Genomic DNA, 288,358 nt, shown 5'->3' with positions numbered 1-288,358 from the left:
CAAATGCACGGTCAACCACTACGATAAACGATGCTAGCGATCAAACACCTCGTTGAAACGTCCTACGTTCGCTCTCTTCTTCTTCTTCTTCTTCGCATAACTGGATGGTTTCTGGAGCTATGTGGTCTCCCTGGTGGGAACCTGCAGCTCCATTTCTTTTAAGCTTCTGCCTAATTGCGAAGACGCGACTTGCACTTGCGACGCTCTGACATGAGCCCCGTCACTGTTTCCTCCAGTCTCTAATGTCCACATCAGCACGAGAACGGGTTAATAGCTGTCTCACTTGCTGCTCTTTGGAGCGCCAGTAACCAAATAGTTCGCAGAAGCTGAAAGCTGAAAACAGAAGCTGATGGGCTTGACTCCCGACCAACGTTCGCTCTCGCAGTGGCACCTGTTTTCATTCCTCTGGCATTCTGCGGCGAATGGTAGCAGTCAATGTATATCACGTGTAAGCACGGGACTTTCGAAATGAAACTTTATTCGCCTCGTTTTCGTTTTCATTTTTATTTTTTCTCGTTCTCTTAATGAGCAGTCATCTACGCTAAGGACGCTACCAAGGACGCTAGCAACTTGGTGGCCGGGTACAAGATGCTTAGACACGCCTTCTTCCTCGAGGGACGTCAAAGGGACGGTCGCATCCGTTCCAGTCGATTTCAAAACTATAGTGTCATTTTATTCCTCCTAGAGCGTTGACTACGGTATCGAAAATTCCACGCGGAATAGTGGCGTATCATGTATTCCGCGGAATACATGACAAGAGCAGACGCTGGATGTTGAGAGTATTCCGGCATTCCCTCTCTCGAAAAAAAAGAGAAAACGTCACTGCCTAAGAACCAATGAGGGCGCGACCTCAAGAAAAGGAATACCGCGGCCGTGCGGACGGTGCCGGCGTCTCATAGAGTTACTGGGCGCGCTGGGCCTTTCCTCCTCTAAGCGCCGCGCTCTCACTCTCCGCTTAGGGAGTGACGTCACGCCACGGGAGAATCTGCGGCCGCTGAAGCAGCGCTGATCTTTAAAATTTGTTTTTACAGAGGTAGCTGTATGCGGAAACTTGTTTTTCAAGGACGGCATAGGTGCTTCGCCATTGGTTGCCGCAGCAGCAAATCGGAGAGCGCGTGAAAAGACTTAAGGAGCCACGTTGCATCGTCGACAAAAGTTGTGTCCTTGTCAACAAACACGGCAGCTGTGCGGGGTATACAAGTACAAGCGCCGTCAGTGTATCACAGGCTATGCGGCGGGCACGAAGAGTGTGTACGGCGTCCGCAGATAGGGAGTGGAGTGCTGAGCACGCCGCTGTAGAACGCAACCGTTACCAAGTAACGAGTTAGGCACAACTCTGGCACCGACGTGGCCCCTGCACGCACGCAACACCGCCAACTGTTGGCCAGGGGGTTCACGGCAGAATGTGCGGAAGAACAAAAAGTGTGCACATGTGTGTTAGCAATACAATCGTGAGCCTCATCTCGCCCTTATTGCGCGTGCACGAATTGGCCCGAATTTTTAAATATCTAAGCACTTTTCGGACGAAAAAAATAAACCGGGCAGATCGTCGGCCGATGGCGAACGTTGTGGTATCGGTATTATAGATTGGTTTCACGATGCGACGCGTCTTGAATAATGGGTTCTGTAACAACACCTAAATTCTGCGCTTCACTTCTTCTTCACTTGTTATTCAGTTTTTTTTTTTTTGCTTGCCTTTTTAGAGCAAGAATGCTCCCAAAACTTGGAACGTGAATGCTACCAAGAGGCCTCGGTTTTCATGTTTTATTCTATAGCTGACTCCGCATACGTGTATGTAACACAAACGGCGACAAGCCATTGAATTATCGAAGTTTATTCAGAGACTATGGTATAACTATGGTTGTAGTAGGATAGTTGTAGGTCTTTCCTTTCTCTTCGTCTTTTTCTACCTTTGGTTTTTGCTTAAGGCTATGAAGGCATCACCAAAGCGTCCCATACACCAAAAAAAGTAAAAAGAAAACACTGAAGCTACCGCTAAATTTTATGACGCCATGTCATAAAAGTTCTATATTACGAAGCGCAAGAGGAAAGCCTGGACTTTACAGTTTGGCCAGAATCTGACCTTGAATCTTGGATTGAATTTTGGGCATCGACCACATGCATGATTTGTGATAACAGCATAAGAGTTCATATCCATTGGATAAGTAGACAGACACGATAGACAGACAATAGGTTATTTAATTATAATAATAGATAGCAGATAATTTGAAGACCTGAACCTTCGGTAATTTATGAGGAATATACTCCACTAAGATCATCTTCTGTGCACCGTATTCGAGAGTGTGTCACCGTATACTCTTAAACGGGTTGTCACATACATATGGTTCGTTACACTGTGTACGCATTGGACTGCATGCCGAAGTATTGAGGGAAAAAAGTACTCCCCTACGTATCATAGTTGGCGGGATAGAGACCCTTGAGCACACGCCCGCGCCAGGTTCTGACGCCAGATGAGCGAAAGTTACGGACATTCCCACTGGTTCTCGTAAGCACGTGACCCATCTCGCTTTCCCTCAATGGCTGAGACGCCTGCAGTGTTGTTGGAGCCGGACGGATTTCAGCATTTGTGATGCCGATTTTTCCTACTCGTCTATCCCTCCCCCAATTTGCTGTTAAAACTTGGAACGCAGGTTCACGTCCACGGAAATAACCACGTTTTATATTTATCCGACATAATTTCGTGCAAAGTGTCAAAACTCGAAAGAACTGATGTTCAGAGGCTGGAACAACATAGAAGGGACAAATACATACAAAGCCTCAATTTGCCTAAGAAATTAACGATGAAAGATTACTGATGATCCCTACAGCTGGCTAACCTTTTCAGTGACTTTCATCTTTCATCGTCAAAACTCCTTTAACGGAAGCTCTTTTATTCACGCCTAGTTGATGATGATGATGATGATGATGATGATGATGATTGAGGTTTTATGGCGCACAAGCAACTAAGGCTATAGTGCGCCAAAACCGTGATGAAAATTATGGCTAGTAATACTTGTAGTAGTAGTAGTAATAATAGTAGAAAATTTACGCCTAGCATTGCGTTCTTTCTGCCATCCGAGCGAAACAAGTGACACACACACACACACATCTCACACGCATTCGGCTCGGGATGCAAATGATTGCCAATTAAGCCACGGCAGTACAGAACTGTGGAGGAGTAATTTCTATGTGAGATGCATGGATCTGTGTACTGCCTGCTCGTATCGTCTGTAATTAGGGGAGCTGCTCCAAACTTCTAATGAAAGGAAATTATTCGCCGCAGGGCTCCACCACACCGACTGTGCGGGGTTTTCCCGTCTCGTCGCACTTCGAACTCAATCAGAGGCGGCGCCGGTTTGACAGGTAAGTCGATTTGGAGTTGGTACTATATTGCGAGCTGCGTGTAAATGCGTGTTGAGATTGCGAAAGCGTGGTACATGAGCGAAAACTTTCGAAGAGGTTAGTTGAGCGGGACGGGCCTTATTTTGGCGACGCCCCGTGGAATTCGGATCTGTATCTGCGCAAAGTAAAAATACAAACTGAATGAAGATTTAATAACGATGAAGTTGAAATGTGGAAATCCAAATTCTTATTAGCCATTCTGGTTGGCACTAATAAAACCGGTTATGTCGGACTCCAAATTCGAAGGCGTGGAGCAAAAATTATGGTTCCAAGCTGCTGCGAATCTTTACAGTTGCTCATTGCTTGTTCAACATTTGTGTAAGGCCAAAGTTCTAGAAGACATTGTGCAAGAAAACCTTGAGCTCGAGAAACGTACAAGACGGCACACACACGAAGGCTCAAAACCAGCTATGAAAGTTTTAAAGGAGCACTGAAGTCAACTAAAACAAATTCAGTTACGAAAGCGTTATGAAAGCGGGCATCTTGACTTGGTGATTAACACACAAATTTTCTCTGTACGCGGTATTTTTCATACAAAAACGCACACTCAAACATCGCCGCGCGCGTTCGCGCTTGACTTGCCCCACAGGGTCAAATGAGGTGGAGGAGGAAAAAAACGTCATTGGTGATGTCATTACGTTTCAAAGGGGCGACCGCGCTTATATGGAGGTCAGCGCTGTCCAGTTCCCCCTTTTCTTTTTCATTGCTTTCTCCCTGGTGCATAACGGAGGACTTCGAGGCGCCTACGGAATATCAACACGTGTTGCGACTTTCAGAGTGGGAAATTGGGACTCTGCTAGAGATGCAGAATGATGAGCTGTACGCCGTACGGTGATATACCTTACATGTCGGCGGGCGCAAACTTAACCGGGGTTGTCGGTCACCTTGTGGTAACCAAACAAAAGGCGCCGGGACAGCCCGGATGAAATCAAACAACTGGCGTGTTTGTGTCGTCCATGTCTGTAGCCTGACTCGGCTAATTCTCGTTGCTTAGCTCGATGTTTGGGAAGTTGACTATAAATTGCGGTGGTTTATGACATTGCTTTTGGCTCTGTTGGTCTTTGCAAAGGTTGGTCTTTGCAATGGTCAATGGATAGATGGCGTCTACTGCCGCGACGTACCGGCGACGGCATTGCGATAGATTTCACTGGATTGTGCCTCACAACGTGTCTGCAAGAACACAGCTCCAGCTGAACATTATCTGAATTCAGACATTATCTGAATCAGAATTATCTGAACATTATTCAGACATTATCTGAATGACCAACAAACAACAACAATAACAACTTTATTTAACGACGATGAATGGGGAGTTTAATCGCCAGGGGCGATACTCTACCCCATTGCTGGTGGTGATGTGGGGAATGAATTAATGAACCATTTCACAATAAGGATCGAAGTCCTATTGTGTCCAAAAAGGTAAAAAGAACTCTGAGCGCAGAGCATTGGTGAGCTGGATTCGGCAGGGGACCAAGCAATTTTGATAGAGAGAAGGGGCGAGAGTCCAGCTGACTGAGAGACCCGGAGGTCCGGAAGGTTGGTAGTGTGGGCAATGAAGAAGAATGTGCTCCACATCATCTAGAGCATCCCAGTGACAGCATCTACAAGGGTCAACTTGTATCATGCAGTAGCGCCACTGAGCTGTAAAAGCCACATCGCGTCGCATTCGACGAATTAATGCAGCATCTTGACGAGAGGTGTTTCGTGGATGCTAACAAAGTTGCCAATCGAAGCGAAGAGCGAGTTAGTGACCGTAGCGATGCGGCGATCATTTCGAAGCGTGAACTGAAACAACGCTTAGTGTTGCGCTGTGTTTACACTAATTGCCGCCACACAACACAACAACAGTAACAGTCATCACTGTAAGGAACGCGACACAGAGCACAGACACGGACAGAACAGCGTCCAACTATAGCAACTGAAGTTTATTTTCACAATCTACCTACCCAGGAAGGTCGCGCGAGACAAAAGCAAAGCTCGAACGGGGACAGGTTGGCCGATTTTTGGCTAACATTCTTCGGGGACTTCTCAATGGGGGTGTTCTCCACAATCTCACGACAACGGTGTCCGTGGACGCTCGTGTGAGGTGAGTGGACCCGAGATAGATGGACTGGAGGGGCTGCTGTTACGAAAGAATGTTACGCACCAGGCTGTAACGCGGAATGCTGTAGTCGGATAGATCCATCCAGGCTTCTGGGGATGACAGCTGCAAAGCTGATACTGAAGTCTCGCGTGTGGCGTACTTCGACTCGTCCGTGCGGAGTGTAGGAGCAAGCGGAAGCGTGCTCGTTCACTCGTTCAGAGGAGTGGCGGTGTGCGCCGGCAGCACCAATTCAAACGACCTGTCGAGCACCATAAGAGCCATACCAAACTACCGCGGTGTGTCGCTACCAGCGCACTCGTTCGCCTCTCTGAACGAGTAAACAAGAAACCCATTCCCGCAGGGTGTCGCACCGAAGAGAAAATACACCGCTGCCATATTCCGTAAACTGTAGTCCGGACCTGCACCGTGCTCTTATTTGCGTTGTCATTCAGCCACGTTCGTATCGTCCTCGCTTTTCTCAACCTCGTGGTCCTCCGCAAACAGGAAGAAGAGGATTCGTCTTCTTTCAGTACTTTTCCATGAGCACACATGGACGCAGTTATCCCATGTCACATGTTTTCTGCCGTCACTGCAGCGAATGAGACGTTCGCTAATTTGATAGAAAGGGAGCCCTGGGTCAAACAAATCCCCCCCCCCCTTAGCAGTGAAGCCCGCTCATTATTTTTCTGGACAAATCCCCGCGTAACCGTCAAAAGAGGCTATAGTCACACTCATTAACGAGCTTAGCGTTGTCGCCGTTCTGATGTTCCGTGGCTGACCAATTACCGTCTTAGTGCTGCACGAAGAACGGTGCGCAAAGAAGGCAAAAGTCACTTTTCCCAAAAACAAGTAAAAAAATATAAACACCGTTCTAAGTACAAGGTGGCGTCTCCCTTCACCCGACATGGACTATGGCAGTTCGTGGACAACGGAGGGCTTTATCGCGGAGCTGTTTCCTGTCATCCTGCCATATGTCGTTCGACAAAAGAAAACAAAAGCATACGTACGTCTCTTTTTTTGCTCGTGATTTCTTTACTCTTTTCGCGCTTCTGTTATTCTGCCTGGCGAGGAAAAACGGACAGAAAAGTAAAAAAAAAAAAAAAAAGGTGTTGGTGACATGGCAACGTTTTGAATTCCTTTTCAGCGATGACGCCAGACGGATCAGCTACGTTGCTGCTTAAGACTTATTGCATTTCAATGGGGTTTGTCGCCAAGCGCACGGATGTAGTATACTGGGCGTAGTGCAATATTTGTTGACATTGCTCATGCGCACATGATCCGGCTCAACATAGTGCAATATTTTCTGTAAGTTAAAAGTACCTGCATCATTTTCCAACCTCTATAAAGTAATCACTGGTACACTCTAAGAAAAAAAAAGGTATGATTTTCTACCCATTTCGGTAGAGCTGCATTGCAACCACATTTCTACTGCAACCAGTTTTACCCAGTGATGGCCAGTAGTTAACTACATGTAGTTAAACTACTAGTTAAACTACCTGATTGTAGTTAAAAAGTAGTTATGAACTCCTTGCAGAAATGTAGTGTGCAACTACTAGTTAAACTACTATTTCGAGTAGTTAACTACAGTAGTTAGATTACTGCAGGCGCCAACTACTTCCGATTTTGCCGCAAGCTTTACGGCACGATTGTGCTTCCGATTGATTGATTGATTATTGATTATTTAAAAGAAAACCAGGGAGAAATTGAACTTGTCTCCTGACTAGTTCTGCTACTCCCAAAACAAAACAACACCGACTGTGCTTCCGACTTTTACCTTGAGCTACTTGTTTGATGACAACGGAGGTGCAGAGCAATTGTGCCGTGCATGTGTACTTTTATCACTGCTTGTGATTCATATTTAGGTGTCCAAGAACACTATAGAATGGGATTGGCGTTGATGGACAACGTTAAGTAGTTAGAGAAGTAGTTAAAATACATTGCAGTAGTTAAAAAAAGTAGTTTTAACTACCTCCCCTCAAAAGTAGTTGAACTACTAGTTAAACTACTCCATCGCGAAGTAGTTAGTAGTTATAGTTAAACTACTGTAGAAGTAGTTAGTGTCCATCACTGGTTTTACCTTTTGGGTATAACTGCAGAGTAGAAACAAACTACAGAGTAGAATCCGTCGTTCTACCAGCTTGGGTGGGAAATTCTGCCATTTTCTCTTAGAGCAAACGTGCGAGAGAGGAGGAAGGGAAAGGGACGCTTATACCCGCGGGGGAGAGGTCGCGTATGAATTGGCACGAAATGGTAGAAGTACCGTCCCGCTGCAACTGTGGGTAGGAAATTCTACCTTTTTCTTTCTTACAGTATAGAAGTGCAAGGGTGCAGGCGAGCTGGTAACATTGTAAAAAACGACGATAAAGCCTGAGACACGGAACAGAAAAAAGACAACACGACACGTTCTCAGAAAGTTCTCTGAGAACGTGTCGTGTTGTCTTTTTTTCTGTTCCGTGTCTCAAGCAATCACATTCACGCGAATATGAAAACACAACTACGCTATCAGTATGCATCACGATCCTAACCTAATTTAAATACACCAATACCAGGGATGGGCATAAATACATTCTTTGAGTAATTAAATATAAATACAAAATACTTTGTTGAAAGAGGTATTTAAATACTCTGCATAAATACTTTTCAACATGAGTATTTAAATACAAAATATAAATACGGTATTTAAATACCGTAAATACTAACATAAATAGTGTGATGAAAATGTCATCCGGAATTACAGAAATAACGATGATCATAAAAACAAATCAGCAACGAACAATAGCATTTATTTGTTACATTATCATGGCAATTTTAATATTAGAAGTTTCTCGAATATTGTATCTTTTAGGCATCTTCTGTTCGGCCGTACAATCAGATTTGCAAATGAGAAGAGCATCTGCACAGGTGCTGATGAACAAATGCTTGTATTAAATTTGACGAAGATGCTTCGTACAACAAAGTAATTGGCTACTCGCGACCGTTGTCCGCAACAACAGTGAAAAACTTGCCATCTAAAATTGTTTGTCGCATGTGCATGGTAGCACAAACACGGCATAACTGCGCCCAAAACTCTCTCTTCTTCCCGAAAGGTCAAATGGAGGGCAACTTTAAGATATGAGTCAGCATATACTGTATTTAGGAGTATTTACAAGAATAAACACCCAAAAATTGGTATTTAAATATAATTATAAATACATTTTTCGAGTCTGTATTTAAATACAAAATATAAATACATGTATTTATATTTTAAATAGTATTTTAATTACAATGTATTTAAATACTGCCCATCCCTGACCAATACGTTAACATACGAGCTAGAAACAGACTACGCTTTTTGCGTCTGTATTAGTGTGATCCCTTTTGCAGCACTTAAAAGTACGCGTGCCCCTGACTGTCCATGGAGAGCTTCACCAAATGAACTTTCCAAGATATATAATTATTGCGCAATCGCTCGCTATGTTCGTTATGCGAAGGGCATGGTGGGAAAAAATAGACAATGAGAAATTCCATTATCCAGACTCTCAAATTAAGGTTTCCCTATACGACTAATATGCACGGCATCAATAATGCGGCGAGTTCATGTTCACTCTCATCTGCGCATCCATATGTGCACGTTCTAATTGTGCATTATCTATCAGTGTTTGATAGACATACGAGGGGCGTTCAAGTCAAACCGGGACTTTTCATTTTTCGCAAAAGTTAAATGAACTTACTGCCGAGACATTAGTTTTATTTTTCAATGTAATCTCCAGCTGCACTAATGCACTTGTCCCAGCGTTTCACGAGGGCTTGGATGCCAGCAGCGTGGAAATCCTTACCGACGCGTAGCAGCCATGATCGGACCGAATTGTTGACCTCGTCGTCGCAGCTGAAGTGGCGGCCCGCAGGGAACGCCTTCAGTGGCCCGAAGAGATGGAAATCGCTGGGGGTGAGGTCTGGACTGTAGGGGGCATGTGGCAGCAACTCCCAGCCAAGTTCCTGTAAGGTGCGTGTCGTGAGATGCGCGGTATGCGGGCGTGCATTGTCCTGTAGGAGGAGGACTCCTTTGGTGATGAGGCCCGGCTTTCCGAAACTGGATATGTTCGTGAATGATAGTGTTCAACGTTCCCACAGAAATATCCGTCTTTCGAGCCAGTTCGAGACATGTTATCCGTCGGTCCTTGAGGATCAGGCGCTCCACAAGTTGGATGTTCTCAGGAACTCTGACACTGGGCTCTGAGCCGCCCCGGCCGGGATCGACCTGCACTGATGTACGGCCGTCTCGGAACCGTTTGCACCACTCAAACGCATTGCTGCGGCTAAGTGTATCGTGGCCATACTGAGCCTGAAGTCTTCTGTGAATTTCAGATGACTTTACGCCTTCATTCACGAGAAACGTCATGACAATTCGCTGTTCGATGTGCGCGCTCGCCTCGTTGTCGGCCATCTTGTCTAGCACGTGTCTTCTGTTTTGCACAAACTGTGGACCACTACGTGGTGAACGCGGGGGCCTGTCGCGTGTGAAAATGATGAAAAAGAAGTAGCGGGGCCATTTGTACACTCAGGAAACAGAAGGTTCCGGTTTGACTTGAGCGCCCCTCGTATTATAATACACAGGGGCCTTTTCGAAAGGCCCCGCATTAGCTGAAACTCTACCTTGTTTTTTTTTTTTTTTTTTTCCTATCAGCATGCAAGCAACCATTCCGGGTCATACTTTTCGTCCGAAGTACTTACTCACCGTTCCTGCAAGCATCTACCCTCGTCTCGCTTATTCTTTTCTTTTTATTTTCTGTCTTTTTTGTGCGGCCATCGTTTCTCTCAACTACTGCGTTCACACTTTTTGATAGCTCTAATTTTTCACCCATATTATTTCATATCGCGTCTCGTGTGTTCCCCAAGGTCCCAACGAAGCTCGTGGCATATACTTCACTCTCCAGCTCAAACTCTAGCATAATAATGAAACTAAAAGTTCAATTCAAAAGCTGCCAGTTCACGTGCCAGATCAATCGCGGGCCACTGCTCCTTAACAAAACTACCATTCATGCAAATGCCCAACTGCAGCACGAAGCTCTTCGTTTATCGAGTGAAAGTTGGCCTTCGCACCCCGGCCAAACTTCGCATTTTGAATGGAAGTCCTCTGGTCGTCTTTCTTCCCTCCCTTCTGTCGTTAGAGTAGCTGTGCTGCTGCACAATGGCATAACCGCGTCAGCTATTTGCATAAATGAATCAGAGGAGCAAAATAGCAGAGGCCATTATCATTGCCGCCCAAGATAAAAGAGGGGTGCACAGAAGCAGTGAACTCACGCGCGAAAATTGCACGCGGCTCATCGCTTTTACGCAAATAAATGTCGTCGACGATATTTCGTGGACATCACCATATGACGACACGATGATAAAAAACGTAAGAGGAGAAATGATGGCTAACATGTTTGTTTATTTACTGGGCAAAACCAAGCAGTGTTGGTGGCGTCAGTGTGAATGTTATTTGGAAATTTAAAGTATTGTTCATGAAAGATGTATTCTCTTGTTGCTTTTCTTTTCTCAACTCCGGTTGAACGTGTTCAACTCCTCGTGCTCATAAATGAAGTCCTGGTATGTTGAAGAGAGTGTGGGTTCGAACCCCACCACCGGGACTCGCTAGCTTTTCGTAAACTGCCGCCTTTCAGAGTTACGGTAACTATGAGCACCCTACAAAGCGAAGTCGCCCCAGAACGCGCGAAAGCCGCTATCAAGTTCGAGGCAGATCGCTTGATAAAGAATATTTCGAGAGACAGGAGAAACAAAGGGAAACGTGTAGAAGTAACAAAAAACGACTAATGGCCATCATCTTCCATTTCTCTCTTTCGTTATATTAGAGAAGGGGAACGAAAGCGGTTTGCTGAAATTTTTTTGAAAAGCCTAATAGGGCAAAAGTGTTTAAAAAAATGCCTCACCAAGCCTCCAATCACTATGTGAATTTTTTTTTGTCTCGCGCCTGAGTAACTCAGTATTCAATTCGTGTGTTAACCTAAGAACTGAACGGAGAGAAATATTGTAGGAGTATAGATATCTGTTGCGAACACATTCGCAATATGTCATACTCATACCCCGCAGATGGGCCTCCTATATAACCTATTAGCTTTTATTCACCGCCCTCCTCTGTTCGGTCCTCTTTTATTTCCTCCTTTCCCACATAGCCATGACATCACGCGATTAACTAGTCTCAATTCCCACACTGCCCAGACTTGACTACACGATATTCGCCGCCACCGAAACATCGAAACAAAACTTCCACCACCTCCTAATAAAATGCACCGCACCATACTAGTATAGGTAGCATACTAATCTAGTTAGCCCGGTATAATATTATGTCTAGCCACAACAGAGTTTCTTCAACTGTTCTGCAACGGTTAGGCACTTTAACAAGTGGCGAAGTAGGCCCCGTAACGAGCGCTGGGCAAATTGCATTGTCTATTCGCAGAAGAGGGTTCCCTTAAGCGGGATGCATCAAAAGATAGCCCGCTAGGCCCGGTTCAAACTCAATGACCCAGGCACCAGGGTAACGCGGGCCTCGTCGTAATAGCCATTTATTCTAATCGATGCGCAGCGCAGGTGCGGCGAAGATATCGTTCGCCCAGGTCCGCTCATTCCAGGTATCTCTCCACCGAGGGATGTGCAATTCAGGACTCAATTTCCCTGCGGCAACGTAATGAGCTGCGCGGCTGGATATTGTAGCAGCTCCGCAGCTGCTCAGATACTTATCCCCATGCATTTGAATATGAAAAGGGGCGATTTAAGCTGGAAGTGTCCCTCTCCGTATATGGTGTCTCTCTCTGGGTGTCAGTAGTAATGCGTCCCGCACGAACAATTTACCGAACAACATTGTAGAGGTGAACGTATAAGTTGCATGCGTATTAGCACGCGTTTTAGAGTCTCTAAACCCCCCCTCACTATAACAAAATTACTGGGTTCATGGTCAAATCCAGCCTACCAACCCTCTGCCCTACAAACCCTACTAACGTCCATAAGGTTGTTGTTGTTGTTGTTGCTGTAGCTGAGTATCATGAAGGGACCTGTGTGGTGAGATCCCGCGTTTCCTGCCGTGTTGTGCACGTCCCAAAAGTAAAAGACAACATCTCCAATTTTCTATTTATCTTTATTTTTTATTCTGCAACTCGGTTTCAACTACCATTGTACTAACCGTTCAACTACGTTTGTGTACGAACGTGCGTTCCTCGCCGTCAGCGTCAAAAATGAGCTGCGTCCCTCATTTAAATACAATTTTCTCCGTGCCCACTCTAAACTTCGTACTGGCTGTGGTGAAAGACTTCCATGGGGCTTGACAAAGTTAATTTGAGTGGCCCACGCAAAGCAGGGGGACACGTCGTCCACGGTGTCCTCGAGCAGCAGCTTCTCTTGCTCTGGTTGAAGTGAGTCGTTAACACATTCTTTCGTGCTCCAAACTTGTTGGACGTGTTGGCCCACGGAAAGCAATTTACATATTAACCAGCACCTGCCTGTGACAGCTCTCTCTTGTGGCACGAGTCTTCCCCGCTTCTGTTTTGCTGCAATAACACCGCTTGTTCGCGCTTGCAGCTTCGGCGTACAAGTTGTGGTAGCGAAACTTAGAACGAATGTTAGAAGAATGTTGCGTGGCTTTGTTGTAGATTAAATACGCGGCTGTCAGGGGGCACATTTTGCGTGCGGTGTGAGGGGTATAGAAGGTGGGTAAAACAAGGACGTGAGAGGCGATTTTACGTTATAAATTACGCGTTGAAGGCATGTGCGCGTTTACATGATACCATTGAGCAACGCAATATGGGAGAGAAGACCGTGAGTGGCTAACTGTCGAGTGCACATGCTGTCCAACGGCGATATCTTTCTCTACTTTTATCCCCTTTCTCTACTCGCGCTAAAACATGTAAAACCCACAGAAAACCTTATCTGTTACCGTAAATATACAGTGCTACAGGGGAACCAAGCCGAACGGCGTTCAGCCTATCAGTGAGCCATGGAAAGTTCTTTGCAGATCCGAGTCGGCTGCGTAGACGTTGTGGATGACACAGCAACCGTGCACATATTCGCGCTCATGCCGCGGTAAAATGTGCTCACGCGTTAGAGCCCATTGGTGCTGTACACATCCCGACATTCGTCTGCCGTCTGCAGCTACGCATCTTCCTCACTGTCAGCGCGAACCTCTTTGCCAAGGACGTTGTCAGGATTAACCCCTTGTGACCCCCTGTGACCACATGTGACCCCACATCGACTCGGTGACTGACCCTGTAAACTTGAATGATTTTTTTTCTTTTTAGCTGAGGAATATAGCAAGCCGTATTTTTTCTGGCTGACCTTTCATCCCAAATAATAGTGTAACATTGTTGATGGGCGTTTAATAAATTTCCTCAAACGATAAATAGATCCCCCCCTCTTTGCAGAAACTGTTATGCATCCCCGGCATGCCATGTCTAACACATAACGTCATCGTCTTAAAAGTTAGTAGCCAGGAACAGGAGGACTGTACGTATGACGTTGCTGAAAAAAGAATGGCGTGATTGCAAGATAGATGAAAGTACTTCCCCAGAACACGTAGCTTCCAAGGTGCCCCTTCAAGTAGACCTCGTGGCTCCACCTTCACCAGCAGAACGCACCAACACCGCAGAAGCGCACTATGTAAAGTCAAACTCTAAATAGAGGCAACATACCCTCGTGATTGAAGAACAGACACAGTGACACGAACAATAAAGCCGACACAAGTTTCAGTAAAGAACGGCAGTTGACGAAAAGGCACTAGCAGCGACATTGTAACCCATACCTTCCTGATCCTCAACTGGCCGTGGTGAGACCCTTCAGTATATTGTATTTGTCATTCCACATATAATTGCCTCAGCCACTACCACGTTACAGGTTCGCGTCTTATAGAGCACAGCGTGCTCGAGCACTCCTATCATGTTCAGTGAAACTTAACCTCAACGAAACCTTGATGTGCTCTCAGTTAATTAGTCTACAGTTCACGTGGCACGTAAGTAATGACACTGCCCACCTCCAACGCATTCCTCGCTGTGTCTCTGCTCCGTATCACAGTCAACCACAAACCCGCATGCGCGGCGCGTAGCGTAACCTAATTGATTGCGGTCTTGGTAGGTATGGCCTCGAGGGCACTTACTACGACGAAGGACGGGCATACTGTATATCAGTCAATATAGGTGATCCCACCACAGACAGGACCTCTCCGCGCGTCAGGAGAATTATGTGAGGCTGCGTATTTAACCAGGCGGAGATGGGGGGGGGGATTTATTGGCAGAAAGAAAAAGGAAAAGGAACGATAAAAGAGAAACCAGTGCGGGAACCTGGCTGATGGGAAGGAAGAACTGCTTGTTGCATGGACCACGTGCCATACATGCGGAAAATGTATGAAAGGTGCAGCAACTGTTTGCGCAGGGTTCGTTCATAAGATGGAGGAAAGAAGAAAAGGAAGCGCCTCAACGGCTCTTCGACACAAGAGAGAAACGTGAGGCAAGTGACGTGAGGATAGGAGATGAGCTGTAGCTTCTTCGCAGCCGCGCGATGGTCACGTTACCTGAATGGCAATATGAGGTCGCTTTGCACACGCCACTTTGGGGGCCACTTCGGCGCGCTACCACCACACCTTCCCTAGTATTTCGAAACTATGCGTTGGGGGCTCCCACAGAGATATATGTAACCGAAACCGGAAAGCGAGCGGTGACGTCACTGGAGTGGCCCCCAATCTCGGCTTCACTTCTCGGAGCAATAGGGCTCCTCCTCTCTTTCCTTCCTCCATGGTTCATAAGCATACTAAAGAAAACTAAAAGTTTGCTAGCGGGTGCGCTCGTTCATGTGTGTGTTAAGTTACAGCAGGGGAGCGTGAGGAACAGTGACGCATGGGGTGGAGCGTTACATCTCCGTCCAGCAGCCCTGGAAACGCGAAACTGTACATGTCTCCGTCAAACAGTGCGATATCGTCATCGGTTCTAGCGATGGTGGATCCTCGTCAGTTCTACAAATTGCGCACGCGGACGCATTATCGATGAAGAAAATGCGTATTTCCGTGATAACTCTTTGTCCTTTTCCGCAATGCCCGTTACGGCAGTAGTAGATAAAAGCGGGATCACTCAGATGAAAGAGATATTGTTAACGTCCTGCCTGCGAAAGGGTATGCTCCCACCAGCATTCGTCATGAGCCCAGCTACACGTTCGAAGTTTACTTTGCATGAATTAATATTCGTTCAATACTGCTCGTACATTTCCTTATTACCCCTTTGTGGTTACACGGTTACAAAACATAAGTGTTTATATTTTTGTAATTTCTCGGGGTATCACTTCCAAAAATGTTTATGTTGTATGCATGGCTTCAGTCGTGCCATTCAGACCTCAGGAAACAGTCTCACGCTCAGTGTACCAGTGAAGTCTGTGAACCTCGTCAATGGATAGGTGGAATTTGAGATTACTTCATTGTCATTAATTAATATGGTCAGTTTTCTCACTCCAAGCGTCCGAAGTAGACTGCCCTATATGCGAAGTTAGGCGGGCACTCCATATTGTTCTCACCCTAATAATCTGTCCCAAAAGTAATAAGAAGTAAGTAATCAGAATGATTTTTTTTTCAGCTTTTTTTTTTGTGTGTGTGTGTGCTTGCCAGGAGTTCTGCTTGAGGAGGGGTAGAGGTAGTGGAGGGGGATCTCAGGTCTCAGGATCGGACCTCCTCAGTTGAGCCGGAGCCAACCGAACAGCCTGTACGTTATTCCTTATGAAAATGCTCTTCTTGTTTCTATGCAGGACCTATATAGAAAGTCTACCTGTTGTGTCTAGTATCAATCGTGTGTATAGTAAATAGATAGAAGTTGTACAGGGTTTTTAACTGGCAAACTCCATACATTTTCTATACAGAATCAGGAACTAGAATGTACACTTTGCATGCACTCTGTTTAGAACTTTCAATAGGCAAGGCACTGTTAGTTCATGGAAGTTCCCATTTAGAAATGTTGTGGTACTAGTCCTTTGCTGCACATTTCAACATCAGGCTAATACATATGGAGATATGTATTAGCAAGCACAGCTAATACAACGGCGAGCAAGCAAGTGGTACATCTCTCTGTAGTCGTTTTAACCAGTACTTAGTAGATGTTGGGCTCAGAAATAGGTCGGTATGTAATACCGCAGATGCCTGCACGCATATTCATAAAAGAATTACGGACTCAATTTTTCTTTTTCCAACTACCGCAGAAGAGGTCTGTTCATCGTTCCTTCAATTAAAGAACAGTACGGCTCGTGACTGTGAGGATTTACAAGTCAAACCAATTAAACATTGCCAATTGGTCAAACCAATAAACCCTACGTTGTTGAGAAGAACACGACACAGTCAGCGGGAACAAATGCTAGCACCAATTTTTGCAAGAACTAATGCATTTAAATATAGTTTCTTTCCTCGAACGATAGAAGATTGGAATTCATTGCCCGGAAGTATTTTCGAGTCAGGTAATTTTATAAGTAACGTGGAGCAATTTTATTTTTGTTCTCAATAGAATGCCTTGTGGTGTTGATTTAATAGATATAGTGTATGATCGTGTTTTGATGGGTCAATTTACTGAGATCTGTTTTGTTGTCCATTGTTGAATATGTGTCAAACATGTATGCCACTCCTGTTTGGGCCACATATTGGCTTACAGTATTAATAAATAAAAATAAACAAATAAATAAAACATGTTATTGACTTATTAGCTCCTTTTATGACACACATTTTCAACTTGTCTTTTGCAACCGGGGTTTTCCCTTCTATGATGAAAGTGGCTAAGGCGATGCTACTGAGTAAAGGTGGAAATCCTAATGTATTTGGCAATTACAGGCCAATATCTTTATTGCCCATAGTTTCCAAAGGCTTCGAACGTATTATTCACAAGAGATTGTCGGCTTTCTTTGAGAAATATGATGTCATTACTGACCGTCAGTTTGGGTTTCGTAAGTCACGTTCAACTGAGACCGCACTTTTATGTCAAAAAGAACAAATCATTCGCAACATCGAAAATAGGCAATTCACCTTAGCAGTCTACATCGACCTCACAAAAGCGTTTGACCTTCTTGACCACTCAGTATTACTAAACAACTAGAGACATACGGAATTCATGGCAATGCACTTTCGCTTCACGTGAGCAATATGTCTCAATACAGGGATATTGCTCCTATACACTGAATATCATGACCGGTGTTCAGCAGGGCATCATCTTAGGGCCCTTGCTGTTTAACCTGGACATTGTTAATGTGGCGCCCGATGCTACGTTTTTTATTCGTGCAGATGATAAAGGTCGTTAAGACTCTTGGTGTATATTTTTCCGAAGACCTATCCTGGGAGTGCCACATATCCCATGTAAAGATCAAAATATCAAGGTCGATAGGTCCTTTGAACCGTCTGCGTCATATCTTGCATTTGAGGGTGAAATTACTTGTATACAATTCACTAATTTCTTCCGTCTTGCGCTATTGCCTTTTAGTCTGGGGCACAGGAACACTGAAAGACATAACTAGTTTACTGACCCTACAGAAACGGGCAGTGCGTATAATAGCCGATGTACCTTACGATGCACACACACAGCCTTTGTTTACCACTTTCAAGATAATGAAGATAACCAGTATGTACAACTTTCTTCAACCTTCGGAAACATTAGAACTGTTGAAGGCAGCGAATGGGAAAACTGCTTTGTCGTCGACCCAAATTTCCATGTAGCACAAGGTCTTCAAAGATGGAAGGGAAGTTGTTGAAGATGAACAGCGCTCCTGGCGGCTTTCAACAACCGGAACCGATGAACACGTGGCCGTTGTAAAGACTGCCCTGGATCGGGACGGACGTTTAAATATCGGACTAATTTCAGATGAGCTATCTACAGATCATCGAGCGTTTTAAAATGGTTTTGGGAGTGTGACCTGCCATTCCCACCACTTAGGTCCTCCACCACGGCAATGCGCCCAGTCACACGTCATTGGCTGTGGCTGAATTTTTGGCACAGAAAAAATTCCTTTCTCGTTCTCACCTACCCCAGAGCCCTGTCTTGTCGCCGTGCGACTTTTGACACCATTTGAAACCATTTTGAAACTATTCAAAACCTCCCGTCAGCTGCGACAAGAGCTCTAGACAGAATCCCATATGATATAAGGCCTCCTCCAGTATACTATGAAGAATGGCAGCTTCGCAGGAATCACCGTGCACGATCACACGGGACGAACTTTAAAGGGGATACAGTGAACTTGTATGTTTTTAAGTACAAGCTTTTTTTTTTTCTTTCTCTTTTCCGACAGACCTACATGGTGGAAAAATAGTTTGGCACTTGCAGACTCAGATGCATCGTACGGTTTTTATGAAGCCGTAAACCATTTTGCCTCATCAAAACGAATCGTAGTCGTGAAAATTTGATATCAAAAAGTCAAAAAGGAAAACAGCGTGATGATAAAAAAAAGGCGAATAATGTCTGGGGCTTTAAGTGCCACAGCAGGGCGAACCAGATAAATAATCCCCTCAATAAAAAGAAAGATATGTGCTTGAGTTCCTCTCTTTTTGACGCAAAGTGTTTCATTCCAGTTGACGCCGTGACATAATCATGAACCGGTAATAAAAGGAACAGCAGTGAGCATAACTCCTACATTAATAGTTGAAAGTAGTTCTCTTATCTTGGAGCGAGGCGACTACGCGGGACGGAGACAACACACGCCGACGTCGCTCCAAGTCATGTACCGACCGGTCCCATGTATTCTTGGTCTATAGACCTCTACCGAAGAAACGTCCCCGTGACGCAATCATGACGTTGGTAGACATAGCGAAAAGTAAACAGCGCGGACGGAGAACAAAGCTGTTTCACAAAGGTCAAGGGTCCCTTCTTTGTATTAGTGGTACACACAAATGAGGTCACGTTTCTAGTCGCTTTTGTGTTTTCATTCGCTTTCCTAGTCCACCGCGGAAACAAAAGAAGTCTCCACCCAAGGGTTGGTTGCATCTCTCGGAGAACAAGGAGCAGTCAAAAACAGGGACAACGACACAAGAAGACACACAAACAGAGGCTCCACTATCAACAAGTTTTTACTGAACTACACAAGCACATTTATAACCAATGGTGTAGAGGGGAAAAAAAAAACCTCTACACCATTGGTTATAAATGTGCTTGTGTAGTTCAGTAAAAACTTGTTGATAGTGGAGCCTCTGTTTGTGTGTCTTCTTGTGTCGTTGTCCCTGTTTTTGACTGCTCCTTGTTCTCCGAGTCATGTACCAACAAGCCCATCAAGCTACTCTAGTCTTGGTTGCATCGTCTCGAAAGTCAACATCATAATCCTGCGCGGTATGTGGTTTGTTATTAGGACTTAGTTCGCGCTTACTTTCTATAGAGAAACCACGAGTACTCCGACAGAAACTCGTGCCCTTCAGGCTCCTGAAGATGGAAAAGGCCGGCAGCCATCTTTAGAAAGGGCTACCGAAAAGACAGGGTGACCGGTAACATGTAGCTGAACAAGGCCATACAACTAATAATATGCATGAATTGCATAAAATCCTTACAATATGAAAAACTATGTTTAAACGTTTGAGCATTTACGAACATATGCTGTACGTGCAGCCAACGAGCTTCGGCTAATTTTTCTCATTATATTTTTAAACGTGGCTCTCGTGTGACTTACTGATTTTTTGCTACAGTAGTTCCAGTTTCCCAAGTTGGCGGCGCTGTTGTGTACCATCTGACGTCATTTGTTTGTAAACAGGGAGAGGTCTATTAGTTTTCTTATGATTGTAACGTAACCGTGCAGGTTTGCATGTCTACATTCTTGACGGACGAATCGAACCTACACGACGCTTGTGGACCGAATCTGCTATGTCACCTTCCCCATTGACTTTTTCCTTACTTGAATGCGCGTTCCATTAGAAAACAGCCTCATAACGGCTGCTTGACATCTAAACCCGCGACATCTAAACACGCGACTTAAGCCTGGTCCACTCGGGACAGCTCCCCACTTTCATACGGAGTATCATTCCGTTCTCTCTTCTGCACGCATTCCCCACGCAATTATGCGTAGAAGATTGCACAGGAGCGGCTCACTCCCCATTAGGGATCATCGTATAGGTAAAGGAACGTTAGTGTTGCTCCTGTGTGTGCGTGTACCTATTGGGCTTCTACTTAAAACGACGAAGGACGTGCTTCATTTAGTTGGTGATCTTTCCTCGTGCAGGGGCAGCGGCTGGTAGGAGGTGCTCCACCAGTTTTCATTATGCTTTCATGGCGTTCCTGCGGTAATGAGGGTTCTAGCAGAAAGGTGATTCTGCACGAAAATGGCGTATCACAGATCATAAGAATTTTGTTTTTATAATCACGAGGATGTTTTCGTGAGCAACAATGTCTCATTACTGCAACGTACGAATAGGAAACGCACGAGAGGAATGGGGTGCATGATATATATAACCGTCTCTATGCAAGGCTACACGTAAAGATAGTTTTTACAAGCTTCTATATCGCACCGTTGCCATTACTCGCGTTACATGCAAGCGCAAATAGCGAATAAAAAGTAAATTACTTTTCAGTCAGTGCCCTTGTGTTCGCCGTCTATTAAACAGTGAATTTTGATTTTTAAGGTTTACGAAGGCTTTTACAAAGGTTCACTGTACTCTTTGGCGCACTGCCAAACGTGCACGAAATGGAATAGCATTGCAGCAGACGAAGGGCGGACCCTGCGTTGTGACAGTACATGATTTGCGTGCGGCACGACGGCAAACCCGACCATAGGTTGTCATGGACGTCGTATAGAAACACGGGTTTCGTCTGCAAACGCGTTCACTGCTAATCCTTCCAATCCTTTTAAATCTCCCTACTGAAGAGGCATCGCGAGAAACAAACGAGGGGGAAAGTGCGCATCGCGGGAGTGAGGGAGCCCCCTTTTCGTCCCCAAGCAGCGTGACGCGACGCGGGTACGCCGAGTCACCAAAAGTGCGTTACATAAATGCTATCGCGTTTAAAAGAATGTGTTAGTTTACGGCTGCGCTGTATATGTTGCTTCGTTGTGCGATAACGTGAATGAAAACATCCAGCGATTTTTCCAGACCCCCCTACACCCCCCAAATGTTCAGTGACACCTCCTAACGTTTTCACCGGTGTACCCCCTACGCGGGTGACCTTGCGATTTCAGCTTTAGACACATGTCGGTAATGATATGTTAAGCTGTAATCGCGTAGATATAATAATGAGCCCCTTCCCAATTTTTTCGAACACCCCTTCGTGCTTGGGGAGGGGGGGGATATGTTTATTAAGAAAAAAGAAAAGAAAGGTCAGCCAGACGAAGGTCGGCTTGCTATTCCAAAAAAAGGAGAAAGGGGAAGAAAACAAAACGAAAAGCAAAGGAAGGAAAGGAAAGGAAAAGAAAAAAGGGAAGAAAAAAGAAGAAAAGAAAAGGAAAGGGGGATTCTGGATAAACCACTTAAGAGGGCATACCAGCTCTCCGTCCCAATGTATTTCTTATGGAACAGTTTTTATGCTTTTTCTCGGTAACCACCGCGCAGATTTTCACGCGGGTGGTTTCATCGTAAAGAAGAAGACGAGATGAAGAGAATTACGCTACTAGATTTCTCATACATGTCGTATGTATTTTACGGCGACGTCACGAATGCGAAAAAATACACAGTTTTTCTCCTCCCTCTCTGAACAGGTTTTCATTAAACTTCTATAGCCATTTCGAAAAAAAACTTTCCATTTAGTTTCTCTGGAAATATTTCAGGGATCGATAGACATCAAATTTATATGTCTACTACTTTCCGTTTTTATAATAAAGCATGAAATGTGAGTACGGATAAATAACGTCTCAAAGCCCCGTAAACCGTGTCATTCTGTGTCGCCCTCTAGCCGTAGCACAGGAAAAACCGCGCGGAACATTTTGACCGTATCCATCTGCCGACCATGCGGTGCGCACGCGCACCGTAGTGCTCCCTTTCTCCTTTTTACTTTCATGGACAGCTGACTTAGGGCATGGCCTTAGAGACCAGAAAAAAAGCTTACTTAGCTGCTCGTAAAGGGATTATCGTCAGCCCGCATTGTCGCGGCCCGTGTAAGAGACCACCGAGACCAATAAACTTCTTCTTTTTTCGGTGCGCTTATAGAGAGTGAGATGAGTTTATTAGCTTCACATGAAACGTCAATTTGCTCGATTTTGCCGTTTCGGGTTTGTGCTTACTCAGTCAACTGTCTCATAAGGCTAACGAGAATCTCTCGTATTTACGGTTAGTGGAAGGCAGTCTTCACAAACATTCCAGTAACGTTCAACAGGATTGCCCTGTAACGTTCGTAATGTTGAAACAGCCAGCAAGCGGATTACACACAGATAAATGTTTCTTAGGATAACGGCACTTAGAACTGCAGCTTTATTTGTTGTTTCTCTTTCTTTCTTTTATCGATCGATTTATTTTTATCTTTATTATTCTTTTTTTCATGAACGCTCCACGTGAACCAATAAGAAAAATCGATCAAGCGGCCGCTGCACAATTATTTTCGCCCACGCAATGAGCAACAGTCTTTTCCGGAACCCAAATTCACTTTCGCGAAGCAAGGAAAGCCAACGACAACCGCGGCGACAGCGACGAGGGAAGGGGACATATTTATTAGACGAAAAGGAAAAAAAACGAGCCAAACGAGACGTCGGCTTACTATTCCGGAAATACATAAATAAATAAATAAATAAAATTAAGAAATAAAAGATAAATGAAACGGACGCGACTGAACAGCAGGTTAGTTAGTTGAACTTGATTATTAGGTTAGTAAAAGTTTGGTGTTTGCATTTTTTATGTTCAGGTTAGTCTAAGTGGGCTTTGGCAGTGGGCGCGCAGAAATAGCCAGATAACATTTATTTACAGTAGTTTATTTTTCAACGGGGACTTCGGTCACGTTATTTTGAGATACGGCCAATTTTTCGATACCGGTTCCCTGGATTTTTCATCTTTCGACAATCCTTGCTAGTTGCACGTTGGATGACCCAAAACCTGTACCCGTCTGTCTTTGCACGGCGAACAACGGGAGGCCTTCTGAGGAAGATCAGGAAAAGCTCCTGGTCACCGGGGATTCTCCGCTGAACTAGTGTCTACGCTGAACGAAAGGTCTGGTGTAATGTGAAGTACCCTCTGAAAACCAAGGAGTGTCTAAAAATATAGTACTGAAGTGTCCGGGTAATAATCAGCGCAATTATGAGACGGAAATCATGCTTCGAGACCTCGTCGCGCGTCAAGTTCCTGCCATTTTATCTTGTTCATTTATACATAAAGATGGAGTTCAAGGAGTTATTCCGAAATCCTAAGCTGTTTGGAGAAGGCGTTTGATGGAAGACCACTTGGTCGCAAGCCGTTCGATTGAAAGCCGGTTGATCGACGCCGTTTGTTCGAAAGACGTTTTTTCGAAGGGAGTTCGAAGCTCGCAGCGTGTCCTTAGCACCTCTTTTTCTGTAACTTTTGACTCGAACATATGGAGCATGAGGCAATCAATGTCCTCTCCTTTTTTGTTGGTTTGTTTTGTTGCTTTTTTTTTTCAGCTAAAGAGGGGAGACCACTGGTTATCTGCAGAGCTTTGTCATTCACGCACAGCACAGCCTTCTGGCTTTATACTCTGTCCCATCCAAAAAAAAACAAAATTAAATAAATTCGAATTGAATTGAATAATTGAATAGAACAATGCGGAAGTATCCGGCGGAGGAGTAGGACACATACCGAAGAAAACGTCTTTAAGTTGGGAGCAGCCAATAGTCTGTGCTTCTTCTGGGCACCCTTTTCATTGCTGGGATTCGAAATGGGATAGTGATATGTGCACGAAAGGCACTCGAAGTCTGAATGCTAAGAAGGAAATTTCGCCATAGTATAACATACAGATATTGTATTAACAGCCATATAAAACTTTTGTTCAATCTCGTTTAGAGTATGCATCTGCTCCAAACGAAGTAATAAAAAAATCAATCAAACGACCGCTGCCGTTTCGATCAAACGGTGTTCGATCAAATGGCTTTCGACCAAATGTTCCGCGTTCGATCAAACAGCTTTCGTTCTTGCGGAGACGATTTCTCAGGGGGACTTTTTTCCCTGGGAACGGTTCTTCCTGGGGAAATTTTTTTCGGGGAGGAAAATCCGGCATCTCTGGCGAGCTTTGATCATATGAAACGACTTCTGCGTGATCATTCATTCACTTGGCAACTAGCGCTCATATTCATCTCTGGAAACCCCAATTTTGTAATTGCATCTGTGTTGCCCTTCAAGAATAGTGATTTTCCTAAAACGCATAAATACGCATAAATTTGGCTCACATGGTGTCCAATTGTTCAGCTTTTCCACGACCGAATTTCACGTTTTCAAGTTTGGATCTCAGCATCCAATACAACGAAATCTGGAATAAAAATTTACGCTTCAGAAGTTCTTCTAAAAAAAGAAAAGAAGGCATATATTATCCTGTCCCACATAATAAGGAGGCCGAACTGCACTTTTTTGGAACACTCAAACAAGAACCTGTTATGTTGTCAGGTGACCATTGTTATTATTTTTCTACTCTGTGTCCTTCTATTTTTTTGTCGAATCGTTCCTCTTGGCGTCCAGGAAAAAAAAAAAGACTCCGTTGGGAATATCGCGAGTCCCGCTGCGAGGCCTTGCCGCTCGACCTTTCCATATCTTCTTTGGCTGGTTTCGGTGTGTCGACCCCGAAGCCTTTATCGCCCTTCACCTCCTTTGTACGGTTTTGCAGTCTGGCACACCAGAAGAAAAGGAGTCCCCTGTCACTGGGGTTGTTGACTGACGTCATTTTTCTGAGCGGGTGTAATGTGAAAGAAAAAGAAGGGGAACATAGGGGAAAGGAGGAAGGAGTTGCCTCAGGACAGAAGCGGCTACTGTCCTGAGGCAACTCCTTCCTACATTCTACCGGTTCGCTGGATTTCTACCCATCTACATAGGGGAAAGGAGCCTTTCAAATATATTACTGAAGTTTCCGGCTAATAGTAAGAAGTCTGTTCTACGACGGAAATTTTGAAAAGTCTTTTGCACCAACGCCTTGTAAATGAATTCAGATATTTGATAACGCTTACTTACCAGAAATATACATATCAAAATGTCATTTTTGCATGAATTATAGAGTTATTATCAAGGTAAATCGCATGTAAGCAAGTGCAGAAAAAAAAAGAATACCGTTTCGAGCACTAGATTTTTCAGACTGGCATTGTAAGCGCTGTGTGTAGGCAATGTTTATAGCCTAATTGACAGCCGCTGGTAGATCCAGTTGAGAGCCTCCGAGATACCGGCATTCGTACTATCCGATCACACTTGTACTTTGGCATACAGTAAGTATGCACTAGTAAAACAATACGAAGAGCAACTAAAACCTCCATAACCAGTCAGTACAGGCGCCAGTGACTTGTGAAAACAATAATTGTAGCATAAATATATAACAACAAAATAAAAATAAAGTACAGCACTGTGCACACTTAACAGTAACACGACATCCGTACAATCGGTGGCCCCAGTAGAAAGTGCGCAAGGGTTCGCCAAAATGCTAGTAGTAAACATGTAAGTCGAAACCTGACCCTCATGTTTGCAACTCGCATTGTCGGGAACCCTTGCGCACTTTCTGCTGGGGGCCACCGATTGTACGGAGGTCGTGTTACTGTTAAGTGCGCACAGTGCTGTACTCATATAGCAGTAGGAGACAAGACGTGAATGGTCTCGAATCGAACTGCGGACCTTTCGTGGCAAAGTCCGACACTTTACCTCTCGACAAACAGTGCAGAGGGCGCGGGCCGCCTTAAACTCGCGAGGTCAACCATGCAAAATGGGGATTATTTCGGGAGTCGGAGATGAACGACGTGATAAGGACCGCGAGGGTGGCGCCATCTAGAATTGGGAAAATCGTGAATCGGAGCTGCTCCCCGACTGGTATGTCCTTTTAAAACATTCTTCTGTGAGCCACCGCATCTCCATGTATAAACATGATGCTTCAGCACCAACACGGCACTGTGATAAGCGGCGCTGCCTGGTAGAATTTTTATTTAATATAGAGAGGTTCGTTCGCGTCATTTACAGAGTTTTTTTATTAAAAATCTATGAGAGCAGCATAGATAGCATCATAGAGAGCAGCGTTTTTGCAGTTGAGTCATACGGCCAGGCGCACATCCTCTCGATGTGAGTATGTAACTGCAAGGTTATTAATTACCTAAAATTCATTCATTAACTGGTTAATTAGGGATTTCGAGTAACAGCGAAATGGTTGGGAGGTAGTCCTGATAAAATAGCATGAATGCAGGCAAGATGCTGGACGAAATCCATTGTACGAAATCCTTTCTGTTCGTTTCCCTTGCCCAAGCTCAGGCTTTTTCTACAATGAACACGATCCTCGTTGAAGGTCATTCGATTTTTAGGAATCATGAAACGCGCACCTGCGCTGAATTTTTTATTATATATTTTATTTTTTGTCTATTTACTTATCAACTTATCGGTCGCCGACTTTTGATATTTCGCTAACATTCGCTGATGCCCTATGTAACAAATAGTACTAGGATCGCAATTAGTGATCGCCTACGGCATAGACGCAGAAAACGCGTGATAAACGTTCAATAAGTTTCCGCAAACAACTACTGTAACGATAATCCTGCTTATCCGTTAAAGAAAGCCACATCCTCCGCAAATCACACGAGGACAAACAGAAAAACAAGAAAATAAACTTTACATACTTTACAAGCAACTACATTTCATTGCAATCCTCCACATTTTAAATTCACCACTTCACAACAACAACAACAAATAAGTAATGGTGATGTGAGGGGATGTTTCACCGCTGAAGCAGCACCCTATCCCATTGCATGAGGGGGAGAAGATGGTGAATGATAATGGCTCAGAGTTCACGCAGGAGCCCTGTTGCTGCTAAGAAGGTGATGAGGGATTGAAGAGCTCGTAGCTGATGCGCTGGGTATGGGTTGGCGAGGCCCAAGCAGTTGAGGAAGGGCAAGTGAGGGTGTCCCTGCGGCTTCATGTTGGCGCTGGAGGACGCGTCGCTCAGAGGAATACAGCTGACAGTGGAAGATAATGTGCTGGACGGTGCTTGGATATTACAGGAAGGGCATAGCATTGTGCTACCTTAACCCAGCTTGTGGCGGAAGTATGGGGTGAATGCGACGTTTAAACCAAGTCGACGGACGATAGACGTAAGGGTCCGACGAAGGGTATACGGCATTATGAAGGACAGTGTGGGATCTACTGAGTGGAGGAGGGGTCGTTCCGGGATGTCTTGACGCCGTTGATGGGCTGCCTTTCCTGATACAAGCGCCGACAGGTAAGACCGTCTATGCCCTTTTTGGCAATATGGTGGAGATCATATGTCGACTGCGGTGGGCTTCTGCAGCTATTAAGTCTGCATCTTCATTACCACGTATACCGATGTGGCCCGGGACCCACTGTAAAACCAGTCGGTGTTTCTGTTCCTGTAGTCGCTTGTAAAGTTGCAGTATGTCAGTAGCGATTGATGCTAAGGCGCCTGCGAGCAATACGCTGTAGGGCTGCTCTATAATCGGTATAGATCACCCAGGAGCGGGATTGAGAGTGACACTCCAATAGCTTTTTCGAGAAAAAGAGCATAGCGTAGCGCTCCGCACAGGTGGATGACGTGCGGTGCGAAAGCTTATACCCGCATGACAGGGACTCCTCTGGTACGACGAAAGCGGAGGATGAACCTTCTTGAGTGGAAGACCCATTCGGTGAAGACAGCTGAGTCGGTTGTGTATACCGCGTCCATCATTTCTAGTGTCGCTTGCCTCAAAACAGAAACGGGGACTTCCTTTTTCGTGTTCTTTATCCCGGGGACAGAGGTCGAGACTGCCGGTGCAGGGAGTGTCCACGGAGGTAAGGAGGTAGCTACATGCTGCACTGTGAAACGAGGGGGGTGTTGATGTGCTTCACGGACACATACGGGGATTTTGTTGTTTCTTCGCTTATAGATCTTTCCGACCAGACGATGACGGCGATTGTGGGCCAACAAGCGCATGTGATGCCTCTCTGACACAGGATCTCGATCAGGATCTCTTTCGCCTCCGCCATCACCATGCGTGTGTCAGTATAGCGCGGTACTCCTAAGCAAACCCGTAGACTACGTGCCAAGGTACCACAAACTTTGGAGATCGAGGTCCGGAACATGCCATGAAGAACAGGTAGACCATAAAGCACTGATCCCCTAACGAGCGCTTTATGCATCATGAGAAGGTCCCGTTCCTTACTGTCCCATTGTGCACCAGCAAACTGGCGGATCACATTTATCCAGCGCTGTGCCTTAGAAACGAGTTAATCCACTTGTCGGCGCCAGGATAGACTGCGGTCTAGCTCCCAGGTACTTCTAATGACTCACTTGCTGCAGATGATTCGTTCCAAGATGGAGCTGAAAACGATGCATATGTTTCTTCGTGAATGAGGGGACCGCAGCATTTTTCAGCTGAGATGTCCATCACTGCGTCCAGGAAGAAGTTGCTGATGGCGTCCAGCGAGCGCTGTAACCCGGCTTGTATGGCTGGACGACATTTTCCTACTCTCCATATGCATACGTACATCATCTAGCGTATATTGGCAGGTTCACTCTTTTGGGAACGCAGCCTTTGAGACCCACCATGACAATGTTAAAGAGCAATGGGCTCAAAACACTGCCCTGGGGGTCTCCCTGCAGTTGCGTAGTCCTTCCTGTATCACCTTCTTCAGTCTTGACAAATATTAATATTTGGTGCAAGAAGTCACTAATCCACGCAAAAGCCCTCTGGGAGTCTCGGGCCTGTAGAAGCGCGTACAGAGCACAGTTGTGTGACTCACTGTGTCGTAGGCCGGTTTTACACGTAGGCCGGTTCTTGATGACCTTCGCTTCCTCAACGGTGGAAACTACGTCAAGCACCGAGTACGTGGACCTACGGTAACGGCGGAATCCTGCCATTTTTTGAGGATGGCAGAATGTCCCTCCAGCCGCCACTCCAGCCTGTGTTAAACACATTCGCTCGAGGACCTTGCATAAGCAACTGGTTAAACTGAGAGGGCGAAACGATGCAGGTCTGATGGGTCTTTCCCTGGCTTTAGTATGGGGACAACTTCCTTCCACGGGGACCCGCCCTTGTCTCCAAGAAGTATTATAAACTTCAAGAACCCCATGGAGGCAGCTGTCATCAAGCTAAGCCAATTGACAGCTAAATAGCTCAACACAAAGAGTTCATGCCTAGAAATATTCACACTAGCACGCCACCAGAACGACATAAGGATAAGAATGCGTCAACTCATTCTTATTCAACGGCACATGATGTCAACACGTATGGTGTTAAGCACGTTTGTTTTACTCTGGTATGCAAGATTGTTTGGCAGTGCGGTACTTTTACAAAGTAAAAATTTTACTCAACATGCTCCATAGGAGATAGTAGCGAAACAATATCAAAAGATTACGTATCAGCAGCACAAGGGTATGCCACGAACAGAATGAAAAAAAAAAAAAAAAATTAAACGAGCCTCCCGCTGCCGTAAATAAGACAATACATATATTTCGCGAGAAATAATCTCACACGGGAGCGCCACGATTTACAACACGCGCAACATACATGGGAGGGATACCTTCATGAATATTCAGGCAGATTTCCACGAATCTTCCGTTTCTTTCGCTGGGAAGTAGTGCAAGCAGAACCCTATTGTTCCACGACGGGGAAGAATAATGGAACTAACCAAAATAGCAAGCTCGTTCGAGATTAAGAGTTGTTGGAAGCGTGCTGGATAAAAGACTGCTGTTGCACGTACTGTTGAGGTAATCATCTTGAGTGTTTATCCTGTTTAAAGAAGCATTGTCAGCGTGGCACTATTGTGCGTGTGCGACCCGGTTCTGCTGAACGTTTAAGCGATGTACATGTATGCCAAACATCGCAATGCTGTCGACTGAATTTTGCGCTGCGGTTGCCGTGCCTAAGTTTAGTGCAACCTTATTGCAAGGAGTGCGGTCACACAGTGCGGACTCATTTTTTCAAACGCTTTCCTTGAAACTTGTTTCAGGAAACAAACATCTAACATGAAAAACGGTTAGTTGCTCCTAACCGTTTTTCATGTTACGTGTGTGATTCCCTCTTCGCGGGCTCCTTGACAGTGTTTCTTTTTTTCCCCTTTTCGACGAAACAAACATCGATGGAAATTTTGGCGGCATTCTTCATCAAAAAGCAGAGCACAGGCTCCTGAAAGTTCATATCTAGGATATTCGAAGAAAGAGAGAGGGCAAAAGGAAAACTGCAGTTTTCCCGGAATGGTTGCATGTCATATCACTCCACTCCACCACTCCATTCAATAAATCACTCAATCACTTCTCCATCGCCTTCGAATGAATATTGCGCGCATATAGCCTCACTCCTATAAAAAAAAAGCGCCAGTCGAACTCCCCCAACTGCACAACGTGTTGTGTGGAAGCGAACACTGAACACCAGTGATGGACACTAACTACTTCTACAGTAGTTTAACTATAACTACTAACTACTTCGCGATTGAGTAGTTTAACTAGTAGTTCAACTACTTTTGAGGGGAGGTAGTTAAAACTACTTTTTTAACTACTGCAATGTATTTTAACTACTTCTCTAACTACTTAACGTTGTCCATCAACACCAATCCCATTCTATAGTGTTCTTAGACACCTAAATATGAATCACAAGCAGTGATAAAAGTACACATGCACGGCACAATTGCTCTGCACCTCCGTTGTCATCAAACAAGTAGCTCAAGGTAAAAGTCGGAAGCACAATCGTGCCGTAAAGCTTGCGGCAAAATCGGAAGTAGTTGGCGCCTGCAGTAACCTAACTACTGTAGTTAACTACTCGAAATAGTAGTTTAACTAGTAGTTCCACACTACATTTCTGCAAGTAGTTCATAACTACTTTTTAACTACAATCAGGTATTTAACTAGTAGTTTAACTACTGGCCATCACTGCTGAGCACTATCTGTTATCCTGCAACCAATAGCTCCCTCCACCACTCGTCCTCCAACGCCACTTACGGCAACTTGGTTACCCCAACTTCTCTTTGGCCGCTCAGATCGGCCCAGTCCTGCAGAACCAGGGGGCAGTCACGCTTTTACTTCCCCTGCGTTTCCTTCATGCCTCCGGCGTCTCGACCATGCAGTCTCTAAGCTACTTGTTCTCCTTTTTTTTAAGGAATAGCAAGTCGGCCTGTGCCTGACTAACTTTTGCTCTCTTTCTTTTTTCAATAAACATATCCCTCCCTACAGGTTTCCGTTTACAATTACTCATGTCGATGTATTGAAGGTCTTTGTGCTGTGAATTAAACTGTTAGTTGCGGGTTATCAGTTTTACTGTATTGTTTGTTTGTTTGTTTTTTGTAAAGGAAAAAAAAGAGGAGAAATTGAGCTTGTTTCCCGATGTATTTTGTCTTGTTGTGTTCTGTTGTGTGTGCTTATTTTGTTGATTTGCTTACCATGGGTGATAATGTGATTTATTCTGATTCTCAAGGTTCTACATACTTTTACTGCAATACACAGTCTGGGAACATTTTACGATGGATTCGGGAAGAGTTCCAACGAGTGAACTTGACTGCTGATCTGGACTGTGATTGTCGTCAGTCAATGTGACAAAGACCCTGTGTGTGGCCCGCCTTTTATATCTGTTATGTTCTCCATTTTTTTCTTTCACCAATCAATCAATCAATCAATCAATCAATATATGCTATGTGCCTGCTAACCTGTCTGCTAACCTGTGCATGTGTGTGTGTTTGATTCGCATCTTACTCAGTCACCCACAGGCAATGGGGTAGGGTACCGCAATTCCTAGCTCCGTCACGTCATCCTCATCACGCATCTGTTGTTCTCGTTGTTGCGCCCTGGGGATATTTTCGTCGACCTTATACACAGGTCATGAGTGACGAACTCAATGTGGCTCAGCCAAGTTGGCAGTTAAGAGGAACGGTAAACAGCTTTCGGCAGCGTTTGTGTCAACAGACTGCTCCAGATATGAGGAAAGAAGGAAGGACGCGTTGAAGGGGAGGGGAGCTGGGCGTCGACACGAAGAAAAATATGGCGAACTCAGCCGAAGTGTTCCACCTCAATGACTTAGGCAAAGTTATAGACAGAAACGTCGATTGTTTGCTACGCAAAAGCAAGCAGCGCCGGGAGGGAGAGCACTTTGGGTGCTACGAATATATAGCGTAGGGTCTAGCCTTACTCCAGGGTAAGGGCGTTTTTGCGTGTATCTTGCCTGAAGCAAAGTATGCACTGTACGCAACGCCACGTATAGACTGTATTCGGAGCTTTACTTCTGTGTTCTTGTCTTTGTCTCAGCGCAAATCCTACTACACGTGTCGGTTCAAAATGCGAGTGAATAGGGAGTCTTAGAATAGCGGACTCAGGAGCTTTGCGTGCGCGAGGAATAGCGTTACCGCCACTGCGTAAAGTCAGCTTTTGCGTTTTGCGCAGTCCCGCTATTTATTGAAAACTGCGGGAACACGCAAAGCTGGTTTTGCGGCTCTGCGTTGCTCTCACGGCCGACGAGAAACTGCGTGAGCATTCCGTCGTCTGCTAAACGGCGGCAAATAATTCACAAGAAAACCGTGTGTTGTCTTGTGAGCGTATAATTTTATTGTGAATAACAAACATGCTTATAGAAAAAAAAATATTCCGTGTTAGCGCCGCGATGCAACTGTGGCTATGAGCGGCGTACAGACGTGGACAGATGGAGAGAGGACAGCAGGAAGGAGTGGGGGGGCTGGGGGTATAGTATGCGTCCTGGGCCAACTTCAGGGGGAACCATGCCGACGTTCGTCTGGAAAGTCTTCGGAAAACCCAAGGAAAACCTCAGACAGCGCAGCCGGTGGCAGGATTCGAACTCGTGTCACCTTACAGTCTCGGCGTGGAAGGCGCCACGGGAGCTGGTGATTATAGGAAGAGTGATTCCTGCGTGTTTTTCATTTTCTGTTCTTTTTTAAATCTGAACCAAAAATACAGTCTAAATACCAGCTGGCCCAATCCTCAACGCTTCGCAAGTTTTTTTTTTTTTTTTAATCTTCACATCTAGCCGTAACGGCGCTGCAGTTACAACGGACGCTACAACGGACGCAAGCCAGCTGCCTTACGTCACGGAAACGCTATTCTATAAGCACTGCGCGGACAGGCCCGTTGCGTCCGATACAGCGTGTACGTTTTGCGTACGAATACACAGTTAAATGCAGTAAATTGTCACCTGTAAAAAGTGTATTGCTGCTATATAAAATGTCTATTGAAAGTGCACCGGCACAGCGACGGTGAATCGCCAACCTCATCATCATCCAATGTATGTGTGTATCTATTAACATTCGCCAATAGCTGCTGCGTCAGACTCTGTTGGGAATTGACCACTGATTTCTTATTGAGTCCTTATCGTGGAAAATCTATAAAAAAACAAAAGGTTGTAGAACCTCCAGAAACAATCAACACGAAGCTTGTAGTCCCTGTAAGAACCCCCCACAAAGTCTGTTGGCAATTCGGCTACTGATTTATTATTCAGCTTTTGCTGCGACGGGATCTATAAAGTTCATATTGAGCCTGCATTGCAAAACGATTATTGTATCCCTATTGAATTGCATTGTAACAGGCTATACAGTTCCTATTGAGTATGTATTACAAAACTGTCACTGTATTCCTACTCAGCTCGTACTGAAAAAAAAAATATATTAGAGTTCCTATTTTTTATGATTCCGTGTGAGCATCGCGAAGCAACTGTGGCTGTGACCAGCGTACAGACGTGGACGGGCCTTCTGCACGTGTCATTCGTCCTGGGCAGACTTCACGGGAACTGTGCCGACATTCGTCTGGAAACCCTCAGAAAGCACAGCCGGTGCGGGGATTCCGACCCGCGTCACCGGCGTGGAAAGCGACCATTCTGACCGCTACTCCACGGGAGCTGACGGGGTACCCATCAAACACGTACTGCAAAATAGCTGCTGAGTCTACATTGAACTTGCATTGAGAAAAGTCAGCAGAAGAGTTGAAATTTAGAAACACTGAGACAGGCCTTCAGGTCACAGTTATTTATTTGCCTTCCCCTTCACAAACATTTTGCAGTTGTAAGACATCTAGTTCGCTTCACCCCTGACCCAGTGTAGTTGGTTCCTTGATCGAGGTCGCGCTGGGACGATCACGGGGGGGGGGGGGGGGGGGGGGGTATATGTTTATTACAAAAAAATGAAGGGAAAGGTTAGCCAAGCAAAGAGCCGGCTTGCTATTCCGGAAAAAAAAGAGGAAAACGAAAAAGAAAAGGAGATTACGGGTTCCTTCGAGTACCATAGCTTGAGAACCACTGCTTTAGAGTATGAAACAAATATAGGTGTACTGTAGTAACAATGTGCCTGTTTGAAATATTTCTGTGAAATAATGTCGTGAAATGTACATACAGAAAGCAGTACATATATAAGTACATATTGTTGGTATCCTTTTCCTCCTTAATTCACTATAATTAAACAACTTTGGAAACTGTGTGCGTTTCCCATATGTTGTCAGTATACGTATAGCCATCCTTCACGCGACAGTGATGTGTATGTGAAGCAATATGTTGCCCCACAGCTAAGCACAACACATAATAGACAGGACATAAATAAGAAACCAATATGCAGCCTATAGGCAGCGTATATACAACACACAATAGACGGAAGATGAATGACAAACCAATAGGTAGCCTATATAATTAGCCTATGCACAACACAAAATACAAAGACCATAAACAAACAAACATGTTACCTACAGACAGCCTATGCACATCACACAATAGACAGAACAGAAATAAGACACCAATATTTGGCCTAAACGCAGCCTGTGCCAGCACACAGTAGACAGAGGGGGAGGGGGGTAATGGCGGGATGGGCTCGCCGTTCTTATCCACACAGAAGTGAGTGTCATCACAACAATAACAAAACAAAAGACGGATGGAGGATAGATGATGAAGGACGGAGATGCGCAGAGGGTGCATGAGTTCGTCGGGGAGAACAAAGCGGTAGATGGGTCGTTGAGAAAGACCTGTTTTTTTGCAGAAAGAGAACACAATAGACAGAACATAAATAAGACATTTACTAAGAAGGTAATAATCAGTGATGGCCAGTAGTTAACTACATGTAATTAAACTACCTGATTGTAGTTAAAAAGTAGTTATCAAGTACTTGCAGAAATGTAGTGGCAACTACTACTTAAACTACTATTTTTAGTAGTTAACTACAGTAGTTAGGTTACTGCAGGCGCCAACTACTTCCGATTTTGCCGCAAGCTTTACGGCACGATTGTGCTTCCTACTTTTACCTTGGGCTACTTGTTTGATGAGAACGGAGGTGCAGAGCAATTGTACATGTGTACTAAATCTTCACCTGTAATGCTTGTCTACTGAAGCCTCATTTGCTGTGAAATAATTCTGCAACTTAGTTTATCGCGTAGGCACAGAAAGGATCCCGCCGCAAGCTTTGTATTTGACGATCGTAGCAGTGGCTTGAGCCAAAGTTTATCATTGCTCGTGATTCATATTTAGGTGTCCAAGAACACTACAAGAGATTATTGTTGATGGACAACGTTAAGTAGTTATAGATGTAGTTAAAAGGCAGTTTTAACTACTCCCCTGAAAAGTAGTTGAACTACTAGTTAAACTACTCCATTGCGAAGTAGTTAGTAGTTATAGTTAAACTACTGTAGAAGTAGTTAGTGGCCATCACTGGTAATAATAAGAATAAGATAAGAAATTTGTTCAGGGCTGTGGGATGGACACCACCTTTTAGGATCCCCTGTGCATGATCTTGTGACAATTAGGAATAGTGGACTTCTGAACAGCGAACATGTTCATAGTGAATCGCGAACTTGCGAGTAGAGCACATTAAAGTATTTTTAGGGAGAGGGTGAGGGGGTGAGAATTTATGTTAGGAGTATAGCAGAACCAGTCGGGAGACGAGTTCAATTTATCCTGTTTTTTTTTTCGTTGCAAACAAACAAACAAACAAGACACCAATATCTAGCCCATATATAGGCAGCCTATGCGCAGCACACAATAGACAGAACATAAATAAGAAACCAATATGTAACCTATACTCAGCCTATGCATCCGAGGACGGTAGCAATGTGTGGGAGGTAACCATTGCTTCCCGCACCGTGTGCCGGAGATTTCGGGCGTACGTCAAAAGAACCCCAGGTGGTCCAAATTTATCCGCAAGCCTTACCCTGCGGCACGAGCAGCATGTCGCCGCACAAATAGGCTGACTCACCTTACGTGTAAATCTACCCCCAATTTGAATTTGAATTTGCACAGCACACAATAGACCGTGCATAAATAAGAAACCAATATCTATAGCCTTTAGGCAGCCTGTACGCACAATACACAATAGATAGAACCTGAATAGGACACCAATATGTGACCTATACACTCTAAGAAAAAAAAGGAGTGCTTTTACTCCTTTTGGGGAGTAATTGCATTGCCACAAAAAATAGTCCCTTTCGGGAGTAAATGCACGGGAGTAAATGAATGTCACAGAGTGAAGACCGCATTTCATGCGCTGTTGTAAGAGTCCCAGGTACATAATTGGTGCGCATGCATGAAAATACTTTGAAGCAAACCGTCAACGGTGATATATCCAGTGATATAAAATCTTGCGCCATACTAGGGCAAAATTTGCGAAGAAAGATGCGCTAACTGTTTCTTACTCTGTGTGGCTGGAAAATTGCTACGTTGTCTGAGTTATACAGCCTTATGTCGTTCAAATTGACCAAGGGCACATATTTACGTAGACTGTTGCATTCAGGAGACCATTCGCGAAGTTTAGTGACAATTTGCAATCCTGGGGAGTAAATGTCGGGACTAAATGTTGGGTTAGGGGACTAAAATGGGGAGTAATTGCAGACTAGGGGAGTAGAAGCTGCAATTACTCCCCGTTTTACTCCTTTTTTTCTTAGAGTGTACGCAGCCTATGCGCAGCACGCACTGGACAGAATATAAATAAAAAAGTCAACTTGGGGACGTGGGACGCCAACCAGAGAGACGCCACATTCAAGGCTCTCGTATATAGGCTTCATCTCAAGTTGTTCTCTTGATGCTCAGTACTAATTCATCTGTACGTGACGCCCTGGTTCCTGTGTGGCGCGATCCTCTGACGGTCATGTGCCCGTGAACAATGTGCCGTACAGCCTAGCCGAGTCATCTTTCTTTCCTTGTTGTTGTTTTTCGTAGCTTTTTTCTCGGAGTAGCAGAACTTGTCAGGTGACAAGTTCAACCTCTCCGTATTATTTTTAGTCCGTCCAACTCCAACTCCAAAAGGTCAAGTCCGTAATAGTCTTGAGAGTTTGTGTTTATAATTGGCAATAAAAAGTAAATATCAATAAGAATGTGACAGATTAGATTGAATTGGAAAAGAAAGAAAAACATGGAGAGGTTAGACCCGTCCCAGTCAGAACTGGCTATTCCAAAACGCGTTCGTGGGTGAAAAAAAAAAAGAATGTGACAGAATTCGTAGAAAATACGTATGATACTAAAAGAAAAACAAAGGTCATTCTTATAAGGGGTAGACAATCCGCAATGCGATTTACTTAAACTCCAAGCCGCAAATTCGGTCACGCTAATACTTACCGGAGCACCAAGATGACTTCAACCCAACGCAGAAACGCACTTTTTGGCCCGTTTCGCAGTATGTTTCACAGTGGACGAGAAGAGCAATTTCTCGTCTACTTTACATTTTCCTCGGCATTCCTTCTACTCTTACGTCCTTTGGGAAGCACGACGACTTCACTTTTCATACCAAACAGCACACGAAATGTCGTTTGCACTTCAGGTCGCATTTCTTATTCGACTTCTACAGTGACAACAAAGAAATGAAATGTCAAAAGCTAGACCTCGTTTCGTTGGGGGTGACAGGCCTGAGAGCTCTTCAGACGAAATCCGGTAAGGAAGCGAGACAGAGAAGCGATAGAAGGACGCAGGTGGAGGCTCCACGGGATGTCATATGAAGAACTAGCCGCGATGTGGAAGGTTCTTCTTCTTCATATGGGTTGAGTGAGGTCAGCCAAAGTCGATGGCTTGCTACAATAAGTCGCTCATGCAACATACAACACGCACACACACATGTATATAAAACACATACTCACACACACACATACACACATAGGATAGAATGTAAGCTCTACGAAACGGAGAGGCGGCAACTCTGTGCTCAGCTGAGTGGTGCTAGCCGACAGAAGTTCAACCTGGCTGCAATTCTTGGCCCATGTCAGAGCCATGTCCAACACCGTCGCGGACTTCTGATGTTCTTGGAGTTCCTCTTGGCTACCGGCTTGCTCCAGACGCTGTAGGGGCCTCCCCTGCATCTCAAGGACCATTGGCGCTTCTTTCATGTGCTTCTTCCTTTTGTGTGACGTAGCGTTGAGCAACCAGAGGACGGGAGTTCAAGAGTTGTACTTGCACATAACTTCATTTTCATATTTCTCATCTCACTCTTCTCGTGTAATGGGGTAGTGTACTGCTCTCAAGATGTGAATCACCCCAGGCCATAGTCCTGATTTAGTAGTAGTAGTAGTACACACATAGGATCACAGGTGAAGGAGTCGCATGCAGAGCAGTTCCGTCGCGTATAGACCGTCTTTCTTGATAGCGTCCAGGCATTAACAGGTTAATCCGAGGTCCGAGGAAGGTTTCTTTTGTCCTACTACGAGGACGTCGCTTATGCGTTGATAAGAACAGTTCAAAAGCTGATGAGCCGCGTAAGCTTTTCCTCCCATGCTGTACTCTTTTACTCCATGCATATGTTACCCGACTGATAATCGGTCGTGTACGAAGCAAAATGAAACCTTGGTTGATACACTATTCGGCACCAAAGAAAAAGAAACCGAAGCCTGAGCGTATAGGCAACGGCACGCATGAGTGCCACCAGACTGGCTTTTTCCTTAGTTATTTGGGTTTCATTGTTTCGTGGGCGTTGCAGGCTTGCGTGGTTGTGTCGTCGCAGGATGGACCTCGCATACACCAATTTTCGCCCACATAGTGCCGTACGTTTATTGGGTGTCTGAGGAATTAAACGTCTTATCAGAGGCACTCCTATTGAAAAGTTGTTCCAGGGGTTAACCCAGAGCCTGAGGTCCCATGATGCCATAAGACCTCAGACTCTGGGGCAACCGCAGGAACAAATTTGTAATCCTCAGACAAGCACTGTCGCACGTTTGAAGTGCTGGAGCCCTCTGCGGAGTTCCTGAGATTGTTTTGCGGGCCACCGGGCGACCTTTGACAGAATATGTTGAGGTGACGCCCGGCACTTTAGCGGTAAGAACCCAAGGATTCCTAGGGTAACCGAAAAAAGTCCAGGGTAAACCACAGAACATTTTAGGGTAACCACTAGACCCGTGCGAACAGTGGTTCGAAAACCGAAGCGAATAGCCGATTTGGATATTCGAATACGAAGCGAATGGCGGTAGAACCGAAGCGAATACGGAGCGAATAGTCGCAAAGTCGAACGGTTTGCATACATAGCCGAAGGGGAAATAAAGTGCAAACGTACAGGAAACGTTAGCAGAGAACAGATATATTTTAATTTGCGGCGGTATACAAGCGTCAAATCTCTGTCAGTATGGGATCAGAAGGGGGCGCATTCGAGGAAGAAACAGAGTTCTGCGACATCTTGTTTTCACCTGAGGTAGTGCACCTAAACAGTGTCTCTGTCGGTTTACATTAAGTGTTTGTTCTTGCCTTGCGTTTTGCGCGGCAACTATTCGAATATATTCGCTATGGAAGAGGCATTCGATTCGATTCGCAATTCGAATACCGAAATTAGTATTCGGTTCGGAACTCGAATCGAATATACAAGTATTCGCTTCGATATTCGAACAATTCGAATATTCGCACGGCACTAGTAACCACATGGATCCTTAGTATCCCCAGGACGTGTTAGGGTAATACAGGGAGTCTGGGTTACCCCAAGACGTCTTGGAGCAACTCTAGGGCATCTTGGGGTAATCCTATGTCGTCTTAGGGTAACCCTAGGAACTGATGGGGTTACCTCTTCTTCGACTTCTGAGATATAACCTCAAGATTTTCGGAGGTTACCTCAGACCTTTTTTTCAATAGGGACGGATGCGCAGGTCCCAGATATGTGCGAACACCTCTTTACAACTATAGGGACATAGGATGTCCCCGGGGAGTAACGATATAAGGATGGTATACGAACGCCAAAAGGGTATCCTCTGTCGAAGCCATATCATAACTGAACTGAGCCGGGAGCAATAATTAATGGGCTCCGAATAGTTTTTCGGGTGGTTTCCACAAAGGGCAACATGTCATAAAACTATTCTCTACACTACAATTTTAAAAAGCCGGAGAAGATGCATACCTGTACCGTACTCAGTCGTTGTCGTGACGTTGGTAACTTAAAGGCGCACGGCACTGACACCTGGCACTCCCCGAAACCCTTCTTCATTTATCAAACAGTCTAGCAGGGCCCGCCAATATTTTGCACACTGTTTTCGCTGCAGGATGCTTTTAGACTCCGCAGTTAAACTCACTAAAACTACCTGAGAAGGAACCATGGGCGATCTCTGTCCCCGATCTCCTTGCATAACGAGTTCAGGTCCATGTGACGTAGCACCATCCTGAGCGGGCAGCGGCGGCGAAGTCTCGTTTGCCACTAGCACTTGGTGTGCTACATACGTCTATGAGTGACGTCAGTATCGCTCATTAACTTACAGGCTATGTGGCGTGGGGAAGCGGTTTCTAGAGGAGCGTAGGTCAGAGCCAGTGTTGTCACTTTAGCAGTTTTGTCGCTAAACTTGGCGGCTCTTGGCTCTTCTTAGCGACATTTCTTCGTATAATGGGATTAGCGAAATTTTTTGCGACTTCGCGCAGCTTATTGGGGGATTTCTGGCGACAACGACGAGCAGGAACGCTGAGCGACGTCTAGTTCGCACTACCCTGAAAAAATTCCTCGGTTCAGGACGGAAGCACATAGACGAAGGGAAAAGAGTAAAATTTGATGAATTTCGTAGTTATAAACTTTGTGAAATGATCGCTTGAACTGTTCACAATACTGCTATGTACTCGAGGTGGCAACACTGGCTGAAACTAACGTCCCACTGGTATTAACAGGGTATTAGGAAATTTCATTTCGATTCCGCGATCACGTACAGCGGAATATGATTCATTTAACCAGCCTGAGAATTACCACAACCTTTGTGACCCGCGCTGAAAACGAGACGACAAAAAAATGCGTAACATATGACGGCATTCTGCTAAACGGTGCTTGCAGTGATGAAAGCAGCCTTTGCCGCCTGCGACGTTGATCAAGGCGATGGGTAGTTACTCTGGTCTCCTACCTCTTCGTCTTACTTAAACTCGAAATTTCAGCACGGGAAATTCTATTTCACTCAAGTGAGCAGACATGAGCCCCTTGAAATAGGCCATACGTTCCCTTAGGATACCTGCTATCTTAGAACCAATATTACACATCCACATCAAAGCGCGTCAGCCTGTGTAAATTCGCTGTCAATCCTAGAAAATTGCGTTTCGCAGTACAATATTCCTGGGACTTTCATACTGGCACGTAAGTTTTCACCTCCCAATGCGGGCGTTTGTGGAACTGCATTCTCGGAACGTAGACGGGTGTTTTCATCTAGTCGAAATACACCGGTGTTACCTGCAACTCGTGCCTATGCACAATTTCACCCTTATGCATTTCCCGGCAGTCTGCCGCCAGTATATCTCCGTCGTACTTAAATACAGATGCACGAAATGCATTGCGCACGCAGGTGTAATGCGCTGAACAATCAACACGGAGTTTAAGTTAGTTGATGGATAGTTGCAGAGTCCCTTACTGCGCCAGTCTTTCAATTACATTTTCTCTTTAACTAAGCATACCAGCCATGTTATGGGGGCTGTCGCTCTCTGAATTCGATTAAAGTTCGCCATGCGCAGCTAACATTTTTTTTTTTAAAGGCTCAGCTCGGGACTGATAGCAATGACTATATTTTAATCGTACCTTCCACATCTGGTTAAGTCGCCATGACGTCATTTCTGTCATTCGCAATTCACTGGAGGACCGACCTCATCCTTGAAATAAAACAAAGATAGGAGTGTGTGTAATACTCAAAGACAGGCGTCCACAAGTTGCTCAGAAAAATATTTAGGTTAAGTTACTCAGTACCAGGCAAAAAAGTAACTGAATGGAGTACTAAATATTCAACCTAAAGAAATATTTGAGTAGTCTGAATACCGATAAAGTAACTTGTTACTTTCAGGATAGTACACAAAGTTACAATTTGTATAATTCACTGTCAAACAAATGAGAACGGCTACTCGTTCGCATATACCCTTGTTTTTCCGTGATATCTAATTCTTGGCGCGGTGCTCTCTTTCGCCGGACATCTTGCCTGATAATGTCGCAGCGCAGTTGCCCAATGCTGTGCTCAAAGGAAGAGGAAGAGCCATACAAACAACAACAACAATTATATTCTGACGATGAAGTGGGGTTTAATTATTAAATTAATTAATTTCATTAATTTTTAATAAATAAATAAATAAAATTAAATTAAACAAATTAAAGGGTATCAACCCTAGAAATCAGCATAGGTCTATCCAAACAGCCGTCGAACAAAATTCGCCTAGGACAGCTCTGCACTCAGGCGACCCTTTACCGAATGAGGAGATCAGCATCGCCACTATGCGCAACATGGAAGACGCGCGAAGATACGCTCCACGTGATCATTCTATGCCCCCCCCCCCCTCAAACAGCACCGAGAAAGGCTGGAAGCTGTCCTAAGCGAACTCGACTCGCGCCCCTTCAGTTTTTGTAAGCTGCTAGGTAAATGACCCAGCTCAAAATTGCAAAAAAAAAAAGCGAAGAAAGCCCTCTTCGTTTTTCTTAAAGAAAGCGGCATCGCAGACCGCTTCTAAACCTAGAGTCAAAAACATGAGACCCAAAGCAAAAGTGTCACGTGTCATGCACTCAAGAGTGACACATGCTAAAGACTTTTCTGCGGATGTCACCGACACCACCTACAAGAAATGGAGCTGCAGGCGACATATGAAGTCACCACATAGCTCCAGCAAACACCCAGTTAAAAGAAGAAGAATGAAGTGGGGACGTTTTCCACTCAGGGATTGGATCGCTACCCCATCGCTGGGGTGTCTAATATGAGTGATGACGATGATGATCGATGGCGATGATGAGAGATGACGTTGATGATCGGGGCGACGATGGTGATCCTAATTGTGATGGTGGGAACGATCGTGGTCTACCCAACCAAAACGAACCCAACTTTACCCTTCTTGTTTTTATTTTTGTTGTTGTTTTTTTCAGCATTAAACATACCCCCCCCCCCTAGCCAAAACAGCGAAGTTAACGTTTTTCCTACTACTTTTTTCTACTTGATTCCCGGAAAACAATAAATGAAAGGCAGTAGCTTCGTTACTGCCAGAAAGTATTTAACTTGAGATACCAAATACTTTTAAGAGTATGTATATTAAAGTATTAAAGTAAACTAAAAGTTTAAAGTTTTAAAATAAAAATAACTTCCAAAAGTACTTAAGTTAGGATAATTTGAGTAAAGTAATTGTACAAGTCTGGCTAAAGAAAGCAGTCCCATATCTCAGGTATTCGGCGAAGTTTATCCATTTATGTAGTGCAAAAAATCTAACATCTATGTATCGCCATCTGAAGGTGCCGTCGGTGTAGTGCACTTAAAAGAAAAATATGTCCATCGGCCGTCCTCTTAAAAAAAATAACTATGCAAATCAGATAAAATTTCCCGCACAAGCCATATTCCAGTTTGCGGCACCTGCCAGTGAAAACATTTCTGGTTGCAGTCAGGGTTGTTTGGATTTGATCCAGAGAAAATTTTATCCGGATTTTTAGAGATTTTTCTCCAGATGTGATGTGAAAGATAATCTGAATTCAACGTCACACGGAAAACTCCTGGTTTATTTTCTTGTAGTGTTGGCTGTTTGCAAAAGCCCAAGTACGCGCAACATTAGCTTTTACCTTTTTTTAATTTTTTAACTAAAGTGCGCCGAAACACGACAGCTAATCCACGCGTGTAGGATCCACACCATTCAACCGCGCGTGCATGAAACTCCACTTTTCGTAAAACAATAGAAACTGATACAATGTTGCTGGAACAGCCAGTTCCGAAAACATACTATGAGAGGTCACCTGAAATCAAGAACAGCAAAGCATATTTGCTTTTACTCTGTCTCAGATTTCTAATCTTATATATATTCTCCAAAAATATCCAAAAAAGATCCGGGTTTTATCCAAAAAAGCCCACTGGAGAGGTTCTTTTTTTTTAAATATCCGGATTTCTTCAACCCTGGTTGCCGTACAGAGCTTTGCAAGCTAAACAGCATTTGCTAAAAAAACTACCTAACTGGAACTTCTATGCACGCCATATAACGAAGCCTGCGGATGTAGCAAGAAGCGAACACGAACAACAACAACAACAAATAAATCGTGACTAAGTGAGTTAAGAAGGTTGTTTACATATTCTTATTCGGTTGCCCGCAAGCTAAATCGCGCGAAGAAGCCCTGTGCGAACTTTGATTGCGCTTAGACTTTCGAAAATTGTTTTCCACGCTTGAACGCACTACTTAACATTCAGAAAAAAAGTTTCGAGACCCTTTCGTGCAACGTTTCGCTTCAAAAGGCCCACAGACTTCATTGGAGGAGCTCGTAGGAATGCACTGTCATCGATAGAGGGCTAAGCCCAGTTGCCGTATGTTGCATCACAATGTTTTCAAAGGGCACGCCATTCTGCCACTTTGAGCACTGATGAATAGTTCTGTACCGATGTGTTTCACCACTGTCGACGCTGACGCTACGATGTTGTGGATTGAAATTGAAAAACGCTACGGGTTTGGAATATTTCGTTATTTCCAATCCTTTTTTATATTCTGTTTGTACCTCTTCTTTTTTCTTGCGCAACACGGGTGAATAAACGCTCTGCGTGAGCATCATCGCGTTACCCTGTTCTTGAATGGCAGAGCATGGACGCTGGGCGTGTCACAGCCTTATATGAATGATTTGCCGGACTCTCATCAAGATCTCTTGATATGAAATAGAAAGCGTTCATTGCTGTTTCTGGGCCTCGCGTGTCCACTTCTTGTTCTTGTTGTCTGCCCTGAAGCTCAAACTTATGTTGTTCGCTTTCCATTTGTCTTTCTTTGCTTTCTGTATTTATGTACGACATTTTCTGTTTTCGAGACGTTACTTTCAACTGACACACCAACGCAGTCCGACTGATTCGCACGTAGACATACACGCACAACGACAACAGTGATAATGATTTGGAACTTCCTAACAGCTGCTCTAAAGAAGAAGAAAAAAATACATTGCGCGCTTCAGAACTGCCTCTCAGTATTTTCAACTTCGTATATTGACAAATATTGTCCTCCCTACGGCTTCGAGGCAAAGTCATCCTCATGCAGTCAACTTTGTCGTTTCGAGAACAATAAGAAATCCTACATGTGAAATGCATCTCGGCAAAGCAGTTGGTTGAAAGCGAATCCCCGCATCTAGTATGCAGGTACCCGTTTCTCCCCTGTCAGCAAAAGAATGTCGCTCCTGAGCAATGTCTCAGTGCGACGCATGAAGAGCTTGTTCGTTCCGAGAGGAGGATCTTTCTTCTTTTGCGGGGCTCTTGTTCTTGCAAAATCCTTCCCGTTTCTCTTTTCTGCAAGAAGCCTTTTTTTTTTCTTCCTGGCGGCTGATCGTACCATCTGTCCTCATTCACTGCAAGAAAAATGTGGAAAGAACTCAACATCTCTGTGTGTCCATGTTGGATTCTTGAAATGATACTATCATTCCACGACTGCGGCAGGAGTCTTATTTCATCCCTTCCTGTTTAAGCTGCTTGTGTTCTTACCTGCGAATGTTAGCCCGGCTTCCGTTTAGTTTCTTGAATGTCTCGTTTTTCTTCGTTTCTTGCTACATACTTGCAGTGGCACGCCTCTCTTCGCTGTGCGTACGTGTATCGATTCATTTTTCTTCGTTATGTGGAACGTGGAGACAACGCAAAGAATACATAGTGCATGTAGCCTGTGCCCGGTTTCCCGAAAAGGAAGTTCACTTCTTGTACGGCTTGGGTAATAATCATCAGTGTATTTGTTTTTGTTGTTGTTGTTGGGTACTAATGACTGGTTGTATGCAGAACAGCGTTGTGATTTGTGTTATTAGTTCGACATTAGTATAACTCATGAGGTGGGAATGAAATGAAAACGACGTGGTGGGAGTCGGGAAGAAGGGTTTGGGCAACGTCAATATGTAGAGCTGCTGGTTGGTCGATGATAAAGAGTGTGGGGGGGGGGGGATATGTTTACTCAAAAAGGAAAGGGAGTAAAGGTGGGAAAGTATGGGGATCACGTGAAGAGAAACCGGGAAGCTTTGCGGTCGCACTGAACAGGAAAGGCTTTTGATGTAGAAACGTTGCGTTCTGTTTACACACGAAGTAAACTAGGCGACTCGCATAGCTTGAAAATTGCCACCCTTGAACCGAAAGGTCAACAATGCTGATTTACAGTATTGTCAAGTGGCTTCGCTGGTTTTATACATGCGGGTATCAATTTGTCGTAATGTTACTCATAATTCCCCTGTATGGTACAGGGTGGTAACATACAGGGTGTCCCACCAAAAAAGGGCCAGGGGCTAAAGAAAAAAACGGGGTGCTCTACACAAATGGAACCAACTGTACGTGCTTGGCAGTTGTGTGGTCTATCCAAAAATATTTTTCATCGTCCCTTGTCAATTAATTAGCGTTAATTAATTTTCTAACTTTTTAATTATCGGTTTTAGCTCTCAGATGTCAATGAGGAAGTTGTAGTGCATGTCGAAAAACACGCAACTGAAGTCGTTCGAGGTTGCTATGGCTTGTGGTTTCGTTTTTTTTTTTTTTTTCGGGTTTAAAAACTGGTTTCAGGAGCCACGCGCACCACAGAGCGCTCCCCATAATTCGGCGCGCGCGCGCGACAATTGCAGTGCACTCTGATAGGTGTGCCGTGAAACAGGTGAAATATCTTCCTCTTGTGTGACGTGGCCCAAGGATGGTCCCCAAGCGCTAATCTCAAGGTCAATGTACGCCGGAGGGCGCTGGAATCGTCGCGCGCGGGTGCCGGATTGTGGGCAGCGATCTGCGGTCCGCACGGCATCTGAAACCAACTTTTAAATCCGGGAAAAAACGAAACCATAAGCCATAGCGGCCTCGAACCACTTCAGTCGTGTCTTTTTCGACATGTGCTACAACTTCCTCATTGACATATGAGAGCTAAAACCGATAATTAAAAAGTTAGAAAATTGATTGCCGCTAATTAATTGACAAGGGGCGATGAAAAAATATTTTTGGATAGACCACACAACTGCCAAGCACGTACAGTTGGGTCCATTTGTGTAGAGTACTCCGTGTTTTCTTTAGCCCCTGGCCCTTTTTCGGTGGGACACCCTGTATAAAAGTCTACCTGTGCCTGCATCTCCTGTGCTCGGCAGTTACTCAATGCAGATGACTGGGTTGCTTTAAAAAAGAACACTACGAAGATGTTGGCCCAACTCTCGATTGGGCCAGCCACTCCAGCACCCTTACACTGGCGAGGTCTCGATACCAAGGATTCTAAAACGATATTCGTTCCACAAAAGTCCTAAGGAAGGAAATCACAGAATGGAACACATGTCGATACGCAACTGGTCAGCCGCCCAGCACTTTCTGGAGGTCAGGAGGACCGTTGCCGTGTCGCAGATGGCAGCAGCAACAACTTTATTTTGTGTTTATGATTGGGGAGCTTCATCGCGGTGGGGGAGGCTGCAGATGGCGCATTGCGTTGTCTACACACGCAAAGTATTGCCTGGGTAGAAATCACATACCCGGGTCTTGTGTGGCTCTGATGGAGAATTCATCCTTGTAAATTTTAAAGTGATTCAGTGTCGTAGCGCTGAGTTATAATGAGAACCGCATGAATCCCGTATTCAAAACCGTTGAAATAGCGAGCGCGTGTCCTCCTACTGATCCCAAGGTTGCGGGTTCGATCCAGGCCGAAGACGCCAGCCACTTGGCGGCAGAATGCAATTTGAACACAGTGTGTTGAGCTTTCGGCGGCAGTTAAAGAACCCTCAGGCGAGCACAATTAGTCTACAGACCCACCACTGTGGTTTCGCTCATTGACATAGTTTTCTCACGACGTAAAACCACCAATTATAATTATCATTAAAACAGCGGTGTTGCGAAATGATGTTGAAACGCTGCTCCCCAGATGGCGTCGTGACGCACAACACGCAAGCGGCTGGGAGCGCAGTGAGCTGGTCTGCAATGAGAGTCACGTCTGTGTAGTGCGTCTGGGGAGCAACGTCTCAACTGGTCTTTGCAACACCGCCATTTTAATTGCTTCGTACCTTTCTCGTTATAGCTGTGTGTTACTCACTTTGAACTTTACCACGATGGAATCCGGAGCTACCTAGATGTGATTTTCACAGGCGAGTTAGGCGGCCAGGCAGACACGCTGTTGGAAAAGGCGTGTATATATCTACCGGGCGACTAATTCATTCCCTAAGAGTCATTAAGTAAGTCATTAATTCGATGTTTTCGGGGTAATGCGAGATAGCAGAACTCGAGCGTGTCATTATTTAAATGTATCTCGAGCTTTGCTTTCTTTCTTTCTTTTTTTTAATATTCTGAAACGAGCGCGTACTTTGAGATATAAACCGCGAAATTTTGCAATGCAAATGAACCGAAACAGAAGCCGCGCACTTCTCGAGCGCAAAAAGAGGGAAAGGGCGTTCGCGGTAGAGGGCAGCGTGTTTTCTAGCGATCGAGCTGACTTGAATAAACGATCATCTGTTGGGCAGATACACCGCTTTCCGGCCCAGATAAGCCGAAGCGATATCATTTTTATGTGGCATGCCGGCATGCGCGGACTTGCTATGGGGTGCCGCCCAGTATATGCCGTTCTCCACCATGATTTGCTTTTAATGAAGCACTGGGGTTACCCCCAATATTTTATCTTTTCTTCCTTTTTTTTTTTTTTTGTGCGGAGTGTTCTCCGACGAATAAAATGAGGCCTAATGACCTAAAAAATGACCTACAGAGGGAGGGCTGTGTTCCGCACACCTTTGAAAAATCCTTCGCCTCGTGAAAAGCGCGCATCGCAGAACAAGAGGACGTCGTCACGTAGTATGCTACTTCCCTCACGTGACCATTGCCCTACAGCGGCACAGCTCAAGCACGTATAAGCAGGGCAAGAGCTGCGAAGAAAAAGCAAAGAAACAAGGCACGGAGCCTTCAATACGTCACGCGAGAATCGTGTCGACCGTCTGCGACTGGTTTCTACGACTGTTCGTCTTTCCTCTTCTCTCTTTTTTTTCTTTTATTTGTTGTAAATGCGATCGCACAACCATAAGGCACCGGAGAGCGAAAATATTTTGCATGGTGACCCCTGCTGGACAGCTTGACAGATCAGGCAGGATTTCGAGCGACGTTAAATGTCACCTCATTGCTCCTTTAAGAGTTGCCTTCGTTGTCAACTTTCCCTGGGACTACCTAGAGTCACTAAATAAGCTACGCTTCAGAGTATCGACACCGAGGCAAAAGGGCGCCATTTTGTTTCCGTTTGACCTCCAGTGCCATCCATGGAGCGCTCTTCGAAGTATTTCTATTGAGAAAGTAGAGGTGGGGCTTGAGGTCAACGGAAACAACACGGCGGCTCGAACTCGCCCCTTTTGCCTGAGTGAGGATATTCTGAAGAGTAGCTTATTTAGTGACCCTAGGACTACCAAGTTTCATTCACCGACCGTGTTGAAACAAACGCTTTCCTCTTTAGTGCAGTCAGGTGAAGTGAGTGCGGGACGCTTCTCAAAGCACGTGCTTCATCGTACGCGCTTCAACGCCATTTTGAAGGCACCATCTAGTGTGCGATGCAAGTAACTCTCGCTCATGGGTGAGCGGTATTTCACGCAGTAAATACGCAAATAGCATATTTTTCCAGCAGAGCAATACACGTCGTGCAAAAAGAGAACGAACGCGAAATATGGAGTATTCTCCAACGTATTCTCCAAATCGCACACGGTCAGTCGACAGGTGGGGTTTTATTGCCGAGCGCTCTTCCATCATACCGTACACTGAAGCATAAATTACAAACTTCCTGCGCGATGCAACAGTAACAGATAGCAGCAGTGCAGCCTCGAACGACGATACGTAACGCCAGGAAGTATATACTCACCTAAAAAATTAACCTTCATTACCAAACGCGTACATATTCATGTCTTCTTGGTGGCGCGCAGCAATTCGATTCTATCATCAATCAGGGCAAGCAGACTCAACCGCAAAGCATGGTTCACACTAGTGCGTTCTGCTGCGTGCGGGCGCCTGCATGCGTATGCGTGCGTTGTAAGCAATCCGTTCCGCTGCTCACATACCTGCGTCCCAATGCGTGCGTCACCAAACCGTAAGCCAATGAGCGCCGTCATCGCCTTCCACTCCGGTGGCTGCCATGTTGAAAACAGTCTCGCAGAGAGAAACGTACTGCGCATGCTCGGAAGACGGCCTCGCGATTCGTTCTCCGCTTGCGGGCCGCTGCGTGCGTCGGAAAAAGTTGAGCTCACGCGAACTCCTTGCGTTCTGCTGCGGGAGGTCGCGCACGTATCTGTTGCCACGGTAACCAACGCCCGCACGCAGCAGAACGCACAAGTGTGAACCATACTTTACGGATTCCGCGGTATGGAATTCGTTGGATAAAGAAATTAATCATGTGCGCATGACGCACAAGCCTTTCCTCACGGTGTACAAGGCTACTTCGTTATAGGATCAATGTTGTACAACTCCCTTGTCCCCTGCCTGCACCTTCTTCCGTTCTGTGTACGTCTGCCAACATCAGTTCTCATATTGCACACGCTCCAGAATTGTGAGAGTATGTTCTGCATCCAATGACGGGATCTTTCATGGTACTCATTTTTCTCACTTAGTTCAGTCGCCTATTCCCACGTGCTTGCGCCTTCACCGAGCGAGGAATGGCAAAAGAGCCGACCCCGAGGAAACCTTTACGTCGATTGCTGGCTCTATGTTTTTCATGACCTTCTGCGGCCGTGGTATAAGATCTCCTGAGGGATTGAGTATCCTACACTTCACGCCACTTCAATGATGCAGCAGTCGACTCTCTAATCGAATTCACCGATCTTTTGGGCTGGCCCTGTTCCTTGCGATTGCCAGTGACTTATACGCCTGCTGCCGAGAAACCTGAGAACGCGTAGCTGCGGAATCCAGAATTAGGTTGTTGTTGTTGTTGTTTCTTCGACCGGGAAGAAGAAAGCACGAAAGCGGAGTCACATGGATGTCACGTTTATTTGCGAAGGTATGTGACAAAATTATGCAAGCTGGAGGCGTATTTCGTAAGCCCTGAAATGTAAAGCGACGGAAAACCCGCAGCAACAGCGTATACCCAAAGTGATGGTGAATGGGCAAATTTTCCACGTAATTTGTGTCTCACTACCCCAGGGTATACACTGGTGAATATGTACTGGTCCAAGTCCTTGCTACGACACAAAGTTACGTGCACCGCGTAACATCAACGGTCACCTCATGAACCTACATCGTTATCAGATATCATTGCAGTGGACATAGAAGTCACAATGCGAGTTGAGTTTAGTAGTTAAAGAGTGCGAAAGTGACGAGCGTCGCTTGAAAGCCCAGGAATGCCAACAGGGTTTCGCGGTGGGGGACGTTAACCTAGGCCAGGGACCTAGCACTATCAACTACACTCTAAGAAAAAAAGAAGTAAAATGGGGAGTAATTGCAGCTTCTACCCCCCTAGTCTGCAATTGCTCCCCGTTTTAGTCCCCTAACCCGACATTTAGTCCCGCCATTTACTCCCCAGGACTGCAAATTGTCACTGAACTTCGCGAATGGTCTCCTGAATGCAACAGTCTACGTAAATATGTGCCCTTGGTCAATTTGAACGGCATAACTCAGCCAACGTAGCAATTGTCCAGCCACACAGAGTAAGAAACAGTTAGCGCATCTTTCTTCGCAAATTGTGCCATATATATGGCGCAAGATTTTATATCACTCGATATATCACGGTTGACGGTTTGCTTCAGAGTATTTTCATGCATGCACACGAATTATGTACTTGGGACTCTTACAACAGCGCTTGAAATGCAGTCTCCACTCTGTGACATTCATTTACTCCCGTACATTTACTCCCGAAAGGGACTATTTTTTGTGGCAATGCATTTAGTCTCCAAAAGGAGTAAAAGTACTCCTTTCTTTCTTAGAGTGTAGGGTTGCGGAATGGGGCCACCAATTCCATTCCAATTCCATTCCGAGGAATGGAGATTTGTGATAATTCCATTCCTTTCAATTCCTCCAAATGAAAAGGTATGGCCAATTCCCACTCCTGGAATGGGCTTGGCAGCCCCATTCCATTCCACTAATTCCATCAATACAAGAAAAGGAACCGGTAACCGTACTGGCTGGCCCAGCAGCCACCGGGGCGCCCACACCATTCCATTCCAATTCCATTCCTGCGAAAAACTGCCTACTTCCATTCCCATTCCATTCCCAGGACAGTTTCCGCCATTCCATTCCAATTCCATTCCTGGCTTTGATAAATCTGGAATAATTCCGGAATCATTCCAACTCCGGAGTGACAACTCCGCAACCCTGCTATCAACGCGAACGGTGCCTTAGTGGTCTTGTTCCGCCGGTCTCGTAGAACATATCTCGCATTACGCGAAATATGAAAAAGAATCCCGTCATTCTCGACAGTATCAAGGCCCCCCTTGTGAGTATTACTTTCGTCGTGAGCAGTGGACTTGGATAACGGGAACACGACTCGTGTGAAATTGCAAAATAAACTGGAATTTATAGAGCGCGCCCACAATCAAGCAAATGGTTGAAATACACAACACAACAAAACGTCACGGTTGTTTTCAAAAAGAGTTCCAAGAACTCGTATGGGACCCGTCAGCAACCGCATATATGATCAATCCTTACTGAGTGCAGTTGGCTTCCACACCACGCCTCTCTCACGAGAACGCGAGACAGAAAATGTCTAAGTCCTTAACCGAGGTCCGCCTTCTTCCTCTTTAGCCATTCGAGAATGGCTTCCCCCAACCATCACCGCTTGCTTCAGTGTAGCAACAACAAACACGGGAAGAGAAACAGGAAGTAAGGGTCGGAGATCCCTTCAGTCAACTTGGAATTCACCCCGGACGCGCTCCATCGAATTTTCGATCCTCTCTTGACCCGCTTCCAGTGTGCACTTAACGAACATTTTCTTCTTACCTCGAGTTTCTCTTCCGACTCGATGAAAGAGCGGCTCCTTCCGCAGCAGCGGGTTTACTCTAACAAGCCTTTTGGTTCCCCAAGCTTTTCAGGGCCCGCGCGTGCACTGGGAGTGCGAAGAACGCCATTTCTTCGACAAACATGCTTCTATGAATTATATTAATTAACGAGAGCTGTGCAAGCAACCTCTCCTCTTTTAGCCTCACATTCCTTTCTTCTCTTTCTTTTTCTTCTGATATTTGCTCATACTCTCATGGTGAATGTCAATCCGAAGGCAGGATGTTGGCAGTTTGCTTTATTCAAACCATAACGTCAACCTCACCAGAGTCGGAACAACGCAGTGTCGAACAACAACAAATGGATGAAGCGACGATGGATATGGAAGTTTGCTACTTAATTTTTGGTGCACTATATCAGGACCCACTGATAAGCATGTAATGTGAAATGACGCGGAGATAGGTGAATATCCAGCACCTTGGTATAACAAAACGAATTACCGAATACACGCTGCCATCACATAAGACTCTCAAATCTCAGTATACTTTCGCGTGGAGGTGCAAGGTGGACACTTGACAGAAGGCACTGTTTCAAACAGCTTATGCCCTCTTTCGGAGATGTGAACGCATCACCATATGGCACCAAATGAGTACCCAGAAAACGTACTTAATTAATATCAAAGTTGCTTCGGAAAGCACAAAGTGCTGGACAAAAGTTTACGGAGCGCGCGAGCTATGTATTTTCTCCCTGGAGCGACACCCTTGCTACGGCCGGAAGCGGGCTAGTTCACTCGTTCAGAGGAGTGCTCGAGTGCACTGGTTGTGACACACTGCGGTAGTTTCGGTATCGCTTGAATGTTTCTGCTATTGGTTCCGATTAGCGTCGCTACTAGCGCCATCGTTACCCCCCCCCCCCCCCCCACACACACACACACGCACACACACATACACGGTGAACGAGTGAACGAGCACGCTTGGGCCCGCCGCCAGGGTGGCTCGTCGAGGAGAAAATACAGCCATAGGAGGCGCAGCTTAGCCCACAGCAGGTTCGTGTCTTCCCGAAATGATGTCGTACTTGCCTGACCCTATCAGCTTGGAAAAGCTAGGCATATGACAGATTTCCCGTGGAATCCAGATATGGTGGCCTAGTTCGGTAAAGTTTCTTAACCATCTTCATAATTTTCTTCGACTGCGAATGGGTCAGTCGATGAGCCTTGTTCATAAACTGTAATTCATCATCATGTGACCGCAGCTGGACGACGATAACGACGCGCCGCTGTGCCTGCCATGCCTGCCAGATAGTTCTACCGGCACCGTCCTAGCGTGAGGCCACGACCATCTGCCCGCTGGGGACAGTCCATCATCGCCGATCAGGACTCATGTTGAGGAACACCATCTCCTCTGCAACATTTACTGTACAACCATTTAGTTTCGCGGCACCAATTTTTCGCGGGTCGTGCACAAAGTATACGTATTTGCTATCACAAAATTCCACGAATCCGCCTTTTCAGAAAGAGCTGACGCCACAGCTCGGCTAACTGGCAAAGTAGTAACTGGTTGCTCAATCATGGCGTCAACTAAAACCATGTGCGTGCTTTCTCCGTTGGTCATAAAGGGGTGTATTGTTGACTGATCCGATGAGTCACAGAATTAAGGGGTCATGATGAAGAAGGAACGAATAACCGAGAGACACGGCACACGAAGACTAATGCATCACCATGGTGTATCATGGTGCATCATCATCAAGACTAATTGGTGCATCATCATGCACCAATTAGTCTGTGCCCTATCCCTTTTATCGATTAAAGGGTCAATTGGACATAACATGAAGTTCATGGAGCGTCCGGGATGCAACGTTGTACCTTGGGGGTACTCATCTGTAAATCACAGGCTGGAACAGGGTTATTACCGATGTTCTGTGCCCAAGCAGGGAGTAAACATTGGACTTCTGCTGCTGGTTCAGTCGTTTGCACGGAATTCGAAAACAGTCAAACTCCTTCTCTTTGCTGTACTTTGCTTTCCAACTGCTGAACAAACATGCTACTGCCACCTTTATCAAAAGGCCTTTCGCTCCATCAGTTCACAAAATGTTGCTCTCTCCCCGCTAAAATATGCAACCCAATACCATGTGAATACGAATGGCAGACGACGAATGGCAGCCAAATTTTTTCGCCGAAGTCCCGATAGAATGCGCTACTGTCTTGCGCATGCTTCGTTAACATTTTATGAAATGGCCCATTCTGGGTGCTTGATTTCCTTACGTGATAGGCCCGAAATCTTGCTAACCATATTTGGTCAAAGCGCCACTTCACGTGTTCGTGCCGCAGAGGAAATTAAATTATGATGACCTGTACATCCAACAGCTGCAATAAAGTTTGCGGTTACAATATAGTTTTTTTCATGTGTGAATTTTACGCGGATTGGATTGGATTGGATTGGAAAAGAAAGAAAAATATGGAGAGGTTAGTCCTGACCCAGTCAGAACTGGCTACTCCAAAACGCGTTTGTTGGTAAACAAAAAGAAAGAACAAGGTCAGCTATGAAAAATAGGACAAACAAACAAATAACCAAGCAGGATAAAGCATAAAGGAAGACGGGGGAAAGGAAAGGGGGAGACGTTCGACGCCGAGAAACACTCACTGCACAATGTCAGATATAGTGCGAACACAATGTCAATTTTACGCGGAATTTTCGCCTATCCTTATAATTTGCGATGTTCGCGAAAATTATGGAGACGCGAAATGGGTTTACATTAGTCTTCGGTAGTAAGTAAGTTACAAGTAGCTTGTAACTGTAACCAGCTACTTTTCTGCAAAAGTAACTTAAATGTTCCCACTTTTGCTTAATGTAGCCGTAAAATGTAATTGTAACTAGGTTACTGTACGATGTCGTGGTAATATTTTTCATGCTAGTTCCTGACGTCGTTTTGTCGACGCTTCAAGCACGCTGCTGTTTTTCCCAACCAGGAATTCCATGAATTTTGACATCTCATGCGCAGCCAGGATCACCTAGGTTAACTCCCACCGCGCTGTTAAGATCAATGGGAAATCTTCCGTTTATAACACGCTATGACATAACTTTGCTAAGTCAGTACAAGTGTAACAAACATAGTTTTTGAGAGTTACATTTATCCGGCTTTTTCGAGAAGGTAACTGTAAAACAATGTAATAATAACGTACTGAAATAACCGTAGCTTTCTGAAATAAGTAACTTTAACTGTATATAGCTGCAACAAGTTACATTTCAAGAAGAGTAACTGTAGCTCAGTTACTATTTTCGCAGGCTAAGTGTGACTTAGTTACTGTAACTTATCCATGACTGGTTTACAGTATATATATCTCTCTCTACACGTACGGAAAACGATGGACTTTAACGTCATAGTTGGAATAAATTCCTCACGCTGTTGCAATATTCCCAACCACACTCCATTCTACAAAAGCGGTTCACTTCACAGAACATCACTAGTCAGCCCGAGGCACCACGCCTAGACAAAGGTGCAGCTGAGACGTGCTGGCAAGGTTTCCGAGGCAGTTTCTTGCGGGAACGCCATGAAAGGGCCTTTCAGAACGCCTTCCGCAGTGACAGCAGCTGATTTACGCCGAGACGGTTTCGAAAGCGAAAGCGACGCTATGATTGCGTGCGTTCTAGCAACCCAGCCTGTAAAGACCGTGCACGATATAGTAGGGCCGCCTAGAAAGTTTCTCTCCCCGCTCCTTCCGAAGTCCTCGGGCAAAGGAAGCAGGATACCGCAAACAGGCGAAGTCTCGAGGCGTGCTTGTTAGGAAGTGTTGCAAGTTTACTTTGTGTGTCCGGGGGCCCTGAAAGGATAAATTGAAGTGTGTAGAATGCGTTAGGTGGAAGCGACTGCGTTTAAATGTGGAAATGGTGGCTGTGCTGTTACTGAGTGGCCAAAATTCGAATACTTTTCTATAGCGTTCTTTTTTTATTCGTTACAATTTTTTTTTCGAAAGTTTAGGTGCAGCATAGATACCGGTTTGTTGGTGGGTTTGTATGCAATGGGAGGGGGGGAGGACATCCTCTTGAAGGGAGTATGTAAGTACTAGTTACTTACAATTAATTAACTCTTTAATGGAGGGTTTTCGGGAAAGAGATCTCCCTTTTACCAGAAAGCCCCAAATTAAACAGTTGTGTAATGAATTTCAAGTAAACAGTCACATATAAGTTGCACTGGCTTGCAAAATATCCGTCTTGCCGTATAGCTCACTTGCAAAAGCGGCATTTGTGCTGCTCTCGTAGTTTTTATAATATATTTGTAATATAATATATAAACTCTCTATGTAATATATATGTATAGTGCGGGGAAAAAGCCATTAAAGAAACAAGTAAATGACACTAGACGTGTTTGAAATTCAAATTTTACAGATTAAGATGGCTTCTATGGCTGCACGTAGAGAGACAGATACTCATGGAACGATGCGACAGCACCAGAGGAATATATATATATATATATATAATGCTCAACGTGCAGCTACCGAGCTTTGGCTATTTTCCCTTTGTATATGTACTTGCTAGCTTGCACTGCGGCCTCCACAGGTGGCGCCGTAACCGTGGAACATCGACGTCTCGCCGAGACGCATTGTCAGCGCCGACCCAAGATCGTGTCACTTCCCTACGCCGGGCTGACGAGTCCCAAGTAGGACGAAAGAATTGTACTCGGCTGGGAGTGCACGGTCAAATTGTAAACATATATATCTATAAACTCCGTAATGAATAAAAAAAAACTGTATACAATTTCATTTTGCGCACATCAGGTTTTGTCTAGGTGGACGACATTGCCTAAACGGAAGGATATAAACGTTTGTCATGGATGAATAGACGATTTTAGGAAATCCCAGTGTTCCTTGCGCACGCGTTGCCTTCTGGGCGTTTATTGCCATGGTGGAAGGGAGAATAGTCCTTCACGTTTTGTTATCACCGACCTTGACATGGTCAAGGCCTTTTCGTTCTTTCCGATACACAAGTTCCCACAGTTCTGAAAGTTTCTGAAGTTGTCTATTGTGTTCTTGAGCAATAATGTCGCAACTATGATCCCGAAAGAGTGGTAACATTTCCTTGAGTCTCAGGAAAGGTCTGAGTCTGTTTCCCGTCCGTGTCGTTTTCCTGACACTAAAGGAAATGTTGCCGCTCTCCAATGTACACCAGCTCGCTTGTGCCCTTTTGTTTTGTTCTACGTGATTATGAGCGATGCCACAGTCGTCGTTACGCAGGTTATTTTTGTCCCTAATGGTTTTTGAGGGAGAACTACGTCATTCTTGGCGCTACGTATGGTATGTCATGACCAGCGAGGCCGCGTCACCGAATTGAAAGTAGTTTAAAACGCTCATAATGCGAAACTGTTCAAGAATACTTAGTCATTAAGGTTGCGCTGCAGAGATAACAGATGAAAGGTGCGTGTGACCACGAACGAGTCACTGGCAATAGTAAGTGGAAAGCGACTAGACTGTATAAGACGGTCGCCCGTCGCCCAACAACCACCACGCGTAGCACACGTACCACGTGTCGCAATAAAACGAATTAGGTGCCGAACGATTTATCTTGACGAGCTCTCGCTTTACGTGTACACATGGGTAACATTGCAAATTTATCATTTTGGAAGCTATGAGCCAAATAGTTCAAAATTGTCTGACAACGTCGGCATATGCGGGACGAAATTAAAATCAAAGCCGAACAAAACACACTAATGAATGTAAAAATGAAGGACGTCCTACAGGACGTCCTAAGATTGATAAGCAGAGAAATAAAAAAAAAAACGCTCGCGATAACAGCGACATTACATGACCAAGGACGTTGGGCGTTACAGCCACAAAACGAGCCAAGATGACTTCAACCGTCGTGGGTAACATGTCTGTAGTTCTACGTTGAACACCAACGGTATGGTGTGCTAGCCCACCATAACAACGGCTGTGATTTCCAGCGCGGCCACCGTCATCTGCTTTTTGAATTTGCTTCTATGATGCTTTTGTGAAGTGGATATCCCGACGCGACGCCGGCGTGGCGGCAGTGGCAGGTGCAGCTGTTGTGGTCGACAGTTTCAGATGTGTCTGCGTGGGCTCGCCATGGACTATGAAAGCTGTGCGGAGGATCGGCGACGAAAGAATGCTGAGGCTGCGAGACGGGTCCGCCAAGCTGAAGAGGAGTAAGCCCGGAAGGCTCGTTTGCCTGCAGATGCAGTCTTGCGTTAGCGTTGTGTAGGGTCGTGTGAAGGGTTGTGTAGCGTTTGTGAAGGGTCGTTGAAGGTTTGTGTAGCGTTGCAAAGGGGAGTTCCTTAAAGGGACCGAAAAGTGAATATAAACCTATCGAAACTTTATGTTCAGCGAAAAGCTTGAACTTTCAAAAGTTCAAATATCAAAGAACTCCGCTGAAATCGCAGTAGTTTTTCTGTAATCGAATTTTCCATAATTGCATGTCCAGGGACCTAGTAGGAAACCGAGCAGTCTGTAAACAATTGCATGACCCCGCGCCATCTGTCGAGAACGCATGTAACACGCGCACTTCCGGGCGCTAATCCGGCGAAAACGAAAATGGCAGTGGGCATTTTTGACCACTTTCTACGTCGAGAGTGTCGAGCCTCTTGAACATGAGTGCGCTGGAATTCCGCATTCGAGAACTGTCGCTCACACAGAACTGTTGTTCATGCGTTAGGGTGGTGGAAAGTGTGTTCTTCGCAGCACAAGATTCCTCGTCCAGAGATTAGTCGGAGTCACACTCGTCTTCAGCAGTAGCTCACCGTGCCGTGAACATGGACTGATTTGTGAAATTTCCATGTACCAGGGAGAAGCACTTGTGTAAGCCGAAACAAGCGCTGTTTTTTCGTCGCAGGTGTTCATGTGTGAAATGCAAACCGACGGATACTACGGATGGATACTACGGTTTTTGCTGCTGAGAGGTAGAGAATGCGTGTGGAAGGCAGACAGACAATTGTATCAGAACTAACGAATATTTCGAAATACTGTGCCTTGACACCGAAGTACTGCAAGTGTCTTTTACATACATCCGAGAAACCGAAGAGCATGACAATATACACGGCAGCGCCGTGTGGTCTTTACGCGCTACTTGAACAGCAAACTGGACGAAAAACCCTTATTTCTGCAGGAAATTCCGTTATACCACCTGGTTGGAGGAGGTCTTCCACTCACAAGAAGGATATGGGGTGCTCCGAGAAAATACAATAGAAAGTACTCCACTGGTTCTCGATCTGCGTCATGCATGCAATTAGGGATGCTTTCTCATCAGCTAGCAGACTTGTAGAAATGTTGATGTCAGCATATTTTCATTTCGTGCTTGCTGCAAGTTTTTCTCATTCCTTTTTCTTTGCTGTCACAGCATATTATAATTACTAGTTTGTTCCTGGAGGGTTAAGTAATCTGTGGGCGTAGATGTATTTCTAGGTTATACTCATGTCTCAATTGTATACGTGAGGAGTGAGTAAGATAATTTTCATCAGTGTCATTCAGCTGAACTGTGTTCATAACCTTTTAGTACACTTCTTAGTGACCATGTTTCCAAATGTCAATTAATATTTGAACAAAGATCGGGATTTAACAATTAATTAACTCTGTTTTGCTAAACGGAGTACTTGTGACTGATTCATTATCACGTCACCAACTAACATTTGTAAAGAAGGACTTGAGGGCTGACTTCAAATATTATTAACCCTTGATCTGGGTTCAAAGTTAACCATGCACCATTGGTGTGCATAGTACTCCAAAACGGCTAAATAATTTATTGCATAAGTTCTCTGTTACTGTAATTGAGATGTAGTTTTGTAAAGTACTTTTGACAGCCCTGCAAATTGAAACTGGCTTCAGTGTACACTACAAATGCATCGTAACATTTGATTGAAATATAATATAAGAGCAGCAACGTTTTGTCACAACTCAAACTATATCTTTCTTATTTATTGTCCAGGGACTTAGGAAACACAGTAGGACTTCCTGCCCTCTGATGTTTTGACATACTTGATAGAGTTGTAAAACCTGCAACAAAATAAACAAGGGACGTATAAACAGTTTTGTCTTTTGCTTTTGAATTTAACAAGCGGTTATATTTTACCATTTGTTCACTTTTGTATTCTCTGTTGGTGAAAAGATTACAGGAACTATAATCTTGATGAAGATGAGAACTTTTCTTCAGGCATGCTAAGTGAGACAAAAGAAATGTACAATGAAGGTTGTACAAAAACAGCAAATCTCCGTCGACTAAAACTTTATATGTGTGGATGTTACCACATCGTGTAGTTTCCATCCAACAGTAGGACTACTCAAGGTTGTTTGGTAGTTGTTGGTAGGTTGTTGGCATGTTGATGTGCTATACCGTTATAGCACATCAATATAGATGAGGGCCAAACACAGTAGACAGCGTGATGGCTGCAAACTCAAGTGAAGATTTATTCAACAGAACAAGAAACCGAAAGCATGAGTAAAGCAAGGCAGTGCCCATGCAGTGTATGGTGAACCACACTAATCTCTGAGAAGGTAGGATCGGAAGAGCAATAAAGAGAAATGACAGTTGCGTCTGAGATAGGGGAACTCTGCAAATTTAGGACCGATATGATGTGATTACCTTGCATGGCTCACTACAGCTCTGACACACATTGAACAATTCCAGTAGTGGGGCTTCAAAGACAATGAACGTTCGCTGTTTCATAGGGCATTCAAGTGTAGAGGATGCTTCTCTAGAAAATTAATTAGCGTTCCTTAGTCATGAAGTCATAACTACACCTCAACAGGAAGTATTCTTGTACCCTTCAAACAAGCTAGTAGTTCTCATCGGTTTCTTCTATTGTTGACGTCATACTAATGTTCTGCACCTGTCCAAAGACTCCAAAAAATGTCACAAAGTCTGCAACAAATCTAGTGCTTCCATCTGTTTACTTTGCATACCTGCTTTCAGCTATTTCTGTCATGTCAACTTGAGTGCCTGGATCACACACACACGAAGCAGTCTTGCGCCACTTCAACACTGGAAGGCCCCTAAAATTAAATTTGTTGATGTTGACAATGTTGAGTATGGGACAAGTAGGATAGCATAAGTTAAATGGAATACGTCATCGCTATATTATAATTTATACATGTGTGACGCCTGTACGTACCTTAGACGTTGTGTTGAACTCTTCACCTCGGTGAACCAAAATCACTGGGTACTGAGCATCAGTGCAATCGTTACGTCTTCGCAATTCGCCTTCTACGGCATATTCGTAGTCATCGGCAGCAAAATGAGCTCAGCACACACGACACGACTGCTACATCTAATAACCGAGTGTTTCGAACCACATTCGTTTTCGCGCACTCTCCTGTTGAATCTTGTGGTAGAAAACGCCCGCCGCCGATGGTGAACGAACATGATTTTTGCATCCCCCAGCACCAAAACTACACTAGGTATATGTAAGTCTCTGGAATAATTGACACAACAGCCACGAACATGTCATTCACTTATACTTTGTGCTTCGGGCGACCAACATGACCACCCACGACGTAAACAATAAACGCGATAACACAGATGGCCTTGCAGATGGCGCGGCGGATCGTAGCTCGTAGCGGCGAAGTAGCTGAATGCTTTATTAACGTAAAAGCTATGGAAGTGAGCGTCATTTTTAAAATGTCGTTTAGCTGTAAGATAATGTGCGTGAACTTTGTTCTGTACAAAATCAACTCTCACGTGGTAAGGGTTGACCAATCCCTGGGAGCCCTGACCCGAAACCCAAGTTGCTCTTTTTCGCCGTTCGCTGGCAGCACCGTCCATGTTCCGGCAATCTTCAAAATATTTATACGTAAAAAATATGCCGAATTGAGAAGTAATGCTTTCTGTGTCTTATCAAACAACGATGTTGTGCACGACAGTGGGTAAAAATATGGGGGTTATTTTTCACTTTTCGGTCCCTTTAAGGGTTTTCAAGTTTTAATGCCAACGCATTTTTTTACTCCAAGATTGCACCTCTGAACTGTGTGCTTCTTATTTTTATTACGTGTTCTTCTATTCTAATTGCGCTGAAATCTATGTCCACGCCACTATGGTAACCTTATGGTTATGGTAATGGGTATGGTAATCTTCTAGCTCCCCATAACGTCACCACATGGTTAGGCTCCCTAGAAGAAGACGACGTATGTCTTCTGTTGTACCGTGCCACTTGTCGACCTCGGACGGTTTCGAACCCTCCACCTCGACGCCAGTAACCGTGCTGCATTATCGTCCACTGAGATTGATTGTCAACTGCAAAAGAAACGTCAGGAAGAATGCCCTCTAAGGGATTAAAATAATTTCCTTTGTTGCGCGTGCTACAAGCAAGCTGACTTTCAGGTTTAATTCTGTGTCATTTTATTAGACTATTTCAACTCTCAACGCTACCGCTATATCCCTCTTCACATTTTCTGTAAAATTAAAGACGAATTTGATACGTCAGACACAAGAAGCAAACAACCCGTTCGATAATAATTCCCCTGACTTTTCTCCGTGGATAAGGAAAGGGCGTCATATCTAGCGCCCTCTAACGCCGTCGCCACTTCACTTGTCAACCTCTAAAACTGGTTCTCTCATTTCCATGATAAAGTCTCTAGTGGCGACTCCGAGAAAGAAAGGGGGGAAAGCAGAAAAATAACGGGAACCTAGCCGTAAAATCGATATAGGGTCTCTTTTGTTCTCATTCTTTAGCGTTCCCTCTGGCATTCCCTCATCCGTTGTTTGCCGCGCACAATCGAGATACCCCGAATCGCTATTCCCGCGCTGCTTCGTACAACGCGAAGAGAGGAAGAAGAGAAGGAGTGGGGTAAGAAGAACATGAACTGCTGGGCCGAACGGGAGTTCAAGGATAAAGGTCGAGCGGAGTACAGTCTATAGACTTCTAGCGAAGAAACGTCACCGTGACGTAATCATGACGTTGTAGTGATGTGGTGACATGGTGGTCAATGCGTGCTCGTTTCAGCAAACGCGCATGCATTGGCTCGAAGGACTTAGAAATGCTTCATGCATGTAACGAGGACTGTCTCCCGTTCTGCGCACTAACTTTTTCGCAAAATCTCCTAATTAAAGAGTCGATTAATGAGTTTAGGTAGTTAGGCATACCGTAGTTACATATTGTCTTCAAGAGAATGTCCGCCTGGCCGTATAGCCCACGCGAAACAGCATTTATGCTGCTCTCATAGGTTTTCGTATAACAAATCTGTAAATAATAAAGATGAACCCTGTATATTCGGCAAAACGACCCTGTAAAAAAAAAAAAGAAAACCTGTAAAACGGCATTCGGAATATAGTAGCGGCTAGTCTTCTCTTTATGCTTAGAATGTGTTTTGTGTTAATGTGGTGGTAGCAGTAGTGAACATGTTTATGCGAAGAAGCGTTACCGGCAGTGAGCAAAATGCATGCGAGTGAGCATAAAAATCCTGGGAAAATGTGTTATGAGGCAGAATATGAGACACCCTGCACGACCTGTACGCATACAAGTGGTAGGCGTGCCCATGCAGTGCGAGCTGAGGAGCGGCGTTCGACCCCCTTGTCCACATCTTCCGGCGGCTCTGCAGCACTGTCAGTATTAAACGCGCGTGCGTATTTGAAACGTGTCGTAACGTTACCGAGCGATTTGCCCGCGATTGCCTCCAGCACAGCGATGCAGCCTCATATCATAAGGCTACATCTGCATCTACATAATACAAGTTCTGTGATGTAGACCCGTCGATAGAGAGGAGAGTAGACTGTATAATGATGACGGCAAGTGCTGCTGCGACTTCTGGCTCTATTTCCTTGAACCTTTGGCGGTCTCGGTGTCGAACGGGTACAAGAAATTAGGAAAGTTTGGCGAACGACGACATACCAATAACTCGATATGTATTACGAGCACTTCCAGGTTCTAATAAAACTTTTTTTTCTAAGCCTCTTCTTATTTTCTCTCCTTCCACTCGCACACTCCGTTAAGTTGTTTTTATGACGCACAACTCGCCAAGTTCAGAATGACGAAAGCAAATTCGTGACAAAAAACAAAATGAAACTGTCGGCGACAAAAAAGAAAAAAAAAAAAACGCGAGCGAGAGCTAGCAATTCGTGGGTTATGAGAGTGCGTGGCATTCCTGCGAGTGAGTCCAACTACGTTGAAGCAAACGGGTCCCTAATAACGTACCACGGAAAAGTCTATCGGGCAACGTGAAAAACGAGAAATCTAGGGGAGGAGGTAGCGTGCTTCACAGACGAGTTGAGCTCTTTGCTGAACTGGTCGCCCTCAATGATGCCGAGCGGTCAGAGAGAAAGTGTTTCCTGACGAGTAATTCTGGTGCGTGGCAAGTTTATCGAGACGATGGTACAACCTCGCAATATCAATCAGCGTGCTGATCGACTTGAGACGTGACGGCCATTTGTGAGTGCTTGACCTCGTCCGTCGTGTTTACGTATATTGAACGGGAACGTCAATGGCATTGCTGACGCGGAGCTCTCGTACATCCGTTGATAGACTTTCCTTGAAGTCTATCAAACATCGCTTCTTCCTCGCTGTGGTGGTGGTCGTGGTGGTGAAAGGACTCACAGTTGTCGGCCTCACAGAGGTGAGCAACGTCACGACTGACGCCCTGGGGCGTGAGTAGTGCGTCCTGGGCCGAGGGAATAGGATCGGCACAGTTCTTCTTCTTCTTCTTCATTATGGGTTTATAGAGATGTTAGTTACTCTTCTTCCTCGCGGTGGTGGTGGTGGTGGTGGTGATGGTGAAAGGGCTCGCCGTTGGCGGCCTCACAGATGTGGGCAATGCCACGACTGACGCCCTGGGGACTGTGCGTCGACATATGTCTTCCTCGCCTTGTTCCAGGAAGCACTACAGGAGCCAATGGTAAGCGTAAGCATAACGTTTGCCGCGAACTCGACTCCTACCCTACTATTTGGCAGAGTAATAGGTCTTACCCTTTCGTGAGCCAAATACGTCATACTTGCGCTGCAAATAATTTTCTTCGGGACTAATCTTCAGATCTAAAGCAAGTTAGCAGGACACCTACGGAGTCAGGTAAAAATACCGTCTACGTTCTATCGACTAGCGCAGAGGACAAGCCAGACTCTTACAGGCTTCATAGCTAAGTACATTATACCGCCGGAAGCCCCCTAGTCTCTGCCGGTATACCGCCGACTTTCGTAAGCCTTCTGAACCTTCTGGAAAGACAAGATCAGGTCCCCCCTCAAGTCCTCCGAGCCCATTTTCATGCTCTGGTAGACGAGAAGTTTTCTACGTTTACGGCAGCATATACAGATGGCGCATCCCGAAACAACAAGTCCGCCTCAGCATTCGTCATATCATCCGAAGGCGTAGTGCAAGGACGACCCCTTTCACATCCAACCTCCTCAACACTTGCGGACCTCTATGCCATCCTTTTCTTTCTACAACACATCGCTGATTTTACCCCGCGGGAATGGGCAGTCTTCACAGACTCCAAATCTGCACTTCAAGCTATTGAAAATTCCTGCATACTAGGCCCATCCACACCCCTCGTCACAGATGTGTTAATGGCTTTCCACACTGTCTACGCAGCAGGCCATAGGCTAGTTTTCCAGTGGGTTCCAACCCATTGTGGTATCGTGGGGAATGAGCAGGCCGACGGCGCCGCAGAAGCAGCACTCTCGTATCGGAAACGGACCAGTATTGTTCTCCTGAGAGGAGACCGCCGTTCCATTCTGCGACGCCTGGTGACACCCCTGGCTTCCCGCCAATACACAACCGACATTCTCCCTCATCTATGTTGAGCAGAGTTGATCCAACGCTCGCTTTCCGCATGCCACGAAACACCTCTCGTCAAGATACTGCATTAATCCACCCAATGCGACTCGATGTGGCCTTTACCGCTCAGTGGCGTTACCGCTTGAGACAAGTTGACTCTCCCATATGCTGCCACTGTGGTGCTCTTGAGGATCTGGAGCACATTCTTCTTCATTGCCCCCACTACTAAACTTCCTCTGCCCCTCGCCCCTTCTCCCTATCGAAATTGCTTGGTCCCTGGCCCAATCCAGCCCAGCAACGATCTGCGCTCAAGGCTCTTTTGACATTTCTGGACACCAACAGACTTCGATCGTTATTGTCAAGGGGCTCCTTATTTTATTCCCCATCTCCCCATCGCCATCCCCAAGTCATCCCCATATCATCGTCATCATGTATCTCTCTCTCTCCCCACCTCCCCAGCAGCAATGGGGTAGAGTATCGCCTCTGGCGATGAACCTCCCCACTCTCCATCTCAAAATAAAGTTGTTGTTGTACCGTCTAAGTGAGGGATAGTCGAAACGTTCTTTCGTTGCGTCGTCCGTTGACGAATTTTAAACAACAAATTGTGGAGTGATTGCGGGAACACGTAACGTACATACATCGATCGAAATATATACCTTTTACCGGCTGATAAGCTTTGGAGGTCAGTGCTGGTTGTCAGAATGTCATCCGCTGGGCATAGGAACGCACGCTAGGACGTTAATCGTTCGTCCATCCGGTATTGATGTTGTATTCCTCACCGGCAGTATCCTTGTATGAATCTTGATCTATGGATAATGCCCCGAATGGAAATAGCTGATTCACTGGCGAGGGCTTTACGAGTTGCCACATACGCCGTGTAGATGTATGCGGGGTAAGACTTTCGCAAAAAAGTATTTCAGCTTCTACGGGCTAACTAGAAGTCGTCTTCAAATGATGCCTGAATGAATGAAGTCTCCCTATAGTTTTGAAGGTCTCCTGTTCTATCGAGTATTGTAGGCACACCTGTCGCATGCAGAGGTGTTTTGCTTGGCTTTTTGGCTTTGGCTAAACATTTTGCTTGGCTTGGCCCAGATAATGCGAAAATGCGAGAGCAGAAGGCTCGATGAAACAACTTCCCGACGGATTCCTACGTTTGCTAGATGATTCAGCTACGAAAAATGAACGAGGGATGGCGCTCTCATGCTGCATAATGGCGTCCGTATAATGGTAGATTAAAAAGATACATAACATAAACGAGTGGACAACGACTTCCGCTATCACGAGTGGAGAACGACTTCCAGCTATCACAACGAGAGCTGGATCTTTCATTTTGTATAGCCAGTTTATCGCTCCCATTGTATTTTTTTCACCCTCTAGCTACCTTAGAAGCTGATAATGACGTAAAGTAGTCTCAATTAGAAACGAACGATTGATAAACTTGAAGCAGCACAAACCAGGCTTCACTGGCGTAATACTGGACGCCGTGCCGAAGCAGTAATAACCTCGGCTGGCATGCACACCACATCGCCCAAGTGACGTCTCTATCGTCCCGTTTCATTCCCTACATAGAGCACTTGTCTTGTCGACTACGTGCAGTAGTCACACGCGATGTGCTATGCCTTACCGCGATTTGTCAGAAGCGCGGGCTCATAATACGCATCATTCCGTGGTGGGCCCACGCGCGTTTTTGGCGATCCGAATCGACACGGCTGGCTGGGGCTCCCCATGTATATTTTCTAGTCTTCTACGCCGAGACTGGGAGGTAACCCGGGTTCGAATCCGGTCGGGACGTTGCCCGCTTCAGCGTGGCTCGCTATGGCAAGCGGTTCTATGACCACGACCCATTAGAGGGATCCCCCCCCCCCCCCGATGGTGGTGGTGGTAGTGCTGACAGATCTCGCCCTTGTCGGCCCCACAGAGGTGTGCACCGCCGCGACTAACTCTCTGGGGGGGGGGATGTGCGTCCTGGGCCGACTTCTAAGGGAACTCTGCTGACATATGTCAGACAGCGTGTGAGGAACACCCAGGAAAACTACCAGACAGCTCAGCCGGCACCGGGATTCGAACCCCGGTGCACCGGCAGGCAGGGCAATGGCAGCGAACGAGTTCCGAAGCAGCAACTCTCTAACGAGGGCAGATACGTACCGTCCTTTGTATCAACAGGGCTGTGGAATAGCGGGGGTCATTAGTCCCTTTCTTCTGCTTTGCATGCAACTAAATGATTTTCAGAGTGAGTAAAATAGGTTTAATGACGTCGCAACTCTTATAACGAATTATAAATGTGTCGAGAATTCTCAACGGTTTTCCTGTTGTACATCGTCAGGGTTGTTTGGATTTAATTCACATGGATTTTTTCCGGTGGATTTTTTAAAATTCTACCCACGCAATTTTATCCGGATTTTTTTAGAGATGTTCTCCAGAGGTGATGTGAAAGACAATCTGAATTCAACGTCACACGGAAGACTCCCGGTTTATTTTCTTGTACTGTTTGCTGTTTGCAAAAGCCCATGTACGCGTAACATTAGCTTTTAACTTTTTTAACTTAGTAACATTTAACCTAACTTTTTTAACTTAATTTTCAGATTTAACTTGTCCCCGCTTTCTTCTACTTCTAGCTATTCAAGGAGAGACTTTCTTTCGCTTCCCGGAGGCACTGTAACGCCGAATCACGACAGCTAATCCAGGCGCGTAGGATCCACACCATTCAACCACGCGTGCATGGAACTCCACTTTTTGGAAAGAAACTGATACAATGTTGCTGCGACAGGCAGTTTCGTAAATAGAAACTATGAGAGGTCACCCAAAATCAAGAGCAGTAAAGCACACTTGTTTTTACTCTGTGTCACATTTCGAGCCTTGTATATATTGTCCAAAAATATCTGGGTTTTATCCAAAACGCCCACTGGAGAAGATATTTTTAAAAATATCCGGATTTTTTTCAACCCTGCACGTCGTACTTCATAAGGCAGTATTAAGGGAGGGAACAGGTTGGTTAGTCTAGAGCAGGGGCGCCGAAATGGCGCTCCGTGTGGCCCCCGAGCAAAAAATAAATTTTAAAAACTCTGCTCAAGCTTCATGAACGGCCGTGGCGTTATCACTGGGCTATCACTGTACTTGTGCAGTTTATCTTGCGAATTCAGTTTCTCTTTGTTTTTTTTTAATTACTTATCCGCTTATTAACTTATCTCGCGTTAATCAGTCATAGAAAACTGTTGCCACTGACCTGTAACAGCTGATTATTCTCTAACTACAACCCAAGCAGCACAATGTACTGAAACTCGAGTGCAATAGGGGTGGACGGGTAGGTGGAAGACCTTGAACGAACTGGTGAAACTAAAGAACATTGATAAGACACATACCGTCCACCCCTCTTGCACTCGACTTTCGGTACATTGTGCTGCTTGGGAAGAGACGAGCTGGACCGAGTGGCACATGGCACAGCGAAGATGACAAAAGTAACACAAAGACAGTCACGGAACGTCGGACATTGACCCTTTAATCATATATGATAAGAGGTTGAAAGTTCACTGTCTGTCTCTGTGTTGCTTTCGTCGTCGTCTTCGCTGATGAGTCTCTAAACCTCTCCCTGCGTCTGATGTTTGCATGATTAATATGAATAGTACATTCCTACCAAACTTTCTGAACAAAGCCCACATGGCCGATTTGTAATATTGGTAACTTCAATGACACCACGAACGGACCGGTTTAGTCGCAGGCTTGGTGATCTCTCGGCTGAATTCGAGCAAATATTCTTCGAGTGCTGTACACGGGTGTTTTTTGGCTCCCCGTTTTTCGCAGTTGTTGACACCATTCGTGATGAGTAAAACATGCAACTAGTTGACCCGCGGTGCGATGCACCGATAAAGAACAAGTTCGCTGAAGTTGGTGCAGCTTCGTTTTATTATTACGTTGACGAAAGCATCTGAGGATACGTGTGTTGTCGTGGACAAACCTGTCCGTGTTCGGTACAACGTACGTCGAATAATAATAATTCGTTGCTTTATGTAGTGAGAGAACTATATCAACGTACGTCTGCGAGCAGGTGTTTTCTGTGATCAACCTGAATAAGTCAAAGTTACGCTCACAACCAACAATCGAACAGCTCACACCCCTTAAGATTGCAATTGCGAAATCATTTTCAGACGATGTGGACGCAATAGTTAAGAAGAAGATGTGTCACGTTTCCTCATGACACAGCAACTGAAAAGGACTGCTGACACCTACGATTGAGCAACACTCAGTAACGCGAACGTATACGTTATATGTCGTTTTAAGTTATGTGTTGTGTCATCTGGTATCAGAAACAGGATAGCAGACAGCCGTGGTATGCGGCCCGCGTAGTTCCCCCATGGCTCAATGCGGCTCGCGGAGATGAATGAGTTCGGCACCACTGGTCTAGAGGGTTAGTACCAGTTGGTCAGGCGAGCGCTTCCATATGAAAAACGTCACTGGAGCGACCTACTGCTTTGTTTGAATTGCTTGTGGAATGTGATATGTCACATTATATATTACGCTATGTTATAAAACGTGGGGTACAATTGGATGATAACATAGTGGTACCTCGGTGGTCAGGTTCAATTGTAGCTGTATGAGAAGCACTCGTGGACGTACGACGGTTGAGCTTCTTGCAAGATATTACCAAACTCAAACACGCTCGTAATGTTCCAATCTGTGGGCAAGCCCACTGCGCGCATGCCTATAGTGTTTATGCTAAACGCGAGATTGAAAAGTTCAACTAACAAAAAACAGGAGGCTGCCTTATTTCTTACGAACTGCTCTTTCGGAGTCAACTTCTCTCGGAGACAGATAGCATTATCACGATTTAAAAACATGCTACTATAGCCCGAAATCATCTGTACACGCTGTCGGCAAGTTCCACAAAGAGAATCGGAGTTCAGGAATCTCCATCAGGCCACTTCGAAAATAAAGTCTACAGCACGTGGATCCATCTTCTGCCTTTCATGAAAATCGCTCAAACGTCTGCGCTTATTTCATGCTTGTAACTCACGCACGAGCAAGGAATGCGAAGTCAACTTCACCAACTTCTTGCATGAGTAGCATTCCCTCTTGAAGTCTCTATCCGAATTGTTTTTCCCCGTCTACGCGAACCACTGAAGACGATCGACAAAGCACAGTGAACAGAACTATCCGAAGAGTATAAAGCGCTCATGCATGTTCAGTATGTATACGTATGCTAGAGCCCTTCGACGATATGTGAGCTTCATGCACGAAAATGGAACAGAAAGCAACACACTTGCTTTTAAGAAGGTCTTATGATCCATGCATGCACAATGTGAACTTTGTATGGGTTCGTTTCTGCCTAGGATATTTCTTACTTACTGTTTTCGATTTAACTGCTCTTATCCATTTCAAAGTGCAAGACTACGAAGTTGTAGCGCACATGACTATCTGTATCGAAGGAAAATAAGGAAGAGCTCTTTGGCTGCACTTATAGCATATGTTTGTAAGTCAAACGTATCAAAGGAAAGATGTATAAGGCTAGAATAGCGGGCCAACATTGGAAGCTGAATAATAGGCTCCACAGGCTACGTGTGAATGTGGCCTTCACTGCGTTCTATCGCTACGAGCCTAGGCTGTGATGCTAGCTCTATTTTAAACGAGTGTGATGTACTTGCCAACGCAGAACACATACTCCTCCGCTGACAGACCTATATCAACGAGAGGCGTACACTGCAGTCACAGCTTGCCACCCTTGGCAGCCGCCCCTTCGTCGTGCGTCATTGACCCTTGGACACCACGGCCCACTCCAGGGCGACCTTACGTCATGTAGTTGGGTTGTTTTAGGCGACTGGCCTAAGGGACTCATTGTGACACAGACAGCTCTCTCAGACATTCCCACCATCACGATCAGGATCGCCATCGCCGCTCCGATCATCACCGTCATCGCTCATCATCTTCATCACTCATCATTGTCATCACTCATATTAGACCCCCTAGGTATGGGATAGCGTTCCACTCCTAGAGTGGGAAACCTCCCCACTGCATTGTCACAATATAATTGTTGTTGTTGTTGAATAATAAGCTACTCGAAAATACACTGCGATGATGGAAATATCTGGGAATACTCCTCAATCATCATCGTTAAAGTTGTAATTAAAGTCAATTTGTAGTTTTGCCTGAGATCAGCTAGGACGTGCTGAATACTGGTGTACCACTAACGAAAGGAAAGGCTGAACATGTGTTTCATAACGAACACTATGGCCACTACAGATACGAATGGCAACGCCCGCTTCAGTGGCGCGTCGGAAGGGAATTCGTGCTCTTTCTGACTGACACAGGGCTCGCGCTGAGCCTGTAACTGTGCCTCTTTTCTTTCGTTGTTTTCGTTTTCTTTTTCTTATATATATATATATATTTACGCGGGAATAGCAAGTCGGCTTCTGGAGCCAGCTTAACCTAACTGGAACCTAACCTTTCCCCTCTTTCTTTGTTTTTTTTCTTTGCAATAAATCTATATCCCCCCCACACACACACACACAGATACGAACACGCTAGGAACACAAGAACGCTATAGATATGACTCTTATGGCGAGAAAAGTCGAAGCTGATAATCGTGTGTTCGAAGAAAAGTATTCGAAAACGCGTACGGTTTCTCGTCTAAGAATGTGCACAAAGTGTTTGTTGGATCGGAACATGAGCAAAGCCTGCAATGAACTTACGCTTTGTGCAACAGTGGAGGACACTGAGCACGCTCTAGTGTACTGTTCTAGATATGCACCTTAAAGGGCCACCATGAAATCTGCTCTCGACCGACTGGACAACCGCAACTTTAACCTCGTAAAAGTGCCGGGTCCTTGGCCACCTGACAAGAGATACGCTGCCTTGTCAGCGCTTGTGACATGCGTTGGAGTCAGTCTATTAGGACCGTGTGATTCATTGTACGCTGCGTTTACCGCTGATTTGGCCTTTGGCCGATAGTTATCGCGAAAGCTGAGAGTTTTTCTGTTAGTTTTTTCCCCTCTCGGGAGGAGCTGTTTATGGGTGTAGCCGAATTTGTCGTATAGCGAATTCAATTTGTCCCTTTTATTTTTTTCGCCAACACATCACATTCACATGGCCTTCTCCGCTAGTAGTTGAGCCCTAGTGCTGCATACTTGAGGTTCGTGGCGCGGACGATGGGACACTGACGTCGTACTGTTGACATGACGTAGACCGAAACTTGGAAGGTACCAGGGCACGCATGGCTTGTGATGAAGGTCGTAGGATGAATGTTCATTGAGCTGCCGTGTGTCGCTCGCGCGTTTTACAACAATGAAGTACCTCGGAACCATCTGACATCTATCGCGGCCCTTAGTGAGCCATTCCAGGACAAATTTTCCGTGAACAACTATTCGGACGTATACTCTGGACCGCTGCATCAGCTTCTCTCACTGTTCTCTGAAACACCTGTGAAAGGATTGCTAGGCATTACTGGCGCGAGGACGTACACAATGAACTTTCCACCATCCTAGTTCACTTCGTGAGTGACGAATTTTTCACTCATCATGTGCGTGAGTGCGCCCTTGTGAGTTTTTGCTTAGACTGCGTAAAACAACGAAGACGTTTCCATTTTGCAACGTCGCTTCTGTGCTACCTTTTCCTTCAGCAACAACCTTTTGATCCTTACTTTAAAGCTCCCAAGAACACGAACACTTCATATCGATAGACGGTTGTTTACCCCGTTTGATAGTTCTCGTTTCTTTCTCGTTCTTTGTCTCGTCTCGTCTCGTCTTCTTTGTTGCTTCTGCTTTCAGCACACCCACGAAAGCAACGTTCAAACCCAAGCAGCACAATGTACTAAAAGTCGAGTGCAATAGGGGTGGACGGGTAGGTGGAAGGCCTTGAACGGAATTCTGAAACTAAAGAACATTGATAAGACACATACCGCCCTCCCCTATTGCACTTAATTTTCGGTACATTCTGCTGCTTGGGAAAGGTCTGTACAGCTTGGGACAAAAGCTTACGGAACACGCGAGCCGTACTTTTTCTTAGCTGCGTACTTTTTCTTCGCTGCGACACCCTAGCGGCTGCCGGAATCGGGTGAGTCCTCTGTTTCGAAGGGGTGGACGGATGCGCTGTTAGCGACACATAGTGGTGGTTCATGATCCAGTCTCGCTTATGCGTGCCTGGGAAGTACAAGTTACCGCTGTGTGTCGCTAACAGCGCACCCTTCCACCCCTCCGAAACAGTGAACTCACTCGCTTCCGGCAGCCGCTAGGGTGTCGCACCGGAGAAAGAGTACGTCGCTCGCGTGTTCCATAAACTTTTGTCCCAACCTGTACACGCTGTACACCGGCGCCTTTGATTTTACCTTCTGTGTTTACTTGTTACCTTTTATCTTACCTTTCCGCCGTCGGGGCAGTATCGCTTGCTGTACAGTTTCCGGGACAGAATTTTTCTTACGCCGGTGCGTTCCCAAGGAGCAAAATGTACTGAAAGTCGAGTGCAATAGGGGTGCGCGACTGCCTTGCCTACATAGGACCGTCAAATGCCGCCCGCTGCATTGTTCGCACTTCAGGCCCTTGACGGATCGACAAACTCTAGCGGTGTGATTCTCCTTTGCGCAACGGAAGCCGCTCTTCCAGGTCTGCCAGGTCAGCCTCTACACGGCACTTCCTGACGTCGTGATCCTTCCCACAAAAGAAGGAAGAGTTGTCTGCAGTTTTCTTGGTATTCGTTGGTTTAGATGGTTTACTGGCTTCAGCACCGAGTGCTGCGGCGGAGGGCAGTCGGTCCTGTGAATTTCGAGTGTGTTTGCCCCCTCGTCTCTGTGTAAAACGTTGAGGATCTTGTGTCCCTTCTGCCGCTGCGATGTGTTCTCTGCATTCAGCTTCCATTTTGATGAAGTCTAATAGCTTGCCCATGATCTCTTCATGACGATCGTCTGCGGTTCCAGTTGCGTCCGCGGCATCACTGTGAAGTTTCCTCTGAAATCTGAGGACCAAGTCGACTGGAAGGGCCCGTTGTATTACTGGGTACAACAGCGAAGAATACGAACTTAATCCAGTTACCAACGCTTCCAAACTTCGGATATGCGCGCGCGCCGCGTCACGCAGACGTCTAAGTTCGGAGACGTTTCGGGACGAAAGAACATCCTGGATGGCTAACAGTCGCTTCAAATGGAACTGTATGAGCGAGTCTGGATTGCCGAATCGATCCTGTAGCATTTCGACCGTCGTGTCATACATGTCGCCTGTAAGTTGAAGCCCTTTAACGGAAGCTGCGGCTTTTCCCTTGAGGACAGACGACAAATACGACATCTTTTCATTGTTGGACAACGATGAATTACGGTTCACGATGGACTCAAAGCGGATCCAGAACACCTGCCAATTCTCCATACTGCCGTCAAACTTGATGAGCTCTAGCTTCGGCAAATTAGGACGACGAGTAGAGCTCAGAATGGATACCGACCCCGTATCACCAGTACATCCCGGTGGCGTAGCAGGACCGGTCTGGACTGTCCCCGCGATCGTCGAGGCCTGGGCGATGGGCTGAGCCTGGGCGATGTGCTGAGGCACAAGGCTCCTCCTTAATAAGCATGATGTGGAGGCTACGCGGTCCTGATATTCCAATACCTTGTCAAATTCGGCATCAGCTTGTTCAACGGTGAACAAGGTCTCCAGATTTCTGTCAACTTCTTCCAGAGAAGTAGCGAACGTCATGATACGTTCGGTCAGTAGCTCGCAACGGCCAGCATGGTCAGCGGGAACATCGGTCGTCTCGAGCAGGCGTTCGGCCTCGTTGAGCACGGTTGTCAACCGCTGACGAAGGGATTTCCTCTTGGATAAAAGCAAGGACTTCGTGGCTTGTTCCTGCGGTTCCGTCATCCTGCAGGCCTTGGAATGTCCTCTTCCCGGCTTTCGGCACCAGTGTATAATGTTGAGGAAGGGCAAGGACGACAGGCAGCAGGAGCAAGTAGACTTTACTGCTCCAAAGCGAAAACGAGAATGCAAGCTCATGCCCATAACGTGCCTGTCCATAAGGTGCGCGAGAGAGGTGCGCAGTAGCTTCATCTTCCTTAACAGAGCCAAATTGAAATGTGGTCTCGACCGATTGGATAACCGAAACTTTGACCTCGAAAACGTGCTGGCTAATTGGCCACCAGACAAGAGGGACGCTGCCTTGTCTGCGCTTGTGACCTTTATACAGAGTAGTGCATTGGAAGCAGTTTACCATGACCGTGCACGTGCTTCATTGTGCACTATATGCTAATCGCTTGTTTGGTATCATGTTTCTCTTATCGCCTCCATGTGTAGCAGGCGAAAGTGGCGGTTTCCTTTTCCTTTTTCAGGAGGGGGTCTGTTTACCCAACAAACAACAGATGTCCTGACGACGTCTGTAGGATATCCGATCCTTGACAATGGGATATCCCTGGGAGCAGTCTGAATATCCCATAGATATCCATGCGACATACAGGAGACCAGGATATGGGCACTGTTTGGACGTCGCAGGTATATCCCTGCGATGTCACCTCGGGATATTGAGACAAATGTGGGACGTTTATGAACCGTTATTGTTCTGACTGTTAAAATTCAATACAGTGTGCACTTATTTTGCTTGATGCATCAGAAGTGACGACGCCACGGTTTTATTAACGGAAAGTAGCCTACATACTTAGTATGTTAATTAATGAACGTAAACGTGTTTAAAGGTGCTCTCACCCTAAAAATAAGAGCAGTCCCCCAATGTCCACCCCACCGCGTACGCGGAGGGAGACCAGATCATCCACAATAGCGTCTGTTGCCGAAGAGGCTGGCGCGTATACTGAAATACAAGTTGTAGGGGCACGTTCATTATAAGAGTATTGCGGCGTAACACATTTCTAACGGTGAGGGGGTGCGTCTTTGCAGTTAATTCGTGTATGTGCAGATTCAAGGTATAACCAATAAAGTTAATTTTATGACATTCCTTCCTATCTAATACTGTGTTTTTAACTCAGACTATTCTCTATAATGTGAGGAACTGCTGAGTGGAGCTGTAAAAGTGATCGAATTCTGTTGCTCGGCTAGTGTCACGCACAGATAAATACGTTGCATGGCCAGCAGCACGTGAACGGTTATAAGATATATAACGCCCCGCATGCGATATCCCACAGGTATCGCATGGATGTCCAGATATTCAGGAAGTTCACGACCTTGTAGGGATATCCTAGGGATATTAGTGGTTTACTGGGATATGGGTGTAGCCGAATCTGTCGTGAGATGAATTCAATCTCTCCCTTTTATTTTATTTCCTCAACATCAACATCCAACATAATTTGCTTTGTTTTTGCGACTACGCACTTCAGCAGCAGAGCAGCAGATCTTATAACAATCCAAGAATTGGATCTTAACAGATGGTGTTCTCACACTACGAGAATCGGAAGCTGTTTGCTCTTCACCTTGTCAGGGCTACATCTTCGAGATCCCTCCCGCATTAGAGTCATGGGCTTCCTCAATTCAATTTCGCTGCCGTTTCCTTGATTGGATACGTGCCATTGGTCACAGGAAAGAAGGCGAATGAAGGGAATGAACAGCTTAAGAAAGCGAACCCTTAGAATACAAGTACGGGTGGCGGTAGCATCATCGTGGCTTCGCAACGCGCCCTCTCCTCTTCGTAAGGCAACATTTCTTTTCCACTTCCGTGACCACGTCACCTCTATTTTTCGCGCGTTTCTTCCTTTTTTTTGCGTTCAGCTTGATTGTGTGTAGTTAAGCAAAAACACACAAAAAAAACAGCAATCGGGTGCACGGGAGTGCTCCACCTTCTGGGAAGCGGCCCTTTGCGGTGCTTCAACTGCAGCGGCCCTCATGTACGTACATTTCATTGCCAACGCTTTCGCTGCCATGATGGCACTGTTCGTAGCTTCCTGTACTCTCTTCTGCAAAGCGTCGAGCCACCGATCCGTGATATAAATTGCTGGCCACGTTAATTATGTCGGATGTAGTTCCGTATCGGTATACCACTGGGTTTTTTTTTATATAAAGAAGAACAAAAACAAAAATCAAACGCCTTTACGTGAAAGATGAGCTAATTTGTAACGAAATTAAACAGGATTGACCCTCGTATATTGCGTGAAACGTATAAAAATAAATTTTTTACCGGCGATCTGCCATCTTTACTGAGGACATTCTGACCTAACCCGAGGCACAGTCTCGACGCCCACACCGCCTAGTGTGTGCCTGGGGAGGGAGGGGGGGGGGGGGGGGGCGCCCCCATATCCACAATCTGTAGAACCTAACCTGGACTATCCTCACTAAAGTGAGGTGATTTTAATAATAATAATAATAATAATTTTTATTAGTGCCCAAGAACGGCCGCTAAGGCCATGGTGTTGGCGCACACAATACACATAACTCACAGTGGATACAATACAGACATAAACGCACAAATAATTATGTACAGACATATATATAATATTTATACAGTGGGATACTAACAGAGGTACATTACAAACATAACCGGCATACGTACTTACATATTTACAGACAAATATACCACTCAGTACACGCGATGAAACATCAGCAACAAAACTACATGACACGCATACGTACTTACATATTTACAGACAAGTATACCACGCAGTACATGCAATGAAATATCAGCAACAGAACTACAATACACAGATTACGCGCAGCACATAAGTTATAAGATGGAATGAGACGATGCAACGCCCAATGCAACGACCCTACCTCTTGCAAGGCTTATCGTTCCCATGTTACTCCTGCGCTAATAGTGAATCACATGGGGTCGCTGAAATGCATATAAAGAACTTCTTTTCCACAGAATTTTATAATTCTTACATTTTTAGATTCAGTATATGACCTTCTTCCACTCCTATGCAATATTTACCTTCCTAACCCTTTCAGTCATTTTTAAAAGCGAGTGGTCCCGATACAGAACTACGCCCATTATGTCATATCTGAAGACGATCCTCTGCCGCCTGCATCGCATCAGTGCCCTTAGCAAGGCGCAAAGATGTAAGAAATAGACGCCAAAAAGCAGCCCTGTTTCGTTAGCCGAAAATGAAACAGGAGGGAAGAACTTGATATTGGCAGAATGTTAGGGTCACGCTCTTTCATTCTATGTCACTAAAGTCCACCTAGACGCAAACCCCTGCTCAGTAGGTAACGTTTTTCGTATCATGGTTTTTGCGATTCTGACTAACTTTGACCCCGCCAAAATCGACAACGGTTCAACATTGTCCAGTAAAACTCGGGAAAATACCTTTATTTGCAATAAGGAGTCCATGATAATTTTTGGAAGCAAAACTGGGGGGGGGTCAAGCACGACCTTTGGGTGATTTGGCCTGGAATGACCCTGCTGCATACACGAATTAACCAGAACGCATTAACCAGTTGAAACCAGTATCGTCGTTATCTACAGAGCAATCCAGGCCAAGATGACTATAGTTACTCGTGCTCAGTGGTGCAGTGTCTATGTTTGTCCCGGTCAATGTTTTTCACGCTTCCAAGGATGGACTTGGAAACACTCAACTAGAACAAAAAGAGCGTGTCGTGTTCGCATTCTTCCTTCGGACACCCATAAACCTCACCAGAACCCAAGAGGACTCGCTGTTGGGCACTGTTGGGCGTGTCGCGCTGTGTTTTGGATCTTCATGTATACTCACCAGAACCGGCCTCGGTGGCTCAGTCGGTAGCGTGTTCGCCTTCTGATCGCGGGTTCGAACCCGGCCGAGGACGCCAGCAACTTGGTGGCAGGGTACAAGTTGCTTAGACACGCCGTCTTCCGCGAGGGACGTTAAATACGGGGTACCGTGTGATGAGCTTTCATTGCACGTTAAAGAACCCTCAGGTGGGCAAAAGCAATCCAGAGACCGACCGCTGTGGCGTCGCTCACGATCTCAGTTGTCTCGCCACGTAAACACCCAATTATATTACATAAAACCTCACCAGAAATTTCAAGGAAAACAACACGACGTTGATGCTCCAGAAAGAGTCCTTCCGAGTCTCTCAAAAGCAAAAATCGAAATCAACTCAAAAGTACGTTCTCCGGCTTGCAGATCACATCCATTCTATCATCGCACCAGCAGAAATTTCACGCAACCAATTTGTTTCACAAATTGCTTACTGCCCAGCAATATTACACGCAAGTGAACGTTCATGCCCTCCAGCTCTTTTCCAAAATGGCGCGAACCGCCTCGTATCTCTGGAATTGGAAAATGCGCGCAGATGCCTAGAGACCCGCACGCATGTGTTCCGTTCCCACAGTAGCGGTGCAGCACGCCTTGCTCGCTGCTGTCATGGGATGGAAACCTATTTTTCCGGCGTACTTAGGAGATTTTCTTCGCTTATTCCGTTTAGCATCTCGCCGATCGTATGTAAGCCCCGCAACTCTTTCTTCTACGGTGTCTTTCTTCTTTCCGTTTTTCAGCGTTAAGGGACCTTCGTGTGAAATTACGGAAAATCGTTTTCGGACGCACAATGTTGCATCTAACGATTACCTTCGTGTCTCTCTGTTTTTGCAGGAGCACCTGAGCGAGAGGACGAAATTTCGGGGTAAGTTGTTTTCGTTCTCTGTCTGCGGGGTTCTCGTAAAAAGAAAACGAGGTTGGAAACAGAAATGGGCGGCGCAATGTGTATTCTGTCTCTGGAAGTTGCGTGCAGTGACCGTGGTTCACAAATGCTCTACGTCTCGTTTTCTTCTTTGCCATCTTCGTCATGTCGGGGAAGCAGGGAGAATAATGGTTGGTTGGGTCTAACAGTTCTTACAGTTAATCTATTTAAGTGGCCGGCTTTCCTTTTCTAATGTTTTGTCGGTCTCCCTCTTTGTCATGGGCGTACCGAGAGGGGGGCAAGGGGGTCCGTGCCCCCCCCCCCCCTGGAACTCCAAGGTCGCTTGTGAAAATAGTGCGCTCTTTAGCCATAGATCGTAATGATTATTCCCAGACGTCATGATAGGAACCTCTGAACACCCACACAGAGAGCAACGTCTGCCTCCAGAAAAAGATGTGGTAAGGGGGGGGGGGGGGTTGCACTCTTGCCCCCATGGAAGCGCTTTGCCCCCCTTGGAAAAAATCCTGGGAACGCCCATGCAGTCTGCTGTCTGCGCCTAGCAACAGGGCTGTACGTCTCGAACTTCACATTTCGGGTACCTCCATAATGATATTTACTGCGTGTAACTTACCGGTAATATGCTAAACAGACTTTCCCATGGCCTGTCGTCATTCGGACCGAAAGGACGTCCATCTTACCAGTGCTGCGCTCAAGGTCAGCTTCACAAATGTCTGCTCTTTAATACAATACTAACGCTGGCTAGAACAGCGCACACACCTTTAGACGTTGACGCAATTGCTTCACACTGCACGATAACACGACAGACCATCGTAACAACTGTTGCGGGGATGCACCATTGCGACGGTACCTTTTCCATCTCCATTGAGGCTAAGTGGAAAAGTTGCAGTGGCGTCACTGTCACGCGGTCTGCGAGTGTGTGAAAATCTAGGAGCTGCGACGGTCTGGGAAAGTACGTTCGGATGAGGAGAGGCGGTTTTACGGACGGACGCAACGGGACACGTTCGGATGAAACATGTAGTACCTCTCCGGGAAAGAAATGCATCCTCCATGAAAAAAGAAACAAACAGCAACAGAGTACATGAATAATTGAAATCTGAATGAATCGGTTTTAGAAGGGATCTGATAGACGCGACAAATCCTTTATGGGCTTCTTGAAGACTTGTTAGTCTGACCTTCCGCCTAACATGCTATCAAGGATTTTGAAGTGCGTCTACATTTTCTTTCCCGAGCGTTCCATAATGCCCTTTTTCACTTTATTCGCGAAAGATCCCCTTACGTTAGCTACATGTTCTGCTTTTGTAACTAGCATGAAAGAGTATGCGGACATCGTTTCCACACAGTCAACCGGTCTCAGTGGATCAGTTCGTAGCGTGTCCGCCTATGCTGATGCCAAGGTTGCGGATTCGAACCTTGCCGAGGACGCCAGCAACTTGTGACACTGTACAAGTTACACAGACACGCCGTCTTCCACGAGGGACGGTAAATATGGCGTCCCGTGTGCTGAGATTTCGGCGCACTTTAACGAACCCTCTGGTGGGCATAATTAGTCCACAGAGTGACCACTGTGGCGTCGTTCATAATCGTAGTTGTCTCGCGACGTGATGTCACGAATTATCGTTTCCACGCAGCCCCAGAGCATGGTAACAAATACGATTCAGTTATGTCACAATCAAAACGACCGAACGCATTCGAACAAGGTGCTTTGTACATCTAAGACGCATCGTCATTTCGCAGTTCTTTTTTGGTGACACTGGGAGCCGTTCAAAAATATAGACAGCATGTTTTCATAACGTGTACTGTCCCCAACGGGATCTATATTCGACGTGTTCTTATAACGCCCCTACGGAAAAACCCTTCCAATAGATGGATGCGGCGTTTTTGTTATTACAATTCTTCCGGACAAGAGCTCTCTCCATCGACAACGAAACCAATTATGAAAGCCCTGAGGAAGGAGTCGTAAAAATAGGAACGCACCCCGATGTATCACAGCTGTTACTGAGGTATTTTTTGTTCCTATGCACTTTCTTCGCTATTTCCAGATGAACTCTTTCACATTAACACTCTAGATCTTGGACATTCACGGTCTAGGAGAACGGGAAGCCATGTGAGGAATTCGTCTTGGTTTAAATAACTGGGTTTCTGCAGCACTTGATCAGTTTGACCAGTACCTGCAACTCTATTCCTTTGAAATTCCGTCATGAGCAGGAAAGGAGGGTACTCTGCCGCGGGTTCGACTGTTTTTTTCAATTCTGCTATACTGAGATGCTTCCAGGACATTGAGGCGGACATCAAGTTCTGAAGCTAGGGATCACAGTGAAGCGAAGTGGAACTTGTAGAGCTTCGTCCCTTTCAGGCAGTTATAGACGTTTCACTCATTTTCATTCATTTTTTTTACATTCATTTCTTCTTCAGTCTCAAGCAGTCGCTGAACAGTTAGCATTAAGTGTTACGCAGTAGCAAGATCCACGTGTACGGAACTACCATCTACATATTTTTCTTTAAATACGTTATTGCCTCGCACACAGTGCTCCTTGCTATCTTGCAGCCTGCCTCCAAGAAAGCACATAGCGTCCTTTCTTTCCCTCTCTCTCTCCGCGCATGAGAGCGATCTGCCAATCAAGTTACTACAGAGATATGGCCTAAGCACTCTCCCAGCTGTGTTTTGCATTTCCTGCTAATGCCCGGTATGTCTCGGGTGCCTTTTGTAATGGTAGCAACCAGGAAGATTGTTCCTGCGATAGGTTATAGCCTTTCTGTGACAGCGTCCTTTTTGGCTCTTCCGCGGTCCTCGGGTCGTGGCGGGGTTTCGGTGCACTGAGTAAGGAGCCCTATGTCGTCACTCCCCGTTTTGGATTCTCATTGATGTTTCCGTGGGTTCACGTGCCTTTGCACAGATTCTTCTGTTCTGGTAATACGACAGGCGATCGTGGTTTGAGACTGTGTCTGGTTCCTTCATTATAGGAGTAGTTAGCTACCCCTCGCTTGTCAGCATCGCTCGAGCCCAGCTCTACGTAGCCGGCTGTTTTCTCTTTATTTCTGCACCTGCAGTAGGTGGTGGCCCTGGCGTTGATGGTGTGAACAGTTTGCCACCTACAGTGCAAGCAGGTATTGGCGACAAGTGCAGCTACAATTATGTGGATACATGGACGATGAGCCTTCAGGGAACCTATTCACGTTCTAGGGAGCATGTTCGACCACATACTAGAGATGTAAACAGAGGAAATCAAATACGGAAATATTTACAAAAGGAACGTATTTCTTTCCTTTTTTTTTTTTTTTTTTTCAGCCGCTCATATGTTGACAAAAACCTCAAAAATTCCAGATGGCGTTTTTCCCGCCCAGCACATTGTGAGGCGCAGAGTTTTGGTTTCACATTCAGCCTACAAAGTACTTCGATGAGCAGCGGCAAAAGATCGCCATCGTCATTCATCGCTTTCGCTTTGTTTGAGCGCAGTGTTCATGGCACTTTTGTAAAATAGTTCGTCCGCAGTCGAACATTGGATGGATTTCTCGTTGCGCGAATTGCAAACCCCAGGACAAGCTAGGGGTAAGTAACAACATAGAGACGTCTCTGTCAAAGCGACACGTCGCCGTTTGGGGAGCAATCTCTCAACTGCACTTCGCACCGCCGCCATCTTGATTGTTTTGAACAGGGGTTTCGTACGCTTTGCATCATGGCTTTGCACAGCGATGCTCAATTCCTTTGAAATGTAGGGGATTGAATGTCCTTCGGAGCTTTATATGTAGACGACGCAATGTTCTGCTTGCATGTGTTGGAGGAGCCCGGCACGCAGGCAGGGGTGGACTCTTATTGGGTAATACTCTGTATATACATGTCAATAAACAAGTTACAGCATGCAGTAACGGTATCCTCATTGTTTCCATTTTTTTCCAAATTTTCGGGAAAAAAAAACATGAAAAATAAATGGTATTTCTTCCAGGCCCAAATTTTCTGGAAATTTTCCATCCCAACCACAGACATTAATTGAAGTGGAATTTTGTCTTGCATGCGAAAGCAAATGGAGAAAAAAGGAAAGTGCTCGCAAAATTGTTCCTACCGAGAGTTTTTGTTTTTATTTATTATTCTCCCTTCTCGCTTATGGAGAACGAGACGCATGGCCCAGACAGACGTGATGTAATGCTCGAATTCCCTTACCCCGTTGCTCATACAGGGACGCAGTTTTCCACGTCTGTGCGTATCTCGAGGTGTTGCAGCTCTTTAGGCGGTGATATATTGACGTAAAGTTCGCTTTAAGGGCCCTGTAAATTGTACTCCTGCAACCGACTGAAAATTACGCTTCAGTACGCTGCGGGAGTTGCACATTGCCAGTCTGCTATGCTTCGTGCTAAACGGTGGGGATAAAATAGTCCATTGTGTACGCTGTAATGGCTTGCATGTGGTGTTGTAACGTTGTGATCAATTCCATGTGATCGCGTTTTGGACTTTGATTCTTTTCTCTTCAGTTATCCTCGTTTCTACAACGGCAGAGTTTAGCTACGCCGATGTCGTTTCCTTAATCCGGTTTATATATATATATATATGTTTGTTTGTTGTTGTTTTTTTAGCTCTGCATCTCTTCATTTCAATGATCCGGCCAAAAACGATCTGCTGGCCATCTTTAGAATGCAGTTTCACAATGTAGTCGTAAAAAGGTTACAATGCAAAGAAAGCTACACTGTTTTGCCAACACACAAACATATGTTGTGTTAAACTCGAAAGGAGGCGCACAACGTAATCTATCTAGATTTTGATATTGTCGTACTGAGCTAAACACTGTTTCTGGGCATTATCATCGGTGCCTTTTTCAGGTATCCTCTGGTGAGTACCAAAAGAAAATTGTTTTCTTCACTCCATCAGTCAATCAATTCGAATCAATCACATTGACTTCGCTTCTCTGCGTGAGCAGTTAAGCAACACTGTCGGCCACTCAGAACACTGTACTTCCTTGCTCTTCCTAACGGAGAGGATTTCTACGAGTCGTTCTATAGTCCCGAACGCAACCTGGTCGCGGGCGATTTTTCTTTCAGTGTTGTTTCCGTGTTCGTTCACTTCCTCGTGATAGGTGTCACGTGTCCTTGTGAGCAGAACACATGCTTGAACAATTGCTTTGTCAGCCGGTAGCGGCAGTTGTGTACTTTTCTACACTGTAACCATAGACCAGAGCACGGGACAATTTCCTTGTGTTGTCATGCTTATGACCACCCCTGAAGGGGCATGCAAACGACGTAAAAACGAGGAAATATCATTCTCTAAAATGTTCATTTAACTTTGCGAAATAATAGTAGCCGACAGTGATTACAAAACGCTTCGTGCACTATTTCTCAAACATGCTCTGCCCTCCAGGTCAAAACAATACCATCGATATTATTGTGGCGTTTCATACGGGCTACCACTCACATTGCTGCATTTTCTAAAAATAGCCTTCTTTGTTTTACTTCTTTTTTAGTGCAACTAGACTACATTTGTGAGGAATATCCGTCAGCCAGAACGCGTTAGGGGTGCACCTGTTAAACAAGCCCTCAGTAACAGATGTGGGATTACTTCAGATAAGCCGAACTGTTTCTATAACGTTAAACCTGTCCTCAGCGACGGGGCAGCAATAGTTCGGCTGTAAACATGCTGCACACTCTGATGGTTGCAGTCGTACTACACTAACGAGCCACTGCCCATGTGTTGCACTACATTATGTGTTCCAGACACCTTGGACTTCTATATCTTCCATATCGAGTATGTACGGACCCTCTACAAATCAAAGGGTACAGAGACATCCGAAACACTGCTCTTATAGAATTGCCAATAGTAACCGGCAGACTCAAAATTGCATGCATGGAACAACAACATCAACAATAAATGCTGGGTCCATGGCCAACGAGCACTCAACTGCCAGCTTTGCGAGCCGTTACAAAGTTTTTAAGGGACACCAAGCTGTTAGACGGGCTATGACCCTGTCTGTGACGTTCGTCGCCGCTTCGCGACATCTCCAGTGGGTGTGGGTGGATGTGTCGGGCATTCCTCTCCTTAGGTGATCTGGGATAGCCGGCCCTCGTCATGAGGGCTACAACCCCCTTTTTTTCTTTCAATCATCATCATCAACAACAACAATAAATGATGGAGAAGTGATGATAACATGGCATATTTCCCCGTGCTAGCCACAGGACCCTCCCCACTTCGCGGAGGTTAATACGAGATGATGAATTAATGGTGAGCGCGGAGCAACGACAGGTCGGAGTTCTGTTTAGAGCTTTTCGAGGAGGCCAGTAGCTTGTACGAAAGCAAAAATGGAGCGAAGAGCCCGGTACTGTCGCGCAGGGGAGCTCCATGGGCCAAGTACTTTGGACAAGCTGAATGGTCTATGGTCAAGGAGCTTATGTTGGCGTCGAAACACCCAGCGTTCACACGTGTACCGGCCACAGTCCTCGATGATATGGGGAATCGTAGCTGGGATGTGACAAACTGGGCACAGCGCCGTGTTACTGTAACCAAGCTTAACCCGGAACACAGGAGTGAAGGTGATGTTGAGTCGTAAACGCCGCAGAAGGGACGTAAAGCTGTGAGGGAAGCCACCTGTCATCTTAAATGATGACGTGTCCACTGCATGGAGGAGTGACTATTGAGTGATGTCATGGCCCCATTATCGAGAGGGATATGCTCGGCAGTGTCCATGGTGCCACTGAAGGGGCGCTCGGGGCAATAGTAAAGACGTGGATGTTGCCAGATGGTGCTTTAACGCATAGCGAGAGTTTACTTTTCTTCCGCTTAGGTAGCTTTTGAACCAGAGGGTATTTCTCCGGCGTAGGCGATCACCATCCCCGTCTCAGCGCTGCGCCGGACATCAAGGCACGTCCGCAGGCTGAGTGCCAGTGTACACTAAAGCTTGTGTTCAGACGTGGCTGATAGAGCGTGCAATACGGTACGGGCAAGCTGTATAGCAGGGGGTCGTGTTGGAGCGTTTTCGGAGCACATGAAGGTCCCACTCAGGGCAGCCCCAGCGCACACCAGCAAGGTGGCGAATCACACTCCCCCAGCGCTGAGCCTTTGAAATGATGAAGTCAATGTGCCTACTCCAAGAGATGTTGCGGTCCAAGCTGCGGTCCCAGGAACCTGTGAAACTTGACTTGTAGGAGGGGGCAGTCGCCAATGCGAAGTTGGAACCTGCACATCTATCTCCGAGTAAAAGGAAGGACAGCGCTTTTCTTCGGTGGAGATATCCATCCCCGCTCTCAAGAAGTTGTAAGTGGCGTCCAGTGCTCTTTGCAACCGATGTTAAATTGCCGGCTGGGACTTTCCGACAGTCCAAACACACATCGTCCGCATATATGGATAGATTTACTCTGTACGGGAGGCATTCCTTGACGTCAACCACGAGAATATTAAATGGCTTAGAACTCTTCCTTGAGGGACACCCTGAGTAACGGCACGGGTCTTCTCTGTGTCACCCTCGCCTGTTCTGACAAAAATCCTCTTTTGTCTCAGGATTTGGAAATCCATGCAAGCGCTATCCCAGACACTTGAGACCGAAGCAACGTGTGAAGAACACCGGGGTGCCTTACAGTGTCATACGCCCGCTTGACGTTCAGGAAGACAGCCATCACTATTTGTCTCCATGCTTTCGCTTCCTCAACAGCAGAGATCAAATTCATCACGGAATACATCGAACTGCGATGCCTACGGAAGCCTGACGTTTCCTAGGGGAAAACAGATCTTCTCTCATGCCACCACTCAAGCCTGTGCAGCACCATACGCTCTAGGACCTTGCCTAGGCAGCTGGTAAGGATGAGAGGCCAAAAAGACGCGAGATCCAAGGGGTGTTTTCCCGGTCTCAGTATGGGGACAACTAGGTCCTCCTTCCGCTGAGCTCGGACGTCCCTCTATGATTGGTTGTAGGTCTCTATGAGGACCAAAAGGCAGGTGTCATTCAAGTTATGGAGCGCTGCATACGTGACCAAGTCCGGACGAGATGACTACTTTTTCCGAGAAAACGCAAGGGCCGCCTTGAGCTCTGCAAACGTGAAGTCTGCATCCATGTCGGGGTCAGAAGATGGAGGGGCTTGGTTAATAGCGCGCTGTAGCTGCAAAGCATCTTCTTGAAAGCCTGGACATTTCGTTGCCTCGGAACTCACTGCTATGATCTTGCAAAATTCGTAAGCGACGTGAGATGTGGGCAAAGGTACCTGGAGCAGAGCGAAACGTCTAGTCCCGAGAAGTCCCGACGCAGGAATGGTGGAGCGACCCATCATTCAAGACGCAGAGGTCAAGATCTTCAAGGTCGTCGCACCACAAGGACCCCTTCCTCACATAGGATGGTGCGCGTTGTTATCACCAACTACAAGAGAGAGAGATGGAGAGAGAGAGAGCACCCAATCCACTAAGAGCCGATCGCAAGTCATGCATCATAACCTGAACTGACGGCGGGACATATGTACTCAGAACAGACAATGTAGTTCTTCCAAGCTGGACCCTGCAATGCACAAGGTCGAATGGCAGTGGCCAAACCGGGTGTATCTGCTCAAATCATGCCGCACGAGAGCACTATTCTCCAAACTGACACCCCGTGCTGACCAAAGGCCGTGTAGCAACTAAGACGGAAGTCTCTCCATCTGTCCACGTCTGTACGCCGCTCATAACCACAGTTGCGCTAACACGGAATAATAAAAAAGAAACTTTGACCTCACGTATGCTTCACTGATGGCCTAGAAGGGGAGTTTGATATTTCAACGAAAACAACTTACATACATGAAAACATTCAATGTACATGAACTTATATATACAGCTATCAAAAAAGGCTTCAGGCCAGAATACTCTCTACGTCAAGCTCGTTCCACTTACACTATCCCGTTGCTTGCCATACACGCAGGTGGATACCCGCTTACTCCCTCGCAAGGAAAATAACTATTCTTCGAATGGCTCATCTGCTGCATCGCAACGCCTCCGTCACCTACCGGAGACAACGCACAGTGGTCATAATGTCGATCCCCTCCGGTGCAATTATACGTGCGTGTGGCCTAATAAGGTTCGTTGCTGCAACACGGTTACATAAAATATTCATGAAAGCAAATTTAACCCGACCACACGCTGCAATGACCATCAACGCCGCCGCTCATGGGACCGAGGATAGGAATTTCTGAAACCACACGTGCCACGGACTTTGCACCATTTATATTGAACGTGCCTGCCTCGGTGTCCCGTGTGTATGCGACCTCCATGCCGCATCTGTCGCCCGCTGGAAATGTCGTGTTCGATCAAGGGTTGACAGCTGTATCATTTTATGCTCTGACATAGCCGGGGAGAGAGTTTTGAATCCCCCTCCGAAACTATGGTAGTACATTTGGGAGAGGGAAACGAGGCGAAATGTTCCTCTCCCATGTAAAGTCCTCATAGGACGTACCCCTACCGAAATATTTTTCTGGCTACGCCTATGGTCTCAGGAAGGAAGGTACCAAATAAGAACGACAAGTCTAGCCCCGTAACAAAGGCGGAGGGAGAAACGGTCGAAGTTAACACGGAGACTCACAGTTTTTGTGAGTGTTCGTGTCAACTTCGTTCGTGTCTTCGTCCGTCTTTGCTACAGGACTAGACTTGTTCTTTTCCTGTATCCTCTCACTCCTTCTTCCATTTCTCTTTCCTTCGTTTATTTATTTTTGTTGTTGTTGTTTCTTTTTATTTTTTCTTTTTTTTTTTTTTTTTGTTGTTGTTGCTTGCACGACTCCTGTTTCTCGCAAAGGAAGCAAATACCGTAGCGACGCAGAGAACGGTTCCTACGAAGTGCACATCACTGTGTTCAACGTGGGTAATGGTTCACAGGAAAAACGTCACCTCGAGAACGCAGTTTGAACAGTCGTGCTGATGTTTATCAAAGCGATTGAAATTATTTCTATATCGTAATATGCTGGATGGAGAAGGAGTAGAAGTGGAATTGTCATGCAGGAGTTGTGGAGACGTTTTCATTCGTACTTTTTAAGACGTACACTTTAGAGGCTTCATGTTTTGCATCTTTTATGGCAAATTATATTTCTAAATATATATCGTTCTACTGTATCAAATGCGCCATCTATGATAGGGTTCAGACTGAAAAGAAGGTCTAGATTTCTATTCGAAATTTGAAATGTGATTGCGTTTCAACGATGTTTAGCTCAGGTCTTCAGCGAGAAAGTTCCTCAGCCGCACGAGCTTTTCCATTCGCTGCCACTACTACAAATATTCCTGGAACTGCCCTTTTTTTATATGTGCTCTCTTTCTCTCTCTCTTTTTTTTCTTTTTATTTCTCTCTCCCTCTCTCTGTCACAGAGAGAGAGAGTTGTAAATGTCTTTAGATTGCAAAGGAAGCGTGCTTCCATAAAGGAAATTCAAATTCGTAAGTACTAATGAGTTACAAGATTACAATTCAAGGATCACAAGATTTATAATGCCTAATTAAAATACTAATCAAGAAATGTTGCCATCTACTAAGTGAACTGTTTTGCGCAACTCTGAGCCAAATTCCTTTGCCGCAATTGCGGCAAATAGCAGCAACGCCGTGTGTGTTTGTTGTGCTCTGCGTCAACATAACGGTGCGTTTGCCCATTCCGTGGGCAATTAACTTTTCTGTCGTTACATAAAAACTATGCTAAGCTTCTAGTTGCCCTGTCCACAGTAGCACATCTGCCACAATGACCAGCGTCACGCGAAATTTTGCGATATTGAGAAACTACTCACGGTACGAAACGTTTTATTTTTCCTCCCCCCCTTCTTCTTCTTCTTCTTCTTCTTCTTCTTCCTCTACATCTAAATCTAAATCTAAACGCGGCTACTAGATAACGTTGCATTCTAAATCTCTTCCGTCAAGCTCCGTTGCAGAAGCTCTGTCTACAAAGATTTCAGAATATCACCGTCTCGGAATATTTATGAGCACGGTGCATGTGTGTGTGTTTGTGTGTGTCACATCTCGCTTTGAAGTCGCTCTATATTCGTCCATTCATGCACTATGCAAGGGCGTTGAGGGAAGTCCATCACCCAGTCGTGTCGTCGCTTCTTTTTTCCTTTGAAGCGGAACTACGGCGATGGGGGTATACGGCTATCTCGAAGACTTGAAGGACCCTCAAATGCACTTGAGCATCCTTTGTACGCGATGCCTCGGGGTGCCATTTCTCAAGAAGGAAATGTCAGAGATTACGGAAAGCAGGCGACTAGTCGTAAGACCACGGCTTTATGTTTTTATTTGTTCGTTGGTTTGTTTCTTCCTGCTTCTTTCTGTTCGTCGTCGCTGTTGGACCCTGTCTGAGGTTGATAAGACGTGATTTGTTCGGTAATGATCGTACTCGCTGTCTTCCTCGGTTAGGGTTACGGGATGTGTAGTCTTCTTCAATTAGATTGGTGATCAGAGCAGAATATCGCGCTTTAAGGGCTTTCCTTTGAGTGGCATCTTGGCCTAACTTGAGCTGTGATTCCTAGATATTTTGTTACGTTTCGTTATTAGTTACGCAGGCTACTAACGCCATCTTCAGGGGTGATGGGTAGCCTCTCGAGAGTGCCGTTCATTAGTGGCGTTTTTCATCTGTTTTATTTTGTGCGCGTGCGAGCGTGTTTTAGATGACACGCTAACAGTGATCTTATAGCAATGTCAGATAATTCAGTTGCTTGGCTCTATTGTTCCAGCTTTATCGATAATTCGATCGCTCACTTGTTTGTAATTGTTACAGACGTAGGCTTTGGTGACCTACACGAATGGTTGTAATTATCTCTCAATGGGAGAGAGAGAGAGAGAGAGAGCTCATCAGCGGAGATAACACTGATGACCGTACGAAGCTGTACAGGCTCATAATTACTGTATTTTATTCACAGTTTTTTATTTATTTATTTGAGATTCTTCAATGATTCGCATTTAATTGTTAAAGTTGTATACAGCGGTGCGTCGTTAATAATAGACTACTTTTTCTGAGGACGAATCTTTTTCAATATAGTTACGTCTCGTTAACGTGTAAACTCGCTTTTCGGACAATGGACAGTGCAAATAGGTACCAGCCCTATAGAAGCCTGTATGTATTTCTGCCTCGCTATTATGGACAGCGCCAGTGTTGTACATAGCGCCGCTACCGTATTCGCTACCGTATTCGCTGCTTTTTCAGTAGCGGAGTAGCGATCGCGCTACGTTTTAAATCGATAACGGAAAAAGTATTTCCGCTACAAATACGGGTAGCGGCGGACTATTTCTCCGCAACCGCCACCGCCACTTTTCATAATATGGAAGACGTGGAACACAGAGAGAAAAAGTGAGATAACGATGAAGCAGAATTTCTTATTGTCATACCTTTTATTTGCTAGGAGACTGATGTGGCGATCTTCCTCAATTTCACTAACTTTTATGAGCTAAGCACAATTGAATAGTTAGGAGTATACAGGGTGTCCCAGGAAACGCGTCATTGAATTTTAATTTAAAAAAAAAAACTACGCCACATAGAATTATGCGGTCAACGGCATTTGTTCTTACTAGGTTTTTGCCACCTCCTGATGTGCATGTCATGTAACCTAAGTTCAATTATGTAATTTTTTGCGAACTGAACTCGGAAATTTGCCAAGTAAATATTACTTTTTTACCCCACCAATGTGAAGAGCGTGCCGAATTTACTCAAATTAATGGCAATTGGCAGGAATATTGAGGAGCTATCGTATCGAAAAAAATATCCGAAAGTCGTGCTCTACGGAGCTCCCAGAGGATAGCCCGCGACGGATTTTTCAGCGCAATGATTGTCAGTACGACGAAAGGAGGTTGGAAACCCAGCCCACACCGGCATGGTAGAAAGAGATAACACAGACCATAGCTTATCGCGTCCGGCTTCGGCTGGGACCAAACCTTCCCTCTCCTAATTTCAGGAACTGTCACTTTTTCTACTATCACTCTGTGGGCTGGGTTTCCAACCTCCTTTCGTCGGACTGACAGCGATTGCGCTCAAAAACTCCTCGCACGTTATACTCATGTGCTCCGAGGAGCATGATGTTCGGCTATTTTTTCCCGATAGGATAGATCCTGAATATCACTGTCCATTACATGATTTCTAGTAAATTCGGAACGCTCTTCATGTTGGTAGGGTAAAAAAGTGACCTTTACTTGGCAAATTTCCGTTGCAAAGTGGCAAATATTATCCGGGAGTCAGTGTACCTCAACATGCTTCACATGTAGAAACATGTAGACACATTCGACAACGAGATGCATACGGATGCATAGAGAAGGGTACGGTAGCGGATAAGTAGCGGCATAATATTTACGTTACTTTTATTTTGTAGCGGTTGCGGTATTTCGTTACTTTTTCAAATTTGTAGCGACGCTAGTATTGGGTTATTTTTCTGTGGAGTAGCCGGTAGCGGTATTTCGTTACTTTTTCAAATCTGTAGCGACGCTAGTATTGCGTTATTTTTCTGTGGAGTAGCGGGTAGCGGTATTTCGTTACTTTTTCAAATCTGTAGCGACGCTAGTATTGCGTTATTTTTCTGTGGAGTAGCGGGTAGCGGTATTTCGTTACTTTTTCAAATCTGTAGCGACGCTAGTATTGCGTTATTTTTCTGTGGAGTAGCGGGTAGCGGTATTTCGTTACTTTTTCAAATCTGTAGCGACGCTAGTATTGCGGTATTTTTCTGTGGAGTAGCGGGTAGCGGTATTTCGTTACTTTTTCAAATCTGTAGCGACGCTATAGTATTGCGTTATTTTTCTGTGGAGTAGCGGGTAGCGGTATTTCGTTACTTTTTCAAATTTGTAGCGACGCTAGTATTGCGGTATTTTTCTGTGGAGTAGCGGGTAGCGGTATTTCGTTACTTTTTCAAATCTGTAGCGACGCTATAGTATTGCGTTATTTTTCTGTGGAGTAGCGGGTAGCGGTATTTCGTTACTTTTTCAAATTTGTAGCGACGCTAGTATTGGGTTATTTTTCTGTGGAGTAGCGGGTAGCGGTATTTCGTTACTTTTTCAAATCTGTAGCGACGCTAATATTGCGTTATTTTTCTGTGGAGTAGCGGGTAGCGGTATTTCGTTACTTTTTCAAATCTGTAGCGACGCTAGTATTGCGTTATTTTTCTGTGGAGTAGCGGGTAGCGGTATTTCGTTACTTTTTCAAATCTGTAGCGACGCTAGTATTGCGTTATTTTTCTGTGGAGTAGCGGGTAGCGGTATTTCGTTACTTTTTCAAATCTGTAGCGACGCTAGTATTGCGTTACTTTTCTGTGGAGTAGCGGGTAGCGGTATTTCGTTACTTTTTCAAATCTGTAGCGACGCTAGTATTGCGTTATTTTTCTGTGGAGTAGCGGGTAGCGGTATTTCGTTACTTTTTCAAATCTGTAGCGACGCTAGTATTGCGTTACTTTTCTGTGGAGTAGCGGGTAGCGGTATTTCGTTACTTTTTCAAATCTGTGGCGACGCTAGTATTGCGTTATTTTTCTGTGGAGTAGCGGGTAGCGGTATTTCGTTACTTTTTCAAATCTGTAGCGATGCTAGTATTGCGTTATTTTTCTGTGGAGTAGCGGGTAGCGGTATTTCGTTACTTTTTCAAATCTGTAGCGACGCTAGTATTGCGTTATTTTTCTGTGGAGTAGCGGGTAGCGGTATTTCGTTACTTTTTCAAATCTGTAGCGACGCTAGTATTGCGTTATTTTTCTGTGGAGTAGCGGGTAGCGGTATTTCGTTACTTTTTCAAATCTGTAGCGACGCTAGTATTGCGTTATTTTTCTGTGGAGTAGCGGGTAGCGGTATTTCGTTACTTTTTCAAATCTGTAGCGACGCTAGTATTGCGTTACTTTTCTGTGGAGTAGCGGGTAGCGGTATTTCGTTACTTTTTCAAATCTGTAGCGACGCTAGTATTGCGTTATTTTTCTGTGGAGTAGCGGGTAGCGGTATTTCATTACTTTTTCAAATCTGTAGCGACGCTGGTATTGCGTTATTTTTCTGTGGAGTAGCGGGTAGCGGTATTTCGTTACTTTTTCAAATCTGTAGCGACGCTAGTATTGCGTTATTTTTCTGTGGAGTAGCGGGTAGCGGTATTTCGTTACTTTTTCAAATCTGTAGCGACGCTAGTATTGCGTTACTTTTCTGTGGAGCAGCAGGTAGCTGTATTTCGTTACTTAGTTTTGGTAGCGTGTACAACACTGGACAGCACCGGTAACGACGGAGCTTTGGTCATCTTTGAGCGAGTAATTCCGGGCATAGAACAAGAAAAGAAGACTGTCCAAATTCCATCTTGTACAAGGGCAAGAAAAAAACTTTTCTTTCTGATTGTTTCGTTTTGTCAGGTCAGAAAGAGGAGGTCCTTTCGAGAATGTGCATAGGATGTTTCTGTAGAGTTCACCATGATGTCAAGAGCCCTAAATGTACCTATACTAGTAGCGTGCGCCTTAGTATCCGTGCCGTTTCTCTAAGGTAGCAACAACAAACTCTGAAAATCCCAATGACAAGTCCGAAGCGCAAGAGGACTTGGCTGAGTTCAGGGGCACTGCTAAGCTGAGAGGTACCTCAAACTGCACTTCATTTTTTTTAGGCCAACGGCGACGAGCATCGAACACTTCAAATATCTGACATTTCGTTTACTTTAAATCATGCACTCCATTATGCATGTAAGCAAGCCTTCAGTACTGATTTTTTGTCGCAATAAATTTTGTTTGTTGCTTGTTGCTTCGATAATATGGACGAGTCGCTTTCTGTACACTTTTTATGAGGAACCAAAGTGTACGTGTTACGGGCACGATTGTAGTAGTATAGGCATTGGGAGCAGTACTAGAGGGGCCCCGTACAGCATGGTAAGGAGTGGTAGAGGGGGCAGTAACCACGTCAACCCACTATACGTGACTTTTTGTCTCTGCTCCCAGTCACATTTGTGATTGAATAAAATTGAATTGAATTGAATTGAATTTGAAATGAGCTTTCCTCTTGAATGCGTAGAATATGCATTCTGCTTTGTATCCAAACCCATGACTTACGCATTTTGCAATCAGAGTGACAAAGCCTGGTGTGATATTTCCGCATTCCTTCCTTTTCGTTTCGTTTTTTGTTGCAGCAATAAATGCACTTGCGCTGTAGACATTTTTGTGCGTGCATACAGTTCATGACAGTGGTGATGTTTCCTATCCCCTTGACATACTACACGCCATAGAAATCTTAAGGAGTATTCTAGAAGGAAACCTCCGAAACTGGGACGTACGAGCGAAGGGAGCGCCATATTGAATCAGCCTGCGTTGCCGCGGCGCATGCAAAAAAAAATCCGGTAAGCACACACCAAACATAACGCAAAAGAGGTTTCTGGAGCAGTAACACACAGCCCTAATCGATGAAACCCTAAGATTTGAAAATAAAAATAAACACGAAGAAACGCAAACACGACACAGACCACCCCACGTGGGGACACGATCACCGCCACCACCGCTGCTGTCTCGACCAGCATTGGCTACAAGCCTGGATAAGGGCGGACAGTGACAAAATCCGTAGCCAACAGAAGCAGTGGAGCAAGCGTTGCCAACGGTTTTCGGAATTGCGCCTGCTTTCATGGGCTAAAAATGCGCGACGTTCCCTTGGCTGATTCAATATGGCTGCCTCCAGGCGCATACATTGAGAGAGCGAAGAGCCTCGTTGAAGTTCTCTTCTCTCCTGCAGTTCTTCTCCCTGCCTTTCTAACCTCTGTCCGTAAGATTTCTATGCTACACGCAGATACCGCTGATACTTCACCGCTACGGGACTACGATTCGGGACCATTGTTAGAGTAATGACAACGGAAATCTGCATTGGACCTTCTTCGCCCAACCAAATCCGTACACAATATAATCCGCCTGTGGACGGTTGGAGATCGCCCTGAAGCCTGAGAGAAGAAGAGATTGTGCTGATGGCATTCTCTCCGTGGGATAATCCGCTTCCTCTCGTCATTTCCTTTTTCGTTCAGACGGAATGGGCCTGGATGCATTCATGTGCAATAGTACATGTTTCCCTCAGTAGAATGACAGAAACGCCACGAGAGTCCAAGGAGGTTGTGTTTTCTTTGCGTGCATGCATCTGTCCGCCTGTCCGTGTGCGCGCGCACGAAATTTGCCGTTTAAACTTCCCTTACTGGCATATCTTTCTTCTACTTTTCACGTTACTGTCTCTTTCTTTCTTTCTTTTTTTTTTTTTTTTGTCGTAGGTACACGTACGTCCAAATGGTCATGCATGACAAAACAATGGCAAAAAGTATCTCTCCATCACTTACACGTCGAACGAGGGGCAGGACACTCGTCAAGAAGGGCACGCCTTTCGCCTGTTAGATGAAGGGAGTATCATACGTCACGTGCAATATGACATGTGCACGTCTTGACGTATATCCCACCCATAGCTGGGCGGCCTCACTCATGACGACCCTCATGAGGACGCCTCACCATCACCTCATGACGATGAAGTGAGGGTGAGTGAGGCCAGACGACGCTGAATGTTCCTCATGAGGACAGTCGTGAGGCATTGCCCCTCATGAGGCCCACCATGAGTGCTCTCATGAGGCCAGTCGTCGTGAGGCCATCAATACGTGAGGGTAAAACGTATTCCGTGAGGAGCCTCACAGATGAGGCCGTAAGACCCTTTGTGAGGAACCTTACTGATGAGGCCGCGAGGCCCTTTGACGGATGAGGCCTTTCGTGAGGAACCTCACGGCTGAGCCCCCTCATGGATGAGGTCATGGATCCATTCGTGAAAAGCTTCACGGATGAAGGGGGAGCCAACGTATCTCCTCGCTTGGAGAAGGTGTGACGGAGATGACGTCACGCTGCGCAAAGGGCCAATGAAAATTCGAAGATCTTCGAAGATCGCCATGTTCCGTTCTTATGTTTCTTTCGTCCATATATGAAGTCTTCCATGAAGAACCTCACCGGTGAGGGCATGCGACTTTTTCATGAGGGACCTTACAGATAAGCTATGACTCTCTTAGACAGTCACATTAAGTTGTTGCATAATGTAAAACCCCGAGACTGGGGAACACGGTACGTTGGGCGCGATGGTACCTCTCGTGGATTCGTTTTTCTGTCTGTTTACTAGTATAGCAGCGTGGTTTGGAGAGGCTCTGTACTGCATTTTTACAAGCGCGTGCAACTGCTATTCCCCGCTAATATCGAATGATTGCAAGTGGGCACACGCATGCTATGTTGTGCCAAAGGTGTCATGTGCTGTATTTCTGTATTTTCTTTTTAAACAAATGTTGCGGCATGCTGGGGATGTAACGTAGCTTTATTTTTCGTCTGACGCCTCTTGTTCTTAACAGCGTAAAGCTCAATATAAAGCGGGCTTTACCAGGTTCTCCAAAGACTGTGCGACAGCGATAATGAACGAAGTTCTAAGGAAGGAACTAACAAAGCAGAATTAACAAGCAGCATTCAAAAACACACGAGAGACAGTCAAAGCATTAATACATTAAGATATTAATAAACAAAAAGGAAAGAAGAAAGGGGCATGTCATGATCGAAAATGAGGCGAAAGCGCAGACTTAAATGCTGAGGACAGAGATGGACTGATGGGAGAGGGATTGTGGTCTGTTTCACTCATTGCAGTCTTCTATACTTTTAGTTCTCTGTGAGCATACCTTGACGTAAGGCTAGCGTGCGAGGCTGAGACCAAACAATAAGCTATACCGACGTCATGATCGCTCTTTATTTTCACACGTTGATAAATTGCCTCTTGTTTGTCGGTGGCGTCCACCAAAAGTACACGAAGTGTTCGTTATATCAGGGACTTGTTGAACGAACAAGTTTCCCGACGAGTACCAGCTGCCCGATTGTCTCGGGTTTGAGTGATGACCTTCATGCGCGTGGTAGCGAGCTAGCAATGGAAAAAAAGTAGGGATGTGCCAACTGTATCCGCGAATCATCGAATCCACGAATCCTAGGCAGGGATTCGAGGTTTGAGAAACGAAATCCCAGTGCCGAAAACGGCGAATCGAATCTTTCGAATCCACCAGCCACGTTTGTTTGTTTGTTTCTTTTTCAAACTGGTGCCTCCGGAGCCCGAAGGAAGCCTAAGTGACCGAGGGATGTTTTCTTGCCAGTTTGTTTCCTTTGCTCTGGACTGAAACAACTCAGGCAGGAACTGTTACATTACAAGTTTAAAAATAACCCGGTTTTTCTTTTGATACGTTGCTTAGTTCCATGGAAATAATTCAGACTCGAGAGTTTATGTATTTCATGTAATCGATGAACAACGCGTTAAATAAATTATTGCGTTTAAGAAGAACTATATGGGTATATTTTCTCCCGAAACAGAATTATTATTTAATTTATTTTTCATTAAACAAATGTATCATATTCTGCTTCAAACTACTTTTCAGTAGCGGTTCTTTTTTTTTTTCTGTTTAAACTCTTTTTAAAGAAAATACTCAAAAAATTCGAGATTCATAAGATTCGTGGATTCACAGAACCTTCCTTGCATTCGGATACGGATTCGGATTCGGAAAATTCTGGATTCGTCCCATCTCTAGAAAAAAGTGTTCCAGCTCACCCTGATGCAGCTGGCATGCCAAAACACACAGCAACAAGCTTCGCAAGCTGTGGGTAGATGCAAGAATTTGCCTTCCAAAATGGAAGTGGTTCATCTACGCTGCATGGGGCTCGCAAGTATATGTCTAACTCCGCGTCGTTCGACGCAGGCGAAGCTGGACACACCGTGCCCAGCAGGCTGTACATATCTGGGGCTGCCTCCTAGTGACCTGAAGACACGTGAAGCCATGAAGGTATTCACGAGGCGAGGGCTCATGAGGATGAGGGGTCGTGAGGCCATGAGGGCCCTCATGAGGTGAGGGCACGTGAGGATGAGGACTCGTGAGCCCATGTGGGTCCTCATTAGGCGAAAGTACGTGAGGCGCTGTGAGGCCATGAGGGCCCTCATGAGGTGAGGGCACGTGAGGATGAGGACTCTTGAGGCCATCAGGGCCCTCATGAGGTGAGGGCACGTGAGGATGAGGACTCGTGAGCCCATGTGGGTCCTCATTAGGCGAAAGTACGTGAGGCGCTGTGAGGCCATGAGGGCCCTCATGAGGTGAGGGCACGTGAGGATGAGGACTCCTGAGGCCATCAGGGCCCTCATGAGGTGAGGACACGTGAGGATGAGGACCCTCATGAGGTGAAGATATATGAGGCCATGAGGGTTATGATTAGCCTCATGAGATGAAGGCATGTGAGGATGAGGATGATGAGGCCTTTCGGGATCCCGATGCCCTGAAGTGAAGTTTGTGAAGGTAAAATTTAAAATGGAATGTGAGGGTGAGGGCGACCGAGGTTAAGTTACTGGTGAGAAAAATTTGGTGAGGGTGAGTGAGGCCGATAAAGTCTGTGCTTCGTGAGGTGAGGATGAATGAGGCCACAGGAAAACGCTCATCTATGGTCCCACCCCCTGTTAGACTTGTGTGCGATCAAGCGTCTCCGTCGGTGCTCAAGCCGCAGCCTGATCTCCCTCGTGCATGCCGTGCTTGAGACGATTCTCAACTCTGAAGATACGATCGTTTGCGTCGGACGAGAGCAAGCGGTGCACTCCGTTATCGGGACGGCAGTCACGCAGCTCGGGGAGTGGTATGAGTGAGGGAAATAAGGCCAGTGGTTAGGGCAGTTTCGTGGATTACTTTTTTCGGAACTGGGGAGAAAGGTTTAGTCTGGGAGAATACAAACCAACAAACTGTTCTACGTCCTACAGTTACGAATGTGCGATTGCATCATGGATACGGACGCGTGCGCCATAACACCTCTTCAAATTACAAGTAGGCTGCAGGAATAATTTGCGGGGCAGGGTCGACTACCTTTCTTCCCGCTATATTCGATATAGTAGAAAATGTTGATTTACATTCGTTTCGCGAGGTTCGAAATTGTCCCTCCTACTTCGCTTTACTTGTATATTGCCCCGTGAATCGAAAAATAGCTACAGTCTAAAATGTCTAAATTTCGCAGGTGTACAGCGCAAGATATGCGTAGAGGTGAGCGCGGTTAACAGTGACAGTATACGCATCCGCACTGCACCAGTGCATGTAAGATCCGCATCCATTACCGCACTGGTTGACATAGGTGTGTGCCGCATGCGCACCCGCGTTGATATTGAACAACAACGGCAACAACTTAATTTTGTGACTATGATCGGGGAGGTTCATCGCCAGGGGGGATACTCTACCCCATTGCTGGTGGTGATGTAGTAAAACGGAATAATGAGCCGCCTCACTTATCGTCGATGAGTGAGTGCCCGCAACGGCGCCCGCATAACGACGAGACAGGTCCCTTAGGGGTCACCGGATGCCCGCTTTCCTGCACCGTCGAAGCAGTGGTGGTGGTGGCACTGCTTGCCGTAGTCGGCCGCGCGCAGGGGGAAACGTCACGACTATCGCGGGGAGGATCATGCGTCCTGGGCCGACTTCAGCAGTCGCTTGGGTCGAAGCGGTCCCTCCTTGCGCGACCGATGACCCCGAACGGCAGTGGCCAACCAGTCAAAGCGAGCAAGAAGGCCAGGGTTCGTGCCAGATGAAAACAAACGATTGCCTCGTAACGCCGGTCTCGCTTGTCTCGCCCTGGTCGGTCTTTCTCGAGACTACGGCGAACCTCGGTGTGGACACTCTCGCCGTTCTCCGTACGCCGCTCTCCACTCCGAGAGCGTCCGCCTGGCAGTGGGAATGTAGCTCTAGGAGCACAGCAATGAAAAGGATGTCCCACTTCGGCACTATTTTTGGATTCTTTGCGTCACTTATGGCTCCACCTGGGGGGAAGTCGACACAGACTTTAATGCTTATCTGCTGACGTGATGATGACGTCTGCATAGACGTCGAAACGTCCAGACAAATTTTGTTAATTTATTTGTTATGTAAGCCAGTGCTATCCTTCTATTAAACATGACTCCTGGCTTCTGGTCTATCTTCAAACTTATCTGCTGATAAAATGCGGATATCCGCACGAACCGTAAACAGAGTTTTATCCGCAATTCTACGCGCGGCTTTATCCGCAACTATATTCGCGCAGGTATGAGAACGTTACATTCAGCAAACCACGATGTAGCGCGGATCCGAGGGCATAGCCGCGCCCACGCCCGCGTATACCGTACGTGTGTATAGCTGGTTATTCGCGTTTGTACTTGACTCATCGAACTATTGTTTGCACCAAAGGGATTGTGATACTGCGTCCCGAGCTATGCCAAATAAATGTGAAAGACAGTTCTTTGCAACCAGGCGAACCGGCATTCCAAGTTTTACGGCAAAGAGGATAATGGACGCTTGCAAATTCGGCACCGCGACCTGTGGTGAGCTACACTCGAACACCGAAACTCATCTGGCTATGATGTCACGGCTCGCGCCGTGAGGTCTCCACGAGCGATGCTGTGCGAGAGAGGTCACGTGTTCACCACTACCAATGGGAATGCCCGTAGCTTTCGGTCCTTCCAGGTCAGTGGTGTTAACATCACTGTGGCTTTGCTTCTGACTTTCTATGAAAATAAAAATCCTTCAAATCCTAAATCATTGAAATTCTGCGCTTGACAAGTGTGTGTATAACGAATTAGATCTCGCGTAGTACCACGCTACGAAAATAATAGTTTTTTGTTGTTTTTTTTTCCTCAATACCGTGGCGTGCAGTACAATTTCTGCATGATCTAATAAACCACATTTATCAAAGTGTCACAACCCATTTACGATAGACGACGCCTCGTTGAAAGCAGGGGAGGGGGGGGGGCACAGAAAAAAAAATGTTAAAAGCAATTGCGTGAGCGCCTATTGTCCGCGGCTCTTAAACGACGCTTCTCTTGAAATTCCCATTCGATTCGCCTTTCGAGCATTCATTACTGGAGCAAGTGTAATCACAAGCACGTTTTCATTGTAGCCATTTGTGTCGCTTATCTGTTCATCCCAAAACCCCGAACAGTTTTCGAGGTCGTACAGAAACGATGGCCCCCCTCCCCTCCTCGCAAAACATGTACATCTACGAAAAATGCGGCATCAGTGAGGGCATCAGACGCAAAGTCATGAGAAAAGAGAAAGCGATATTTCATTCAATGGGAGAAGCTCAAAGTAAAATCTCAAGAAGAGGGCGACGCAACGATGGGGCAAACGTCGCAGAATTTCCAAATGACACTTTACAAGGCACGGGGATAAAGCGCACTTGATTTATCGCTGTTCACGGCGTCCGTTAGGAAGGTTGTAGCGATTGTTTTAGCGTTCACCTCTCACAACATAATATTGCTTTATTCCACCCATTCTGTAGTAGCGGCGGTTAATGACCCAGTACGTCATCATCCTGAGAACATGTGTGTGTGTGTGCGTTTTGCGTTATACAGTACCTATCACTGCGTTATTGCACAGTGTACGACCCATACAGGTAGATGTGCAGCATGGTTCTTTGTACACGTGTAAACCGGTATAAAGGTATTTACCAGCCAGTATGATCAGAAGAGGAGATGCTTCCCGATACATTGATGGGGGGGGGGGGGTATGTTTATTGGGGGGAAAAAGAAAGGGAGGGAGGGAATAGCTGTTTGATAGAGGTCTAGTCATGTTGCTTTAAGGTAAAATTGTAAAAAAAATGTTGATGCACTTTACGAACATTAACGGATTTACGGAAATTCGCCATGAAGCATGCATATCGCAGAGGTTACAAGACAGACATATGTACAGATAGTTGAGAGGTTGATAGTTGATATACAGATAGTGAACATACATACAGTTGGTATATTGGAAGACCACAATGTGATACAGGCAATAGAAGTAAGAGAAATAGACAAAGCGAACTATTTATTGCAAGTGGAAGATTACCGAGGAAGTGTCGACGCCTGACACTTAATAAATAGCGCGTTTTATCGACTTCCCCTACGTATCTTGCCTATATCTGATTTATTTTATTTTGTATCACCTACATACGATATAAGATACAACCAAGACACATAAAACGGAACATAGTGCACGAATGCGACAGGAACACAGACGGACACGCTCTACTAGCCCTTTCGTTATTAGAAAGCACGGCTTTCTATTCTTCTTCTTTATATTATTGTTATTATTATTATTATTATTATTATTATTATTATTATTATTATTATTATTATTGAACATTCTTCTACGGAAACTGCTCTTCAAAAAAAGTGATGTGTAAGACACGGGAGTTCATATGTTATAAAATGCATGTTTGTGCATGTACATATTTGTAGAATGCATTCTAATGAATATCCTAACGTTTCTCCACACATTGCCAATCAAAACGACACAAATCTACGATGTTTCGTGTGTCATATAACTAGATATTTCGGCAAATTTCTTCCTGATCGTCATGTAATATGACGGTTGTACGAGGGGTGTTCAAGTCAAACCGAGACTTTTCATTTTTCGCAAAAGTAAAATGAACTTCCAAGCGAGAAATTAGTTTTATTTTTCAACGTAATCTCCAGCTGCACTAATGCACTTGTCCCAGCGTTTCACGAAGGCTTGGATGCCAGCAGCGTAAAAATCCTTACCGGCGCGTAGCAGCCTGGCTGCGACGCGCCGGTCAAGAATGCGGTCCGATCATGGCTGCTGCAGCCATGATCGGACCGCATTCTTGACCTCGTCATCGCAGCTGAGGTGGCGGCCCCCAGGGAACGCCTTCAGTGGCCCGAAGAGATGGAAATCGCTGGGGGCGAGGTCTGGACTATAAGGGGGATGTGGCAGCAACTCCCAGCCAAGTTCCTGTAAGATGCGTGTCGTGAGATGCGCGGTATGCGGGCGTGCATTGTCCTGTAGGAGGAGGGCCCCTTTGGTGATGAGGCCCGGCCGCTTATGCTTCAGGGCCTTATGCACATCCCTGAGAACCTGGCAGTAATATGCACTATTGATGGTGGTACCACTGGGCAGAAAATCGACATGAACAACGCCAGCCTTGTCCCAGAAAACCGTGGCCATGACCTTACCCGCAGACGGGGTGCTTCGGAACTTCTTGGGAGCTGGCGAGCCCGGATGCTTCCACTGTTTTGATGCTCGTTTAGACTCAGGAGTGAAATGGTGCACCCACGTTTCATCGCACGTGATGATCCGATCAGGGAACGGCTGTCCTTCAGTGTCGAAACGGTACCTTAGCTCTTGGGAGATTTCCAGTCTTCCCTGCCGGTCAAACACGGAGAGCTGTCTCGGGACCCAACGGGCACTAACTTTCCGAATCTGGAGGTGTTCATGAATGATAGTGTTCAACGTCACTCAACGTTCAACGTTCAACGTAGTGTCACTCAGCGACGCTGAGTGACCCCTGGTTTGCCAATTCGGAACGATGCGCAGCTACCCAGGGCCGACGAGCCGCAAACACGGCGAAACACGTGTCCTCTGGTGCTGCCGCATCGTTCCATGAGTATCTGTTTCTCTACGTGCAGCCATAGAAGCCATGTTAATCTGTAAGTTTGAATTACAAACACGTCTAGTATCATTTATTTGTTCCTTTAATGGCTTTTTCCCTGCATTATATATATATATATATATATATATATATATATATATATATATATATCCCTCCCCCTTTTTAACGTGTGGCTAGCACTGCTAGCACCTAGAACTGCTCCAAACAAACCGTACGACAAGTAGGTAGTGAGCTAAAAAATATAATAATAATAATAATAATAATAATAATCTTTGTTAACGTGCCCAAGAACAGCCAAAGAAAGCCTTGGTATTGGCGCACGTAGACAATGCAGTACTTACACATATATATACATACAATACAGATTCGGCAAAACATAACATATTCAGGACATATTCAGGAACAGGAACATAACAGGAAGATATTCACATTTATACATACAGTACAGACATACAGATATACACTACATGGCACTAAAAGGGAAGGAAAAAAGAACTGTACAACTTCACATGTTACTGAGTGAACGCCAGAGGAGAGTTTTGAAAACGTTTCTATGGGAGTTAAAGGTATCAAGAGAGGGGTGAACTGCGTTTATCATTTGTTGAACACGTGCGATCAGATTTGCAGGCATATGGTGGGATAGGTACAATATATTCGTGTGTCTGGTTATCGCCAAGCTCTTGAGTACTTCAAAATTTTTCTCCGGGAGTCTCTGCCCTATGATGTGCCTGCGTACCTGTGTGCTGTGTGTGTGTGTTTTTGTCTGTTTTTTTTTTCTTTTTTTTTTTTTTTGCCTACCGTTCTGTTGATGTTTCACTGACTCCACTGACTATCGACCCCTATTTAGTATCGTTCATTAGCTCGTCATCGGGACATATCTCATTCTGCCCATTGGGGTAGTGCGCCGCACCTCAGGTGGCGAATTTCCCCATTCATCATCATTAATTTATCTGTTGTTGTTGCTGTTGTACTTGCCCACGTAGAGCACGTACTCCCCCGCTGTCAGATTTATGCCAACGAGAGCCGTGCACTGCAATCACAGCTTGTCACCCTTGACAGCCGCCCCTTGAACCTGTCGTGCATCCTCGACCCTTGGGACACCGCGGCCCACTCCAGGGCGACCTTACGTCATGTAGTTGGCTTTTTCCTTCTTCTTCTTCTTTTTTTTTAGAAGACTGGCCTAATGAACTCATTTTGACTCCGGCAGCGCCCTCTGGCATTCCCACCATCACCATAAGGACTGCCATCGCCGCTCCGATCATCATCGTCATCTCTCATTGCTTCATCATTCATATTAGACCCCCTAGCTGTGGGGTAGCGTTCTACACTGTCAACTTTTTCACACCTTTAAAGGTGTGCGCTCTGAACATTCAACCTGGCAGCGTAACATTGTATCTCCAGGATGATCTTTTACAAAATTTGGAAAGCATTACTAAAGGTCAAGTGTCAGTGCAAATCCTGCTTTCATTATGTCTTGGATATCGTAGGTACGAGCTAATGCATATATGCATCGCTATCGATAATCGAGCACGCGCAAGTGTCTACAATACTGTTGAACAATGTTGAGTTGTTGCAAGACTGAATTTTTGGAGGACAGACAACACTCGAGTAAAGGAAATTTGTGCGAAACCGTGCTCCATTATGATGTTACCAAAATTACACCTAAAAAGGCGTGCGCCATGCACGTTGTTACACCTTTAAAGGTGTGAAAAGATTGAGAGTGTACTCCTAGAGTGGAAAAAACCTCCCCACTTCATCGTCAAAATATTGTTGTTGTTGTTGTTGTTCCCAGGATTGTAAAAACTTCTCCGGATTACGAACCATACTCATTATTTCTTTCAGAACCATTTTTTAACATATCACGGTTAAAATAAGCAGATAAAGCTATGTTACGCATAATCTGAACGTCCTTGCACCCACGGGATGGAGGAGACAAAACGTATTGCGGAGTTAAAGCAACACAAAAGCACAACGGAGTCGAACTTGAATGGAAGGGAACCAATAAATGAGAAGTGCTTGTGGTCGTACCACCAGATCATTTCTTTACGTGCTGGTACATCGAGTTCACATTGTAATCCTTATATCTCATAATCCTTTCGTATAAATCTTCCCATTGACTAGAATCCAACTCTCTGCCGCTCTCCTTGGTTTCTTACTTCCCAAAGGCAAAACCATAAAACTCGACTTGGGACATCAGTCTCACTTCGTTTCCCGTTTGAGAAGGAGTTCCTGTCTCATTTTCCTTCCCCTTTCGAGCTTTTTCTGCTTTCTTGAAGAAAAAAAAAACATATATACAGAGAAAGAAAGAAGACATTTTAAAGGACGGCAGCACATTTATTTTGGCTCCCCGAAGAAATGTTCCAAACGTAAGTCGCTAATTTTGTGACCCGAGCCAAGTTTCGCAACAACTGCACGTTTCTAGAAACTTTCAAGAATGACCAGCAACAATAAATGGCTTCAGGGTTGTCTGCGCGGATGTAACGCCCATTTATCGTCTTCTTCATTAGATTAATCGCACGTGTCGGCGATAGCGACGACCATAGCGATTTCTGTTATGCAGGAACCACCGCAGGGCGTGTCTTTTGGGGAAGCAGTGTCTTCTTGAAAAAGCAAACCAACGAAAGAGTACACGGGAATATCACGAGTATATTTGGATTCCGGTACTAACTAGTATTACTGTAGTATAGTAGTAGCTGTAGTGAAGAGTAGTACTACATCGAGCGTAGAGGTAACTTTCAATCGGAATGTAATTGCAACAATGAAGCATCTGGTGAGAAGCTCGTCAAATGCAGTGGATCCCTAGTCACTGTGGCATTGCAGGCAACGAGGCTGTGGACGCTGATGCAAGCCGGGCTGTTCAGCTCAGGCGCATCCAACTGATGCCCATTTATTTGACCAAGGGTGACGGGTGGTGGTGGTGGTGATGGTGAAAGGGCTTGCCGTTGTCGGCCTCACGTATGTGGGCAACGTCACAACTGACGCCCTGAGGAAATGTGCGTCCTGGGCCGACTTCTAGGGGAACTGTGCCGACATATGTGTGAAAGCGTCTGAGGAAAACCCAGGAAAAACCCCAGACAGCACAGCCGGCACCGGGATTCGAACCCGGGTACCTCCCAGTCTCGACGTGACATGGCTAGCACACTAACCACTGAGCCACGGGAGCTGGTGAACACCAAGGGTGACGCGTTGCGAATGCTGAACGAGCTCAAGCAACAAATGTGCGGCCCTCCTGGCTAACAGGATCTGCTCGGGATTCGCTTCTGTACAAGGTCGATCCAGAGTTACGCTTTCGAGTACAACCTTCCTTCACGCAACAAACGACGACTGTCCTACATAGGCAACGGCTCAATGTACCGTACACCGCACGTCTTCTCTTCAAACTGGGAAAGCGAGACTCTCCGAACTGTAGTGAGTGTGGCGTTGTAGAGGACGTAGAACACGTCCTTCCGAGGTGTCCGAAATACGTTGATGCTCGGAGGGTATTAGAGGGTATTAGAGAGAGCGAGGTCCATACGAGCCTCTCTCGTATGGATTCCCGAGCCTTCGACATCGTGAAACTGTTATAGGTCATCCATCGTCCCGCAGGGCGTTGAACGCACTTGAAGATTTTCTACATTCAACAGGGCTTATGGACATTCTGAGGCTCACTGAATATGTGCTGTGTGTGCCCCCAGCGATTCCGAGATTTTACACTCACTTGGTCGAAACTTTTGGACTGCATGTTGAATTCAATCATTATCTCTGTTCATCTCTGTTCGTCATCTCTCATCTATTTATAGTTTCTGTTTGTAAGCGCACTGGGGTAGCAAGCTCGACTTCGTCGAAACTCACATCCCTTTTTTTTTTTCTTTATCACATCGCCATCATCATCGTGAGCACCCCGATACATCAATGCGGATACAACTGTAATTAGGACTATTTTCAAATTTACATGAATGGTGTTGAAGGACATGAAGATGTTCAGAGATGTTCTGAACATGTTTGACACAAACGTGTCTGGTTGGAATAAACTCAGGGGGGGGGGGACAAACATAAACCACATTTCGTTCAAGAGAGGGTGCGGCGCGAAGGCTTTCGAAGTAGGGTGTCAGCCTACAATATGTTTAGAAATCTACTTGGCCTCCCCGCGGAGTCGGTATTGGTATAGTTACCTCAAGCGCGACAACGCCGACAGATGGTGCGCTCCAGCACAGGCTGGAGATTTCAGACGACGGTGTCGCGAGCAGTACCGCTGTCCACTTTTTGGAACCACATGATGCCGCACGTACGTGCCTTTGCCTTCCCGTTAGGGAACTAGTTTACTGAGTGGATAACTTCGAATCCAGCTCAAGTATCTTTCGCTTGTCACATGGCATACCACTGTACCTTGCATGTTGCGTTGTTTAGCGTTATACACCCAAACGGGAACGAGTCTTAGCTCACACGATCAATAATACTCTATAAATCTCTAATGGAAACTTCATGTTGTGTATATAAGTTAAAGGGACGGTCGCATCCGTTCCAATCGATTCCGAAACTATGGTGTTTGTGTGTTTGTTTTGTCTAGATTTTTTTTTTATCGTGCCTACCAAAGGCTGACAACAGCCTACTGGGCAGTGCACTAGAAAAATGTAATATACAATTGAATTCATAGGAAAAGAAGAACGAACAACCAGCTGAAATAGCAGATGTATATCAATTCAGGATTAAACAAAAGAACAATCGGGAAATAATGTCATTTAGTGTCATAGTGTCATTTAATGTCAAAAATAGTGTATTTCTCGTTGACTACGACCACGGTGTCGAAAATCCCACGTGACATAGTGCCATAGTTCGACTGCTATTGAATGGAATACACGGGAAGAGCAGACACCGGATGTTGAGAGTATGTTGGAATTTCCTGTGTAGAAAAAGCCGAAAACGTTATTCTCGTCCACTCCAAGGTTTCACACCAGTCGGAGCATGGCCTTGAGAAAAAAAAACCTTTCCCTCTGCGCGCAGCCCTCTCACTCCTCATGTTAGGGAGGGACGTCACACTGATGTCGTTGCCGCCGGAGCCTCTGCAGCTGCGGAAGCAGCGCTTATCTTTAAAGTTCGTTTGCTTAATATCGAAGCACATTTCAGACGAAAAAAAATTGGAATGTAGATTGTCAGACGATGCCGAACATAGTGATATCTGTTTCATAGATGGAATTCCGGACGCGGAATTCCGGGACGGTCTCGTACCCCCTGCCCCTTTCATAAAGTGTACCATTCGATTGCCCTTTGTTGAAAATGGAATACTGCTAATTAACCCGACAAAACACGCCACAGTTATTAAATAACCGAATTAAATTGATAAATATTGCAGAGCATGCCGCGATTTGTGTTGGCAACAATATGAATGGCCACGTCGCCCTGCGGGTAAGTCCGTGATAGGATACAGGAATCGTCTGCTTTCGCGCGCGCTAGTGCATCGGCGTGAGCAGACGACTTTCAGAAGTTACTGGGCACCGCGGCAACTCTCGTACATTTTCTTTCAGTTCTCAGGTGAAAAACGCACATTCTAAGAAGTGGCAAGCATGGTGGTTTAGAACAACTATGTTAATCCTTAGAGACAAGTTAAAAGTCGCAGGACAACCCCATCCACAATCACAAATCTGAAGTCGCCGGCCATCGGCGCGCGCGGTCGCATTACAGCTCCGACCAAGAATATATTACGCGCGCTACCATTACACTCCCCGTTGTACACTGATCATGCTTCGAGATGAAGTGTCGCTGACGACGTACATGGAGAAGGAGTGCGTGTTTATTTAAAAACCGTATTAATTACTCGCGGAAAGAAAGCACGTGACTTAGCTTCCACGTATCCAATTATGCGCCACATTATCGGAGACCCTAGTGCTCGGAATACATTCTCCGCTCGCGGAGGTATAGGCATGAGTGTCCCCATTTCGAGAACAAAGGGGATGACTCAACCCGAGGTGCTTCTGCAAGTTACAATTACCATGACAACGACGACGTACCCGCAGGTCGACGTCATACGTGACGTGTGCATGAGAGAAGCGCAGCTTTTGTCGTCTGCTATTACGGCACGTTTGGACAAATTCCTCAAAAACCACTCGGTTATTCCGTATGAAACTTTGACGGTTGTACGTGTACAGTACTCGTGAAGCTAGTTTTGGCTAAGTTTCAGAATTACCCCGGCTGTACGAGACCGTCCCTTTAAGTAGCCCGCTTTGGTTTCCTCTATCCTTGCTTTCTCACGCGGCAACCGAATCAAACGGTTCTACACCAGCTTCCAAACCAATAGTGTCAGACGAGGCAAAAGGAAGCCCCTGAACATCAACACTATCAGGATTCTCGCATGCCCGCTTGCTCAATAAAGCAACGTAACTCCTAATCACCTTTGCTGCCTCTGGTGCCGTAAGCGAACAGTATAGGAAGACCCTTTTGTCGCTCAAAGGCAGCTACACCCAACGGTGAGAAACCTCTCCGCGGGAAAGAACAACGAGTGGAGCAGACACAGTGGAAGATCTCGACTCGAGCTTGCTCCATAGGTGGCTTCTTTGGGCCTTAATGGTTCTAGCCTTCCAGATAATTGCCTAATTACCGGGCAACAGTAATTATGCCCGAAAACGGGGCCTAATCACACATCCTTTTCCTAAACTTTTTTTAATACGAACAGAACGCAGCACGTTAGGTTTTTAGTCAGTCAACTTTTATTTTAATAACGCGTCAGATGCACATCCTGCCCTTTGTCGAGTCCAGAGCTGTCTTCGATCGCACCTTCGCTTCTTGTAGCAGTAAGTAATTAGAAAGAAGGTGACTGCACTGATGGAGTTTGGTCCTCGAATTAGCGTTTGACCGAAGCTTTGTAGTCATAGCAAGTCCCTTCATCATCTTTTCATTTCTTGCTTTCTTTTTCTTTACTTTACTTTACAATGTGCTGTCGGCTTTGAATGGTCTAGCGACTAGCGACTGTCATTTTCAGGATGGTCAGGAGGTTGATGACTGAGCGCACGAAGTTTTAAGACTAGGGACTCCATTTCGCCCGCCTGTATTTGGAAGGTGTCTTCCTGTGTCTTCCACAAAAATAAAAAATGTGATAAGGTTGCTGAACTAACCGCAGTTTTTGGACAGCGCTTGCGGAGGCGTGTTCGCAATGGTCGGTATACCTTCAGTTACGCTTGCTTTGATTGCTAGGTTCCTGCTATGGGTGTTAGGCGTCGCTCGCAATTTTGTGATGCGAAGAATCAGGATGATTACTCACTCATCACCTCATCACATCGTACCCAATACTGTAGTAGTGAGCCACAGATGAAGGGGCGAATTTCTTCATTCATCGTATTTGTATTTGTTGTTGTCATTGTTTTGATTGCGTAAAATAAGGTTTGCGTTTGAATGCGTAAGGTGTGCGAGAGTCGCTATCTCGAGCTGGTGAGGTCCTTTTATACATTTTATTATGCATTTTATTAGCTCTTAACCACGATTATCGCTCAACGCTGCGGTGCCAGGCCACCGGTGAACGTCCATTTCCGTTCACCTCATTTGCTTCTTTGCAATATCGCTGCCAAAATGCTTAACGTATACGTAACGTAAAGGCTCTGCGATTGGCCCACTATTCACAGTACGACGTGAAAGATGGAGCTGTCCTGCACTGATCTGCAACTTACGCCAATTTTACGGTTGACTGGTAGGTAGCGTTTTTATTGCAATTTTAAGGCACATCACATTTCTTGCAATAAATGCGATGTGCTCTTGTGACGAAGTCGCAAGAATGTGACGTGCCGTTAAAGAAAAAGTGCCCTAAACAGAAGAAGAAAGATAGGAACAAAGAAAGGTTACTCAAATACACACAAGACCAAGGCCAAGTGCAGTAGATAGCACGTGAAAATTTTTTTCTCGCGCGTGCTCATAGCAAACAGAATGAAGATGTACGCGTGAATTCTGACATAGATGCAAGTGAGCATTGTTTTTTTACGCTTTGTTCCGTATGTGTGTCGTAAGAGAAAGGCATAACCATTGAAGTTGATTACTCTCAAAGACTCAAGCTATAACATTGTCAGAGAATGTTCCCGTATTTTCAGGCTACTTGTTCTATGCCGTAGCTTTGGCCTCTCGAGATAACAACCTTCCCCTGCTTGTGTCATCGTATCGAGTTCTAAAACTTAAAGGTACTGTAAAGCAGTAGACAAGCATGATATGCCGGTGATGTGACTAGAGACTTTATTGCTTCTAAATACCATATGCGGAACCATACGACCTACAACGCGCTATAAATATTTTTAATTTGCCATGAAAGATGCGGCGTAGTGGAGCGGTGCGACGCCTGGTGTCAAACAACCCCCTGTACAGCGGGCAACACTGAAAATTGGTATTACACACCATGACATCGGAACTTCGTTATTTTAGTAACCATATTATTAGTTTTCCTGTTTATCTATGCATTCTGAAACTCCTGTTAACAGTTTAACCTGTTCCTTTTGTTCGCGGCCTCTTTCGAACGAACAATCTCTTTCTGTGAACCTCTGCGAACAAAGAAGTCCCGACGCTGTCTGGCTTCTTGAACGTCTGACACATTTTTTTTAACGGCTCAGCATTTCATTTCAGTTCGCTTATCCGTTTATCCTCAGATGTGGATCGTTGTGTGGATTGCAGGGGCGGATTTTATCGTGGATTGTGGTGGATTGTTATGTCGGGCCCAGTGTTATACGCATGCAATGTGGTTGCCGCCGTATGTGTCAGAAGTACGGGTTCATTTCGAATACCTAGTACAGTGTTGCCCGTAATCTTTAATTGTAATTTTCTAATTAACTGCACCGTCGATTGGAATGAAACTTGCACAGTTTTTGTCCTGGTGGCTTGGACTATCGAATAGCCACACTAAATGACATTTGATCGGTGCTGCTTTACAGTACCTTTAAAGACATATCAGATACGTCTTAGCCCTACTTCTTCTCTACCATCTTCGTACTTCGCTGCATCGAATCTGAGAACGAAAGCACTTAAATACGCGCTCCATAGTCTACCGCACTTTATTTTCCCTCCAAACGCGTCCTCCATCACCTCAGTATCACCATCCTTGCAGATGGCCACCGGTACGTGCTTGCTTCGCCGTCAATCAAGATTGCAGCGTCCTCTTCCCGTCCTGAACGAGCGTAGGGCAATCCAGGAACGGAGCACCTTGCCCGGAAGCTAACCCTAAATCAAGGCCAATGCGACATGAGCTACGAAAAGCAAGAACACAAAGTGAATTATAGGAGGGAAACTATTGGGAGGTGCGAGAAAACACACAGAAAAGGCGCAGGATCTGAAAATAAGAGAGAGACATGCATTTGTAGAAGGCAAGAACAGAGGAATGAGCTATGAGCAAAAAAAAAAAATCGAGGACCTCGACTTGGGAGACTTACGCGAGCACGAAATGGTTTCGAATAGGAGCGGATGGAAAGAGGATGACCTCTTCGGGAAGAAGTACGCGTCGAGGCTAAAGTCGAAAAGCAAATAAGGAAAGGACAAACTAAAGAGTGTCAAGTATGCTTGTTCTCAAGTTTCTGGAAAAGAAGAGTATTAAAGGGCGTGACTCCGGCGAAAAATAAAAATAAACGGGCGACACGCAATGATAGAAAGTCCTATACATGTATCCGTGAATATAACACAGTGGTTGGAAAGAGGGCTTCGTAGATACGTGACAGAAGGAAGGAAGAGAGAAATGTGGATGGATAGAAATGTGAGCGTTGGTGCCGCCGGCGCTCCAGTCGAAAAGGAAGCCAGTTGAAAGAACTGGTAGAAGAACAGGTGGAAGTAAGGAGGTCGAAATGGAAAGGAAGGGGAGATGCGAAAAAGAATCGTTGCGAAATTCTCAAGAAATTCTCAAGCAACTGTCGCGCACCATAAACGCGTGTGTTGCTGTCTCCTGTTCATGGAAGGAGATGATTGAATTACAAGTTAAAATAATTATAGTGACTACTCCATTGAAATTTAAGGATCGTTATCTCGCTTTGATACTTCCTTTTTGCGGAAACGACCGCAATGAGATTTGGACGTTAACGAGGTGCGTAACGAGGTATGAGTGCACAACTCAGACATCGCATTACCGGTACTGGACAGCTGTCTTCGCCTCAAGGGCCTTCGTCAGAAGTCTGTTGGTCCGTAGCATTTCAGGAAGCGGCGTCCGGACGTCACGTAGAACGTGATGTCCTCTCGTCAGGGTGAGAGCCTCACCAACTGAAAGCATCAGTACAAAGCGGCGAGGCCCCATAACGCCGAAACTGCCGCAATGCGACGTTCGACTCATAACCTCGTACATTGCGTGCAACCAATAGCTTCTGCCTTTTTTCTTCCTTATGATGCTTTGTGTCGTGGGTGAAGCGGAAAAGAGAACTATGCGGTGCATCGGTGGTGCAATATACTGCATTAAATATCTTATAACGCAATCAGCATATGCCAGTAATAGATTAAATACAACGCGCAGCATCTAAAGATGCAGATGCTCTGTTGCGTTGTCTTGTTGTGACGACACTTTGAGCGGACATTGAAAAGCAGCATTCACTAATTGTACTCTAATCCCCCGTGTCTTCTTCCATCGTAAACGTGCAGTATGACTTGGCTGTTGCATACATGCGGTTGCTTTCATTCCTTCAAAGAGCTTCCGAGGCAGGTTTATAAACGACTGATTTCAGCATCCGCCTCTTCATTCAGTTTGTAGAACACACTGTTTCGTAAGGAAGTAATGCATTACGCGAGAGCAATATTTCACATGAACGCCAGAGGCCTACCTTTTCCTGCCATATCCAATCCAGGATTACAGCGTTATGTGAACACAGTTTACTCTGAAGCTATTTTAAAATGTAGTGCCCGTAGTCCGCAAGTGTGCAATACGGTAGATGGCGCCTGAATATTTCAGCGCAAGCAATATGTAATGTGACCACAGAGGGAATAATTCAAATGAACAGTGACAGGATTTGCATCATATATGTATACAAGACGGTTGTTTGCCGGGTATATGAGCGTGTGATACAAGGGCGCCTAATTTCTTTCGACAGGAAGTCCTAGTTTTGGAAGATATATGTTTCCATCAATAATCCCTTGTTGAACCCACCAAATCCATCACTTTAACCAGCTCATCTATTTCTATTGTCTGTGTGCGAGCGTCCTGGGGTGGCCAGTTCGACTTCATCACAACTTACCTCTCCCTTTTTTTCTTTTTTTTATCACATAACCATCATCTTTGTTAAGGACGACGAGGAGGTCATTCATGAGAAAACATAAGCACGGACCCTATGTCCACGCATTCTTCTTTTTGACTATTCTTGTTTTGACGCCCTTAAGTAACGGTTGTGATTGTTTGCCTAACTTGACATTTTTCTATCCTCGTACTACACCCTTTCGAAAATCTACATTCCCACCATGAGTCGAGAGTGTGTCCCATTGGTTGTATTTACTTGTGAAAACTTGAGAAGCATGTGACACATTGGTCACTAACGTGGTTAATGGCTAGCATGGGGTATCTTATGCTTTATCTACTTGTTTTTACCGAAATGAGGAGGCTGTTGGACGTAAAGGAGACACGTCTTACCGAACCTAGACTGTCACGCGATGAAACAGTTGGAATTAAAAGACAATTGGGCATAATGAGACTTTTGACCGTAATGAAACATTGATGGTAATAAGACTCTTACCAAAATGAGGTGTTACCTTCTACTCTGACGAAATAAATCGTTCGTTCCATGCTCGTTACGAGTCTTGTCCTGCGTACTTGGTTTCGTGTTGAGTCATCTGTCTCTCTTTCCTTCAAACGCCAGGAAATTCCTTATTCGTGTCGACCTATTTCCTTATCCGTATCTACACCATTCCGCTTGCAGTCTACTTTTATGTTCATTGAAATGCTGATGCTGATATCAGCAGCTGTTCGTCATACGTATGCTTTACATATCCCAAGCAGCACAATGTACTGAAAGTCGAGTGCAATAGGGGTGGACGGTATGTGTCTTATCAATGTTCTTTAGTTGCACGAGCTTGTTCAAGGCCTTCCACCTACCCGTCCACCCCTATTGCACTCGACGTTCAGTACATTGTGCTGCTTGGGATGTTTCTTTTTTTCCTTTCCAATCTATATCTGTTTATCTATCGACAACGAAAGCTTCACTGAACACATGGACTGGAACTACGCAGGGGAGCTATGAGGCCACGCGAAGAGGGGACGGCAGAGTGTCAGACATCTGTTAAAGGGACCGCTAAACAGCTCGCACAACATTCTCCAATTATCATGCTCCACGAAAGGACGTGGCTTACAATATCTAAATATGCAACCTTTCCTCCCATTTTTTTTCTTTGTCCTAATAAATACATCCCCCCTCAAAATATGTATTTCATTTACATCTATCGAGCGTATTCACCAGGAAGCAATGTCAAAAGCATAATCCGCGCAACCCTCTCCTTCGTGTTGAGACCCAGCTATACAGGGTGTCCAAGCAAAGTGTGAACATATTTTTTAATTATATACGTATCACTTTTTCCGAGATGAAATCAATTGCAATACAGCGTATGCTGAAGGGCACTTCTTAGGAGGGAATTAGCAAGCTCCTAAGACAATGTCTTAATTAACTTTCAATAATTAACTTTTGAATTATAAAAGCTACGAAGTTGTCCCAATGAGAACGCCTGTTCCTTTCGGTCACCTGATATCGTAGCCGTTTTCAGAACAAAAATCCGTTCGGTAGATCGTCCGCAAAAAATTCGTGAAGGAACACCTTTTTTTTTTCTTTACTTTGTTCATTGCTCATCTTCGGAGGCGCGTATTTCCTTCATCCCCAATGTGAGAGGGGGAAAGAGCACACTATCGCATCTTGCGTCCTGGAAAAAGATTAAAAGAAAACAGAAAATACAACACAAGATAAGGGCAGCTCCAATAGAGTCACCCGATACATTTGTTTTTGTTTCCGCAGTTCAGTTTCAGTTTTGTTTCCGCAACTTAACCCCCATCTTCGGCGCATGAGGCGACACTGTAGCATTCCATGCGCTAAAGATCGGGACACTTCGAACGCCTAGCCAATGATCGATCCCGTTGGGACAAGCTGCCGCGTGCGGCGAGTACCGGTTCTGGGAACATTACCATGACCTGGAGCAATACAGACCTGAAAATATAGTACGCATATCAGATGGAACATGGCCTACCTTTGGTACGATTTAAACGTGCTATCTTAGAGGTTTCAAATAGAAAGGTGTTCAGACTTTATCTCATTTCGCGATACTGCAATAAATTAATTATATTACTGAACGCAAACAATAAATGATGGGGCGCGACGTCGAAATGACGTGTTGCTATTGTCTGCAGGGCATCGCAGGGCGGGGCATCAGGACGAAAGGGTGCAGTGAATATTGTGGCGGTTTGGAGACATCATGTACAGGTTGGGACAAAAGTTTGCGGAACACGCGAGCGACGTACTTTTTCTTCGATGCGACACCCCAGCGGCAGCTGGAAGCGGGTGAGTTCACTGTTTCGGAGGGATGGAAGGGTGCGCTGTGAGCGACACACAGAGGTAGCTCATACTTTCCAGGCACACCCAAGCGACACTGGAGCGACCACTGCGTGTCGCTAACAGCGCATCCGTCCACCCCTCCGAAACAGTGAACTCACCCGCTTCCGGCAGCCGCTAGGGTGTCGCACCGAAGAAAAAGTACGTCGCTCGCGTGTTCCGCAAACTTTTGTCCCAACCTGTACTCTTTTATGCCAATAACTTTTTGAGAACTTTTACCGCCGGCAACGTACGTAGCACAGTATGTAAAAAGAAGTGCACCTCGGTTACCTGTTCAGTGCCCCCTTTAAGTCTCAGGCGTAGGCGTGCGGCAATTAGACATGCATCTCTTACTGGTCAACTAATGCCAGTTCACCCTCTCGCTATTCACTCTTCTTATTCTCGTTCTTTTCGCGCGGACAGAGTCTCCCATTGTGAAACAAGTATGCAGCCTGCGCGCCCTTCTGGCAACAATGTAATTTGGTCGTGTAATTAATATCACAGCTTTTCTGTGCTTTCCCTTTCTCACCCTCCGTCTGTCCATTTTGTCTTGCTTCGCATTCCTTTTCTCCTTTTCCTTCGTATGGCACATCCGTCTTCTGCCGCAGCTGCCTGTGAGAGGCAGAACAAAAACCGTGTTCCCCGCTGTTGCAACCAGGTACAAGACCTTTTCTGTGGAAGTCTTCTCATTAACCATGGATTGACCTCGACGCCTGCGCGTAAGAAGTGTTCTGAAACTCATTACGAAGCTTCCTATATATTATTTCGCTATTAGTTAGGAACTATAGACATTAGAACAAGGGTTTTCGTTATGCCTATGAAGCAGGAAAACCCTGATTCACATTACTGCGTTTCCGGTTGCGTACAACGTCTCACGTGTACCTTCGTTCCATCCGGAAGGTTGTATGATATGCTGTCAGCGTACGTAAAACGCAAGCGCTATAACGTAACCGCAGCAATGTGAATCACCCTTAAGTGCACGTTATCACACGGTCGTAGAGCAGCAATCCAAGTCTTCCTCAGGTTAATTTAATTTGTAATCATGCTTCCAATCACTCTGCAAAGCATTTCAATGCAACCGCTGTCAGTTCTTTATCGTCGAAATTGTCGGCGTTCTTTTTTTTTCGGTGACGTCAGCGTCAGCCGCTTCCGCGTTTCATCCATGGAACATCGCGTATAGACGAATTCCAGACGAACATTGTTCGTTACGTTCCAACAATTCTTCGCGTCCGTGGTAGATCTCGAATGCCGGTGTCTCGTTGGAAGGAAACACTTCGGGAAGGAAATATTTGCCGAACCTTTTGACGAGGCAAGCAGGAAGAAGCCGCCGCCGCATCCTAACTTGCGTAATTGCAACTCCGCTTCCGAACGTTCGCATAAATACACACACTGCGCTACTCCCTGTGCTAATCAACGCGCACCACTGCAGCCGCTACTACCGTTAATTTCGCTGAGCCACCTCCTCTGTGCGAGCCGCCACTCGATTCATTGCGAACTGCATAAGAATCTCGGAGCAGGTTTAACTCAATAGTGGGGTGCCAGTGAATGAAGACACGTTCGCTAACTGAGAATTCAGTGGCCTCAACACTATTAGTCGTCAACACACTTTGGCAGTTACTGGTAAAATTGTTACACCACTCCGAGGATGGCTAGAGAGGTAAAAGACAAAAAGGTCAGTTGGCATTGCAAAAAGCAAGGGGGGGGGGGGGGTATGTTTATTCTAAAAAAAAAAAGTAGGGAAAGATTAGCCTGCGCTACGGCGGCAAAGGCAACTACACTCTAAGGAAAAAAGGAGTACTTTTGCTCCTTTTGGGGAGTAATTGCATTGCCACAAAAAATAGTCCCTTTCGGGAGTAAATGCCCGGGAGTAAATGAATGTCACAGAGTGAAGACCGCATTTCACGCGCTGTTGTAAGAGTCCAAGGTACGTAATTGGTGCGCATGCATGAAATTACTTTGAAGCAAACCGTCAACCGTGATATATCGAGTGATATAAAATCTTGCGCCATACATATGGCACAATCTGCAAAAAAAAGATGCTCTAACTGTTTCTTACTCCGTGTGGCTGGAAAATTGTTACGTTGGCTGAGTTAAACGGCCTTATGTCGTTCAAATTGACCAAGGGCACATCTTTACGTAGACTGTTGTATTCAGGAGACCATTCGCGAAGTTTAGGGACAATTTGCAGTCCTAGGGAGTAAATGTCGGGACTAAATGTATGGGTTAGGGGACTAAAATGGGGAGTAATTGCAATTTAGGGGAGTAGAAGCTGCAATTACTCCCCGTTTACTCCTTTTTTTCTTAGAGTGTATATATGCGTTAGTGTACATGCACCGTGCAATACGTGCAAAATACGCAGCAGGATGTGCGCTTGGCTGAAAAGTTCACAAGAAAACGTTTGACTCAACGCGAAAGGAAGTCATAACGGTCATGTGTTCGCGTCGATTTTTTTTTTTTTTTCGGTTACTCTCGAACGGGTGCTTAGTCCCTTAGGATAGGGAGGCCAAAATAATCCGAAGACATGACACACTATATCTTGAAAAGCACGGTGCCCGTTACTTTGTAAGAAAAACGAAGAAAACACGAAAGTGGATGAATCAATATAAGAAGCAAACAACGTTATGTCGAGAGAGAATGAACGCTGGCAACCCCATAAGCCCCATCGACGTGTTTCATGGACCTGTTCTTTAAAAAAAATGCAAATGGGAAGAAATCGCACTTTGAAAATATGACATTCTTTTAAGGCTTAAAGCATGAACAGCCTCAGATATTACTTTGGACGGAAGATGACGACTGTATAGTTATTCCATGTCACCAGGCTTGGATCCCCGGTGAGTGCCAGGACGCACCGTAACTGAAGTTCAAACAAATGGTGTTACGTGCTTTCTTATTGTGCTCAGCGTCACCGTACAAAATAGTTCAATTATATGCGCATCCAATTACTTACAATTCAATTTTGTAGTCAGCGCCTTCGCTGCCATTATGTAACTGGTAAATGGTCAGTATGGTCAGGGGAGTTACACCGCCAGTACTGTCAGTATAATGTCAGTGTCACGGTTATTAACTGTCAGTATACGGCCAGGGGACCAGGAACAAGAAAAACAACAACTTTGTTTTATGTTGACGAATGGGGAGTTTGATCACCAGAGGCGATACTTTACCCCATTGCTGGGGGTGATGTGGGGAATGGGATAATGAGCCCCTTCACAATAAGGATGGAAGTTCGATTGTGTCCAGACATGTCAATAGAGCTTCGAGCGCAGAGCGTTGGTTGGCTGGATTCGGCCAAGGGCCAAGCAATTTTGATAGGTAGAAGCAGCGACGGTCCAGCTGACTAAGAGACGCGGAGAGTCAGGTTCGGAAAAGTTGGTAGTTCGGGGAAGTTCGGGGACCAGAAGCAGGATGCTGTAACTTCCTATATTCCTGTTTTGCCGAGCAAGTCTCCAATAGACGACGATGATGATGATGATGGTGATGACTCAGGTTTTAATGGCGTGTCAGCTACTCAGGCCGTAATGCGCCAAAACGGTGGTGGAGAATGTAATTGTGGTGAATTAAATATTACTGATTACGCTAAAACAGTACCTACTTAAAGTAGCCATAAAATATTCACGGAAGTGAATAGGTGTAGTTTACAAACAACTTAAAAAGGCAGTATCTTTCAAGGCTCTTGGGTGATGCATGCGGCGCTGCTACTGTCTCCGGAGATTGTCCGAACTTGTCGTCGTGCTCTACAAGTTGACCTTGTTCCATCGCTTCGCCCTGCCCTACGTCCAGAGGGGTGGGAAGCAAGCGACGACTAACAGCTTCCACCAAATGCTGTGCTGACGCGCCCGTGACCTTGATCTCTATACACTGGGCGGTTTCTGTTGCAGGAGGCCCAGAGGGTTCATCATCAGCCCCGTTGTAGGTGTGATAACGCTACCTGCTTCAGCGGTTAGCGGAACGGCACCATGCGAAGTAGAGTCGCTAAGTGTTTCGAAACTCCAGCTGATGTTCCATGTTGCCTCCTCCAGTTTACGTTGCAGTGCTTCCGTAGTACAATGGCCCTCCCTGGTCAAGCGCTGCGTCTCGACATGTGACGCTGTCAGTGCAAGGTCCTTCCTCTGTTCGAAATCCGTAAGTGACATCTCACTGTGAATCACGTCTTCAGGAGGAGAAAGTGATTTCAGGTACGGCTGCGAATTCTGATTCAACTGCAGATTTCACGCTGGCCTCAGCTGCATCCGAGAATAGAGCGGCTGGAGGTTTCTCCGCAGTTCTCTCCGCAGTCACCCTGGTCTCTGTTGAGCCTCTTGAGTGTTTCGCTTGCAAGTCCAGTTAATGGGACTCCATGCAGAGGTACGCCTGTTAATGTTGCTGCCAGCTGTATCGCTTCTTGCGGAGCGTCTGACGGTGATTCACGTTCTACGATTTGGCCTTTAAGTTGTACTTCAAGTGGTGCTGATGGCAGCGGGTCCGGATTCCTATACCTGTCCTTCAGCACCTTGACCCCGGTGGCGTACGTAGCATCTGTGAGCCAGAGCCGTATATTAAAAGGGAGTGTGGCCATTAATGGATCATGCCAATACCTGAAGCTCCACCCACTTTTTCAGCTTTCTGACCAATAGAGGCTTGAAATATAGGGCGCTATCCATCAACCTATCCTCACTATTTGTCCCCTTACCGAACATGGGCAGCGCCATTTTGGGTGGCAAGTGGATTGGATGGGATTGAAATGGATACCTCTCGCTATCTGCAAAGCTAGTGGATTCTTGGTGCGAATTTGACGAACGCAACCTAGAGTGCGTGGGGCTCGTCGGGAATTGTCGTCTGCTTCCGTCGTTGTACCGCTGCCGGCAGAACCACCTGCTGGGGGCACATTCTGTCGTCGGTAAGATTTTGAAACAAATCCGTACATGAATTGTTGGAATATAAAAGGCAAGAATGATTATATTCATGAAATCCAGCAATTAAATATAAGATTGTGCACCACAGTGCCGTTTTTGTTATGATTTCGTTGTGATCGCCGTGTTCACTAGGCCTAACACCGACGACAAAACGTATTATTTTCGGTCAGATATCGATGGGTGAGCATCAGTTAAAACTGATTTCCAAGTAACATATATGAGGATGTACATTTGCAGCGTAAAATCAGAATAGTCTGTGAAAATTTTTTGTCACGAAATCCCCGCTTCACTGTGTTTGTTTTCGTCGCCATTTTGGGTGGCAGTGAAGTGTCATGGCGACCCCCTTGATAACAAGCAAACCAATCAGTGGAGCGAAACTGTGATTGACAGGTCGAGCCTCTTTTTGCGACTCCTCCCAATGGCCAGACTCCCTTTTAATATACGGCTCTGCTGTGAGCTGAAGACGCTTTAGGAACGTTGCGGCTTCTCCGAAGAGCACGGTTACCAAGTACGTCATCATCTCTGCGATCGTCAAGGACGTATTGCTGTGGACTAGTGCCTCGAACCGGCTCCAAAATTCTTGCCATATTACCTGGCTGCCATCAAACGTCAGTAGTGAAACATAGGACTGTAGCGACGAAGCCCAATGGGCCGCTGTCGATTCGGAAGCCGCTGTTCTGAACGTCACTCCCGCGTGCTGGACGAGTCGATTTGAGAAGGCAAATGACTTGAAAGAGGCAGTCTTGCCATTCAAACGTTGCATCTAACGCCCTGCTTCTTGAACTGTGAACAGAGTATCTAGCCTGCTGTCGATGTCCGCAAGGCTCGTGGAGAACGTCTTGATCCTTTGTACCAGTACCTCCCAGCGACTGGTGTGGTCGGAATTGTTGTGGGATTGTGTAATGACTTGTTCGGCCTCGCTGAGTAGTCAACCGCTGACGGGTGCAAGTTCTCTTCATGAGAAGCAACTTCTTCTCAACCTAGTCCGTAATATCGCTGGCCTGAAGTGGTCCTCCTGATTCTTTTCGTGGGCGAAGGACCTCCCCTGTGCCCAGGCAAGGTTTCGGCACCATTGCTGAGGAAGCGGAAGAGATGTGAACAAAATAGGCTCTAATGAACCGGATGACTAGAACGACTGAACACGATGAATGATGCATGCTCTAGCTCCCTTCTTCCTTTTCCTTAACACACGGATTATGATGAAGCCTGCCTCTATTTCACGTCGCAAATCGGTAATAATGGTAATGGAAATGGTACCGTGATGTTACACGTGAGGTTTGTCTGCGCAGTGTAGCGACATGTTCCACGTGCCCCAAAGTAGGACTGCGGATACTTTGCACCACCTGGGGTTCTTTTGACGTGCGCCAGAAATCTCCGACACACGGTGCTGGAAGCAACGTTTACCTCTCCCACAGTGCTACCGCCCTGGGCCGGGATCGAACCCGCGATCGTGTCACGCAAATCGAGTCACGTAACAAAACTGGATATGCTTCAATGAGCAACTTTGGGGCGTCTCTCCCGCGTTGCGTAGTTGCGAAATACGTTATTGTGTTTTTAGTTCGAAATGCATTTTGTTCTTTTATTATAGTTCGAAATCTTTGACCGCTTCATTTATTCGTGAGAATCATTTAAAAAAAAAAACACTTTTTTTTCTTCGCGGAATTTAAGGAGTGGAATGGGGTTGGCAAACCATTCTAGAAGTCGGAATTGACCATACCTCTCGATTCCTTAGAATTGAAAGGAATCAAATGGGAGCCACCATTCTGCAACCCTGGTGTAAACCGACTAAGCCACTAATTTTACCATTTATACAATTCGCGAAATTGAGCGGCTGCGAATATGTGCTCTGTGCCCCCGAGTCGCGAAACCCCAAACATTTCTTGCTTTATACACTACCGGTAACTCAAGTCGCCGAACAGTTTGTTTGCCCCGCACCGCTTCCTCAACATATTTGCTCGTTTAAGAATTCCTGCCGCTTCCATATTCCAATATGACGCCGCCTCTGAAGAACACTCTCCTCTGATATGGATCTCAACGACAGCCCCCTACATATTTACTGTAGCTATATGCTCGTTTTCCATTTGCGAAGGAGCGACATGTTCTCATATGCGCCGGCACTTCAGCGTCGTCATTCGGCACTCCATGCGCTTTTTTATCGCCCCGTGTTTGACACGGATGGACGCGCTTACCCCATGAGACGTTTTATGAGCGCATATCTCGCAGCGAGTGTTTTCCTTCCTTACAGGTCACACGCGTCCATGGGAGGATATGAGAAATTTTGAGCCCGCACCGATATATCCACGCTATAGACACGGGAGCTTTTCGCAAGTATACTAGCCACTATTGCGTTATCCTTGTCGTGTGTACGCTACGCTTGCAGCGTTAGTAGTAGTTGATGAGCTGCTCGTGCGACGATATGGGACCTAATAGCGGCAAGCAAGAAGTTCATCGAGCCATTTAATACGGAGATGTGTTACATATTTTGCTTTCGGTCGGATGTGATATTTATTTGTTCTTTGCCTGCTTTTTTAAACGATATGAGCGATGATGTTGTTATTAGGTGGCCAAATTTCAGCCACTAGAGACGCCTCTCGGTACGTTGCACATAATACATCTGCTCCATCCGGATAAGTGGCAGTAGGCAATAAGCGAAAATGGACAAAATAGAAGCTGAGTTGAAGTGACACGCTGCGAGAGTACTGTTTGTCTTCAGTTCACAAGAGGAAAATGCTGCTCTCCGATGGCTGGGTATGTTGGAAAAGAAGCATCAGCTTAGGAGCCGCGGATATTTTCGAAGTTAACGACCTTTTAAACACTATTTGAGGACCTATTCTGATACATTTAATCTTCCTTAGGTTTATTGTACTTTTTGTTTTTGTTTCCTCTATTGCAAACTTTGTTGGAGTTGTGAGCGCGGCTAAGAGAGATAGGACAGGAGCGTAGCGGAAGGGAGATGTTTATTGGGCGGTGGCCGCCGATGGAATAAACTCCGGGTGGAGAGCGTGGGCGGGAGCACGCGCTTCTTCACCGTTGGCGCAGGCCGCTACAAGCCCCCCCCCCTCGCTGAACCAGAGGTCGCCGCGGAACAGTGCGGACCGATGGTGGACCAGACGCCCAGCTGACGCGGTGGGCAGTTGAGAGGTTCGGGGGCCGGCTGCTGGAGGCAGGCTGTATCGAAGAATTCCCCGGGCAGACGCAGGGGGGCACCGAAGACCAGGTCGGCAGGGGAGAGTGGGAAGTCGGACCGGGTGGCGGACCGTACGCCCAGCATGATGAGGGGCAATCGCTCTACCCATTGGTCAGAAGGATTGGCTCGGAGGGCGCTCTTGAGGGTGCGGTGGAGGCGCTCTACGATCCCATTGGCGCAGGGATGGTAGGCCGTGGTTTGATGGTGGCGAGCTCCCAGAAAACGGCAGACATCGGCAAAAAGTCGCGAAGTAAACTGTCGTCCTCGGTCCGTAGTAATGACAGCGGGAGCACCAAAACGGGCCACCCAACTGTGCAGAAAGGCGCGGACGACAGTGCTGGTACTCATGTGCTGGATGGGTATTGCCTCCGGCCAGCGCGTGAAACGATCCACGATTGTGAGTAGGTAGGAGTGGCCGGACGACGTGGGCAGAGGTCCCACTAGGTCCAGGTGGATATGTCGGGCCTCGGCGTTCCCGTCGTCATGTCGCAGAGTAGCCAGCGCGGTGTGTCGAGGTAGGGAATGCGCTGGAGGTTCAGTGACTGCGGCGACTGTTGGAGGGCTTGTAAATCGGTGTCCGAGGCTTGTGCGTTCGCCAAAGTAACATAGTCGGGCGCGGGAGGGAACGCTTGCGTAAGCGCGACTATCGGTGATCGAGAGAGGGCGTCGGCGACGACGTTGTCGGGGCCGGTGATGTGGCGTAAGTCCGTGGTAAATTCGGCTATGAAGGCGAAGTGACGTAATTCACGCGAAGAGCGAGTCTTGGTCCCAGATGCTAAAGCATATGTCAATGGCTTGTGGTCTGTGTAGACCGTGAAATGGCGTCCCTCAAGGAAGTGGCGGAAATGTCTAATCGATAGGTATCACGTCCGAAGGTGCTGTAACGGGTTTCTGCCGGTTTTAGGGCCTTGGAAAAGAAACCGAGCGGCTGGAGCTCTCCATCGGGTGTGACCTGGTGGAGCGCCGCCCCCAGGCCCCCGCCGCCGTTTGTGAGCGCGGCTAAGAGAGATAGGCCAGGAGCGTAGCGGAAGGTAGATGTTTATTGGGCGGTGGCCACGGATGGAATTAACTCCGGGTGGAGAGCGTGGGCGGGAGCACGCGCTTCTTCATCGTCGGCGGAGGCCGCTAGAGAGTGATAACGTTGAGCCCCTAAAGTTGTGCCCTCAAGTCGAACGAAAGATTTAAATATTACGCAAATCAATTAAATTTTTATTTCGTGTGCACGGGTGTCATGGCGGCTTTAAAAGTGTGGTCACGTTGTGTGACCATCTTGCTTAGTTATGGTGAGAACAGATCCCGACAAAAGTTTACGGAACAAGTGAGCGATGTATTTTCTCTTCTTCAGTGCAGCACCCAAGCGGCAAGCGGAATCGGGCTTGTTCACTCCTTCAGAGGGGTGGAGGAATGCGCCGGCAGCGACACCAATTCAAACCCCCTTTCGGGCACACTCAAGCAATGCCGAACTTACCGCGGTGTGTCGCTACCAGTGCACTCGCTCACCCCTCTAATCGAGTAAACGAGCCCATTTCCGCTAGCCAGTAGAGTGTCGCCCCGACGAGATAATACACCACATGCGTGGAGCGTAAACCTTTGTTGCGACCTGTACATGTGTTAGCTTTCTTAAACTGGTATTAGCTTATCGAAAAGAGAAGATAAAACCCCGCGCTGTGTCCTATGCTGGATAACATAACGCTCTTATCATAGACCACCGCATAACCATCCTCCCGAATGACGTCGTTTTCTACCTTCATTTATTGAAAACAGAAGGCGTATCCCTGTTTGTGGCGTTCATGCGATTATGTTAATAATCACAAAAAAGGGGGGCTTTCCACAAATCACGAGTGATAACGTCGTCATTCTGTGTAATGGTTCCCCTTTACCTTGTTATGTGGTGAAGTTATCTTTCATGGGTGGAAGGGCCGCACACTGACAATCTGCGGACTGAAAGTTTCCCACAGTTAAGTTGGGCAACAAACATCGCGTGTGCCTGCACGCAACGCAATGACTGGCATTTGCTGGGCACAAACGCACAACTTAGAAACGGAGCCTCATTATTTTCAAAAGGCGCTTTGTTTCACCATTGCGGGTTGTCACGCTACGTGTTCGCTTGAGTCGTGTGACGAGGGAAACTCTACGGACGACTGAGAGTTTCAAAGAATTCAAGGCGACGTAGATATCGCCGTCGAAAGGGGGGAACGCGTTTAAAAAGTAAAACGGGACCGTGGGGCTTTGAAAAGAGTGAATTTCAGTCGCAGTTATTAACGGCACGCTCGTTAAAGACCACGATTAAATAACTGCGAAAAGCCCCGCGAATATTTTGGTTTCGATCCGTGTATATGTTGCATTTCCCGTGCGGAGTTCAGCTTTCCACTTTAAATAGTCGGACGAACATCAACTTCAAGCTATACTACTTTTCATGCAGACATTTCCCCGAGTACTTTTCGATTACTACGTCTTGCAAATGATGGTAGTAATTATACAGCCAAGCGTGCTTTATCCGGGACGCTGTTGTGTCTGAAGATGCGAAGTCTCTCTGTGTGTGTAGGGGGGCGGAGGGGGGAATTTTAATAAATAGAAAGGTTTCTTTTCGTTGTTTTCTTGGGCGTCTGAAGAATCATCCAAAATTTCGAATCCCCAAAATAAAAAGTATAATGTTCTAGTAAATTCTCGTAAGCTTACAAATTTTAGTCACTGAACAATGGAAAGTTGGTTTATCATCTTCTTCTTGTTTATTCTTCCTGAAAAGAAAACCTGAGAAAGTGTTTTGTCTCTTTCAGTGAGTCAAACTTACCGGGAATTTTGCATCACTATGTAGCAACTTTATGCCTTTGCTAGTTCCAGTCAAGCCTTGCACGAATGGTTTCATTGACCTAATGTTGTTATATTTCTATTTATGTGCTAAACAAACAAGTTTCGAGTTGTGACGCGTGAAACTAACACAAGAGAGAATTGTGGCAGCTGCGACTTCACAGAAGAAAGGGACCAAAGTTTCGCGTCAGTATCAACAACAACAACAACAACATAGATGAATGGATGATGATGATGTGGGATGTTTCCCTGCGTTGAGTGCAGGACGCGTCAGTATCAAAATATAACCTTTTCACCAACGAATCTGGAATTTATAATTCCTGGAAAGCACCAATGCATATATATAAATATATATATTTCAACCTGCCGCATAGACGCGAGGACATAAAGGAGTACGCAAGTTGCATCATAGTCCTAGCTCACCACTTTTTTATTTTATTTTTTTCACCCACAAACGCGTTTTGGAGTAGCCAGTTCTGACTGGGTCGGGACTAACCTCTCCATATTTTCCTTTCTTTTCCAATCCAATCCAATCCAGTCGAATTAGAAAATGCGCCATCACGAATTTTAAATTGCTTCTGCCCTGCTCTTTACTAAAAGTTATGTGCGCTTTTAGATTTGTTTCTAGCGTGGTATCTATATAAAAGTTTTTTTTACTAAAAGTGCACGCCGTTATAACCAAGTCACTTTAAAATGTGACAGTCTTCCCTTGTGGGAAAGAACAAATCATGACCTCGCAATAGGTACAATCTGCTCGAAGGAGAAAGACGTGTAATGACCAGGCGCTGCGCGGAGCGCATCGTTTTTCTGCGTCGTTTGAATTCTGCATCGTCCCCTTCTGTGTCGCAGTCATCCGTTCTATCTTGTTGCCCTGCTCTTCAACTTCCGTCCTCTCTCATATGTACGAGCTCCGTTTCCTGTGGCTTTCTGTTTGTGTTTACTCTATTCCTCATCTATTGGCCCTGTCTTCTGTTCGATGTCAAAGTGGATGCTCCGTTCTGCTTCGCATGCATGATCAGCGTTGGGTAGTTGTTCGAGTGTGTGCGTGCGTACAGACATCTGCCTTCGCGTGGGTAGCAAGGACAGAACCGTGACGTTCTTTTGTTCTTGTACCGCTGGTCGTTCATAAATAATTCCTCTATAAGAAGACAGTATCCCGTATTTTCAGTGAACGGGACGTCTGTGAGAGTACGATGAAGCCATCCGGCTTTTACGCAGAGAGTTGCCGCAAAGAAAACTCTTCCTTTCGCTGGGCACCCACAAAACGGGTTTACGTAGTCCTTAGTATTCCATTATCCTTGCGTGGATTTTATGGCGCCAAGTGAACGCAACATGACGTTCCATGGGATATTTTTGCGCCTCTTCTCATTCTCCAATATTCAATAGAAGATGTGTGCTGTTGGCGGTGTCTCGGCCCCCAGTCTTTTATAGAAGACGTCGGCTGCGGTTAATGTTTTCATCGTTCATGGTTACTTTATTCCTTTCTATGGCGTCCACGTTCATATACTTTCTGCTAGTGGCTGGATTGTTATTTGTCATATATCGTGTGCCACTGTTCTACGTTCCATGTACTGCTCCTGAATAGTGACATCTTATACATGCCATTGTACAAGCCATTTCGTATTGTTAGCCCATAGCCTACGGTTTGTGCATCGTGGCATTTGCTCTGAGCTACATAGCCTGCTTTATGTGAAATCATTGTATATACACCCCGTTCGCATTGTATCACGCATGTCGTTCGCAGTAAAAATTGCAGCCCATTTCATGCGTGTTCCATGCACTGATTTACCTGTATAGTAACGTAATCTAGACAAAAGAAGGATGAGGCAAGGCAAGCTGGTTGTGGTCTCTCTTTCTTCAAAATTTCAAAGTTGCGGTGATGTGCCCGGAACGCCAATAGCCTTTTACGCAGACAAACCAATAAACCCAAGCAGCACGCCAATATTGGTCCAATATTGGACCCATGTGGGCTGCCAGGATTACCAATGTTGGTCCAGTATGGGCTACCAATATGGGACCAATATGGGGAGTGCAACCAGCCTCCATATTGGACAAATATCAGCTGCCTATATTGACAGACACATTTTGTCCATATTGCGCCAGTATCTCCGTGATAGCGGTTAGTCCGCGTAATAATAAAGCCTTATCCAGTATAATATCCAATACTGATGTTGCTTCTCTCTTCTTTCCTTTTATATCCACGTTGCATAGCTTTACAAAACAACACTGCATCGCCCTAAGAAGAACAGCTGCTACGCCCGTCTTTCTGAAGGGCCAAGGCAGTCGTATAGCCAACTGTACAATTGGCCAAGCGAAAGCCTGCCCACATCACATATCAAAAATAGTACTGCCGTCGCCATAAAAACGAAGAGCAGGGCAGACAGTCACACGGAACTGCCTTCATTAGAATCGCTGTAGTCTATGAACCAAAAACTTCCAACCCGTTCCTATACAAAGGAGCGAACCATTTTCATGACGGTAACGGACATATGCCTAAGCAACTCACACTGCCTGCGGTAACTTGAAAGCACTTAGCCTTACAGAAGAGACATCCCTTCCTATCAAACATTTACGTTTACGTGACGTTTACGAGTTTTTTACGTGACCTTCCGCAATTGCGTTGTCATCAGAGGAGCCAGCGAAATTTTAGCCCGAATGAAACGTCCGATCAGAGTGTCGCGCTTGCGCATTAGTTGTAAGACGGGTGATTTCGCTCAAACGACCACGCTCTCAGTCGGTTCGACGGTTCGGCCGACTGGCATCGCGAAGCAAGATGGCGGCTGTTTGCAGCAAGTGGAAAGTTGAGTTGTTGAGTTGCAGTGCATGTTACATTAGTATTGCCACATATGTTGACTGTTTCCACCAATGTGTATTATCCGTGGGAAGTTTTTGGATGTAACGACATATTGAGTTGGACATTTAGCACGCATTAACGTCCAATCTTGCCGTACTGCTTGGGCATTTGGTACAAGTATCCAACGCGGGTACGTATCATTTTCCGCATTTTCAGTCAATATGGGGTGTCAGTCAGTCAATGGGGTACAGTCAATATGGGGTGTACACATGTGTCGTGTGTTATGTCAAGAAGATTTAAGCTCCGAATTAATATTACAGCTCATCTTATCTAATTTCTTACAAGGACAACATAGCTTAAAGTCATGCAATCTAAATACATCCAATACGTGGTACAGACGAAAACTTTCTTCGGCGGAGTTCCTATAACCTACATCTGCAACTATGCGCAACATCTTATTTTGCATGATCCGCAGTTTACCCAAATTTTCCGGCGTAGTGGATCCCCACACTAGAAAACAATAGTTGACATGCGATTAAAAGAAGCGAATTATAAAGGAGCAATTTTACACGGAATAGAAAATGTGCCTCCTGTGCCTAGGACAATTAACCCAATTGTCGTAGATAACCTCTTCTCAATATCATTTATGTACATGCCCCATGATAATTTTTAATGAAAAGTAACGCCTACTGATTTTTTTGAATCAACAATTTCTGTTTGCACATCCTCGACCGTCAATTGAGTATTCACAACAATATTTTTATTTTTCGACCTAATGATCATAGCTTTGCTTTTGGACACGTTCACTTTAAGTGAATTTGCTTTAGTCCATGTACTCAGTTTCGAGAGTATTATATTTGCCTCTGGCATTATCTGATCCACACTGTCACCTGCTACAAAAATACTAGTATCATCAGCGTATAAAATAAACTTACAATTTGTGTGGAGGTACGCAATGTCATTGACATACACAATAAACAACAAAGGCCCTAGTGCACTACCTTGGGGTACGTCATAGAAAACTCTACGGAGTGCAGAGTCAGCATGGCCACGTAAGTGAACATACTGCTGTCGATTTTCAAGATAAGATTGAATTAATTTGAGTGCATTTCCTCGGATTCCATAATGTTGAATTTTTTTAAGTAACGATTTATGACTAATACAGTCGAAGCACTTCATAAAATCAATAAATATACCCAGAGTCAACAAATTCATCTTTATATTTCAGATAATCAATTCTATTTGCTGGAATAGTGCGATCTCACTGGAATGCCCTGCTACACTGTAAACTTTTTCACACCTTTAAAGGTGTGCGCTATGCACATTCAACCTGGTTGCGTAACATTGCATCTCCAGGATGATATTTTACAAAATTCGGAAAGCATTACTAAAGATCAAGTGTCAGTGCAAATCTTGCTTTTATTATGTCTTGGATATCGTAGGTACGAGCTAATGCATATATGCATCGCTATCGATAATCGAGCACGCGCAAGTGTCTACAATACTGTTGAACAATGTTGAGATGTCGCAAGACTGAATTTTTGGAGGACAGACAACACTCGAGTAAAGAAAATTTGTGCGAAACCGTGCTCCATTATGATGTTACCAAAATTACACCGAAAAAGGCGTGCGCCATGCACGTTATTACACCTTTAAAGGTGTGAAAAGATTTAAAGTGTACGGAAGCCATGCTGAAAATCGAGCAAGACAGTAAGCTTTTCAAAAAATTCTGAAAGCCTTGAGTGAATAACTTCCGCATAATACATCGCTTAGGAGGGAAACCAACCATGCCCACGACCGTTACTTGGGAGCCAATATGTACCGAAAGCATTGTGCAACGATTTTTTTCAAAGGTCGTTCCGGAGTCCTCCTTTAAGTCGTGCAAGGCCTCCCTGCCAAAGGATAGCGGGACGAGAAATCGTGAATGACAGTGAAGTCGTGCTGTTGCAGCTATATAGACTCCGCCGCGCCAGTTTCAGGGTCAAATGTTGTAACAGGGTGGAATGTAGCCGTTCTGAGGCTGAGAGGTGAGTGGTCGGATTTCCGCCGCTGTCTGGCTTCTTCTAGAGTCACTAAATACAGAGCAGACAAGCGACACTGAGCCACGCCGGCGAGCAAGCCCGCCATCTTGAGTCAGGCGCTGCGTCGCCTAGCAACGAGACGCCAATCTCTCCTGTCTCCGGTGGAGAACAACTGCAGTCGAGCCAGTTCACGTCCCAGGAAATCTGTTTTGGATGGACGTGACTCAACATGGACGGTGCGTTCTCGGAAGTAGAAACCACGTGACACGATCGACCCAATCGCGGACACCAAACGGCGCGGAAAGGGAATGAGATACTCTGTGCCCCTATATAGTGACTCTAGCTGCTTCGACGACTGCTATGTTTCATTATTTCAAATGTTGTTTCTGCCGTCTTTCAGATCCGCGGCGACGACGGTAAAATGGCCACCGTAAACGAACCAACATGAAAATCCGTTCCTATTGATCGTCGTGTAAATCCACCTGCCGTTCAATACCGAATACTTTATCCACCTTGACCTTCAAGTATACTATGATGTCAACCGGCAGCATCCACCGCGGCAACAGCAAGTAGGAGTAAGAGGGGAACGAAGAAGAATCCAACCTTTTACTGACGCCTAAGTTGATGTTAATAACACTTTTCCTTGAACAGTTCCGAACATGAATATTTAATATTATATAATATCCATCATGAATATAGAGCCCTGGACCGGTAATCCAGAAGATGTGGGTTCGATCCCTACAGCTGGCTAACCTTTTCAGTGACTTTCATCTTTCATCGTTGATTTCTTAGGCAATTTGAGGCTTTGTTTGTATCTGTCCCTTCTATGTTGTTCCCAGCCTCAGAACATCAGTTTATCTCATGAATATTTCGCTTGTAGAAATGTCAGAACAATGTTTTGGTGAGCATTCATGTTCTTGTTCTCCCTACGACATGATCTTCACTGGTGGGTTTTGAAAGTCCTTGAGAAAAATGACTCTCCAAATACCTTCTGGATCAATATGTGCTACGGTCCTAGCATCACTAATATGTTGCCCCCGACGCTGTGCAGTTTCTTAGCGAGAAACTACCACATTACTACATTACGGTGTACATTACCATGTTACGTTTGTACACGTTCAAAAAGACAACTCATAAAGCTGCTGCCAGAAAGGTTAATGTGGACCATATTGAATCGAACAGTTTAGGCCAGGCAGATCTTGTGCCAGTATCCTCTTTAACACGAAAGCGGTTATGGGCCGGTAACCAAAGGTAAATTTGACAAGAAGCTGCTAGCTATTGTGCCTGTCCTGTACATTTCCGCACGCTGTAGGGGAAGCTTGAAGAAAGCAGAAATAACTTGCGAGCCATGTTCTTGTCGTGAATCGTGACGGTCTATTGTGTCATTTTCATTACGTTCCTCTCGCCGTGACATCACAGTGCATGTCCTGAGCTCCTGACGCTTTTGACAACAACAGCATCCTGTTGCCCGGCCGCAGACTCCAAACTATCACTCCTTCATACAGGGCAAACATATATAACGCCGTGTCTTTGTCCTTGTGTTTGTCCTGCGTTCGTTGTAAAAAAAAGTTGACTTTTTTTTTCTGCAGGCATATTGTTCCATTCAGCAGTCGTGCGTGGAATGAAACTACGAGGAATGTTCAATAAGTTGTGAACCTAAGTATGATGCAGTTGACTGATCGTATCATAGTGTTCCTTCTAGACAGCCGTTACGAGTCACGTGGCTGTCCTGTTTCGTTCAATCTTACGTCGCCCCGCGTTGAAAGTCGGTAGGCGGCAATGGCTGAAGCGAAGGACAGCATCAAGCATCGTGCGTTCATCGAATTTTTGACGAAAACACAGGCAGGTATTCATGAGCGCACGTAGAATGTGTACGGGGCCCGTACATGTGCGACTATCCAGAGGTGGGCAGCTTTGTTTAGACGCAGTAGGGAGTCTTAGTAGACGACTCACTGCCGATCGCCCAGGTGAAGTCAGCACTGAGGAAATGTGCCGGTGGTAATTGAGCAAAAAAAATGCAGCTTCATGACAATGCACCAACACATTAGCCCTTAGTTGCACAAGAGGCTGTACGCGAATACAAGCTCGAGGTCGCCAACCACCCAACCTGTTCTCCGGGGTCTTCTTTCTGTAGCGACATTTGGTGAGAGAGAGATACATGATGACGATGATATGGGGATGACTTCCGCTCATTGAGCAGAATGCTACCCCATTGCTATTGGGGAAAAACGAGAGGATGGTGACCTTTGGTGAAGAACTTTTGCGGACACCGATTTCTCGATGATGATGAACTCAGAGAGGCAGTTGAACACTGCCGAAAGCAATATGTGCAATGAATGCATCGGCATTGGACGTTGCTCTGTTGAAAAATTAAAATGTGTTCTTGGTCCTACAGTTCCCCCTTTTATGTTAGGCTTAGAACTTGTTGAAAGCCCCTCATACATCAATACGTGCGCGGAACGGTACAAGGTACTATAAGGGATGCGTACTTCGTAACAAAGAGGCTACTCCAGAAGTGGCACACGCGTATGATGAGTGCTACATTTTGATCTTCTCTGGCACTATTAGACGCCTATTAGATAAGTATTAGGTAAGATATTAATTAATATTAACTATTAATTTGGTAAGTAAGTATTTGAGCCTTCAAGAGATGCGTCATCATTTCCGATTTAATAATTTCCAAGAGAGCTGCTCCCATCAGCAAGACGACTGTTTTGCAGCACAATAAAATTATTGATCTTGCAACAGCTAACAATGATCTCCTTAGCCATCCCAACCCATCAAAACTCACGCGGGTCTCTCTATCTGTTCGAAAGGCCATCATTGTCGACCGCATTGCTTGTCCAATTCTGGACCGCCAGTTGGAATGTCTGTAAGCCCACTAATGAGACAGCGCTGGGAGGGAAGCACCGTAATGTGCCTTATGGGTAACCCCATCCCTCTGATTACGTGAGATGGCTCCCATCGAACGCCGAGCGCAGCTTTGACCTGCCCGGGCAACGGGATAAACGCCGGTGGCGTTCGATACAAGTTTGCGGCAGCGGCTTCGAATGTGAGAGGTGCAAGGGAAGGGTTAGGCTGGAGGAAACGGTCCAGATGTCAGAGACTGAACCCTAGTTTTGCCTATTTCTCGCTTTGCCTGTTCTTATCGATTTGGCGTTAGAGGTGGCATCGATCAACCCTCGTTCCACAGTCGTTGGTATGAGCCTCATGAGCCTCTGAGCCAGATTTTGTTGTCTGCGTCTATGGTCTTGTGTTAGTAGTGCCCCGGATTCTAAAAGGGTACCCTACGACGGATTCAAATTTAGCTGTGGCATACCTATGGTCGAAAAAAAAACATAAGGGAAAAGCCATGCCGAAACCGGAACTGCATACATTACATGTGGAATTACAAATGTCACCACGCAGTATCAGTCCACCATGAAGTATGATCATTGTGTATGATCATGAAGTATGAGTCCAAAGAACAAAGCAAGCAGGCAGTTTGGCCCTGGATTGCGCGCGAGACGCGTCTCCGAAGATGCGCAATGAACAAAATAAAGCAAAAAAATCATGTTCTTTCATGAATATCTTGCGGACGATATATCGAACGAATTTTTGTTCTGAAAACGGCTACGGTGTCAGGTGACCAAAGGGACCATATGTGCTCATTGGGACAACTTCGTAGCTTTTATAATTAAAAAGTTGATTATTGAAAGTTACTTAACACATTGCCTTAGGGGTTTGCTGGCGCCCTCTTAAGGAGTGCGCTTCAGCACATGCTACATTGCAAATGACTTCGTCTCGAAAAGATTTCCATTTAGCTGGGACACCCTGTATATCCGTGCAGTAGCTGCAGGCGCTTTGATCATGAGACTGCCCTTAGCCCCTGGTGTTACGCTACCATTGTAAGTGTTCAGGATATCGAAGACTCACTGGACTCGTACGACGTTTTGATTGATGATGGGGAGGGATCCACTCAGTGGTACTCGTCCGGCTGATCTACATAGCGCCTGCGGTTGTCCGGAGACTTTGGTTACCGCTCACTATAAAGCTCTCCGTTTGCACACTCATGCTCAATCCATTCCCCACATTGAGCACGAACGAAGCATGAATGAGCATGCTCATGAGTGAGTTTTTTCGAGGTATCACCAGAGGACGCCAGTTGAGTTGCGCCTCACTTACGATGGAGTCCAAAGACGTAAGCCATGTCCTCTAACAAAAATAAAAGAGCGAGCTATCTCAACGACACATGCCTTAACAAAGTACAGGGTCACTTTCGGCCCACACTACTCTGTTTCTTTTCTTGTTGTTGTTGTTGTTGTTTTACAGATGGTCCCAAACGTGTGCCCATTACGACTCTACACGCTTGGTTTCTCTTCCTTACTAAACCCCTAATCTTTTCAGCACATTTCAATCTGTGCCTGCTCCATTTCAGCACAGGTTCTGTGAGAGACGATCCTTTGTGCAAACGACCGTTCAACTGCTTCAAAACAGTTTCGACCAGGCTTCACATTCACTTATAGAGATGCGCCCTATTTTCCTGTCCTCGAGAGTCCGACACCTCTTACTCGCCTGGAGACAGATTACACTCCCCCTGTTCTTCACTATCTTTCTCACTTCCTTTCATTGAAAAGAAGACCTAATTCACTGGAAGGGTCACTTCCCATACTTTATTTTATTTTATTTCGTACCCAGTCGATTGCCTGTTTTAAACCACTTTTATTTTTTGGCGATGCTTTTTCAGTACAGCGTCATCGGCGCCAGAAGCCTTCTCGTCGTTCTTCTTTGCACTGTGCCAACCACTTAGACGGTATCAACTTCTTCTTCTCACAAAGGAGGGTGACAAGAGTTTAATCGTTAAGTTTCTCCGCGTGTTATTCGCATTTTCTGTCTCTTTACTTGTTTACTCTTTGCTGTCCCTTTTGGTGCAGGCCTCTTCTTCGGCAAATTGCTTCTTTCCCGTCTGTCGGCCTCCTTCGGGGACTAGCTCGAAGTTTCTTGCGCGATGATGATATGAACAGCGCGCCGCTTCCCGTTTGTATTTTGTGCTAGTGTTCTGTAGCTTATCGCGTGTGAGGAACAGTCCAGCGTTTGAAAGCTGTCAAAACCGTCGGTGGGAGGCATGCTTGGAGAACGACCTGTCACTTTCGAGCGATGCAGGTTAAGCGAAAATACGACACGCTTCTCGGCGGTTCATTTTCGTGTCTTTTGTTCCTTTCGTAAAGTAGCGTACGCTGCATAGAGGTGCAATGGAAGAACCTTGTTCAGTTGTTCATAGGAGTGGGCGCTTGAGGAGAAGCGCGATCCTTGATATGCTCGCTGCTGGGTGTGAATGCTCACAAAAAATCTTTAAAAAAAACGGTTCCTGATGGGAGAGATATTTGTATACGTGTGTAATGCATGTGTTACTCACGATCTGTTGAACGCTGAAAAATAATATAGCTGGTTTGAACCCGTTGGTGTAGCATGTTGCAGGAAGGCCGTGTACGTCTCACACGAAAGGCAGGAGGCGAAAACCCGTGATACTGTAAACAGTAGTTCCAGCAAAGCATGTTGCACTCATACGAGGTCTACTGGTTCGACTGATGCATTTACAGCCATGTCCTGTTCGACAGAAGCAAAATACGTCGGTAACGTGCTGGATCACGGAGCTCATGTTGGATCCCGGACGAGGACGGTAGCCATTTTGGGGCAGGTAAACATTGCACAGTGCGTCGGAGGTCTTCGGCGCACGTTAAGGAACCGAGGTGGTCGAAACTATTCCCTACCCTAGATGGGTAGAAATCCAGCGAACCGGTAGAGATGTAGGAAGGGAGTTGCCTCAGGACAGAAGCCGCCGATATTTCGAACAGAGACTGTTCTTCTGGGCACCGTCCTCATCATGATGAGGACGGTCGAAATATCGGCGGCTTCTGTCCTGAGGCAACTCCCTTCCTATTTCTTATCCTGCGGCGCGCGCAACACAAGACAAGATAGGCTGACTTACAATACATGTAAATTTAATCCTAATTAATTTAATTTAAATCCCATTGCTGAATAGCCGCCTGCTGGTTGTACTCAGTGCCAATATCAAAAATTAAAGTATAAGCACTTTTGGTAATTTCCGAGGTTAGCCTAGTCGATACGCAAATGACCGCTAAACTTTTTTGCAATGACTACTATTGCAATGACTCCTATTCTATACAGCAGATGCACGGCTAGACTACAGAGATTAGAAAAATGCGCCATATCCCAAATATGTCCTAACTATATCCCAACTATGTCGCTGGCACTTTACTGACGACCACAGAGCATGACCCTTGCTCTCCACAACCTGCCACACGCCATCCGTAAGCGCGAATCTAAAAGCTAGCGTCCTAAAAGCCTAGCATGATAAAGAAGAGGGAGGCAAAAGCGGTTCTCGTTTAGAAATAATAATTTATGTTCAGCCTTTGGGATGTTTGCCACGTAAAATCAGCAGTCAGAAAGAGCTAAAGCTGCAAATCAATTATCTGTATTCTTCATACGACATTCTGCATTTCTACTGCAAAAAGCCTTTCACAAATGTCGTTCGTGACGGTGGTTCCGGCGCTATAACTGGTATAACCTTGGACGTCCTCGACGTTGAGGGTTGTCGTGGTTTCTGGAGCTCCTTGGTGTCTTCAACAACTCGCGACGAAATGGTAGCGTCCGATTGACGACGCATTTGGTTATCAGTGTTCACGTCTCTTATCGTGTTTGCTAGGTGCATTGATTGGGTTTCTGGTAACCTCAACAACACAACTTCGGTTAGAAGTACCAAAGCACCTACAAGAACGAATTCCACCTTAGGGCTGGTTAAAACATGGGATGCCGTCAGAGCTGCTGCTGTGGCACCTAACTGTCCACAGGTGTAGACTCCGCAGACGCCGATGCTGCGTACTATAGTAGGAAACAGCTCAGCAGTGTACACGAACTGGACGACGATAGCCATGAACGCACTCCCACGAGCAATGAGAAGGAGCGCATTGTCCATCAAAACAGTATAGGCTTGATCCGTGACTGTCAACACAGTGCAAGATCCTCCCAGAAAGATGAGAGCGATGGCGAAAGTAGTCTTGCGTCCAGCCCAGTTCATAGACACATACGTGACCACGGCCAGAGGCCCATAACTCACTCTTTGTACGATTCGTGCCCAGTACTGTACCTGTACATGTTGGGTGAACGACAGTCCATAGTAAGAGAACAGTACGGTGAAAGAGGATATGCCGAGTATTGTACAGCGCATGCGCAGTTCAGGATTCTTCAACAGGTGCAAAGGCGTTGGCATCAAGGAGCTGTAGCTTTCGAATTGTCTCAGCATTGCATCCTTCAGCTCAGCGTATCCTTTCCGTACACTGTCCAGCGGTTCCTTATTTAGTTCACCTGCCCACAACACGGCTCTTTCAGCTCGCTTGAAGTTGAAAGTGCACATCAACCAACGCGGCGATTCCTCCAGCTGATAGAATGCGATACTCAGAACGACAGTGAAGACCATGAAAATCATAAGCACGGCCCGCCATTCAACCTCGAAGTGTTCCAAGACCGTGAACGCACCTTCCCCTACTATGATACCGGAAGAAGGTCCTCCCGACGTCTTCCTGGAAGAGCTGCCTGTAGACTGAGGTCCGTACGATAGTTTTCGAGGAGGGGTTGCCAGTTGCGATGGCTTGCGTGATCGGTTCCGAAATGCTTCTTCCGAAATGCTCTCCTGAAAACCATGAGACGAGCTTCTTGAAGGACGTGATAAACCTTCTGATGCCATGGTAAGAATGGTAGAACGAGGCACTTGCTTATTCTTCGTTTTCAGATATGTGCGCGCGCTTTGATCGCGAAACGAATTTGACTGCCAGTTATGTTGCCCCCGCCCCCCGCCTCTGTCTCACTTCCTGCCTCAGTTCCCTTAGAAGTCGGCCCAGGACGCACATTCCCCCAGGGCGTGAGTCGTGACGTTGCCCACATACGTGAGGCCGACAACGGCAAGCCCTATCACCAGGCTCCAACAGCTCCCCATAGAGCCCATAGTTTGAGATAATTCACACAACACTGGGCATACGACCAATGAAATTGCGACGTGGTGGATATTATGCACAACCAGTCGGCCAATCAGGAGCCCCCATGTCTGGCTGGCTTTTCGGTCGGTCCTGGCTACCATCGACTTCTACTGGATTTCAAGCCTGCCGCCGTTACTCGGTATTCAAAATAACTAAAGCGATTTTGGGGTAAAATAAATATTTATTTGATACAAAGCACTAATTCAAAGATCTAATACATGGGTGTCCTGTGCGTACAAAGCCCACTGCGTTGCTGACACACTGGGACAAAGTTCGAACATGAAGCAGAACGAACACACCGTTCAACTCCTAATACCGAGAGCCAGTCTCATGAGTGCGTACCATTTCATGATGAGCATCTTCTTTCGCTGCCTGCGGTGCATCCATTATAGCGAAGCGAAAAGCGCTTCTGTGGCACGTAATCCTGTGTTTGTTGACAGTCCTCGAAATCCAACGGCGCCCGAACTTTTTCTTCACGCTCCAACTCATGAAGCATTCCGGTACCGCAGTTGACAAATTGTTCGTGGGATAATAGTTGTGTCCAGGAACAGCACAGCACGCGTAGACTCACAATAACGCACGAATAAATCCGCGATCATATTTCTGCAAACTGTTCTGTCGATTGACACCACCGAACACAGGAGGACGACATGCCGGCCATGCTATTTCGAAACTATGCTGAAACGGCCGAGACGCTGTACGCACATGCGCGCGTACAAAATGCGATTTCAAAACGTTCTCAACCAATCGGAGCGCGCGCACAGTCTAGGCCAATGGGCTTGCAACATGGTGTATGGGCGCAGTGGTACATACTCTACAGCCGCGTCTGCGGGTACCTGAGGAGGACTGCTATCACCACCACCACCACCACCTCTGTCTCACTTACTAGTCGGATACGTCAAATTTCACAAGGTCATCCGCATCTTGCATGCCGTGAGGCTAGCCTACAGGCTCACAGAAGCACATATGGACACAGGGAAACCGTGACACTTGACTTTATGGACACAAGGTCATGACTCCTGACGCTCTGAGACTGGCAGGTTACGTTGGCTCTTCTAAGCACACGCTAGGAAAACATACACCACGTGCGCTATATCTGGGAGATTTCCTTGAGTCGCCCAAAGCCGGTGTAAGGCAAATCTTGGCACATATCACAATGAAGACGGCCCAGGACGCAGGGTCGCTCCCGTGTCGACGGGGAAACCGATCTGCAATAAAACGTCCTCATTCAACCATCATACCATCTCCAACAATACAATACAGCTGTCAGGCTAGCCTTTCAATTATCATTGAAATGAATGACGATTGAATTGAATGGTAATTGGACGCCGCCACTTTGAATTACCATTCGCTTGGATGGCCTAGCACTCTATGGAGGTTCTCGAAATGTCATTGAAGCTTTTCGATCACTACACAAGCAACCACTAAAATAAAGTCACACAATAAGTCTTCAAGAAGTTGTATAAAACGCCATGAAACTTCAGCGTAACGCTTACTGCGCTCTTATATAATTTACTTTCCTACTCTCGTCGTCCACGTCCCAAATCTAGCGGTAACGACAACGGTGGACCTGCGGCGCTGGGCATACTGTCCTACATCGGGTGCCTGACTCTGGAATTCGGCTGCTGCACTTATCGGTACGTCTTGCCACTCCTCGTCGTCGGCTGCCCCTCGTTTGTTAGACACGGCCATCCGAGTGCTCCCGGTCTTAATTTTCATTGCGTCAGCGCAGGGTGAAGGCGACCTCGGCAACGAACCTTTGTGGTTCAATCTGGATACCAGACTTTCGAACGCATCCGCTGTCGGTCTCCCTCCAGGTCTTCGTTCGGGATTCCGCTCTCAATGTCCTTGGTGGGCTCTTCTTGGTGTCTTCGAATCCCTACTCTGACTCTTTCGTGACGTCATGGAGCGTCTCAGAACGTCTCATTCGTCCGATTATGGCGGGCATAGTCCGATATAGCATGGGCCTCGTGACGTGTCTGGATCAATCATTACTCGTGGCCCCAAAACCAAAGTACAGCGATATGCACCATAACTACGACAGACAAAAAATTTTCGGAAACCACAACTCACAAACACGAAAGCACAACACACGTGCGACGACACTCAAAATCGAGTCACATACGTACTTTGAACCCAGGGTAACCCACCTTCACTCTTGTGGGCCAAGGGCGTATACTAGCTCCTCTGTCCCGCACTCCTTCCTGTTGTCCTCTCTCCGTCTGTACACGTCTGTACACCGCTCATAGCCACAGTTGCTTCGCGGCGCCAACACGAAATTTAAAAAAAAATAATTTCACTCTTACGATAAACTTCACTGGTTGTTTAGTGCAGTGTGCATGTTCACTGGTCGCTACAATGCAACATGCGCCGCTTTTCATTGGACGGTACAGCTGCTCTTCGTTCGTTTCTGCACCGAACCCACACCGACACACTACACTGCGCTGCACGAAAACGACCAGAGCAACTCGCCGTTATAAAAGAACGCGCACGCGGTACATAACCATTTGAACAACGTAATCTCCTGGAGGCTAAAGTCGCTAAATAAGCTATACTTATTTAGGTAGCGTAGCTTATTTAGTGACTCTACCGCAGGTATGTTTGAAGCCCGCCATCAGAACATAACGTCATGGACTACTCGCAATGAGTGTAGCGACTACTTCAACAACATGATGATGTCCGGTCGCATACGACACGTATGACTACTTCAACAGCCCGTGATCTTCGATTGAGTATCTTCCATCTGGCCTACTCTCCTGACTTCGTGTCTTCGGACTATCGCATGTGAGTATTTGTTTCTCTGAAGGGCAATCTTGGCGGCTGGAAGTTTGGTTCCAACGAAGACGTCAAGCAAGCGGTGCATGAATGGCTACGCGCCCGACACAGCACCTTCTCTGCTGGAATACAGGTGCTTCGCAAACGATGGTAGAGCTGCATTGGAAAGCTAGGAGATTAGGTAGAAAAATGATAAATATTGCTCCCAAGAATATTCACGCGTATTGTTCGTCAATAAATTATATGAGGTTACCTATTGAACCATCCTCCTAGGTACAGTGCTGGACAAAAGTGTACGGAACACGCTCCGGCGCATTCCTTCCTCAGAGTGACATGCCCGCAGCGAATGGGACCGTACGGATTTACAGACATGAGCCTCGGCAACCTCGTCACCTGTTTGCACGTCCGTACGGTACGATTCGCCGCTGGTGTGTCACTATGAGGAAAAAAAACATCCTGGAGCGTGTTCCGTGCACTTTTGTCCTCATAACCGTGCGCCGAACATTGGATGTCGGTCGGACGTCCCTGAGGAGTCCTTCCTCCACTTGGACCTGTGAGCGCACATATATGTCGGACGAAACTTGTTATCCCCAGGATATTCCAACATCCAGCTTCAGACGTACATCGGATACCCTTACGACTGCCACGTGTTGTTGGGGCATAGATCACCGCATATGTCCGTCTCTCGATATCCTGAGGATATCATTTCCGCCCTTTATTTTCTTCATCTACGCTGGATATCTGAGGGACATCCATCAGACAGACGAATCCGACCACGGTCGTTAGGACATAAATAGCACATCCAGGGGATATTTGGTGTTGTTGAGGTAGTAGATTTAGAGGTCAGGGGTAGCCGGTACAGGCCAGTATGGAAAGCAGAAGTCAGCAAGAGCCCGAACCGGTCACGCTCTGAGCCGGATGGAAAGACTTCTGATTGGACGATTGAGGAAGCAATCGCTGCATTCCCATTGGTCGTGTTCCCAGTGTTGTGTGCATTTTCCTATACTATGGGCTCTGTGGGGAGTAGACGAGAGCTGTCTCGAACTCCAGGTGACGATCTCCGCGACTGCCGCAGCTCCGCGCTTCCACGTGACCGGGAAGAGCGAATTAGCCTTGCGGAGCGCTAGCATGATTCGCTCTTCTCCGTCACGTGCCGTGCTGTACACGGACACCACAGTCACCCAGGTACGCTTTTCTACAGATTGGGGCTTCTAATGCCGACGCATTAATAACACCGGATGTCACCCCGAATTGGAGATAGAAAAGTAGCTCCCGACCCCCACCCCCACGCGAATCAATTAGGGCCGTTAACCCGAAAAAGTCAGGTCCTATTTGTATATCACATGTGACGGAAAGTCACAAGGTATCCAGGATAAATAAATCAACTACTTGTCTTTGCACAAAAGACAGATGACCGTTAAAAAATACCGAATATACACACAAGGCACAATATCCCTTTTCAAAACAAATGGATAGGATATGGGGAATTGAGTCACAACATAAATAATAAAGCATGTGTTAAAATTAGCCTCGTTTAGTCTGCCTTTGGGATGATGATGATTCGTGCTTTTTTATTTCTTGCTTTATTTGCCGAGACAACGTTCCTGAGAGGATTGTGTTCTGTAGAACGAAGGAACAAAATGCAAGCAAGCTGGTGCGGGCTAGTGTTTGGTAATATTTCCCCCGAGGCTGGAAAGTTATGGGCAAAGGATAAACACAAACGGACTAGACCAGACTTGGCCTTGTGCAACATGAGCATGTACGAGGGGTGTCCAAGTCAAACCGGGACTTTCGGTCTCCTGAGTGTACAAATGGCTCGCGCTACTTCTTTTTCGTCATTTTCACACGTGACAGGCCTCCGCGTTCACCACGTGGTGGTCCAAAGTTTGTGCAAAACAGAAGACACGTGCTTGACAAGATGGTCGACAACGAGGTGAGCGCACGCATCGAACAGCGAATTGTCATGAAGTTCCTCGTGAATGAAGGCGTCAGAAGACTTCAGGCTCAGTATGGCCACGATACACTTAGCCGCAGCAAAGCGTTTGAGTGGTGCAAACGGTTCAGAGACGGCCGTACATCAGTGCAGGACGATCCCGGCCGGGGCGGCTCAGAGCCCAGTGCCAGAGTTCCTGGGAACATCCAACTTGTGCAGCGCCTGATCCTCAAGGACCGACGGATAACATGTCTCGAACTGGCTCGAACTGGACCTTTCTGTGGGAACGTTGAACACTATCATTCATGAACACCTCCAGTTTCGGAAAGTTAGTGCCCGTTGGGTCCCGAGGCAGCTCTCCGTGTTTGACCGGAAGAGAAGACTTGAAATCTCCCAAGAGCTATGGTACCGTTTCGACACTGAAGGACAGCCGTTCCTTGATCGGATCATTACGTGCGATGAAACGTGGGTGCACCATTTCACTCCTGAGTCTAAACGTGCATCAAAACTGTGGAAGCTCCGGGCTCGCCAGCTCCCAAGAAGTTCCGAAGCACCCCGTCGGCGGGTGGGGTCATTGCCACGGTTTTCTGGGACAAGGCTGGCGTTGTTCATGTTGATTTTCTGCCCAGTGGTACCACCATCAATAGTGCATATTACTGCCAGGTTCTCATGGATGTGCATAAGGCGCTGAAGCAAAGGCGGCCGGGCCTCATCATCAAAGGAGTCCTCCTCCTACAGGACAACGCCCGCCCGCATACCGCGCATCTCACGACACGCACCTTACGGGAACTTGGCTGGGACTGGCTGCCACATCCCCCTTACGGTCCAGACCTCGCCCCCAGCGATTTACGTCTCTTCGGGTCACTGAAGGCGTTCCTTGGGGGCCGCCACTGCAGCTGCGACGAAGAGGTCAAGAATGTGGTCCGATCGTGGCTGCTACGCGCGGGTAAGGATTTCTGCACTGCTGGCATCCAAGCCCTCGTGAAACGCTGGGACAAGTGCATAAGTGCAGCTGGAGATTACGTAGAAAAACAAAACAAATTTCTCGCCTGTAAGTTCGTTTTACTTTTGCGAAAAATGAAAAGTCCCGGTTTGACTTGAACACCCCTCGTATCTTCGAGCAAGCTCTTCGGCAATTCCCTGTAGCTAACCCAATGTAGGGGTACTGAGGTAGCAAGTTCGACCGTGCCGCTGGCTAATGCTCCCTTTTCTTTTTCTTGAATCTATCATCACCGTTTTCTTCTTCTTCTTCAGTCGTCATCGCTTCGCAGGCATAGATCATGAAAACTTCACGAGATTCAAAGAACGGCCGACAAAGAACCAACAGTCCCTGAACTGGTCTCTAAATGCTTTCGAAAATCATGCCTTCTCAACTCGGAGCCAAGAACGCGAATCTTAACTTGTTCGTTGTCTTGTGAGAAGATGATGACTCAGGCAAAAATGATTAAAAGCTAGACCCGCTATTCGACGTCGTTTAAACTTCCCCTTGTAATTAATTTCTCGGAGCCAACAAAAATCGATACCGCGTCTGGTAACGCACTTAAAAGATGCTGTGCTGTTGGGTGCCTCTTTTATTGTGTGCATGGTGCATCCGCATATTTTTCGTACTCGATATTTGACCGGTATTTGGACGTCGATTTCATTCCATGCCGTAATTTCCGCCGTGTAGCGCGCCTGATATACGACGAAGGCTGGCTCCTCCAGCCCGCTGTAGCGTGATGTGAGTTATACGTGGTATTTTCTATCGCGGTAGCAAGTTTCGATGCGGGTGCGTACACGGCCGAGGAGGCCAGTAACTGGGTCACAGAAGTAGTACAAGAAGAAGTACAAGAAGAACGAAGCAGTCTGATGGCACCCCCCTCCCCCGTACGTCTGGTGCCACCCCCTCCCCCGTAGTTGCGATTCCAGGTAAACAACCACTGTCTGACATTTTACATCACAGCCTACTTGGTTTCATTTTACTTCACATTACCTCACTCCCCTCTTCTAACCTCATTTCACCCTCACGTAATTCCCATGACACCAACGCAACTCTCGTCATGGCCTGCTTGCATAAAAGCTGAGTTCGAGACTCAGACTGAATCTCCACAGCCCCGGGAGTGCTTCCTGCACGAGCAACGAGCGCGTGCTCCATCCACTGCTATTGACATTGAGTCTGAGACCGGTACTCAACTTTTATGCAAACGGGCCCATATCATGCTCTTCCCGCTGTTGATACCATAGAGATCTGTGAGATGAGACGGCAAACGAGGATCGGAGGCAACTCAGAGCGCGCGATCGTGAACCCCCAGATATAGCTCAGTCAGAGAGGGAAGCCGAGCCGAGGATGAGTTAGCATGAGTGAGCAAACTGACAACTGAGCAGCGAGTGAGTAACCATGAGTGAGCAAGCGGAGAGCTGGGCATGGAGTGAATGAGTATGAGTGAGTAAGACGAGAGCTGAGCACGGAGTGAGTGCCGACATCTGGGCCAGACATTCAGCCCGTCGCGACGGACGTTAGATACGGTTTGCCGTGTGCTGGGACTTGGGCGCGCAACAACCTGTGGCGGGGCGCGAGATCATAGTTCTCTTGCCACGCAAAATCACTAATTATCACGGATAGTTATCGTGTCATTACTGATATCAACGCTTCGTTTTCTGGGCACAGGCACAGACTGGCTGGGCTTGTGCGCGTTATACGCGGTAATTTCATTTCATCAATTTCATCGCTCACCTTAGGATCCCTGACTTCATCATAGCTACGCTGCTATAGGCCTCACACAGCATAGTGAGGTGACCAAGGCACCTCTTCAGTACCTGCGGGTTAAATTACCTTCTAGGTTAACTGTGACCAATTTCGTGTTTGTTTTTCTTGTTCCCCCTGTTTTCTCTTTGATGGGAATAGCAAGCTGCCGTAGCGTAGGCTAACCTTCCTCCGCAGGCTAACCTCCCTCTGTGATTTTTTTTTTTTTTTTGCATAATAAACATATATTCCCCCACCCCCTGTTTTTCGATTGGTGCGCGTTATCTGCTGGACGCGTTATTGGCCGGGAATGACGGCACTTGATTTCTCTACCATAGAACAAATGATGAGAAGAAGTTGAACACTCGTATAACATTACAACCGTGCAGTCCCTATATCATCGTCATAATGTATTTCTCTCTCTCTCTCTCTCTCTCTCTGTATGGGGAATTTGCGTTACGAACTTCCCTACGCATGGCGTCGCTGAAGATGTGGAACACGTCATACCGTGACGTGTGGGAGCTTCACACGAGAGATATCCACGCCGAATATTCTAGTGGACGAAAAACCAAAAGACTTCTCGCGAGAAAGAAGTTCCGCCGCGTGTTATGTCGAGCATGCGCACGGTGTCAGGATATCGGGAGTGTGTCTTCTCTTGTCGTTTGCCACAAAATATTATGTGACTGCTCTGCAATATATTCCCCCACGGTTAGCAGCACACGAAAAGACAGGACGTTGAGTACTCGCGCTTGCATTGCAAGAGAAAGCTGTGACGTCATCCGCGTCTTCCGCTGGACTATTCTGTCGGGACAGTCGCTTGTGGAAGTATGCTGATAACCAGTGATGGCCAGTAGTTAACTACATGTAGTTAAACTACTAGTTAAACTACCAGACTGTAGTTAAAAAGTAGTTATCAACTACTTGCAGAAATGTAGTGGCAACTACTAGTTAAACTACTATTTTAAGTAGTTAACTACAGTAGTTAGGTTACTGAAGGCGCGAACTACTTCCGATTTGGCCGCAAGCTTTACGGCACGATTGTGCTTCCGACTTTTACCTTGAGCTACTTGTTTGATGAGAACGGTGTCGTGCATGTGTACTAAATCTTCACTTTTAATGCTTGTCCAGCAGTGTTGCGGATTTAACGAGTCAAATCGGATTTAAATCAAATCCATGTTTTTCGGAACACCGCAAATAAAATCCAAATCAAGCCTGGATTTAAACTTGAGGCGACAAATATCATTTTAAATTCGGATTTGTTTTTGGTGTGCTAAATCAAATCCGGTTTTAAATCAGGATTCACCAAATCCGTCTACAAATCCGGAGGCTAAAGTTCCCGAAATAACTGTAGCATGCAGCTGACCATGTCTACAAGGTACAGTTACTGAATGCATTCGCTGGATAATACCCGTGACATGGTATAAACACATATAAATCTCACCTGCAGCGAAGAGCATGAACAGCCAACATAGCGATGCGAAGGTTGACACTGACATTTTATTTATTTTCACGTGGATATCGGAGTAACATATTTGTCAAATACGCTTACTCGGCACATAAGATAAAGCCAACTGCCGGGAATTATGTTGTGTTAAATGTGACGGCTGCGTGCTGCACACCGCAGTTGTGTTATAACAAACTCAGTAGTGCATCCGCCCAACACGCGTAAGCAGTCTTATCCTCTCAAGTTCTTGTTTAGAAAGACCAGCTGCTCCAATGTAGCTTGGTGCAGCCTGTTTCTTTTCGCGGTCTTGATCAGGCTGGCTGCAGAGAGCACTCGTACGACTGCTCCAGAACTTGCAGGTACTGCAAATACATGTTTCGCTACTTCCGAAAGCAGCGGGTAGCGGGCCACTGCGGACATCCAATAGCAGAGAGGGGAAACAACATCATCCTTTACTGCACACTCGCTTAAATAGAGGATTTCGTCGTTCGTTTTTGCGGTAAGAGTTCTGCGGTGGCACCGAGTTGTCCATAAGCAAGCCTCTATGAAAAAGGGCAACCAACATTCACATTCCTGTTCCTGGACACAATGACCTCATACGACTGGTTCTCATGTGGACATTTCGGGACTTATTTTAGCAATCTCTGGGACACCAGAACGCGACATCAGTCGCAGTTCAGAGCCAATAAAACAGGCAAAATACGTCTATGGTAGTCCTTTTCTCGAACGTACATTGTTTGAGCTCAGTGGACCAGTGGTGCGCTTTCTCCAATGCGTTCCATTTCTGAGAAATTATAGAAAGCTGTGATACCGTTGTGAATTAGACATCGAACTGCCCATGTGATTATATCTGAGAGTATTGCATGACGTACCTTTAGTGCTCGGAAGGGAAGATGGCTATATGCCTCAGAGGTGGTCTGTCTGACAGACAAACCACCTCTTAAACTTGAAGCAGTCTACAAACAGTATCCATAGACTGCTTCACGCAATCAAAAAATCGTGGCATTTCTTTTTAAACGAAACACAACTTTTAGCGGGACATTGGGAACCCAGATGGCGGGATGCAAGGCAAGCCATCTCAAATCCAAACACTTTTTAGACCTTCTCCTCATTAAGAGTTGCATTGCATCATGTGTGTGAAATGCAATTCAGTCAAATCTCTTGTAAAAACGTAATTACAGAGACGGCCTCAGATACGACTGACAAAGAATCTGCCCGCCCGTCAACGTCAAATTTCGTAGCAGTCAAAATCCAACCATTTCCCTTCAGAAGCTTGACCAAATACACATCCAATTCCGTCGAAAAAAAAACAAAAAAACGTGATTCAATCCAAATCCAAATCATCTGCCAAAATTGTGATTCAATCCAAATCCAAATCATCTGTCAAAAATGTGATTCAATCCAAATCCAAATCGTCGTCATATTTTCCCCGTAAACCAAATCCCAAATCAAATCCACGAGCCCTTTGATGGATTTAAATCAAATCCCCGGATTTAAATCCGCAACACCGTTGTCCAGTGAAGCCCCATTTGCTGTGAAATAATTATGCAACTCAGTTTATCGCGGAAGCACAGAAAGAATCCCGCCGCAAGCTTTGTATTTCACGGTCGTAGCAGTGGCTTGAGCCAAAGTTTATCATTGCTTGTGATTTATATTTAGGAGTCCAAGAACACTACAAGGGATTGGTGTTGATGGACAACGTTAAGTAGTTATAGGTGTAGTTAAACTACATTGAAGTAGTTAAAGAAGTAGTTTTAACTACTCCCCTGAAAAGTAGTTGAACTACTAGTTAAACTACTCCATCACGAAGTAGTTAGTAGTTATAGTTAAACTACTGTAGAAGTAGTTAGCGGCCATCACTGCTGATAACGTCATGCAAAAGCTACCGCTTATCCCGTCGCCTTTTGCAGTCGGTGTTGGTACTACTGAGTACCCAACCTTTTAGTGTTTAGTGTTTTAGTGCTTTGAGTGTTCCTAGAGTACTAGGGCTTGGCACCCTCAAGTCAGGCATGGGGCGTTCGGCGCCGTGGTAAAATAAATCCGGGACATCGAAGCGGACAAAAGGTTTCGACGCATGGAAATTTTCCACGCCCATAAACTACGCAATCATTTTTCACCTGTTCGTTCTATACGCTGTCATCGCGTCATCATGAACCCTACCAACCCCTTGCGGTCTGTGCTATTAACCACCGTTTTGGGGTACAAACGAGCTGGACTCTCCGTGTTTTTGAAGCCATAGCCTTCATATTATTTTCAACTGGATATCAGACATAGCCCCAATTACGAGTACATCCGAAAATGGGCTGCCTTAGTTGTGATGTTAACATCTGTTGTGCAAGTCTTTGTTTATTTCGCGACGTCCACCAAAGGGCGCAGACCGTTGCAAACCTACCTAGAGAATACCGATGTCGTCTGAAGTGCATAGTGTTATCACAACGCATATCACTTCTAATCAATCGCACCATCAGTTCGCAACACGTGTGGAATGCCTCGCCACGCAGTGGGAGGGCGTCTCAACGCAGGGTGCAACATCGCAAGCAGCACAAACGTACTGAAACGGCGAAAGCACGGGGGTGGACGGGTAAAATTAGGTCATGTACTTGAGCTGTCACTACATCGTACGGCTTCGAAAGGCGTAAATATGGCCCTGCCCAACCGAAACAGCTGAACATACATGGTAGTAGCTGGCAGGTATGTTATCAATATGGTGCTTCATTTCGAAGATTTGCCCATGAAAAGTAACAATACCCGTCCACCCCTATGCACTTGCACTTTCAGTACATGATGCTTTCTGCGTTTCGCTTATGCACTCAAGAAGAAGAAAAATACGTAGCCGACGGATGACTGCAATAAGGTACCCGGCTTGGTATTTTTATCGTGAATCGTCACAAATGTTACGTACGAGGCGGTCAGAGTATTGCGGTTACCGATTATGCTGCGCTGCCGTCAGCATCGTCTACCTGCACGTCGAAGTTAGAGAGCGCATAGACTCCAGAAGAAAATGGCCGAAGTTGGGTAATGGATAATGCAATCACTGTCCCTTCCTACTTTGCTGGAATAAAACGAAGCAGCGTTACAGCATTAACCTCCACCAACCCATCTTGTGGTTTTCTGCAAACAGTGTCCGGACTGACAAGCTGCGACGACAGTGAAGAGTTCTTAGCTAATCAGATTTTTCGCTGCAGGAGCGTTTGTGAGTACCTTCTCTGGAGTGTGGAAACAGCAGTCCTTTCAATGAGATAACACAAGGTCAGGTAAATTTATAGATGTATCGACAACCTCCACCCATGATGTTAGTAACACGGTAGGAAGTTCGAGCACCTTTCGTTCTTCTTTTTTTTTTCTTTTTGTGCGTATGTCTGTAAGAAGCTTCGTAAGATTCATCTAACGGAAAACTCAAAATTTCGAGTGGGTGCTCAGACTGACACTTGAAAAGCATGCGAGTCCGGCTTTGAGTTCAGCCAGTTCTTTCTCCTTACAGTTTGTCAGGAGCACGACTTGGAAAAATGAGGACTACTTAAAGAACTCAAAGAACTGCTGGAGTATTGATTAAAAACGTCGAAGTGTGCATCGCGTTAGTGAGTCTAGGGTTCCGCGTTTTCGATGTTTATTTTTGGGCGGATTCGGCGTATGTTTTTCTATGTTTATTGATTTTCGCGAAATCTGGGTTTTTCGATGTTTTTCCTTGAGTGTACATGGTTTACCCGACAGTTTTCGGCGAATAGCAATTACAATGTAATTTCAGTGCTGCGCGCGTCTAATGCAGCCTGAACTACAGGAACCAATGAGAATTACCAGTTTTACGAAGTACCAATTCGAGTTCTATAAGTGCTGGAAGAAATGACCTGAAGGCGTTTGTTCACCTTGTTTTTTCATAACGTAAAAGCGCTAAAAACAGGACGAACACAAGACACACAAAACATCGAGCGTTCACTTTCAACAACTTTACTGACATGCCACATGGAAGGTGCTTATATTCATTGCAACAGGAACTCCCTTTCCCTTTCAGATATCGAAATACTTTCCGAGCTAACTCACGTGTTGCCCACATAAAAGGCAGCTTTCACACGGGGCAACTTTTTCCAGCAACTATGAGCAACTTTGGAGTTGCTGTCAGCCGGCAACTTCCAGCAACTCGAGTTGCTCATGCAGAGTTGCTGTGAATCGCTCGCCTACCGAAAACTTGAGAAGTTGCTCGTGCACCGGCCAATCAGCGAGGGGAGCATTTACACGTGACTCCCGATGGCGTTGTGGATTTCGTTCGTGCATTCCTGGGTTCAAATCCTGCAGGTGCAGCTGAGAAATAACTTTTTCTGTTTTTACGAACTTCACGGAAACATATCAGTTGCCATTTCTGGAAGGTAATAATGATCTATTGGGGCAATAAAACTGACTGAAATTTGATAAACAGCAGCTAAAGAAAATATTCCACCAGTTCGATTCGAACCCACATTCTCCGGTCACCATAAGGTTGCTTGTGGGTGGAGCTACCGAGTTGCTGCGTGTGAACGCGGACTCGAAATTGCTCGAAAGACGTTGGTTTGAGTTGCTTCGAGTTGCTGGGAAAAGTTGCCCCGTGTGAACGCCGGCTAAGCACCTTCCATGTGTCATGTCAGTAAAGTTGTTGAAGGTGAGCGCTCGATGTTATGTGTGTCTTGTGTTCGTCCTGTTTTTAGCGCTTTTACGTTATGAAAGTTTATCACCAACAAGCCCAAAGGGATGTTTTAATCGCCTTGTTCGTTACGAGGATTCTTCATATTCACGTGGCGCCGCTATTGTATGTTCTCCGATAATCGCGCCGCACCTCTTCCACAGCCCACATTAACTCTCACGCGACAATACTTGCATACGACAACATCTTCCTTGCATGAGAGTTCAAAATCTTTATTTTCGAACGCATAGTCCGATGCCCTCTTCCTTTTCCTTCCCATCTCGGGTGCCGCGGCAAGGCAGGACCGCCGTACGTGGAAAGTGGAGGTGTATGTACTGTCGTAACCTCTCCACTAAACAACGAAAGGCCGGTGACCGAGATTCTACTTGACGTCACGTCCCTAAAAGGTTCACAAGCGTGGTGGGGCACCTATAACGGCAGAAGAATGATATTCCGACCAGCGCACCTGATCCGGTACAAAAGGATTGACGACCCTGGAACACTCAATGTGATCGTAGGTCATAAGAAAAGAAGAGTAATAAAGGGAAGACTGCTTGGCATTGCAAAACGACGATAAAACCGGAGACACGGAACAGAAAAAAGACAAGACGACACGTTCTCAACTTGGCATGCTGAAATCTTAAGGCACGTGCAGCAATTTATCTGTTATGGTTCCTGGAATATTCCTCTGTATTCGATGTTTTTCTATTAAAAACCGAAACGCGTACATATCTTGCACTTGGCTAGCAGGGCTTATTATTACAGGGCAGTGAGCGTTCATGGACTATGAGGTTTATTTTACACATTTATTTTTTCACCCCACCCCCACTTCCATCACCTTCAACGTTTCAACATTTAATTGTTGGTACTGTTGATTGTTGGTACATAAATTACTAGTGATTTAGCATTATGCACTGATTTGCACGGCACCATTTATTTTTTAATTAACACCCTGCGTATTTTTAATTTGCTTCCTTTAAGTGGCCCTCAAACACATCAAACAGTACGGATATAAACACACAAAACATAATCACATAGGGAGCGAAAATACCGGCTAATGAATATGTCGCTTCTTTTCGTGCTCTTTATCAAGTCTGATCAAACCCGCATTAGGTGTCAAGTTTATAAACAGGCGCGTCTACGTCGCTTGAATTAAATATGGCATGCGAAACAGTAACGCTTCTATAAGCACCAGACCTGGTCATTATCACCAAAATGAAGTGGTTGTAACGTGTTAGATGGATATTATTATTTTTCCTAATTATTTTCTTTTCTTTTTATTTATTTTGTTCTTCTTTCATTTCTTTTTCTTTTTGCTTTGCGGAATAGCAAGCCGACGTCCCGTTTGGATGACCTTTCCTCCCTTTTTTTCTTCTTTGTTCTAATAAATATATCCTCCCCATAGTATCGGAGTAATCAATTTACCTCGTAAAAGCCTGTCATACCTGTGCCGAAACCTCATTGCATGTCGGTAATAACGTCCAAGGAGCAACTGCAGCGGGATCAGTGGTGTTCCTCCTATCAGCTTTTAATCATGACATTGTATCAGGCGCCACAGATTGATGGTTCTGACCTTGGATACTTCATCACTTAAGCGACTAACATGCTGTATGTTTCTTGCCTATAGTGGATGATAAGTTAACTTCGAGATTAACTTTATTTTTACATTCTTGATCCGGGTTTCACGGCGAAGTAATATTTCAGATAAATAATATGTACAGAGGGGAGTGTTCCTAAGCCACTACCTGATCCTTTCTAAAGTCACTGTTATGTTTTACATTTGTTTTAATTGATTGATTGAATGGTAAAAGAAAAGATGGAGATGTTTTGTTTTCATATTCTGCTAGTGTTCGTTTGTTTAACTCAACGTCTTAAGGTTTATTGGTCGTTCTGCTTGTCATCCTGTTAGCCCTTGTTTGTGGTAAGTTATTACTAGTCTAATTTCTTTTCATATTCTTCTTTCTTTCTTTTTCTTAACTCGTCCTCACCTCTTCTCTCTTTTCTTTTTCTTGCTTTCACTCATATTCACTTTTCCACCGGTTATCCCTATACAATACCGTTGAGTGACACATGATAATCGTCTCTTCTTCTCCAACAGTCCGTCTGTCCGCTCTGTCTGCACTAGACAAAGCCCGCTGGGCCTTCTTTTTCTGCATCACTACTCTGTCACACAAAGTACAGGTGTCGTCTCCTGCAATACAACAATTCGCCGAATATCTCGAACAAGGCAAGTCCGTGTCTGCGAGTGGGTGTACTGCTGCAGGCGCCTCATCTCCATTGCTATACGGTATCCAGAAACGCGGCTGTGACTGCCGGGCTGATTGCGCGGCTGTGATTGCTTTGCTTAGTCAAACACACTACACTCCATCAATAACTTATACTCGGTTTCAACTTAAGAGCGGCTGAAATGCTGTCAGTCGCTTTTTGAAACGTACCGGTACACGTACACACCGGTACACGTTTGAAACGTACACACATGGGCGGTACGCCAGCGTGCAAACGCGTTTCGTTATTGTTGCTACCTCAACACTGTACCGACACTTTTTGCGCTCCTCGTGCAAAGTTACATTGTGAAGCATTTCTGCTTGCATCAGCAATCATCGGAATCATAGACTGGTACAACATAGATAATACCGATGCAGAGAAGGAACGGCTGAAGGAGCGAGATACATATGTTTACCTGCCGGCAACCAACCCACATGGCCACACTCAAATCGCAGTTATACGTAGATGGGTAGAAATCCAGCGAACCGGTAGAGATGTAGGAAGGGAGTTGCCTCAGGACAGAAGCCGCCGATATTTCGAACAGAGACTGTTCTTCTTCTGGGCACCGTCCTCATCATTGGCATGGTATTTAAAGGGTTAGGTGTGACGTGTTTAAAGGTTCATGCGAATTGTGGGTCAACTGCCCGGAGGGAAGAAAGGTCCGTACGGGTTTTTACGGCGGGAGTGAATGGCTGCTTTGTTAGAGTGTGGAGGGGATTATGTGAACGTAGTGATCTAGGCTACAGACCGGTTGCAGAAAAATGGAAGGTTCACGAACACGTGGACGAAACGGGACAACAGGCAAGAATTCGCAAGCATAGCGAAAGATAAGGAGGTTAGTGGTTACGTGGGGAAAATTCCAGAACGAGCAATTTTTTTTTTAAATATATATTTGTAATACAAAGTTGTGGCATGCAGTAAGAGAGCAGAAAGCAGTGGCCATGCAGAACATAACAGATGATAATGGAGGTAGATGGGAAAAGCATATTTTATTTGTGAAGTGTTTCTAGGGTGCCTTGTGATTTGTTGATACCGGACGGGTGAAGAGCGTTGAACTTGTATATGAGATAAGACTCCCTATCACGTCTGTCACGTGTGGATCTAAAACCGGTTTCTAGAATATATAGTTTAATGTTGTCAAAATTGTGACCAGGAACGTTAAAGTGTTCGGCGACTGCTGTGGGGAGTTTGTTGGACGTGTCGGTTCTGTGTCCGGTAAGGCGGTTGTTCATTTGTTGGCCGGTTTCACCAATGTATTGCATAGAGCAGTCGCCGCATTTAGTGCAGTATATAACATTGGAGCTTGTGCATGTGAATGCGTGGTTAACGGGGTGGGTGTAATTGCTCGCAGTGCTTTTGATGGAGTTAGCGTGTTGAACGTGCTTGCATGTTTTGCAGCGCGGGAGGTTGCAGGGTCGTGTTCCCGTGTACGGGGCGCTCGTTTTGCTGATTTTGGCATTGACCAAGGAGTCTGCCAGGTTTCTTGCGCGTCGGTATGTCACCTGTACGGGATTTGTGAATATGTTGTTAAGTCGGTCACTGCTTTGGAGGAGGGGCTCGTGCTTCTGTAGAATGGCTTTGATGTTTGGAAGTGCGTTGGAATATCTTGTGATGAAGCTTATTTGGCACGCGTCGGGATTTTTTCGGTTTTCCAGAACCAGAACCAGATAGGCAGTTGACCCACAATTCGCATGAACCTTTAAACACGTCACACCTAACCCTTTAAATACCATGCCAATGATGAGGACGGTGCCCAGAAGAAGAACAGTCTCTGTTCGAAATATCGGCGGCTTCTGTCCTGAGGCAACTCCCTTCTCAAATCGCAGTTATGTTCGTTGAGTCTGCTGTTCACGTAAGTTCCCCTCTCGTCGTTGACAGAGACAACAAACAACTTTTAGTGACAATGAATGGATTCACTTGCACGGTCACATCAAACAAACACAAAAACGGACGAAAGATCCCGCGATCCCGTTCAGCCCGCCGGCGTCAAAGGAAGACACTTCCGTCTCGCCGCAAGTGCTCAGATTGGATGTATGAAAAGCGTTTGCGGATCCACGCTTGAGAGTCCTACATCTCAGAGGCTCTTTCACGGAACGACACTCCAAAATTCGCAGCCTCGTCTGCTTTCTCCAGGAATCTGGCGTCGCTCAAAGGCTATGAGTACTGCTCGGACTTCTCGCCAACTCTCCAGTGACTGCCCTAGGTCTTAACTTACGGCCGTCATCAATCCTTCATCCGCTATCACCATCTCATCTCATCCTGGCTACAGTCGTGACGCAGCCCCCATACGTGAGGTCAACAACGTCGAGCCGGTCTCGTCACCACCACCACCACGCTTGAGAGTTGCAGCACGGAGTGGTTCTCAGAATTGTCAGACATATGTCCGAAAAGTTCCCTTAGAAGTCGGCCCAGGACGCACATTACCCGAGAGCGGTGACGTTGCTCATCTCTGTGAGGCCGACAACGGCAAGCTCTTTCAGCAGCACTACTACCACCACCTTCCCGGAATCGCGCATCGCTTATGGGAGGACGCTGCGCCGCCTCAAGAAATGCATATGTGAATGAGCCTTAACGGAGTTGCTCCGCCGGAGAAATCGGATTGGAGTGCCACCAGGTGCTACCGTAGTTTCGGGGTAGGCGCACTATCTGTCGCGACGTAGAGTGTAAACATACTGTTGCGAAGTTGAGCACAACTATAGACATCTCGTTTGCTAAGATGCATTGTGCCCTCAAAGCCCTGGAACGAGACGACAAGGAAAATGTTCTGCACTGGGTTCCTTTTGCGTTCACGTTGGAATCCCCGGTAATGATTAAGCTTTCTAACGAACCGGCCCTCTAACGAACGATGCACCAGATGGAAACACTAGTGAAGCAGCGTGGTGTCTACAATTAATCCGAACCTTTCTTCTCGCAGTTGTTACAGATGGCGGTTTTCGCTGGGCGTTGTTGTCTTGGATGCAGATCCCCGCCGCGCCTACGGCACGTCTCGTTTATAGACTCCATTGGGCTCGCTCAAGACCTTTGTCGGTGCTTCTTCGGAGCTGATTTATTATTCCACACGTGTTGAGTAATATGGTCGATGTTCAACACCGTCTCGGCTACACCTCGTCTTCCCTCTGCCCCACTTGTGGAGTGCACGGCGACCTCAGCCACGTCATCCTGGCTTGCGGGCAATACCACCACGAGCGTGCCCTAATGGAACTCTCTATGCAACGCCTTGACAAGCGGCCGTTCAACCTAGCGAAGATCCTCGGTCCGTGGTCGAACGCTGCCCACCAGACGCAGGGCCTTCGTCTTCTGGCGGAGTACTTGTGCTCCACCGGTCTGGCGACGGCTCTTTGAAAGCCCCATCATCATCCCTTCATCCTCCCCCAACGCGAAGTAGGGCAGTGTACCGCCTCAGCGGCGGTGAATCGCCCACCCCATCACCATCCAATATATATGTGTGTGTGTGGTCGATGTTGCCGCCTTTTTCGGGACCCGGTGAAAGGTGAGCCTGCTGCTTTTGGACTGCTTGATCTTGACGGGCCACGAGCAACGCTTTGCGGAGGACGAGATCCATCAGGTGCAGCTGCAGCTTCTCGAACAGACTGCGACCGAAGTCCTACTACTAGACGATTTCGGATTAGGTCTCCTCTTAACCTGCCGCGGTCGAAAGTTTCCGTCAAGACGTAAAGAGCAGCTGCAAGATCTTGCCGATTCTTCTCTTTCATCTTCTTTCTTTCTTTTACACGAGTGTTGTACAGTGTTCTCTCGTAAATCACGTTCCATCCAGGAGGTACGACATACTCTTCGAATTTTTTTCAATACATTCGTGGTACGCGTTGCTTCCCCCGAGCTGAGATTGAACGAGCGTGTCCGCCAGGTTTGTCTCTTTTCGTCCTTGCAACGCTGAGGAACTGCAGAAATCCTCGCTTCCATGCTGGCCACTCGTTGGGCCTGAGGGAGAAAGGTCCTGGTTGTGCTATTTTGTACGGCGTCGTCACGGGCGCTGCGCTGCCATACTTGACGCTCAGGGGAAGCAATCCATGCTGTGTGAAGAGTAGGTCAAAGGTACGCTCTATGGAACGAGTACACGCTACGGACTGACCACGCCCGGCAGGAAATCTAAACAGGCAGAGAACAGGAGAAGCGAAGCATCAGCCTTGAGCTCACCGGGCGAAAACTTATGACAGTGAGTCATTCCGTTCAATGCAGTATCCACAGTATGCTCTGTCTAGATCTCGCCCTTCACTCCAGTCTTCTTTCTCTAGGCTCACAGCCACAATCCTCACACCGCACGTGTTGAACCACCTAATGACTACACAAGATCCAACATGCGCTTTCAGTCCTTCAGCCCTCGACACAATGACACAACATCTCATTTTACAATGCCCTTTTTGCAGTCAAGGAAGACGTAAACAACTTCATCAACGGCAATGGCTAGCAAGTAAATGATGTCATTTTTCGCGGCTCAACGCGGGCGGAAAGACGCTTTCCTTTCTGCTTGCTTTCCTGGAACTGCTTTCTTTCCTTTCTCTACCTTTCCCTGTCCAACACTCCCCCTTTCCTCTTGGTTTTCTGGTGTTCCATCGCCCATTTTCTTGACTCCTGCTTGGACTGCAAATCTGAACCTACACTACCGCTCGTAGACTTAATCGTGACGTTGCCCGGCTTCCGATGCCAACTATGGTGAGCAGTTACACCACCGCCACCTTTCTTCAGTCTTGATGACGCTGTTACTGGACAAGAAACCTCTCTTGGAACTGGGACAGAGCAAACCATATAGCTACGACATCTGATTTGGAAGCTAAGCTACTGAGGGACACCACAACTGCGTACCCAGCAATACCTCTAAACTAAACTTGTTATTGTCGCAATTTGTGCGCCAATGAGATCACATCGTGGCACTCAGCATGTATACTGAAGCAGAGAACACAAATTTTTGCGGAGTTTCGCTATCGCAACTCACGTAATTGCAGAGTAATTGCACTCACGTAATTGTTTCAACAACTGTGACGATTGTTTATAAATGCCCTGTACTCTCGCCACGTGCTTCTCCGCAATAGCGTTCGAGTGCTTAAAAATACAACACCACTATAGGCCAAGCCTACGCTTCATAAGCGGCTTACCTGTCTTCTGTGGCCAAACCAAAAAAATCCCGCTGCTCAAGCTCGGACTTAGTTCACAGCAAAAGTAACGTGTTTCTAATGTACGACTCTTTCTTTTTTTCCTTACTTTTTACTTCTCGTTTCCTTTCTTTGTTATTTCAGTCACCCAAAATAGCTGAGCTGCGTCGATACAAATCACGGAACGATCGTCCTTATACTATTTTCCCCGGAGTTGTGTATGCATGGGCTGCCGTACTGGAGGCGTTTTTGTTTCACATACTCCTTTTTCGGCCACTTTCTAATATGGTCCTATCCTCAACCCTCTACTCGAGCTGCTCCGCGAGACCAATTTTGCATTGCATAAATCGGCCGCGACTTGAAACGCCCCCCGAGCTGAGAAAATCCTCCACGTGTTCTTCGAGTATTTTTTCTTTTTTTTTTTTTTGTTTTGGTCCGTGCTAGCGCCGCGGCGCAACTGTGGCTATGAGCGGAGTACATACGTGGACAGATCGAGGGAGGACAGCAGAATGGAGTGGCAGGCAGAGGATGTTAGTATGCGGCCGACTTCTTCGAATACTACACTACAGTGCTGGTGTTTCCTCGGCCCAATGGTTTCTCTAGTGAAGGAGCCCTTCTTTCCTCCGTTCGCTGGAGTCGACACGTCGAACCGAGGATCGTCTATGAATACGGCTGTTAGTAACGCCATCGTTTTCTGGCAGAGTACAATGCCCTATCCAAATTACTGTTTCTTTTCGCGGTATTTCTAATCGGTACTGAAGTAAAGTTTTTCTCCCCATACCGTGGGGCATTACGCGAGTTTCTTGATCGCCTTGTCCTGGCGAACCTCCGCTCGGTGTTCCGACCTCAGGCGTTACTTCAGAACTTTTAACGTTCAAGTCTAGTTTAGGTCCGACTCTCGATTTTAACCTTGAAATCTCCATACCTGAAAGTAAAAGCGCAAGCGCGTCGTAATCCGTCGTTAGTGCGCGGCGGTTTGTTCCTCAAAGTTCTCCAGAGACCACTTTGTCACGGAAAGTTTCAGCAGCAGTGGTCGTGTCACCTTCGCGTGTCCATCGTTTACCTATGACTACCTTCGTACAGCTCGCCCTATACCCTGCATGCTTTACTCCAGTTCTTTCTCCCCCGTTGCTCTGAACGCACAGCAAAGACACGTTATTTGCGCTGGCTATGAAAGTGGATGCCTGCTATTGGTTTTTAGAGTTTCAGAGGTGCGTGCTACCAAAGCACAGCCTTTGTTATGCACAGTGTGTTTCTTTTTTATTCCTGCGAGATTTTTTTATAGGAAAGCTGTGGGTGCAGCGTTGATGCCATTTTCGTAGTAGTAGGGTTTTGCGGTCATGCGGACGTCCTGTAATGCTACGTCCACGCTACGGCACTGAACGCCGCCAGACCCGCGAACGGCGGGGAATGCCGGACAACTTGTCCAGTTCCACACTGTAACCCGTGAGAGCCGGGAAAGCCGCGAAGGCACCGAAGAAAGCGACGCGAGAGTTGAACCAGGCACAAACAGCTCCCCATAGAGCCCATAGTTTGAGATAATTCACACAACACTGGGCACACGACCGATGAGAGTGCAACGTTGTAGAAATTATGCAATGCCCGTCGGCCAATCAGGAGCCTTAACTTTGGCTGACCTTTCGACCGGTTCCGGCTACCATCGACTTCTACCGGATTCCACGCCTACCGCCGTTACCCGATATTCAAAATAACTGAAGCTTCTTTTGGCTAAAACAAATATTTATTTGACACAAAGCACTGATTCAAAGATCTGATACATGGGTGCACTGTGAATACAAAGTCCACTGCGTTGCTGACGCACTGTTCGAACTTGCACCAAAATGAACACAGCTCTCGAAATCCGACAGGGCCCGCGCTTGTTCTTCACTCTCCAACTCACGAAGCATTCCAGTTCCGGAGTTGATAGACTGTTCGTGGGATAATAGTCGTGTCCAGGAACAGCACAACACACGTTGAATCACATCGACGCATGAATAAACCAGCGAACACTTCTACAAACTGTTCTGCAGATTGACATCACCGAAACACGGAACACAAGAGGACGCCTTGCCGGCCGATTTTATGATAAGCATCTTCTTTCGTTGTTTCCAGAGAAGAAAAGACGTTTGTGTGGCACGTAATCGTAATCCTGTCTTTGTTGTCAGGCCTCAAAATCCGACGGCGCCCGAACGCGTTCTTCACGCTCCAACAGCACCAGCACACGAAGCATTCCAGTTCCGTAGTTGATAGACTGTACGTGGGATAATAGTCGTGTCCAGGAACAGCACAACACGCGTAGAATCACAAACTGTTCTGCCGATTGACATCATCGAAACACGGAACACAAGAGGACGGACGCCGTGCCGACCGATGCGAGCTATTTCGAAACTATGCTGAAACCACGACCTACTAGATTATAACGACCATGTCACAATCAGCAAACCCTATGAGGTGCCTGTCCGCACGATCCGCCAGGGGCGCTACTGACGCACCCTGGCAGACTGGCGCACGATTGGACGATGAAAATTTGAATTTTGAACTCGCAGAAGCGTATGTACGACAACCGTAGCAGACGACAGCGATAGCTCCTATGAAAACGCGTAGAATGATGATAATAATCAACCTCAGAATTAAACATCTGTGGAAGTCCACAGCTTGTACAGAAATACTAAGGTAAGCTGAAGTACAAAGTATTGTAGAAGTTGAGGAAGCAATAACAAGGACGATCAGAAGCGCCACCGCTGCCTTCCAAAAATGCGGCGCATGGGAGGGGTGCGCCTGACGTGGTCGTTATAATCTAGTAGGTCGTGGCTGAAACTGCTGAAACGGCCGCCGGGACGCTGCACACACATGCGCGCGTACAAAATGCGATTTCAAAACGTTGTCGACGAATTGGAGCGCGCACACAGTCTGGGCCAACGAGGTTGCAACGTTGTAGATTGGCGCAGTGGTACATACTCTACAGCCGCATCCTCGGTTACCTGAGGAGGACTGGTTGAACTTGCTTCTACTTATGCCGGGAGCGCCGGGAAAGTCGCGAGTCTGCAGCAATCAGCACGCTCCACGAGCGAGAACGTTGGGAAGGAAGAGCAGCGGCGTGGACAACAAACATGGCGGATGCGTATCCCAGGTCTACGGTATTATAATGAACAGAATCAAGGCTCTAAAGCAGCGCTGAATGTTGTACGACAGCAAAAGAAAGGGAAACAGGCACGTAAATATTTTAGCAGATCGGAAGTGATTATGACGTGAAGATTTTAGCTGAACGATAACGCTTGAGAAAATGCGATAAGTTAATCGGCTTACATCACGTTGCTGATCTTTGATTTTACAGCTCCCTTTATCGTGTCGTTTCCATAGAGTGCTGTCGACCTGTTAAAACTCCCGAAAGTATGCTTCTTTCGTATTCAAAATGGAGTCGTTGTCCTTCATCTGCTGCAATGCTATAGTCATGCTAACGCATTTCGTACGCGTTTGGCAGTGCGCCAAAGTACAGCCTTTTCCTTTGTTTCTTTTTCTTTTTTTTTTTTCTTTAAATACCCACCCATCAATCCGATGTCGTACTGCCGCCATATTTAAGCGTATTGCTGTGAGTGATGCGATCTATCATTTCAGTTCAAATTTCGCGCCCCCATTTTTGACGCACCTGCTTTTATGCATTCCGCGCGTTGTAGCCCTTTGCTGCCAGATTCGCCAAAAATAACAATGATAACAATGATAACAAATATATGGAAACGTTTTTCGACACTTGAAATATGTGTTCCCTATTGCTGGATAGGTCAGTTCTCGCACATCACAAGTCTGGCCTAATCCAGCCCAGCAACGCTCTGCGCTCAAAGCTCTTCTGACATTTCTGGACACCATAGGACTTCGATCGTTATTGTGAAGGGGCTCGCTATTTTATTCCACACTTTCCCACCGGCAATGGGGTAGAGTATCGCCTGTGGCGATGTAGCTCCCCACTCTCCAAAGCCAAAATAAAGTTGTTGTTGTTCTCGCACAACAACAACAACAACAAATATAATGAGGATGACGATGGTGATGATGAATGGAGAAATTCGCCACGTGAGTTGTGTCCAACTACCCCAATACCGATGGGACTCGCACATTCTCGCAGATTTTAAGTGATGTTATTCTTTCCACGACGCAGCTGTTGATATGCTAGAATGCCACGGTGCCGAATGTACAATCTGTCTTAAATACATCGTGCTTCATTTTGCCTCTCTTATCTTTTGCAGGTAGAGAACGAAGCGAGCAGTCCGCTCAACGCCTATGCGTGAGTCACATTTATGTATTCCGTATCATTGAAAACAGGAGTCTTGGTGACTGTTATAAAGAAATTAAGGCTCTTTTTTTTTGTATAAACGAGCAAAAATACCACAAAGTATATTTGTGCCGTTATAGCGGTAACTCATGAAATATTTTGTAGACACTCACGCAGCACAACAGAAGCAGTGAGGTACAGTAGTGTCGAAGGAAAGTAGTTCTCCAAACGAATTGCTGTTAGAACTGGGACTTCTCACATATTCTTCTCCAACGTATGTTGTGTTACTTTTGAATTTTAATGTATGTATGTATTGAGAGGAAGGTGGAAGGAACAAAGCTGAAAGGGTGCTCTGCACAGGTGGCACACAAAAACTTCCTTCTTCCCCCTACTCTTCCTTCTCATTTGGGGGATATGGGTCACTGCCACCCGCGTGCCCAGATCAACCGAAAGCCCAGAAGCTCCGAATATTTTTTCGGAGGAAATGAGGTTTTGGTTGATTTGGGACGTCGGTGGAAATGGGCGTTTGGAGGATAGGAGCTGCTACCGTGGCTTTCGGGCGCGACCTTGTTCACCTCTAGCTTCGAGCGTAGTTCAACTCTACCAAATTTGTGACGCTGTCGAGCACTATGTCGTCATTTGTTTACAAACAGGGAGAGGTCTATTGTTGTATATAAACGAAGAGTATCTAAGCGTGTTGCAGTCCTCCGCAGGTAACTCAAGCTCGAACTCAACTGCTCACGCGCGCTGCACCTGTGTAATGCTATTTTGTGTCCGAAGTAACTTGGAAGTAACTCGTTCTTTTTTTAAATAACTCAGTAACTGCGAGTTACATTTGAGGCCGAAGAACGTCGTTATTAACTTAGTTACATTTTTCGCACAGTATCTTAACTTGTAACGAGTTCTTTTTGACATGTAACTTGTCAATCTATGCATATTTATCGTGTGTGTGTGTGTGTTGTCTTCTGTTCTGTATGTATATTATTTTATTCATGCGTTATTGAAACGCTTTCAAGAAATGGAGCAGCAGACCCCTGATGGGTGTCACTTAGCTCTAATGTTTTACATAAACAGGTATTCTCTCTCTCTCCCTCTACAAATGACAGTTTACTGTGCCACTGTGAAATGCCGAACGAGAGCAACTTAGAGAAACGAAGGTAACAGTAAATCAAACCTTGATCGTGCATGACGTTGAGGACTAGACATTTAACGTACAAGTATAGGTGCACTGCGTATAGGAACATCTTATTAAGAGAAATAGTACTGATGGAATCTGAAAGGTCTTCAGTCAAAGTTGAAACATTTCGAGACATCAACGCGCAGCTTTTTTTTTTTTTTTTTTTTCGTTCAGCAAACCCAAGTTCGGTCGTGTTAGTAATTTTGATGGATGACGGAGTAATCATCATGGATGATCGCAGAGCCTTGCACGTTATGTTCCATCGTTATATCCATCCATGTATGGTTTGTCCCGGGCAACCTTGTGATGTCACACATCTCTGAAAAAGAAATCAAAACTGGATGTACGTATCTTCACATGTCTGAGAGACTTGAATCTAAAATGTTCGCAGATGAAGTTAAGACATCCTTGGACACTGATCTACCTGTGCCGCGTCAACGCCTCGTGAGGGTAGGTTTTCAAACAAAGACTACAATGATTTCCACACGACTCTTCGTCACATCACACTTTCGATTCATGGAAATTAAGATTTCTTTATCTTTTTGCAACAGTGATCCATCTTTTTCGTTCTGAGTTTGAACGGAAGCAATCTTTGTCATTTATCAGAGTGAATATTTCGCCTATTTGGATAAAGAGCCTACAAAGTCAAAACATCGTCTTTGGAACATCGTTCCCCCTATTCGATTTCACCGTTTGAGCCCGGAGCGGAGATGGACCTCTCCAGTTACTCCAGAAGTTACAAAAACGACATTGCGAAAAGCCACTTGGTTGAGTTTCAATTTCACTTCCGTGTTTTTACTTCCGATCTGTTCGAATCTGGCGGGACTTTGATCCACGCACTTCCTTTGAAGCCAGTGTCTTCTTTCTGCTTCGTCAATTAAACCACCAGAAAGGTCAAGATGGGTTTCAGCGAGGAAACTTCAAAAGACTGCTCTCCGCGTAATTGGATTTGAACATATTTTGATTGGGGTTGTCTGACTTCCGCGTGATCAGCCAGCACGCGTATAATGTTGTACAAACAACTGAGTTTGTAATGATATGACGTTCAGAGGGCGTAGTTTAAAAGGAAGAGCACAACAGAAAAGGATTTACTTCTTCAATTGCAAGCTTGATTTGACCCTTTTGTCCCAACGAGTTGATTCATCAAAGGAGCGTATTTGAGGAGCGTCTTGTGCTTATCAGACTTATAACCCAATTACGTGCCTCTCCATCGTTCTGTTCGTGTGCACTAATCATTGGTTCTCAGCAAAGCCGTTAATTAGATAGTGCTCAGTACATCTCGGCTTCTTGAAAAGTTTGCAAATGTACGTGCGTGGTACAGCTCGTATCGAAATTAACTTGAACGACGTTCCGGCCTGCGGACCCTGGTGGCAGACTTTTACGTATATTTTAAATACTTTTTCTGGTATTTTGGTACTCTACTCCAGTGTTTCCCAAAGTGTGGTCCGCGGACCCCTGGGGGTCCGCGAGAGTGTCCGTTGGGGTCCGCGACCGTCTCTCACATTTCAGAGAGGATTTTCGTCCCCATAAACACGCGTTCGTACATACTGCCCGATTTCCAAACACCCAGAACTTCCAAAATTGCTACAAGTATGCTTCAACGGCTAGCTTCTGTTTTCTGATAGAAAAGTCCTGCAATGCACGTTTGTCCGCGTCATACACATACAAACAAGACGAAGAAACCAGACCGGAATCGTTTCTGAAGCTGTATCGAAAGCACGCAGCAGCTGACGAGGTTGCTGGTTATGCACTGGCTAGCATGGGAAATACAGTGCGTCATATCGTTTTGCTTCGAGTTCGAACTGACTGAGAGTGTTCCTGTGTTTAGCGCATTTTATATTTGGCACCCTGCGGACCTCTTGCAGCGATGGTGGCACTACAGATGATACCTCGCACTGAACGCGGCGTTGGGAGTCAACTTCGCTTCTGTCTAGACAGTCACTTGACCATGTTTATGCCTGCACAAATGTAATTTCGTATCTTGTTATACCCTGTCGCGCATATTAAACGCGGTCTGCAATCTGTGTACACAGCGCGTATCCCGCTATATTTGTGTGTGTGTGTGGGGGGGGGGGGGGGGGGTCCGTGAATTGGTTCTCATCGCTTCCGGGGGTCCGTCACCGCCAAAAGTTTGGGAAACGCTGCTCTATACTCAATACTTCTTGCGATTAGTACTTTTAAAGTACTTGCTACTCAGAACTCAAAATACATTCTTTCCTCGTCAACCCGTATCCGGCACACTGTCCTCGCAATGTCCAGATTTTCAACTGACTGGAACTTCGCCCTCGTTTTCCTTTTTTTCTTGGGGGGGGGGGGGCAATTCGCGCATCTGTCATCTATCCTCCTGTACAATTGGCTGGTCGCACGATGGACCTTGCTTGTCAATAGCCCGACACCTTCGGCAGAAAACGGTCCCTATTCATATTGGATCCTATTCCATTAGGTGCAAGAGAATCCCGGCATTTATACCGGCTATCTCATCCTTCTTTCGCCGTTTGTTAGCAGGGATCGGAACCGGAACTGAACCCGAACCGAAAACCGGAAAAAACGTTATTTTCTGACGAACCCGAACCGAACCGAACCCGAACCCGAACAATTTTGTTGCTTGTCCTGAGCCGAACCGGAACTGAACCGAAAAAAATTGATACGGTTACCGGTTCGGAAATCGGTTCAGAGGTGAATTAATTGTATTACTTCGACCTTTACTACTTAATTGTACTACTACGACCTTTTTTTTTTTTGCTCACCTGAAACGGTTATCTCACACCTTTCTCTTACAATCGTGTACGGTGAGCGTAAGCTTGCTTGCATGTAGCAAAATTACTGCCCGTGGACCGGTTAAACCGAGGCCGAAAAAAGTAACTGTTCCAATCCCTGTAAATGCCCCGACCGCTGACAGATTTTTTTTTTTTTTTTTTGTCTGTATATGTGCGGGGGTGGGGGGTTCTCCCTGAGACGAACCCGAACCGAACCGATGTACCTGAACCGGTTCAAGCTGATAATTTCGGTTCAGCGGAGCTAAACCCGAACCGAACCAATATGCCTGAACCCGAACCCGAACCGGACCGAAAAAAATACCGGTTCCGATCCCTGTTTGTTAGTTTATCCTTTATTTCGTAATTCTTTTCTTTTCTTTTTATTTATTTTATTCTTCGTTCATTTATTTTTATTTTTTCTTTGCGGGATAGCATGCCGACGTCCTGTTTGGCTGACCTTTCCCCCCTTTTTTTCTTCTGGTCGAATAAATATATTCCCCCCCCCCCCCCCCCCGGCATTTATTTCCTCGGTCACCAAAGCAATAAGCACGCGCCAGAGGTTGAAAGATGGCGAAATTCTGGCTCCGAACATATCACCAAAGTGTACCAAACATTAATTGACACCAAGATTTTACAAATAACATAGGCTTAAGTATGACGGATGAAGTTTATTCCTTTCATTTGTACGGCCATGTTCAGAATACGCGTTTCACTTACTGCTAATACTAAAGTGCTCTAAAGAGTATCTTAAATACTTCTTAGAGTATTTAGTGCTCTACTCAAATTACTTTCAGTTTGGGGTATTTTGTACTCTATTTTAGATACACTTTACGCGGAGTACTAATACTTTTGCGCACTATTTTGTTCATGTCTGCCTGGTGGAGCTTACTGAAAATAACGGTGGATGGTATTTTGGTCATCTACTTACAGTTGAAGGGGTGACCGTCGTTATATGTTTGTCGTCGTTGTTTTCTGCTAGGCGCTGCCAGTGTTGATCTCTTCCCGCTTCGCAGGCTGGAGCGGTGTTCAAGTTAACTTTGACGAGAGCCGTACGTGCGTGGTGTGTGTGCTCTTGGAAACGTAATTGACAATTCGTGGCTTTATGTCACGAGACGATTATATGATCATGATCGACGCCACAGTGGATTAATTAGTGAATTAAGTGGACGTCTCTGGATTCATTACGCCCCGCTTAGAGTCCTTTAGCATGCACCCTAATCTCACCACACGGCGCCCCGTATTTAACGTCCCTCGTGGTAGACGGCGTGTCTCAGCAACTTGTACGCGCTCTTCGAAACAAAAATATCAGCTACAGGAACACTCGAAGAACTCGAGGAACACTAGAAGCAGCTAGACATCTTCGACTATCAATATTATGTTGCAAGCATCCGTCGGGTTCAAGTTGTCATGTTTTTGTTTGTTTGTTCTCATATAGGAATTGGTACGTGAGATATTGAGTGTCGACTAATCCCTTAATTTTTTTTATTTTTTCAATTGCAATGTGTGTATTTTGCTATGTCGCTTCTTAGTAGATTTGTGAACGTTTCTGGTGTTTCTTTTTTTATGCTGCGGACATCACGTAGCGTACAAAATCTGCTTATTTATGCCTTCGTCTCCTTTCCTACGTCCTTTCCTCCCTTCTGTCTCCTTTTCATCTTCCTCCTTGGGCCTCTTTCTGATGACACGGCCCGCGAGACACTATACGTCCGAGCGCTTCGTGCATCAATGTGATTGCGCTGGCAGAATGGCTTCCAATGAACAATAACATCAGCAATGACGCAGTTAGGGGTGCTACAGCTGGAGCAGTCGACGCCCTCTCGTCTTACAGATGGAGCGCAGCTTTTATTGTGATCGGTGCTAAACAAGAAATGGAACGCTGAAATGTTAAGTCGAATTCGAATGGTCGATCTGGATCGCCTTTTTTTGTTTGCTTCATGGCGGAGAAGGAGTGTTTCACTGGTCGATCCGGATTGGATTCTCATGTTTCATTTGTCGTCTGAGATCAGCTCGCTCCGCAACGAAGTGCTCGCTCTTGCTGTGCCAACTTGCCAAGGTGGTGGTGGCAGTGCTGAAAGAGACGCCCTTGTCGGTGTTGTGTGCCAAGAAAGCTTGGACTCCGACGGATCTCCAAAGAGTCACTGACGTCACTTCCTCGTCTTCCGAGGCCGAGCGACAGCGAACGTTGGGCCGACCAGCTGAGTTTGCCGGATGCGGGCCGACGACATCCTCTAGCTTCTCGGCCTGAGCGTATAGTTGTTGTTCCATTATGGATTCCGATTCGGACTCCTCTCTGTCGGGATTGGTTGCTTGTAGCTGGTTCGGGTGCTCGCTGCAGCTCGATCAAACGAAGATGCCATCAGGTAAGCCATGCTAACACTAGACTCAAAGAAGGAGACCACCAAGGACGCCATGCCAAGGGAAATTACCAAGACATACGGTAAACTCAGACGAGACGGACATCCGGTATCCATCCAGTGGACATCCATGCAGTCACTGCAAGATCCCTAGAAATGAGAAGGCGGACGAGAGGCTGCAGAAGAAGCCCACTCCCTGACGTACGTGGAAAACGTACCACTGACCAAAGACGGCATCAAAAGGGCAGCAAAGAGAACGGCAGATGTGGAGATGAAGAAGCTCCTGGACAACCTGCACCTCGATGGTCCATGAAACTACACAGGTTGTAGACACATGAGCCGACCTAACGCAGCACTCATTGATCGATTCCGACTTGGTACTGCTTTCACAGGAGCTTACAGGTATAAGATAAACACGACCGACGACTTCCCATGTCAGACAATGCCACACAAGCGAAGATGACATTCATCTACAGCTGCACTGCACGAAATATGAAGACGAGAGAAAGATCCTCGAAAAGCGTCTCTCCAGACTGGACAGTCGGCCACTTACCATTGCAAAGATTCTGTGTGCATGGTCTATAGACGACAAATCCGGCAAGTCGGCACGCTACCTGCTCAATTCCTCAAAGCCCCAAACCCGTGGGACCTGTGACACGTGTGCTGCGGCGCATTTTCATTTTCCTGTGTTTGGGATTTTGTGTGTGTATGTGTGTGTGAAGTTTCATGTGCCTTTTTTCATCCGGATGAATTTTTTAAAGAGTAGCAAGCCAAATATTAGTTGACCTCTCTCATCACTTAAACATGAGAAGAAGACCGGAGTCGTCAAAAAGACAGATGTTATGAATTTCAAATGATAGATGTTGTGAATGAATGTTATGAATATGATTCGGTACCAGGGAAATCGGATAGCCGAGAGAAAAGCGTGCAGCAGAACGGTGAACGGGTGAAGCCAGTGGAGTCACACAAGTCGTCCCTCCTTGGACAATCAAACCGCTTACGTGTTCGATGGCAACATCAAACACTCACAGTTATGGTTACGAGTAATTAAGTCATTATACACGCCTCGTCGTTGTTGTGCTTGATCTGTGTGGACGGTTATAACTCTACGGTAACAAAACAAACAAAGAACAGCAACAACTTTATATCAAGACGATGAACGTTACAAGTTAAAGTTACAAGTCGGTTGTGGGTTTTGCCTCCTTCAATTTACTGAGACACACAACGCAGATGAGCTTCATGTAGTAATGCTATTTCCGTGTTCACTTATGACTGCGAACACCGTTACTGATGTTTAAATTTGACTTCCAAGTATGCAGACACATTTTTTTTAACTCCACTTTTTATTCATTCCTTCTTGCACCCACTGAATATGGGTTTATGTTCTTCGAGCATTTCTTGTGACTAACGCACAGCAACAGATGATTGCAGTTCAAACGAAGCCAGTTTGATATTTAAAGATAAATAAAATCAAGTTTGATAACTCGCGTGTCAGTAACACTCTGGTAAGAGAGTACTACCAACTCACACTTTCCCCATTGCACTATGTTGCTCCCCGACAGATGCCTAAAAAAGGTGGTAGCACTTTTCACAATGCCACATATTTTGCGCAACCACCATATTGCGCCAACCACAATCTGCAATACTGCAAAATAACCCCTGCCGAAATTCTCAATAGAAACTACGATTTGAAATTCGCCCATCTGTAAGTTGAAAACAGAAACGGCATTTTGAAACTGATTAATGGTTCCTCGACGAAAAATGATCGATTCCATTGCGGCTAGAATACGGCACCACTCAAGCTGTACTTTTTATATCGTACCTTCTTTGACGGCGTGAGCCCGTTCTTTTTGTATGTTTGTACAATTCTTTCTTTCTTTTATTCTTCGTTTTTGTATTTGCCCTCATGTCTTTTGTTTCGTTTTTTCGCTATTTTTCTTTAAAAGCAAATATTTCGAACAAAAACAACTCGTTCTTTCTGTTGGTGGTCGACGAAAATAGCGACCAACTCGTCACGGCAAAATTGCAGACACTTAGCGTGGGGTAAACGCGAAAAAGAAAACCCTCGACCCTAATGGACGTGAGGAAAGTTACGAAACATATTCGAAGAGGTTATTCAACGCCAACCAAAAGTCGACGCTTGCTATAGGATACGTGCGTTTACTTACTTTGTACGCTTTACGCGGCCCGGTGGTCGCGGTTTACGCGTTGTAAGGTGGTGTAAGATGTTTGGCTTACATTAGCATTCAAGATATGCAATCAGATTACAACAAAATGAGGCAAAGTTAGTTATGGATACGTGTGATTGCGGCAGGTCGTTCCAGTCGGATATTGTTTTACGAAGAAACGAGTACATGAAGTAGGAATCGTGACAACTGATGGGCTCTATACTTGACAGTTGCCTATTGATAGCCTATTGCCAGTCTATTGATAGCCTAGATGAGGTGTAGTTGGCAGGACGCATAAAATAAGAGCGAATGGAAGAACCGTTGTAGAGTTCGTGACAGAGACATCGGCGGGAACGTTTCCTACGTGATCAGAGTATAGACACACCAAGTGATGAGTTAAGTGAAGCGGTGCTAGAAGGGAAAGAGTTATTGGGGAGAATAAACCTGGTGGCGCGATTTTGAACAGATTCTAGAAGACTGGTGTAATTAGCATGATGAGGGTCCCAGACGCTGTATCCGTACTCTGGTTATAGTATTAGTAGTTAGTAGTAGGCAGTCAAATCACTGTAACCCGCCCTTTTACTGTATCTCGTGCACAAATTCCGTAATTCGCGACGTCCAACAACCTGTGTCTTCAATGTTTCGGCGTTCCATGCGAAGCTGTGCGCAACTAAGATGAAAAAACTAATCAGGTATTTTGCGAACCTAACCGAGTCATTGTGTTGCATCATGGCACCACATGTAATGCAAAAATGTATTCACTTCTCTTTATGGCCGACCTACTCTGAGTATAGGTGTGATTTTCTTCGCATAGTTCTCTTTTGTGTGCTGTGGTTTCAGCACTTGATAAAGAAACCTCGGATAGGTAAAATCAATCCACGGACCCACCTCTGTAGCGTGACCCATGACCACAGCTGTCCTGCGCAACAATGCCAGTAACTGTCATTATATGCATTAAGTATTTATTTATTGTATGTACGTGAAAGGCCCGCAAAGGCGGGTACAACATGACGGAGTGGAGCATACCAGAATAATAGAGACAAGTGAACATAAGAGAAAAGCAGGCACGTGATACATTCCATAGTACACAATAGGCAAGAATATATGTACAAGAACACAAGGCAAAAAATACCCAAACTCCAAAAGTTATGGATGAGACGCTGAGTAAGAAGAGGATTAACTAGGGTGAGCAGAATAAATCGTGGATTGCTTGCTTAAAAGTCAAATAATCACTAATTGTAGCAATGTCAGGAGGAGAATCGTTCTACCAACGTGAAGTTCGTGGAACATAGGACTCGGGAAAACGCTGAGTATTACATCGGTATTCTCTTACCTTAAACGCATGATCCACACGGTATTATCATCAGGTTTCTCTTTGATTTGGCAGTGGTCACTAGAAAAATATTTTTTTCGCATAGAAAATATACCGTACCACATACCTAGACCTCGGTCATGAGAGTCCTTTCTGAACATATCCTGTGCCCTAAATAACCCAACTTGACCTCACGATTTGATTGCTCATTGCTCACTGTATATCACATAATGTATTCTAGTCCTGGTGGCAGTTTTGCGTCCCTGATAAAATTAGATTAGTGTACCTCCTTCTACATGACCTGATGCCTGCTATCACTGACTACAGATGTGATTGATTGATTTTAAAAGAAAAAAATGGAGATGGTAGTCTCGAGCCACTCGGGACTGGCTACTCCAGGACGCGTATATAATAAAAGGAAGGGAAACTACACTAACCTCGACGCTTTGAAACGCTTTGAAAGAATAAATGAGAACATCATCACCTAGCTTGGCACCAAAAGCGAAGTCTCAAGGCACTAAAAACAAAGAGCGTCACAATGTGTCAAAGAGGTCCGTCGAGACGAGAAATTGCACAAGGGAGCGCATGGCAGGTATGAGCTGATTTCCTGGCCAGCACCCAAGAACCTTTTCGGTGGAGTATGGCCGATTATCCAGGCAAGACAGGGACGACATAAGGGTACATCGGTGTGCACTGTACCTCGGGCAGTCTTGGAGTATATGATCCACGTCCTCAACTACAGATGTGAATTGACTACCCACAAGGAATATTGGCTGCTTTCGGCTACTTCGTCGGGGCGCGCGGCATTTTTTTTTTTAATTTCTTCCTGGCAACAAAGGTCGGCACTTTGGCTCACGATCACTGACGATCACAATCATCTGGTAAAGCGTATCGACGTCACACTCACTATGAACTCACGCGGCGGCCGATATCTCGGGCTGTATCTCGCATCCATGATCTCAATATTTCGAGCAGCCTAAAATTATCAGACGAGTCGAGACGAAAAAAGCTGGTGATCGCATGCAACAGCGCCACCAGACGGTGATCTCGCACGATAATCTCTCATGCGATGACTGATCGCACTGTCGCGATCACGAAATCAAGAACCAAGAACACACACAATATCAGTTGCGGCATATTAGGGCACTCACGAGATAATGTAAAAGATCACACACAGAAATGTACAACTGAGTTACTTGTTTGTAGCGGCCTTGATCAAGAATGAATGTCATGCGCGAGCGGTGTTCGACTGAACACCGCTGAGCCTCTGCATAATTCCTCTACATATTTCTTCCTCATGCATGTGTTTGATGGAGGATGAATCACATATGGTTCCGAATCTTGATAAACATATAGGGAACGCAATAATTTTTCCGCTTCGCTTTTTTCCGGAAAAGCCGTAATGCATAGTTCCAATTATTATAGCCGCGTAACCGCCTTGAACCAGCTCAGCAATGATGTAGAGTATTTCCCCCTTGCGATGAAACAGCCCATTCATCATCCTATTAATAAAGTTGTACTAGCCGCTCGAATACGCAATGTGAGGGCAACAAGGAAAATAAAAGTTTGTCCATAATGCAATACTCGCTAGCATGTACTCGAAAATTAGAAATCTCTTTGCAGGCTAAGTCAGCAGCTAAAGCTTCTGGTTCTTGATAATTAGTGTAAAGCGCCAATAAACATAGACCGATACATTCTTCGCGCGGTCCATGGAAATGATTTATACACTGTTCATCACTAAAATGAGCGCATCAAGTTAATCAATTTTACGAGGGGTGTTCAAGTGAAACCGGGACTTTCTGTCTCCTGAGTGTATAACTGGCTTCCGCTACTTCTTTTTCGTCATTTTCACACGTGACAGGCCTCCGTGTTCACCACGTGGTGGTCCAAAGTTTGTGCAAAACAGAAGACACGTGCTAGACAAGATGGCCGACAACGAGGTGAGCGCGCACATCGAACAGCGAATTGTCATGAAGTTTCTCGTGAATGAAAGCGTAAAGTCACCTGAAATTCACAGAAACCTTCAGGCTCAGTATGGCCACGATACACTTAGCCGCAGCAAAGCGTTTGAGTGGCGCAAACGGTTCCGAGACGGCTGTACGTCAGTGCTGGGCGATCCCGGACGGGGCGGCTTGGAGCCCAGTGTCAGGGTTCATCAGAACATCCAACTTATGGAGCGCCTGATCCTCAAGGAGCGACGGATAACATGTCTCGATATCAATAGTGCATATTACTGCCAGGTTCTCAGGGATGTGCATAAGGCGCTGAAGCAAAAGCAGCAGGGCCTCATCACCGAAGGAGTCCTCCTCCTACAGGACAATGCACACCCGCATACCGCGCATCTCACAACACGCACCTTACAAGAACTTGGCTGGGAGTTGCTGCCACATCCCCCTTACAGTCCTGACCTCGCCTCCAGCGATTTCCATCTCTTCGGGCCACTGAAGGCGTTCCTTGGGGGCCGCCACTTAAGCTGAGATGACGAGGTCAAGAATGCGGTCCAATCATGGCTGCTACGCGCCGGTAAGGATTTCTACGCTGCTGGCATCCAAGCCCTCGTGAAACGCTGGGACAAGTGCATTAGTGCAGCTGGAGATTACGTTGAAAAATAAAACTAATTTCTCGCCTGTAAGTTAATTTTACTTTTGCGAAAAATGAAAAGTCCCGGTTTGACTTGAACGCCCCTCGTATTTCCTTTCTCTTGACGTTGAACTACAGTGCACAGATGAAATGAAATCCTTCCCACATAACACCAGTAACCAAGTACTCTAGCCCGCCTGTCACAGGGCCAAACTATAGTGGGTATACTTAGCAGCCCACAGGTTAAAATGGGGGGGGGGGAGTATTTGTTTATTATAAAAAATAGTAGGAAAAGATTAGCCTGCCCTACGGCGGCTTGCTATTTCCGGCAAAGAAGAAAAAGAAAACAAGAAGAACAAACACGGAATTTGCCAGTTCAGCCAGAAGGCCACAGACCCACAGCAACTGAAGAAGTGCCTTGATCATCTCACTATGTTGCGTGAGACCTTGCAGCGTAGCTATGGAAAAGTCCGAGATCCTGAGGCGACCGATGCGCGACTGCAGGAGAAAACGGTGGTGGCGGTAACGGGTGCAGTCGAGGAGCAGGTGCGAATGTCTCCTTCAACATGACAAGCGGGGCAGGATGGGAGAAGAAAGGGTGGTCCATCTTAAACAGGAGCAGTGGAGTCCGCGCCACATTCAGTCGAAGCCTGTGGAGCAAGGACTCTTCCTCCCTGGAGTAGGGCCTACAAGAGAGTGGGCCATCGTCGGGTCCATCGAGCGCAGAAAAGAGTAGATCATCTGCATTCTTCTGCATTAGAAAAATGCCCGAGAGCTATTCGTGCAGTGTCGGCGAATGGCTAGCCGGCAGACAGACGGGGTAAGCGGAACGGTATGAACAGACCCAGCTACACAGATAAACCTGGCCGCAGAATCGGCGAGGGCATTCTCCGCGATACCAACGTGGTACGTAATCCACCACAACCACACACTGTGGCCTAGGGACGAGAGCATGGCGTGTAGGCAAAGGATCTTCGTGTAGATGCCGTTGATCATTTCCGGTGAATACGATGCCAGGCCAGGGTGAATACGATGCGGACGGCAGGGATAATGAAAAAAAAAGCCACACTTCGTGGCTTGAAGAGGCCACTGGCCCCAGTACAGTAGCAACATCCTGAGTATACATAAATTACAATCACACAGATACTACACAGAAAAATATAGTTATAGCAAAGGAAATATATCCTATCTACTAAAATATTTCACAATAATACATTTGGGGGACCTGTGCAGTTTCATATCAGTTCTATTCAAAAGTTCCGGAAGTGTCTGCTGCATCATTTGTGCACCATATGATGTTCTGCATCTCCTGGCAATCCATTCGTGTTTATGACGGGACGCACAACACTGAACTTTTGACAACAGATTTGCAATTTCAAGAAATGCTATGCTTCTCTGTTAGCCAAGCGTAGCTTATAATCATACATGTAATGTGCAGAAGTAAGCTTATATTTTTCAAATAAACCAGTTGTTGTGCAGTAGAATGGCAAGCCGTCCACGATACGGAGAAACCTTTTTGAATTGTAGAAATGTCATTTAAAGTACCGTTGCCTGACCCCGCACGAGGAAACAATAGTGAAAAAGTGTATACGTAATAGAGCGTCGACATTTCATCACACATCTCACATTTCATGTCATGTATGGTCTTGTGGGTCTTGACCATTTGTGGCTCGCTTAAGTGGCAGGCGCGGTTACAACATAGACACATAGGTACCCTATTGGTTACATTTACAACGTGCTCTCTTGCCTCTGGCAGGCCAAAATAGAAATAAAGATGTCCTTGTGCAAAACGCTCCTCAAAGCAAGTGTGGATGTGCAGTGGCAATTTGAGCATCAACGTCACGCCGACGCAGATCAAGACAGCGTCTTCGCAGCGACAAGAAGAGTGCGGCCGATAATTGCGTTGAAATGCCCAACCGCATACGACGATTTCTCGACGGGAAACCGGCGAACTTTCTCACCGGCACGACAAAACAGCGGAGAAGCGGCGGGACAAACCGCATGCACAGTGTCCAGTGCGGTGGACGGTGGCGCAATAGCGTGCGTTTCGTTAGTCTGTGTCAAATATTGACTTCAAATTAACTGAAAAATATTTAAAACCGGTGATAGATATTTAAACCCGGGCTCGCGTCATTCCCGAAGACGGCACCTTTAGCTTCCGATATGCTCCCAAGTTTGGGCATTCTGAAATGTCCGCCGCGACCGCATAGAGCGGCCGCCTGACGACATTTCCGTTTGCTATCCTATTGGCTGCCGTCGAGCGGTCGCTTCCGCCTTTCGCCACATATTTCTGTCCACCGCTGTCGTCGGGAAATCGATGACGTTCCCAATGTTCGGGTAGGCTCAGCGGAAAACCTGGTTACGGTGGCCGGTTTTCCGTCGAAAAATCGTCGTATGAGGTTGACGCTGGAGCGAACGATTTTGTTCGTAACCGCACACAGTCGTTCCAGTTAGTACCGCTGTGGGACGCCACAGCGTGAGTGCACTCAGCAAACTCACGATATCTGCGTACAGCGTGAGTGCGAACACAATAATCGCGGTGCCTTGTCAATGTCATAGCAGACCATCACATTGGTGCTGGCACGCTGTCTGAAAAAGAGCGGGACCCATGCATTCGGTACAATCTGCGATCGTGATTATACGTATCGTGAGTTATCGCACTCTTGAGTTATTTCACCGAGCTCTGCCTGGCAACCCCGATCGTGATGATAGCAAGCCTCCCCCAGGATGGCTAACCTTCCCTACCCCTTAAAACAAGAACAAGATGCTTCTTTGAACGGTACACCTCCAATTTTTTTCCTCGTTCAAATGGACAGTGCGCCAGAAACTCCCGCTCAAAATGCGGGCTGTTACGAGAAACGTTCATGCAACAACAAATTTTTCTACTTTGTACTGTTATTCAACAAATCTACATCTTCACGCCGTTATTCGGCTATGTCGGCCGACTCCTACTTTCATGCGCAATACAATGTCTTACAGCACACTAAGTCCACGTATCGCACAAAGCTTCGCAGTTGAATTTTCACGCCGATCATAATACGCCTCTGAGACCGTTAGCACTGCTAAAGAAAAATCCTGAAAGTTATGAGAGGGTAGGGCCCGCTAGAAACCAGTACCGGAAACCAGGTTGCTCCAACGCCCCGCTGGCTTCTTGCTTCGACGTGTTTCTGCTTGGCCAAGCGTAAACTCCTCACGGTGCGCTCCCACCTCTTCGCTTGGGCTACGATTCGCCAACGGCCTCTCAGACTTCTTTAGCGAAATTGATATCAATTAATATGCCTTTAATGAGTTCACTCGCATGGCGGCGCGTGCGACGTGGCACTGATGCAGCGTCAAATCTGAGGACAAACAGGATGATTTGAATTGATAATTACCGCTATCGCGTACAAACTCTCTCTGACTGCGCCGTCTCTTCACTTCGCCGGCAGTTTTTGCATCAACTTTGCTGTCGGTACATTTGCATTTACGTTTTCATTTGTATATTAATTAAATATTCGGCTTACTTGACGATTAAAGCGTAATAATATTCGCGTATCAAACTCCTCGCAGTTGTATTAAATATAAACATTGATGTTGTGCCGCAGGCAGAATGCAATATGTATTAATATTCCGGTTAATAACTTAAATTGGTTGGAACCTGCGCAACGTAGCCAGAATTGTAAGAATGCAAGTAACAGATTTTCGCATCTAGTAGACGTCTTCGTCAGTGACAAAAAGGTTGTTATGCAGTTATCTGAGCCAAATTCTCTATCAATGAGATACGGAACAAAATACAGCAACCTGATGCGTACATTGAACCCCGACGTGGTGTACGATATTCCGTAAAACTGGTATCCCTATACTCATACACAACTTATTATGAGAGTATTGGTCTCTGACGAATTTAAATAAGTTGTACAAAAAGGAATAGAATACTACTATGTTTCCCATCTGGCTAGAACTGTCCAACGCACGAGCAGCTTCAGTTGTAAAGTGGGCTCTGCCTCATAAACCCCCTCGTTACGGCAGAGCACGCTTTACAGGCATCTTCCTTCCTCTGGTTTAGTGGAACTTAAGAAAAGCCTGCTTCTTGGAAATTCTACAGATAAATCGTCAAGCAGAGGACGACATTAGAATTATACATACTTGGACTTATTTTATTAACAATGCTCGATGCACATACCATAGCAGTGCTACAACATGTCTTAAGCACGACCGAAGCTATTCGCTCCGAGATCGAATGGTGTCGGCGCGCTGCGGAGGACGGAGAACTACCGTAGTGTGGACGCGTCGTCTGCTTTTACACGTTTATTTCGCGTTCACTACAGTAGGTAGAGTATTGGGGAACCGAACAGTATCGTACCATCGCGGCACAAGTGATCTACCGGTGAATATACACAAGAATTACGGAAAAGAACCACCAACTCCGAACATCGGCACGCGTGTTATCCACACTAGAAAGGTGATAGTGTCGCCCCCTATAATACGAACTTGCAGCGAATTCAGCTTTATTTATCCTCTTTGCCATTGAAGTGAAAAAAGCGTTCCAAGACCACCCTACAAAAAACTTAAGCCGTACGTGTACCTAATCGTGTAAGCTGCACGATGGATTGTCCTATCGTATACCGTCATCAAGTAGGGGGACAACTCTCCTGTCGTCTTTTTACTCTATTCAATACTGTAGCATAACCGTTTTTTTTTGTTTTTTTTTGTGAGCATGCCTTTTGTCCTTTACCTTTGGATATAAAATGACCAACTCTGCAATTTACATAAAGGAAGCAGCGTTCCTCAAACGTACCTTTGGAGTGACAATAAGAACCGTGTTGCTTCAGTGGAGATTCTTGAGATCACAGCATGATGAATGCATGCTCTTTCACTCCTTAGTTCAATCTCATAGGGCCGCTACAGCGAATCATTGACTTGCAACGAGAGCTTTTCGCTTGCGGCTGTGACACAGCTGAGCAGAGAACTTCCGCTTGTATGGTCGCAATATATCCGCTTTCAATCGTTTGCTCCCGTATACTAAGCTTATGGTAATGGGTACGTCTTTTGCTGTGGATGAGTCTCGCTATGTTAAAGCAGGTCCCGAAGTTGCGTAACAGAGCTGCGCGCAAATATGGATGTTTGTGTGAGAGACGACTATCGATAGATTGACGCGATAGAGCGATAAGGTCGAATAAGGCGCCATAATATATAGTGCGCTTTCTATTATAGCATAAGTGAAGGCGATAGGTTTAAGACAACGAAAGTTATTTTCAAGTCAAACATCGTAGATAATGCATGACTTGAAATTACGCAGTGAAGAATCGTTCAACGGATCCTATAATTAATTCACAGGTAGAGCTAATTGAATGTTTAAAGTCACATACCGCTTCTTTAGCAGCCCCTGGTGTTTTTACTTCCTACCACAAAACACTGGCCCAGAAAAAAACTAGAAAGGTCTCCGTGCAAGACTTTTTTCTTTACATGCAGTGCTCACAATAAGTGTGTTTGCTTATTATATACGCCTTCTCGTTCACCTACCATGAACAAGCCAGCGGTTCATGTACACACTTCTTCTGGGTTATGCGGCTCTGACAACACAATTAAAATCCCCTAACTCGCCGTTCACGTTTAAGTTTCATGACGCTGTTTGCCCATTACGGTTAGATAAACCCGAGGCACTTAAAGCCAGGCCCTTATACAAACCTTACTATTTGAAATTCTTCCGGCGTCTCCCTCGTGACCGCTACGCCCATTAACGTCAGAAGAGAAGAAAAAAAAAAGAACACAACGTTATTTTAATCAAATTGCGAACGTCCTTAATTGCCCTTTAATCCTCTAGTATACTTTTCCCTCTTCACTTCTAAGTATCCTTTGACTATCTAACGTTTTCTTTGTTTTCTTTTTTCTGACCCGCTTAATTTCAGGTCGTTGCTAAAAGTGGGGTCCTTATGCACGTCTTTGGAAGCAGCGTCCTTTGAAACATGCCTGCGCATTCCAATTAGCTATGAAAATCCCTCTTCTAGAATCATCTCAGCTTCGATAATTGAATGCTAATACACTTCATCCAGCTTTTTTCCACTTTCGTGTCTGTTTCTCTCCCTTTTGAGCACTACAATACAGGGGAGCTTTTGAAACTTCGTCGTGAGAGCCTGGAATGCGATGGTTTTTACGCAAGCCCACTATGTCCATTACGATAAACAATCCATGTCACACGAGGACTCGCATATATCCATTGTTCTCCTCTTACTCACTGAGAGAACATCACCCGTTTGTGAAAATGTTTCCAGCGTGTCTGGCATCCATATTGCTGGCCACTGCAGGACGACCTCACACACGCAAAGTTCTCGCGTATTTGTAATGCAAACAAACTATCAGCCACCGAGTTTTGACACAGCTGCTTTCCACAGTTTTACACTCACGTGTTTTACACACTTGCGTTACAACAAGCAACAACTTTATTTTGAGATGATGAATGGAGAGTTTCATCGCCAGGGGGCGATACTGTACCCCATTGCTGGTGGTGATGTGGGGAATAAAATAATCAGCCCCCTTCACAGCAAGGATCGAAGTCCTATGGTGTCCAAAAAGGTGAAAAGGGCTTTGAGGACAGAACGTTGGGGGCTGAATTTGGGCAGGGACCAAACAATTTCGCGCCTGCGTTTCACAATACAGCTCACCTCTGGTGAATTGCAGAATATGGCGCTTCCTTTATGAATCTTTGACTTGTAATATCAAGGGCGGGGGGGGGGGGGATATGCTTCCACAGATCGCTCCGGTGGTAGAGAAAAACACAATGAATCACTCTGGAGAATTTAACCGCTGTTTCATTTTTATCTTCGCTTCTAAACTATCGTTTTCTTTACTTCACTGGGTATTTAATCGGACTGGAGTAACCGGATCTCTTCATGAGTGCTACATTCTTCACTTTTATTTTCCATTACACCAAACCAACTTTAATAGACACGAGCTTCATCAAACGAAATTCATCATGTTGTGTGACAAGTAAGTCACGCCTACTTCAGCGTCTGATGCTACTGACAAAACACCTGCAGTAGTTAAGAAAATAATGTTTGGACGGCTGATGACCACGAGTTTCTCTTGGAAAATCATTTACGTTAAACACAAGGCGGCGCTCCAAACAACGGTCAGCGCATTTATTCCTATCCCACGAACTCGTGGCAGTGTCAAAGAAATGAAAGCGAATATTTCAGTAGGCCACAGAATTTTCCTGTTGCGAATGACTGCGCAAGAATTACTTCAGAAAACTGCAAATTGGTGTTCTTCTAGAAAGCACCTTACTCGCGACGATTTCACTGTGTTCCAGATACATGTCGTTCCGTTCACTTCGCCGTTTTGTACCTCAAATATGAATTCGTAACGTCTCATAAAATTGCAGTCAATGGACATCTCTCTGTTTGTAAACAAATGACGTCATAGCGTTCGACAGCGCCACCAATTCGGTTGAGCTGAACTACGGTGGAATGTAGGGGGCGAACAAGGCCGCGCACGAAAGCCACGGTCTTCAGGGGGATTACAGTGGTCCCAGAAAGGGAATGGCTTCCATTATCGCAAATGTCTTCTCATCTATTTAAAACGCCCTGGTAGCCGGAAACAGTAGGACTACGCCACACTGCACAACCCCGCAGACAGCGGCAGTGCATCCTATCTATAGAGCACTCAGGAAAGAATCGTTCCGTGCTCTTTTATCTTGCAGACATGCTCAGATTGTTTTTCGCAGCCATCTGTTCCGTGATCAAGCTATTCGCAAAACCCCTCGCAGCATATACTTCCTGCGAGAGTTTATTATTTGCAGAAAAGGAAAAGGAAGTTTCAGGAAAGTGTCGAGTCTCAGATCGATCTTTTCTAAAGATACGCAGTGCAGGGCCGGTGAGAGTCGTGCAAGCTGACGGTGTTTGCTTATGACGCAAAGTATTACGCTCGAGAGTTCTTTCGAGAGTTATTTCAGTTTCCTTAAAACTAGCAGCGTTGCAGAAACCTTGAAGGCGCCTGCACTCTAAGAAAAAAAGGGTGTGAAGAGGTGGTAACTTCTGTAGTTACCACATAGGTAAACATAGCGTTTGATAAAGGGTATAAAAGAGTGGTAAAAGCAATTTTCAAACATCCAAATTGCTACAAAAAGGCGTACGCCACTCTCGCTCACCGAATCAGAAGCGGTAACCCTATCATTCGTAGGTAGCACGTAGAATTTTGCAATCTTTTAGGGACAACATATGCGACAACTATTACCTCCTCAAAGGTGTAACTGCTCCACTCTTTTTTCTAAGAGTGTGCATTTGCGCGCTTCGGCTTTGTGTTAATGTGTACAGAGTTCCCTCCTCTTAAAGTTCTCCTTAAAGGTTAGGTCATCACGCCGCAAGGATAGGTCATCAGAAAGTGATTAGTGTTTAAGGTGACGTTGAATGCGCAGAAGTCGCCCACCACTGTGAGCTCGCTAGATGCGGTCTTATTTCATCTAATCTTTCCACTCATGCATTAGAGGAATTAGCACCGGAATAGATATTTACGGCCACTGCGAGACCTTCTTGAAGGGGGAACGAAATTACACTTAGCATAGCTCAAAATCCTGCTTCACTCCTCGAGCACTCCATCAGGAGCTAGCATGATAATGTTTCCGCTCGACGCTGTCTTGTCCCGGCGCCCAATTAATTTACAAAACGCTCTCAAAAAACCATCCATGAGCGCTGAAGCTTGTCTTGTAGACCCGACCCGATTTCCTGCTGTGACGTGGATGAGTGTAACGCAACATAAGTGCATCGAGCACGCACGCTTTGAAAAAACGGTGGAGCATACAGTTACACCTTCTAGGGGGCAGTAGTTGTCCCATATGTTGTGCCTAAAAGGTTGCACAGTTCTACCTGCTACCTCACTCTCAAAACAGAACTTCACCGCATAGCACGTTGTCCTCCAACCATTGCCACGAATGATAGGGTTATCGCTTCTGATTCGGTGAGCGAAGGGGTATACGCCTTTTAGTAGCAATTTGGATATATGATAATTTCTTTTACCACCCTTTTACACCCTCTATCAGACGCCATGTTGACCTAGGTGGTAACTATAGAGGTTATCACCTTTTCACATCCTTTTTCTCTAGAGTGCACGCGATGTCTCAAGGAAACGTATTTAAACGTTGCAGGGTTTCAATAAACTTCAGTTGTACGTCCAGCGTCGTCGTTGATCCCCTAATCCTGTGTGTTTTGGCGTAACTTTTGCATAAATGTTACTCACCAACTACCCCAAATATATCTTTCGATCTGTCTTGGGCTCTTTCAAGTGTTTACGCAAAACTGCTGCTCCTTGAGAATGACGCAGGAATTTTATGTCCTGTCTCAAAATTTTTTTAACATGGATTAATGGACGATGAAGTGCGATCTTGTAGCATTGGTTAACCTAGCTAAATTTGGTTAATGTGCATGTTCACTGTCGTTTATGTACATCAGTCAACGTGTGCGTTCGTTAAAGGTAACATAAGCGAAAATGGCCCTCTTGCCGAGCAGTGACGAAAACTTGGAGAACACCTCCCTATACAGTGCTCGGACTTATACGCAATAAAAGTACGAGAGTAACAAAAATCATAACTTCGCTCTTTCTAGGTCATCATGCACGTCGCACCTGAAGACGTCTTCCTGATGGCCCATTTTTTACGGCTCTAAAGAAGTATCGGTTACAGCGCACGTACTGTGGATGGTGGACATGACGGCCGCGTCAGCGAACGACATGCTTCGACGAAGCACCACGTTCGGGAACTTTTTGCCACGGTGCATCGTCCTCAACGTCCTCGTCTTGTACGGTGAGTGGATGAGCTTTGAATGCAGCCTTTCTAGTATCATCTCCTTTGTCGTCTGCTCTGTTTGTCTCCTGTTTCCGCGGATTGTCTGCTTCTAAGAATCGTCTGGCTAGCAAAAACCTTTGCGCGGGATTCTCCGCGTCTCTTTGTTTCCTAAGGAAATGCACAGTGCTCTAAATGGCCAAGTACCGATGTTTCTTCCACGCACTTAAGTCTCACGTATAGCCGAACTTCTATTATCCCAACGAACATGCTTGAAGCTGCATGCCTTAACTCGTCTATCTGAACAATGGGAATACGAACGAATCTTGCACAAATATCCACCGTTCTTCCTTGAATCACGGAACGAGCCTCACAACCAGCTTCTGAAATAACGTTGCTTCGACCTCGTTTAACGAAGCAGAAAGCGAGTTACCCAGACGGTACACTGTCTTTCAGACAGCGTCTCGGCACTTCATTCCTTGCCATGACGAAAGATGTGTGCGTACGGTCTGCAAACAATGTTCGCAAGAATAACAGCCTCTTCTACGCTCTAGCTCCCTGTATTCTGTGCGCGTTTTTCAACATCGCGCTTGCTTTCCTCATCGCAACTTCTTTACCTACGCATGTATCTTCTGCGGACGTCGCACGTGATCTGCGTTTGTTTGTCACGTCGAGAGAGTCGGCCCCCTATTCATGAGGATATTGAAGCTGCCCCGTTATTTTCACTCCATTTCATCGAGGTAGCCCTACCAGGAGAATTTTGTCAAGTCATATGCAACATACGTGGAATTGGGCACCCAAGTGGACGCGCGCAATTTTTCTACCGTCGGATCGAAAGCGCTGGCTACTCTGTGTTCTAGGACGTGTTTGGTGACGTGTGAAACGGGTTTCGCTCCAGAAGAAACGATGCAGGTCGCAACAGCTGCGTAGAAACGAATGTGCAAGGAGGCGTAACAACATGCATGGTGAGAACCTGCCTTTAAAAAGTGCAACTGTCAACAATTTCAGATTGTGACATAAGTAATGATGTGTTTGACAGAGTATACGGCAACAGCAAAATGGAGGACAACACGAGACGAGCAATCGTGTTAAAGGTACTGTAAAGCAGCACCGATCAAATGTCATTTAGTGTGGCTATTCGATAGTCCAAGCTACCAGGACAAAAATTGTGCAGGTTTCATTCCAATCGACGGTGCAGTTAATTAGAAAATTACAATTAAAGATTACGGGCAACACTGTACTAGGTATTCGAAATGAATCCGTACTTCTGACACATACGGCGGCAACCACATTGCATGCGTATAACACTGGGCCCGACATAACAATCCACCACAATCCACCATAAAATCCGCCCCTGCAATCCACACAACGATCCATATCTGAGGATAAACGGATAAGCGAACTGAAATGAAATGCTGAGCCGTTGAAAAAAATGTGTCAGACGTTCAAGAAGCCAGACAGCGTCGGGACTTGTTTGTTCACAGAGGTTCACAGAGAAAGTTTGTTCGTTTGAAAGAGGCCGCGAACAAAAGGAGCGCGCAGGCGCAGCAGAGAAGTAGAGAGAGCCCCCATCGAACAGCGTCCAGCACTGGGTTACTTCGCAAAAACAGGGGTTAACAGGTTAAACTGTTAACAGGGGTTTCAGAATGCATAGGTAAACAGGAAAACTAATAATAGTAAAACTAATAATTTAAGTTCCGATGTCATAGTGTGTAATACCAATTTTCAGTGTTGCCCGCTGTACAGGGGGTTGTTTGACACCAGGCGTCGCACCGCTCCACTACGCGGCATCTTTCATGGCAAATTAAAAATATTTATAGCGCGTTGTCGGTCGTATGGTTCCGCATATGGTATTTCGAAGTAACAAAGTCTCTAGTCACATCACCGGCATATCATGCTTGTCTGCTTTACAGTACCTTTAAAAAACCATGTCGAGAAATCGTGTCACTAAGGAATTTTTTAGTAAGCAGTAGCAAGCCGTCTTTTTCTCGCTGACTTTACCTGTCAAATAAATAGATCCTTCCCCACTTCCCGTCAATCGTGTCATGTCATTCCCGTTATGCCGTTATGGTGTTGCGCAACTCTGTGAAGCGTGTCAGACCAACTAAACCAGTGAGCCAACTCTTTGTAAGTCATAATGTTACCCACGCCCGTGTTCAAAGTAAGAGCGGCATGAAATATAGTCTGACAACCCAAAACAGAGTTACTACCAGTCGTGAGGAGTAACTCGCTTACAAATAACTAGTTGCTAGCCTTTGTAACTACTTACAAAAGGTACTTGAAAAGGTAACTTTACCAATGTGTGGTAACTAGTCACTGTAATTTAGTTACTACGTGAGGGTGTTCTTCACCCTAAGGCGAAGTCTTCGTGGCTCGATGGGGTGGAAAGGGAGTAGACGTTCGGAGGAATACAAGGTCGTAGAGAAGACGTGGTGTGTTCCGAATTAGCGAAACGAAGTAACAGGGACCACGACTGCTCGCCTTCTTGCCCAACGAAAAAAACAACAAATGATTTTATTCCCGTGATCACGCGCCCTACTCAGTTCCTCCTTCTCCTTTCGCAACATCCTCCCGCGCCGCCGATGGCTCTATATCCGCTTCCAGGCGATGCAGTAACTGGACGGGGCGCCGAATTTGCGATCCGTTCGCCATTGTCAGCTCGCAGGCACGGACTACTCCGTCGCGACCCAATATCAGCCGATGGACACGCCCGAGCTTCCAGACCATTCGTGGCGCTCCTGTGTCGTGTATAACGACAACGTCTCCAATCTTGAGCCTTGTGTCTGGTTCCCGCTTGCCAAGGTGAGCGGACCGGAGCTGTAGGAGGTACTCCTTACGCCACCTTGACCAGAACTGCATGCGTATCTGTTCTTGAGTCCTGAAATACCGGCGCAGTTCCGCAGCGTTCTGCGGCGTGGTAGCTGCGGTGTAGCTTGGAAGTGCTGTTGATCTTTTCCCAACGAGAAAGTGCGACGGCGTGAGAGGGTCCAGGTCGTATACGTCCGAAGAAATGTACGTCAGTGGTCGGCAATTAATGATACTTTCTATGTCACACAGCGCAGTAACCAGACCTTCGAAGTCCAGTCGACGTCTTCCTAGGCATCGCTTAAGAGCTTCTTTGACCGAGCGTATTATCCGCTCCCACCACCCGCCCCACCAGGGTGCCCTTTCGACGATGAACTTCCAACGAATTCGATGATTGGCGGCGAAGTTCTGCACACCAGGTGACGAGAGGACTGCGAGAAGACGGGACAGCTGATGGAAGGTCCTTGCGTTGTCGGACATGATGACAGAGGGTAGACCACGTCGTGCGATGAATCTGCGGAATGCTGTTAAAAACCGCTCGGTGGACATCTGATGTACAAGTTCAAGGTGAACGGCGCGTGTGACACCACATGTGAAGACAACAATGTAGGCCTTTTGTTCGCGAAGTGCGGCATGCGAGACGTAGAGAGGCCCGGCGAAATCAATTCCCACAACATCAAACGGATGAGTCTGCGTGATTCTTTCTCTAGGCAGCGGGGCCACTGGTGCGGTTTCGGGTGACAGCCGTCTGTACTTGCATGGAAGACAAGTGTGCAGCATGCGGCGAACTGTTTGACGACCCTTGAGGATCCAGTACCTTTGACGTAATTCACTGAGGGTGTCTTGAACTCCCGCATGATGCAAACGTTCGTGCGTGTCCAGGATTATCAGAGCACTGTATCGGTGCTTCGACGGGAGGAGAATCGGGTGACGAATATCGATGGAGTCGTCCATTTGCTGGAGCCGGCCTCCTACGCGAAGCACGGCAGTCTCATCGAGGAAAGGCTGCAAGGTCAGTAGGGTAGAGGTGCGCGATACTGGCGCGGATCTTTGAAGTGCTGCCACCTCCTCAGGAAACGCTTGTGATTGCGTGTTGCGTACCCAGACGAGTTCGGCTGACGTCAATTCATCTGCAGAAAGTGGACCTGTCGTCCTTGACTGCGGGTAGCGCAGATTGTGGATGTACCTGAGCACGTGAGCCGTAAGCCTTAGAATATGCTTCAGTGAACTGTAATCGGCCAACCGCAGCGGGAGGTCCAATCTTGTCGCGACTGCCACACAGCAAACTTCTTCCGTCGGAAAGACCTCTGCATCAACCACGGGAGCAGCCGCTGAGTCGAACGCTTGCGATAGCCACCGCGGACCTGACCACCACAGCTGGCTGTCGAGCAGAGCCTTCGCGGATACGCCTCTGGTTAGCAGATCCGCCGGATTGTGCTTGCCTTCGCAATGGAACCATTGTTGCGGGTTTGTCAGCCGTCGTATCTCGGTTGTGCGGGCTGCGACGAACGGCGGCCACTTGTCAGTGTCATTCTTGACCCAGTGCAAAACTATTGTAGAGTCCGTCCAGAAGGTGGCCTGGAGTGCTGCGATGGGCAGGGAACTGATGATGCGACAGAAAATGCGCGCAGCGAGTAGGCACCCGAGAAGCTCTAGTCGCGGTAATGTTAGAGGCTTTAGTGGAGCAACGCGACCCTTGGCGATGAGCAAGGAAACCTTGCGTCTGCAAATACTTGAAGATCGAGCAAGCTGTGCTGGGATCCGAGTACCCATCTTGACTGCCGTACCTCCGAGAGAGTTGCCAGATCGTTCACCCATGCGTGCCATGCGTCCAGCAGTGGTGGCTGTAGACGGGAGTCCCAAGGCCATTTTTCCTTCCATAAAGTCTGGAACAGTAGGCGCGCTCTAATGGCGAATGGAAAGAGGAAACCCCAAGGATCATACAGTCGAGAAAAAACCTGCAGTACCCCCCGTTTCGTGGAAGGGGCGTCTTTAGCGAAGGCCTGGACGGACCGCGTGGGGACCCAGATCTCGTCGAATTGTCTGTCCCACGGCACACCGAGTACACGAAGAACAGAGCCCGTCAGAGACGTTGTCGTATGCGATTCCATCATTCAGATATTTCTCTTGAAGGACTGGGGAGTTTGACGCCCATTTCCGAATGTCCATCCCCGCCTCTTGCAAGATGGCTCTGGTCTCCTTGTAGAAAGTCTGGGCTTCTGCGGCATCCCTGCACCAGACTACCAAGTCATCCACGTAAAAGCTGGTGGAAAGTCGTGCAGCAGTGGCTGGGTAACGATGGCTGACAGATCTGAAATGGTGCTGCAAGGTGGCCGCGAGGAGGAACGGGCTGGAGGCAGCCCCAAAGGGCACTCGTGTCATTCTCCACTCCTGCAACGGCGGGTACGGGTTGGAGGCAGATGGAAGGTCGGAAACCCAAAGGAAACGAAGGGCGTCGCGATCTTCCGGCCGAATTAATATTTGGAGATATGCCTTCCGGATATCGGCAGTGAGGGCTACCGGGTGGTACCGAAAGGTGAGTAGGAGATGCAAGAGGTCACTGTTCATGTTCGGCCCCTTCGACAACACGTTGTTCAACGACGGTTGGCCAGTGATGTGGGATGACGCATCAAAAACAATTCGAATCTTGGTTGTGGCGGCCTCGCTACGTACTACGGCATGGTGAGGCAGATAGTAGAGATTACGGTCGGGATCAGGGCCGGTAACTTGTTCCGCATGGCCTTCTACGAAATATTCTCTTATTGTTTTGTCGTATTGCCGCAGAACCTCTGATGCGCTGCTAAATCGTCTGAGCTGGACTCGGAGCCTATGCACTGCCGTGGCTTTGTTGTTGGCATCCGGTGGAAGCCCAGGCTCCTGAATCATCAAGGGAACCTCATACCGCTCTTTCGACTTTGCTATGCCCGCCTCGAAGACCTGGAGGTCCGTGCTGCACACGTGGCTGGCTGTGGGCTCGGTACTTGTGATTCCGAGCGTGTCAAGTTTCCACAAGTCTTCGGCACTACAGTCAGACTCTGGATCTCCGCAAGTGAGAAGTAGGGCACATGTCGATTGGGGGAGCCGGGTATGCACGGTCGTTGAGCCCTGTATAACCCAACCAAACACCGTTTCAACGGCAGTGAGATCCTCCGTCATCCTCAGAATTCGTCCCGTTACAAGACGCCAGTAGTTGTCTGCTCCGACCAGGATGTCAACACTTCGGGAAACGCCTGATGTTGACGCAGGTTGCAAGTCACGCAGTCAAGTTGCATGCGTGTTAAATGCGGATCCAGCGAAGGGCTCAGGGACTTGCATATCTCGGGAATCGTGAGAGCTTCTAACTCGAAGGTGGCGTCACGGCCTGTAATGTTTACAGTGACCTTACTGCATCTGTGGCGGGCAGATTGCGTTGATCCAAACGCGTAGATGGCCAAGTCCTCAATGTCGATTGTCGCACATTGTAGGCTCATAGCGAGGTCCTCTCTGATAAAGGTCCGTTGGCTTCCGTTATCAAGCAGGATCTGGACTCTTGCCTTGCCTCCTGGGCCAGAGGCATCCACCGCAGCACTTTGAAGCAGTATGACTGTACTGTCCATAGAAGCTGGTGTTGCTTGCACTGGAGACGGCGCTGCGGCCGTTGCCGGATGGGGTTCGGCGGCTAGAGACGCTGCCACGGGCTGTATATCACAGAGTATTGTGAGATGGTGACCACTGCACTTCCTGCAAACTAAACTGGCTGAGATTCGACAGTGGCGTGCATGATGGTAGCGTTTTGCACATCGATAACAGCGCCGCGTGGAGCTCAGCAGCCGCTTTTTCTCTTCTGGTGTTGTGGGAACAGGACAATCTTCGGTGAAGTGGTCGCTTGCACGACAAAACGCGCAATTCCTCTGGGAAACTGGAGCCCCTGGACGTTGCCCCTGGACGTTGACAGCAGCAGGGAGGGCTGCCGCGGACGGTAAGCGTGCTTGCAGGGTGCCTTCCGAATTGTCCTTCTGAACATGGCGGGGACGGTGAAAGGCCGCTTCTTCCCTACTTTCGACTTGCACCCGAAGAAAGGTAAGAAGAGCGGTCACCTGTTCCGCTGTCGAGAAAGTCCTTGTGCCGTCAGCGGAGGGAGCCCCGCCGCCACTGTTCCCGCCAGATGCAGCGTCCGCTTTCCTGCTGTGCTGAAACTGGACGAAGAGGTCGGTAGGAATGCAGCGCGTAAGCACCCTGTATAGAACGACATCGTAACTCGATCCGGGTATGCCAAGCGATTCCAAAGCCTTTGTATGCCGTGACGCCTCGTCGTACAGATGACGCAGCTGGGCTACGTCACTACAGCTGTTCACCGAATGGAGTGCCAGTAGCTTATCTAGATGTTCTGCTGAGAGTAGATCTGTGCGCCCGAATCGTTGGTTGAGAGTCAGTATTGCGGTAGCGTAATTGTCCCCGCTGAGACCGATGCCGTCAATTGCTCGTTTGGCGTCGTCCGTAAGAAAGGATAGTAGATATTTAAACTTCTCTACTGGAGCTAGGGAAGCATTTCCATGAATCGTAGCGTCGTAGTGTTCCCAAAATCTTTGCCAATCTTGCAGTTTCCCTCCGAATTTCGGGATCTGCAGCTTCGGCAGCGATACGGTGCGGCCTGCTTGAGACGGTGGATCCCCAGTCGTGTGCAACTGTTCGCGGAGGGCCCGCTTCGCCTGACTGATGGCTGCTTCGATCCGCTTTTCCTGCTCCAAGACAGCGTTGTTCTCCTCATCGAACCCAGCATCGTCGTCGATGAGTTCGAGAATCTGCTGATCGAGGTTGCACAACGCGGCCTTCCGTGCAACCAGGTAGTCCATGTCTACCTCAACGCTGGCCTTTGGAATATCGGGGCGCGCGAGGCATTCTTCTAGATGCGCGATGGTGCGGGTAACCATCCCCCGGATCCCAGCTCGAGTCCTCTTGAGGCGATCTAGTTGACCCTCGCGGGGCATTGTCGAGTGCAGTCGTCCCGGGTTTCGGCACCAAATGTTCCGAATTAGCGAAACGAAGTAACAGGGACCACGACTGCTCGCCTTCTTGCCCAACGAAAAAACAACGTGATTTTGTTCCCGTGATCACGCGCCCTACTCAGTTCCTCCTTCTCCTTTCGCAACATGGTGCTGTCAGAAGATGATGACAGCGGCATCTTTCAGCTCCAGGATTCCTTCAATGAGGAGGAACTGTAGTAGTGGAGACAAAAAAACCGCAACCCCTATTGTCTCTGAATGATTTTTCGTGCTTACCCTGCTCTTCGTGTTATTATGAAGATCTGTGATAAAAACTTAGGCAAACCAGTTGTTGAAAGGCAACCCATTCAGATGATACTTAAGATCCTTAAGTATCACATGAACGAGTAGTATCGCATAATCTGAATAGCACGGCATTCTTAAGCTAAGAATGCCGTGCGTGTTTGAAAATGAAGCTCAGTTTGCCCGTGCCCGTTCTGGCTTGTACGCAGAGTGACTGCGATGTAACTGAGTTACTTCGTTTTAACTGTAATTATGCCCCTGTCAGACTGGCGCACTTACGGCCTTAACGGTTACGGTCTTAAGTGCATACAGTTATGAAATTTTTGCCATTCCTGTCAGACGGTCAGTCATACGGCCTTTACAACAAAACTGAGGTGTAAGGGCAACGGAGCTCCCGCAAGACAGTTTACGGCGTTCCCCCGAAACTGTCGAAGTCTTGCTACCAAACGCCATGAACAATATCGCGCAGATTTCCTTCAATTCGAAATAAAATATTTTTATGAGACGTAATGGTCTGCGATCTTTTTTCGTGCTCAACGCCTCAAGTGTTTCTGGTGAATATGTGCACTTTGCTTCTCATTATAGCTCGTCAGTTAGTAGTGGTACCCCCGAACCACTGCACTCCGTATCGTCTGCATCCAAAACTGTGCGCGCACAACAAAGCGTCGAAATTGCTTCAACACAAATATCGTTTGCTGTTTTCTTAATTGGCTAAGTGCAAACCAAACGTTGTTTCTGGGCACTCACAGTGAGAACAAATATGATTTAACTACATTTCATTCAACGTTCGTAGATGTGTTTATCGGTGTAGACATCACCGGCCTTCACGGATACAGTCTGGCAACCTCAACCAGTTTTAAGGCCATATTTGAGCTACGGCCTTTTCTTAATGTCGTTGCCTTGAAGGCCGTATGTATGGCAGAGGCGTTAGTTACTTTCTGAAAGCAGTAACTGTAGCTGTAACTAAATTACTTTTTTTCGAAACAGAACCGTGACTGTAACTTGGTTGCTTTTGGACGGTAACTGTCCCATGACTGCAAGTTATTCTTGACAGGGAAATTATACTGCATCGCCACCAAGTACCACCTGTAGGAGACGATCCAGCATTAAAGCCGCAAGGCAACTGTGACTGTGATCATGTCTGTGTGCGTGTGTAGATGAATGGAGGACGCGTAGAAGGGGCGCTGGTTAATTGAAGTGGTTCCTGGACCGACATCCGTCTCGAAGATCTGCAAACGCCAGAAAAGAAAGACGCCAGGTTCCAGCGCCAGGTTCTGCTGGAAACCCCAGAGAAGGCTCCCAGAAAGCACAGCCGGCGAAAGGATTCCAAACCACCACCTCCCAGTCTTTTAGCATAACCTTCGAGCTGAGTGACCTTTCTTGTGCCATGTCCTGCCTGTACAACACTAAAAGTTTTTTTCTTTTTCCTTATTTTTTTCTTTTCTTTGTTTCTTTTTCCTTACACATTTTTTTTAATTTTGTTTTTTATTTTTTATTTTTTGGAATAGCAAGCCGGGCATTAGCCGTGCTGACATTTCCTTTCATTCTTCTTTTCTTTCTTTTCATTCTACTAAACAGGGGCCTCGGTGGCTCAGTCGGTAGCGTGTTCGCCTTCTGATCGCGGGTTCGAACCCGGCAGAGGACGCCAGCGACTTGGTGGCGGGATACAAGTTGCTTAGACACGCCGTCTTCCGCGAGGGACGTTAAATCCGGGGTGACGTATGTGGTGAAGTTTCATCGCACGTTAAAGGAACCCTCAGGTGGGCAAAAGCAATCCACAGACCGACCGCTGTGGCGTCGCTCATGATCTCAGTTGTCTCGCGACGTAAAACGCCCAATAGACGATTTCAGAAATTGCATGGATGGCCCACCAGGGAGCGCAGTGTTGCGAAAGCCCCGCTGCACCTTGGGATTTAGTTTTCATGAGTCAGAGAGAAGAAGAGCGTAAACGGTTTCGGTTTTCTCTCTCCTTCACTTCCCGCACCTTCGAGCAACAGGCAGACGAGCACGAATGTAAACCATTTCCCACGACGCATTGCGCGATGCGCGTGACTTGGGCGACGGAGGGCCCCCGTGCGGAGCACATGGGCAATATCTGAAATCGCCTATTATTATTATTTCTATTAAACATATCCCCCCTCCCCGTTGCAGCTGCCATCAACGATCGGATCCCGCATCCAACCGACAACGCGACGAAGTGTTATGGAACAAACAAAGCGTACGTGATTCGCGACGCTCAATGTAACACTTTTTTGCAAAACTCTTAAACCGTACCAAGCATATTTTGTGTACTTCCAAATGTGTGAGCCCCGTCGTTATAACATCCCTCGTCCTCGTCCTACCACGTCCACAATCCCAGACGGACTCTTCTTTTTTTTTTAATCTTTTATTTCTTATCACCCGCGAAAGCTCCTTCTTCTTTCACTGATTTCTCTTCAGCACCGAATTCACCCGCTTTCAAGGCTAAGCGCCGGCAGCGAAACAGCAGCTAGCACGAACAACGTTCGGACATTCGCGTGCCCACAGAGTGAGGAACATTGAGAGCCATTGAAATGTACGCTCGATTGAATTACGACAACGCTGTTGTCATCGACGCCTCGAAATATCTCACATACGAGCTCGCATGAAGGGATTCCGTACTGATGTCCCATACAGTTTTCGAGACGACTTTCGAAGCATTCACCGACATCTGTTGGCGGTCGCAGTGTAAATCAATTTTAGGATTGTGCTCAGCCTGTACGCGACGATGGAATGTGCCAAGTCTGTTGCCCCGAGGCTTATTGCGAAAAGTGGTGGCTTTTTTTTGTGTGTGCTTCCCGGGAGCGATCACAGCCGAAGTAAACACGTACATCGTAGGAAGTCGTTTGCAAAAAAAAAAAAAAAAAAAGAAGAAGAAGAAGAAGTGCAGCCAGATGTGTGCGTTGTGAGCTTGCTGAAAGAATCAGAGAGCGAAGAGGAGAGCAAAATGTGTGGTCATAGTCAGTCGATGCTTCCAATGTATGCTTCCCCGAGAAGGTTGTTTACCTTGGTACACAGTTTTTCGTTCATCCCATTTATGTGTGTGCGTGTTCTTGGTTTACTATTTCACGCAAACGGTGTACCTGTAGCCGCACCATGTACTGAAAGCGCGACTGCATAGTGTTAGAGGAGCAGATCGAGGTTGTCACGTTTGTTGCAAGCTGTACGATAGAAAGCACCGCACTCATAAGACACCCGTCGGCAGTGATGGCCACTAACTACTTCTACAGTAGTTTAACTATAACTACTAACTACTTTGCGATGGAGTTGTTTAACTAGTAGTTCAACTACTTTTCGGGGGAGGTAGTTAAAACTACTTCTTTAACTACCGCAATGTATTTCAACTACATCTATAACTACTTAACGTTGTCCGTCAACACCGATCCCATTGTATAGTGTTCTTGGACATCTAAATATGAATCACAAGCAACGATAAAACTGAAGATTTAGTACACATGCACGGCACAATTGCTCTGCACCTCCGTTCTCATCAAACAAGTAGCTCAAGGTAAAAGTCGGAAGCACAATCATGCCGTAGAGCTTGCCGCAAAATCGGAAGTAGTTGGCGCCTGCAGTAACCTAACTGCTGTAGTTAACTACTCGAAATAGTAGTTTAACTAGTAGTTGCCACTACATTTCTACAGGTAGTTGATAACTACTTTTTAACTACAATCGGGTAGTTTAACTAGTAGTTTAACTACATGTAGTTAACTAATGGCCATCACTGCCCGTCGGCCACCCCACAAAGCGGAACCACCCAATACCCGACACTCTGCGTGTTGCTCTGTGCGTGTTCTTCTCTGCATTATCTGGTGCTCCTCCTGCCTCTGCAACTTCGTTTTCTCAGGCGTCAAGCGAGGGCTTTGGTGAAGGGCACTGCTCCAATGCTCTAAGCAAACTGAACACCTGTGGTAACGCTAAAACACGCGGCGATGGCCGCGGGGTTGGTCAAGAGAAACAGTAACGACTTTATTTGAAGATGATGAATGGGAAGTTTCCTCGCCAGAGGCGATACTCTACCCCACTGCTGGCGGTGATGTGGGGAATGAAACAATCAGCCCCTTCGCAATAATAAGTTTCTTAAAGTTCTCAAGAGAATATACTTAGCTTAGGCGCAGATTATCGCAGGGACAGAAAAAGCCCAATAGACCTCTACCTGTTTGTAAACAAATGACGTCGTAGTGTTCGACAGCGCCACGAATTTGGTAGAGTTGAACTATACGTTCAAAGCCAGTTGCGAACAAGGTCGCGCCCGAAAGCCACGGTCTTGAGGGGGTTACGATAGTCTCTGAAAGGGACGCGACCTTCGGTCGTAGTTTTCTTTCAATAGGAGGCAGCGAACAAATGCCCATTCGTGCAACCCAGCTCTCCCATTCCGACCTGTTTCGGCCTCAGCCTGTCTACTAACGTCATGATGACGTTTCTCGGGTAGAGGTTTATTCATAGGAAGATCGAACCGTCTTGGGCCTTTCCATTACAAAAGAAGGCTAACTTTGAGAATACCAAGACCGAACTTTTTACGAAGGCCACAGACTTATCCTTGAAAACTCTTTCCTTCCGAGGTTGCGAGGTAGAGGAGTGTCCGACGTAGGTAACTTGCTCCCTATGTAATTTGAATAGGAGCCTTCTGGTGCAGCGACACCTTATCCGACATGGGGAATTGTGCGAAGTAGGGAAGTGTCCGACTTGTGAGGTTTAACTGTGCTTGAACTTTGAGTGTATTGTGCTATTTTGGTAGAGTTCTGTTTCGGTTCAACGCACAACAACAAGCGCTTAAGAACCCGGCTGCACCTCTGAGGCGACAATGGGCAACAAAAATTATATGAAATGCGTATTTGAATCCCCAAAACGTTGAGACGGACCAGAACACGCCGCCAAAAATTAGTTCCAAGTGTGAAATCCCATAGAGGCCTACTTAAAACACAAATGCCTCTCTTTTCTACGTGTGTTATTTTCTGTTTTCGGATGTGCTTCTCAACCAAAATGTTTTATCTGCACAAAGGCACATTCCTCAATAAATATCACAGTTTCCACAGCTTTGCTAGATGCTTGCGGGCTGCATGCCACTTTAGGATCTGTCCAAAAAGTATCGGGACTTCATTCATGTTTTTTAAGCAAAATATTGCAGATTTGCGTAAAATGAGCTAAAAAAGCGAATCCTGACTTGATATGTCTACGTAGCGAAGGAGAGAGAGGAGGAATAAGCAGGCCTTCTTTATCTACGCAACGCCACCTAAGGTACAGAACGCCTGCTTCATCTACTGCTGCTGCTGCGATTCCCCGTTCTGCGAATTCAAGAACTCGCAAATGAGTGCGCCTAACTTTGAACCTGCAGACTTAAATCTGCAGACAAAACGTGTAACACGCTTCTGACAAAGACTTTGGCGATTCTCATTTAGTACGCGGTGGCGTTCAACCACTACACGCAGACGACGGCGTTTAGCCTCCATGGCTACGGCTCCTGAATGGTTTTGTGATTGGCTACAGCCATTGAAGACACGATCCTGGTTGGCTGACTCCTAGTTGTTACGTCACGTCGACGAGTGAGCAGGCTTTCTCTATCTAGATTGTGTTGATCTAGGTGGCGCTGCTCTCTAGTGCCATCTAGGGGGCGTAAATACTAGGTCTCTTAGTGCAGATGGAGCTAGTATTTGGCCACCCTATGCCATCTTTACACTCGCACTCGGTTCGGTGTCAATATTCTTCCTTCGTCTCTTCTCCCTCTTCTTCTTCTCTCTCCGCAACTGCTGTACGGACGGACGTACACGACTGTCGACGTTCGTGGGCCCTGTAAAGCTATCGATTAAAGTTGTTGCGTCACTAAATTAAGAGAATACTTCGTGTCATGATACGGTCCCACTCCCAGTGTCTCTTTCTTGCTGAACTTCAACACCTCATGTCGAATTACTATCGAGACGTCCTTGCGAAGTCGCACGGCAAGTTTGCCACAACAACAGCAATATTGCTTACGTCAGGGCGGCAGATAGTCGTTGTAGATTGTTCGCTAAGCAGCAGCACCAGCAGCACAATATAAAGAGACAGCAATGCTGACTCGGGCAATGTAGCCTTGCACATGGATAAGAAGATTTGACGCCATGCTTGAGTAGATGCGACGGCCATCTGTCGCAGAAGGGCTTTGACGTTGTCGTTTCTGTGTAGCTGATGGGGAAATTGACACACGACGCGACAGCGACTATTGTAATGGGAAGAATAATCTCGCTATCGTGGTATAAAAAAGGAAAGCATTAGTCGCCTCACCAGAAGCAGTGGAAGACGCAGTTGATGATGATGTTGATAAGGACAAGAAAAACACGGGGGCGCGAATCGCCACACGGTCAGACTGACTATCCCAGTGCTTCACATATACGATTTGGTCGCGCCTGCAAGTGAAGGCTTGGCCTATTATCCCCGCCGCGGTCGAGCTAATAGTTCCCACTTATAATTTACACTTAATTGCGTCGAGCTAGAGTCACCACCTAACCAGATCCAACCAGTTATGTTATGATCCCTGATCACCTAGCTGTAGTATGGTATCTTGTACCTCGAAAAGTTGCGCGAGACCACAAAATCAGCAGTTGCAGTTATCGTTGCCAGGTGTCGAAGAAGCATCGAAGCATTTTCTCGGCACTTCAGAAGCCATTTGAAACGTTCGTGTTGCGATCACCCTTGCAAAGGGCTCTAGCGCACACAGAAAACACATTTTGAGACCTCCTTTATCGTCTTCCTAAAGAGGAATGCACGCGATATTATACACATGATGAATTGGAAATATGATCAAAGTAACTGTTAACGTGCCACAATGGGCTGAAAATTATATTTATTCTATTTCGTATTATAAATAAATTATCCTCAATGACATATGATGTACATATAATGTACATCAGTGTACAATGTACCGATAATAGATGACGTCACGGAGAGCCTCTGGTGTGGGCGCACGTCTCTGCTCTCTGACCCACGTTGGAAGGCTGCCAGAAGCTGTGGTGAAATGATGAAATCGACCTTCCAGCGAAAATGTTGCCAGACCCGTGGCCAGAATCGGCACGCACCTCATGACGTCATACTTCTCAAAACTCGAAGTTAATCTTATGATGCTTTCACATCACCTAAAGCAAGAATACTTTGGGACAATACGGTGTGAGACACCAATCCCGTGAATTCGGATGGATTCTGACGACACACAAGGTTTGGTCCTTAGTGACACTACCCGTACCACAAGTGTGCTCTGTTTGAGGAACGATGGAACACCGCTTTATCATCGCCCGAGTGGAGAAACTGAGCACGGACGAAAAGGAACTCGGGAACCCAAAATCGCATAATCGTTGCGCGGGGCAACGGAGTTAAAGAGAAGATAAAGCTGCCTTTTTCGTGCCGCCGAATAAATGCAAGCGAGGGTGCTGAACTCTGCACAATCAGGCTGTTGATTTAGCATAGGCCCTGTAACCACACCCCCTCAATAGATACATGGAGAATAAAAGAACACACAACTTATGCACAGCGCATAACTTATGTGTGCTGTGCCCCGTTGTTCATTTTACAAGCTATATGTTTATTCGTTTCAAGCAGACATGTACAAATTAGCGCAAAAAAGTATTTGAAATAAGATACAGAGTACATCAGCGAAAATGTATTTGAAATACAGTACAAATTACTTACGAATAAAAGTATTTAGAGTAAAATACTAAATACTTTAAAAGTAAGTAAGATACTCACAAGATACTTTCGTACTCGGCATAAAGAACAGACACCACGATAGCCTTTCAGGGTCTACGCATGGCAATTATTCGCTCTCAAAACCAACTGCATTTCAAAATGCGCGTCTGGAGCCTCCCTCTCTTCCCGTGAAAAACATTTCCAGCAACGCTGAAGAGGCGCTCTACAGGCGCACTGGAAGGCACAGGTGTGTTATATTTGAGGACACACACACACACATACATTGGATAGTGATGGGGTGGGGTGGGGGGGGTGAAGAGTTCGTGCAGCCTCGGGTAATTGAAATACTGAGTAGAAAATACAAAAAAAAGTATTGAAATTAGATTACAAGATATATTCCTTGAAAAGTAATTAGCAAGATACAAAATACTGAAAAATTATTTAAATCACTGTATTTCAAATAAAATAGTCAAGTTACGTACGTACATGTCTGGTTTCAAGTCTATACTCCAGACCGCGACACTAGTTCTCATTCTTTTTTGTATGTTTGCTTTCACGGCTCGCCACCAGACTCCATAACGACGTCCCATGGGCATCATGTTAGTTGTATTACAAAGTTCTTTTATAGTTAACCATCGTGAAAACATTAGTTAGCATAACCTATTGCTGAGTCATCAAAATCATTGCCGATAGAACTGTTCAGCTGCGATTCTTCAACATGGAGCCACCGAAAAACCGTAATAGAAAAACGTTCAATTATTTTTCCGGTGTGAAAGATGAAAACATACTGCCCTGTAATCTCCACACGCATTACCGCTAATGGAAAATATAATACTACATTCCGTGAGACAGTGTGGTTCAATTACAACGAATATGCATACACACTTCAATTTTACATGCGAAGTAAACGTCAACTATGTTTACCAGCACCCTGATGACCCAGAAGGAGCCCATGCACGGCTTCCTGCGCCCATATGAATGCATCCAGCATCCAAATGCAAACACTGGTGCAGTAAAAACGCATCTTCACAATCTGCTCACTAGAACATTACTATTCACTAAAGCTGATGGAAAGTACGAGCACCAGATTTCATTTTCATGCTTGCATCAGCGAGATGTATTCTCACCGGAGGCAGACCACTTGCGAGTAACGCGCCTCCGCCGTTTTCTCGTGAGGACTGCTCAGGCATTCCACCGAATTCGTTCTACGGGCACCGGCAGGGAGGAACTGAAAGCTTTTCTCCTGCTTCTGCATGGAGTGTTCCGCCAGTGTCGCTTGCTTTTACCGCAATCGTCAACTTCTTTCGCCCAAGACAAGGACAAAAGCAAGGACTTGCTTGCAAGGACAAAAGAAGCTGGAAGCCTGTCTGGACGGCTTCGTGCTTTTTTTCTCCTCTCTCTATCTCTCTCCTTATGTCCACTTCTATCGAAACAGTCGAAGAATGCAAAGCAACCTTGCACAAACGCAAAATAGCAGCATCTGTTTGTAGGAGAGAAACAATGTTTTAGTACTTCCCACAGTGTCCACTGATGCAATGGGTTCCGAGCAAGGACTTCCTTTTAGCGACGCTTGCTTCTGACTACGGAGGCTTTGTCTTCCGATGTCTTCTTCTGCAGAAAGAACAACGTAAAATGGAAGGAAGAAACACATGCAAGACGATGGTGGGCATGCACTCTGTGGGCTCGATAACACAAGCAGGGCGGGACAGTGTTGTGTTCACTTCTGATGTCTCATGGTGTGATTTTCTCTCAACGTTTCTGTTGGGTGTACATCAGGGATCGGAACCGTTATTTTTTTTTTTTCGGTTCGGTTCGGGTACAGCTCCGTAGCAAAATATCGGTTCGACCTGGTTTGAACCGGTTCAGGAAAGTGAGTTTTGAATAGAGTACCGTGTGTTATAAGGAAGCACGTCCTTACGATCCTCAAATAACATAACTGTACTTTTGTTGTTGTTGTTGCCGACACAGCAGTGGTTGACAGCAACACTGTGTGTTACAGATCTGCATTTCAGGTGCAAAGATACGGTAGCGTACTGTACTCGCTATGTGCCCTCATCGTACACACCTTGTTATATCCTGCTGAGAGACTGGCCGTTATTTTCACATCCCAAATTGAAGACTTGTGGTTGCTGAACGACAAAAATCGCGTACAAGGAAGCCTATAACTGCCAAAAGGACAACCGCAAAGCTAACACAACTGAATGAACGAATAGCTGCAAGTAGGAAACATCTCACTTCGCACTTCGGTTACAGTTTTGTTTTGTTCAGTTTCGAATTTGTTTGGCAACGCGACTCGATGCGATTTCGTAGTTCCCATCTCTCAGAACGCACATTACGTCTCGACCGTTTCGCCAACTGGTAATGGCCTAAATTTATTGGGGTTCAGCTCCGGTTAGGTTGGACGCGAGAGAAAGTATATTTTGGTTCGGTTGAGTTCCGGTTCAGCAAAAATATACGGGTTTTTAGCGGTTTTCGGTTCGGGTTCAGTTTCGGTTCCTGTCCCTGGTGTAGATACGATATGTCGGTTTGCCCGAGATAAGGTACGGTATTTCTTCCGCTCCGTGGAAGATACCGCAGGAACGGCAGACGCAAAAACCTTTCGTCAGCGACGTGTGAATGGAGTGCTTACGAATCGTGCCAACAATGTTCATCTTCCAGACTTTTTTCAGTAAATTTTGAATATGAAAAACAGCTCTTGCCTATTCGAGACTCCAATGAACTACAGGTGGCGCACCGAACTACCAAGATGGTGGACGAAAACATGTCTCCTGGGCGAAGAGAGCATAGAGACTGGAGTGTCGCTGCATTATGTTCACCCCGGGATTCTCTTTCAGTATTTAATACGCACAAATTGAGATGCTTCATTAAAGCGGAATTAAGTTTGTCTGCGGGTCATCTCGTACTGTGCAGTTCAACTCAGAGGAGTAGTCAGAAAGCTTCCATCGTCGGAGCTTGTTTACATACATCGGGAGTCGAGTGAACAAAGGGGGTATTGAGAATGAAAGAAATGCATAGCAGGTATTGGCTGCTTATAGTGGCCATGGCTTCGCTGGAGATCCTGTTCCGCCATTTTCATGAGTTCTCGCGACATCGGTGATGCTTTATAAATAAATTCAGGAAGGCATATTTGCTAGCAAAATGTACTAAGTTTAATGTTTAATGTTGTAAGCGGAACAACGGACGTGGCATGTTATGATTCGAAATTGTAAAGATTTCGAAACGTAAAGAAAAAGAAAATGTTGGGGAGGAAAAACGCTAAATACGAAATTTATATGCGTGCCTTTGGCAGCCCTTCAATATTTCTGCCAACGAACAATGCATTGTACTATTTTTATTTCGTGGTCAGTACGTTTCCCTGCTTCAAACGTAATTTCAATTACCTCTCGAGGGTCTCCTTGACCAAGTGTAGCAAATATCTCACTTTTTCATAATAATACTAATAATATAATATTCATTCTACTGGTTTTACACATTCAAAAGAACACAGGATGGCCTATGGCTTTTGCCATGTGGGCCGTCCTTGCTGGCAGACAGTCACTAATACCAGCATTTATGCACTTACATAGCTTTCAAGAAAGAGATAAAAAAGGAAGAAACAGAACAAGTAAGCAATAAAAAAGAACCCTTTACAGTAATATGTGTGCCAAAGAATGATACAATTAGTGCGAATACACAGTCACAGCTATTCAATACAAGATGGAAATGCAACGTACATGTGTTATTAATGCCATGCCAGTATACTCATTAACCTTTCAGAAACAACCATTTTCTGATTGGTTTCCTCGCATCACGTTTTGTTTTTTCCGTAAGTACGTACCTAGGTACCGCATTAAAAAATGTTTGGTACATAGTACCATCTTTGATATCTGCCTTTCATATAGCAGAACTTCCGTTATATGTTTCATGCAGTTGCCTTACATTATCACATAAAATACGAAGATACGTTTCAGTTAGGGCATAACAAAATAATACGTCAATTTCAGTTAGGGCATAACAAAATAATACGTCAACTAGCTTAACTTTTTCCTACTCTTTTCTTTACGTTAAAACTTTGGCCCGTTGCAACGCTATCATTACCCAAAATAAACGCCGCACTTCAGGTGCAGTCAACTAAACGGGATTAAACGCAGCTCACATCCTCAGGAATTCCGAAGTTAACTGTATGATTAAAAAATGGCGGTACACCGGGCTCAAAGGCGTACCCCGAAGTGCTTGAAGCAAATAGAGGCGCAGTTAAGTCTGTCACCGTTAAAAAAAAAAAGAAAAAAACACCAATCGCTCCGTTGAAACTGAACTCATCACATCGGAAAAGAAGAATAAAAACTAAAGATGGCCAAATGAAAGACGTTGAAAGAACAAAAGCGATACAAAAAGAGATAAAAGAAAGAAGGGTGAGAAAATGACGCCTCCGGAAGCAATTGGGATGAAATCACGAGGCGAGAAATCGTCCAAATAAAAGTGTCGCCCTGAAGGCAACGAGGGACCTGCTGGCGACGACGTACCGAGAAAAAAATCGAAACAGCGATCTAGAAAAAGTAATAAAAAAGAAAGATTTCGATTACCTGCGATGTCGCAGATCTGACGGCATTGAACGATGGATAAAGCGCGTGGGATAATGAAATGTACGAAGTTTCCCTCCTCTTGTCTCTCTTCTGTACATCAAGGCTGTCAAGGCTGTATTTTGAAATGGATATTTCTGACTGATGGAGTGGGTGTTATCGATCGCTGTCCTAACGTGTACTTTCTCCCTTTTACATTTTGATTATGTGTAAACCCATTCATTGATCGGCTCTTTTGGTTTATTTATAACCTATGACAGCAGGCCAGCCTTTCGCGCAAGTCCTGAGCTTTTCTCTTTCCCGTCGTGCACATATGATCGCTCTCAAAAAAGGAACCACAAATACTACACCCGAGGTCCATGGACGACGAGCTGGTCCTACCACGTTGAGACTGGGAGGTACCCGGGTTCGAATCTCTGTGCCGGCTGTGCTGTCTGGAGCTTTTCCTGTGCTTTCCTCAGACGCTTTCAGACATATGTCGGCAGAGTTCCCTTAGAAGTCGGCATGGGACGCATATTCCTCCAGGGCGTCAGTCGTGACGTTGCCCACCTCTGTCAGGCCGACCGGCGACCCCGTCCACCATAGTGTTGTGACCAGTCTCCGAATGTCCCCTTATTGTTGCGGAGATGCTCTGTCACATGGTTTCTCAAACCTTTTATTTCTCTCATGCGCAGAGACTTACTGTCGTAGCGTATTCGTATATTGGTTTTGGTAGCCTTGGGTTTATTATGTTATGATGCGAGTTATGTTATGATGTTATGATGACTTCAGGTTTTCGTCATTCAATAGAAAACTATCCTGAATGAATCGCTTATGTGCTCATGCAAACTACAGGACCGTGACTGAGTTAATATCCATTGGGAGTTTTGGTGTCTATTGTTATTGCTCAATTTCCTATTCACTTCGTTGTTTCATGGGCTTGCCGCCATTCATGCAACTGCACTTAGTGGGTACCTAGTTTCACGTTATCTTGCCCTGAGGAGCTCAGGAGTTATCAGCCACTCACACTGCAAAGAAAACTGAATACATAACTTGTATTACGTGTATAGGTATTTGCATATATACATTCCACAACAACGAGTTAAATGCAGCGGGATATGAACGTTCTCGTCCAACGACGCTACGTTGAGGAAAAGTCTCCAGACGTCACTTTATCGTCCCTGGGCGTTTCAGACATCTTCGTCGCCTTTTTCGACCGCCTTCTGAAATGTTGCGTAGGAACAGTCACATTTAACAAAGCAGAAGTCTCTTCTACTGTCGGCGGACGCCATAGCGACCTTTTCCTCTCTTTAGCAGCGCCCGTGTTGAAACAATCGTTGAAAACCTGGGCAGGTGACGCATCGCAACTAAAGGCATCCTTAAATTCATCCATGCTTTTGAGCATGCCGTCAATTAGATCCATTTCAGTCACCGACATTTTAAGACGAACTACTTTGACGTAATTCTGCTCGCGAATTTGCGTGCATATAGACCGAACGGCTGCTATGAAGAAAATCTGGTCCGGGTTCATTCCTTCCATCCCAGGTAACGTCCCTTCGTCCTCGTAGTCCAAGAAGGAATGGTAAGCCGAGTAGCTTAAGCGCAGCGCTAAGAAGTCTGCCATTACTCCCGCGCAACGCTGAACTTCATCAGCCACAGCCGTGCTCGATGATTGAGCTATGGCTTTCATGATGCAGTCGGACTTTGTCTTGTATTCTTGCCGCTCCGAGTCGCCCATCCACTGCGCATCGACGGCGTGAAAGAATTCATTCACTAAATCTCTGGCCACCATGTAGCCCAGGCCACCGAAGTTGAGACCGGCGGTCCAATCTGGGTTGTAATACGGAGCCCTGAACGTTCCCGCAGGAACGACAAAGGCATTGTCACGAATGTCATAGAAAAGATTGTCCCTGAGGGGTCCCGATCGGCGGCGCAGCTCAACGACTCGTGATGGAAATATAAAATAAGACATCTTGTTCAATTCAACGTCGCCCGCGATCGTCTTGAGATGGTTCTGGAACCTGTTCTTGACAGCGAGCGCGTAGTTCTTGGTGTATTCCGCTGTGTCTGGAATGCTGGAGTGCCAGGCGTTCAGAGTGGTGTCGTTTAGAATCCAGCGAGGAAATCCGACGTTAACGTTTGATCTAGTGAGGATGGACTTGAATTTTTCCAGGGTGTCGCCGGGGAGCCATGTGAATCCTCGTACCATGTGGTCAAACATCTCGATCAGATTGGTGACCATGAGATGTACCTTGAAGTCTGTGGAACGCCACTCCATGTAGTCGGCGTACACTCTTCCCATGGCGAAAGGCATAGCCTCGTTGATGTCGAAGAGGCAGAGTTTCCAGTCAGCTACCTCCTCCTGCGCTAGGATGGCCTCGTAGAACTCCCTGCACGAGATATAACCCTATTGCATAACCGTACGTTTTACAATAGAATGTTCCGCAGTCGCACAGGCGTTAACAGCTCGTTGTTCATTTTCTACACGCCTGCACCGTCTTATTGGTTTATAGTCACCCATCCATATGCAGCTAGATGGAGATTGAGTGAGTTTCAGCCAGAATCGGAGCCTGCACTTATTCATGAAGTTCTGTTTACGTGCGGTAGCGGAACCCATAACCTTTGTGAGGGATGTGTTGTTCCCTGTAGCTTCCACACGCCAGTAGGATTGTGCAGCTAGCACAAGCGTTCGCAATGCGTTCGCTTTTCGGCGCGACATTGCGTTAGACTGTTCAGATATTTTCGCAGAAGATAAAAGGTATAAATGGAAGCGATGCGGCTAGATCTCTTGAAATCCTTTAACAAGTTTATCGTGCAGTTTGAAACGTCATAAAGACACAGTTGCATTGAACAGAGGTTGACTGCAGGTCGTGCCAGTATGCTAACTGTTTAGGCATTCGTTACTGACCTGTACTCCTTTCGCAAGGCAGTAGACGAATGGCGTGCGAACTGGTGCATGAACCTCCATCCAAGGTAGTTCATAGTCCTTGTTCTCACTGTGCGTCCTTTGAATAGATTGGAGAGTTTCTTCAAATACGACACAGAGCGCACGAGGATGTCGCTGTCCGATGTAACTGCGTAGTTGATGGGGTCGAATATAGTCCTGAGGAAGCTCACCCAGTCGATGCCGCCCGCTGTCATCAAGTCATTGACTTTGACTTTCTTCAATCTCTTACGCCGGCACTGCACGTTACAGCGGTTAGCCAAATTGACCTCATAAGCGAAGATGTTAGCGACCGCGGCATCAGTACTGCGTCCGCTGACATCGCTCGCAACATGGCTGATATAGTTCTTGTACGCTTTGATCACTTCTTTCTGCTCGGTCCTGTGTGTAAGTAGGGTATCCATCGGAATAACAAAGCTGGAACACTCCAATGCGACAAGTTTTTTGCGATACTGATTCGGGTCATCAGGATCAGGTACCAGGCGCACCGTGATGAAGGCCCCGGAGCCAGTGTCCCGAATGTATTTTGCCACGGGCTCTTCGACATCGGTGAGCGCATGCGCTTCCAATGGCCAGTCGAGCAATAAATACTGGGCCATCAGTCGTTTAAGGTGCAGTGCTCCCTGACCATCCCTGTACTTCCGATCCAAGCAGCCGCGATACAGCCTACCCACTTTACTGAGAGCATAGTGTCCTGGTAGTACTGTCAGGCGTTCGATAGACCGACGCACTTCGACGTACATATGTTCCAAGAAGCGCATTTCTGCGCCCAGAATCACTTTCTTGTACTTCGGGCTGGGTTGGTGTATCCACTGGCTGCATACGAATTGGAACATGCTGTCGCATGGTGGCGTTTCATGGTTCAAGGCGTAGAACAGCGCAGTTCCAGCGACGCCACAGTGGATGTTTCGACGGACGAACTCAAGCTTTCCCTTGGGTGTCTCCAAGTGTGGCGCTGCGGTTGTTAAGGGTTCGATGTAGAACCACCAAAAGATCCCAAAGTGCGACAATACGATGACAATTATGAGCACTATGATGTTACCTAGGAGGAGCAGAAGTGGGATGGTTCTTTTCTCGCTCAGCGCTATGTAAAAGGCTTCGTTGCCAACGGGCTTAATGAAGGTGATCTTGACATCCTCTTTTTTCTTGGATGGTTCTTCCTTTGGCGACTCTCCTTTTGGTGATTCTTTCTTTGATGTTTCGCCCTTTTCTTCTTCCATTTTCTCGTGCTCCTCTCCCTCTTTGGGAGATGTTTTTTCCTCAGAAACCCCGACTGTTGTCGGACTGACCGGAACCAGAGCTTCGGACTCTGGCTTACCTTTTGTTCCTTCCTCACTTTCCTCTACGGGGGGTGACGTTTCTGCCTTGCTGCTTTCTTTTTCTGCCTCCCCGTGAGCTTCTTCGGCTACTTCCTGCTTCGGCTCCTCTTCCTTGAGTTCAGGCAACAGATCGTAAATGTCAAATGCTTCTAGCGATTTTTCGTCCTCTTCCGCTACTTCGTGGACAGCTTGATCGAGTGTCATACCTGAAACCATGCGTGTCACCTCGAATTCCCGACTCCTCATCGCTTTTAGAAGGTCAATACGTGGTGGCGGTCGCTTGCCTTCACCCTTTTGTTCGTAAAACTCGTAAAGTTCATCGTCCTCTTCTATTGTTCCTTCGACAGCGTCCCCTTCCTGAACAATCACCTCTGCTTCTTCAGCGGATATTCCCAATACCATATTTCCAAGTTCTAATTCTCGACCTCTCATCGCTTTTAGAATGTTAATACGTGGTGGTGGTCGCTTGCCTTCTTCGCCTTCACTCTTTTGTTCGTAAAACCCTCGAAGTTCATCGTCCTCTTCAATTGTTCCTTCGACAGCGTCCCCTTCCTGAACAATCATTTCCGCTTCCTCAGCTGACATTCCCAATACCATATTTCCAACTTCCAATTCTCGACCTCTCATCGCTTTTAGAATGTTAATACGTGGTGTTGGTCGCTTGCCTTCTTCACCTTCACTCTTTTCTTCGTAAAATCCTCGAAGTTCATCATCCTCTTCAATTGTTCCTTCGACAGCGTCCCCTTCCTGAACAATCATTTCCGCTTCCTCAGCTGACATTCCCAATACCATATTTCCAACTTCTAATTCTCGACCTCTCATCGCTTTTAGAATGTTAATACGTGGTGTTGGTCGCTTGCCTTCTTCACCTTCACTCTTTTCTTCGTAAAACCCTCGAAGTTCATCGTCCTCTTCTATTGTTCCTTCGACAGCGTCCCCTTCCTGAACAATCATTTCCGCTTCCTCAGCGGACATTCCCAATACCATATTTCCAACTTCTAATTCTCGACCTCTCATCCGTTTGAGAATGTGAGCGCGCGGAAGCTTAGCTTCTACTTTGCCTCCCTCCTCCATCGGAAACAAATCTCGGTATTCATCATATTCTTCAAGTGACGTTTCCCCGGATACTGCTTCGGTAACTTCTTTCACGGCATCGTCAACGGCCATGCCGGCTAGCATAAGTCGCACCTCCAGCTCGCGGCTCCTGATCGGCTTGAGGAGATTGCCACGTGGAATGTCTTTATCTCCTAGTTGACCTTCCTTTTCATGAAGTTTGTGGCCGCTATACTGTTCTACGGAGCCTTCATGTGGTTCCTCTACCTCCCCTGGTGATGATGCCTCGCGAGATTTTATGGGTGATTTTTCCTGAACGGCAACAATCCCTTCCTCTTCAGGTGGTGTTTCTTCAGTAGCTGGTCTGATCTCTGTGGTCTGGTTATAAGAATCTCCCTTAGGTGGGAACTCTACGGAGAGTTCCTCCTCTTCGCCCTCGGTGGCGGGGGTTGGAACTACGGTACCTGCCAGCTTACTGGAATCTCCTGCTGATCCTTCAGGAGGCTTTTCTTCAGGTGATTTTTCATCGCCGGGGCTACGTCCCTTTGAGAGTCTTGCAGCTTCATCGGCGTGCTCCTCTACGGGTGTAAGCTTGCCAGAGCTTTCCGTCGGCTTTTTATCATCTGGTCCCTCCGCAGGAGTAGATTTTCCTGCGGAGGATGACCCTTTAGAAGCTCTTCTACTTTCCTTCGCATTTTCCTCCCCTGGCGTCTTGGCTTCAGCTGGAGAGAGAAGTGACAGGGGCGAGGTTATACGCGATGGAGGAGGCAATAGCTTTCCAGCGTGTAAATAACCCTTGTAATGGTCTTCGCTTGAAGTGGGTGCAGCGGACTGCGCTGCGGGTGCTCGCCTTTCAGAGCTTCGAGAATGGCCGTCGTACTGTTTTCTGTAAATCTTGTGCACAAGACCTCGCGAAGACGGATGCGAGCTCGCTGGGAAACTCTTCTCGGGACTGCCAGATCCACCTCCCTTAGAGACAGCGATGTGTTCGTGCCCCGCGACTTTACGAGGAAGCGTGGCTGCGATTTTTCCATCTGCCTCCGCTCGACTGCTACGACGTCTGCCTTGCGACGTTTGAGAGTGAAGGCCTCCTTCTGCGGCGGACATTGGCCCAGATGGGCCAATGCTGGAGCGATCCCCGCCTTTCGTTGACGTGCGTCGCAACTTCTTATTGAAATCTGGCTGGTCGTCTTTCTTTAGCGGAAGGAGATTTTGACGCCTTAGGTCATCCAGCCCTGTGGTGCGCTTTATCTGCCTCTCTGCAGGAACGCTCGTTTTTCTCGAGCTTCTTCGATCTGGTGATATTTCTGAGGTTGGCTTTTCATGCTCGCTTACTTTGCGGTCTCCTTCTGGTGTACCTGTAAGGAAACATTCAGTGATGTTTCTGCATCTCTTTTACTGCTATTGGCAGTGTTTTCATGTTCGTTTACAGCATTCGTATTGACAAATCCAACACGACTCCATCAGGAATTCTAATGACCATCATGCCATCAGCAACGGTTAGTGGCACGACAGGACTGTAAGCTGTCCGACAAATGATGTCGTGTCGTGCAAAGTTGGTGAAGACAATGAGACATGAATGGGATTTGGTAGCGCATGCTACAGAGTTAGTGTTTGGTTGAGACATTAAACGTGTTGTCGTACAGAGCAGTCGCTTCTTCTGACAGTCTCTTCGTACCGCACGACCACGACACAGCAGTTCATCAGGTGGGCTTAATTGCCCCTCAAGAGGGCCTAGCGGTACGACAGACCCCTTACGGTCCCACGAAGGGTATATAACAGTCCATCGGGTGGGCTTAGTTGCCCCACAGGAGAGTCTAATGGTCCGTCAGTGGGGCTTGGTGGTCCAACAGATGGCGCCTCATAGTACATCAGGAGCCCCGAACGGAACTTCAGCGATATGCTATGGCTTAAAATCGCTAAAACCACCAATGCAAAACACAGGACTTAAAAAAAGAGACGAACACCGCATCCTCTCCTGGCTCAGTCTTGTCTTTTAGTGTTCCCGTTCATTGGGGGTTTTAACGATTTTAAGAAATGAGCAACTAACCAGTCCACTTTTTTACAGTCTTCAATATGTCATGGCTCATACTTTCCTGTCGGGCCGATAGACTGCCGACTGTCAGGCTGCTGACTGTTTATGCCGTCTGATTTATTGCGAGTCGAAATATGCGCGTATAGAGAGATATTTGAAATTGTTTCAGTATTCAGTCGAATATTGTATGATATATTGGATATATTGTATGATATAATATTGTATTGATATGTCCATAAAACTGTCGTGGACTCGCGGTCAGAAACTGGAAGTGCCACCGCCAGCGTGCAAATAGGAAGGCAATCGAGCATCGCGCGATGCAAGCTGCATACAACTTTCCACATGCCATTCAACGCAGCAGTAGTTGAGGGCAAGAGTTGAGGTTGAGTTTTTCTTTAATTGCCACTATTCAACCGGCACATATGCCATTCGTCATTCGAATAAGCATCCATACAACGCTAGGGAGTTTCATGGATGAACGTCCCTGGCCGTATATTAGCAGGATGCCGCGTGTCGACTGTTTTCAAGAATATCCGAATCAGGTCTCTGACGGAACGTTGCAAGGGGCATACACTGGGAGACAGACAGACGCGCGAATGCACTGCGCAGGTCCGATTTTTGGTGGACCCACAGACGTTGTGTTGATGGTGAGTTAATATTCTAAGCAACTCCTCACTTCAGTGTTGCTTTGTGCGTAATCGAACTAAATCACATCACCCATCATTTGATTTCGATGGCGAGCGGCACTCAGATTCGCGTAAGCTCGTAAGACAAACACTTATAGTATCTCTCTTTTGCCTTTGGAAGGATATGTCTAAGTGAGCTTTTTCGACTTAGGGGCACTGGGAGCTTTTATATTTCACTTCTTGCTTTCTAAAACGCCGCGCATGTTGTCCGTTGTCCGGGAAACAAAACAAAAACGAATAGAACCAGGGGAAAATAAAATGAGCGTTGGCAGAGGTTTAAAAAAAAATGCCAGAAAAAAAAAATGCTGATTTCCACTGAAAACCTGCGATTTATGTTGCGGATCAAGCTCCCATCAAGCCATTATGCCCTAATGGGAATGTCCCATCAGACCACTAAGCCGCTGACCTATTGATAATGTCCGAAATTAAGATAGGGTTATTGGCCTAATGCTTCCATTAGGATTGGCTGAGATGAATTTTTCGATGGGATGCTTTAACTGGAGCAAAAATTGAGGTTCACAGAACCGACATCTTATACAATTTTTAAACAGCATCACAGCTTAGCGCAAGGTTCCTAAACTTCGCCACCCCGCGGCCCATATAAATATAGACGACCTCGTCGCAAACCCCCCCCCCCCCCTTTTTTTTTTTTCCCTCGTAGCGATGCCGGCCGACTTCCAATCAGCGCATGAACGTTAGCCTTAACGATACACTGACGTTTTATTGGAGCTATCAGAGCGAGTTCTCTGGGCCAAAAGTCTTTCACAACGGCAGAAGCAAGGTTGGCTACTGGAAACGAGAAACGGTAATTACTGGAATTCAACAGGAAACAAAAATGGAAACTGAAACAACACTGTTTTAGTATCCACTGCCGGAAACCGAAACGATAACGAAATTCAAAAGTGGTAACTTTAACGGAAACCAAATTAGCAGGACGTTTCCATCAGTGTATCATTATATATATCCGCACTATTCTTTCAGTCATCATTCATTCGTTTACTTTCGGGACTTTCTTGTTGAGTCCACTGCGGAGCAAGATGGACGCCTGCAAGCACATTTATGAGAAACCTCCCGGTCTGCTGCCACGGGCTTCGCCACCACTCTCGGAACGTATCGCGACCCCCCTGGGGGTCGTGAACCCACAGTTTGGCAACCACTGGCTTAGCGAAAGGCCAAGGCATACGGGACGCAACGAATAAAGAATGCCATTGGGGTTAGTTCCGATCTTTATAAAAGCTACCACAGAAGCTCTCCTACAGCTGGACACGCCGTAATGCGCTTACCCATCTCTGTCCTATGGCTTTTGTCTCTGAATGTGCTTGTCCTTGAATGTTCAGAATCTTTATCGGCGTTCGGTGCCGGCCAAGGAGCGAAGATTTCCTTGACAAAAGTCTCTTCAATAGGTGAAAACATTGCTGGGCAGAAGTCCAAGACTTGTTCCTCAGGAATCTGGTCAGTAGTTTTCAGTTCAACTGGTATCACCTCCCCAGCTGATTTTTTCAGTGTGGCGCCTGTAACTGCACAGAGGTCAAAGCTGACTAGTGTGAAAGAAATGGGCAGAATACGTCCCCCGAAATGTGGTCACGGAATCTGTGGGTCCATATGTTGACCATGTCGAGATTCCGCACCAAGCGCTAAAGCCCCAGGTTTATTTGAAACTCATGCCTGCGCGAACCCCTTTCTCCTGCCGTCGCGTGACGTTTGGAGCAGGCCAACGGAAAAAATTCCGATAACGCTCGCCATGTGCGAGTTTCTCCACCTGGACACCAATCTTGAATTTACATAGTTATCGTTATCCTTTTAACTTGGCACGCTTCAGACGTCACCCGACGACACGCGAAGAGTTTTGGTAAGCACGGATATCAAACAAATCTCGTGATTGGTCTTCGTACGCGGGAACTCGTGGCTGGAAAATAGTGCATTTATCGCGCGTTACAGAATAACGAAAAGCTAAGCATCGGGCCCCCGTTCGAAACATTTCAAGTACAATTGCTATCGTAAGCGTTACCGTCACGTTTAGATTAGCTCGCTTCAAACGGCACGCGATGCCACGTGAAAACAGTTTTGGTTGTAGGCCAGGATTTCAAAGTAACATTGTTATTTGCCTTCGCGCGGAAACACGGGCGAAGTGGTCCTTTTAGCGCTTCTTGTTGAATATAAACAAGTTTAATATCTAGGCCCAGGTCTTCTAATCTGACATCACCCATACGTTGCACAATAGGAACACTCCGGGGTAGTGGGTATAGGTTCCTATGTCCTTGTTTTCTTGCTGCTATTCGCCATCGTCACCCATACGGGCTGCTTTGAGAAAATTCCACAACGAGCAAAAGGTACTTACTTGCTTCACGCTGGGCAGCGTCGAACCCAATCGCGTCTCGCATCTCGAACTCCTTCTTGCCAAACATCCTTTCCCAATACTTCGGCGACACATCTTCCCTTAGCAAGACATCGTGACTGTGTCCTTCCTCGGGAAATCCACCGCTCTCAACCGCTACCATCGTCTGCAGTCGAGGTGATGGAACTGGAACAATCCACGAATCACGCTCTGGCCGTGCAGGGCTGCCGCTCTCCGCGGACGGAGCGACGGAACTGGTTGGTTTGCGGCTGCTACCAGTTACTGTTTGCTGCGTCTCCAGCGTCAAAGACTCTCCATGAACAGAGTACACTTTCATGTCGCTGCCTTCAGTCTCTCTATGCGGGATTAAAAAGGAGGGCGGCGAAGTGTCGTCCACGGAGCTGAGGGTGAGCTTTCCTATTGCAGCTCGAACTTTCCCGAATGGCTTTTGTTCCCTGCCATCCTTGTGCGACCGTCGGCTGACGCGTTCCTGTGGAGGCGGTTGCTGCCTCTTTTTAGGTTTTCGAGGTGCGCTTATCAGTAAATTTCCTTCAGAAACAGACTTCTGAACGGACAGGAAGTATGGCATATCGTGAGCGGAGTCGCTTGGCGGCTCCCACGGTGGGTATCTACTGGCAGATGTGTCCTGGATGCCGTCTACGTCCACTGGATGGGGCGCTGTCTGACGCCTGCCTGTGGGTGCGTTGATGCGATGTCGATCACGTGTTGGTAGTCGGCGCTGCTTGCTAGTGTGGTCTCTGTGACGTCGAGGCAGTGGTTCTGGACTCCGGAAAGGCAAGGCGCCGTGCGTGCTAGGAGGGCCTTCGGACATGTCATCGGTCAAGGTTTGACCTTCATCCAAGTTGCGGCCGGGTTGCTGAAGTTGACAATCAGATAATGTACAGAATGTATGAAAGATTGTAGCTCAGTAGACGGCCTTTTTTTTAACGAAGAGAAATAAAAAGAAAGCATATGCTTTTAGCTGAAAGCAAAGTAGATGATAAAATGCAACAAGAACGAATGCCGAATGTGTCATGTGACACATACCAATGTTTATCGTCGGTTGTTGTTTTTTAAGATAGTCCGCCATCTTTATTTAGAGACTTGCTGAGAAGTTCAAACACTTTCGCGGCAAAGTATGATGCCGGCGCCGTCAAGAGCGAGCGATTGGGCTCAAGGAAAGCCTAACTTGATCTAACCTGACAGTGAAGTAAAGTACCCTAATCTAATCTCAACTGACGCTTGTCCAGCTTTCACAACATAACGGCCTTCCGCCCGATAGGCTTAGGAATGCTGTCAATCTTGTATAGCAGACGCGCTCAATAGGGTATTACGCAAATCATATAAAACACCCTCTAGCCCCCCTTTTAGTTCATCCCCGTTCCCTTCCATGAATAATTTTTCTAAACGCGCTCGCCAATTTTAAAAGCCCCTAAGCCCGTCAACGCAAATACATCCCGAGATTTAATCCTATATCGCATTTTTGTGACAATACATTTGCTGTCGTTGCTGGTGTTGTATACAGTAAAGAAGAATTCCAAGCATCATAGAAACGCTTAAATACAGGTAACTAATAGAATAATTTAAAACTGGACCCTGCAGACACCGAACTGCGTGTAAGAAGTGCGACGTGCGTTTATCAATTATCACTCATTTTATTGCTCTGCTCTCTGACAATCAATTTGCTGCTGGCCCTAGTATCTCTGTCCATTACACCAGTGCTTGCTCGAGGACCTCAAGCACCCCTTTGAACAGAACGTCCATGTAGTTTTCCGAAACAGCTTCCTTGTCGTAACACTCGAACTGCCTCCTCGGGACAAGGTGTAGAACTCAATGGATGATTTATACTTCACATCTGCCCTGCAAAGGCTCGCTCGCTAATACGTCACTAATTATGTTCTTGATTGACCATGTATTGTGATTTCTTCACATGGCACTTCCTATACAGATCTCAGTCAGAGAACCAGTGGTGGACGCCACTGATGGCCACTAACTACTTCTACAGTAGTTTAACTATAACTACTAACTACTTTGCAATGGAGTACTTTAACTAGTAGTTAAACTACTTTTCAGTGGAGGTAGTTAAAACTACTTCTTTAACTACATCTATGACTACTTAACGTTGTCCATCAACACCAATCCCATTCTATAGTGTTCTTGGACACCTAAATATGAATCACAAGTAGTGATGAAAGTGAAGATTTAGTACACATGCACGACACAATTGCTCTGCACCTCCGTTCTCATCAAACAAGTAGCTCGAGGTAAAAGTCGGGAGCACAATCGTGCCGTAAAGCTTGCGGCAAAATCGGAAGTAGTTGGCGCCTGCAGTAACCTAGCTAGTGTAGTTAACTACTTGAAATAGTAGTTTAACTAGTAGTTGCCACTACATTTCTGCAAGTAGTTGATAACTACTTTTTAACTACAAGTCGTTAACTACTGGCCATCACTGGTGGACGCTAGACTTCAAATAAAAACGTTACGCGCGTGCTCGCGAGTTTCATACAATTCGACTTTCGGAACACATCACAGCCACCGAAACGCATAAGGAAAGCTGACTTACCGAAATATTAACACTTACCTTCACCTGGCGAAGGCCCTTCTTGGCACCAGCTCCGGCAGGAACCCTGCTTCTCTCGGGCGAAGAGCATGGAGTTGTCCCACCAGTAGTGCTAGCCGCTGAAACATACTCTGCGGAACTTGGAGCGTTCTGAGGGATGCGGTCGCCTTCACGTTTGGGTGACCTAGAAGGTGCCTTTGGTCGTGCCCTTGCCGAAGGTAACATTCGAGAAAACTCGATGTCGGAGCTCGTCGACGATGAGTCACCTGAATCTGCCCTTGGCAACATGATGCCAAATTCAGGCTCCCAAAGAAAAGATTAGAATCTGCTAAAATTAGGCCTACAATTCAACGAGGGAGCGAGGAAGGAACAACGTTCATTCACTGCTTGATGTCGCGTTGTGCGAGAAGTACAGGCTCGTATCCCCGTGACACGTTCACTTTGTCGTCTTCATGACCTGCTAACCCAGAGTGACGTCACTAGATGAACGGTGCGACGTAGAAGATTCGCGTGCGTTATAGCGATCAAGACCTACCTATAGAAGAAGAAGATTGCAACTATAAGCGCTAAAATCACAAGAAGGACGATACAACACAAGTACCGTAATTTCACGCGTATAAGCCGCACCGTAGATAAGCCGCAGGACGCGTTTTTTGGGACGTTTTGAAAATTTTCTGGCAGATAAGCCGCACCTGCAGATAAGCCGCGGGCAATACGAGACGACTGATTTGCGCGACAAAGGAGACCATAGAGAAGGCCATAAAGCCTGTAGTCCATACTCCGGGATCGGCACAGTGTACAACAGAGGAGGTCAGTTCTGGAGTTCTACCAGGATCGGATTGTGCCCTTGTCGGGTGTTTTTCGTGGGCTGATGGGTCAGTGATCTTCCAGAAGACATGAATCACTGTCACCACTTTCCTTAAAGCTGCTTGGGGGAATGCACCCGGAAGATCAATCTACTCGAATGTGGACCCGTCCCTGTTACGCACTGTTCGTGCATCGGCAGGGCAGTGCTGTTCCAGAGACACTGTCGGCCGTTTCGTTAAAATCGGCGTATGGGGAAAATACCAGGAAAAAATAGTCATCAGATAAGCCGCACCGGTGGATAAGCCGCAGGGCGCCCGTAAGAAAAAAAAATCGCGCATAAGCCGCGGCTAATACGCGTGAAAATACGGTACTCGTGTTGTCTCGTCCTTCGTAGAGGCCCACTTCAATGTTTTAAGACGGTAAAGACGTACACGTATCCACACACCGATTGATCCGTGGCCTATTGCTCGTTCTTATTGCGCGTTTTCGCCGGTTTTACATTTTTATTATATGTATACGAGAGGTCTTGCATTGAGGTTCACCGCTCTACGTGGCTCCTTCTTTGTGTCAAACGTCGTCTTCTGCGTTTTTAACAATTACGGATGAAGGGTCGCGGTGTATTCTACGAGCTCCCTCTAGACCCGCATATGGCATCACGCCAGGGCGGTCAAGTAACTGTGGCCATCTCGTACTTTCGATCTATCGAACATTTTAACTATATGTCACTGGAGCACGCATACATCCCTCCTGAGTGCATGTCGGCAAGAGTAGTGGTACTGAAGAACGACGCCACAATGAGTATAGACATCGATAACATAAGACCGATAGAGTTTACATATGGCCTTTCCAAGACCATAGAACGCGTTGTACATTGCTGATTGTCAAGTTATATTGGATCCTATGTTATACTTATAGTCAGATAGAGCTTCACCTTCGCTGCTCTATCTAGATGACACATACAAAATCAAAGGGCAGGGACGGGGTAGTTGCTATGCTTCAGACATTGTGTTTACCTGGTAGCTGGTAGAGTGCGACGACTTTTAACAATCTTAACATAAGCGTGACGTGGACAAGGCCACAAACGCGACTAGGTCAAAGACTGAATTGGTTGAACACTGCTGGACAACCGATTCGATTACAAGAATGCGGTGACATAAGTCGGGCCCAAAGGTGGAGGGTAATTTCTTGTTGTCGTGGCACATCCGTAAAGATAAGACTGTCTGCAATGTGAGCCGTGGCACACCTCCCAATGTATACATGACCCTTCTTAAATTGGGGGCGGTTGGTATTTTTCGTCATTCTGCCCTCCCTGGCAGGCACTGATGATGTCTTATGGCGCATGGGCAAACGAAACGTTTGACTAAGCTTTGAACTTTATCGTGCTGTGTGTTATCCGTGTTAACCGTTCCTGGTATTCTGTGATGAGTCCCGGCTTCTGGAACATTTTTGCTGCCTTTTAATCCACCATACAACATAATGGCTTTCGTCATCCACTTTTCATAGACATGATAAGAAGAATTTCTAGGCGTGCGGCAACGAAGCACAGAAAAAGTAAGGACGATTAATGTAATTAATGCGGCGGAAACGCGTTAGCCGACCCACCCACTATACCACTATCCACCCCTGTCCAACTCTCTCCACCAATCTCTCTATCAGTAGCTGTTACTAACTTCAGAGCCACAACAGTGGCGTGAGCCTTCTTCCACGCAGGCGGCGTATTTTGAAACGCTGCTTTCGCTCTTCCTACGTCTCGTTCGTCTGCTTTCGGCGCCGAGCAGTGGCATCCGCTGCCTGACGTTGCTTTCGTTGTTCCTCGGTTTCGGCAGCTGGTCGCCTTCGCTCAGAATCCGTCTTCTTTTGGCGCCTACTTAGCCCGGCACTCGTACTCGGTTCACACTGTATTGTGTACTTGAATTCAGCCCATACGCGCCTTGCACACCCGCAAGTTCAGACTCGCCCGCGTTTCTGACGCGCCGCCAAGACCGCTTCCGCAGATGTGCTCCTCTCCGTGACGTCACCCGCCGTGGCGCGCGTACATTGGCTTCCGCTCCGTGACATACTTTCTCTTACTCTCAACTCTTCACTGACCTCCTGGTCTCTCACGCAGCGTACTTCCCTCTCCACGTTTTGACCATGGATCGACACCGACACTTTTCCTTTAAACGCCACTTCTGATGCTCACGCTTTAAAAAGTACAATACCTTTTCCACCGAGCCCATTTGAGCCCACCTTGGCCAATTGATTTCGTTATGGAGCGTTCGGCGACGTCAGGTCTATGTTTCTTTCTCCGTCCAAGTTTACAAGCGCTGATAACACAATGTCTGACAGGTAGAAACCACGAGGGTTAGATTCGCCTCGCCCACGAGATGGGGAATTTTTTCGCTCTCATCGCACTGGTCATGACAAAAGCGAAGGGCACGTTGAACGTAGTGTGACTTTGCACAGGCTGTCTATGGTAGATACTCAGAAACTTCCATCGCATTTTTGCCTCCTCCTCGTCGCTATGCATGCTGCACGTGAAGTTACAGGCGTACGTACCTGGAGCCAGTAGTGTAGCACCTGGTTAAACGACAGACTGAGCTGAAGCCATCATGTTCTTTATTGGAGTAGAAATGCTACGAAGACTCTAGGCATCACTGATCATTGTTCCGGAATTCACGTCGGAGAGACATTCGGTTTTAATAAGCTACACAGTGGCAAGACAGTGGCGTAAATTCACCATACCCCCGCTACAACTATTGATACCATTGAAGGTGTCGCTCACGAACCCCCGCCCCCGAAACCCCGTCTCCAGTTGCGTTAAAGTTACTGTTTTTTTTTGTTTTTTTTTTTATGTTAAATACGTCGCGTTACCCACCTTCGATTTAGGCAATGTTCCATGCCCATTGTTTTTCCGATCGCCAGGTAGTCGGATCAGGCGCGTCCGCCTCAGAGGAGTGGGCTGGTGTCGGCTGGCGCGGGCGACAATAGGCAGTGATGTAAGGAATCAACGTCTCTTCCTGTTTTGTCATACTGTACTTGTGTGTCCCGCGTGTACCCTAAGTCTGAGTACCCTGGTATAGAACAGATTGCAGCAGGTCGGGTCTTTGACCCAACGTGGGATTGGGAATAATCGCTCAAATTAGCGCCCAACGTGGGGCCACGCGCGGTCCTCTCAGGGTTCCTTTTGCGACTGTGCCCTCTAAGACCACGAAGGGACGCGGGTCGCCTTGCAAAAGGTCTCCCACGGGCCCTTGGCAAAAACAAAAGAGGAGTCGTCACCTTGGGGGATAAGGACGGCGTAGGTTGTAACGGAGGGACTCCAGCAACCCGCCCTGGGCAGCATCCTTGACGACCGGTTGTAAACTCGGGCCCAGAGGGTGGTAGAGTTGGTCCTAAATTGGTCCAGAATTGGTCCTTAAATTGGTCCAGAGTTGGTCCCTAACTTGGTCTAGAGTTGGTCCTAAATGCGTATAACATTGCGTACAACAAGGCGTACTCTGCTGTGATCAGTGGAGAAGCCACAGACACTACGCACAAACATGGAATATGAGTGATAACGGAATGCCTTCATAAACACGGAGAAAAATGTTTGAGCACAGGGAGACTATATTAATTTGGCCGCGCAGACGGGGCCGAAGCACTTTTTGAGATTTTCAGCGTGTGAGCTCACCACATTCCCTGTAGTGTATCGCGTCAGTCGAAAGAGAAAGAAACTCACACATATGGCAGCGCGAGGTGAGAGGGAAAAATTGTCTCGAAGGTTTAAAAAATGAATAGGTAGGTTCCCTTAACTTGGTGACAATACACACAAAGAATGAAGTTGCGATAACATAAAAAAAATTGTCGTTCTAAGTGGGATTGTTTTGGAACATTTTCTTGAGTGCGACAGATACAGAGGCGGCGTCTTCGAAACAAAAAGCGTGTTTTGTTCGAAAACGTCAACATACTTCTCGTGCGAAACATGACTGTGTCTGGTAGTTATCATCAGGAAAGAGGTCAAATCACGCTAAAACAAACAATAGATATAATAATAATTAAAATTATAGCTAGATGCCCTTTAATGAGGTAGAAATGAGCACTCCATAGCCTGAAATAAGCGAAATGACTCCATAGATCGCATGTGTCTGGCAGAGGGTGGACAGTGACGCATGGCTTACGTCATCATTGCGTTAGCAGCAGGGGGAGTGCGAATCTGTGAGACTCGCTTATTGAATATGTCAGTTGTTTTCGGAAGAGAAACTTGGCCAAGTTGACGGTGAAGCGGTGACCAATATTACCGTAGCGGTCTCACACATTCGTTCCCGGATGGGGTAGTCCCTTTAACACCGCGGAATCCGTGGTGTCGGACGACATGGACGGCGTTGCGCGAAACGCGCTGTGCAATCACTAGGGTGTTTCAGCATATCGGTAGCGCTCTACGAAAACTATGCGATAGAAAAGGCTGTCAAATCAAAGGTCAGCAACGTGATGTCAGCCACTACAAGGGAACCATGTGCTTGGCTTATGATGCTATACTTCACGAGCAATGTGCGGTGAGCCCGTCTTAACGAGTACCCAGGCTTTCGTCATCTCGTTAGACGTGCAAGCGATTAAGCAGGGCGTCCGCAAAAACGTTTCTTCTTAGCCGACAAGGCGCGATAAAGAAACAAACGAGGGGCAGAGTGGGCATCGCGAGAGTAAGGGGGCCCCTCTCCGTCCCTATCCAGCGTGACGCGCCCCGGCTACACGGAGGCCTCAAAAGTACGTTAAATAAATGGTATCGCATTGAAAAGTTCCATAATCCGCTAGCACAATCTGTCGTTCCGGCCAAAAGCAAGTGGATGAACATTGTTACACCTCGACACTACTTCCACAGGATTATCCGGATAACGGTGCAACATGGGGAGGGAAACAGCAACTAAAATAGTCCTGCACAGGTGATCGATGTGCCAGTACAAAAGAAAAACAGTTGTAGATTTCTAATACTTCCTTTATTTTTTTTATTTTTTTTTTTGCTATTCTTGTTGTTGTTGTCGTTAAGGTAGGATGATAGGCTCTCCCAACCCCGAACATTGAACTGGTCCTTTCTAGCGCTGTGCGCGCCGGCGCGTGCTGCTTAGTGGGAGGCGGAGAAAGTAGTGCGTTCTGGGTCGAGCGATATTGCTTACATAATTCTTTCTGACCGGCATTGATTTCTGCGCATTTGCCTGGGATTGCCCTGGGATTTCAGACCTTCGCAGTCCATTAGAACATAGACGGCCCCATGCAAGGTTATAACTGCAAACGATTTGGCCATATTGCTCGAAATTACCGAGGTTCTACACGGTGTGGCATATGCGCTGGGCCTCACCAAAGATCGGATTGCAACAACAAAAGAGAGCCAACGTGTGCTAACTGTAAATCCGGCCATCCCGCATCCTTTTCTTCACGTCCTGTGAAGACCGCCGCCACCAAAAAACACCAAGATCGGATACCACGACTTCCATCCGACACTGCCATGGGTTGTAGTACCACTTTAACCTCCGGAACAAATGTACAAGAATTTCCGGCACTTCCACCTCGACCTGCGCGATGCGAACGAAGGTTGCTGAACACCATAGCGGGTAAGCCCATCACAAGCAGCCACCCTACAACCCTGGTTCATAAGCTAGGCAGGTTACACGCACTTACGCCAGTGTGACTGAACCAGCAGGCGCGAGAAGACAGATATCACCTCACCACTGCTGCGCTGCACTTAACGCTATTGTCTCTGCGTTTCCAGGCGCGTCGCAACTGCAGGATGTCCAAGTGCTTCTTGCACTGGAGGCATTACCTTTACCACGGTATGACGGCATTGTATAGAAAGGCCATGGCGATGCAGTGGAATCCTCGAATCGTACGTAACAAGCTCCCTGACCTTAAATCACATCTACAACAGTAAAAGTTCCCTTTCATAGCTGTACGCGAACACGGCATGGATTCTGCACATCGCGTTGATGGATACACAATCTATCGATCCCATCAATCCTCTGGGAGCAGAACAGCGCTCTACGTTCCTAATGACGTCGTTGCTGCGCCTATAGGGTCAGTCTGTCATCGCTCTCATGATTATGTCACCTGCAAGATCCGCCTTGAACCCATGTTGTTAACGGTCGTCAGCATCTATATTCGTCCCGCGGTACAGGTTCCGTGGAGTGACCTCGAACGCTTACTTCATATACTGGAAGCCCCCAGCGCTTGTGCTGGGTGGCTTTAATGCTCATAACACGGCCTTGGGAAGTCGAAGGACGGACGGCAGCGGAAGGAGGTTTTTGGAAGTCATGGATAATAACAACATATGCCTGCTGAACAATCGAGAGCCAACTTACATGCGATCCCCAACGTCACTCGATGTATTGGACCTTTCGTGGTCCTCAACCGACATAATTCGCCAGTACATCAATTGTCGTGCGCTACGGATGTCCACGCTAGAGGTAGCAATCATTTTCCTTTGTATATTTTGCACGATAGACTGCCCCTCTCAGCAACTACTAGAATCATTTGTTTCACGAACTGGAGACTTTTTCATGAGAGCGTCAGCACATCTGTGCACACCGGTATGACCCCAGAGGCTCTCTCACAAGCAATTATACCCGACATTGAGGATGCGGTGGTCACGTCTACAAGGGTAACAGGCCATGTCATTCCCCAGCAATTGACAACCTTAGGGCATTACGTCGCCGAGCAGGAAGAACGGCTCGACGGACTGGGCAACTTACTGACATTGTGGAATACCGCCGCATGAAAGCTAAAGTAACAAGAGAACTTAAGAAAGAAGTTCGGAAGCGTTGGCGTAAGTTTTATCGACATCTTTCACCGTTCAACCCGGCCATAAAGATCTGGAGGACAATCTGACCTCTGAGGAAGGCACCCGCTCAAAAGGGTCCTCTCGCGGCCTTGGCTATCGTTTAGGGTGTCAAGAAAACACGCTAGCGACGGACTTCTGTTTGGTACTAACGACACCGGTGGCTGCCTCGACAACTCTGGTACACAACAGTTTTGTCTACAGTTTGACAGCTGAAATTCACCAAGACTGGCCCAGTCCACCGGAGGCTATGGACCTTGCCTTCACAGTAATCGAGCTTAAGACAGCGCTGAAGCTTGTAACGCCGGCTCGTCCCCAGGACCCGATAAAACCACCTATGCCGCACTGCGAAACCTTGACGGACGGTCACTCCAAGCTCTCCTTCATGTGTATAATATGTCTTGGCAACAGGGATCTCTATACCACTTACCTGTTAGTTGTTCTCACTTACCATACCACTTAGCTGTTACCATTAGTTGTTGTCATCTTGAAACCAGGCATGCCCCCAATGCCCCCTACTACCTTCGTCCTGTGGGCCTGACAAGCTGTATGGGGAAACTGATGGAAAAAATGGTTTTCCATCGACTCGACTAGTGGCTCGAAAAGCAAGGTGTCCCTCATGAAATGGTTGGATTTCGTCGCCACCAAAGCCCCATTGATCCAGTTCTCGCCCTAGTACCTACAGTCCAACATGCTCGTGCTCATCGCCTTGTCGTATCGGTTTTCCTGAACATCAAGCGCGCGTATGATACCGTCTCGCACATTTGTGCGCTGCACACCTTGCGCTTTTTTGGGGCTCTTCATCCGGCTCTAAGTCTTCCTTAGAAGTCGAACTGTCGCCGTCCGTACATCCCAAGGCCAAAGCCCTAATCGTCTTGTTCATCAAGGTGTCCCCCAAGGAATCATTCTGAGTTTAACACTCTTTAAAGGAGCTCTGAAAGCCATCTAAAAAAACTTCCGTTCCGAACGCGTTGTGGAAGCAGGTAACTTAACTTGATGATTAACACGAAAATTTTCTCTGTGCGCGATGTTTTTCGTAGAAAAAAAGACACTTGAACATCGCCGCGCGTGTTGCCACTCGACTCGCTCCTCCGGGTCAAACGAGGAGGAGAAAGAAAAAAACGTCATTGGTGACGTAATAAAAGTGGTGCGAAAGCGGCGACCGCGCTTCTATCCGGGTCAGTGCTGACTGGTTTTCTTTTCTTTCTTTCCGTTTTCTTTCACCCTGCTTTCTCTTTGCCAAGGGATGAATAAGGGAGGACCTCGATATTCATGGTCGTGAAACCCCCGTTCTCGAAATTCATGTTCTGGAAACAAGGAAAAGGGGAAATGCTGCTTCGTAAGATGTTATGCCGCGATTAAGAACATAACATCACTATTTAACCACTCAAATTCAGGAATTTTCTATATGTGTTCAAGTCGCCTTAGCGAACGAAAGACACATTTAGAAGCCATTTGGCTTAGCAGGGCGGCATGTTGGTTGGTTAGTTGTGTGCTTGCAATATTATGGGTGGGTTAGTCACAGTTTGCCGTTGGCAGTTTTCCGCGCGCAACATGTGCATTTTATAGTCAGCTAAAATTTACGCGAGTCACGTGTTGTTTCAGTGCATGCAAACTTAACCGGCGTTGTCGGTCACTATATGGTGGATAAAACTGATGCACTATATGGTGACAAAACAAATGGCGCCGAGCACGGATGAACTCAAACTTGCGTGTCTGCGTCGTCCACATTTGTAGTCTGCATCGGCCAATTCTCGTTTAGCTCGATGGTTGGTAAGTTGACCATAAATTGTGGTGGTCTTATGACACTGCTTGGCTATGATGGTGTGTAACTCAGGCAATGAATGTTCAACTCCTGATGCCACGATGTGCCGGCGGCGGCATATTGCGATAGGTTTCACTGGATTGTATCTGGCAACGTATGGGCAAGAACACTCCTCCAGCTGAATAAGGAATTAACTGAATGGCTAACAAAGTTGCAAGTCAAAGTGACGGGCACTAGTGATCATAGCGAATTAGTGATATAGCGTATATTGATATAATGACATAGCGGACGGAATTAGTGGTCATAGCCATGCAGCGATCATTTCGAGGCGTGAAGTGAAGCAGCGCTTAGTGCCGCACTGTGTTTATACGTATTGCCACCAACAACACAACAAGAAACAGTCACCACGATAACGAACAGCATACAAAACACAGACACGGACAGAACAGCGTTCAACTGGCACCTGAAGTTTATTTTCATAATCCACCTACTCCGGAAGGTCGCTTTAGGGAAAGCAAGGTCAAGCGGGGAGAGGTTGACCGATTTTTCGTTGTCTTCGCTCGGGGAGTTCAATGAGGAGGCCTCTACAATCTCACGGTCTAACCTTGAACAGTGTCTGTAGACCAGTCTTCGTTTACTGTATCTGATAAACCAAAGAAAAAGCAAAAGAAACGTCTTCCACCGTTGCAGCGGGGTTCCGAGTGAAAAATAGCAGACGACGTTCTTCGAAACCAATCAGGGGCTCCACCTTTCTCACGTCAAAATGACGCAAGCGGCTCGACGGCTCGTTCCGGGTGTTGCCACCGTTGCGCACGGTCGCGATTTTCAAAATCGAATTCTGGGATATTAATGCACCTGTTGATAGTATTACTTCGCATGGTGCATTTTAATATGCTTATTAACCACTTGGTTAAAAAAATGCTAGTGATTAAAGTGCTTTCCTAGCTCCTTTAATGTGGTGACGGCAGATCTACGATCAGTAATTCCTCGCAAAGTGTCGTTTTCCGTGTATGCAGATGACGTCGCCCTTTGGACAGTAGGAAAATCACGCCCAGCCATTAAGCGCCGCTTGCAGCTGGCTTTAAATAACGTCCATACGTATCCCACGCAACTTGGAATGAACCTTCCGCCCGAAGAGTGCGTCGAGATCCCTTGCACACGCAAGGCTGTAACAAATTTCTTTCTTTGGGTTGGTGCCAGGAAGCTTGAGCCAGTACCTTTCCATCGCTTCCTTGGCGTTGTACCCGACTCGGTCCCGTGCTGGGCCCTCCACATTAAGCACCTTGAAACCAAGGTGCTGTGATCAGCGCTCCCTGCTCGCAGTTCACGCGGCGTTGGTGAGGGCGACAGTGCTTTACACGCTTCCCGTCCTGCACAGCACCTCAACAGAATCATTAAGTACCCTTCGAACACTTTTTGTTCGAAGCCTTCGTCCCTGCTTTGGAGTTCCAACAATGGCTGAAACATTGCAAGTACTGGCTGAAGCTGGTGAACTCCCTGATTGAGGTTATAGGTGAACGTCTAACGGCTCGGCACTTCATACGTTTGCGTGCTGAAATTCCCCCTCACCCCACCCGCTCCTCGGGAAAATTCGATACCGCCCTGAAGGCTACTTCTATCGAGTACTGCTGAGGACACACCAAAGTCTCACAGGTTTCCTGAACGAACGTAACACCGCCGGAAACCCCCTGGCCTCTGCCGGTGCCACAGACCTTCGTAAGCCTTCCGAACCTTCTGGAAAGAAGAGGTCAGGTTCACCCTCAAGTTCTTCGAACACATTTCTATGCTCTGGTGGACGAAGAGTTTTCTACCTCTACAGCACCATACACAGATGGCGCATTCAGAAGCGGCAAGTCCACCTCGGCATTCGTCATAACATCCGAAGGTGTAGTGCAAGGACGACGCCTTTCGCATCCAACCTCATCAACAGCTGCGGAATGCCATCTTTTTCTTTCTGTAGCACATCGTTGATTGTGTAGACACACATGGGGTAGACTACCGCCTCTGGCGATGAAACTCCCTGACCTTCATGAACTCATGAACTTCATGACCTTAAAATAAAATTATTGTTGTTGTTGAAACAAAAACCACAGGTATTTGTAAGCACGCCGCCACCGCCGATGACGCCGGCGTTATACCGATTCACGCCGCACGCCGGCGACCCAAAAAAGAACCCAACGCCTGCGCCCACAAAAACGGCATCAACGAACACATGTAGTCGCGAGTTGTCCGCGCAATGGCATATCTTACTGCCGACAGCGATGGGTCACACTGCCTTGCATTGTCTGCGTTGTATTCGCGTACGTGAACGCTGCACGTCATGAATGGTTTATGCTGTGTACTCGCCAACTCACCGTACTTGTGCCGAGAATTACATGTTCCAGCAAGCAAACTTCAATAGTTCTTGTTATAGTTCAGAGAAAGGCGACATGTGGCGGCGCCGCGTGGCTGGCGCCAGCACACGTCAGGCTTTTTCGTGAACTGCCTTAATCACCATTGATTTCTGCGCCATGGAGGCTTAAGTGTTTATCTCGATTTCCGCATCGATGTTCGCGTGACTCGGCTATTTGATCTCCTTGTAATTTCCATTTTATTTATCAGACGGACTAAAAACGGAGTGAAGTGCACAACACGGTATGTGATGCGATGATGCCATCAGCGAACATCTTGCTTCTTCCTTCGTTATCTTCTTTATCGTTCGCTATTTCTTACATATTCGTTGCCAGAATGCGTGTTAAAGTACCCCGAATGGTGTTTGTTTATGTGACACGGAAGTATAATAAAATCAATTTCGATACTCTGAGACAACTCAAGAGCTGCAAGCACAGCGTATGCCTGCGGAAAATGTGCTCCGCACGATGAGAAAAGGGCATACGGAGAAGAAGGCGGGCGCTATGCGGACGGAGAAGCCTCTTCATTTTTTTTTTTTTTTTTTGTTACCGCGACTATTTCACGTGTTTACTTTAAAAGCATGCAAATGTGCTCGAAGTACGCGGGGCGAATGCTGAACGAGCTCAAGCAACAAATGTGCAGCGCGTCCTTTCTAACAGGATCTGCTCCGGATTCGCATCTGTACAAGGTCGATCCAGAGTTACGCTTTCCAGTACCACCTTCCTTCACGCGACAAACGACGACTGTCCTACATAGGCTACGGCTCAATGTACCGTACCTAGCACGTCTTCTCTTCAAACTGGGAAAGCGAGACTATCCGAAATGTAGTGAGTGTGGCGTTGTAGAGGACGCAGAACATATCCTTGACAGGTGTGCTCTAAGGGTATTAGACACGAGCCTCTCTCGTATGGACTCCCCATCGACATCGCCAAACTGTTAGGTCCTCCGTCATCCGACAAGACGCTGAGGTCACTTGAAGATTTTCTACGTACAACCTGGCTTATGGACATTCTATGACTCGCTGAATGTGTGCTCTGTGTGTCCCCAGCGATTCTGACATTTTACACTCACTTGGTAGAAACTTTTCAACTACATGTTGAACTCCATCATCATCTCTTTGTTTTCTCATCACCTCATCATGTGTGTGTAGGCGTACTGGGGTAGCTTCGGGTAGCTTGGGGTACTTCGTCGAAACTGGCATCCCCATTTTTTTCTTTGTCACATTACCATCACCTACGGGTGTTTTTACTGAACATAATCGGTGTACACAGGCAACAGTTTGAAGCAACTACGTCGTGACCCGGAGGCGTGATGCGCCTGCATAAGCCAAGCGCAGACGTCTTAACTTTTTCTGGGAGCAGTTGACCTGCATGAGTTGGCGTCATACCGTGCGCAATCCGCCACGCGCTTGACATGATTTCTCTTTGAAGGTTAATTCCTGTCTCCTCGCCACACCTGCTGGCAGTCTTCCAACGTAGGGCAGACGGCGGAGACCAAGAAGATAGGGGAAGGTGCGCGTGCTGTTGCTAGATTCAGACGCCAGAACTTGCGGTGACGTCACCTACCCCTGGACAATCCGAAACTACGATGTTTTGCTGGTTCTTTCGAAAATGCGTGGAAGCGCGGAATGTTTACAGAGGGTGTTTATTGCGAAATGAACGCTTGAGCGAGGGTCACACTATTAATTCATGCGAGGGGTGTACAAGTCAAACCGGGACTTTTCGGCGAAAGTAAAATGAACTTACAGGCGACAAATTAGTTTTTCAAAGTAATCTCCAGCTGCACTAATGCACTTGCCCCTGCGTTTCACGAGTGCTTGGATGCCAGCTGCGTAGAAATCCTTACCGGCGCGTAGCAGCCACGATCGGGGCGCATTCTTGACCTCGTCGTCGCAGCTGAAGTGGCGGCCCTCAAGGAACGCCTTCAGTGGCCCGAAGAGATGGAAATCGCTGGGGACGAGGTCTGGACTGTAAGGGGGATGTGGCAGCAACTCCCAGCCAAGTTCCTGTAAGGTACGTGTCGTGAGATGCGCGGTATGCGGGCGTGCATTGTCCTGTAGGAGGAGGACTCCTTTGGTGATGAGGCCCGGCCGCTTTTGCTTCAGCGCCTTATGCACATCCCTGATAACCTGGCAGTAATATGCACTATTGATGGTGGTACCATTGGGCAGAAAATCAACATGAACAACGCCAGCCTTGTCCCAGAAAACCGTGGCCATGACCTTACCCGCAGACGGGGTGCTTCGGAACTTCTTGGGAGCTGGCGATCCCGGATGCTTCCACTGTTTTGATGCTCGCTTAGACTCAGGAGTGAAATGGTGCACCCACGTTTCATCGCACGTGATGATCCGATCAAGGAACGGCTGTCCTTCAGTGTCGAAACGGTACCTTAGCTCTTGGGAAATTTCCAGTCTTCTCTGCAGGTCAAACTTGGAGAGCTGCCTCGGGACCCAACGGGCACTAACTTTTCGAAACTGGAGGTGTTCATGAATGATACTGTTCAACGTTCCCACAGAAAGGTCCGTTTTTCGAACCAGTTCGAGACATGCTATCCATCGGTCCTCGAGGATCAGGCGCTCCACAAGTTGGATGTTCTCAGGAACTCTGACACCGGCCTCTGAGCCGCCCCGGCCGGGATCGTCCTGCACTGATGTACGGCCGTCTCAAAACCGTTTGCAGCACTCAAACGCTTTGCTGCCGCTAAGTGTATTGTGGCCATACTGAGCCTGAAGTCTTCTGTGAATTTCAGATGACTTTACGCCTTCATTCACAAGAAACTTCATGACAATTCGCTGTTCGATGTGCGCGCTCACGTCGTTGTCGGCCATCTTGTCCAGCACGTGTCTTCTGCTTTGCACAAACTTTGGAGCACTACGTGGTGAACGCGGAGGCCTGTCGCGTGTGAAAATGACGCAAAAGAAGTAACGGGAGCCATTTGTACACTCAGGAGACAGAAGTCCCGGTTTTACTTGAACACCCCTTGCACATATTACTCAAAACGACTAGAGCCCACCAAAGTGTGGAACATTGTATGTCTGATACACAGCTATCTTTGTTTTCTAGTGTGTCGCAAGTATGCAGCAGCAGACGAGCAGGAATACCGGCTAACACGCTACCTGATGTCCAATTACGACCCTGCAGTCCGGCCTTCGTTCAACTCTACTCTGCCACTTCGTGTGGAGATCGATTTGGCTCTGCTACAAGTCCTCCAAGTGGTGAGTTCCTCATCTACGGCCTACCTTCTTTGTGTGTGTCTCTCTCTCCGAGCGTGTGCGTATACATGTATGAGCCAATCGTGAAGATACCACGCGTCATCGTTTTTTTTTTTCCTTTTCTTTTGTTTTTTTGTGTGTGTGTTTTTTTTTTTTTTTTTTCGTGCGCCACAGTCTAGTCGTGGCACTTTTGTGAATGACCAAGTAACGGAACGGGCAATCATGATGCATGTGGATACAACCCTTATTTCTGCCTGAATTTATTTGAATATATGTCATTCGTGAACGAATTTTATACCAAAACGTTTCTCCGCCAAGGGAATTTGCCCGAACATGCCAGACTGGCCAGACTTTAAACATGCAACGAGATGACACATACCATTGCTGGAAACGGTGCTTGATTGATCAAGCAGTTTATTATAAATCTCAACGGGGCCATTCCAGCCAAAACCGGCCAGAGGTGTATCTCGACCCTCTTAGATTTCGCTGAAAAAAAATGTGTGCATTCCCTTAGGGGTGCGTATATAAGATATAAACTTTTTTTTCTCAAGATTCGATTTCTTGAGCATTGGGGGCGCCTCGAACTTGACCCGAACATGAAAAAGTGTTGTCCGTTCCGCGCGTCCTTCTGGCACATGCAGACGGTATTCAGTGCTTTCTTTGCTTAGTGTCAGAGGGGAAGGGCCCATCTAGCTTCTCGAAGGGCATATGGAACGAGCAACGAACGAACGAACAATGCCGGTGATGTCGCGGGAGCTCAAGAGCGGAGCGCGTTTTGGGCCAAGTTTACGATTAATTTTCGGCAAGATAGCATTCTCTCAGGAGCCCGAGATTATATATGCGCATAAACTGATGCATGGAGATTTGTTTCATGTAAAAATATGAAGCTGACCTCTGTTTATTGCTTAACTAACCATACCCCGCTGCAGCTATTTCTTAGTTGAGGTCGTCTAGGAACCAAAACGTGAGGCCTTTGTGCCGTTTTCCTGTGAAAGAGACCCTCTCCTGTACCATTTTGAAAATCGACAGATATATATTTCTTGCGCGAGAAAAAAATTTCGTCACCATAGTCAGCTGCAGGTCATTCCATAGTTGCGGTCGTTTAGGAAGTAAAAAAAAAATGTGCCTTTGTGGAAGACAAGCTCTTCTCATAACATTTTGAAAGCCTACATATGTATTTTTCTTAAGCGAGAAAAAAAAATCGTCAGCGCATTCATATCGTGTCTGTGAGGTACCATTATCACGCTTTGAAGAAAATTCGCCTTATACTGTTCTCTAAGTTCTACCTCCAGTACTCACAGCCGCCTCTTCGTAACAGTTTCGTCGTCGTTTCTGGTTGCCTGACTCATGAAGTCATGACACTCTTACGGTACACACTATTCGCCACTTGTTTATTGAACATAGATGTCAGTCGTCATTCCCCGAGGCCCCCAGGGCGTCCGTCGTGACGTTCTCCACCTCTGTGAGGCCGGCAACGGCGAGCCCAGAGCCGTGTATGCCAAAGAGAGTCTGGCCATTAATGGAACATGCCTATACCTGGAGCACCACCCACTTTTTGAGCTCTCTGGCCAATCACGAGCCAAAATACAGTTCGCTATTAACCCCAGGCTATCCAAGCTATATATTACCTGTATTAACTGGGTGCCGACATTTTCGGGAAACTGGATTGGATTAGATTGAATAGGATATTCCCTGACGACCTAGCAACATAATGGATTTTGCGTTCACTTTTAACGGCGCCATCTGGATGGTGAGGGGCACGCCGGGAAGACGTAGAATAGCAGAAGGCAGAAGTAGTAGAAGCAGAAGTGCTTGCTAGCAGAACTGATTGGCCGGCAGAACCGCTAGTTGGAACAGACTGCCGGTATTATACGTATTTTAACTATAAAACACAATACGATTGAATCGAGAATGGGCAAAGGTGCGTACATGTATAAAACTATGTCATAAAATGCAAATTTTTGGCAATCCATAGCGTTTTTCTCGCTATTTGCCTATGATTGCTGTCGTTACTAGGCCTAACAAGGACGACGAAACATGCTATTTTCAGGCAAACATCGACACTGGAGCGTAATTTAAAGGTGATTTGCAAGATAATTGCAACATAATCTACACTTAGGGAATACAATTCATGTAATTTATGAAAAAAATTGGTCATGAAATCCTCGCTTCGCCGTTCCAAGCTACGCCGCCATTTTCGGGAAAATTTTGGTGTCATGGCCGCCCGCATAGAAAACAGCAGCCAATGAAAAACGCTGAATTTGATTGACAGGTCGAGCCTCTTTTTTAGGCTCCTCCTAATGGCCAGACTCCCTTTGGCATACACGGCACTGGGCGAGCCCTATCACCAGCACCACCACCACCATCACCACCGAGAAATGTACTACTTCCCTGATGGCGCTGGCGTCGCGATAGAAAAACAGAAAATACAATTGCTAAACTTTGCCTCCACAAGGATGACTTTGGAACGCTACGTAGTACCTTTTTGGCTCATCCCGTGGTAAAGGGCAATGTGACGGCGTTGGCAGTACGGCAGTGCAGTTTAAAAGGTTGGAAGTTATAGGGCTAGCTTGCAGCGCCCCTATTGAGTGCAGATAATCTGACGCCTTAAGAAGAAGAAGAAGAAATTGCTGAAGATGCAATTATGGCGGGCTAGTGCAATGAGGCATGCTCTATCCGGGGTACCAGGAGGTACTATTATGCTATTACTTTGAGCCTATATCTTCTGTGCAGGTATGTTCAGCGAAAACGTCTATTTCCAGTGAAAGGAGGACAGTGCGCGTACAGCCATATTTTTTCTTTTTCTTTTTTCTGTTGTGGGACTAGGGCGCGTGACACAATAATAAATGGTTTTCATAGACTGTTACGTCGTGTTCTGACGTGCTCTGAGCCAACAGGTATGGTCAGCTGGCGCAGTAAGATCCACAGCAAAGAGTAGAAGGAAAATCATGATAATGGTACCTCACAGGGCGGGATGCAAATGCGCTGACGAAGTTTTTTTTTTCCCCGTTTAAGAAGAAATACGCCAGCAGAGGTCGAATAAGAAACGGGTGGCCGGCTATTCCATTCATCTCTCACTATGTGTGTCCACTCCTGCGTACTACCTGGGGGTCGCTCCAGTGGAGAAATGCGACACTCCGATGTTCCGTAAACTTTTGTCCCAAGCTGTTCCTTACGGACGGGATACGAGTGCGCTGTCAAATCTTTTTTCTCGCGTAAGAACAAATACATCTGGAGATTTTCAAAATGGTAAAGGAGAGGGTCTCTTTTCACAGGAGAGGGTCACAAAGGCATCACTTTTTACTTCCTAGACGATGTCAACTAACGAATGAGCTGCAGCGGAGTATGGTGACGAAAAAAAAATACACCTGTAGATTTTCAATACGTTACAGGAGAGGACTTGTTCTACAAATAGCACGATTTGTTTCACTTCCTAGGCGACCTCAGGTATCTGAAAATACTATGTGAAAAGTGTCATTTTTTACGAATCGTCGATATTCTCGGTAGCTTAGTTAAGCAATGAATACAGATCAGCTTCATATTTTTGCGTGAAGCTAATCTCCACACAGTAGTTTATGAGCGTAAATAATCTCGGGCCCCAGCGAGAATGCAAATTTGCGGAAAATTATTCCTAAACTTGGCCCAAAATGCCGCGCCGGTCTTGAGCTCTCACCACGTCACCAGATTTGTTCTCGTTCCATATGCCCTTCGGGAAGGTAGATGGACCCTACCCCATCTAACACCGGCCCAGGCAGCACACCGATGTTGGACTGACAGTGGCCCAGTGTTCGTTTGCCGACACCCATCATGTCGGCCCAACATCCGTTTTGAAAAATCCCCCGAGGTCGGGCTGACATCACAGCTGTACACAGGGCCGATGTCACAATGAGGCAGTGGGCCGATGTCAGTTGTGGATGAGCGACCGATGGCAGGCCGATACCTCTGTGCTCCTGGCTCTCGGAGGATCCGCTGCCTTTTGCCGCAGTTCGGGACAACACGCAACTAACCAGTGGATAATCATATATGTGGACTCTGCACTACGTATAATTTGTGAGATGTACCAGAAGTGTGTGAGCTACCTGTGCTCTAATTGTTTATCCCAACCCCGATGTGTCTCCTGCCGACACCCCCGATATCGGCCCAACATACACTTTGCAACACCGCCCAGAGTTGGGCAGATATCGGGTCAGGATATTGGTCCGATATCATTTGGACATGCTACCGATTTGTGACCGATGTTCTGCCAACATAATTTTGTATTTGTATTCGTGTGTTGGCGATCGTAACTAAACGTTAGACTGGTTATTTGCGACGAAACTACGTTTTATTTCTGCCACTGTTTCTTACTCGTTTCATTTTCTGATGGTTTCCTTTGTTCCTCGTATTTCTCGTGGCGGACAATGAGCGCGGCGTTACAGAAAGCAAGACGGAAAAAAGTTTAAAAGCCCCTAGGACAACAAGGAACCGGCATTCCTTTCGAAGCGAAAACAGATACTATATATTTCATGTTTTACGAGCTTCCGCAAATTCGAGAGCCCTGCTCGTCTCGGAATCAAAATGCTGGAGGTGACGTGTCTCAGTTTAATTCGCTCAAGCATACAAACGAGGCTCAAGTGAGGAATTGCTTCGAATAGTAACTCGACATCAACGTAACGAATGTGTTTCCTACTTGCTTTAGGCGCGGGACACCAAGTAAGTCGATGGAAAGCCAGTGTCAGCGTCATGTCGTTGGCTTCGGTCAACATCGAGCCGACATTGCCAACTTCATTTGGATGTTGGTCGCAAGTTGGCAATGTCGGCGTCTTGTCTCTGGTTTATATAATCATCAAGCCGACATTGTCAATCTCTGTGGGATGTCAATCGCAAGTTGACATTGTCAGCATCATCTCGCTGGTGTCAGTCAACACCAAGCCGATATTGCCAACTGCAAAGTGATATCGGTCGCAAGTTGGCATTGTCGGCTACATGTCGCTTATTTCGGTCAACACTGTGCCGACATTGCCAACTTCAAAGTGATATCAGTCGCAAGTTGGCATTGTCGACTACATGTCGCTTGTTTCAGTCAACACCGAGCCGACATTGCCAACTTCAAAGTGATATCGGTCGCAAGTTGGCATTGTCGGCTACATCCCGCTTGTTTCGGTCAACACCAAGCCGACATTGCCAACTTCAGCGTGATATCGGTCGCAAGTTGGCAGTGTCGGCTAGATGTCGCGTTTTTTCATCAACATTGAGCCGACATTGCCAACTTCTGTCGTACATCGGTCACAAGTTGGCAGTGTCGGGGATATGTTGGGCCGACGTGCCCAACTTGCTGCTGATATCGGCCCGATGTCGTGTGTGCTGCCTGGGAGGCAAAGAAAGTGCAGAAATATGCCGTCTGTATGTGTCAGAAGGACGCGCGGAATGGACAACACTTTTTCTCGTTTGGGCCAAGTTCGAGGCGCCCCCACTGTTTAAGAAAACAAAACCTGAAGAAAAAAATTTATAACCTACATACACACCCCTAAGGGAATGCACACAATTTTTTTCGGCGAAATCTTCGAGGGCCTGGCTGGTTTCGGCTTGAATGGCCCCACAACAGCATATTTTCGCTGAACAGACTATGCCCACTGCGCAATTTATTTGATAAGAACATCCTAAAAATCAACAATGAGTGGTGCGACGTGACCTTGTAGAACGGCCCGACCTCCTGAGATGCGACGTACTCTGTACGTCACGGAGTAGGGTCAGCATCACTCGTTCACAGACCACGCGCGTGCTTGAGGTCACCTGCGGCTATCATTCTTGCAGAAGAGCACATGTGATCGTCGCGCAATCTTCCGCAATGAAAAACAATAAATTTACAGAGTGACTTTCGCCGGTCGTTTAACATGAAGTGAATGCATCGTTAAACATAAAACTGACTACTACAAATCCATCCCTGTGTTTGATATATACTGATATATAGCGATAGAAATATAGTACAACAGCGGCGCCTGTGGTCGCCAGTTGTCGCTTATCAAATGCACCTTCCCATACCATGTTTAATCTTGCACAGAATAAGTTGCTGCAAAAGTATGCAAAGTTCGAAGACTGTGTTGGTTTTCAAAACGAAGAGGAAAATTATGTTTGCTTTGCTTCGGTTCTCATTAAGAAGCAGCAGACAGTAACGTCCCCCCCCCCCCCCACCCAACCCACACGTATATTACAAACGAAATCGCTGATCACATTGGATGTAACAAGGGTCTGGCGGAGAGTCACATCGCTTGCGATTCAGTTTCCTTTTACGCCCACACGCTTCCTTTTATACAAGTCCGCTGTCGTGATCAGCTACGTATCGAAGAACATAAAAGCGAGCCGCCCAAAAATCATACCGGCTTATTGGCACGTAGACAGTGCAGCTCCTCTTTTGGAAACAAAGGAACTTCCGTCTCTTCCTGTTTTCGTAACGCCAAACAAAAGAACTGCAATTCTACGTCCGCAATCAGCAGTTTCTTTCATAACAGGGAGCTTCCTAGCTTCACTTCCCCTTCCCACCTGATTGAACACGTCGGTCCCGCTCAATATCGTCTACTTTGCTTGTGTAATACGACCGGAACTGTGGAGCTTCGCTCGTGTATGGCTGGGATAACGCTAGGAAAACAGGCCATCGGACGGGTCTCCCTGCAAAGGGATCTGGATCATATTTGCTTTTCCTCGGCTTCCGAGATTGCATTAGCGTTTGTTATTCTGACTCTCCCCTTGCACGACTTGTAGCTCTGGCTCTGGCTCGTGGCTCGTTGGTTGGCCTTAACATTTGCGGGAAAGACAGGTCATATGGTTCTCTTCTTCCCTGTGAGATAAAATATATGTTGTTGTATACGTACATACAGGGTGTTTATAGTTATCCTTTACAGATTTTTAATTAAAAGTTATAAGAACAGCATATATATATCGTTTTCTCGGTTGAATTATATACAGCATGGGGGACATCCTGTCGAAGAAAGTATGTAACTACTAGATGACTAATTACCTAAAATTCATGAATTCAACGAGGGTTGTCTGCCGTTCTGCTTGTCTGCCTGTCTGCCCTTTCGCGCGAAATTCTCTAGTTAAAAAGTTAATATTAGGTAATTAGTCATTGTGTAGTTACACACTCTCTTCCAGAGGGTGTCCGCCAGGCCGTATACCTCAACTGCAAAAACAACGACATCTATGCTGTTCTCGTAGCTTTTTTTATAAAAAAATTTGTAAAGGATAAAACGAAACGCTTTATATTGTTTGACCTCTTACGCTTAAATCTACTCCCAGTTTATTATACATGGTTTTCATTATTTTCCGTTGGAGAATTTTTTTATTAAAAAGCTATGAGAGCAGCCTGGACGTCATATTTGCTGTTGAATAAAACGGCCAAGCGGGCATCCTCACAACTACAAGATGACAAATTACCTAATATTCATTAATTGACCTTTTGATTGGGGGCCAACACGAGACAGTGGAACGGGAGAAAATCCTCGTTGAAAGCCATTCCATTTTTTTTTTTTTTTTTTATCTTGAAAGGCGTAGACCCCTGCTGGCCAGATCAAACGCTTTGTGGCCCAGATAAGCCTGCGTCGGCGAAGGTCATGCGCTCCTAAAGGCTGGTTTAGAGTCCGACGTAGTCTTCGCCCATCGCCGCCCGCATTCCGACAGCCCGACAGCCCGCATTCCGACAGCCAGCGTCGCTACGCCACGCCTCCCCATCCTAACGACGTCATAGTCTGGCGCAGCGCAACGAAAACACTACGGGATATTTTCACATTTCATAATGGGAAAGCAGTCATATCTGCACCCGCTTGCTGAAATCCGACTAAAGACAATCCGTGTTCCCATCGTCTGTACTCTTATGTTTGTACTACTGTAATACGGTTGCTACCCCCAAACATGAACACTGAATTGTACGTATAAGAAAGACGCACGTCTTCCCAGCTTTTCTCCTTTTACTTGTCTCTACAGTTCATCCGCAGTTTATTATATAGGCACGGATGTTCCTTTCCAGTTTCGATCAAAAGCTCAATGGGCGACGCCATGTTGGAAAATGCGAGTCCACGCCGTGCTCAGCTCACTGGCAACCGCCAGATGCAGAGTATCGCTCTACTTCCCCGACGGCGGCTGGCGTAGTCGTGCGTTGCCGCCGCGCCGCGCCGCGCTTCGCCGAGTGTCGTCGCACTATGAACTCACCGGCGGCGGCTCCCGATGCGCGGCGCTGCGCTGAGCGTCGTTACGCCCCGCTCCGTCGGACTCTAAACCAGCCTTTAGCCACGCGGCATTGGTCTCGACTCGTTCGCATAGCAAAATTCGGCTATGGATATTTCACGCCATGCGCTCGTTTCAGGATTTTTAAAAGACAGGATTGCTTTCAACGAGGATTGTCTCCCATTCTGCTACGTCGCTTTTGCCCGAAATTTCCTAATTAAAGAGTTAATTCATGAATTTTAGGTAATCAGCCATCTTGTAGCTACATACTAGCTTCGAGAGGATTGCGAACTGCAAAATCTGCTTCTGTGTAGCTTTCATAGCTTTTAAAGAAAAATCGGTAACTGAAAAAAAAAGAACACCCTGTATACAGAGTGGGTGCAGATAAAGTTTCCCTATATTTATGCACGTATGGCGTTACCTGCTTAATGCATGAACTTCCGGTGGCGCGGGATGACGCATTTATCGGATGAAAACGAACAAAGAAATCGTAGTAACCAAACTCCACGTAACAAAAAAGTTATCCATGCAAACATTGCTCTCCGTGCATCCCGATTTTCCTACGCAGAAGTCAATATGGTGGTCACGGCACAGTTGCGTCTATCTACCGCTAGCCGTACTCGATCTCGTTTTGTTTCTGCGTGAGCGGCACCCCTAGCGGTAGGGCGATGCAACTGTGCTACACTGCCATGTCCCATTGGAAATGGACGGAGCGAAGTTCGCGTTGCTAACGATTGCGCAAAGTGTGGTTACCACGACTTTTTTGTCGATTTGTACAGCGTAAATACATTGTCGTGCGCCGCCGGAAGTTCGTGCGGTATGCAGGTAACGCGCTATGTGCGAAAATGTGGGGCTACTTTATCTGCGCCCACCCTGTATTATTCGGTCAATTGCTGATTTCAGAAAATCCCAGTGCTCCTTGCGTACGCGTTGCATCCTGGGAGATTACTGGAATGAACTGCCCTTCATGCTTTGTTTTCGCTGACCTTGACTCCTCGTGGACAATTGGCTGAGGGAGGGCGAACCGAAATAGCCCTTCAAGACCTTCTCCTCCTTTGTTATTAGCAAGTTCCCATAGTCTAAGCTCTCTGGGATGCTCTGAGGTCGTCTGTTAAAGGGACCATGAAAGGATATTTGACAAGCCCACGACCATTTTCGATTTGTTCCTCTGTACTAAAGCCTTCACCCGGTGAAATATGAAGTTGAAAATCGTTCAAATAACGAAAATATTCTATGTTAACGGCATTTGTGTGGCAACTGAATTTGCCGCCTTGAAAAAATATTTTCATGTGATTTTAATTGAAATAAATTGAATTTCTTTAATTGAACTCGAAAATTTCCCAAGTCAACCTAACGTTTTTTTAGAATAGAATAACATCGGTGCGGCGTGAACGGCGGCTTCTACGACCCGCCTACGATGCGAACACGTCCTGACATCACACACACTCTAAGAAAGAAAAGAGTACTTTTACTCCTTTTGGGGACTAAATGCCTTGCTACAAAAAATAGTCCCTTTCGGGAGTAAACGCACGTGAGTAAATGAATGTCACAGAGTGAAGACTGCATTTCCCGCGCAGTTTTAAGAGTACCAAGTACATAATTCGTGTACATGCATGAAAACACTTTGACGCAAACCGTCAACCGTGATATATCGCGTGATATAAAATCTTGCGCCACACATAGGGCACAATTTGCGGAGAAAGATGAGCTAACTCTTTCTTACTCTGTGTGGTTGGAATATTGCTACGTTGTGTGTGTTATTTATTTATTTTATTTATTGTTAGTAACCCAAAGGCCAGAAGGCATTACATGGGTGAAGGGAATACGAAGAAAATTATAACAACAATCACGATAACACCAGTAACAATAATGAATAAACAATGTGACTGGGAGGCCAAACAGCCCAGACAAGCGCAAAATTTAAAGTACAAAATAAGATGGTTATTTTCGCTGCGAGGAAAGGTGATGCGCTGCTGCAGATTTGAAGGATGAATGATCATGGACGGATGCGGTTCCCTCGGGCAATGAATTCCAAAGTTTGATGGCGCGCGGGTAGAAGGAGTGAAAGAATGCGTTTGTGTGACAGAAAAATGGCTCGCACTTGTAGGAATGGTTGACACGCCTGCTCGTATAATGAGCTTGGCGAATGTAGGAGGTTAGGGGCACAGAAGAATGGAAAAGGTTATGAAATAAATCTAGAGTTTGAATAGTTCGGCGGTGCTCTAAAGGGTCGAGGTCAAAAGTGCATTTCAGACCGGTGACGCCAGTGGAAGAGGAGTAGTCATTGGCGATGAATCGAACGGCACGATTTCGGACGGATTCGATGGATCGAGACAGGAAGGATTGGTGAGGATGCCAGATACATGAGGCGAATTCCAGCTTTGGACGGATGAGCGTTGTATACGCCAAACGCTTCACTTGGGGAGGTATATTGACGAAGATTGCGTCTGAGGTACCCTAGACATCGGTTCGAATCATTGATAACATGGTTAATGTGAGCATGCCATTGGAGGGTTGACGTAATGTGAACACCGAGGTACTTATGACATGAACTGTTGGTGATAGGTGTGCCGCTCAGTGTGTATGGGTAGACGTCTTGATGTTTCCCAACGTGAAGGTATGTGCATTAGACAGATTAAGTGGCATCAGCCATGTGGAGCACCGGGACTCCACAGCTTGAAGATCGTTCTGTAGAAGTGTTCGATCAGCTGGATTATTGATGTGTCTGTAAATGACGCAGTCGTCGGCAAAAAGGCGAACTGTGGAGCTGAGGCTATGTGAAATGTCATTAATGTATATGAGAAATAGTAGAGGCCCCAGGACAGAGCCTTGAGGAACTCCTGACTTAACAGGATATAATTGTTAACATGTGTATATTGCATCCGTGAGAGGAGATAATTTGACAACCACTGCATTAGATTGTCCGGTAGATTTAGTTGAGATAGTTTAGCAAGCAGTCTGCTGTGAGGAACTTTATCGAATGCTTTTTTAAAGTCCAGGAAGATAACGTCACTGGTTGAGTGGTACACGAATAGCCGCGACGGAAACCGTGTTGGAAAGGGAAGAAAAAAGAGCGGGGTTCTAGGAAATCCGTAAGGTTCGAAAAGATCACGTGTTCTAATAGTTTGCATGGCGTACTTATGAGTGATATAGGGCTGTAGTTAAGCGGACTAGTTCTAGAACCACCTTTATGGAGAGGAATAACTTTACTAATTCTCCAGTCCCTAGGTACCTCCCCACTTGAGAGAGATTGGTTGAAAATATCTGTAAGGAAGTAGCATGATGTGAACTTCGTACTTTTTAGTATTCTTGTGTTCAGACCATCGAAGCCGGATGATGCTAACATCTTGAGGGAATCAATTAACTTACAGATGCCGTTGCAAGAAACAGTGAAATCCGGCAGGCGATCTAAATAAAGCAGTGGAAGAGTAGGGATATTAGCAGGTTCGTTATGAAGAAAGACGCCAACAAATGCACCGTTAAAGATATCAGGGCACTGGTGATCGGGAACAGGTGAGCTATCTACATCACAAAGCCTGATGTCGTTGTGTTCCTTAGGTTTTACAAGACGCCAGAATTTACTTGGATTGGATGTAAGAATGGCTTGAAGTTCCTTGGAAAAGAACTCGTCTTTACGCAAAAGAAAGTGCGCGCCTGTAGTTTACAGCTTGAACATTGTATCTCGCCCAGTCTTCAGCATTGTTCGATGATTTAGCTTTCCTGTATAGTCCTTTCTTTTTGTTCAGAAGTGATTTGAGGTGTCGGTTAAACCAGGGCGCGTTATCGTTAGCGCTGATTTGAATCGTTGGAATAAAGTGTTCCGCTAACTCTAAGAGCTTATCTTTGAAGAGCAACCAGTTTTCTTCTGTGCGCCTAGAATGAAATCAATGCAACAACTCAGGGAAAAGACCATCGAAGCCGGATGATTCTGACATCTTGAGGAAATCAATTAACTTACAGGTTGCCTCGGCCAAATCTCGTTGTTTAGAATTAAAGTTAGTAGAGAATGATGGATAGAATAGTTCGAGCTCGGTATTGATAGCTTGAAAATTGGCATTATTATAAAGCCTGATCGTTTCCCGCGTGGTGACTCTGCAAGGCTTTTCGGTATGAATATTGAACGTAATGAACTTGTGGTCACTAAGACCGTCGGAAATGTCTGGAGAAGAAAATAACGAAGGGTCAGAAACGAGAACTAGATCTAGTATAGATGACGTTTCTGAAGTGACTCTAGTGGGTGTAGTGATCAGTTGGCTAAGACAAAAAGTGGCACACAGGTCCTGGAATGCGTCAGCCTCTGAACCAGATGCAGAACACGGCTGAGACCACTCAATGGTGGGAAAATTGAAGTCGCCAAGAAGAAGAAGTGTGCAACTAGGAAATCGGTTATAAATAAACGCCAAGGCGTCCTGAAGTAGAGGAACGAAACCAATCATATCTGGGGGGGGGGGGGGCGGTAGCAAGCCATGACAACGAGCTTAGTGCCATTTCTCTCATAACAAACACAACACATTTCTAGAGGGCTAATGATATGTACATCAAACAAGTTAAGATAGTCTTTACTGGCAATAAGGACTCCGCCACCGCGGCGTTGCGGCCTATCAGCACGGAGCATCCTAAGGTGTGGAAGGCGAAGAAATATTTCAACATCAGGCACTCCCTCGTGAAGCCACGATTCTGTGGGGACAACTACATCAAAATCGCGTGTTTCCACATAGTCACTTAGGTCATCAGATTTTGGCAGCACACTGCGAATGTTCGTAAGAAGGACTGATATAGATGACAGAGATGTTGCGTGGTGCATATCAGAATGAAATGTGGGAGAACAGTATTGTCACTGCTTACACTCAACAACCGCGGAGCAATCGGGGTCGAAACGGTAGCACTTTCCATCGATATACAGTTTGTTGAAGTTAAGTTTAAATGTACTGGACTGAGCCTTAGCGAAAGTCAATAAGTGTTTACGAGCCACGCGCACATTGAGAGAGAAGTCTTCGTCGACAGAGAACTTCGTTGATTTAAGTTTAAAACCATTGGAGAGTGTAGTTTGCTTCGTTTTAAAGCTCGAAAACTTGACAATGATAGGGCGATTACGTGCATTTTGAAACTTTCCAAGACGATGAGCACGTTCAATATCTGAGTCTGATAAAGATACCCCAAGGTTATCATGGCAAAAACTAATGACTTTGCTCTCAGCTTGTGACCATGTCTCGTTGGAATTATCGTTGATCCCGTGGAAAATCAGGTTGTCACGCCTTGACCTGTTCTCTAAGTCATCCAGGCTGTCGGCGAAATTTGATATAATACTTTCGGATGTTTTCACTCTATCCTGAATAGTTGACATATCTGCTTTCAAAGCCGGTAAAGTGGATACATCATTCATGACACTGTCGACTTTTGTAGTCAGGTTGTTGAGCCTTTTATCCGTGTCCTCAAGTTTTAAGTGTATTGACTTAATTTCGATTAACAGTTCAGGGTGCTTTTCATCCAGCTTTGCCTCGAACAGTTTGAAAAGTTTTTCGACAGCCGATAGATCGTCTTCTGTTCGAGGGCGTGTGACTGGAGGACCGGGGTTCAGCTCAACGTCACCTGATAGCAACAATATGTAGAACACGTTTACACAGTCGTAACAAATGGAAGTACACACCACCTGGCAGGGCAGCACCACCAAACAACGCTTACTAGTCTTGCGTGAAAACAGAGCGAGGTCGTTCCTTACCTGTGTATACAAGACAGAGTGATTAGCGAACTGCATCTCGGCGGTGCAGACCTGCCCAGCAATGGTTCCAGGGCGAACAACAGCTTTTGAGGGTAGCGGTGGCGCTGAAGTGCTTGTGCGGGTGACGTCAACTTGAAGATAGTCAAAGATAAAATCGGAAGGAATGTCTCAGTACGGCTCGTCGTATCGGGTCTGGCGATAAAGTTCATGAGACGTGGCCAACGACGACAGGTTCCAGAACGACGCAGCACAAGGAACAGAACACGAAAAGCCTTGATAAGCCAAAGGCCCACACACGAACAAGCAGTAGATCTGTGTATACAAGACAGAGTGATTAGAGAACTGCATCTCGGCGGTGCAGACCTGCCCAGCAATGGTTCCAGGGCGAACAACAGCTTTTGAGGGTAGCGGTGGCGCTGAAGTGCTTGTGCGGGTGACGTCAACTTGAAGATAGTCAAAGATGAAATCGGAAGGAATGTCTCAGTATGGCTCGTCGTATCGGGTCTGGCGATAAAGTTCATGAGACGTGGTCAACGACGACAGGTTCCAGAACGAAGCAGCACAAGGCACAGAATACGAAAAGCCTTGATAAGCCAAAGGCCCACACACGAACAAGCAGTAGATCTGTGTATACAAGACAGAGTGATTAGCGAACTGCATCTCGGCGGTGCAGACCTGCCCAGCAATGGTTCCAGGGCGAACAATAGCTTTTGAGGAGGTTATACGTCCTTATGCCGCTCAAATTGACCAAGGGCATATATTTACGTAGACTGTTGCATTCAGCAGACCATGCGCGAAGTTCAGTGACAATTTCCAATCCTGGAGAGTAAATGTCGGGACTAAATGTCGGGTTATGGGACTAAAATGGGGAGTAATTGCAGAGTAGGGGAGTAGAAGCTGCAATTACTCCCCATTTTGCTCCTTTTTTTTTTTTTTTTTTTTCTTAGAGTGCACGTGATGTTGCCGAATATTCGCGGCTGGTCTTTTGCGCAAGTTGCAAAGTTCGCCACGAAATGTGCTTTAATTTTACCTGTAGCTAAGATCGTATCCAATCGTTGACACAGAATCCTATACTAGAAGTGTAATGTAACCCTTGATTGTCAGCATAGTTACCGGAGCACGTTTTCCTCTCTGGGCTTCTTCTTCTTCGTCAGAAAACGTCTCTGTCGGCGGCCTTTTGGGAGAAGCTGCGTACGGAACGATTCCTAGACGCTGTGGGCGTCTCATAATCTCTTCCTCCATCGCTGACAATTTGTGTTACGCCATATTTCTATTGATTTCGATGGCAGATAGGCGACGTCGTTGTTATCCTAACCGAAACGATGCACCCACGCGTTGCCGCGGGGTGTGTGCTCGCGGTCGTCCACAATTGACTGAGAGGACTGGACTTTGATGACGTAAGCCCGCTTCGAAGGGATGTATCCGGCGGTCACGCCCCGTTACTTTTGCGTGGTAACTGGGCTCCCGGTATGCTGAATACGGCTCAAAGCCCATGCGTGTATGATTGTGAGGGTTCATGAGAACCGTCTTCTACGGAGTACTTAGAATTACTCATTTCCTGCATTAGCAAAAATCATTTCCTGGTCCCTTTAACATAACGCTTATAATGCACACTGACAAGTTCCAGAGTGTTTCGTGTGACGCTAGACTCAACCATATTTTGACAGCCTATAGTCCAAGCGTTAAATCAGGGCCTCAACCAACTGTAACAGCCAACAGCCTGAACCCATTGTAAATACTAGTACTGTGCATCGTAAATACTGATCTTCCGCGGCTTCTAGGTGGAGTGTTACGATGTGCCTGACATTTGCAACAACTTCCTGCATGGTCACCAGTGACTGCTATTATATGCATTCGGCATTTACTGAAGTTGTGTGCGCTAGCTGTCAAAAGTCTCATTCGGTGCATGGTGAACTTCACGAACTGCACCGAGGATTGCACCAAGGGCTCTACTAGGGCGCGAGCTGCACCATGCAGCTCTTATGCTTTTCTGTTTCTGGAAGCGCGCCGATGGTAGCTCTGTTGACAAGCCAAGAACTTTCCTTGTCATAATACCGCTTCCTACCGTCTTCTTGCAGAAGTAATTTCTTTATAATTCCAAGTCCACAGAGACAGCTGTAATCAGAATCACATGATCGACGTCTCGCCTCCTGGGATGACACCACACCGGTTACCGTGCGAATGTTTGTCTTCGTGTTCATGGTCCCTGGTTATTCTCGCGTACTACGCATGCAGAGGAGTACTAATAACAATTCAGCAATGCATCCAGTATAAAATACCAGATAGAATGCCACGTACCAAATATTCAATCAAAGTCCAGTTCTCCTATAACTAATCGCCCTCTCTTCTTCAACACGCAAACTGCACATAAGCAGACTATGGAATACCAACTGTATTTTCTCTCGTTTTCCTTTACTTCGTAAAATACAACGCTGAGCCATTTCGTGCGAGCAGTGCATTCATTACGATCAGGCATCCCAAGATCTTGCTTGCCGCGAGACTCCTATTCCGTTTCACGCTATTCCCAGTCCCCGCGTGTCTTGAGATCATATCTCACAAAGCTGCCTGTCGTTTAGGACCGAGCTTTCACGGTGAATAGGCGGTAATTTCCTCCGGAATCGCTCATTAGGTTCAAGCGAGCAGCGCAACTTCTGCAGCACCATGAGTGGAGCGTAAGCATTCGCGTAAGAGACGGCGGTTAATTCGCGTTCAATAAGTGTCTGCGTAAGTATGTGTGTCATTTCGATGCTGGGATTTGCCGCACATGGAACAACATAAGAGGCATGTCCAGTACATATCGTTATATGCGTACGCATATACACATATCCTGTACGCATATCATTTGTGTTTATCGTTGCTGTTAAGTCCAGTTCATTATACCTGCATACCGTGGAAGTTGTAATGGGCTCATTTTAATTGCATAATAGCATTCGGTATTCCAGCTCCGAACTCAGAAACACAGACCACCGCACCAAAAACACAGTCTACTTATAATCGTGAAGATATCCTGATAATCTCTGCGAGCACTTTTAATGCTTTCCTTGGCGCCAACATATTTGCAGTGGCGCTAGTAGTCGGAGTAAAACTGGTTTGATGGGCCGCGCGCCGTGAGCTGTGATTCATACGGAACTGGAGCTGTGCTCTGAACCTACAGACGTCTACAACGTAGTAGTGGATGAGGCAATTACACAGAGGACAGACACAGCACAAGCCTGCCAACATTCAGTTGAGATATCTACAGCTCGAATAAAGGATATTCGTTCACTCTGTAACATTGGCGACGATTTCAGTGGCGCAGCTCTGAAAGCATACCTATCACCTGGGATGGCACCTCCTGTGGTCCCCTCCAGTGCAGTTACTCCTCCGATTGCACCTGCTCCGAGTGGAACTTCTAGGTTCATCGGCCCAGGAACGTTCTATCCTGAGAAAGATGACTGGGCCTTGTACTAGATTCGTCTTCGAGCATGCCTCGACGTTTCCGGAATCACTTCCGACGTCGATCGAAGGAACGACCTGATCGCGCTTCTGGGAGCGGAGACCTTCAAGGTTCTGCATTCCTTGGTTCAGCCACAGGCCATCACTCAGGTTTCCTTTGTTGACTTGCTGAAGAAGCTGGACAAGCACTTTTCGCCGAAGCGCTTCAATGAATTTGAAGCGGGGCTCGAAACCGTTATTTTTTGGGGTTCGGTTCATGTTCCGGTTCAAGGTTATTGGTTCGGTTTGCGGGGTCAGCGCAACCAAAATAACGATTTGAACCGATATTAATCGATTCGAACCGGTTTACGTGTGCTGTGCCAATCAGTGTACCACATGTGAGAATTATCACTGTAAAAAATTTCACCGTAAAAAAAACGGGCAAATGCATGGAAAGTTGGCTGCCAAACATTGGCCGTTTTTTTTACGGTGACCCCTTATAAGTTGTGCACGTGAAAAAATACTGCATTGCCAGTAATTTTAACAGGCATACGCCGTGTAGCATTACTGTGCTGTGGTCGTTAAAAGAACTGCATTGGCCAGTAATTTTAACTGGCATGTGCCGTGTACCCTTATCGTGCTGTGCCCGTCCCTGGAGCCCCTCTTTCTTTCTTTTTTTTTTTTTTTTTCTACATATAGTCGTAGCAATGAGAGCAGTTTAAGCGATGATCATGCGCAACAGATTGTGATGTTTGTCACATTGGGATTTATTTTCTATGTACATAGTGATGAAAATGCGCCAGTCACCTTTGGCATGAAAACCCTGCAAAGAGAAAGGGAATTGTTACAGGGAGCCGAGCAAATGACATGCAATTATAGTCACCGTTTATTTCTTCAAAGGAAGAACATACGAAGGAACCATGTGCACCCATCAGTCATCTCTGGCATCAAAACACTGCAAAGAGAAAGGAAACTGTTACAGGGAGCAGGTCAATTGACATGCAGTTATACTCTCCGTTTATTTTTTTCAAAGGAAGAACATACGAAGGAACCATGTGCACCCATCAGCCAGCTCTGGCATCAAAACGCTGCAAAGAGAAACTGTTACAGGGAGCAAGGCAATTGACATGCAGTTATACTCACCGTTTATTTTTTCAAAGGAAGAACATATGAGGGAACTATGTGCACACATCAGTCAGCTCTGGCATCAAAACCCTGCAAAGAGAAAGGAAATTATACTCACCGTTTTATTTTTTCAAAGGAAGAACATAAGAAGGTGTACACAAAACGCGGATACGGCACGGAACTTCTGGCAGCGTTCATAAGGATATCTGATCATGGCCCTCTCGTATGTGCTGCTTCATATGTGACAGTATCTCTATATTTGTAGTGAACAGACGGGAGCACGAATGGACCTGACATACTTTCGTGGTTTCGGAGAGCAAATCGATTCGAGGCGACTGTCCTGGTGTGTTCTTGTAACGTCCCAAAATGTGACATCTGAGTGTTGCATAGTTCGCCGCCGTGTACACACATAATGCATGACAACACGGTATTCTGCTCGCTTCATGTACATGTCTACAGTGTTTTTTTTACAAACGCCTTGATGACCCTACGAGCCAGGACGCATGACACACGGAGATCTGAACTAGGGAGACGCTTCACAGCAAACGCGAGCCACGGTTTACTGGTGTCCCATAAGTTGCTAAAACCGCAAAGAACAGGATGTGCGAACAGAAATGTGCTTACCTGACTACGTGCATTCACGAGATTTACAACAACCACTTCGTCCTCCTTCATCAACGACCGTCCGCGTACGATGTTCCGCTTCCAGCGGTTGCGAATGACGGCAATGTCCCGTACTGGGCTTGGCCTTGCCTCCGCATGCAAGTTTTCGGCCGGCGCATGATGATGGCACCACCGCTTTATGTGTGGTTCACACTACAACTTCTCTCCGTTGCGGTTACGGTGCGGATCCAGTGCGGAGGCGGCTGTCGTACGACACGCTGTTCAGACATATGCGTTCTTGATACGTCAAACGCTTGTGGTTGACCAATCACGTCTCCACTCCACCACGTCTCCATTCCACAGGCAGCCATGAACGGGCAACGTGATGTGGTCGGCGAAACTTTGATGTGTATTGAAGCGTATCTGCGTCATACAGAGTGCGTAAACTGGCCAGTTGTTGTTCAAATGGCAGCAGCAGCGCTTCTGCTGAAAAGAAGGAAAAAACGGCGACGACAGTGGGTTCGCCAAATACTACAGGAACGTGCCGTGCACGGGGAGCTTGCGCGGAGCGCGTTCGCTCATTGGTCAGCTGCATCTCCGCAGGTAGCCCGTACCGCATGGAGTTCGGTCGAGCTCAACTCTTGCGGTGCGTGTGCTTTTCGGAGTGTCGTGCTTCGTTGTCATGACAACCGTGTCGCGCCGCATCCGTAACGCATGAAAATGCAACAGTGTGAACCAAGCATGACGTAGTTTTCGCAGTATTTGTGTTTACGGTAACACGCCGTCGTCAGATACTATTAAACGCCCGTAGAAATCACAGTATTTTTTTACAGTGTAACATCAGGTTCCGGCGATGGCTTGCACCTGCTTTGTTTCTCTTACTCCCTCACCTCTACACTTCATAGGAACAGAGAACCATGCAGTTCACAGCAGATCATCCTTTACTGTACAGAAAAGTGCTGGGAAATGGCCTACAGCATACCATTGAACCCCATTGCAAAAGGCTATCGCCAACTTCTAAAGAAAGAGAAGAAAGCGGTCACGGGGTAAATAAGAGTATCTCAAAGCCCCATGCGCAGGCAGGTACGCTTCTCCCCGTTGAAAAGAGGACGAGAGGCCGCTCCTGTGTGTCCTTCCTCCAATACGCTCTGCAAGTAACCCAGCGTTCTGCGCATATCTCCTCTCCCGGTTACTCCACTCGGGAAGCCCCATTGGCTACGGCGGCGCCCTCCCTCTTCCTTCTCACTGCCTCCTCTCATGCGCAGAGACGCACTTGCACAGGGTATTGGAGGGGAAAAAAAATTACGGATCGGTTCGGGTTCGGTACGGCAAAAAATAACGTTTTTGTGCGGTTTTCGGTTACGGTGCAGTCCCGGTTTCGACCCCTGATTTGAACGGGCGGAGATTTAAGCCGAAGAGGGCGATACATATGCTTGTGACGACTTCAGCATCATGATAAATCATCGGCTGGATGTTGCCACGAGCAGTGATTCATTCGGAACTGGAGCTATGCTCATAAATTACAAACATCTACAGCCCGAATAAAGGATATTCGTTCACTCTGCTACAACATTCACCATGCGCAGTACAAGCCCAGCATTGATTAGGATAACGGAGATATTAGTTTAAAAACAACGGCCAAAAAGGGCGACTGTTGCGACGCGACCGCTGCCGACATCACACAAAAACTTGACGTGACGTCAGAAGCAGGTGACCTTCCCCATTGGCTGAATGGCTCGGAACAAGCAAGTAACCTTAACGTTCTCATTAGTGCAATATGCAATAATACTCAACAGTTAATGAATACAATAGGGCAAAAATCTCATAGCTCATATAAATGTCATTCATGAGAACCATTCTTCGCCGACAACTCAAAATTTCGGAGACTATCTTACCCGTTCCTCTAATCCGAAGTTAAAAATCGTATCTTAAGTTAACGCTCCTGTCTTTTCACACGATGTGCACATTATCTGTGGCTTTCATGATAGAACTTTACAGTTTCTTGTTATAACATATTTCAGACAATCAACACTGTTGAAAAAAAAATGGCTCCACCTCTGGGCTTTCTGCCACACCCGTTTAAATGCGGTGTCTTTGTAGGACCGCCACGTGGCCACGTCACGTGATGGTTTGCCCTATAAAGCCAAGGTTGGATCTACACTTCTTTAGCCCAATAAAGCTATCATTTTCAAACGATGCAGTTGTAGCACAGAATCAATAAAGCTTCAATGTGCCGCGACCGAACTGAAAAAACAAAGAGAGCAATGTACAAAGGACACTTCTTTATACTTAACCTAAAGTACGAACCAAAGCGTTTGCCTATGACCACCATTTCAGATTTTCCTGAGGCATCGCTTTGCAATATGAAAGTTCGTAGCATTCTACATGCAACGCAGAAAACGCACATGAAGATTGCATTCTAAGTGCTGCGGGAACCCCCCACGCGGTCCTGTAAAAAAATGCATCAGCGTCTTACTGGCAAAAAAGTGCTCTCGTTGTTTGTGTGTTTCTGTGTTGTTTTTTACTGTGCACAAACGCCGTGCAGCTTGCGCGCTTAGGAATCGTCTTTCGTAGCGTTCCGTAACGGTGTTTACTGCCGTTAAGGTAACAGAACGACCCTGTTCTTCGCGGTTTAACGACAAATTCACTGTGAGCCGTTGACTTTACAACCTAACGTTACGAGTATGGGTAGGCCCGCACTCAAGTTTCACGCAGCACGAGAATTTCTGGGTGTGGCGGAAGACACCGTGCGCTTGAAAGACCATAGGTTGTTTTAAGTAGAAGAGAAATATTACAACGGTACTATACTTCACGATGAAGCGACCCAACCAGCACAAATGCACCAAAACGTGTAAGTGCACAGGGTCGTGAGTGCATAGTAGATCAAGGTTGTTTCCAGTGATGGCCACTAACTACTTTTACAGCAGTTTAACTATAACTACTAACTACCTCGCGATGGAGTAGTTTAACTAGTAGTTCAACTACTTTTCAGAGGAGTAGTTAAAACTACTTCTTTAAGTACTGCAATGTATTTTGACTACATCTATAACTACTTAACCTTGTGCATCAACAACTATCCCTTGTAGTGTTCTTGGACACCTAAATATGAATTACCAGCAATGACAAACTTTGGCTCAAGCCATTGCTACGATCGTCAAATACAATGCTTGCGGTGGGATTCTTTCTGTGCCTACTCGATAAACTAAGTTGCAGAATTATTTTACAGCAAATGAGGCTTCACTAGACCAGTAAAGCTTGCGGCAAAATCTGATGTAGTTGGCGCCTGCTGTAACCTAACTTCTGTAGTTAACTACTCAAAATTGTAGTTTAACTAGTAGTCGCCACTACATTTCTGCAAGTAGTTGATAACTACTTTTTAACTACAATCGGGCAGTTTAACTACATGTAGTTAAAGGGGCCGTAAGCAGACCACCAAACATTTCTGAAATAATGATACCCCATGAAAGAACACAGCTCATAATACCCAAATATACATTTCGTTCGGCTCGTGCCATTGACCCGTATAACTGCTTTCAAAGATGAGTAACCAGCGAGCCTCTCTCCACAACGCATACGTCACATGGCTACGTAGCGTTTTGCCGTCCAATCGGGGGGCCGAGCTGCGCACATGACGTTTCAAATTACCAGCCAATAAACATACTTCGTTATCAGCTGTGAGTCGGAGCGCTCAGTTTGTTTGTGTGAAACGACGTTTTGCGTTCCGTGGTTCCGAAATTCAACGTCATGACATCTTCAACGTCTCCGGCTGGCGCAAACGTCAACAGCTGGGCTGCTATCACATGACGCGATTCGAACCCGGGTTCCTCCCAGTCACGACGTGACATGGCCAGCACGCTATCCACTGTACCACGCGAGATGGTGACGCGATGTCGCGTGGCTCAAACCAAAGTACTGCAGCCCAGTTGTCGGAACCATTCGAAGATGACGAAGATGTTCCATAGCGCACCTACCTAAGATTCCGGAACTGTAGTCCCGGATATTCATTCGCGCTCGTGGTGTGCTGCGTGCTATTGCCCAGAAAACGTATTGCGCGTATGATACCTAAATTAAACGCATTTCTTTCTCAGTTTGAGGCTCTAACTGTTTAGACTTTGAATAGAAGAGGATTCACGTTCATCTAGTCCAATTCCGCATTTTAAATAAAATCGTACGTGGAACACTCAATCGTAATTGGTGGGGAAAGCGCTACGTCAAAATGACGTAAAGTTAGAGCGTGGGGCGGAGCTAAAATGCGAAAGAGTGCAGTGAATATTTCATCCGTATGCAAGCGCCTTTTGTTTTTGAGCGTTAGTAATTGCAAGGAGTTTTTACGGCCTAAGTTCCAATAATATAACACAAAGAAATGTGCACCTTTTGTACCTGTTTACGGCCCCTTTAACTACTGGCCATCACTGGTTGTTTCCTTCGTTGCCATCTCTGCAAAATTAAGCACCGGACTGATAAGTGACACCTGCCGTCAATTCCTGCGTGCAGGGCGTGGGCAGATAAACCTAAGTGGCATTTGCAAACAACTCGTTACACGTTCGTCGGACGAGCTTGTGGTTTCGCACAACGACGCATTTATACCTGCGAAAGCTACAGAAAAATCGTGGAAGACATACTAAGCGTAAAAAAACAATAATCATAAAGAGAGCGACGAAGACATCGGCTGCCGTGCATTGGAATAGGGCAACATGGCGATCTCAGGAGATCGAGTTGTGTGCAGGTGCCACTAGGGGCGCCACCGATGGTATCCATATATGGAACGTCGTTTCCGTTTCTGTATACCGTACATCTGTAGCTCCCGTTGCGGTACCTGTACACAACTCTCTTGAGACCGCAAAGTTGCCCTGCTCTAATGCACGGAAGCCGTTTCCTTTTCTTTTCTTTTCTTCCCTTTTTTTTTTTTCTTTTTCGCTGAGCATGGCTTTCACGATTTTTCTGTAACTTTTGCACGCATAAATGCGTCGTCGCGCGCCATCGGGAGTTTTTCGAACCTAAGGCAGTAAGCAACAAACTGGTTCCTTCCTGTCTTAGGTTGGTTAGCCTTCCAGATATCTTTTTCTCACGAGTCGTGTTTATATGTATGTGACTTGCCTCGTGAAAATTGAACATTTGCTGGTTTGCGTCCCGTCCTGCGCGGAGAGCCAATGAGAAGATGGATTGACACAGAATGGAATCCTTTGGATGGGCAGCGGCAAGACGGTTCGCGAACCGTTTGATTGAAAACGATTCACTAAATCTCCCTATATAGTGTGAGTGTGCCTTCTACCGAATGCACATTCTGCGTCACACGAAAAACGGAAAGCACGCTCCGTGCTCGCGGGATTCTAACGCACGCTCTGCCGAGCCTTATAAAAATAAAGGTGCACAGATCTCCTTCAGTGGAAGGACGCACAGTAATCTAGCAGTACGATGCACTTTTACTATGATGGAGTTCACTGATTGATAACGCAAAGTGCGCAGCATTTATTTTTCTGAACTTCTCTTTCGTCTTTATGAGAAAGCTTATGTATTTCAAATAGCGCTTCGTGATACGTTTTTCCATACGTCTTCACGATTTTCTTTTTTTTTTTTTCATTCACTCACTCTCGTCATATGTAAGCGTTACTGTAGCTGTGGGATCGTAAAAGTGCGCGTACTGCGTACAAAGCTGCGAGCCGTTGCCGTTTCAGCATTATTATAATCTCTCGCACGCAGTCACGCTAGAGAAATCGAGGTGTCTAATATCGAAATGAGGATCGCTATATGTACGTGTCTCACGTATTCAAAAGGCCAGGAAAAGAACCTGCGTAGCTCCGAGCAACATCCGAGACAAGCTGATGAGAAAAATGGGGCTGTCTCGCTTATTTGAAAATGGACGGCGAGATTACGCAGGTGGGACGGAGACTGTATCCGAAATCAGACTAAGAATGCCGTCTGTAACACGATGCCCTACGCGTTCGGTATTCGCGCAGTTTGAAAATTCCTTCTTTTCCGTTCAGATGTGCTTCGTTATATGCGCTCTGGCAATCTTTGTCGGTATTGTCTACGTGCAGGCAATACGTATAGAGGTTGGTTTTTTAGCGATGGTTGCGATTTAGTTCGGGGAGCGTTGGTTATCTTGATACGCATTGCGATGTAGCGAAGGCTGCGATGTGCGGAGGTCCAGTGTCGAATATTATGTTCGATAGTACTTTATTCTGCGCTTCCTTTTTTCTTTCTCCTTTTTTTTCTTTCTTAGCAGGAATAATAGAGACTTTGGGTGGTGTCCTTAGTCTCTGTCTTTGGAGTCTCACCTTCTCTCTTTTCTTTTTTTTTTTTCTCTTTCTTTCTTGGTTGCTTTATTTTTATTTTTCTCTTCTTTCTTTCTTGTTATTTTTATTTCTCTCTTCTTTCTTTTTCTTTTTGTTTTTGTTTTACTTTATTTTTTAGTTTTATCTTCTTTCTTTCTTTATATTTTGTTTTTATTTTGTTTGTTTTTTGTCTCACCTTTTTTCCTCTTTCTTCTTTTCTTTTCATTTATTTTTCGTTTTTCTTAATGGAGTAGCATGCCGACCTTGGTCTGGCAGACCTTTCCTTTGAATAAACATATATTTCCCCCTCCCTTTAGTCTTTGTGTGTTCGTTACCATTTCTTGACATGTGATATTTGTTGAAACGCTCTGCGATTTGCGTTATTTTATGTGTGCCGACTGCCGCGCCTTGTGCGTTTCTGGACGTGCACGGGAACATGCCAGGAATAATGTGGAAAAGACGTGTCTCTGGTGGTCACGTCAGCATGGCGTAATAGGTAGCACACCGGACATGAATCAGAGATGTGCGGGGTCAAATTCAGTCGGTAGATGACCTTCTGTGCACTGCCGTAATTTGAAGATTCGTTGTGGCTCAAAATGCTTGGTTGAACAGGTCGACGACAAAAAAAAAATGTTTCGATGACAGCTTTCTTCGTGTAGCTGTGTGTTGTGGCCATGGGAACGCATCACATACCGTTAAAGATGGAAGCATTTCAATTGAACAAGAGGGATGTGGAGAGTGAGTTGGTGCAGTGCTGGACAAAGGTTTACGGAACACCTGTACGGAACAGTTACGGAAAGTCTTTCCTTCACCCCCAACGTGAGAGGGTGAAGGAGCCTCATGCGTCGAAGATGCCGCCACAGTGCCGCCTCATGCGTCGAAGATGAGCTTTAACTTACCGAAACAAAACAGAAACACATCTATCGGGTGACGCTATCGGGACTGCCCTTTTCTTGGATTGCATTTTCTGTTTTCCTTTAATCTTGTTCCAGGACGCAACAGGCGACAGTGTGCTCTTTTACGCTCTCACATTGGGGGTGAAGGAAAGACGGGTCTCCGAAGACGCGCAATGAACAAAATAAAGAAAAAAATGGTGTTCCTTCGCGAATTTTTTGCGGACGATCTACCGAACTGATTTTTGTTCTGAAAACGGCTACGATATCAGGTCACCGAAAGGAACAGATGTTCTCATTGGGACAACTTCGTAGCTTTTATAATTAAAAAGTTAATTAACGATTTTTAGGTAATTAATCATTTGACGGTCGAGCAACATATGGCCAAGAACGTCCGTCGGTCCAGAGATGATAGAAGTGAAAACAGCATGTTTATAGCCCTTATAGTTTTTTTTTATGACAAATCTGTATCGAAAAAAAAAGACACCCTGTATACCTATGTGTGTGTGTGTTTTTTCTTTTTTTCGATTATAATTATATTTGCATATTTTTACTCATTACAGTTATTTGATGTTCAGTTGGTTTTATGTATTACTTCTCTCTTTCTCGCTCTCGCTTATCGCTTCCTCGTCAGCTGATGAGACGCTATTTCCTTTTTTCAGGACGCCAAAGCTCAGGTCCTGTCGACGAACTGCAGACTCATTCAGGCAAGTGCTAACAGTGGGGAGTTTTAGCATGATACGCCGGACGTGAGGCAAAGGTTGCTGATGTTAGGTTAGTTATGTCATTGGAACGAGCGTGGAAGGCGAAAACTTCTTCCTTTATGCACAGCTGAGGGCGGATACACCTTACGTGTAAATCTCCTCCCAATCATTTATTATTCTTCCTCTATGCCCTCGCGTCTTCTTCTTCGTCTACGTCACTCGGCAGTGATGCCCCTACAGCTAGCCCCTGCCCGGAATCCTGGGCGATGGTTAGCCCCGGAGACGTGCAGAGGTTTGCTTGCTGAAGACGTGGATTGTGATGGGGTATCAATGGTTTCACTTGCGGTAGTCCGACACGAAGCAATGAGTGCAGGGTCACCTTCGCCTTGTTCAGTGCATGTGTGCTTGAGCCGCTCGATGCACGCTGTCCCAAGCAGCACAATGTACTGAAAGTCGAGTGCAATAGGGGTGGACGGGTAGGTGGAAGGCCTTGAACAGACTCGTGAAACTAAAGAACTTTGATAAGACACATACCGTCCACCCCTATGGCACTTGACTTTCAGTACATTGTGCTGCTTGGGGTGTCTTGTTTTCCATTTACAAGGACATGAAAGGATTTTTCGTTCTGGTGGAGCACAGGGAATGGACACGAATAGAGATGCTGAAGTGATAGGCATGCAGCAGCCGTACCGATAAAGATGGAGTGTGCGATTGCGAAGCCTTGGGCAACTGGAGGTGTTGCGAGACTGCGCAGGTCGGATCTTGGCGAGGGTATCACGCAGGCGCTGAACAGACTGTTTCACAGACTGGCTTGTGAAAATGAACTCTGCTTGCATGGGAAGCCGTATAGGACTAACCCGTACACCACCTCGGCGACGGAGCAACTAAAATCTGTTTTTACTGCGCTGCGAATAACCAGTAGAATTGGTGGTAGATGGTCGCACCAATGATTTGCATCGTCTTGCGCCCTAATAGCGGCTTTTACTTACCGGTAGAAAGTGCCCGACGAGTGCATTAGTGGCAGGGTGGTAAGCTGTGATTCTTACAGGTCCGTGAACAACGAGACTGTCGGTCGCGATCAGTCACGATCTCGGCTGCGGTCTCGAAGCTCTTCCACAGTCAGGAGTTGTAGCCGTTCCCGCTCTGAGTACGCTCGAGTATCACTGCTTTGTGTGTATCGTATGCATCTGTTGTAGGCGGAGTCCTAAGTATGTCAATCGGTTGGACAGCAACTTCTTGTCGTAGTACCTTGACGTGATGTTTGTCAGTGCAAATTGTCATTTTACCCCCAGGACCCATGCAGATGCATTCCCCGTCGAAAACGCAGGCAGGCGTAAGGCTTAATGCTGTACAGAATGCACCATGGTAGTTGCTTGTGTCGTCTGTTGAGCAGGATGTGGTTGAGACTCTAGTTTGCTTGTGAGGCCTATCGCACTCATTCGGTGGTGGTGGTGATGGTGAAAGGGCTTGCCGTTGTCGGCCTCACGTATGTGGGCAACGTCAAGACTGACGCCCTGGGGAAATGTGCGTCCTGGGCCGACTTCTAGGGGAACTGTGCCGACATATGTCTGAAAGCGTCTGAGGAAAACCCAGGAAAAACCCCAGACAGCACAGCCGGCACCGGGATTCGAACCCGGGTACCTCCCGGGTTCGAATCCCGAATCGCACTCATTCGTTCAAGGCAAAAACGAACGAAGAACGAACCGAGGGACGAATGAAACGCAAATGCGTGACGCACGTTGGATTGAAGCGGCCGTGGGACATGCACACTCCAGCCATCGCAACAAAACAACCAGCTGAATTCGCTATAAAGCCGGTGCCTTAAATTGTTGGCAGCATTACGGAACCAAAAAATGCCACGGAATTTGGAAGAGTACGCGCGCACAGACGCTCGCCGCATGAGTTCCTAATGTCCACCATTTGCAAACAAGGCAAGGTGAGGTGAACATGGCGCCATCCCGGGTGGCTTCAGATATGGCTGCCGGTTTATCTCTCTATTTCCCTCTTTATCTGTAGCCTCACGTCTTAACTTCTTCTACAGCGCTCGGCATTGGCGCCGCTAAAGAGTAAACCCGAGAAACCTACTATTCCTGAAGGAGCGATTGCACAGTCTGGACGTGTATTACCGTTGTATGCGTTGTTCCACCCATTGTTCTGAGCTAAAGAGATATATCGCATCAAGTAGCCCCCCGTATGGAACGTACCCTTGAGTACCTCAGTACGGTAAAAATGTGTTTTAGGGTCGTAAAGATAATATATATTAACAAAGTTACATTTTATGCGAAGAAACTTGCGCTCAATGTAAACGTTGAGACATGGCAATGCACGCCGACAAGGTACGTTGTGACAGGATGACGGATTCCCATGAATATTTCCTTCATACTTATTCGTGTAAGTTGTGTCCGAGCGGCAATACACTTCTCGAATTTTGTATGGAATTTGAAAATAAGATTGGGTGAGAGCGTTGCCGTGTACCGTGCTCCTGTGGTGCAACCTATATCACGTATACCCCGTATCATTAGTTTCCGGAATCCGTCCTCCCCAAAACGACGTTTGTTTTCTCTTTCTCTGTGCGCGCATTTCTTTCGTCGTGCCATGTGAAATGTCACTGCCGGTAGAATGGATTCACATTGATCGTTGTAGCCAAGGTTGAAAACCTCTTCTCGCAATCAGCTAGCTTTCGCGGGGCGCGGAAAAGAAACGCGGTGCCCTTTTCCGAATGGCAGGTTTGTAGCCTGACGCCAGACGGGCGACATCCGCATCTGTAGCTGCGTTCGGAGTGGTCATCTCCGTACGTCGGGATATAACGAGCCCAACGGAGCTCGGCGTCCAAAATCGAGAGTGAAGAACAGTCTGCTCAGTATTGGAATGTGACAGCAATAATCAACCGCACATGGCTGTAAACAAGGTGCTTAAAGGGAGGGTCCGCAACGGTTGTGCCCAAAATTAAGTGAAAGTTGATTTCAGCAGAGGCCACCCCCCAGATGCTGACAACAGCCCCCGTTTCGTATAAATGTGCGCGTATAAGTTATAAACAGCGAAAACGATAAAGCGAAACCGAAACTATGAGAGCAGGCGGTGGCATCGGAATCGAGGAGCGCCACGCCGTGACGTCAGTAGCGAGATTCGTCTGCCGTGATTCCCATGTGTTGTATTGCATTGAAGACGCCAGGAAGCAAGTTACGGTCAACGTGCAGTCATGGAAACCGACTCCGCATCAGAATAGAACTCCACGGGACTTCAGCCCGATTCAGACGTGTATTCTAATGAGGAGAATGACTTGACCGCCACCATAAACCACAACGACTCGCCGTATTCGACGGACCCTGTACCAGTGCGCGCGTCGCTTGAAACCGAGGCCTCAGACCCATACACTGAAGACTGTCGAACTCGGAGTAACTAATGATGAGTTTCTAATAGGTTGTCGCACATTCTTATACAGGGTGTCCCAGAAAACGTGTCATTGAATTATAATAAAAAAACTACACCAACTAGAGTCATGCGGTCAATGGCATTTGTTCTTACTGGGTTTTTGCCACCTCCTCATATGAATGTCGTGTAACGTAAGTTTAATTATGTAAATTTTTGCGAGCTTAAGTCGGAAATTTGCCTAGTAAAGGTAACTTTGTAACCCCGCCAATGTGAAGAGCGTGTCTAATTTAGTCAAATTAATGATAATTGACAGGGATATTCAGGAGCTATCCCATCGGAGAAAATAGCCGAACATCATACTCTACGGAGGTCGCACAGAATAGCGCACGATGAATTTTTCAGCGCAATCTTTGTCAGTCCGACGAAAGGAGGTTGGAAACCCTGCCCTCCCCGTCATCGCAGAAACAGATAAAACAGGCACGGCTTATCATGTCCGACTTTCGCTGGGATTTTGCTTTCCCTCTCCCAATTTTAGGAACTGTTACTTTTTCTACTATCACTCTGTGGGCTGGCTTCGGAACCTCCTTTCGTCACACTGAGAGCGATTGCACTCAAAAAGTCATCGCGCGCTATGGTCCGGTGCTCCGAAAAGCATGATATTCGGCTATTTTTTCCGATGGAATAGCTCGTGAATATCACTGTGAATTATCATGAATTTGAGCGTATTCGGCACGCTCTTCATATTGGTGGGGTAAAAAAGTGACATTTACTTGGCAAATTTCCGAGTTCAGTTCGCAAATATTTACATAATTAAACTTGGAGTAATGACATTCACATTAGGAGGTGGCAAAAACTAATAAGAACAAATGCTGTTGACCGCATGATTCTAGGTGGCGTAGTTTTTTTATTATAATTCAATGACACGTTTTCTGGGACACCCTGTATAAGTGCCACGGGTGCACGCGTAATATGAAACATGTTGCAGGTGCACATGCGGTCGGTGCATCCCGCAGGTGCCCGCAGGTGCCACTCCGAGTTCCCGCATGAGCCGTCTTTTCGTGTCGACCATTCCTGGCTCAAAATGATGAGAACATATCGTTCTCGAGCTGGTCTTCCTCCACTTGATTTTGCGCAGCGCCATTTCCCACTCCAAACGACGTTGTTTGGCCGTCGGAAACTGGAAAGGTGCTACGTCTGTTGTTGTATCCGACCTGTTGCCACAACTGATTATACAGCATGTCTTACCGGCCATCGTGGTGGGTGTAAGATCAGTGTGCGACGTAACGAACACAATTGCTACGGAAAATTTCCTTCGTCAAAACTGCCAAAACACACAGCAAAGCAAGGCGGACGGCGCGGGATATCTCGCGACTTACATCACGCTCGGTGTTTCTTGCAGAAAAGCGCTCGTGGCTCGCACTACCCTGTCACCGAGCGCGTCATAGAAGAAAATCATTTTTATCAAGTTTGACTCAGTTTTCGAAGGAGATATTTTACAGGCATGGTCGTTGATGGCTAAAGGTGACGAATATTCGAAAATCTCGGAAGGGACCTTATGCGGATTCTCCCTTTAAGAACGTTAACACGGAGAAATGGGAGTGCCATGCTATGTGGGCGTGCGCGTTGCGCTTGCCACTTCGGAAGACGGTATGACCCACAGGATCTTTAGGCACAGTAACCGAGTAGTCAAGGTAGCCAAGCGCTGGTAGCACTTTCTTTCAGTTTTCAACAACTAGCAATTTTCTAGAGACGTGCCTGCGAGTAACACCTTTTAAGTGAACTCGCAACGGAGCTGAAATAGCCTTTGACACTGTGTGTGCTACGGAGATACCTTGCGGTAGACATTCATTAATATTCTTTGTTCGTAACAGCGGTGGATCGATGCACACCTGAAATGGAACTCTTCCGACTTCGGCGGCATTGGAGTACTGCGAATTCCGGCACCGCAAGTGTGGAAGCCCGATGTGGTCCTCTACAACAAGTAGGCAAGCACAGGCAGCCCATGCCCATGTGCCAATATTCTAAACATATCATTTTGTCAAGTAACGGTTACTCTAAAGTCGTGCATAAGGTAGCGGCGAACAAACTTTGACGCCGCCAGCAAATTGAAATTGTCATGTATTCTACACGAGGTGGCTCAAAACTATGCATGCAGGAACTTGCGCACGTAAATCGGTATTTGCTAGCCAGGGACAGTAATCTCTGCATTTTTCCTTTCCCCCTTTTATTGCATTTTCTTTACGTGTACTCGGCAGCCGCATACTTTTTACCCACTGTCTGTTGGCACGGAGTGTACACATTTTAACGCCATTAATCGTCGAAGCCTAGATTTCATGCAAAGTTGAAACAAAAGCCTCAGGTTCGACGCCACCGCTATTTCGAACAGGAACTGTTCTTGTACTGAGCACCGTCCTCAGTAGAACAGTCTATATTCGAAATAGCAGCGACTCCTGACATACCTGAGGCTTTTACTTCGGTATGCCTTGATCCGGTCGCTTGGTTTTCTAGTTTTCGAAGTTCCTGCAGGTGTTAGACTGCTGCTTTATTTATTTATTTATCTTACCCTGTTTTACAGTTGACCCACGCTGTGGATCGTGACAGGAGTTGGCTGGGGTGTGTGCTAATACGGGTTCATAAATTTTGTACGAAACCAGACAAAACGCTTACCTCAAAGCTCGTTCTGGGATTTAAATAAACAGCCGTAAGTAGGGGGAGTTCTGCCATTAGGATGAGCTAAATTGAAGTGTAGTGTATGACGTCACGGCGCAACAACCTTCCTCGTCGTGCTCTATGATTGTTCTGCGACACCCGTCTTAAGCGGGTCGCCGACGCCATATTAAATAGTGTTTCCTGGTACCTAGCCTGCATTCTCTTTGTGGAAGCCTATGGCTTCGGAAGTAACTCTTAATCCTGTTCTGGTTGTCACAGTGCCCAGGGCGGAGATCATCGGACGAGTCTGCTCAGTAGCAATGTGGTTGTCCGGTCGAGTGGCGAAGTGAGCTTCCTGAGCCAGGCGTCGTTCGCAAGTACATGTCACTTCGACCTGCGCTACTTCCCCTTCGACGTTCACGATTGCCACTTGCACTTCGTCTCGTGGACCTACGACACTTTACAGGTATCGTCTGCGAGGTGCACCGTATTTTTTTGTGTGAATACACTGTGCCCTATGGGAGGAGGAGAACTGTCGCTGGCATGCCTAATGAACATCTTTCCCAGAGTCGTATGTAGGGAGAGTTCTGCCATTAGGATGAGCATAAATTGAAGTGTAGTGTATGACGTCACGGCGCAACAATCTTCCTCGTCGTGCTCTATGGTTGTTCCGTGACCCCCGTCTCAAGCGGGTCGCCGACGCCATATTGATTGTTTGTTACGGTGCAAGATTATTGCTGTTATTGATTGTTGTTTACATTTGATTGTGGTACTGTTTATTGATTGTGCAAGACGTGCGCATTTCGTTGATGAAGCCCTTCCAGAGCCCTTCGTCCGACAAGGACCCCATATCAGAGGCGGCTGTAGGCCGTTAGCCGGTGGTTCTGGTCGATTGCACTGTGCTCCCGAGGAGCCTGTTGATCAGCTGACAGGTTCCATCAATACGGCGCCCACGCATTGGCTCAAGGCGGGTTCCATATGGATGAATTCCGCACTCCAGGACTGGCACATTGGCGAACATCACGTTCTCGTGCAGCACGACAGCTGGCGATGGCGATTGAGACACTGCAAAGCAATAGTGTTTTGAATGCAATAGCATTTCTTTAATGCACTCTTGTGACCTCGGTGTCCGCGTCGCGTCACTCGTTTGTTTTTTGCTTTTTATCGCGGCGCCGGTTCAGTTGGAAGATTTAGAAGGACTCGAAGGGATTCGAAGAGATTAGCAGATTGGACAGCTTTTACAATAACGGTTCCCGAAGCATGGTAAACCATGCAAGCGCCCGATTCCTGTCCTGTTCCCAGTACTAGCTCATCATGCAAGATCAACACCAACATGCCCGTTTTTTTACTTAGACAACAAGGTGTAGTTGTTATGCTCTACAAGGAAGCGTATAAGCACGTCCCGGACGTCCCGTAACCATGATGCTGTGCTATTGCCGTGTCTTAGCTAGAGGACTGCTTTCGCGAGTAGCACGGTCACTAGGCAACTAGGCAAGGTGTTGCACCAGTCTCAGGCTTGTGATGTCTCTGTCAGGACAGCCTACCTACACAGGTTGGCTCTGCATGACTCTATTTCCTCGACCAATCGCAAGACTGACCAGGATGCTTTGCAACCTTTCCTTGACACCCAGAAATGGCTTAAATTCTTTACAAAGCTTGATGCCCACTGTCCCTCTGAGCTCTAGGAATTCTGCTCACTGATTTAGGTTGCCAGTCTTCGGTCGCTGCCTGGGCATCAAACGCAACAGTGCGTGCTACTGCCAGATGTTTGCAATGAACACAAGTAAAGTTATGAGCTGCAAAGCCCCTGAAACTGAAACTGAACTGCGAAAAAAAGAAACTGGACCGCACATGAACACCTGGTTTTGATTTTGACGTGACCGTTTCGCGGAGTTGCTGAGACGTAATCCATAACACTTAAAATCAGTACAACATTTGTCTCGTGTCTGTGGCAGGGATGCTCCCGGGTCCCGACTGTGCCGTCACGGCAGGGGATTTGTTGCGAATACAATTTAATTATGAATAATTTACTGAAACTCTGATATTTTGCATGGTGCCTTAAAGATACCATTGAGGTGCCATAATCATGCGAGAGCAGTTTTCTTTACTTTGGGCACGAACCTTGCTTTACAGGTGGAACTGGAACCGGTGCAAGGAAGTGAAGCCGACCAAGATTCGCGCCAGGGTCACGGCGAATTTGATGTAGACTCGGTGACAGTAACTCAGCACGTGCGGAGGCACGGCATGGGCGAAGGTGCTCCTTCTTTTCGTGACGTGACATTCTCCGTGAGGTTGAGAAGACGTCCAGCTTACCACCTGGTGAGCCTGGTGCTTCCGTGCGTGCTTTTGAACGCGCTTGCCCTGCTCAGCTTCCTGGTGCCTTGCGAGTCGGGCGAGAAGCTCACTCTCGGTGTCAACACTCTTCTCTGCTCGGCTCTCTTTCTCGTGCTTGTGCGGGACAGTTTGCCGCCCACGCATTCCATGCCCATTATATGTGAGTGTACCCGTCACTACTTTCTCTTTTCTTCTTTCCGAAGTGTTTGGGGTGGGTGTAACGGAGAAGTCAACGTACTTTGCGAGGTTTTGGACGCTGTTCCCAGCCTGTTAGATTATTTTTCCTGGTATGGAAAGGAAGGGAGACTGAACGTAAAACACGGTAGGTTGCGAAAACAATAAATAAGCGAAGGGGTTTTGATGTCGGAGCGAAGTTATGTGCTTTAAAATGAACAGGACTGTTCCAATTTCTGATAAGTTTCAAGTTCTTTTTACAAATAATATGTCGTATCGCAACAACGGTGTGAATTGTGTTTCTGGAATGTCAATCGGCCGTTACGTATATAGGTTAGAGACTATAATTCTAGTATCCCGGCATGATCCGTTCCCGGCATGCTCTCGGGAGGAGTAGAGGTCGAGCAAGGATGGACCAACACTAGTCGTTGTCTTCTAGTGATTTGCACAAAAGGTACGAGGCACAGCCAAAGAGCAACCGCAGCCTAGCCATAACAAAAAAATGCAGTCCCGTGATATACTGCTGCGCTGCAAATATGTTTTGGCACGCAACTAGACGCAGCTGTGCACACTGGCCTGCCGCCGTGATGGAAAATCTCACGTGACCACAGCGCTCGCAGTATGTCCGCCCTTGTTACGGTACACCAGGGAGGAGGAACGTTCGGTACCCGGTTTTTGGGTACAGAGAGAGAAAAACCCGAGATATTCAGTGCAGAATGTTGAAGTAGTATGGAGGCGCCTTTGTGTCACCTCGACTGGTCTACGAGTGGCACGAAAAGATCCAAAGTGGCATGTCAGGTTTCACTGACACACTTCGCTCTGGCCAGGCTCACACTTCGACGACGCCGGACACAACCTCGGGAATTGAACGGCTCATACACGAAAACTGGCTTGTCACAATAGATTAGGTGACTGAAGAATTGAACATTAGTCGTAGACCGGCGCACCACGTCATTCATGGCATTCTGCAGTACCACAAAGTATCCGCCAGGAAGGTGCCAGAATAGCTTACCGCCGGTCTTAGGGAACGGCGTGTGGATGCTTGTGAGGTGCTACTGGGGGCGCTACAAAGCGTTGCATTGTTACCGGTGACGAATGCTGAATCCACTATACCCAGCCAGAGACAAAGCGAGGAGTGGCAGCTCACTACGTCACCAAGACCGAAGGCGTTCCTGGCATTTCCAACGGCGGCACGATCATGCTCACAGCCTTCTGGGACCATAGAAGCCCAATAGTGGAATATTACGTGGCAAGGGACTTACTGTTCAGTGCAGGGGACTGTGAACTGTGCATCATACTGTGACCTTCTTGGGAACCACTTGAAGTCTACAATCAAGTCAAAGCGTCGTGGTTTGCTCAGCCGTGGTGTGTGGCTGCAGCGTAGGGTGCCTGAATACTAGCTCCCTCTGTGTATGGTGGAGTCACCCTTTGTAGAAGCGGATGCCGCAGTGTTGCCATGTTTACACCCACGCTTACCATGCATGAATGCTATGTACCGATTTCACCAACTTTTTCAAACCTCCTCCCTGTGTATTTATTCAACTCCAAAAGTAGCGTATAGATTAGCGTGTAGCTATACTTTTCTATGAGTATCGCGAGCTGTGTGTGGACGTAAAGATGGCGGAAATTCCTAGCAGACGACGCGGTTGTCTTCACCCTATGCAGAGGGAGCTAATATCGAGACACCCTACTGCAGCGCGGCAGTGCTCGCACTCACACGACACGTACGACAGCGGAGAAAATTGCAGGTCTGTGTTTCGAGTGCATTCCGCATCCGCCATACTCACCGGAGCTTGCACCGAGTGATTTCCACCTGTTCAGGTTCCTTCAAGGGGTCCCCGCCAGAATATGTGTGAAGTTTCTCACAAGACGTTTTTCACGCGGCACCCACACATTGGTGAAGCGTTGGCGCAGATGTGTCGCAGGGGCGGTCTATGTTGAAAAGTGCTTTTTGCGATGTGTCTAATATTACACGAAAAAAACGCGGTTACTTTTTGAATGCCTCATAAAATGTACCAGTCCATGAGCAAGTTGTGATTTCGACTAACGCAAAGAGAAGTGGCTCGGTTGCCAACATTGGGAAGTTGAAAAAGAGAAATGTTCATAATGGTTTGCTGTTTCTTTGTCCCTTTGACGCAAGTAACAGTTCTCCAATTCGTTTTTTTTTTTGTGTGTGTGTGTGTGTGTGTGTGTGTGTGTGTGTGTGTCAAGTGTACTATTGGACACATATGATAGTACTATGGCACTATGAAAGGCAGGCGTCTGATTGCTTACACGTTATATGTCACTACTTGTTGTTTGCAGGTTTATACTACGGTGTGACCGTGTTACTAGTGACATGTGCGGCTGGGTTCAGCGTATTGACACTGAGCCTTCATCAGCGCGGAGCTCGTGGCCTCGAGCTTCCGAGAAGCCTTCGTTCTTTCGTATTGGGCTATCTAGCCCGGTTATTCTTCCTCGGATGCTGCTCGGGGTCGCCAGCAAAAACAAAAGTATGTACCGTCTTCATCCTCTCAACTTGTTCTAGACGAAAAAACTAACAGTCACTTAACAAATCAGAGAAATCCAATTAGATGCCCTGCGACAAGCACAATCGTGAAGTGTACGCCCGTATCACCGAGGCTCTGAGCAATCTGGCCATGCGCTAAGAGAAACACTAAAGCGATATTGTCATTGTCGTGTGTCAGCGACGCGAACTCCTTTCACTATGGGGTCCTTCAAAGCTGTAAAGGACCCATTACTGCAAAAGCGTTCTTGCCTGCTCGGGTGTCGGGGGGTACCACTCCTGTTCCGGAGCGTGGCGCTCTTGGTGTGCTCTTACGTACCAGCCTGCCAGCCGGAGCGCGTAGGTGCTGCTCGTGCTCCGTGACGTATTTCCACTCCTCTCCCTCTCCTCTCCTCTCCTCTCTCAACTACTCTCCTCTTGCGGCGAGTCAGGGAGCCGAGCCAACGCCACCTGGATAGAGAAGGCCTGCTTTCTGCCTCCTCTCCCTCCTTCGCTACGTGGACATATAGAGTCAGAATTCGTCTGCTGCTGCGTTTCGCCATTCTGCGAATTCAAGAACTCGCAAATGATGGCGCCTAACTTGGAACCAGTAGACCTGAATCTGTGCACATAAAGTGCAGCACACTGTCCAGACAGTCGGTCTTCAGAAAAATATGAGACCGTTTCGCGCTATATTTTAAATATTTCCCACTTAAGACGCGGGGACGTTCAGTCACTACTTGCAGACGACAGTGGTTCGTCTCCATGGCTACGACCGCGGAAAGCACGTTCGTGATTGGCTACCGCCGTTGCAACCACGCTCCTGATTGGCTGACTCTTAGTTGTTACGTCACGTCGACGAGTAAGCAGGCTTTCTCTATCTACGTGGTGTTGGCCGAGCGTGCAGCTGCCCGCACAATGGAGGAGGGGGACGGCGGAAAACCGGAAAAGAACATTTAGTGACACCTATGAGCTACCTTGGAGACATCAGTTTGTCCCATATCAGTCTCGTGGCTCTGAAAGATCGTTTAGCAGAAGCGACAGAGTACTAGGGACAGAGTACACCTATCGCGTTTCGTAGCGTCGCTACTCAACGCGCCCGATGATTTTTGGAAGATTAGGAGGGGGGATATGAGGCACCACGCGCGCGTTGTAGGACACCTGCGTTCGTCGTTCTTTCGGAGGAGCTCATTGTATTTATTGCAGAACATGTTGCAGCTAAAAACAGAAGAACAGTATGGGGGTGAGGGGAGCACCTCTGTGGTCCTTTAATATGAGACAACCATAGTCATGGTCAAGCTACGAACAGCGTCACGGCTACTGAAACAGAAGCTTACAATATGTTTTTCTTTTCTTTTCTTTTTTTTTTTTCTTGGGACATTCGGTGACAGATAACTCTTGTGAGACGTATGTATCACCTACAACGTTTCAAACGCTTCGTCTTCTTCCAGTTTAACCATGTAAAAAAAAAAAATATGCACGGGCAATTGTGTTCCTAGTTTAGAACACGACTATCTCAGAAAAGGAACAGATCAGGATATCAGCACATGAGAGTTAGACATTAGGTAATGCTGAGGAGTGTGACATAACTAGGGCCCGGATTTTTAGGCATTTGCCTAGAAATGCCTATAAACGCCTAAATGCGACATTTTCTGGGTTGCCTGCCTTTTTATCGACTCTGTTGAATTGTAGTCTTTTTTAACATTTGTAGATGCCATAACAGCCTTTTTAGATGTGTAAGTGCGAGTGCGCCTTTCAGGCTCATGCTGAGTGCTGCATTATGCTTCTGTGCGCGTCTGCGCCTTTTGTTCCGTTTTTGCGTTTGGTTTCCTTCAGTACCTTGGTTTGCTTGAAGGGGTTCATGTACATTTGATCAAAAGATGTGACTTCTCTGAGCCTTTCAAGGGCGGGGAACTAAACGTATTATTCGATAAAGCGTGCCTCAACATTCGTGTACCTGACGTCAAAGCTTGTATGGTATCGTAGCCTCTAAACGAGCAAGTTTTCCTTGATGGGGCATTCTGAAACACCAACAAAGCCAAAGAGCGCACCAGATTAACGTGCCTATTTTTGCATTTTATTGCATATTTTGGTATTTTTAAGGGCCTAAATGCCTGCCTATTTCCATAGTTTTTAGTGCCTAAATTTCCGGGCCCCGGACATAACGATTCACAAAAAACGGGGAAAAAATGAGCACATTATGCGTCAACCACAGTGAGATTGAGAGGCGATCTAGTTTTACGGCAATCGTCTGCGGCGTCATGTCCACGTTCAACTCGCTCGCATCAGTGAGAACTCTGCCTGTAAAGCGTGCTCTGCCACATGAAGAGACAATATGTGGGGAAGCAAGCTTTACTACTTCCAGCTTGCGGAGCGACAGAAATTGTTCTTCCTCGGCCGCTATACGATTATTGCTACGATAGAACCCAAAAATTTCAAAAGTAGGAACACGTTACATCTTAAATTACCTCTCGTCTCAACTCTGAGCACAGCGATAAGAAAGGACTCCTGGTCAATCTCATTCGAGACTTCGCAAATGGGAAGCCCACGAAGCACGGTCATCTGCGTGCACGGAATCGCCGTGTGCAATTTCTTCCTAGCGTTCAGACGTCCAGTCGTATGACAAAAAATCTGCCGGTTTATGGAGGGTTCTTGTTTTTCGTCTGCGAGGTATTGGTTCATATCATAAGGCTTCGGTCATAAAGATGAGCAACGTTATAGCCTCGTTTTGTTCTTTGTGTCTTGCAGCTCTGGCTTTCGTCTGTACCATGCATTTCGTACTAGTGTACGAATATTCTTTTTCGCTTTATTTCCAGTACCGACAGCTATTGCGCTTGTGGTATTGTGGTTTACGAGAAAGTGACGGCACAGCGCGGACCGAACTAGAACAATTGACGTTGGAACGTAAAGGAACTGCGCCGTCGTAACTTTCTACGAGCGTAGAACGATGTTACAAGAAGAAACAAATGAAATACTACGTATACTCTCACCGGCTAAACGTTCCGCATAAACACATATTTGAGGCTACAAAACATGCAGCAAAAAAAAATCTTTGATCCTGCCTATACAAGACAGGTACAGGTTCAAGTAACTCAGGGGCAAAGTGCTGGCGCCAGGAATCGAACTTGGGTCTTCCGATTAATTTCTGGGTGTTGAAGGCTTGCATGTTTGTGTCGTCCATATTTGTGGCCTGCCTCGGCTAACTCTCGTTTGTTTACAAAACAAGGGTATTTATTTGTTGGTACTGTCTCTGTGAGACTTGGGCATACACGCCCTGGTACAGACGCCACCTCATCGGTGTGTTGGCCGCGGGTAGGGTCCTCACCACCTATAGATACAGAAAGCCTGCGCGCTCGTCGACGTGACGTAACAATTAAGACTCAGCCAATCAGGATCGTGTTTTCAACGGCCGTGTCCAATCACGAACGTGCTTTCAGCGGTCGTGGCCATGGAGAAGAAACACCGTCGTCTGCGAGTTGTGATTGAACGTCCCCGCGTACTAAATAAGAAGACTTTGAAATAAAACGCAAAACGGTCGCAATCTTTCTCAAAACTGCATGGTTTCCTGGAGAGCGTCTTGCACTTTTTGTCTAAATATTTAGGTCTGCAGGTTCCAGGCGAGCTGCAATCATTTGCGGGCTCTTGAATTCGCAGAACGGTGAGTCGCAGTAGAAGACGAATTCTGACTCTTAACTGAAAGAGGGAGAGGAGGCAATGCGCAGGCTTTCGCCGTCTAGGTGGTGTTGGTGGGGTGCGCGCTCTCTTCCCCCTCCGTGGACAGCGGCTGCTGCGCCACCATGTTTCCTCACTTGCGGCGTTTGTGTCAGTGTATTGCGGTGGCAAATCTCAGTCGCTTTCCCTATCCTTTTGGGGTGTGCATCGCAAAAAAAAAAAAACTGAGCCTGGTAGAGCTTTGCACAGCAAGGCATTTTGTATAACCTGCTGCAAACGGATATGAGGCTCCCAATATTGCGTCACAAAAGGGGAAGATGATTCGGAATAGGGACCATGCAAAAACAGTCGGAGATTGCACTAGTCACACAAGGTAGCGTGAGGGAATAACTGTTTCAGTTTCAGTTTCCGATTAACACAGCAATGTACAGAACGGTCTTGGGCATAAAGGAGAGGAAAGGCGTATTTGGGTGGTAATTACGGGAGAGATAAAGTCAGATAAACCTGCGCATGTTTAAGTTTCAAGTCTTGTGTCCTTCTCCGTTTTGTGTTCTGCCTCATACTCGAGGAAATGTTGCCGCTCTCTTCCTTACGAAAGCTGCCCTTCCCCCCTTTTTTCCTTTTTTTTTTCGGAATAGCAGGCCGGCATTTTTGTCTTGCTAACCTTTCCTTTCTTTTTTTCTTAATAAACATACCCCCCCCCCCCCTGTGAAAGAGCGCAAGTTCATAATACATGGCGATGACACAAGCCTGCTTATGGCGCATTGTGGCATTAGTAAACCGAACATCTTAGCAAATAAATCCTTTTCTGCGTTTGCTCCTGATCTATGAAGAATGCTTATAGGCATTAATTATGACAAAACCAAAACAGTCCTGTTTGTACAAAAGTAAAATAAAATTCGTGATGCTGTTCATGGCCGATATGAACAACAACGTTCTTAACCTTCTTAAGTTTGTAAAACATTTGAGAAGTAACGTTCTGCGAAGCGCAAACATGGAATGACCAGGTCATAGACGTAGAAAAGATATCGATGGTGTTAGAGATCTTTACAAAGAATCAAAACTAACTTCCAACCTCAGCATAGCAACTCACACGTAGTTCTATTATAATGCCACGCGTAACACGCTGTCACGGTTTGAGGTATACCCAACGACATACGCACTCGTTATTTGTCGTGCAAATAAGAGCGCTGTTGCTAATGTTTCCTATGAGACTCTCACTAACGTACTTTTCAGAAAGTTTCACGTATTAAAATTCACCAGCTTTATCGTTGTCTACTTAGCAAATCACACATAAACTTGAAACGCCTTTATCCTATTCGCCATGCTAACAAATCGCTAATACCCTCGTTTCGAACTTGATACCGTTCGCGATCCCTGTCGCCGCGGCACGGTCACTAAGACCTCACCCTGTCAACGACGCCGGTGGACGAGAACGCGCATGCAGGTACTCTAACCCGCAGCTCACATGCAGCACAGCCGATGGCGAACGTGAACACGAATCACGGACCGGTTGTACGTGTGATGACAGCCTAACAGAGCATATCAAGCCGCTATCCTGCGGCGGTGTATCTCTCAACTCAGTCCTGGACCTATGTCTTGAACGCAGTCTCAAACCCACAGGCTAACGTCCAGCGGTACTGCGATTGCGAGGGATTACGCTCACGCATTACGGCAAATTAAAGGCATCACGGCTGTACCCGTGAACAGCATAGTCTGGGCAGCCTGGTTGATGAAGTACTGAAAATTTAAAGAAAAAGGAAGTTTTCACACCCCGTTTTTGTACTAATGCAATGTGCCTTCCCCTTCCAGAGCTGTGACTTGACGAAAGACCCCAAGTCATCACATCCCCTCCAGCAACACAGTCCTATCCAGCACTTTGACTCTGACAAACTCGAGCTCGACCACATCGAACGGTACAACTTCTCTCCACGACTACGCCACCGGAAGGAGTTCTGCGCGGGACTAGGCGGCGTCGGCGGCAGCATAATCGGCGGCGTCGGGCCGCCGTCGCAGCCCGGGGCCACTCCCGAGGTGACCTGTGCCAGTTCCTCGGACGAGTTTGAAAAGCAGTTCCTGCGAGTGCTTGCCAAGGTGTACGACACGATCGAGAAGAATGAGCATCGGACAGCTGAGCGGGACAGGCGCGACACCATTCGCTCAGACTGGCACCAGGTGGCGGTGGTGTGCGACCGCGTCCTACTAGCCGTCTTCTTGTTGGCTATGGCTATCGCCACGTTTCTGGTGTTGTTCTCTTCCCGAGAGTGAAATTAGGACTTGGCTTCGGGCTAAGCGCTTGCGGTGAGACCATCATCTAAGACAAAGCCTTCCTCGGCCTTCTAACAGAGCACCCTAATGCAGTACTACCAAAAGTAATTACAGTAAAGCTACCATCTTGGTATCTCAGTTACGCTTCCTCGGAACGCGATTATGCGATCATATTACGTAATTAGGTACATGCCTAAAGGAGCGGTCGATAAGTAAAACGGTCAATAATAATTTTCGTAAAACAGATTTATACAGAAAGTTGATACAAAAGGTTTCATAATCTTGAAATATTAATTGGCCGCGTGATTGGACCGGAGGAAGAATACACATCCGTGTGCCATTGGTTGCTCTAGGTTCCACGCCACGAAGAATCTCGTGTGATGATCTCGTAGTAACAGATTGGCAGTCGTTATTTTCTTGAAGAGTAGTGTCAATAAAATTTTCAAAAAAAATGTTAAAATTCGTCATAAGAGAACCTCCGGTAAAACTTTCGTTATACGGTTTTAGAGTACTCCAATTTATGCATAATCCTAGGTATTTCATCTGTGGACGCCTATCTGAGCTACAGGGTGCAGCTTCTCGTTTTTTTAATTGTGTATTTTCTTTTTTCCTATATTTCATACGCGAAGGCCTCCTATCCGGCGTACCTGGTCTTGCTCCACCTCATCGTCGGCAAAGTTCATACACGGACAACACTAATGTAATGAGACTGGGTTTACTCTAGAGCATAACCGGCAGGTCGTATTATCTTTCGCCGCGACAGTACGAATAGACTTGCTCATTTCTTTGGGATTAGAGTAACAACGTGCACGCTGATGTAGCACTAATTAGGAGACCATAAGTCGAGGCAGCTGTCCTTGTCCCTGAGGACCTCATTTATGCTGCTGGATTACCTCCAAGGCTTTCCAAGTTGACCCTGGCGGCCTAAGAGATACCCTGCGGAAATGGGATCTAATGTCTATAGCAAGTTAATATTTTCTGCTCAAGTAATAAAATCCGCGGAATTATATTTTGAAAAACTTTCGTAGAAACACGCTATTAACCATTCACATCATAGTGAAACACGACGCTTTGACTTCTGTCTGTTCTTTTTTTTTTTTTTTGTCTTCCTGATCTTGCTGGTTTCGTTCTTACGGTATATGCCTCCTGAGATTCGTTTGCGCTGCAGCTTTAGTGAAAGACATCAAAAACATTAGCAGGATTAGCCGCAAACATTATTCGATAAAACTAATTGTCATTCTATCTGAGGAGCCAAAGTGCTTTGCTCGGCGCTTCCACCTACACTCTTAAAAATGAACTTCACCTCATAGCACGCTCCTAGCCAACCATCACCCCGAATGACAACGTTCTCGCTCTAGATTTGTTGAAAACGGGAGGAGGAGCCTATTTTGTGGCCATTATGCACGGCACAAAATAGGCTCCTCCTCCCGTTTTCAACAAATCAGGGGCGAGAACGTTGTCATTCGGGATGATGGTTGGCTAGGAGCGTGCTATGTGGTGAAGTTCATTTCTAAGAGTGTACGGCTGCTTGCATTGAAGACTTCTTCCGGCACCAAAAAGTTTACCTCTACTCAGTCTCAAATATAAGCGTTCCAGCGATGAACCTGCCGGCGTTGAGATCAGCCTTGAGACAGGTCGTTACCGTTCGACGAGCGAGAGAAAGAGAGAGTTCTTTATACGCACTCGGTGTACCCATCGTGTAGCACCCACGCCCTTTACAGAGAAGAGACTTGCTCATCACTGCCTCACGACACGTCGCTGTGACACTTGCGGCGTACAGCACGAGTGTACAAAAACTCTTTGCACAAGCTCAACCCTGAAGACTTGTCGTTATAGTGAAAGACGCTCTTCGCAATCGCCTTCTTGTGATGATTCCCTCCTCCGCCGTATTTAGAAATGTCTTCTTGCTGGAAATGTTTATTCTTTGTTTCCTAGTACGGACGGCTTTCTGTCGTCTCGTCTCGCGGCACAGCTCTGGACGCGTTTCTTTTCGTAGTCGTGTTCGACATAAGAGCGGCATATTGAGGCGCCGCCTGACGGTTCTTTCTATTGGCTGCAACAGTATTGGCTGCATCACTCTGCATCGCGACAAGTAGTGCACCGACGCCGAAACTAACAGGAGATCTATAGGTGGCACCTGAATTGCTCTGGCGGAGCAGCACTGTTGGGGTTGGCGCGGATTACATTTCGTGCCGTTCTTACGTAGAACACCGGTATAACTCAAGCTGCAGACAGATTCAGAAACTTTATGGTGGTCGGCCTGAATAACTTCTTGTGTCTTCATTTTGCTTTCTGCCTTTTCTGGTACACTGTTCTTCCAAATGTCGCGATATTCACTGTATTTCCAGCAAGATCCCTCCTTGGCATTTCCAGAGCATCGCATTGTACGATGACGATGTGGAAGACTCGTCACTAGCACCGGCGTAGCACGAAAAATATTTCGGGAGGGGTTCTATGAGGACTTTGCATGGGAGAGGAGGTTTTCCCCTCGTTCTCCTCTCCCAATTGCACTACCATACGTACCATTTCGGGGGGTTGAACACCTAGAACTCCCCCCGCCCACTGACTACGCCAGTGGCCACTAGGGTGACGCAGTCAACATCGGCGGAGGGCAACGTTGTCAAAATACGTACTTTGAGTTCATTGATTTTGATTGCCGGAATGCATAAAAAGTGTCCCTATGAGCCAACATAATACACGACGTCTTGTCCAACTAACTGTTCGAGTCATTCACAAATATTTACAAAGCGCTTCCAGAGCTGTGTGCGTTACATTACAAGTCCGAACTGTGTATGTGTAGTCAGGCATGCCAAAAACCCAAAGCTACTACTATAGCTTTCACTGCAGGTCAGTGGAGAATAGCTAATGTTAAGTCGTGGGAAGAAGAGCACGTTGCAAGTAGCGTAAACGTCCTGCTTTGTCAGTACACTATTTTCCTAAGTATGTTACCTTTAGAGATATGAACACACCGGTGGTGCTCAAGTGTATGGGACTCGTTCGTGATTATGTGAAATCGTCATACATAATGTAGCGTCTCCGTTAACGTGCACTGAGAGAAGAACAACGTTCATATGCCATTTCCTTTTCCTTACCTAATTAACGATAAAAATATACTCGTATGTCATCCGCTAAGCAAGGCTCCCCCATACAAAGACATTCTTTTCATAGGCAATTTCTCCAGCAATCATTACAGAAATTATCGCGGCTGAAGCGTTTAAATGGAGGCTGCTTGTTCGTGGAACACACAGCTTTTGAGCTTTCCGATGAACATATTTTTGTATGTACAGTGTAGAAGTATAAGAAGACCATCCTGAGACATTTCTAGCCATAGGGTTACACATTCTCGTCGCTTTGTCTCTTTTTATTATTGTTATTCCGTGTTATTTCTGTCATCGACATCCTTCTCAGTCTCGCTACGTTATCTGAACTTACCTTCTTGAGGTATTTATATTTTGTCTCTTTTATCACAGATGGCTCTGCAGTACCTCGTTCCATTATCTCATGCTTTCCTGCTTTGCACCCACGTGGCACAACGAGTCCGCCTAGAAAGCTGTTTACAAACAGAAGGCATAACCGGAAGTTGTCCAGGGCTCCCAGCGTCAGCGGCTACATGTGGCGCCACGCCGTGTCACTCATTTGAGTTGAACCCTTTCACTGTTTACAAACAGTGAAGGGTTTAACTCAAATGAGTGACATGGCGTGGCGCCACATGCAGCCGCTGACGCTGGGAACTCTAGACAACTTCCGGTTGTGCCTTCTGTTTGTAAACAGTGAAGGGGTGAGGAGTTTTGGAGTTGAAAGTCACGGCGTCATGTGGTACTGGTATTATCTTGCAGTTTGCTACTCTTGAGACAAATGTACTCTTTTTTAAATCGTCCCAGTTCGGCATTGATTATTCCCGAAGTGTAAGAATAGACGATCTGAGTAATTGTTTTTCTTTAGTATTTGGCCAAGGAATCCAAATTGAGTTCACCTAACTTCAGAAGCTTGACTCAAGCTTGTTGTAATGAGCTAGCAAACAAACGCAAAGCATGTTTACTAGCCCCTCATGCCCGAGCATGACATTTCAAAACAATCGCGAAATCATGAGATTAAGACATCCCGGCATCAAATAGTAGCGCACTATTCGGTCAAGTATGAGCACATTATTGGGCAAGGTGCAAAGTCGGGAGGTATTCCCCTCGCTCGAAGGAGCAATGAAATGAAATTTAGGATTGCTCGAGACCCTGTGTAATGAATCAGGTAGTCTAGCATAAGCCACCATGCAAAATATTTTCGCCGAACGGTATCTTATCACTGCGCAATTGCATTGACAAAAATGCCCTGAAAGTGAGGCTTGTGGGAAACCTCAGAGCAGAAGCCCCGACCGGCACTTTAGTCGGGTCCCCCGTGTCACACTTATGACGTAGTGATGTTAACCCACTCACTCTCTTTCGAGACTCTGGAGGAGTTGAGGGCCTTGTGAGGGTATGCGAATCAGAGGCTTCTCGCACGGATTTGAGGTCACCTACGGTCACAGTTTTTGTGCAGGAACCCTTGTAGTCTCTCGTTTCACTGCTCCTTTAAAGTGGCTAGCCTTATTTTCGTTACTCATGACGACCACATTGCAGTGCTGTATGACGTGT

The 288,358-nt window shown here is 46.3% G+C and overlaps 5 protein-coding genes and 1 long non-coding RNA gene across 9 annotated transcripts; 1 reads left to right on the top strand and 5 right to left on the bottom strand.

Moving 5' to 3' along the window:
* Window positions 1-74,463: 74,463 nt before the first annotated feature.
* LOC135384060 (uncharacterized) lies at window positions 74,464-77,288 on the bottom strand. Its single transcript, XM_064613309.1, has 2 exons — window positions 75,749-77,288; window positions 74,464-74,812 (listed from the first exon to the last, which is right to left on the bottom strand). The coding sequence occupies exon 1, from the start codon at window positions 77,230-77,232 to the stop codon at window positions 75,946-75,948; it is 1,287 nt and encodes a 428-aa protein (XP_064469379.1). The 5' UTR covers window positions 77,233-77,288; the 3' UTR covers window positions 74,464-74,812; window positions 75,749-75,945.
* Window positions 77,289-81,869: 4,581 nt separating this feature from the next.
* Window positions 81,870-285,009, top strand: LOC135386162 (neuronal acetylcholine receptor subunit alpha-10-like). Of its 2 annotated transcripts, none has more exons than XM_064615930.1 (10): window positions 81,870-81,903; window positions 169,559-169,596; window positions 191,507-191,703; window positions 239,702-239,853; window positions 266,738-266,782; window positions 272,023-272,132; window positions 273,080-273,266; window positions 274,934-275,294; window positions 277,613-277,800; window positions 283,278-285,009. In XM_064615930.1, the coding sequence occupies exons 3-10, from the start codon at window positions 191,598-191,600 to the stop codon at window positions 283,731-283,733; spliced, it is 1,605 nt and encodes a 534-aa protein (XP_064472000.1). In that variant the 5' UTR covers window positions 81,870-81,903; window positions 169,559-169,596; window positions 191,507-191,597; the 3' UTR covers window positions 283,734-285,009. The 2 variants fall into 2 exon arrangements, with proteins under 2 accessions (XP_064472000.1, XP_064472001.1); XM_064615931.1 differs by lacking the exon at window positions 81,870-81,903 and adding an exon at window positions 156,050-156,150.
* On the bottom strand, window positions 142,892-144,133 carry LOC135385043 (solute carrier family 22 member 21-like). Its single transcript, XM_064614220.1, has one exon. The coding sequence runs from the start codon at window positions 144,131-144,133 to the stop codon at window positions 142,892-142,894; it is 1,242 nt and encodes a 413-aa protein (XP_064470290.1).
* On the bottom strand, window positions 213,000-253,855 carry LOC135386159 (microtubule-associated protein futsch-like). 2 transcript variants are annotated; one of them, XM_064615924.1, is made up of 7 exons: window positions 253,766-253,855; window positions 224,914-225,427; window positions 222,336-223,209; window positions 221,281-221,514; window positions 215,947-218,634; window positions 214,869-215,859; window positions 213,000-214,350 (listed from the first exon to the last, which is right to left on the bottom strand). In XM_064615924.1, exons 2-7 carry the CDS (start codon window positions 225,178-225,180, stop codon window positions 213,102-213,104), a joined length of 6,303 nt encoding a protein of 2,100 aa, XP_064471994.1. In that variant the 5' UTR covers window positions 225,181-225,427; window positions 253,766-253,855; the 3' UTR covers window positions 213,000-213,101. The 2 variants fall into 2 exon arrangements, with proteins under 2 accessions (XP_064471994.1, XP_064471993.1); XM_064615923.1 differs by having other exon boundaries at window positions 214,869-218,634; window positions 224,914-225,349.
* LOC135386446 (uncharacterized) lies at window positions 252,881-255,007 on the bottom strand. Its single transcript, XM_064616354.1, has 2 exons — window positions 254,879-255,007; window positions 252,881-253,765 (listed from the first exon to the last, which is right to left on the bottom strand). Exons 1-2 carry the CDS (start codon window positions 255,005-255,007, stop codon window positions 252,881-252,883), a joined length of 1,014 nt encoding a protein of 337 aa, XP_064472424.1.
* Window positions 257,946-258,993, bottom strand: LOC135386163 (uncharacterized). 2 transcript variants are annotated; one of them, XR_010420619.1, is made up of 4 exons: window positions 258,929-258,993; window positions 258,323-258,394; window positions 258,063-258,267; window positions 257,946-258,002 (listed from the first exon to the last, which is right to left on the bottom strand). It is a non-coding gene; the product is annotated as an uncharacterized LOC135386163 (long non-coding RNA). The 2 variants fall into 2 exon arrangements; XR_010420620.1 differs by lacking the exon at window positions 258,929-258,993 and adding an exon at window positions 258,604-258,892.
* Window positions 285,010-288,358: the final 3,349 nt, after the last annotated feature.

This window comes from Ornithodoros turicata, chromosome 2 (genome assembly GCF_037126465.1).
Source record: "Ornithodoros turicata isolate Travis chromosome 2, ASM3712646v1, whole genome shotgun sequence".
Classification (NCBI taxonomy): domain Eukaryota; kingdom Metazoa; phylum Arthropoda; class Arachnida; order Ixodida; family Argasidae; genus Ornithodoros; species Ornithodoros turicata.
Note: the sequence above shows the minus strand (reverse complement) of the source record. Positions and strands in the feature narration are given on the sequence as shown.

Bases quoted from the DNA above. Each gene is read 5' to 3' on its own strand.
- LOC135384060 (XM_064613309.1), bottom strand. From the start codon at position 77,232: ATGACGGAACCGCAGGAACAAGCCACGAAGTCCTTGCTTTTATCCAAG.
- LOC135385043 (XM_064614220.1), bottom strand. From the start codon at position 144,133: ATGGCATCAGAAGGTTTATCACGTCCTTCAAGAAGCTCGTCTCATGGT.
- LOC135386162 (XM_064615930.1), top strand. From the start codon at position 191,598: ATGGTGGACATGACGGCCGCGTCAGCGAACGACATGCTTCGACGAAGC. The intron at 272,133-273,079 runs GTAGGCAAGCAC...TGGTTGTCACAG, and splicing joins GATGTGGTCCTCTACAACAA to TGCCCAGGGCGGAGATCATC. The intron at 277,801-283,277 runs GTATGTACCGTC...TTCCCCTTCCAG, and splicing joins GGTCGCCAGCAAAAACAAAA to AGCTGTGACTTGACGAAAGA.
- LOC135386446 (XM_064616354.1), bottom strand. From the start codon at position 255,007: ATGGAGGAAGAGATTATGAGACGCCCACAGCGTCTAGGAATCGTTCCG. The intron at 253,766-254,878 runs GTAACTATGCTG...TTGTATACACAG, and splicing joins AGAGAGGAAAACGTGCTCCG to GTAAGGAACGACCTCGCTCT.
- LOC135386159 (XM_064615923.1), bottom strand. From the start codon at position 225,180: ATGTTGCCAAGGGCAGATTCAGGTGACTCATCGTCGACGAGCTCCGAC. The intron at 221,515-222,335 runs GTAAGTACCTTT...ACCTCTGTGCAG, and splicing joins CGCTGCCCAGCGTGAAGCAA to TTACAGGCGCCACACTGAAA. The intron at 218,635-221,280 runs GTAAGCGCATTA...GTTTCCTTACAG, and splicing joins AAGCCATAGGACAGAGATGG to GTACACCAGAAGGAGACCGC.